The sequence below is a fragment of the Spermophilus citellus genome, assembly GCF_964194105.1.
Source record: "Spermophilus citellus genome assembly, contig: SCAFFOLD_362, whole genome shotgun sequence".
In the NCBI taxonomy this organism is placed as follows: Eukaryota; Metazoa; Chordata; class Mammalia; order Rodentia; family Sciuridae; genus Spermophilus; species Spermophilus citellus.
Window position 1 is genome coordinate 1 of NW_027673197.1, and position 218834 is coordinate 218834.

At 40.5% G+C, this 218834-nt stretch overlaps 2 protein-coding genes and 2 long non-coding RNA genes across 5 annotated transcripts; 2 read left to right on the plus strand and 2 right to left on the minus strand.

Annotated features, from left to right (window-relative positions):
* The first annotated feature begins 1164 nt into the window (after positions 1–1164).
* Positions 1165–5254, plus strand: LOC308640004. Its single transcript, XR_014020150.1, has 4 exons — positions 1165–1186; positions 3787–3894; positions 4815–4859; positions 5099–5254. It is a non-coding gene; the product is annotated as an uncharacterized lncRNA (long non-coding RNA).
* Positions 1535–3780, plus strand: LOC308640005. Its single transcript, XR_014020151.1, has 3 exons — positions 1535–1889; positions 2007–2039; positions 2113–3780. It is a non-coding gene; the product is annotated as an uncharacterized lncRNA (long non-coding RNA).
* Positions 5255–45796: 40542 nt separating the features above from the next.
* Positions 45797–179324, minus strand: LOC308640003 (electrogenic sodium bicarbonate cotransporter 1-like; the record flags this gene model as incomplete). Its single annotated transcript, XM_081312082.1, is given in 14 exon segments — positions 45797–45844; positions 51421–51612; positions 65818–65888; positions 80185–80456; positions 86688–86821; positions 100963–101094; positions 101096–101138; positions 103773–103886; positions 104522–104676; positions 107176–107263; positions 113822–113979; positions 146391–146467; positions 174727–174822; positions 179261–179324. Coding segments are annotated over 14 exon segments (1644 nt in total).
* A 28606-nt stretch (positions 179325–207930) lies between these two features.
* Positions 207931–215357, minus strand: LOC308640002 (obscurin-like). 2 transcript variants are annotated; one of them, XM_081312081.1, is made up of 5 exons: positions 214858–215354; positions 214492–214594; positions 214066–214195; positions 213180–213291; positions 207931–210074 (listed from the first exon to the last, which is right to left on the minus strand). In XM_081312081.1, exons 1-5 carry the CDS (start codon positions 215249–215251, stop codon positions 210028–210030), a joined length of 786 nt encoding a protein of 261 aa, XP_081168207.1. In that variant the 5' UTR covers positions 215252–215354; the 3' UTR covers positions 207931–210027. The 2 variants fall into 2 exon arrangements, with proteins under 2 accessions (XP_081168207.1, XP_081168206.1); XM_081312080.1 differs by lacking the exon at positions 207931–210074 and having other exon boundaries at positions 212610–213291; positions 214858–215357.
* Positions 215358–218834: the final 3477 nt, after the last annotated feature.

Below are 218834 nucleotides of genomic sequence, written 5' to 3' on the forward strand. Positions count from 1 at the left end.
CCCTCTATCCCTCTCTCTCCCTCTCCTCTCTGTCCCCCCTCCCTCTCTCTCCCTCCTCTCTCCCCCTCCTCTCCCTCTCCTCTCCCCCCCCCCTCTCCCTCTCTGTCCCCCCTCCCTCTCCCTCTCCTTTCTCTCCCTTTCCTCTCTCTCCCCCTCTTCCCTCTCTCTCTCTCTCTCTCTGTCCCCCTCCCTCTCCACCCCTCTCTCCCCCTCCTCCCTCTCCCTCTCCTCTCTCCCTTTTCTCTCTCCCCCCTCTCTCCTCCCCCCTCTCCCCCCTCCCTCTCCTCTCTCTCCCTTTCCTCTCTCTCCCCCCCTCTATCCCTCTCTCTCCCTCTCCTCTCTGTCCCCCCTCCCTCTCTCTCCCTCCTCTCTCCACCCCTCTCTCCCCCCTCCTCTCCCTCTCCTCTCCCTCTCCCCTCTCTCCCTCTCTCTCCCCCTCCCTTTCCCTCTCCCTCTCCTCTCTCTCCCTTTTCTCTCTCCCCCTCTCTCCCCCTCCCTCTCCCTCTCCTCTCCCTTTTCTCTCTCCCTCTCCACTCTCCCCCCCTCTATCCCTCTCTCTCCCTCTCCTCTCTGTCCCCCCTCCCTCTCTCTCCCTCCTCTCTCCCCCCTCCTCTCCCTCTCCTCTCTCTCTCCCCCCTCTCTCCCTCTCTGTCCCCCCTCCCTCTCCCTCTCCTCTCTCTCCCTTTTCTCTCTCCCTTTCCTCTCTCTCCCCCCCTCTATCCCTCTCTCTCTCCCTCTCCTCTCTCTCTGTCCCCCTCCCTCTCTCTCCCTCCTCTCTCCACCCCTCTCTCCCCCCTCCTCTCCCTCTCCCCCTCTCTCCCTCTCTCTCCCCCCTCCCTCTCCTCTCTCTCCCTTTTCTCTCTCCCCCCTCTCTCCCCCTCCCTCTCCCTCTCCTCTCTCTCCCTTTTCTCTCTCCCTCTCCTATCTCTCCCCCCCTCTATCCCTCTCTCTCCCTCTCCTCTCTGTCCCCCCTCCCTCTCTCTCCCTCCTCTCTCCACCCCTCTCCCCCCTCCTCTCCCTCTCCTCTCTCTCTCCCCCCTCTCTCCCCCACTCCCTCTCCCTCTCCTCTCTCTCCCCCTCCCTCCCTCTCTCTCCCCCATCTCTCTCTCTCCTCTCTCTCTCCTTCTCCCTCTCTTTCTCTCTCTCTGCCCCCTGCCTCCTGCCAGTGGAGAGAGCCCCAAGCCGGGTAAGTCAGGGCACAGGTGCGGGCCATGTGCACAGGCCCAGGTGGGGAGCTCTGAGCCTGTGGGCCTCAGGAGACCCCTCCCCACTGCACACCTCTCCCAGCCTCTGTCTGTCCAGCTTCTGCAACCCTGAGGGTCACGAAGGGACGAGTGCTCACCGTGGTCCTGTTCCGTCCCCTCCTGATGGAGACGGTGTGAGCCAGCCCTCCACACTGTCACCCCAGCGACTCGGGAGGCTGAGGCGGGAGGAGGGCACGTGCAGGGCTGGCCCGGGCTCCTCAGCAAGCTTCTGTCTCAAAGCCAAATAGAAGGGGCTGGGTGTGGCCGGGGGTGGTGCAGCCCAGGGTCGCTGAGGTTCCAGAGGCGCGGGGCTTCAAGGGGTGGGGACTCCCTGCTCCACACTGTTCCCTGGAGGGTCTCGTGCAAGTGGCGAGCGTCGGATCCAGGGAACGTGATGCGGTCCCCAGGTGTGCGTGACCGCCCTGCTGTCTTGCGCCCACTCTAGTCTCCCAGTGGGCGCGTGAAAGAGTGAAACAGGCGACGTTGACGTCCACCGTATGTTTTATTTAACACGACGAATCCCGACGGTGGTCTCTCAACCTGTCTTCAAGGAGCTTCAGCGCCCACCTTTGGGTTTCTTCCCTCTGTGAGGTCTCCTGGGTCCCGGGGCTCTGCTCCCCAATGCCCTGGGCAGGCCGTGGGCAGGCGTGGGCAGGCCGTGGGCAGGCCATGGGCAGGGCATAGGCAGGCTGTGGGCAGGCGTGGGCTGGCCGTAGGCAGGGCGTGGGCAGATGTGGGCAGGCTGTGGGCAGGCGTGGGCAGGGCATGGGCAGGCTGTGGGCAGGCGTGGGCAGGGTGTGGGCTGGCATGGGCAGGGTGTGGGCAGCTGTGGGCAGGCTGTGGGCAGGGTGTGGGCAGCCGTGGGCAGGCTTGGCCAGGCATGGGCAGGCGGTAGGCTGGCCATGGGCAGGTGTGGGCAGGCGTGGGCTGGCCATGGGCAGGGCATGGGCAGGCTGTGGGCAGGCGTGGGCCCGAGGTGTGCTGGACACAGCAGGGAGCCAGGAAACACCCAAGCCCCGGGACGGGGACTGGAGAGACCCCGTGCAGTTCTGCTCCTGGTTTGTGTCCTTGGCACAATGTCCACGGGAGCAGCTGACCCCTCGCTCATGCACCTGTGGACCTGGAGAGCTCTCAGGAGGCCCTCAACCCGCTGCCACAGGGGACATCTTCACAGGGCCATCGTGAGTCCCCAGGGCCTGTCCCTGGGAAGCCTTCCTGGCCGGACGCTGGGAGCTCTGAGGAGCTGGGGGCCCAGGGCCTCCCTCTTTGTTTTATTTTGAGACAGGGTCTCGCCGAGTTGCCCAGGCCAGTCTTGAACTTGATGTCCTGCCCCAGCCTCCTGGGTAGCTGGGATGGTGGCCGTGGCCACCCTGGGCCCACCAGGCGGCCTGGTTGGTTTTGGTTGTGGGTGGACACAGCAACTTTATCTACCTTCACGTGGTGCTGAGCGTCGAACCCAGGGCCTCACCTGTGCAGGGCAAGAGCTCTTCCCCAGAGCCCAGCCCCGGGCCCCAGGTGGCCTTGTAGGGACATCAGGCAGGGAATCGGCCCACCCTGGTCCAGCGTGAGCGCCTCTTGACCGATGCCCTCCGTGGCCAACGCCTTGTTTCCCCACGTGGACGCGCTGAGGTCGCGCTGCACAGGAAACTTGGTGGGCACTGTCCAGCCTGCCGTGAGGACCTCGGAGCTGACCCTGGAGCCGGTGCCGGCCGCTGTGGACCTGTCTGCCTTGTGCTCACACAGCCACCTGGGGAGCCGGGGACAGGGTGGTCCTGGGGGCGAAGGCTGAGCCCATGTCTGGGGCCATGTGTGGTGTCACCACTGGGAGAGCTCCTGGCCTGGAGGGGGTCGAGACCAGGGCTGCTGCTCAGCTCCCGCGGGGCCCAGGACCACCCCAGAGGACAAGCCCGCGATGTCCGCGGTGCTGAGGGCCGTCGTTGAGCTGAGAAGGCTCACAGCAGTGCTGTCCCCCGCTCCTCAGTGTGACGTCCCTGCACCCTCCCAGCAAGCCTGGGAAGCCATCTACGACGAGGAAGCAGGCTCAGGAGGTTCAGTGGCTTGGCCACCGTCACACGGCTGGCGAGGCGCCACTGGCCCGGGCCCCCGACATTGCGTCTTGCGTCTTCCGCTTCAGTAACCCCTGTGTCCACCCTTCTGTCCCGTGGTGTCTGCTGGGTCTGTCTGCGTGGCGCGGCTGGGGCTCCACCGCAGAGCCACGTCCAGGCCCACGCAGGCTGCCACCTTCAATAGAGTGCAGCCGTGCCCAGCCCTCGCGGGGCAGCAGTGCCAGGCCCTCGCAGGGCACAGGCCGCGCTGCAGATGTTGGAGGCAACCCCGCCTGTGCTCTTGTGCATGTGGAGGCCCCGGGATGTGAGAGCTGCTGGGGGCCACCCAGGGTCCTGGGTCCCCGTCCCCACGCCGTGCCTGCCCACGAGCTCAGCCCTGGAGGCCCGACTTTCCGATGGAAGCTGGAGCGGCACGGCCGGCCCCCGGCCGTAGCAGGAGACGCGGGAGAGGCCCTGACCCTGTCTCCTCCCCACAGACGGCGTCCCCCTCGCCCCCCGAGAGTCTGGTGGAGGAGGAGCGACCCAGTGGCCCTGGTGGCAGCGGGAAGCAGAGAACCGAAGACAAGGACCTGTCGGGACCTTATGTGAGTGGGGGCAGGCAGAGGACTGGGGTGGGCACGCACTGCCCAGATGGTGCCTGGCCAGGCCCCCGGGTGCCCAGCTCTGCCCACTGCCCTCACTCCACAGCCTTCCACAGCTCCCTGATGGTCACCGGATGGGGCCAGTCAGGACAGCCCCCATGCTGCCAGCCCTGACCAGTGGCTCTACCTCCATAGCCTCTGGACCATGCAGCCACGTCCCTGCCCCTGGCACCTGCGCCTGCTCCCTAGACGCCTTTGGGAAACCATCTCTCCTTCAGACCTCGGGTGTCCTAGTGGCCTCCGCGGCCCCCCTGGGACCTGGGACCCTGCTGTGAGCTTGCCCAGACCCGTGGCCTCCAGCTCCCTGCCAGGGCCGCCAGCCTCCTCCCTCTGCAGGGCGTGGTCTGCTCCCTCACGTCCCCTCCCCACATCCCCGTCCCTGTTACTGCTCCTTGATTTAAAGAAGGAGGCAGCCATGGGAGTGACTCAGTCACAGGGTGACGCCTGGCCCGAGGTGGCCCTGGGCACGGGAGGTCAGAGGAGGCCCAGCTGCCAGCAGATCTGGCCTCCAGGCCACAGGTTGCACCTGGGGTCCTCCTGGGTGTCCACAAGTCGCCCAGCGGCAGCCCCGGGGGTCTGAGCCACCCGCCCCAGTGTGCAGGACGGGGGAGATGTGGGCAGCCTGGGGCGGGCAGGGCCGCGGCCAGGAGGGTGACACAGCTGGCCACACGGCCTGCCTGGAGAGAGCCGGGAAGGGCACGGGCCTGAGGCCGAGAGGCTGCGACCTCAGGGCGCTGCCACCTTCCCTCTGCCCTGGCATGTGGGCCGGGTGGCCTAGACAGGGCCATCGCAACTGGCGTGCCATCTTGGGAGAGATCAGGGGCGTGGAGGCAGGGGCGTGACCAGAATGACTCCCCCCCCAGGAGAGCGACGAGGACAGGAGTGACTACAACCTGGTGGTGGACGAGGTGGGTCCTGGTCCCCTCTGTGGGATGGGGACAGAGCTCTCAGGTGGCGGCCACGTGGCCTCGAGCCCGGGCTCCTGTGGTTTGGGAAGGGACGCCGTCTCCCTGGCCCCTTCTGTCTGTGGGAAAGGCAGGCGGCAACCCACCTCGGTGACCCCGAGGCACAGGTGGCTTTGCGAGGTGCATGTGGACCCAGAGCAGTAGGGGGACTCCCATTTCACCTCAGCTTCTCCCCAACCCAGGACCAGCCCTCAGAGCCCCCCAGTCCAGCTACCACCCCCTGTGGAAAGGCACCCATCTGTGTCCCTGCCCGTCGGGATCTCGTGGACAGTCCGGCCTCCTTGGCCTCTAGTCTTGGCTCACCGCTCCCTAGACCCAAGGAACTTGTCTTGGTAAGGGGGGGGGGGTTGAAACTCACTTTATTTGTCCGGGGGGGGGGCTGGAAACAGACATGGTACAATGAGAAATGAGCTGGGCTGATACCAACCGCTTCCTCATGATTCTTTTATCCCCCAATCTTTCCTGCAAAGATTCACTTTGTTGAGCCTCAGTAAATGTTAAAAAAGCAGCTTTGTAACTAAGCTTGGAAAATAAATATCTAGAACAACTCTGCACCTTACCTGGAAACCAGGTGTCCCTCAATAAACAGTACCTCCCACAGAGGTAGGTGCAGGGAAAGGGCCCGCGAAGGACGGGCGGCTAGCTGGGCTGGTCAGAGTGCCAGGGTCCTCCGAGGCCTTTAGAGCCCACCAGCCCCAACCCGAGGTGTCCCCCGAGGAGACAGCCCTAAGAAACAGCTGTCCCACAGGGCTCCCAGACGGGCTGCGTGGGCCGTCCAAGGCCCACGCCCGCCCCGCGTCCTCCCAGACCCCTGGCCTGCACTTGCGCAGGGAGATGTCGGTTTCTAGGCCTCCCTCCCAGCAGGTTGCCATGGCTACCGCCAGAGGTTGGGGCCTGTCCATGTTGAGTGCCCTCTCCCTCCCTGCAGGGAGACCTCTGGGGATACGGCAGAGCTCAGCTCTGCAGGGACGCCCCACAGTCCTCCCCACCCCAGCACGTCCCTGGGCCCCACCCTGTCCCAGGCGCGGGGGCCTGGCCGGGAAAGCCGCTAGACCACAGCCTCCAAGGCCGAGGAGACCCTGGAGCCCTCGGGGCCTGGCTGCGGGAGACGCCCTCGCGAGCAAGGAGGAGGCCGCAGCAAGCGCCAGCCTCTGGGTGCTGCCCAACTGTCCTCTGGGGCTGCCCGTGGCTCCAGGTGCCCTGCTGTGGCTCTGCCCACCACCCCATCCTCCTGTGTCCCTCACTAGCTCGGCTCACGCGTCCCTTGCGCCCAGCTCCCAGAATGGAGGTGCAGGTGGCCTCTTAGGGGCTCCGGAAACGCCTCTGTCAGCAGGTTCAGCACGTGGTCGTGACGTCAGCGTGCTGAGGATCAAACCCAGTGCCTCACATGTGCTAGGCAAGCACTGTACACTGAGCTACAACTCCAGCCCTACCTGTCTGTTCTTGCATGCCATCTACTTTATCCATTAGAGTCCTGAGCCATGTACTAGTCCATTTTGCATTACTGTAACAAACCACCTACAACTGGATAGCTATAAAGAAAACCTCCACCTATAAAGTCAGACTGCCTGAATATGAATCCTCGTTGCACCATAATGTGAGCAATTTATTATTTAACCTTTCTGTACTTTAGTACCCTCATTTCTAAAACCCTACCTCATAGAATTATATAGATTAAATGCGATAAAGACACAACACTCAAAAATACTTGCAGGTGCTCAAAAAACACTAGTATTATATTAAAAATGTATGTTTTTTTCAACATGGCAGGCTATTTGGCCACTGACAGCTATGGACTCATATCATCCAAACCAAGCACTCCCAGTAGAAAAGAGATCATCTGCTCCATGAGCTGAAAAGTCTCAGTGAGCACTCTGATGAGCCCAATTTAGGTCTATCACTGAAGTCCAAGGTATTGATTACTCTTGACTTTCCTGACCTGGGCACATGTCTCACTTCTGTGGTCAAAGTAAAATTAGGCATTATGATTAAACAACTTTATAATTAAACACATAAAAACAACAAAGCATCAGGCAGTACCACTTTTCCAAAGAAAAAGTGAAATCTCTTACCAAAGGAAAAATATGGAAGATTGTGTCAAGTAGTTAGAAACTATAGCAATCACAGTCTCCTATCTTCTAGCCCTAGAATACCCAACGCATGGACACATATGTGAGCATATACCACAACCACACTTCTTCCTATACAGATTATTTTTGAGTGCCCAGTTAACAAAATGTAATTGTCCTACATGTATTAAAAATGCATAAACACTTGCCAAAGGAAGACAACCCCAAAGTTACTTCCAGTTACTGTAGCAAGTTCCAAGTCCAGGGTCCCCAAGTATTGTATACTTCCCTCAACTGTATCTGAGTGTGGTTCCTAATGCTCATACAACCCACAACTACTACATGATGCATTTAACTACCCCATCACAACCAATATACAATGATGGAGGATACAGCACATGCACACACACACACACACACACACACACACACACACACACAAACACCTGTTGAGAAAATGGAAACAAAAGAACAAGCATAGTTTCTAACCAGTAGGTAAGCCACATCTTGCTACACTGGGATAATAAAGATTCCGGTATCTGTCCACAGGATGACTTTCTTGGTCAATCACCATGGATGCGCCAATTTTTGCACACTGAGAAAATTGCCCTTGTCAGTTTTTCTCCATGACCATGTATTAGGGCAGCTTAAGGAGGATTTGATTCCCTTTCTGGGGGATATCCTGCCCTAGAAGGCTATTTCCTATTGGTATAATTAAGGATGTTGGGGTTTGCCTTTGGATTTGGGCAAACCCAGATGTAATTTTCCAATTTGGGAGTATTAGATCACACAACTCCTTTAAAATTCTGGTCTTATACCAGAAAAGTGTTCTCTGGAGTCTCTTTCAAGCTGGACTTCCTACAAGAAAAATCCCACCAAGTTATGCTCTTTGAGTCTGAACTCTTCTTTTGTCATTTCTGACAGTTAAAAATAATCTTTCTAGAAATTTCGACCTGAAGTGATTTGGGGTACATAGGTTTTCCAGTGTGTTTTCATATAGAAATTGGATTTCTTCCAAAAATTTTAAAGTACCACCCAAAAAATAACACTAAAAAATAACAATGGAAATATTTTCTAAGACATCCAAACCTTAGATTCTTCACCATCACATGCTGGCAGCGAAACCCACCCACACTTCACAAGTTCAATGGGGAATAAAGATCTACTTTTTGTACAATATAAGATGACTGATAGGCACAATCATAATTATATTGTCAGACGTTTCTGCCATTTTAATTCAGAGTCAAAGTTAGCTAGCACTCTGAAAACCAAATAAAATGTCATTATGTCAAACTTTGGAGTGCTGTGTTTAAAACCAGAGTTGAAACTTCATTCATATCTCTGAGAGACCAGTTTCCCTACTTACCCCAAATCATATAAGGATGTCTGTATAAAATAAATAAATAAGTTCATAAGTACATACATTGACAATACCTCTGATGGATAGATATGCTGTCATCTGACAGAATAATTTGGCAGTTATTCTTTTTTTTTAATTTTATTTTTTTATTGGTTGTTCACAACATTACAAAGCTCTTGACATATCATATTTCATACATTAGATTGAAGTGGGTTATGAACTCCCAATTTTACCCCAAATGCAGATTGCAGAATCACGTCGGTTACACATCCACAATTTTACATAATGCCCTATTAGTAATTGTTGTATTCTGCTACCTTTCCTATCCCCTACTATCCCCCCTCCCCTCCCCTCCCATCTTCTCTCTCTACCCCATCTACTGTAATTCATTTCTCTCCTTGTTTATTTTCCCATTCCCCTCACAACCTCTTATATGTAATTTTATATAGCAATGAGGGTCTCCCTTCATTTCCATGCAATTTCCCTTTTCTCTCCCTTTCCCTCCCATCTCATGTCTCTGTTTAATGTTAATCTTTTCTTCCTGCTCTTCCTCCCTGCTCTGTTCATAGTTGCTCTCATTATATCAAAGAAGACATTTGGTATTTGTTTTTTAGGGATTGGCTAGCTTCACTAAGCATAATCTGCTCTAGTGCCATCCATTTCCCTGCAAATTCTATGATTTTGTCATTTTTTATTGCTGCATAGTACTCCATTGTGTGTAGATGCCACATTTTTTTTATCCATTCATCTATTGAAGGGCATCTGGGTTGGTTCCACAGTCTAGCTATTGTGAATTGTGCTGCTATGAACATCGATGTGGTAGTATCCCTGTAGCATGCTCTTTTAAGGTCTTCAGGGAATAGTTCAAGAAGGGCAATAGCAGGGTCAAATGGTGGTTCCATTCCCAGCTTTCCCAGGAATCTCCATACTGCTTTCCAAATTGGCCGCACCAATTTGCAGTCCCACCAGCAATGTACAAGAGTACCCTTTTCTCCACATCCTCGCCAGCACTTGTTGTTGTTTGACTTCATAGTGGCTGCCAATCTTACTGGAGTGAGATGGTATCTTAGGGTGGTTTTGATTTGCATTTCTCTGACTGCTAGAGATGGTGAGCATTTTTTTTTTAATTGTTGTTCTCCACAACACTTTATTTTTTTTTTTTAAGAGGAGAGAGAGAGAGAGAGAGAGAAAGAGAATTTTTTAATATTTATTATTTTTTAGTTCTCGGCGGACACAACATCTTTGTTGGTATGTGGTGCTGAGGATCGAACCCGGGCTGCACGCATGCCAGGCGAGCGCGCTACCGCTTGAGCCACATCCCCAGCCCGGTGAGCATTTTTTCATGTACTTGTTGATTGATTGTATATCCTCCTCTGAGAAGTGTCTGTTCAGGTATCAACAAATGGCAGTTATTCTCTTGATCAGATCGTAATACTGTGAAGGTCAGGATTCATGGCTGCAAGTAACAGAGATAATCTAACTGAACAGAAAAGGAGCTCCCTATGGGTGAGCACATTACTGTCTGAACTATTGGGGGAACTGAGGTGTGGGTCTAACACATCTAGATCCATGTCCAAAACCACACCACAGAACTATCCTGCTGATATCCTGCACTATTGCCCCAAGAAGCCCCCCAGCTCTCCCCCACCTTGCAGACACTATCCCTGACCTCTGTCAGCAACAGGAATTCCACTCAGGACCTCCTCCTCCTCCCATCATTCTCTTTCAGATCTCCTTAGGTGGGCCTAATATAGAGGTGAGGTCAGGTATCTACATTCTAGACCCTATGCAAGCTAGAGAAATTAGTTTTCAAAGTTCTGGAGAAAAAGACCCACACGACTGGGAAATTTCTTAAAGTAGTCACGTGGCTCAAAAGATTCTCAACATCCATGAAATGTGGTCAATGCCCATTTCAAACATCCAACTTAGTTTTTCGGCCCAGAAATCCACAGTCAGGCATTTGAATTGGATTAACTGTCAGAATCCCACATATTCAGGAGTTGTAGACATCAACTCCCAGAAGTCTACACACTATCACTTGGAGAGATGCAAATGGGACCATGAAATCTCTCTCTACTGTCTTCCCCAAATTTTTACTAAGTTGATGCTGATGAAAGAATTGTCGGGTGAACTCCATGATGAACGAATTTAGCTTAGATGGATTCTCTGCTGTCTACAAGGTAATAATGAGACCTTCTTCAAGCAGAGAATTATGAGGATTTTCCTAATACTCCCCACTCCTGGGCCTCCTGTGTACATTTGGTATATCCAGGTGGTTATTCTCAATATCAGTCAGTCACCCAACTTAGGCTCTTCCTCTTCTGATTAAATGAGGTCTCTTAATAGTTGCCTTCTTTGTGCCTGTCTCCCCCTCTGAATAGCAAGAGCTACAATCCAATAACACCCTTGATTCCCATGCTTGATGTGATGAACTGATTTTTCCTTAGCATCTGAACTGTTATTCCAATTCATTCACCACAGTGGTAACAGGTCACGTATCAAGATACCTACGAGTCTCCCCTTGGGAATTAGGGTCACAACTGAAGTCGCTCTAAGAGGGAACATTGTCTTCTATCCCACTCTACCCTGACTGCCAGCACCCTCCACTGAAAGTACATTAAGTTGCAGTTGATGATAGAGAACATTTGTCAATCCTCCTACAGAGATAGAATTCAATATGAAAGAAGGATGTTATTTGAAAAGGAGTGGGTCTTCATTTGCATTCCAAGATCCCTGAAGGCTCTCCTAGAGCGTTCTGATCCTTATTGGATATGTAGGTTGGAAGAGAACAGACCAGATTTTGATTGCTATCCCCCCCCCCCCCCGCCAACGGCCCCACCTCAGTATCAAAAACAGAAGACAAAGACAAGATAAGTGGATTTGATTATGTATATTGGTGACCTGGACCACACAAATCTATTTCTTCACTTGTCTTTGACATCCTTAAAATTAACTTTAAAACACACAGTTAATAAAAGCAATCTGCCGCCTTTCCTCTTCCCACTTCCATCTTTTTAGCTGATATGGCATCTATCTCCCTATTACAAAACATCAGGCTTCCACCTCTACTTCTTGATTTAGCAATTTATTACAAGATTGACTTTTTTGTTGTATTGGATGAGAATTTATTTCTAGATTTGATCCCTTTTCTCCACCCTTCCCCATTGTCCCAGTATGGTTTTAGTACTAATTAGAGTTCCCCTTTTGATTACCTTTGTAAATATGAGGAATAAACTAGCACAATATTTCTCATTCCATCAAATACTTTCCCCTATCCAAGACGAGGACCTCAGTAACCCCGGTGGCTTCCCCTTCAGCTTTTTCTCCTTCTTCCTATATTTCTATCTCTGTCAAGTGTGTTTTCACTTTTGGATTTTTAACACTGATGACATTTGCATTCTGTCTGTAACAAGATTTAAATTGTTTTGTCTATAGGGTGAAACTAAATGCTGAAATACAATAAGCAATGTTTGCATTACTGTGACCAAATAGTATAGGATTGTGCTTGCCTTTTCTTACAGAGTATTTGCTTTTCCTGAAGTTTACAGTGGTGCTCTATTTCTATAATAAGTATTTCAATTTTTTATCACATATTCTATAACATTGTCTATTGTGCAAAATCCCTTTTTCCCCAAAGACTTCTTTCACACAGTTTGCACAAACACCCCTCTGGCTTTCTCTACACTAATTTTGGGGAGTTTGACTCTCCTGAATCCCAAGCCTTCCTTGTCTTTGGTTTATTTCTTTGTTTTACAGTAGCATAATCTTAACTAGCTTCCCTTAAATAATAGTTGGACAAAGGAGATAACATTTCAGAGTCCCAGCATGTCCAAAAAAATGTTTTATTCCTACCTTCTAATTTCAGTTTGGCTGGGTATAGAATTCTAGGTTACAAATCTTTTCCTCAACCACTACAATAAATCACAACAGATGGAATTCTGAAGCAGAAGCAAGACTCCGGCTGTCTTCTATGAACCCAGAGATTGAAAATGTTATTCTTCATTAAAATATTCATGCTAACATTTAATGGGTTCATTAACTTTTAATGGATTAATAATTTTTAAAATAATTTTTCTTTAAGTTTTGAAGGCATTATTCTATTGTTGTCTAGCATCCAGTTCTGCAGGTGGGAAAGTCATTGCTAATCTAAACCTTGTTGCAAAGTGACCTAAGCTCTCTCTGGAGTCTTCTAAGTTTTTGTTGGTGACCTGACATTTGCAGCAATGTGACCACGCAGTGGTCTTCTGGATTTCTTGCTCTCAGCTTCCTCGAAATTTAAAAAAAAAAAAAAAGAACCTTGCACCTCCCAGGAAAATAATCCTATGTTTTTTCCTCTGTTTTTCTTTCTTCAGTTTCTGAAGTTCCAATTATTCAGATGTTGACCCTCTTTAATTTATTATCTGTGATCCTCATTGTTTCTTTCTCTTATCTTTTCCCTATCTATTTGTCCTTTTATTCAATTCTCTAAAATATTTCTTCAATTTTATCTTCCTACTCTTCTTTTGAACTTGGCAACGCCTTTCTGATGCCCAAGTGCTTTCTTTTCTCCCTGGTCATTACTTTTCCATAGCATGCTCTTCACGATTAATGAGTATATTTTCCAGAAGTTCTGTGGATACTCAGTAGAGGTGTTTTATTTTTCAAGATTCCCTTTGTTTTTTAACAATTTTTTACAGTTTATTTGGGATCCCTCTTTTGTGCTAGAGAATTTCTTCAATTGTTTAGTAAATCTTGATTTCTCTCCAAATGCAAGAGTGAAATAAGAAAATCGGACATACTCGCAGGCGCCCTCTTAAGCACAGCATGACTAGCAGGGAACCAGGTGGTGAGCTACAAAGAGTTGAGTCCTACATACCCGGATGAGATGTTCTTGGCTCAGAACCACCCAACTTCCCTAGCAAGAACCCCTTAGTGTATTTCTTTTCCCCTAAAGGACAAACTCCCAGGTGTGTGTATCCTGGCTGGGAGTCTGGAAGATGCAAGTTCAATTACTGTAAACAAATCTGTTCACCCCGCTCCACCCCCAGCAGCCTAGCCCTCTCTACAGCCCGCCCCCTCCTTCCTCTCTGCTCCTGGAGGTTAGTGTTGGCACCTCCAGCTCCGAAGGAGATTGTACCAGGAGGTGGTGCTCTAGCAGATGGTGGGCTCTTCTCCATGTTGAGCATCTCAATGTTAAAAACCAGTTTGTGCTTCAAACAGGTTCTGTTGACAGTATAATGACTTTTATCAAAAGAAAAAATAGTTTCTATTCTATTCCTTCTGTACATTATTTTCTTCTCTTTATCCCATTCTTCCTCCTCACCCTCCTCCTCATTCCATCTTTCTTCTCCAAGCTATAAGCTAGCCAAGAACACTGATGGCATTTACTTCATTCTATCTCAGGCCTTCAGAGATTGTTGGAAAATAATAAACTCGCAGCCACTGTTGACTGTGACACTTGTGTCTTCACAATCCATCAGGTGGCATCCTTTGACATTGCAACAGCTTCATCGTAATCACCAAAAGCAAGGATTTTATTATACATTGAGTGTGCTCCTGCCATATGGTTTTAAAAAGCAAGTCATTTCTCAAAAGAAAGAGTGGTTTAGGGAATGTGAAGATTAAAATTCTCAGGGGCATTATAGTTTTTTGAAGTTCTTTGGCTTCCAACAACTTACTTCTGCTTAAGGGTGCATGTAGATTGTGAACCTTCCTGTGTAAAACATCTCCACCCACGTCTCCTCTGTCCTTGGGCAGTCCTGTACCCTGGGGTATGAACCAGGCCCTGCCACTAGCCCACATGCATCATGTTATGATGGTTTACATGTGAGGTGTCCCCCAAGAGCTCATGTGTGAGACAACGCAAGAATTTCAAGAGATGAAGTGATTAGATTTTGAGAGGTATGACCTGATCAGTGGATCCATCCACTGATATGGATTAACTGTAGGCAGGTAGGGAATGGCTGGAGAAAGTGGGTTGCTTAGGAGTTTGCCCTTGGGGTGTATATTTTGTCTCTGGTGAGCAGAGCTCTCTTTCCTGGCTGCCATGTCCGGCCCTGCCATTATGTTCTACCCACCTCAAGCCCAGAGCCATGGAGCTGGCCGACCATAGACTGATCCCCGAAACTGTGTACCAAAATAAACTTTTCTTTCTCTAAATTGTTCTTGTCAGGTTTTTTGGTCACAGCTATGCAAAGCTGATGAAAACATATTTCTGCTGATAGACCTTTTTCCCTGAGATTTCAAATGCCTGTGGTTCTGGCTAGAGTTATTTTTACATTCAATTTGATCCTTTTCACACATTTAGTCAAATTTAAATTCCAGGAGAATGGATTTGGACCTCTGCTTCTAACAATCTCTTTGCAGCCCCCTCTCTGTCTTTTATCTGAATACCACTAGGTAGAGGCAGATCAGTTTTCAATATGTCCTTTGGGAAAGACCAGGTTGGTTGAGTTCCTGGTCTCAAGTGGGGCTGTCAGCCCTCTTGGGAAGTGTTTCCAGTAAGACACATTATCATTGAGAAAACAAGCCCCCACCGGAGACATTGGATAAGTGGGAAACTTGGGAAGCCTGAAACAGGAGACTCTGTCAGATGAAGGTTTTTTTTTTCCCCAAAAATATTTAAGATACTCCTGGTTAGTCTTTGTCAAGGGTAGAATGGACTGAAAGCTCAAAGTGGAAAGCCTCCATCTGAAATATCTGAGGGAAAAAAAAATGAAATATCTGAGGGGCATGGAGGGCAGTCAGGAAGCTGTGCTTTGCAAAGTTAGAAGCACAAAAGTCTCTTGCAACGTTCTGAGAAGACAGTGCTAAATGTCAGCCAAAGAAAGAAGCAAACAAGTGCACCAACCTCCCCTGCCGAGGGCCTACTATGTCCAGGCACTGCTTCATGCTGAGGGCTAAGGAGTCGCCCAGCAACTGCTCTTATGATTTTTGCTTTCCAGTTGGGGAGATTGTGAAAGAAGGGAGAGAAGGAAGGCAAGGAGGGAAGGAGAGGAAGGGAAGAAAGAACAGGAGAGAAGGTGGGGAGAAAGAAAAAGAAAAATACTAACTGCTGATAAATTATGCAGAGCATTAAAATAAGATGATTGAACAGCTAGTCAGTACAGGCTAATTCATCTTGCATGTTCAGGGAAATTTCTTTGAGGAAATGAAATTTGAGTGACAAAAAGGAAGCATCAGGGCTCTGAGCGTCAGTCCTTCCTCTGGAGTTGACATAGTAGCTCTTTGAGACAGGGACTATTATCATTCACAACTACAACAGGGAAACTGAAGCATGGTGAACTTAACTTGTCCAAGGTTACCAATTCAGAAAGAGTGGGGTTGGAATGCTCTTAGTTACTACATTACCCTGCCTCCTACCCATATGAGGACTAGAAGGTTTCTCTCTAGTGGCTTCTAGATTCAGCAGATATTACTACCCACCTAGAAGTCCCAGGAGAAAAATCCTTTTTCCCCAAGGCTTGCCAAAATCATAATTTGGTAGGGGGGTGCCTTTGTCTCCTATAGTAGCTGGGTTTTGTCCCTTGCCAGTTCCAAATCCATCTGAGAGTTACTCCAATTCACAAGGGTGATGGACGATGTCCTTGGATACAGGCACCCGCCTCATCGCCAGCCCCTCCCACATCTCCAGGCTCTGAAGCCCGGCTCTGCCTCTGGGCCACTTCACTCTCCCTGACAAGGGCAGCTATTTTGGGTGAGAAATGGGGCAGGCAGAAAAAAATTTCATTCAAGCAATTAAAGAATCACTGCATTTTTCATGATTAACTTCATGTTCGCAGATTGAATGCAAAAAGCTGTTAGCAGAGCATTTCCATTTCTGTACCTGACATGAGCAATGGGAATATTTGTTCTGCCCAGGAGGATTACACCTTCCATTAATCTCCGTTTTATTGAAAGTTTAAATAACAGACAGACACAATGTGATCAATTAGCAGTGTAATTCCAAGGAGATGTCATAGTAAAATTAAATCTCGAGCACATTCACCGCAAAGATGCCTGCGAGTTCTCTCTCCAGTTTCCCTTCACCATCACAGTGTGTATATTTTAATTGAAAGTTTATTCTGCTATGTGCCTCGTCTACTAAATTTTAATTTAACATTGTAATGAGGAGGGTGTTTCTGAGGAGCTCTTCACAGGCAAGTCAAGGAGGTTTCACAAATTGAGAAAACAAGTGAATTAGCGGTACTTTTCCAGACAGCCATAAGGAGGAAAGAAGACCCCCTCCACCCTATCCCCTCCACAAATCCTTTGGAGAAGATCCCAAGGCCTGGAAAACCAGCCCACAGCATCTGTGGCCATTGAGCCAAAGGGTGAACGCACCATACAAGCAAGCTTCCCAAGAGACTGGGATCTCCAGCCAGGCCACTTGCAAAGAGCAAAAGGTATCTGTCTCCTCTCCCAGCCCCTGGCTTCCAGTAACCCTTCAGCACCCCCTATTGGCAAAACCCAGTGGGAAACCAGTTGTCAAAATAAAAATGACTTTTGCAGTCTCAGCCCCAGCTTGGCAGAGTATGAAAGGACAGGACTGGGGTGAGAGGCAGTCGCTGAGTAAACAATGAAACAATATTTGGGAATATCACTTTGCCCCTCTGACCTCTAGCTTCCTCAACTATAAAATGGGGTTAATAATATCCAATTCTGAGGGTTGTGATAAGAATAGAGCAAGATGGAGACTGGCTGGGGGTTCAGAGAGTACAATGCAGAGGCAGGAAGGATTATTATTTTCTGTTGTTTCTCAGAAAAATCTCAAGACTCCTTCTTTCCAGGTGACCTAAACCATAAACATTATGGCACAGAGCTGAAGTGTCAGAAAGGCCTTGATTGGATTGGGAAGCTCAGGAGGAGATGGAATGTTAGAGCCCGCAGTGACCCTTGACAACATAACCACAGCAGAGTGAGCACTGGGCTCTTTTGTTTCATCAGTCATAAATTGGCCATCCCATGGGTCACTTCACCAGCACCTTGAATTTACAGTCCACTAGACTGTGTCTGGCTTACTGCTGAAACCCAGAAGGAGCCTCCATGGTCCCTGAGCCCTAGGAGGCCCTCAACAAATGTGTGATGGATTTCAAATGGAGGAAATTAGAGAACTGTAGGCATTGAGTGCACTAGCGGCCACTGCTGGTGAAAGGTGTTGTTACAACCCAGCTATAATAGACACTATTTCTGCCCAGCAATGTCTCTGAAAGTTGCCAATGCAGAATCAAGAGATTTCCAGGAAAAAGGGGGAAATACTAATGGTGAATATTTAAAAAGCTAAGTGGCACAAGAGAGGAAATAGTTGTATTCTCTCTGACTTTACTTTTCTCCCACTCTACCCTTTGCTCACTCCGCTTTAACCACAATGCCTTCCTACCCTTTCCCAAACATATCAAGTAGGTCCACCTCAGGTTCTCTGTCCTGGCTTCTCCCATTACCCAAAATACTTTTGTATATGAGAGAACATATACTACTCAAATATCATCCCCTCAGATGTGACTTCTCTCACCACTGCATTTAAAATAACAAAAATACCTGTACCTCTTGCTTCCCTTTTTTTCATTGAATATTACCTGCCATTATCTTTATATCTATTCAATTTTTCATCAGTGTCTTTCAGAATACAAATTCCCTGTGGATAGATGTCTTTATTGTCTCCTCTATTATATTCCCAGCACCTAATATAAGAGTCACTGAAAAAGCATGTGTCAAGTTATTAGAGAAAGTCAATGTAATGTGACTTAGTAACCGTGCTTTGAAAGTGATTCCTACCTTCCTAATAAGTTGTGCTGTGAAGACATTTCTCAGCTGATCCTTTGCAATCATCTTCATGAGAAAGGAGCTCCAAATCTAGGATTCAAGGATCTATCAGGGTAATGGGTTCTGCCAACGTCCTTCCCTAAATGTTGATTCTTGTCTTCTTTGGTGAAGTGTGCTCTACAGCTCAGATATGTGCACCTTGTCTGTGTGGAGGTGGTATGTCATGCTCTAATGAAAGGATAAGAGAACAGTAAATAGTTTATAAGGCACTCAAAGACCTTAGACAACAGTGCTCACAGGCCCTGGGCACTCTGGAGTAGTTTATGGAATGTCTGTCAGTGCCCCACATTATATTGTTACCCCCCCTCTTGTATCCATATCTGAGCAATCATTAAATCCTCTCTCTGACACGTCTCTCTGACTTAATACTAGACCTTAATGGAGAACTAGGATTCATTTTCAGAGATTTGCTTTTCCATCACATTGGCCGAGATACAACTCATTCTATAAACCAATAGACTACCCTGATGGTGTCACCGATCACAACCAGCCTATTCCACCTCATTGCAGACAGCTAACGAGGGAATATTGAGTAACTTAGGGACAGAAAAGGTTTTTTAACAATAAAAGTTGAAGTACATTAAGGGCCAACAAGGTTTCCTCTTGAATATGGTTGATCTTGTGTCCATGAGAAACAAGAAAGGCGCTTAAAGAAACAGCACCTTCTTTTATAAACTTCAATCCAAGGTCCAGATCAAGTTTACCTTATCCATTAGATCATGGTCTGCATCTTCCAATGGACCCTTCAGAGTCACTGTCACTGGATCCTGTGCCCCAGTGTCCAGCCACACAACTTAGAAAGCAGATAGAAAGGAGGTCTCCATCTCTGACCTTCTTTTCCTCTTCCAAGAAGATGCTACCACATCTCACAGATAACGTATCTTCTACCCCTCTGGCTCAAGAACTCTCTGGATCTTTGATTCATCTGACCTCACATGACTCACTTTCCAAAATTTTCATCCAGGGCAGGTGAGGATATTCCCCAGCAACCCTCCCAGCCAAGCCTTCCCATAGCGTCTCACATACCTGCTATTTCTCAACTCCAGCCTTAACTGCTTATATTATACTTCTAGCCTCAGAGGAAATGTTTCCCACATCAAAATTCTTCAGCAAGTCTCTGGTTTTCTTGTTAGAAATGCTTGTAAATATCACCTGTGTCTTTTCAAAAATTATGATCAAGATGGCATGGCCCTGAGAATAGAAACCTTGTCAGTCAGGTTCCAGCAAGACACAAGATTCAACTGAAGAGATGCAAAGGAAGAGACCCAAATGAAGGGACTTATCCAAGCACTGTGAGTAGAAATGATGAGGCACCCAATGTCCAGGCACAGTGGGGAGGTGTTACAATGGAGGAAATAAGGTGACTAAGGTGACTAGAGCCCCAGAGTCATTGAAAAGAACCACCAGACAGGACTTGAAAGGATCCAGAAACTTCTAGAATTGTGACCCAAAGCAAAGAAGGTCTGAGATACTGCCCCTTAACACATATCATCCCTCCTCCTTTTTCTCCTCCTCTTTTCCAGTCTTCTATCAGTGCCTCAATGGTCAAACCCAACAAAATATGCAATAAGGAACCCCTGAGTGATGTCCTCCATATGAACCAGCTTACATAGTCACAGAAGAGAAGGTTAAGACATGGATCTACAGAGTGGTGCAAGGTTGCACAGAGAATAGCAAGTATAAGCAAAATCGGGTCATGAATATTTATTCTTCCACCCACTCCTTCCTCCCCGACACCCGAGTGTCCCCCCTACTCCTCACCACTCTGTCCTGCTTTGCAGTCTCTGACCGTCTATCCTAGCTCTGTCTGCAGAGTCACTGGTGAACCTGAGGAATGTAGAATCTCTCCAACCTCTTTCTCTTCTGGCTATTTCCTCCATTTTCTTGGGGGAAAAAAATTCTCAAATATGCTTTTTACTTAACTCCCTGGTCCAAGACAGCTCTGTGGAGCCTAGAGTCACTTCAATGGCCATGCAAGGAAGCAGAAGGGAAAACACATAGGATCCTCTCCTAAAATTCAAGAACTAGGAGCCAGGGTCTCCACAATGTCCTCCTCTGTAAACTGGCCAGGACCGCGGACATGTGGTTTTTCTCCACTGGACAGCGGATAAGCTGCTTTCTAATTCTTGCACCATTGCTGATTTCCTTCCAGTGCAGTTACCCACCTCATACCGACAAACTGCTAAAGAAGCCTTCTTCTTAAAAAAAGAAAAAATTCTATGGGAAGAGTCACAGAACTGGAAGAAGTTATCATTGTTCCTTTGGGGTAACGGGGGATTCGAGGCAAACCCAGCACTATAGACTTAATATATTCTGAACGAGACAGAGATCGGTGGAAACCCCAGGGGTGAGACCTCCATTTTGTCAACTTGCCCCCTTCCCAAGTTGAGCCCTAATCCCTCTCTCCTCCCCCACGCTAAGGCACACTCCCATGTTATTGGTGTCTTTTCCATGGGGCGCTCCCATGGCAGGATTGCCTATTAAAAATGAGCTTCGCTGGCCATTCCACCAATTCACAGCCTTGCCTGACAGCTAACAAGCTCCATGGCCAGGAAGCGCAGCAGAGTGAGGGCCCAATTACAGCCGAGGAGAGCCTCCTACAAAGGCCTTAAATGTGCTAACAAGCCATTGCAGAAGGGCAGGGAGCCCCTAATGGCCCGCCTGCTGTCAGAGAGGCAGCAAAAGGCTGAAAGCAAAACGGGGCCGCTCCACAACTGCAGCATGCGATGCTTGTCACAAATCTCCCTTGTTCAAAATCAGTCCTGTGGGCCAAAATAAGGGGGAAGGCATCGCCAGGCCAGGGGACAAAGCAGAGCCATCAGGTCATTTTTGTAAAGCACGGCTCCACATGACTTCTTATGCCCTCCTCAAATACTTTTTGTGGTTCCCCATTGCCTGCAGAACAAAATACCAACTTTCCCCTCTCCCCATGATCAGAAAAGTCCACTTCCCCACAGCTGGGGGCTCAAAGAGCAATTTGTCACCAGCATTTACTTACAAGGCAGAGGTGCATACCCCTTCCAAGTTTCTGAACTAGAATCTTGGGGGCAGGGCAGGAACTGGATTCCGGATATTTAACCAGCTTTCCTGAGGGATTCTCAACAAATTCATTCATTCAGTGATAGGTATTCAGTGAGCAGTGTCTCTGGGCTCGGTACCATGCTGGGAGCTGGGTATGCAGCAGATACAGAATCTCTGTTCCCCTGGGGACACAAACCCAACAATCACACATGGGAATGCATCCCTGATTACCAACTTTGGGTATGGCCAGCTCACACTCAGTGCCCAGGATAGCAGCATGACATGGGAGTTGAAAGCCTGACTTTGGAGTCAAACCCAGGCTTCTCTTGACTGCCTCTGGCCATGGGGCCCAGGACAAGTTACCACACTTCTCCAAGTCTCTGTTTCTTCCTCCATAAAATGGAGCTAATCATACATCCCTTGGACAACTGAGAAAGGAGTAAGAGAATCCACGGGAAGACTTTTCAACATGTCTAGTGCTTTGTAAGTGTGTAATAGATTTGGGCCAGGGGTTAGGGAGGTGGTTTCTGGTGGCAAGGACTAGTGTTTGTTGTAATGCATCAGCAGGTGTGCAGTAAAGCTTTAATGGAGTTAGAATTAATCTTTGACAGTTTCTCCTAATCATATATACTGATGTGGGTATCAGAGCTCAGTTGGGTATCCGAGTGCCTTGCTTTCCTATGGAGTCAGCTGCTCTAACCCTGTGCAAGGACCCAGATCTGCCCCCCAGATCCTGGGGGGTTGAGACTGTCTCATGTCCTGGGTCGAATCGCTTGCTCCCCTGAGCAGTGGCTTCCTCACCTAAAGAACAAGGAGAACGGACTGAATTATGGCCTCCATGCAGGGATCAGTTTCTTTTTCTGAGATAGGACATTTTTTAATGCAATTATTAGTATTTTATCTGAGAATGTTATTTTAGCACTAAAAGTATAAGGAGGACATTGTTTCAGAAAAAAAAGGACAATCTTCCCCCCCAAAAAAAGAAATGTTGACAATATAGCACACATATGGCATTGACATTGGTTCTCACTTTTGACTGCCTGATGAGAACTTCCCTTCCAGACCAGCCACAGTCTGCAGACCCACATTTGATGATGATGATGGTGGTGGTGGTGGTAGTGGTGACGACAATGAAAGTAATATTTACAGTAAACAACATTGCACTCTGTATATCCCAGGCACTTTGGATCTATTCACTCAGTGCTCTCTGCAGCTCTATGAATTAGATCTATGGTTGCCCGCCTTTCACAGGAAAAGTAACATTCCCAAAGTGCCGCTGGTGGAAAGTAACAACAAGTTGGAATGTAAACCCAGCAAATGTGGGTTAAAAGTCCAATGCTCTTAAGCACACCACTCTACAGATAGACAAACTGAAGTCAAGAAAGAAAAAAAAATTGCTCGGGGTCACAAAACTAGTAACACAGCAATGATAGCACAAATACTATCACCTTCTGACTTTTACCCTCACCACACTGGTTGATTGAGTCAGTCTTCCATGAGCCCAAACCCAGCTTCCCTCAAGCAGTCGCATGTACTCCCATTGGCCCCTTGGAAAGAACCATCTGAGGGAGTCCAAACATTTCACATTTTTAAAAAGAGGCATCTCATCATTGGGATGATTTGATAGTTCTTTTCTGCCAGATTTTTGCAGCCAGCAGCCCAGGTTGCCCAATGGAGACAGTCAGCTGCTGGTGGATTCTACTGGACCTTTGCGTGGCCACCAGGAGTGTGAAACCATGATAAATGGCTTGAGGGTCCAGCACCCCCAGACACAGAAAAACAAGTCCAATTAATCATCTCCAAACCATTGCCAAAACCCGGAAGGATCCAGAAACTTCTAGATCTTTTCAGCCCTACCCAGAAATCCAGCTGAGGCTGCTCAGATGCTCAGCAGGGAGGAGATGTTTGCCTCTCCTCTCCTCTTATCTCCAGCTCTTCATCTGGCATGGACTGGGCTTCTGCTATATGTCAGGGGACCCAGGGATACATCAGAGTCAGGTCTGGAGTCAGAGCTTGGAAGGAAAAAAATAAACAAACAACTCACCACAACACCATGTGGCAACTGTCACAGCAAACAGGAGAACGAACACTGAGCAAAACCAAGGAAGAAACGTCCGCCTCAGTGTGCAGCCTTCAGTGAGGATGTATTCTCCAAGGTACTTGACGGACAAGGAGGCTGGTTAGGGCAAGGTGAGGCCATTAGCAGAATGTCCCCTGGGAGTCCAGCAGTGGCTGCTGAACCCTGGAACGTCCCAACCTCCAAAGCAGGGTGGGAAGCCCCATGAGCCCTCTCCCCTCCTCATGGGGTGACCAGCTTCCCTCCTTATCATAGAGGAAAGACGTGAGTTCCCCAGCTGGGCCATGCCAAGCCATCACTCAGAGGAGGCTTAATGGTGGGGAACAGTAAAGAGGCACAGATGGCCTTGAAAAATGTCCTTAAATCCCCAAAGGAACTGTAAGACACTGGAAACAGAAGAGACCAAGGGAGCTTGCTAGCTTTTCATCATCTACTGGGTGATCATTATTAGTCACCCCCACACACACACTTTTTAAAATTTTGTTCTACTTAGTTATTATACCTGACAGCAGAATGCATTTCAATTCATTGTACACAAATAGAGCAGAACATATCAATTTTCCAGTTGTACACTAAGTAGGGTCACAACATTCCTGCAATCCTACATGTACCTAGGGCAATGATGTTTCATTCCACCATCTTTCATCATTATTCATAATCACAGTAAATATTTTATAAGTCAAAGAAGTGGTTTTATTTTGTTTAATTTCTGACAGAACTACATGCAGTTTTATTTAACCCTTTTGGAAACCGATGAGTTCATGCATGGCAGTAATCACGCCCCATGGAGCAGAATACATATGGAATAGGTCAGACTGAAAGATGCCACCTCAAGCAAGCCTTCCTTGGTCTTTCTTCATTTTGACACTGAAATGTGTGCAAGAGCATTGGACTTGGAGTTAAGAGGCTTCGCTTGGGTCCTGGGTTTGTCACTCATTTAAATAATAAGCTTCATGTGTTATGTGACCTCTCTTGAGCTTCTAATTCTAAATCTAAACAAATAAATAACACCACTTTTATAGGGATGGTAGGAAGAATCTAAGCAGAGAGTAGATACTTAGTTCATTTTTTCCGTATGTTCTTCCATTTTTCTGTCACCCCTAAGCCTGGAATAGCAAACTAATTTCACAGAGTTAATTTGAAGATTTAATTAAATAAGATAATCTGTCTAAAACCTCTTGCACATGGAAGGCAAATAAAACCTGTTAGAAGGAGGGAAATGAATGCAGCAGTCTCCCAGGGCCATATGGGACTGCTGCTGGCACAGGCACACCTCCTCTGGGTAGATGCCACCATGGGGCACAACATGGCCTGGGACCTGGAGGTGAGGTGGGATCCTGGCCCTTTCCATGTTTCCCCAATCAGCTGCTCCATGGAATGCAACTGTGCCCCTTGGGAGGGCCCTGACCTGAGCTCCTAGTTAGCAGGTTCCACACCCTTGGGAGCAGCAGACTGTGCTGCAGATTAGTGCCCTCCTCAATCAGATAATAACAGAAAGCCTTTGGCACAGTAACTGGCAGTGAGGCCCAGCAAAGGAAAGACACTGTCATGGGTAACAGTCTACACGCTCCCTGTGGTCAAGCTTCAACACTGTAAGGCAGGAACCAACTTGGAGATGAGAAAGCAACTGCTTGCTGAAGGCACCATTTGCTTTGACTTATTTTTGTTTGTTTTATTATATAGTTTCATGTTTTAATTGTTATTTATTTTTATTGGTTATTTTTAGTTAATCAATTTGAATACCTCATAGACTATATCCTGTGATTGTGAAGTTTGCTACACAATATAATATGAAATACTGTCAGCATATGTGTATAAATTTGCTTACTAATTAAGTAAAAAGAGGTGAGAAAACAAAAAAAAAGAACCAAGTTTTTGTTTTATCAATTTTTTCAATTGTTTCTTTTGTTTCAATTTCATTTATTTCAGCTCTGATTTTAATTATTTCCTATCTCCTACTGCTTTGGGGGTTGATTTGTTCTTCTCTTTCTAGGGCTTTGAGATGTAATGTTAGGTCATTTATTTGTTGGCTTTTTCTTCTTTGAAGGAATGAACTCCATGCAATGAACTTTCCTCTTGGAACTGCCTTCATAGTGTGCCAGAGATTTCAATATCTTGTATCGGTGTTCTCATTTACCTCTAAGAATTTTTTAATCTCCTCCTTGATATCTTTTGCAATCCATTGTTCATTCAATAGCATATTATTTAGTCTCCAGGTGTTCAATGAAATAGAAACTATTGAAAAAATTGACAAAACAAAAAGTTGGTTCTTTGAAAAAATAAATAAAATTGAGAAATTTTAAATTCTAAAAACTAGAACAAGACAGGGATGCCTTCTGTCACCATTTCTATTCAACATAGTTCTTGAAACTCTAGCCAGAGCAATCAGACAAATGAAAGAAATTAAAAGGATATGGATAGGAAAAGAAGAGTTCAAATTATCACAATTTGCAGATGATATGATTCTATACCTAGAAGACCCAAAACATTCTACCAGAAATCTCCTAGAACTAATAAATGAATTCAGCAAAGTAGCTGGATATAAAATCAACATCCATAAATAAAGGCATTTCTGTACATCAGTAACAAATCCTCTGAAAGACAAACTAGGAAAACCACCCCATTCTCACTAGCCTCAAAAAAATAAAATACTTGGAAATAAATGTAACGAAAGAGGTAAAAGACCTCTACAATAAAAAATACAACACACTAAAAAAAGAAATTAAAGAAGATGTTAGAAGATGGAAAGACCTGCCTTGTTCTTGGATAGGCAGAATTAATATTGTCAAAATGACCATACTATTAAAAGCATTATACAGATTCAATGCAATCCCAATCAAAATTCCAATGACATTCCTCATAGAAATAGAAAAAGCAATCATGAAATTCATCTGGAAAAATAAGAGACTGAGAACAGCCAAAGCAATCCTTAGTAAGAAGAGTGAAGCAGGTGGCATCACTATTCCAGACCTTAAACTATACTACAGAGAAACACCGACAAAAACAGCATGGTATTGGCACCAAAATAGACTGGTAGACCAATGGTGCAGTATAGAGGACACAGAGTCTAACCCACATAATTACAGTTATCTTATATGAGACAAATGTACAATCAAAAACGTACATTGGAGAAAAGATAGCCTCTTCCAAAAATGGTGCTGAGAAAACTGGAAATCCACATGTAACAAAATGAAATTAAACCTCTCTCTCTCACCACTGCACAAAACTCAACTCAAAGTGGATCAAGGACCTAGGAATTAAACCAGGAGACCTTGCACCTAATAGAAGAAAAAGTAGGCCCAAATCTCCACCATATCAGAATAGGCCCCAACTTTCTTAATAAGACTCCTATAGCACAAGAATTAAAACCGAGAATCAATAGATGGGATAGATTCAAACTAAAAAGTTTCTTCTCAGCAAAAGAAACAATCAGTGAGGTGAATAGAGAGCCTACAGAATGGAAGCAAATTTTTACCATAAGCACATCAGATAGAGCACTAATCTCTAGGATATATGTCAAGCACTCAAAAACCTTAACACCAAAAAAATAAATAACCCAATCAATAAATGGGTCAAGGAACTGAACAGAAACTTCTCAAAATAGGGTATATCAATCAACAAACATGAAAAAATGTCCAACATCTCTAGCAATTAGAGAAGTGCAAATCAAAACTACCCTAAGATTTCATCTCACTATAGTCAGAATGGCAGCTATCAAGAATACAAACAACAACAAATGTTGGTGAGGATGTGGGGGAAAAGACACACTCATACATTGTTGGTGGGAATGCAAATTGGTGCAGCCAATCTGGAAAGCAGTATAGAGAGAGATTCCTTGGAAAACTTGGAATGGAACCACCATTTGACCCAGCTATCCCTCTCCTCAATATATATCAGCATACTACCGGGACACAGCCACATCAATATTTATAGCAGCACAATTCACAATAGCTAAATTGTGTAACCAACCCTTATGCCCTTCAGTAGATGAATGGATAGGGAAACTTTGGTATATATACACAATGGAACATAACTCAGCATTAAAAGAGAATAAAATCCTAGCATTTGCAGGTAAATGGACGAAGGTAGAGAATATAATGCTAAGTGAAGCAAGCCAATCCCAAAAAACCAAAGGCCAAATGTTTTCTTTGATATGAGGATGCTGACTCATAATGGCAATGGAGGAGAAGCATGGGAGGAATGGAGGAACTTTAGATAGGGCAAAGGGGAGGGAGGAGAAGGGAGGGGGCAAGGGGGTAGGAATGATGATGGAATGAGTTAGACATCATTAACCTAAGTACATGTATGAAGTCATGAAAGGTGTGAAAATACTTCATGTACAATCAGTGGCTTGAAAAATTGTGCTCTAGATGTGTAATATGAAATGAATTGCATTCTGCCATCATGTATAATAAATAAGAATAAATAATTTAATTTAAAAAAAGAACAAAAAAAAAAACACAAAAGGCTCTCTACTTTTTCACTATTTCCCTCCTCAGAAATTAAAGCTGAAGTTCTAAAAGTTGCCAGGCTTTGTCAAAGTCTACTAAGTTACTGTATACAGAATGAACATGAATGAGTTAGACCCGGATTCAAGTCCGATTCATCCATGACCAATATGATTAACTACTCTAGATCTATCTCTGACCCTAAATTGGGAAATGACAACTGTAAGTTTGTTGGGTGGTCATGGGAAGATGCATGTCAAACTTCCTAGTGTGTGGTCTGTACATGATCAGCAGTCAATAATAAGTGAGGAGTTCTGGGCTTCTGCACGCACACATGCTATTTTCCCATCTAATAAATTCTGCCCTTTCTTTTCAGTTCTTCGGATAGTTTAAAAACCCAGTTTCTGCCATTCGGCTTAGTGGCAAGAGTCAAAGGAGAGACTTATTAGCTCCCCAGAGCAAGCGGCTTTACACAGCTACCACAGCAGGTGAAAGACACAGGTTGACAATTTACAAGAAGGAGGGGTTCACTTTAGAAGGCTCATTATCGACAATGGATAGCAAAAACAAAAGAAAAACAATGAGCAATGTCAATGTGGTCTCAAGTGGCTACACAAAGATGACCACATTAACTTTTTCTTGATCTGCACAACGAAGCTTGAAGTATGGGATGGAGATATTTGGAATTAAGTCAACTGAACCTCATTCACCTCTGCCTGTGACCTAGCCAAGTCTGGTTTTCTGTTCCTTTCTTATTTGAGATTATATATGTGAACAACTTAATTACTCTCAAAATGGAAATCTGGGTTCATTAAGGAGGGAGGGGATTATATTTCAGAAAAAAATGATGAAGTAAGCCAAGTCCAGGAAAGTGCAAAAAGGGTGGAGATGGAATCCAAAACTAAGGCTGCCTTTATTCATGCATGCATTCAAATGCTTCCTGTGAACTCATGAAGATAAAAAGGTGAGGAGAAATACATGCAGTCTCTACTGCATGATGCTTACCACTTAAGAGAAAGCCAGAAGATAATTATATCAATCAGGATAGATGAGGTTGTACTGAGAGGAACAAACCTGATATCTCAATGATTCAGAATAACAAATTTTTACTTCTCATTCACACTATAGGATCATCAAGGGTAAGCCCAAAACTTCATAGCCTCTCTACTAGAGAAACAGAAAGCTCTGGAGGATCAATTTTCAGCAGTTAAAAATGCTGTGGCTACCCCAGGCATGGTAGGGCACACACTTGTAATGCCAGCTACTTGGGAGGCTGAGGAAGGAGGATCATAAGTTCAAGATCAGCCTGAGCAATTTAGAAAGCCTGTCTCAAAATAAAATAAAATGGTGTTGGCACCTGCCTACTGAATTAACCTCCAATAACCCCCAACTCCCAAAAGTCGCTTAGCTGGAATTGACATACATCATTCTTATTCACAAATCACTGGTGAAGACGAGTATAAAGTCCCACCCAACCATAGAAAAGAAAATGTGATTCTACCACATGCCAGTAAGGGGGAATGCAGAAATATTTGATAGGCAGCATGAACAGCTCCCATACTAATCAAATAATCACCCACCAAGGAACAAGCTGAGATTATAACAATGAAAGAAATGAATAAAGGTCCTAAAGAGGAAGAAGAGTCATGAAGAAGGCTTAGCCTGGAGAATAGAAACTTCAAGAAGGCCATGGAATTGAGTTGTCCTAATAAAGAACAAAAGGACTTCACCTATAAGATTTCAATACATAGAAGGTACAGAGATAAAAACTCAGTGTAATGTTATCGGGCACAACCTTCTAACAACGCTGCCTGGGGAAGCAGTACGTTTCTGGCCTCAAGAATCGTAATATTCAGCAGGAAGAAAACCACGTGATAGAGTCTGAGTGCAGATGCCTCCCAAGGTGTCTGTCCATCATGAGAGCCTGCTACTAATGGAGACCACCACCATGTCCACTCCATGGCCACCCAGGACCATCCAAGCATGTGCCCCATCAATGGTGGCAGTAGGAAGTAAGGAAATTGCTCCGATGTTGAAGGTTCCTCCTCGGTGGTCTGCACAGCATCATTTCTAATCTGCAGCCAGTTACTGCCACATCCTCCAACCAGATTGGTTAATTTTAAAGGAGAGAGCACAGGACTAGAAATGTTACACATGGAAAAAAAAAGAAGGGCTGAATTTAGAGAGTGTGTTCTTGAAGTATGCTCTTCTCACCACGCCCTACTACTCTCTCCAGTACTAAATGGGCTCTTTCAGGAGAATAAACCACTTACTCTCTTTACTACCTTTGGGCCATTAAAACTGCAACATAAAACACTATAGGAAATAGTAAACAGAAGCCTATTTCTATATATAAAAAATGAGACAAATTTCATTTTGGAGTATTTATTGCTAAAGTACATAAAAATTATTCCAGCCATCCCTGGGGAATAAAGTATATAAGGAAAATGAATCAAGGATCACAGGAAGACATGATTACAAAATAACATTAAGAAAACAACATCCAATGCTGTGACACATGGTGTGTGTGTGCATGTGAACTAAGTTGCACACTTAGTTCTTCACTTAGTTCCTGGATGTTCTCAAAGAACATTCCAGAAATGCTTCAATCACAAAGCATCCCTGGAATTCCATTAGACCCCAAAGACAAACTCTGAAAATGTTCCCACATATCCAGATGCATCGTCTCACTTGCTTATTTTAAGCCAAAAGCAGAACATTAACTGTGAGGTCCTACCCCCACGTTTCCAGTACCAGGCTGAGGAGAAAGGCGAACTTGATTGACAAAGGCAACACTAACCTTGAAGACAGGAGCTATGACTGTTGTATTGTGTGCAATGTGATATTTGGTTTTTGTACAAAAATCAGGTCAGGCACATCTGGAGACGTGAAGAAAGTAACATGAAAAATTCTGTACCTTCTTTGCAAATAACAAAACCAAGAAACAACTGAAACAGGAAATCCCATGCTCCTTGTGACCCAGCTGCCTGAAAAAAAAATGTCACTCTTCACTTTAAAGGGACCCTGTTATAACTGAGGTCCACACCACACTCTCAGATTTGTCACAGTAGCTCACAGCCAATCCCAATTTATATAAAGATGGCTTCTCCAAAGTACTTTAAATCTACAATAACTTTGACCATAGGCTAGTCAAAGATCTTAAAATTAATTTACTTGGTAAATTTTCAATCATACACAATAGAGAAGATAGTATAAAGAATCAACATGTGCCCATTACCAGGCTCCAAGGATTCTTTTTGCCAATCTATTCTAGTATCACTTATCTCTCCATTTTTCTATCATACTTTAAAAAAATTTTTTTATTTGTTCTAATTAATTATACATGACAGCAGAATGCATTTTGATTCATTGTACACAAATGCTGCACAACTTTTCATTTCTCTGGCTGTACATGATATAGAGTGCACCATATGTTCAGTCGATGATATTCATCTCATTCCACCATCTTTCCTATCCCCATGTCCCCTCCCTTTCCCTTCCTCCCCTTGGACCAATCAAAGTTCCTCCATTCTCCCCACATCCTCCCTCCAGACTATGGATCAGCAACCACTTATCAGAGAGAATATTCGGCCTTTGGTTTTGGGGGATTGGCTTATTTCACTTAGCATGATATTCTTGAACTCCATCCATTACCTGCAAATGCCATAATTTTATTCTCTTTCAATGCTGAGTTATGTTCCATTGTGTATATACACTACAGTTTCTTTATGTGTTCATCTATTGAAAAGCATCTAGGTTGCTTCCACAGTTTAGCTATTGTAAATTGTGCTGCTATAAACAATGATGTGGCTGTGTCCCTGTAATATGCTGTTTTTACGTCCTTTGGGTATAGACCAAGTAGTGGGATGCTGAGGGCCATTGCCAAGTAGGAATGACGCATCGAAATTTCCTTGCCAGCGTACCCCATGTTAAATGGACTTGCCTTGGAATTTCACTGTTGACATTGCATGTAAGGTGACCCTGCTCAAGGACGAGGGTGAATCCAGATTTAGGGTTATATCCTGCAGTTTGAGGAAGTATCCCGCTCCTTGGGTTTAAGGCATTCCCGGTTTAAGACAATATGGGTTTTAGGGAAGTTCGATGTTGAAGATTATTGCTGATGGGAATAGGGTGTTCCTGCTGCTTGAGTTCCCGTTGAGTTCTCGTGAGATTAAAAAAGTATTTGGAAGAAAGTCTCGTGGAGTAGGTGAATTGGGCTGCGGCAGAACTGGGATTTCCCCAGAACGTGTGTAGAGGCCGGTGTGAGTTCAGGAATAAAGAATTGCTGTTTGAATCTACAAAGCTGTGGTGGCTCGTGATTCTGTGCCCAGCCAAGACATTGGCAGTGGGATAGCTGGGTCAAATGGTGGTTCTATTCCAAGTGCTTTCCAGAGTGGTTGCACCAATGGGTTGCAGTGGGATAGCTGGGTCAAATGGTGGTTCTATTCCACTCTGCTTTCCAGAGTGGTTGCACCAATTTTCAATCCCATCAGAAATGTATGAGTGGGGGCTGGGGATGTGGCTCAAGCGGTAGCGCGCTCGCCTGGCATGCGCGCGGCCCGGGTTCGATCCTCAGCACCACATACCAACAAAGATGTTGTGTCCGCCGAGAACTAAAAAATAAATATTAAAAATTCTCTCTCTCTCTCTCCTCTCTCTCTCTCTTTAAAAAAAATAATAATAAAAAAGAAATGTATGAGTGTGCCTTTTCGCCACATCCTCCCCAACACTTATTGTTGTATTCTTGATTCTTGCCATTCTAATTGTAGTGAGATGAAATCTTAAGAGTAATTTTAATTTGCATTTCTCTAATTACTAGAGATGTTATACACTTTTTCATATATTTGTTGATAAATTGTATATCTTCTTCTGAAAAGTGTCTGTTCAGCTCCTTACCCCATTTATTGACTGGATTGATAGGTTTTTTTGGTGTTTTTTGAGTTCTTTATATATCCTGGAGATGAATGCTCTGACATGAGTGTGGCAAAAATTTGTTCCAAAAATGTAGGCGTACCTAGTATAATATTATGTTACAATATAATATAGGGGTGGTAATGTTATCATTATGTTTGAAATGACACTTTTAGGAGCTTGTACTGGTAAAAATATACACTTTGGGGACTAAAAGAAATTTATATTATGTCACTAAAATCAAGAAAATATGAAGTGTATAAAACTTAGGTGATAATCAACTGGTTATTTACAGGAGTAGAAAAGATCATTTTTCAGAATATCATAAAGTAGCATGCTAATTTGATTCTGATTAAATGTAACAGTTACTCATGACTTTGTACCTTCATTTTGGAAAAAAAAGTTGTGATTTATGTAAGCGTAAAATTTGTTGTTGTTGCTTGAAAGTAATATCAGAATATAGTGTGGCCAAGAAGCTGAAAGGAACTTCCAAGGAGTTAAACCAGTTGATATCAACCTAGGCCTAATTTCTATTGAATAAATTCAGAGTATTTTCAGAAACTACTCAGAATTAAGAGACCACATTGATTTTTAGCTAAAACCTACCAGATATTTATAATATTCTTAAAACAATGTTAATTATTTTGAATCATCGGTTCCCTCTTGATTACTGTTACTCAAACATACTTGACCCAGCATAAAAAATAAACTTATATTAGGATCCAGATACACACATACACACACATACACACATGTAAAATCACACAACTAACAAGCTAAAGATTTATAGCAGAATACTTATAGTACTTGAAATATGTCAATATGTCTATTCTGTTGATTTTATTTCATTTATGTACCAGAGACCTGTGATTTGAAAAATATAACACTTCCTTTTAAGAGAATTATAAATTTGGAAACTCCAAAGGACTGCTGATATTTGAGAACAAAGGGTTAAATATTTATATTATAGATTTTTATTTAAAAAAGAACTGTTTCATTAGTATGAGACAAGAGTCAATTCTTTACAAGATTTCTGAGAGCAAACAAACACTCATGAAATATGTAGAAACAAAGTAATTGATCAAATATTCTTCCCTTAGTTACCAGGAAAAGTCAAAACTGGTCAAATTACAGCAAATGTTTAGGTCATCCCCACTCATAAATAACATTTTTTAGGTAGACATTTCTATCTTTGAATGTTTGAATTTATAAACTTGAAATAAAACTTGCTGATGTTGTGGTTAAATTATTTAATTACGCTCACTGGCAAAACGTTGGCTTCATCTAACTTGTTGATTTTTCCTAACTGGAAGAACATAGAACCCAAGCCCAGGATCACAAATATTTAATAGTTTACTCTAGCATCTTTTGTAAACCTTCTAAATCTCAATTTCCTCATTTTAAAAATGGACTAATGATTAAACAAAATTATGAGAGCAAAGAATGTAGCATAATTATTAGCAAGTATGTAAATGATAGTAAATATTATTATTGTTAAAAAAAGTTTCAGCTGAACTTTGGTGATTTCATTAAACCACTTTTAAAAAAATAAACAATTATAGCCCCTAGATTTCATCTGAATTTCTGTTTTTTTTTAATCTCAGATATGGATTATAAGTAAACTACTGGTATATCACCTTTTATGATCCAGTCTTCTGTACCTCTAATAGCCATTTTTTTTAAGGAAGGAGAAATAAAAAATTTGAATGGTGAGGATAAGTCCTTAAGTTAAAACACACACATGCTGAGAACACACTTATCTACTGTTGTGATAATATGTATCTGTCATTCTTCTAATTCTAACATATTAATGTTAAATAAATGTCACATTTAAATTTTATTTATTCTTTGGGTTGGCAGATTCTAGTCCCATATGCTTTTTTTCCCTTCTTTTTCACTATTGCATATTAGGAAGAGCTGTTCTAATATGCAAAACTGACATCTTGTACTTTTTGTATTCAAAAGATCATATGATTCAAAAGATCACATTTTTATATCAGAATAGGTAATGCTTTAATGAAATATTAACTTATACATTTACTTTTTTTAATAAATCTATTGATTAAATTTATTCTAAAAATACTAAACAAATTACCAACATTTGTGGATTAAGTGGATATTTGCTTTTGTGGGACCATTTGGAATGTGACTTGAGTGGTGCCATTTCTGGGTTTGCTTAGGTGGACTTTTAAATCATATACATGCACTACTAGAAGTCTAGAAATGGATGTAATATAACATTGGATAAATACTCTTGACAAATTCCAAATTTTTTCCAATATTTATATATGTATATTTTTATATTTAATTTAACTGTATATTTTAAATTTATTTGTGAACATTTCAAAAGTACACAAAAAGATATAAAATAATTGGTTTAAATATTTTAAAACTTACCAAAGTCTTTTTATTGCCATGTTTCATTTTGTTCTAGTAGAATTCAATTGATTTACTTAAAAGGAAAAGACTGAAACATTTAAAAAGCTTTGGGAGAAAAAATAATTATCTTAAAAAACTGCATTTGAAACAGTGTCAGTAAGTCCCCAACATGCAGAAATAATTTTCCCTTTAACTAAATATGAAAACTAGGGGCATATTTCTCATTGGTACACTGCAGTTCATAGGGAAAAATTCACATTTGTTCATATAACTGGAATCTGCAAATTAAAATATTTAAAATGTATGGTAGAAATTTTGAAATTTCATATAGTGAACTTCTGAGAATATTTTAAAGTATTGTCTCAAAATCTAAGGTAAAGGGCTGGGATCGTAGCCCAGTAGTGGAGAGCTTACCTCTCTCATGTGAGGCAATGGAGTTTGATCCTCAGCACCACATAAAAGTAAATAAACAAAATAAAGATATTGTATCCATATAAACTAAAAACAATAGAGAATCTAAGGTAAAATACACAATCATTTCAACTTACTGTTGATTTTTTTAAAAAATTAAATTACTAACAAAGAAAACTTCATTTTAGAACATTTAAAAAAGCAATATTTTATCATTTTATTTAATAGTCATAAGTTTTTAATAGTCATGAATCACTCAGCTCAATAAATTGAAAAATAAAATATGGAAACCAAAAACTTTGCTCTTTACCATGGAATTGTGCTGTGACAAACTTGGATATGCAAGTATCACTCCACATCCTGAGGAATCCTAGAATTCCTGCTAGTTTTAATTATTTTGTATAAATATCTAAGAGTTGTAGACCTGGGTACATAAACTTTTCCTTTTCTCCCTGTGTCCAGCATTTGTTATTACTTGTATTCTTGATGATTGCCATTTTAACTGAATAAATTTCAGCGTAGTTTTTATTTGTATTTCCCTGAATGCTAAAGATGTTGAACTTTTGTTTCATCACATATTTGTTTACATTTGTATTTCTTCTTTTGAGAAATATCTGTTCCATTTATTTACCCATTTATTGATTGATTCATTTACTTATTTGTTGTTTCAAAAACTCCATCTCGAGGTCTTCTCACTGGCCAGCTTCTCGCATTCCAGCTTGAGGCTGGGGAGGAGAGGACAGGAGGGTCCCCGGGCCCCACAGTGGGCCAGTTTCCAAAGTGAGGAGGTGGGCCCCCCCTCACTTCCCCCCACCCTCCCGCGACCCGGGGGTGCAGGCTGTCGCCCCTCGGCGCCCCCGCGGTGGCAACCCGCAGCCCTGGGCGCCCACCTGCCCGCCCTGGGCGCCACCTGCCCTGGACTGCGGTGCTGGCGCTCACCTGCGGTACTGCGCCTGCAGGAACTGGAACTCCTCCTTGATGCGGTCGCAGATCTCCAGGATGGAGAACTTGAAGGGCTGGCCGGGCTGCAGCGGGGTCTGGGGGACGTGCGGGGCTGAGTTCCAGGGCCCGGGGCGGCCGGCGACCCCCCCCCCGGCGCCCCCCGCTCACCGGGTGCCTCCCCTGGGGGTACATCCTGCCGTCCCAAGGCCCGGCGCCGCCCGAGCCGGACAATGTGGGCCGGGGGCGGCGGCGAGGGGCGCGCGGCCGGGCGGGCGGGGCGGACGCGCTGCGGGACCCGCGGCCCCTGCCGACCCCGCGCGGGCGGCGGGAAGGTCGGCGGCCGGCTCGGTGGCGGCGCGGGCGGCGGGCCCTGCGCGGAGCCGCCTGCCTCTGGCGGGGCTCGGCCAGGAGCCGCGGGCAGAGCCGCCTTAAGGTGGCGCCGCTGCCCCCGCGCGCCCCGCCCGGCGCCCGCGCCCCCCCCCCAGCGCGCGCGGCGACCCAGACCCCGGTCCCTGCGCCCTGGGCCCGCGGGGAAACTGAGGCTGGCGGCCAGGCCCTGGGCTCCCACCCCGGTCGAGGAAACGACCGACACCCGCCGCCCCCGCCCCGTGGGGAGGGCGCCGGTCTGGGGTCAGCAATGGCTTTCCCCAGGCAGTGACATTGGGCTCAGATTGAAGGGTCAGGAGGAGGGTCTGGCCAAGGGGAGGCAGGAACACCTGCCAGGGAAGGACAGGGCCGGGCTCCACTGCCCAGCAGGTCAGGCCCTGGCCGGTCGGTCTGGGCCTCCCTGCTCCTCTGGAAGGTAGGAGCTCAGACGGGAGTCTGGGGCAGAGACACCCCCTCCTGGGCCATCCAGGGAGCCCTCACTGCCAGTGGGGAGTCCTTGCTCCCATCTTGTCTATGAGACCCTGAGCCCATTAAGTCAGTCAGCAAACACCAGAACCTACTGTGCTGGGCCGTCCTGGTCCACAGCGCCTCCGGGGACAGGGGGCTAGGCACCGGCACTGTGTAGGGGAGCCCCCTGTTGCTGTTGGACCTCTAGGCAGGTAAGCAGCAGCGGAAGGGCACCGGATCCCCTGCCTGAGTCACAGGTGCACTGTCTCTGACGGGTGCCATCCCCCACCTGGAGGGCGCAGGCCAAGCCCCCAGGGCCTGGCACAACACCATTCCTTCTCCCAGTGAGGGGCCTACTGCATGCACCCGTGGATGGCACCAGGCTCCCCCACAACAGAACTGGGGTCCAGACATGCCCCTCCCCAGTCTTACCTTTCAAGTTATTCTCTTTGGGAAGCTATTCATTTATTTCAATGATGTTGCTACTATCCCAAATAATTTTGCAATTCCTGTTATAATTTTACTACTTGCAAAGACTGAATACCCAAATTAACCATCAGACATATGTGTAAAGCATCCATGATTCTATATTCTGTCAAAGTTTCACTTTTCTGGTTTCAAAATTAATATATGTTCACATTAGAACACTTAGAAAAAAATAAGTAAGATAAAGAGAATTATTCACTTAGAAAATATAAGTAAGATAAAGAAAATCATTCTCAATTCCATTATCTAGGAATAAATCTTAGCATTTTCAAACATATTCATCTTTTGTATATATGTATGTTCCCATTTAGGTGTATATTTAGTTTTTCACATACTGCTTTATATCTCCCTTTTCAGTACTTTTTGTCTCATTCGATATTTTCTATTATAATGAGCATTAATGGCCCTATATATTATGTAGAAGTAATATCTCAACACTTCTGTTTTCAAACACAATACTATTCAGATTGCTTCCTACATCTCACCATTATGAACAATAACATAAAAAGTCTTTGTACATAGCTAAGACTATTTCTTTAGAATAAATTTTTGTCAGCAAAATTATTCTGTCAATGTGTATATAAAAATTAAGGCTTTTAGTATATAATGCCAAATTACTTTCTAGAATGTTTTATTGATTTACCAATTTTCATTCTACTCAACAACATACAAATGACTATAGATATTGTCAAGAGTTAAATCCATACTCAAAAGGAAAGCAATTTTTCACCACCAAGGATATTCAAAATATAAAACTGTCAATATTCTAAAACCATAATTTCTGTTTCTTAATAAAACAACTGAATTTTCTGCTCCATTCTAAACCTTCATATTTAATTTATAAATATATCAACCTCTAAACATGGTATTAATATGTATTCTAAAAAGTATCTAATTAAACTTTACAAACTGAATACCATGTGGAGAGAGAAAGAGAGAAGCACAATTACTAACAGACTTAGAGTGCATCTGGTAGCAGGACATTTGTGTAGTAATAGTCCATCCAGCTGCTGTAATTTTTGAAAGGCAGTTGACTGGAATAAACCAGTTGTCAGGTTCTGATCTAGGAATATTTTGTGCATTCTGAAGACATTTTGGAAGCCAGATCTAGTGGACCTGCTTTTCATTCTACTTCACTGGTACTCTCAGTCTTCTTTCCTGGTTTCTCCTTGACTCCTCCAAATTCTTGAGGTTGGAGTATCTTAGAGTTCAAACACTCTTTTCTCCTCCATGTATACTCTAATCATAAGTTATCTCATTCAATTTCATGATTTAAAATGCCATTTGCACCGGAGAGTATCATGCTAAGTGAAATAAGCCAATCCCAAAAACCAAAGGCCAAATGTTCTCTCTAACATGTGGATGCTAATACACAATGGGTAGGGGGCAAGAATAGAAGTTCATTGGATTAGACAAAGGGGAATGAAGGGATGAGGAATAGGAAAGACAGTAGAATGAATCTGATATAATCTTCCTATGTTCAAATATAAATACAAGACAAGTGTAACTCCACATCATGTACAACCACAAGAATGAGAAGTTATACTCCACGTATGTATATGTCAAAAGATACTCTTCTGTCATGTATATCTAAAAAGAACAAATAAAAATAAAATAAAATGTCATCTGCATGCCAAAGAGTAAGACATTTATATCTTCAGGACAGAGCATTTCTCTAAACTCTAGAATCATCTATCTGGCTACCTGATATCTCCAATTCTCTCTTTTTAAAAAAAATATTTTCTAGTTGTAGATGGACACAATATCTTTATTTATTTTATTTTTATGTGGTGCCGAGAATCAAACCAAGTACCTCACACATGTGAGGCAGGCACTCTACCACTGAGCTGCAGCCCCAGCCCCTTCAATTGGATTTCTTATAGGCATCTCAAAATTATGTCAAAAATTAAGTGCTTGATCTCTCCAATGCTCTTCTATCCCAGCCCATGCTGCCCCACCACTGATGCCCTAATCTACACACTTTTTCAGTAGTTTTCTCATTCTTAATTAACGTCAGCTGAATTTTTCTATTACTTAGGCAAAAAGTTTGCAACCCACTGAATTATTCTCTTTTTCTCACATTATACATCTAACAAGTCTGAAAATTAAGTAATCATGTTAAAATACAGGTCGGATAATATGGTAGGCAGAAAAAAGTATAATGTGCCCATAAAGATATTCACATCCTAATTCCCAGAACCTGTGAATCTGTAATGTTACATGGCAAGGGAGAATCAAGGTTGAAGACAGAGTTAAGGCTGATAATCAGATAACTTTGAGATTGAAGAGATTATCCTAGATTATACAGTTGGACCCAATGTAATCACAAGGGTCCTTATAAGTAACAGAGAGAGGCAAGAGAGTGTCAGAGTGATGAAGTGTGAGAAATACCTTACCAGCCATTGTTGTCTTTGAAGTTGAAGAAGGGGCCAAGCACCCAGGAATGCAGGTGGGTCCCAGAAATAAAAAGGCAGAAAAAAATGCATTTCCCCTGAGCTTCTAGAAGAGACCAATTAGCCCAGTGAGACCAATTTCAGATTTTTTACCTCTTTTTCTCAATTTTTGACCTCCAGATCTGACCCCTCAGATCTAATTTTTTTTTTTCATTTTAAGCCACCATGTCCATGGCAATTTGATAAAACAACCACAAGAAACTAATGACTAATATAAATAAATAGGATGAGATATAGATATGCATGATGAACAACATGTATAAACACAAAAGGTGGTGGGGAGGGAGGGAGGAAGAAAGAGGAGAGACAGATTTGGGAAGAACTCCTAGGTAACAGCAGCCTGAGGAGTGTAGCACTGTTGTACTATAGGTTAAAAAAAAAAAAAAAACAAGTAACTAAAAAGACAAATGCTAACAAAGGTCAGGATTAGAGTTTTTAAAATTTATGGGGGGGAAGCTATTAATAATGTTTCTTAACCTCATTAAAAATCACAGCCAGGGTGATACATTCTACATAATATACCCCCTTTTATTTCCCCTTCCTTTCCCTTCAATTGTACAATGCAGAAAGTTCACTTACAGCAGAAATATATCCTGGAGAGTGTTTATTATTAAGATGTTCATTTCTAAGATATTGGATCTAGTTGAAACATCATAGTTAAGGAAATTGATTTTTCTCAGGCCACTCCTGTATTCACCTCTAAGTCTTCTAATTAGAGGAGGCTGGTAGGATGCTATTTTAGCAAGTGATTTGGGTCTTACTCTATCCTAAAATTAAACTTCAATTTGAACTAGGCAAAACTGGCATAGTAGAAGCAGAAAGTGCCCTAATGATGTGAAACAATGCATACACATAGCTCTCTAGATATACTCTGGGGTCTGAGTACAGGAACTTTGTATCTGATTTTAAGGAGGTAAGAACTGCTTTCACTGGGCCCTTCTCACATTTCCAAACATGTTTAGAAGAGAAAGTTTATGATTTCTTTTCACTGTTTGTTTGTTTTACCTTCATTTCATCAAACTTGATCTCTTTCCTAAAAAAAAAATTTATATAGGTCAATATATTAATAAATAAATCAAATTAGAAACTTGCCATTCCTAATTCTCTAGTAGGTACTACTGGTTACAATTAAAAGTAGAAGTACCAAAGTTTTCATGAGAAATCCACAGAATTTCATGCCCAATCCTGTGTATTCAGACACCTCAAATTTAGTCTGGACAAACATTATCATTTGTGAGTGTTCATCCAAATCAAATGCTAAGTCTCTCTAGGCAAAACTTCAATATCCTGGCACTATAAATTATGACAATCTAAGAGAATACAAATGATGATAATGCATAGACAACAGTTTATAATTTTCAAAAACCTTGGTTTATTTTAATGATAAATGGAAGTGCTACAATATATGATAATTCCTACCTCAACTTAGGAAAAAGTGAAGCATGTCTCAGGATTTTAATGCCCCTTTCTATACCAGATTATTTTTGAACTCTTTGATTTTAATATTTTTAAAAATATTTTTATTAGTTGTTGATGTATCTTTATTTTTATTTTATTTATTTTTATGTGGTGCTGAGGATCGAACCCCGTGCCTCACAAATGTTAGGCGAGCACTCTACTACTGAGCCACAACCCCAGCCCTATTTTAATCTTTTTAATTACAAAAATGAAAGAAGAAAAATGTTTTTGTCCTCTGCAAAATCAGACAATATCTCAATTAATATAGTAAGGAACAACCAGCTTAAATATTTAGAACACCAAAGTGTAGAAGAAATTAAATGGATGAGAAAGACAATTCAAATAGCCATACACGGTTCTCTTATTCTTGGGCAAAAACAACCTAATAAATCTATTATAAACACACTCTTTATGAAGGATGATACCATATTAATTATTGAGAGAGTCATAATCATAGAGAACCAACAGCGAGAAGCTAGTTAATTTACAGGGGGGAAAAATGGTTTTTCAGAGGACCCAGAGGACATTTGGTTTTCACTTTGCAAGGACAGCAGCTGCTCCTAAATTAACTGGGGGGAAGGGGCTGTGAGCATGCTGAGCAGCTCTCAATGGATGGAGCGTGACAAACAGAGAAGTACAGCAGCAGGCACCCTGGGGGCTCTTGATAAATATTAATTCGTGATGTCAATTTCTCTAATGATTGTGGTGCTTGGGAAATGCTAAACAACAGTGTAAAGAAGCATTTATTCTAGATGAAGAAAAAGTATACCAGATATTTATATGCCTTTTGGCAATAAGATATAAAATGCTATGATAATTTTGAAAAATTTGATCCCCCTAGTATCCAGTGCTATAAAGCACTGTAAAAGAAATACATGTTAACATTACTCAGAGCAAAAAAAATCCTAATTCCCTGTACTTTGAGTAATACTCCTAATATTCTGAATTATGTAAAAGAAAAGTCAAATTTTAGGAGTTTAATAATATGAACTCCAAGTCAGGGAGACTGAGAAAGAAGAGAAGCAAATGAGACAGTTTATCTGGGTGGGGCTTAGAGCTTGCCAATAGGAGTCTACGTGGGTAGAGGAGCAGGCCTACAGCTTCAGCAGGAATGCTGAGAGTCTGGCAATCACTCAGGGATGTTTTCTGCCATCCTACCTCAAAACTGGGCAGGAGAACAAGGAACCCAAGGAGAAGCAAATTATCAAACCACATGGGAAATTCATGTCCCAATCTGCTCACTCTCTTCTAAGTTGAAGCTGTAAATCTAGAGCTTATCTAGAGAAAGGATAACTAGAGAAATAAGAGTCTAGGAAAAATATCACCCCCCCCCTTTCAAAAAAAAAAAAAGTAATGGCAGGCCTCAGGAAGCTGTCAAGAGAATCTGTCTTATAACAGGTAAATTCTGCCAAAGGAAAGAGAAATTCAACTTGCCATGTAGCTCCAGATGGTGAGCATAGACCCTGTGGATAAAGACTAGGGAGGGGCAGATTCATGTTTCTACCAAAAATGCATCTGGATACCAAGTTTCTATTCCAGGAAGCATTCAAGTAACATGAAGACTATCACTTGTCATAAATCTACAGGCAATATTAGATTAGATTCAAAGTTCTAATAATAAAACTCTTGATTAACACCCAACTATCAAAATTCCTTGACTCTGTCTGAGGGTCTTCTCAGCATAACTCAAAGAGATCATTACTAATAAAGGGTCTCAGCACCTAAAAAGGAAGATGATTTTATAATTTACAATAAGGTACAAAAATAAAAGTTAAAAACAGAATAGTTAGTAAATTGTATATATAAATTAGAAAGCTAGAATTGGGATATGAGGCCCTTTTGTTTTACTGCATAGATTTCAGTGCTGTTGACTTTTCTGTTAGACAAGTAAGCAGAAAGAGTTTTGGATTATCAGGGTATCATGGTCAAAACCAGTTCTTCTATTTGACCAGTCATTGCTCCCAACCTTATTTTCATTAATACTCAATTCAGGTTAATTGTATTTATTTTTGTTATATATCTATAAAAACTAAAGTGTCTGTAATTGTTTAAATGTTTAACAGTCTAAAATGAAATTTGTAATTAAATATCCCTTTGTCATTCTTTATAAAACAAAGATGAAAAACGTTTTTTGGATTAAAAGCAAATTTGACTTTAAAAATGACTTTCCTTGGTACAAAATACCACAGGAATTTGAAAATCTGACTCTTTCCAGTGACAGCAAAGTCATTTTCGCATGAGTTTCAATAGCACAATGTGGTCTGATATTTTGAACCAGAAAAATGTCACCTAGTGTTACAAACACCAAAATGGGACATGGAAGACATTCCCACTACTTCTTTCTCATTTTTAATACATGGTTTGTATTAGTTTGACAGTTTTTACCACTCAACACGAAAGTTTCTGAGAGAAAAAGAAACAGAAGGGGAATGTCACCTGATTCGTATAAAGAATTGTTTATAAACAAAACCTTAATAGAATGGCCCTAGGACAAAATGTCAACCAAGAATTACGGTTCTAAAAATAGAACTAGTTGTGGAATTCAAGACCTTCCTCTGTTTTACATGGATAAAAACAAAACTCATCTCCTAACGAAAATGCTCATTATATTTTTTTTTCCTCATTATATTTTCATTAAAATTCCTGCAGCCCTACACTATTTTTCATTCATAAAGTCAGTTCTTCAAAAACCATCATCAACTTAAGTCACAAAAATGCACAAACACATGATCTCTCAGGAAATAATAATCATGAACAGAGCAGAAGAATTGAGATGAGTCATCTTTATTTGAAAACACAAAAATCTAATTTACTCAGTCTATATATATTAATGCTTACTATGTGACAGGTCCATGAATTGCTTGTCTTTCTATCCTTTACCTAGTATTGCATTAAGTACATATTAGAATAACAATAATTTTTGCTTCATATTGAATGGATATGCTAATTAATTATAAGACTTAGAATAGTAGATTTTTAGGAAAAGATATCAAAGAACATTCAGCATCATTTAAATGCAACATAGAAGCTGTTGATGCTACCTATAATTTAGTAATTTTGTTTATTTAAATGACAATAACAACTGGGAAGTCATTGTAAAATAAATTTAAAATTACAGCACTTTGTGTGAGGTTGAGAATTGAAACTCCTTCCTACGAGGGATAGAAGGAAACTGAGCAGCTCCTTAAGAAAGACATTCTTGTGTTGTTACACATATCACCCAGCCACAGAGTGTGACTATCCCAAAGTACTAATAATTCTGCCTAATTCATAGGGTTCCATGCTTTCTGATTTATACTGTTCACAATCCTGCTTTACTTATAAGCTGCTTCTTTTATTTTGTTGCCACATGTTCAATGATGGCATCATTGTTCCATGCTTCTGATCATTTGTTGGTGTGGGACTCTGGGAGAACATTTCATGTTAATGCTCTGAGCCATCTGCCAGAGAAGATCACAGATTATGCTCTGATGTTCCTGCTGGAAGTTTGATGCTAAAAGGCTTTGACTACAGACTTGAGGCTGAGGTGACAGACCAGTTGCAGTGTTGGAGAGCACACCCCTCTAAAAGGAAGGGGAATACAAGGAAAACCATCAGTGGAGTATTACTGTTCTACTCATGCTACACTAAGTGTTAGGACTTTGTAGAAGAGCCTGATAGACCAATTAAATAACCGACAGATGAGCAAAGGCAATCTGTCTCATCTTAAGAGCACATACTGATGGACTGCTAGTGACTCCATGAAGGAGAGTGAGTCACCAACCATAGGCTAGGCAAATGAGTCACAATCTGGTCAGCAAAGTTAATATGGTCCTGCTGAATGTGGTAGTGTATGTCTGTAATCCCAGCAGCTCGGGAGGCTGAAGCAGGAGGATCACAAGTTCAAAGCCAGCCTCAGCAATTTAGCAAGGCCTTAGGCAACTCAGCGAGATCCTCTTTCTAAATAAAATATATAAAAGGGCTGGAGATGTGGCTCAGTGGTTAAATACCTCTGAGTTCAATCCCCAGTACCCCCCCCCCTCAAAAAAGTTAATAAGATCCAGAATGAGGGAAATTTAAGAATAAGTGGAAAAGGCTAAGGGCTACAGCAGAAAAATTAAACAAACTGTGACATGTTTAACATGAAAGGAAAAACTTGGAGCGTGACAGGTGATAGATACCTTCATTTATACCACAAAATCTGTTATCTACCTCTCTGTACCATACTTTCTGCCTTGGGAAAATGACTTGTGTGGTCTACAATGTGTCCCCTTACTTTCTGGCTTCCAGGTGGGTCTGGCCAGTGGCATCCAGAGGAGGCTATCAGAGGAAGAGAGTGAGATTGTGGGTCCCCGTCAGATAGCCTCAGGTTGGCTTAACCCTCAATCCAAGTCACATCACCTCTCCAGACAACTGTACTCTCCTTTCTTCTTCCCAGTTCCAGTCACCACTCCATTTCCACATCTTTTGGTCCCAGGATGGTAATTATCCTTCTCTACTAACTTTGGGATACTATATGGTTCCCCTAACCTCACCTTTATAAATAATACCTGCATTAAATTCTCAAATTATTCTAATTTGAGTGTATCATTTGCTTCCCAATGAGAGCTTGACACCAATGATTTTAAGATTTTGATCTTAGATGACTGTGAGGATAGGTGATGTTATTACGTGAGATGAGGAATACAGTGAGATGAGTAAGCTCAACAGTGGAAAGGAAGTAAACCATGTTTCCAATTTGCTGCATGATAATTTTGGATCACCCACAGCGAGAGATTGGTAGTAAATGCAAAAGAAAACCTGTCCTAAAGATAGAGATAATAATTAATTTTTGTAAATTTGTAAGACTTGATCTTTGTTATAAGAATTAGCAATGATATGGAGAATTTATTTCCTTTAGCAAATGGAGCCAGAAAACTCTTGAAAATCACAAAACTACTAGAGCTTATTAGGGTGTTAATTATCACCTAACTGAGCTCTTTCCCTTTGTAAATGATGTACCCAAAGTCTGCAGTTAGCTATCACAGGGAAAACAGTTAATGGCAGTGCTGGCACTAGAATCTACAGTTTCTGGGTTCTTACATCTGTGTTCTTCCTACAGAATGCAGCATTTATCTCTACTTGAATGGTTTCCACTAGCTAACAAGTACTGAATATCTAGTCTGCAGCCAATTCTCTGCTGGTTGACATGAGGAACAAAATAGAAGTATGAGAGTTTTCAAGCAGCTTATAGTCTTAGCCGACTGCCAACCCACACAAATGTAAAGAAGTGACAGTGCAAAACAGAAATGACTGTGTAAGCTAAAGGAGAGGGGGACATTTTATATGACAAGGGCACTGTCACTCAGCATTAGCATACTGAGTTTTTAGAGGTTTCATGTGAATTGTTGGTGTAAGGAGCTGAGAACAATCATTAGCCTTGATTATTTTCATAGCAATAAAAGACTTTTATAGTACTTAAGCATATGCTTAGTGATAAAGTAAGCAACTATAATAATCTATACACCTATCTGCTCTTACCCTCATAAATGACCCTTCTAAATGATGGCTTAAATTAAAACATATTGTGACAAATAAGAGAAATGAAATGATGGTCTTACTATTTGCATATGAATGTATATGTATCCATGTATGTGTTTTTTTTTAACTGTAAACACATTTACATACTGATCCTTAGGAACCACTTTTTCTTCTGTTTATTTTGTGATTTGATAATATAATTCTAAACTATGCCAAGAACCTTCTTAATAGAAATTTTAACTAAACTGCCATTGTTTTTCTGTTTTCACTTTCTCAGCAACATTTATCAATGCCTAAAAATTTAGGAACTTAGGCTTTTGTAAGGGGAAGTTTTTTTTTTATGTCTGAAGAGCTAGTCTCAATTTGGGAGTTACTGCTCTCTATGTGTCTACTTGGTCTGAGAGTAATGTCAGCAAAATGGTGGAATAGGACTTTCCAATACTCATTACCTCAAAGAAACATGAGATTGAACAAGCAACTATATAAGAAAACATCTTTGTAATGGCTAAGAAAGTCAGGTGAGAAATTATAGCACATGGGTCTAACCAAAAAATAAGAAAACACATTGAAAAGAACAGAAAGGAAAATTACCCACATCACTACTCCTCAAACCCCAGGCAGCACCACCTGGTGGGAGACCTACTTGGGGGAAGGACAGGGAAGCAAGTCTCAGACTTTGCCTCAAACACAAACAATGGACCTTCATCAGTAAAATCCAGCACCAGAAGGACCCACAGGGTCTTAGACTCCAGACTGATACCCATGCACTGCCCTAACACCAGTCTGGCTCCAGATTTCAGGGATTCCCTGGGGACTTGGTCTCCTGTCTGCTCCACTCCAAAATCAACTCCACTGGCTTAGGCTCCAGATTGGGTAACTCAGGTTGGGTTAGCTCTAGCATCCTTGGGATCCAAACTTCCCCTAGCACCAGATCATTTCCCTCATCATCAGGTCAGAATCTGGGCATCCAGTCTCTTAGTAGAGGCTTTAGGCCTACCTAACAGCAGGCCAGTCCCTATTAGTCCAGGTGTCAGGTCCACTCTATGGTCCAGACCAGCCCAGAAACAAAAAGGCATCCAAATAGAAAAGGAAGAAGTTAAATTATCTCCGACTACCGACAACAGAATAAACCTCAAACCCTAAAGTCTCTACCAAAAAAAAAAAAACCTGTTATAACAGATAAACAAATTCAATATAGATTCAAAATATAAAATGAACATACAAAAATCACATTTCTATAAAAATTGTGTTTCTATAATGCCAACAACAAACTATCCTAAAAGTAAATCAAGGAAACATTCCCAATTACAATAACCTCATAAAAAACAAAATACTCAGGAATAAATTTAATCAGGGCGGTAAATGATCTATATTTTGAAATTTATAAAGAAATGATAAACTAATACAGACACAAATAAATAACTATGTCATGATGTTTTGCCACACCTCAGGCCCAGAAAAATGGAGGTGGGCTGTTGGTGGACTGAGAAGTCTGAAACCATGATCCCCAAATAAACTTTCCTTCCTCTATATTATTCTTGTCCAGTATTTTGGTCACAGCAACAAAAAACTGCTACCTAAAACACTTCCATTCGGTAAAGCAATACCACAATTCAGTACATATTCATAGGAAATGAAATCAGTTAAAGACTATCCATATTACCATGTTCATTTCAGCACTGTTTACAATAACCAAGCTGTAGAATTAACCTAACTGTTCATCAATGGGTTTATGAAGATAGAATATATGGTGTATATACACAAAGCAATACTATTCTTTAAAAAAAGAAAATGTTGTGATTTGAGATGATGTGGAAGAATCTGGAAGATATTCTGCTAAGTGAAGTAAGCCAGGCACAGAAAGGCAAACACTACATGATCTTCTTTAGGTGCAGAACTTTAAAAAGATGAATTCGTAGACGTAGAAAGTAGAGAGAAGAGTAAGGGATGCTGGTCAAAGGTACAAGTTTTAGTTAGACATAAGGAATACATTTTTGAGATTCATTACACAACATGGTAAGTATAATTAATAATAATATATTGCATATTTCAAATTTATTAAAAGAGTACATTTTAATTTTATCATCACAAAAATGATAAGTATATGAGATTATAGGTATGTTAATTAGCTTGGATTAATCATTCCATAATGTATACAAATACCAAAACATCACCTTGTGTCCTCTAAATATATGTAATTATTATTTAACAATTGAAAACATAATTGTTCTCCCTTCATCTGAAAGGAGAAAGTTTATTTTGTAAATTATAAAGATTCTAAATTTTCTACTTTTCTACCTACTATGCTTAAATAACACTGGACTTTAACAATGTTTAAAAATGGCAGTACAGGGCTGGGGCTGGGGCTCAGTGGCTGAGCTCTTGCCTGGCATGTGTGAAGCACTGGGTTTGAACCTTAGAACCACATAAACAAGAAAAAAAAAAAAAAACAAAGGCATTCTGTCCATACACAACTACAAATTTAAAAAAAAATGCAATGAAGCCAAGCATGGTGGAACATATTTGTAATCCCAGTGGCTTGGGAGGCTGAGGCAGGAGGATCAGAAGTTTAAAGCCAGCTTCAGCAATTTAGTGAGACAATGTTTCAAAATAAAAAGTAAAGGGCTTAGGGTTAAGCACTCCTAGATTCAATCCCCAGTACCAAAAGAATAAAAAGCAATAAAAATAAACAAGTAAAAATCAAGAATGCCCAATGAACTAATAATTATGAAGAAAAAACCTCAGTAGACAAGCAATTGTCTCCAAAGACCTTTACCAAGGAATCTATTTTATATAAAACTCAGTTGAAAAAAAGATCAAGTAAGCACATTTCTGAACATGTAAATTAGTACAGTCGGAAACAGGCACCTAGTCTGCCTGTGTGATGCAGGATATCTTTTTGTTGTTGTTGTTCTGGTGATTCATCCCAAGGGCACTTTCTCCAAGGTCTCACTAAATTTCCAAGGCTAGCCTTGAACTCATGATCCTCTGCTTCAGCCTCCCAAGTAGCTGGAATTATGGCATGCACCACCATGTCCAGTATGTAGGGAAGTCTCAGACAACAGAGCATTGAAAAGACAATGACTACCTCAAAGTACAGATTCTAGTTAAGGCTTCAATTATATATGTGTGTGTTTACACACTGTTGTCTAAACAAAGAATGGCTGTGCGCTCGATTCTGTGTGTGAACCACCAGTTTGTGACGTCCATTAGCAAATTAAGTTGAACACTTCTTTTTACATTTTCTTTGGTGGAAGTTTTTCATTCCTTGGGCCATCTAATTCTAGACATTTTATTATCAACGCTTCCCTTTATTTTCAATTTTATAAGAAGAATAAGAGAGTCCAAAATATCTTGGGTGAAAGTGAATATCTTAAGTTTAATTTCCTAGGAATTAGAAAAAAAAAGCCTTTCATTGAGTGCTACTCAACTTCTAAAGTTCTTCTACACAAAAAACAAAGGAAAGATTTCATGAGATGCCAGGTGTATAGAGTAGGTCACTGATAGAAATCAGGTGTAATTCAGATTACCTAAGAAATACTGACATCCTAAATACTAAGAACCAAGCTGTAAAGTAAAGCATTATCTTAGATTCATTCTACAAGTAAACAAAAAAATGCTATTATCTAAATGTTGGCCTTATCTTGTAGTCTCAAAGAACCACAGTTTTGACTTCAAGTTCACTCAAGCATATTAATGGGAGACAGGAAGTCTGCACAACCCAGTTCAATTATCAGTACTCTGGCATTAATCACTATGAGAAGGAAAGTTTGGCTCAGCTGACAGTCATATATTACATCAATACTAGTGTAACAATACCATCTAAGTTTACTCCTACAGCCTATAATTCAAGTATGAAAATACTCACATATACAGCCAATGAACAAGAAATTCCACAACACAGATATTCCTGATTACTATGAAGAGTTTTCCCCTCATATACTTACATATTATACCTTTACAAGGTCTTTCTCTTTACTCAATAATTCTTAGACATATTCTACTTTTCAGTACATTCAAAATTATGACAGATTTTATTACAGAATTATGCTACCCAATCTTTGGAAGGTTTCTCAAAGCTGGGTTTCAATTATGTTAAACATACACCATATGAACTGGAATGTAATTTTTAAAGTGCACAAAATTATATTGACCGAATGAACTATAGGTCCATTTTCATTTTGTAAAACTGTATTATTATGCAATTTCATTCTCTGGTATCTCCCTTTCCCTAGATTATGTTATGTGCAAGTATAAATATATCATAATGAATCCCAATATTATGTATAATTATAATGCATCAATAAAAACTAAAATTGTATTACTGTTGATGCAGTGCAAATCCAACAAACATTATTTAAATCTCAGATACTTACTGTGGTTGGAAAATAACGACTGGTTTTGAATTTTTTCAGAGCCATAGAAGAGGTGTAGGTGCCCAAGAAGAGGATGAAAGACATAAGTGTGATATCAGGGACAAAATCGCAGTTGTTCCCCACAAGCTTTCCTCCGTATTTCAAACACTCCTTCTTTGACAAAAATTCCCAGTCAAAGGTAGAATTATGGTACTGAAGAAAAAAAAAGAGTTTTGTTTTTGTTTTGGTTTTTTGGTTTTAGGGAATACTGATATGTCAAAAGCAGCTTTTGATACTTGATGGACAATATAGGGATTATAGTAAAAGTTTCTGCAAAATTCTGAGACAACCTTTAGAGAATGAAACCTGGTAAGACTTTACTGGAATAACAGGTGAGGCGACACAGACATGAGCAATTACTGAAACTACATGAGAAAGATGCAACTTGGTACCTAGCTTGTGCTGCCACCTTGCCATCACCCATTTGTTTAATGGAAACAAACCCCAAAGTCCTTTCCTGTCAATACTCCAAGAGTAAACTGAGGTACATGAACATCCTAAGTCTCAAATGGGAGACTCTCAGAAACACCTTTCTTGTTCAAAAAGTACTTTGGCAGTGCACAGCTTTGTATGCATCTGCTTGACGGCCCTATTAATGCTCTCAACATTCAACAGGCTCACTACTCAGCGAACACTTTTCAGATAGACTATTTCTTTTCTCATTTTTTCTTGTCAACTCCAGGTCAGCTTTACGGGCATCCATCATTAGAATGTCTGTGATGCCTTAAAGTCAGTGGCTTCCTGTACAGGACACTATCCCTATATTACATGGCCTCAAACGTATAAGCCACTTTTCATATATTGCTGTCATGTCAGTGCTGCACTCATCTCTTACAGCTCATTCCTCTATTTTCTGTTTCCAATACGCAGCAGAACCCTTTGGCTATTATCAGTATGGCCAGGCACTCACCCCAAGGTGCTCTATTAATTAGCTGCTATTAGCTCACAACTGGCTCTTTTCCTGGAGAACTGCCTTTAACCACACAAGAGCTACCTTACCTGGACTGTTAGAGTCTCTCATAGCCCATTACTGACCATCACCAACAGAGAGAAAAAACTATCCTCTTTGTTTCAAAGTAGAAGCAGCTCTTTGGCACAATTTAGGCCCTGGAACTCTCCGTGGAGTTAGGCTAATGCTAAACTCAGCTGGGACCATATCCTTGTTTAACTCCTTCCATGTCCCACACTGCTTCTCTTTCTTTCACTGTTTTTATTGAGAACAGCACCTGAAATTCCTGTAGTAGATTCTGTTTCCAAAACAGCCAATTTACTTGAATTACTGGCTACTGAAAATTAATGACCTCTAACCCTAAGGAACTTTTTCTAGAATATTATAGTGTGGAGAAAATCTAGAGATAATTTCATGTGATTTCTCAAAACCCTTAGTATTCAATTGTCCTGAAAGATGATCATTCATCCTCTGCTTGAACAATTTCTGTGATAAGCAGTTTCCTGGTAGCTCATTCCCTTTCTTACCTAAAATTCCTGTGCAGCTATTTCTTATATTTGAGTCTTCTTAAATGCTTATACTTTGAGTGAGTTTATTTTGATATACAAAAAGTTATCTTGTATACCTTGACAATTATGGCCATTTCCAGGAGACAGATTTTGAAATCTTACCCGTCTAAATGAATGCCAATGTGGTTGGGTATAAAGGATTGGTGTCTCACCTTAGAAACATTCTAAATACTTTAACTTCTATCCTATGGGTCCAGGACTAATAAGTATATCATGTGCTAACAGAAGAGTTACTTGAAAACACCATGCAAATAAATGTGGACAGATAAATGTCTCCTGTCCATTACAGGAAAGAGATCTGCCTCACACCAAAACCATATCACCAACATTTTTTTTTTTTACCATTCTATAAATTTCTCTTTATCTGAGCAACCTAGTTATAAAAGACTCTCTGGACAGAAAGAGTTCATATTTTTATAGGGCTCAAAAGGTAGAGTGCTTACATAAGTCAATAAAAAAAAAACTCTAGATCTTTCCTTGAAATATTTTTCTATGTTAACTTCAACCTGTAAACAGCTGAATTGCATAATTGCTCTTTTATCAAACCCTGCTCCTGGAAAAGGTGATTAATCATGTCTCATTTTACTTTTTAGATTTCCGCATGTGGATGATTTTAGGAGAATGCATTTAAAGTTTAGAGATCCTAATAGTAACAGATTTCTTTGTTTTAAAATCAGCAAAAATGTACCCAAATTTCACTTCTGCATTTTGATAATCAGCAAGAATCCTCTTAATAGAGTTCCCCAAAGAGGTGAGATGCATTGAAACAGTCACAATAGGCAGTTTTATCAATTTTCTTACTAAGATTCAGATTGAAGTGAAACTTCACAGGTGTACATGAAATAAATGATGAGCATGTTTTCTTGCTTACATTAACATAAAATACCAGCATCCATATTTTGTAAGCCCCAAACAATTCTCTATATCATTATATCGAATTTGTTTTGCCTCCAAACAGCATCTTTCCCTAAGGACTTCAGTTTAAAACCTTTAGGCAGCTTCCATGATCTCAGCATGTATAATATTTCTGCACACACAGTTTTCTTCTCCCATAAAACTTAAGCTATATCAAATAAATAATTCTATTTAAATATCACTGAAAAGACATCTGTATTATCCTTATTATTTAAGAGTTGTCATTTTATATCAGCTGATGTCAATGAAGGTTAACTCTGTATATCTTATGGCAGGATACATTTCATGAAGAAATTAACCCATGCCCATCACTACCATCTTTGTAAAGCCATTACCTCCTACAGGCTTGATGCAGGAAACTGAGCTCACTTCACTACCACTGTCCTTAACCCCTTTAGAGATGATTCTCTGTGGTTTTGAACTTTATTTCCTATGCAAAATTCTTCTTGCAGGTCACCAGGCTGCGGCGGAGGAGATAACTTCATTGAAACCTGCGGCTACAGCATCAAATAAATTTATAGGAGTAAACAGTAACTCAGCAGTCAAACAGAACAAGAAGTAACATGAGCAACTTGAAAAAGCAAGGAAGAAAAGGAGTACAAACAATGCAGGACAGCCTAAATATTCAGGAGGACCTAGAGTCAAAAGAAAAATGGTCATATAAAGAACTCAAGGAACACCTTAGACAGAAGGAATGGAACCTTAAAGAGGATACAAGACAGCAAATTCAAGCAGCGAAAGAACACATTGAGAATGAATTACATAAACAGATAAAAGAAGAAGTTAAGCATCTTTATCAGGAGATAGAGATTATAAAAAATAATCAAACAATAATTCTAGAAATGAAGGAAACGATAAACCAAATTAAAAACTCAATTGAGAGTATCACTAACAAAGTGGAGCAAGTAGAAGCCAGAACGTCAGATAATGAAGACAAAATATATCATCTTGAAAAGAGTCTAGCCAACTCAGAAAGGCTGGTAAAAAATCACGAGAAAAACATCCAAGAGTTATGGGATAACATAAAAAAACCAAACTTATGAGTCATCGGGATAGAAGAAGGTACAGAGATTCAAACCAAGGGAATGAGTAACCTGCTGAATGAAATAATTACAGAAAACTTTCCAGAAATAAAAAAGGAAACAGATATACAAATTGAAGATGCATACAGGACACCGAGCACACAAAATCACAGTAGACCAACGCCAAGACACATTGTTATGAAGATATCCAATATACAGAACAAAGAGAAAATATTAAAAGATACAAGAGAAAGGAGGCAGTTTACATTCAGGGGTAAACCAATAAGGTTAACAACGGATTTTTTATCACAGACGCTGAAAGCGAGAAGATCCTGGAACAACATATTTCAAACACTGAAAGACAATGGATGCCAACCAAGAATTCTGTATCCAGCAAAATTAAGCTTCAGGTATGACAATGAAATCAAAATCTTTCATGATAAACAAAAGTTAAAAGAATTTGCAGCCAGAAAACCAGCATTGCAAAGCATTTTGAGCAAAACACTACACGAGGAAGAAATGAAAAACAATAACCAAAACCATCAGTGGGAAGTGCCTCAGTAAAGACAGAGGGCGAGGGGAAAGATAATCATGGAGAAACAAACTAAATTTTTTTAAAAAAGTATAAATAATCAAACATGGCTGGAAGTACAAACCATATATCAATAGTAACTCTGAATGTTAATGGCTTAAACTCTCCAATAAAGCGACATAGGCTGGTATCATGGATTAAAAAAACAAATCCAACAATATGCTGCCTCCAGGAGACACATCTGATTGGAAAAGACATACACAGGCTGAAGGTGAAAGGATGGGAAAAAATATACCACGCACACGGTAAGCAAGCAGGGGTGGCCATCCTCATATCGAATAAAATCGACTTCAAGACTAAGTTAATCAAAAGGGATAAAGAAGGACATTATATACTGTTAAAAGGAACCATTCACCAACAAGACATAACAATTATCAATATTTATGCACCAAATAATGGTGCTGCGACATTCATAAAACAAATTCTCCTCAAGTTCAAGAATCAAATAGACCACAACACAATAATTATGGGTGACTTCAACACACCTCTCTCACCATTGGACAGATCCTCCAAACAAAAGTTGAATAAAGAAACTATAGAACTCAATACCACAATCAATAACCTAGACTTAACTGACTTATATAGAATATATCAACCATCATCAAATGGATATACTTTTTTCTCAGCAGCACATGGATCCTTCTCAAAAATAGACCATATATTATGCCATAGGGCAACCCTCAGTAAATATAAAGGGGTGGATATAATACCATGCATTTTATCTGATCATAATGGAATGAAACTGGAAATCAATGATAAAAGAAGGAAGGAAAAATCCTACATCACATGGAAAATGAACAATATGTTACTGAATGATCAATGGGTTACAGAAGACATAAAGGAGGAAATAAAAAAATTCTTAGAGATAAATGAAAATACAGACACAACATATCGGAATCTATGGGACACAATGAAAGCAGTTTTAAGAGGGAAATTCATCGCCTGGTGGTCATTCCTCAAAAAAAGAAAAAAAGCAACAAATAAATGAGCTCACACTTCATCGCAAAGCCCTAGAAAAGGAAGAGCAAAACAACAGCAAATGTAGCAGAAGGCAAGAAATAATTAAAATCAGAGCGGAAATCAATGAAATTGAAACAAAAGAAACTATTGAAAAAATTAACAAAACTAAAAGTTGGTTCTTCGAAAAAATAAATAAGATCGACAGACCTTTAGCCATGCTAACGAAGAGAAGGAGAGAACTGAAATTACTAACATACGGGATGAAAAAGGCAATATCACAACAGATGCTACAGAAATACAGAAGACAATTAGAAATTATTTTGAAAACCTATATTCCAATAAAATAGAAGATAGTGAAGACATCGATAAATTTCTTAAGTCATATGATTTGCCCAGATTGAGTCAGGAGGATACACACAATTTGAACAGACCAATATCAATGGATGAAATTGAAGAAGCAATCAAAAGACTACCAACCAAGAAAAGCCCAGGACCGGATGGGTATACAGCGGAGTTTTACAAAACCTTTAAAAAAGAATTAATACCAATACTTTTCAAGTTATTTCAGGAAATAGAAAAAGAGGGAGCTCTTCCAAATTCATTCTATGAGGCCAACATCACCCTGATTCCGAAACCAGACAAAGACACCTCAAAGAAAGAAAACTACAGACCATTATCTCTAATGAACCTAGATGCAAAAATCCTCAATAAAATTCTGGGGAATCGGATTCAAAAACATATCAAAAAAATTATACACCATGATCAAGTAGGATTCATCCCTGGGATGCAAGGCTGGTTCAATATACGGAAATCAATAAATGTTATTCACCACATCAATAGACTTAAAGATAAGAACCATATGATCATCTCAATAGATGCAGAGAAAGCATTCGACAAAGTACAGCATCCCTTTATGTTCAAAACATTAGAAAAACTAGGGATAACAGGAACTTACCTTGACATTGTAAAAGCTATCTATGCTAAGCCTCAGGCTAGCATCATTCTGAATGGACAAAAGTTGAAGGCATTCCCTCTAAAATCTGGAACAAGACAGGGATGCCCTCTCTCACCACTTCTATTTAATTTAGTCCTTGAAATACTAGCCATAGCAATTAGACAGACAAAAGAAATTAAAGGCATAAAAATAGGAAAAGAAGAACTTAAATTATCACTATTTGCGGACGACATGATTCTATACCTAGAAGACCCAAAAGGATCTACAAAGAAACTACTAGAACTAATAAATGAATTCAGCAAAGTGGCAGGATATAAAATCAACACGCATAAATCAAAGGCATTTCTGTATATCAGCGACAAAACTTCTGAAACGGAAATGAGGAAAAGCACTCCATTCACAATATCCTCAAAAAAAATAAAATACTTGGGAATCAACCTAACAAAAGAGGTGAAAGATTTGTGCAATGAAAACTACAGAACCCTAAAGAGAGAAGTAGAAGAAGATCTTAGAAGATGGAAAAATATACCCTGTTCATGGATAGGCAGAACTAACATCATCAAAATGGCGATATTACCAAAAGTTCTCTATAGGTTTAATGCAATGCCAATCAAAATCCCGACGGCATTTCTTGTAGAAATAGATAAAGCAATAATGAAATTCATATGGAAAAATAAAAGACCCAGAATAGCCAAAGCAATTCTAAGCAGGAAGTGTGAATCAGGCGGTATAGCGATACCAGATTTCAAACTATACTACAGAGCAATAGTGACAAAAACAGCATGGTACCGGTACCAAAACAGGCAGGTGGACCAATGGTATAGAATAGAGGACACAGAGACTAATCCACAAAGTTACAACTATCTTATATTTGATAAAGGGGCTAAAAGCATGCAATGGAGGAAGGATAGCATCTTCAACAAATGGTGTTGGGAAAACTGGAAATCCATATGCAACAAAATGAAACTGAATCCCTTTCTCTCGCCATGCACAAAAGTTAACTCAAAATGGATCAAGGAGCTTGATATCAAATCAGAGACTCTGCATCTGATAGAAGAAAAAGTTGGCTCAGATCTACATATTGTGGGGTCGGGCTCCAAATTCCTTAATAGGACACCCATAGCACAAGAGTTAATAACAAGAATCAACAAATGGGACTTACTTAAACTAAAATTTTTTTTCTCAGCAAGAGAAACAATAAGAGAGGTAAATAGAGAGCCTACATCCTGGGAACAAATTTTTTACTCCTCACACTTCAGATAGAGCCCTAATATCCAGAATATACAAAGAACTCAAAAAATTAGACAATAAGATAACAAATAACCCAATCAACAAATGGGCCAAGGACCTAAACAGACACTTCTCAGAGGAGGACATACAATCAATCAACAAGTACATGAAAAAATGCTCACCATCTCTAGCAGTCAGAGAAATGCAAATCAAAACCACCCTAAGATACCATCTCACTCCAGTAAGATTGGCAGCCACTATGAAGTCAAACAACATCAAGTGCTGGTGAGGATGTGGAGAAAAGGGTACACTTGTACATTGCTGGTGGGACTGCAAATTGGTGCGGCCAATTTGGAAAGCAGTTTGGAGATTCCTGGGAAAGCTGGGAATGGATCCACCATTTGACCCTGCTATTGCCCTTCTCGGACTATTCCCTGAAGAACTTAAAAGAGCATGCTACAGGGATACTGCCACATCGATGTTCATAGCAGCACAATTCACAATAGCTAGACTGTGGAACCAACCCAGATGCCCTTCAATAGATGAATGGATAAAAAAAAATGTGGCATTTATACACCATGGAATATTACGCAGCACTAAAAAATGACAAAATCATGGAATTTGCAGGGAAATGGATGGCACTAGAGCAGATTATGCTTAGTGAAGCTAGCCAATCCCTAAAAAACAAATACCAAATGTCTTCTTTGATATAATGAGAGCAACTATGAACAGAGTAGGGAGGAAGAGCAGGAAGAAAAGATTAACTTTAAACAGAGACATGAGATGGGAGGGAAAGAGAGAGAAAGGGGAAATTGCATGGAAATGAAGGGAGACCCTCATTGCTATACAAAATTACATATAAGAAGTGGTGAGGGGAATGAGAAAATTAACAAGGAGAGAAATGAATTACAGTAGATGGGGTAGAGAGAGAAGATGTGAGGGAAGGGGAGGGGGGATAGTAGGGGATAGGAAAGGTAGCAGAATACAACAATTACTAATAGGGCATTATGTAAAACTGTGGATGTGTAACCGACGTGATTCTGTAATCTGCATTTGGGGTAAAATTGGGAGTTCATAACCCACTTCAATCTAATGTATGAAATATGATATGTCAAGAGCTTTATAATGTTGTGAACACCCAATAAAAAAATAAATTAAAAAAAATTGTTCGTGCAGTGCTTAAATTACAAAATCAGAACTTTTAAGAACAAGACAAATGGGAACAGAATTCCCTCTGCCTATCAGAACTCTTACAACACATTCTGTCTTTTTCTTAGGATACTTATAACTTTCTATTTTCATTTGTACTGCAGTTTAGTGTTATGACTTTGGAAATGCTTGAAGAGATGTCTAATGAGCCAGGAGAGCTGAATCCAGAAGAGATGTCAAGTTTGGAGATATTGACTTAAAAGTCATCTGTAAAGATCTGATCCCTGGATCCATCAGACTTACTACAATTACAAAGATGTTGAAAAAAAGACTGTGAACCACCCTGTGCATCCATGGGAGTGAGAAAAGGTTCATGGAAGTCATCGGAGTGAAAAGTAAGAGGAGAAGTACAATGGGCTGAGATATGAGTGGGAGTGAAAAAATTCCAACAGCAATTAATTACAGACTATTTTTTCCCAAGGAATACAGTAGTGAAGAATAAGCTAGAACACATGAGCCCTGCAAGGTCAAAACAAATTACTCAGGGTTGGTGAAGACTTTTGAGGTGTTTCCGTAGATAAGAATGGGGATGAAAGGGGAAAGGGACAACTAGAATAACAAGAACAGAGGAAAGAAACGACAAAAAAAAAAAAGATCAGAGGGGGAAAGACAGATAAAGACTGAGCAACTGTTGGACTGGGATGGCTGAAAGACAAAACTGATAAAAGTATAGAGCTTGAGGGCCAAAGGGACTGTGCATCATCAAAAAAATAATAATAATAGAAAATAAGGAAGGAGGAAAATAGCAGACCAAGACAGAGGAGAGTTCAACTTAGAACACAGTGGGCACCAGAGAAATCTTACTTAACTGAGTGAATAAAATCTTTCATCAGGTCTGGAATATTTGATACAGTCAAAGAAGAACTCTATCAATTTATCTACCTTTTCTATCTAGAGGACAAAATTAAAGTAAAATAACTTTCAATTTAGAATTACCAGGTAAAACACAGGATTCCCAGTTACACTTGAATTTCAGCTAAACAATGAATAATATTTTTATTATTAAGCCTGTCCCTATGCACTATTTAGGACACAGTTATATTAAAATACTGTTCAATACTTATTTTTATTTGTTTATTAAATATTTATTGATATTTATTTTTATTTGTTAAATTTGGCAATGCTAATCCAATTAGATATAGGAATGACAGAGTAAGGGAACAATGAACACAGGAATACCAGTGACCAACTCTGGATGTGCATTTCTTCATGTATTCACAAAAAGAAAGGAAAAGAATTAGAAGCTATGAACAAAAATGCTGATGTGGGGGGACACACGGTGATTCATTTGCCTAACTAATAAGTCCTTATTAAAAATGCATGGGTGTGGGTTGGGGTTGTGGTTCAGTGCTTGCCTCGCACATGTGAGGCAGTGGGTTCAATCCTCAGCACCACATAAAAATAAATAAATAAACAAAATAAAGGTATTGTGTCCATCTACCACTAAAAAAAATATTTTTAAAAAAATGCATGAGTGACTAACCTAGATGCCCATCAATAGATGAATGGATAAAGAATCTATGGAACATTACTCAGCATTAAAAGAGAATAAAATCATGGCATTTGCAAGTAAATGGATAGAACTGGAAAATGTTAGGCTAAGCGAAGTAAGCCAATCCCAAAAAAACTAAAGGCCAAATATTTTCTCTGATTAGTGGATGCTGATCAATGATGGTGGGAATAATGGAAGAACTCTGGATTGGGCAAAGGGGAGGGGAAGAAAGATGATGAAATGAGATAGACATCATTACCCTAGGTACATGTATAATTGCACAAATGGTGTGTCTCTACACTGTGTACAACCAGAGAAATGAAATGTTGCATTGCATCTGTGTAAAATGAATTGAAATGCATTCTGCTGTCATGTACAACTAAGTAGAATACATAAATAATAATAAATAATTACAAATAAATAATAACAAATAATAATAATTTTTTAAAAGAGAAAAAAATTTAAATGCATGAGTGCTCATCATTTTTTGGTGATGGAAGAAGCTAACAGTACGTGGACCAGATAGGATGAAGCAGATTGTTTGTGTAAAGGGGCAGTGAGGAAAAAAAAATGATGTAAAGGAAATGGGGCTAAGTTGCTAAGGGTCTTCAACTGATTTCAATCTACTTTTCTGGCTTTTATTTTCAAGAAAATTACTCTCCTTACATTGAGTAGCTGTGCTTCAAATTCTTAACAGTAGAATGTATGCTGACTGGTTTATTTCAATATGTAAACACCATAGCATCATCCCCAAATGAAAAAGTGAGCAATATGAGGCAGGTTGGAGCAAATGTTGAGAGCCATTAAGGTGAGATGCTGTGTACATAAGAGTCACTTATACTCTTCTATTTTAGTGTGTATTTGGAACTTTCTGTAATAATTTTGAAAATAAGAGCACATGTATCCAAGGACAGAATGATGTTTACACTTGACTTTCTCAATGGGAGAAAAATCACAAGGATGCTATGCACAAGGAGATTAATATGACATTCCGTTTCCCGTGAAAATGAATGTTAACTCCTAGAATCACCCTGAAGGTACATCAAATCAAACCACGTTTGCTTCCATGTCTGACTGTCAAGCATAATTTATGTGAATGGTAATAGTTCTTAGTCCTATGATTAACAGCATCTCTACATGGACATGATATGCTTCACTGGATAATAAGCAAAAAAAAAAAAAAAATAAAGGTCCTACACTACTCTCCTTGAGTATTGACTGATAAAATATGGACCTTTTACATATAATTGAGGGTGATACTATAAATAAAGGTTAAGATGTAGACGAGGATGCAAAGAAATCTAAATAAACAAAATTTCAAAATAGTACCAGTCCTTCATAACAGAAGAGACCTAGGGCTGCTTCATCACAGAGAAGCAGGTAAAAGATACAGCAGGTGAAAGATACATCCAAATGAGGAGAAATAAGTCAAATCTCTAACGAAATTTTAATGACTGCAGATTAGAATTCAAAGGAGTCCTAGGATGTATACTCACTCACCAAATTTTTTCATGGTCTTTGCCAAATACACCACAAGACATAAAAGCTTGGTGGTTGAACTGAAGACCAGAGAGAAATCTCCTTTAGACACATGTAGCTCCCACCAAAGGCAAGAAAGTCACTTTCTTAAGAAGGAACACAGCCACATCAATGTTTACAGCAGCACAATTCACAATAGCTAAATTGTGGAACCAGCCTAGGTGCCCTTCCACAGATGAATGGATAAAAAAAAAAGTGGCATATATACACAATGAAATATTACTCAGCAATAAAAGAGAATAAAATCATGGCATTTGCAGCTAAATGGGTGGAGTTAGAGAAGATAATGCTAAGTGAAGTTAGCCAATCCCCAAAATCCAAATGCCAAATGTTTTCTTTGATATAAGGAGGCTGATTCATAGTGGGATAGGGAGCGGGAGCATGGGAGGAATAGATGAACTCTAGATAGGGCAGAGGGGTTGGAGGGGAAGGGGGGGGACATGGGGTTATTAATGATGGTGGAATGTGATGATCATTATTATCCCAAGTACAGGTATGTAGACACCAGTTGGTGTGAATATACTGTATATACAACCATAGATATGAAAAATTGTGCTCTGTATGTGTAATAAGAATTGTAATGCATTCCACTGTCATATAAATTTAAAAAAATTAAAAAATAATAAATAAATAAAAAGATGGGAGGCAGGGAAGCAGAGCTGAGAGAGACCTCTCTGAGACATTCAACGGGAAGATTTCTGAAAGGACTAAGGAATCTGCCCTCTGAAGATTTAGGATAGAGAAATTAGGCAAAGAAATATCTCCCAAGGCTAATAAAGCTGAGGAACAAAACAAGATACACAGCATTCCATGGGACTTTCAGGATGATGGAAATATTCTTTCTCTTGTTTGGATGGTAGTTGCATCAGGTACACAACTGTTGAAACTCACTTCAATGAATGCTTCAGAACTGTGTACTGTAAGGGATGTCTCAATTTAATTTTTTAAAAAAGAAATATGATGTTAATACAAATATTAACTAATCCTTTCAAGTACTTGCTTAGAAGAGACTTATATCAGAGTTTGAAACTTGAACCCTTCCTGAGAGCTAGAAACTGGAAGACAGCAGATCTTAATGCTCCTCATTTAAATACACTATCTATCAGCTATGTGTGGTTTCAATGTTTTTCAGGGACTTTCTTTTAAAAAAAATCACTTGCAGGTTAAAGGGAAATGACAAGTGAGAAATCTACAGGAAAATTGGGTAAGGTGAGATAAAATGAAACGCAATGGTTTCAACAATAAATGGAAATGCTGAAAATCCTGCCTCTTTTTCTAGAGTTCTAGTCTCTGTCTAGATGCTCAAATGTCCCCTTTTCCTGCTCTTTCCTGCTCTTTCCTGCTGAACATACCCCTACCACCAGGAAGAAGAAAACTTGTCTTCATGCTAATGAAGCTGAAGGGAAAAGGCCTTCCTTCCTCTGACAGGATGCTCTTAGGGGGGCGCTGTGAGAGGCAGGCTTGCTGGCCCAGGGGCTGCATGTCACTTCTACTGCACCTTCTCATCATCAATTACGACTAAAATGGAAAGAAAGAAATGAAGTCCTGATGACTGCATGTCCTAGGAAAGGTTCAGGGTAGCAGAGCTGCAATGGTCAAGCAAACAGAGGACTCAGCAGTCTATCAAAAGCAGTGGCTTCTAACTTGTTCTCCCTACTAACCTTTTGCGTTATGGAGGTAGAATGGTTTAGTGGTGTGGTCATAATAAAGAGAATAATAACATACCCAACACCGGAAGAGAGATGACTATATGTCAGTCTGCTAAGCACAGCCTATCTATTAATTTGACCTTTATGCTACGTGTGAACTATTATCATTACCATGTTACAGATGGATCACTGAGAAGCGTCTACAGCCTGTTAAGTTACGGGCCCTGCATTTGAAACCAGGCAGTCTGGCACAAAAAGGTCACTCAAAGTCCTTCTACATGAAGCACTATGCAGACCTTGTTTTCTCTGTCTGTCTCTCTCATAAACACACACACACACACACACACACACACACACACACACAATCAAACATGAAAAAATAGAGAGGTAAGGTTTGAAGAAAGTCAGAGAAAACTCTAACAGTGAGGAAAGAAGTCAAGAAGAGAGCCACAGAATATGAAAATAAGAGAGAAATGGGGTCATGTAAGAGTTGCCCAGGAAGGATACAAAACATCATCTCTGAAAGGGATGTTGTGGGAACTCACTCCATAATATCTGCAGAAGTGTTCTGGTCTCCTGAGAGATGGGCACTCTATCAATACAAGGTATTATTCTTTCTGTCTTTAAAACTGAAAGGCTGATATTCTTTGGTAAGATTCCATATTCAGCATAAAAGGAGCACAATTAGAAGCCTGAAATGGCACTTTCTCCTTTTTCTCCAATATAAAAGTCTCCTTCCAGTGTGTGACCTTCTATGCAAAACAGCTCATTTTTAAAGCTTAGTTCCAGTGCCTTAAAGATCCTTGGTTACAAGCCATGGGAAAGGATACCATGTGATGGAGGCCTTTCTAAGTGACAGGGGAAATGTCCTGCTGCAATCTCCCGTAGTGAAGAGAACACAGCACCATTTGGCCAGTCAGAATTCTTAACCATGCTACAGAGAGAATACCAGGCTCTCTTTTCCACAACTCTCATTTTTCCTTGTGAAAATATTTCAAGGTCACAGTTAATGGAATATAGAAGTTAAATTCTTATGAAGATTCGAAAGCATGTTACAAATAAACTGTGGCTTCAATTTCTTTTCAACAGGAGGAAGAAGGTTAACTAGAGCAAATAGAAGTGTTCTTTTTCAGTCTCTCTACTACCAAGGATTATTAAATGTTCATTCATGTTAGAATTGCAGAATGGGAGATGACATCATATAATGAATATTATTATTACAAAAAGTACACAGAATACAGTCAGCAGACAGGTGGTTTGAAATTTAAGTCACTTACCATGTCAGTAGAAGAAACAGTTGGAAAATCCTCTGGGGCCAGTATGGTATCATTAGATATTGAGATATTAACTGTAAGCAAAGGACAATTGAACAATTTTTTACCATAAAAATAAAACAGAAACAATCTAAAAGCATAGTTCATGTCTCTCTTTAAATAAAGTTAGTTATTAAAAATTCTTCAATAACAACAAAAGGGCACAATAAATTTTTATTATAACTTCACATTTTATCTAGATAAAATAATCAAAGATTTAAACACATGTATTGTGTTCTAATCTGATAAGAAACAACATTTAAGGAAATGGAATTAAAATTTGTTTCAGTTCAAAAAAATATATATTACTAAAATACACTCAATATATTTTGACTAATGAAAGAAATGATTGTTAATGATTAAGTTGATCACTGGCTTCATGTACTGTAAAAATCTCATAAATTGGATCTTAACTAAATAAGAATAAGTAACTTTTAGAAATTTGGACCACATGTGAGAAAGTATATCATGCAAATGGTGAAAATAAGCACTAACTAAATAATGTGAATTTAAAGGAAAACAATATTTAATTCTAATTTAAAAATCACTATTATAAAATGTGGCATCATTTCTTTAAGATATCACTGAAGAACTTGATTCGTTTCTTAAACCAATCCCTTTGGAAATATTTTATTCATTTTTTCAAAATTTTATGGGTGTGAAAATTAAAACATAATATTTTATTAAAATTCTTATCAGATACAACAGACACTTCAGAAATACAGAAGATAATCAGAAATTATTTTGAATCCTTATACTCCAATAAAATAGAAGATAGTGAAGGCATCGATAAATTTCTTAAGTCATATGATCTGCCCAGATTGAGACAGGAGGATATAGACAACCTAAACAGACCAATATCAATTGAGGAAATAGAAGAAACCATCAAAAGATTACCAACTAAGAAAAGCCCAGGACCGGATGGGTATACAGCAGAGTTTTACAAAACCTTTAAAGAGGAACTAATACCAATACTTTTCAAGCTATTTCAGGAAATAGAAAAAGAGGGAGAACTTCCAAATTCATTCTACGAGGCCAACATCACACTGATTCCTAAACCAGACAAAGATACTTCAAAGAAAGAAAACTACAGACCTATATCTCTAATGAACCTAGACGCAAAAGTCCTCAATAAAATTCTGGCGAATCGGATACAAAACCATATCAAAAAAATTGTACACCATGATCAAGTAGGATTCATCCCTGGGATGCAAGGCTGGTTCAATATACGGAAATCAATAAATGTTATCCACCACATCAATAGACTTAAAAATAAGAACCATATGATCATCTCGATAGATGCAGAAAAAGCATTCGACAAAGTACAGCATCCCTTTTTGTTCAAAACTCTCGAAAAAATAGGGATAACAGGAACATACCTCAACATTGTAAAAGCAATCTACGCTAAGCCCCAGGCTAGCATCATTCTGAATGGAGAAAAATTGAAGGCATTCCCTCTAAATTCTGGAACAAGACAGGGATGCCCTCTCTCACCACTTCTGTTCAACATAGTTCTCGAAACACTGGCCAGAGCAATTAGACAGACGAGCGAAATTAAAGGCATAAAAATAGGAAAAGAAGAACTTAAATTATCACTATTTGCAGATGACATGATTCTATACCTAGCAGACCCAAAAGGGTCTACAAAGAAACTATTAGAGCTAATAAATGAATTCAGCAAGGTGGCAGGATATAAAATCAACACACATAAATCAAAGGCATTTCTGTATATCAGCAACAAAACTTCTGAAACGGAAATGAGGACAACCACTCCATTCACAATATCCTCAAAAACAATAAAATACTTGGGAACCAACCTAACAAAAGAGGTGAAGGACTTATACAATGAAAACTACAGAACCCTAAAGAGAGAGATAGAAGAGGATCTCAGAAGATGGAAAAATGTACCCTGTTCATGGATAGGCAGAACTAACATCATCAAAATGGCGATATTACCAAAAGTTCTCTATAGGTTTAATGCAATACCAATCAAAATCCCAATGGCATTTCTTGTAGAAATGGAGAAAGCAATCATGAAATTCATATGGAAAAATAAAAGACCCAGAATAGCAAAAACAATGCTAAGCAGGAAGTGTGAATCAGGTGGTATAGCGATACCAGACTTCAAACTATACTACAGAGCAATAGTAACAAAAACAGCATGGTATTGGTACCAAAACAGGCGGGTGGACCAATGGTACAGAATAGAGGACACAGAAACCAACCCACAAAACTACAACTTTCTTATATTTGATAAAGGGGCTAAAAGCATGCAATGGAGGAAGGATAGCATCTTCAACAAATGGTGCTGGGAAAACTGGAAATCCATATGCAACAAAATGAAACTGAATCCCTTTCTCTCGCCATGCACAAAAGTTAACTCAAAATGGATCAAGGAGCTTGATATCAAACCAGAGACAAGGCATCTGATAGAAGAAAAAGTTGGCTACGACCTACACACTGTGGGGTCGGGCTCCAAATTCCTCAATAGGACACCCATAGCACAAGAATTAATATCTAGAATCAACAAATGGGACTTGCTCAAACTAAAAAGTTTTTTCTCAGCAAAAGAAACAATAAGAGAGGTAAATAGGGAGCCTACATCCTGGGAACAAATCTTTACTCCTCACACTTCAGATAGAGCCCTAATATCCAGAATATACAAAGAACTCAAAAAATTAGACAATAAGATAACAAATAACCCAATCAACAAATGGGCCAAGGACCTAAACAGACACTTCTCAGAGGAGGACATACAATCAATCAACAAGTACATGAAAAAATGCTCACTATCGCTAGCAGTCAGAGAAATGCAAATCAAAACCACCCTAAGATATCATCTCACTCCAGTAAGATTGGCAGCCATTAAGAAGTCAAACAACAACAAGTGCTGGCGAGGATGTGGGGAAAAGGGTAGACTTGTACATTGTTGGTGGGACTGCAAATTGGTGCAACCAATTTGGAAAGCAGTATGGAGATTTCTTGGAAAGCTGGGAATGGAGCCACCATTTGATCCAGCTATTCCCCTTCTGGGTCTATTCCCTAAAGACCTAAAAACAGCATGCTACAGGGACACGGCTACATCGATGTTCATAGCAGCACAATTCACAATAGCAAGACTGTGGAAGCAACCTAGATGCCCTTCAATAGACGAATGGATAAAAAAAATGTGGCATTTATACACAATGGAGTATTACTCTGCATTAAAAAATGACAAAATTATAGAATTTGGAGGGAAATGGATGGCATTAGAGCAGATTATGCTAAGTGAAGCTAGCCAATCCCTAAAAAACAAATGCCAAATGGCCTCTTTGATATAAGGAGAGTAACTAAGAACAGAGTAGGGAAGAAGAGCATGAGAAGATGACTAACATTAAACAGGGATGAGAGGTGGGAGGGACAGGGAGAGAGAAGGGAAATTGCTTGGAAATGGAAGGAGACCCTCAGGGTTATACAAAATTATATACAAGAGGAAGTGAGGGGAAAGGGAAAAATAATACAAGGGGGATAAATGAATTACGGTAGAAGGGGTAGAGAGAGAAGAGGGGAGGGGAGGGGAGGGGAGGGGGGATAGTAGAGGATAGGAAAGGCAGCAGAAATCAACAGACACTCGTATGGCAATATGTAAATCAATGGAAGTGTAACTGATGTGAATCTGCAATCTGTATACGGGGTAAAAATGGGAGTTCATAACCCACTTGAATCAAAGTGTGAAATATGATATATCAAGAACTATGTAATGTTTTGAACAACCAATAAAAAAATAAAAAAAATAAAAAAAAATCTTTCTCTCTCTTTTTAATACCTTTATTTTATTTATTTTTATGTGGTGCTGAGGATCGAACCCAGGGCCTCGCACATGCTAAGCAAGTGCTCTACCACTGAGCCACAACCCTAGTCCCATAAATCTCTCTTCTTGTGAGAAGACATATACTATAAAATAAATTGTAACACAGACTATTCTCTATTTATGGAAATACAAAATTACAACTATCATTTTTTGTCTTTGGGGACCTCATAGTTGATTTAACATTTGAAATGCAAATTAGCATGGTCCTCACCCCATCCAACCAAAGCCCTTAACCTGACTTTTAGTTTGCCATGTTTCAGATCCTGCTGATGCCAACCTTAAAAGAAAAACACATCACTGTTTATTTGATGGATGACATTTTAAATATGAGATGGAGGATGGAGGAAGAGAAGAGAATGCCTTGTTTACTACTTTTTCCTAGAATCTAACCAGTCTGGTTCTTCTAATGTATGAAACATGATATGTCAAGAGCTTTGTAATGTTGTGAACAACCAATTAAAAAAAAGTCAAAAATATTTGTTTACTGTTATTAAAGGAAACTAGAAAGATGAGTCTTTCATAACAATAAATAAATAAATAAATGAGAGCAGATAAAGGCAGAAGAAAAAAAGTAAGGAAAACAAACTAAAGGAGAGAAAAGATTTAATCTAAGTCCAAGTTTTGCTCAATTTTAGAATCCACTCTGATCTTTGAAGGTTCTGCATTGTGAAACTATTAGCCTAAAGGTAGGGATTGTCAGGGTGTTTCCTGTCATAGGCACACTAGATATTTTCTTACTCTGTTTCTTTTTAAATCAGAGAGAATCAAATGGACTAAAGGACACCTGGCCTAAACAATAAAATGAAACAAGAATCTATTCCCAAAAAGGAAAATGTAAGTAAATTATTAGTACTAATAATTTTCATAGGCTTTTTTTTACTATTTTGTTCTAAAAAGCTTAATATTTTATTAAATTACTCCATTTGTTCATTTAGCCTAACAGAAGAAAAAATAGGTCCAAATCTGACCACATTGGCCTAGGATCTGACTTCCTTAACAAGACTCCTAAAGCACAAGAAGTAAAATCAAGAATCAATAAATGGTAGATGGGATGGATTCAAATTAAAACGCTTCTTTTCAGCAAAGGAAACGATTAATAACTTGAGAAGACAGTCTTCAGACTGAGAGAAAATCTTTACCACATGAACCTCTGATAAATCATTAATCTCTAGGATATATAAAGAACTCAAAAAACTTAACACACCCACACACAAAGAACCAAAAACCCCACAAATAGCCCAATCAGTAAATGGGGAAAGGAACTGAACAAGACACTTCTCAGAAGAAGAAATACAATTCATCAACAAATATATGAAAAAGTGTCCAACATCTCTAGCAATTAGAGAAATGCAAATCAAAACTACTCTAAGATTTTATCTCACTTCTGTCAGAATGGCAATCATCAAGAACACAGGCAACAGTAAATGCTGGCGAGGATGTGGTAAAAAAGGCACACTCATACCTTGCTGGTGGGACTGCAAATTGGTGCAACCACTATGGAAAGCAGTATGGAGATTCCTCGAAAATTGGGAATGGAACAACCATTTGACCCAACTATCCCACTCCTTGGTTTATACCCAAAGGACTTAAAATCAGCATACTATAGTGACGCAGCCACATCAATGTTTATAGCAGCTCAATTCACAATAGCTAGACTATGGAACCAACCTAGCTGTCCCTCAATAGATGAATGCATAAAGAAAATGTGATATATATACACAATGGAATATTACTCAGCTTTAAAGAAGAGTGAAATTATGGCATTTGTCAGTAAATGGTTGGAGTTGGAGAATATCATACTAAGTGAAATAAACCAATTCCACAAAACCAAAGGCCAAATGTTTTCTCTAGTATGTGGATGCTAATTCAAAATAAGGTGTGGGGCACTAGGGAAGAATAGCATTACCTTAGATTAGGTAGAAGGAAGTGATGGGAGGGGAGGGGAGGGGATGTGGGGATAGGAAAGAAAGTAAAATAAAACAGACATTATTACTTTATGTATATATGTGACTTCATGACCAATATGATTCTGCAACATGTACATTCAGAAAAATGAGAAATTATATCCCATCTATGTATGATATATCAAAGTGCACAAATGCACTCTACTGTCATGTATAACTAATTAAAACAAATAAAAATGTTAAAATAAAAATAAAAACACCCTAGAATAAATCATAGGCATAATTTTGTACCTGATTTGTATAATAGATGGACTCTGAAGAAAGATTACTTTCCTAGTATTACAGAGTCAATCAGAAGCAAAGTTGGTCCAAGACTTAATTCAATATTCATTCTCCTCCTATCCAGTTTCTAATCATAAAAATCAAGATGATTTATGTTGCCAGAGAACTCAAGGAAGGTAGGATAGTACCCGCCTATGTTAGATGATGTGACATCTCAGTTGTGAGCTGAGATGTCTGATCCTCTGAGCTTTTGAAGAAACAGCATATGTTAAGTCACAGGCACTACTTAGATGGCATTTGAGAAGTTGCTCTTCCTGAGCTAGATTATTTAATGCAATTTCATCAGCTTCCTGTCATAAGACAGACACTTTTCTACATTAAAAAAGGGTTAAGAAAATGAATAATGGATAATAAAGGCCAGCAGTGTACTAAAATAAGATTCCAATCTGGACTTTCAGTAATTGCTCTCAAGTTTTGGATGCACATCAATTCTGCTCATTTAGATTCCTTTATATTTTCATTTTCCTCTAAGACAAACTATTAAAGTATACTGGCTATCAAAATCCCAGAAGACCTGCATCTAAAGGACAAGAAAAAGTATACGATATTTTCCCTACTTATTTTAATAAGCAACTGTTTCAAAAGAAACACTTTAAAATAAATATATTAAAAAGCACTTCTGTAAATAAATATTGGCAGGGGGTGGTAGAGTCCATAAATAAGATTAAAAGTAAATTTCTTTAGGCTCACAGATGAGAAAATGATTAATTACAGTTGGGAGCTTGGTCTATAAGAGCCGTTGGTCACCACTTGGATCCAGACTCATGCAGTGTAAATGATTTGGCAACCAACTGTAAAATGATCTATTTATGTGGAATCTGTGATATCCTTGATTAAAATTATGGAAAGGTCAAATGGAAAAGCCAAAATACACTCTGTCTCTATTTGTTCAGTACCGTGGCTTATGAAGTAAAGAATCTCTTTGTTATAAGAATTTGGCTAATTTAGATTGAACCAAGTACTACTATGATGGTCTCATCCCACTTGGTTTCAGGGAGTTTCCACAGGTGGATGGTTTTCTGTTACTTGATTTTTCACTTCCCGTTCTTTCTTCCCACATATAAAATGCCCATGATCCTCAAGAAGGGGGGAATGAATATTGTCAGTAATAAACATTTTAAAGTGTGTCTGTGACTTTCCAACAAAGAAATCAAACCTGGCTTTAGCTGTGGGACCTGAAACAGGAAAAAGGAGGTGACATCCACGTGTCAGTGTTGGCACATCTCCCACATAGGGAATATCAGTTGCATTGCTAAAGGTTGACCCTCTTTATCCTCTTTCGGGAACTACCCATAGCTCTTCTGATTTACACATTAGCAAGAACTTTGTTGTGAGGAATATGCACAAGCTCACTCAAGGCCATGAGGTTCAGTATGAACAACAACTAGCACAGAGAACAGAACAGTCTCCTTCAGTGGACCAAACATCACCATGTAGAGAAGGGAGTATCAGGCAAACTGGGCTTGGATTTTGGCTTGCCACTTTCTGAAAACAGCACCCTCAAACTCCCTCACCAAGTCTTGAGGAAGTCTCCTCTCATTTGTGAAACTGGATTTGAAAACACCTACCTCATGAGGTTACTGTGCAAATTAAATACAAAATACAGGCAAAATTGTTAGCACAGTGTCCAGTATCAGATAAGATCTAAATATGAGGTGCTAAGATTACTTCCAGCTCTATGACCCAGAGAAAGAATTTGCTCATGGAAAAAAGTCAGCTACCTCTCAAGGTTTTTGTGATGATTAAATATACACATATAGTCTTATTAAAACACAGTTTACGGGCTGGAGTTGTGGCTCAAAGGTAGAGTGCTCACCTAGCATGTGTGAGGCACTGGGTTCAATCCTCAGCACCACATAAAATAAAGATATTGTGCCCACCTACAATTAAAAAATAAATATTTTTTAAAAAAACACAGTTTACTAAAATCCCCTAGTAAAATGCCTGGCATCTGAAGGATATTTATTAAATATTAGCCCAATCTGAATATGTACCCTTGACATAGTTTCTTAGGATTATAATAATGTGGAACTGATTAAGCTGATGTAAGCAAGAAAAAGCTTAAGATTATTCTCCACCACAAGAAAATCTTGATGTTTTATCCCATTCTATTTAAGTGGCATCTTAAGGAAACTGAGTAACTGGAAAATAGATGCAGGATGAAACTGAATACCCTCCTGCTACATGGTCATGTTAAATTTATTTTAGGGTTCTAGATAACTTGAGCACACTAGCATCTCTTGATAAAGTCATGTATTTGTGCTTCAAATTTCAAGGTCAATTTAAAAAAAGGTGAAAATGGTTTTGGAGAGATAATGAAGTAAATCAAGAAAACTCTGAGAAGCAGCTGCTGGGAAAATAACCTGCCACCTTCTTAGCCATAAGTTTTACAAAATTAATAGTAAAGTTTTCTTTGCTTTTTCTTGTTTTTACTCCTCATTTGCCTAAATGTTTTTTAGCAGGCTTAATGCTTCAGATGTTCTCTGGGGCTAGGCAAGTTCGAGTTGCATCTTTAAGCCACAGGCACTCTTCACAAGCTTGCCTAGAATGCTATGCTGGAAGTTAGAGAACTGAGTTACTACGGAGGTCTGAAGCTGGATGTATTTAGCCACTATTGCCATAAAAACACCTCTATACCCACCTAAAGTTATATACTTAGGATGTATTATTCTGGGGAACTTTTTCAAATACTTGTTTTATACAAATTCAAAGCTGGAGAATTTTCCAGGTCTGGTGATAATCCAAATTAATTGCTTTCCTTTTTCTAAGTCCTGCAAGAATTATGCAGAAACTGCTAAAATACAGTCTTAGACAGTAAGAAGAAATGAACATGATAAACACTTCAAGTATCTATGGTTTTTCTCAATAGACTGTATTACTACGAATGATGAAACATCAGCTATGCGGGGGAAGGATTTTCACAAGTGCAGGCTGGAAGTTTTCAGGACTTGTTACTTCCTGGCTTTACCACTAGTCTATAATTTAATCCAACTTCAGAAAAGGGGAACAACACACAATAAATGACAAACTGCACATAATATGATATGGTTGATGGAAGATAAATTAGGATGATCTCTTTTCCTCACTGTCTTTTAATGGGCTTTCTAAATATGAAACACATATTGACTGTAACATTAGACCACAGGGGACCCAACCCAGCAGTTCTTTTTAATGGATATCACATATTGGTGAACTGCACTTATTAGGATAATAGGAAAATTATGGAGAAAGAAATAATATTAGAATTCTACTTTGGTGACAACTGTTTTAGAGCATTTGGAAGCCTTCTCATGCTGTGAATAAAAAATGTATAGAAATGGAAGCCATGGCTCCTAGCAGTCAACTGGCTTGGTCTCGTGGTTTCACACAAGGAAAAGGTCATCTTTTACTCAGACTATAGACAGTGACACACTCAGAGCCTGAGAGAGAATTTCTTCCTCTTAATCACTCATCCATTATTAAGCATGTTCTCCTTGGAACAGTCAACAACGAATCAATAAAATATATTCCCTCTGTTAATAATATAGTGTCTATCCCCTTGAGGCTATTTTTCCTTGCTTTTAGAATTTGTCATTTTTAGCAAAGCATCTTTCTCCCCCCGATATAAAAATCAACATCTGGTCAGAAAATTTACTTTGAGCCTTTCTAAAATATTAACATGCCCTTGAGTGTACAGTCAGTTATAACCTTTATACATTAAAAAAGTAAACAGGGATACTGGAGTATAAATTTATTTTTAAAGTCAAGGTCGAGTGAAAATTGGACCTCTGTTTGTTTGGAAATAACAGTATTTTACAAACTATACCTTTCATAAAAAGCAATCTGTATAGATATGTATGCAAGTATTCTACTTCATCACAAGTAGCACAACTTAGAAAGCAATGAAACAGACCCTAAGTAAATATTTGATGACGGGTGAAGGAGAAAGAAAAACAGGCAGGGGAGAGAAGAGAAAATGAGATGGAAGGATGCCCATGTCTTATTTCCTATTTACAGAACTCTATCATTTATGTTTTTGATTGAATTATACATGTTTCTTAGAAGAACCAAACACTTTGACTCTATGGTATTAAAAGCCTTTTTCTACATGACTGCATAGCTTATAACACTTCTGTAGTTTTGAGATTCAGTTAACTCTTCCCCTGAAATACAGCTTCAAGTATTCCACATTTGTCTACAATAGCACACTGGTGGTTAATTTGTGGGGGAATAAAGTTACAATGGAAGCATAATTAATATCTTTCCCTACAAAAATCGTGGAAAAACAACTATAAGATTAAACCAACTGGGGCATCTTGCAGGACAGTGAGAAATATGTCAAAGAACAAATTTTTACTCATTGTCTATTAGATGACCAGCAATTTTATATACATTTTAATGTTCACAGTAACCCCTGAGAGTAGGCACAATTACTATATAACTAACATATTATAAAACAAAAAGATTAAGTAATTAGCCTAGCTCAGGATCACACTGCAAGAGAGCATCAGCAATGAAATTCAAACTCAGTTTCCTTTACTGCAAAGCAGATGTTTTTGTCTACTTTATCACACTAACAATTTCATAATGATGAAATGGGATATGGTAAGCTATCCTTCAACTGGATATTTTTTCTTTTTCCTTTTGGCTTTTGAACTATTTTTTTCCTGCATACTTCTGCTATATAACCACCAAGAACAGGGTGGGAAATATAATATTCACTGCCTCTATTAATTCATAGCTATTCCATTTCCAAGAAAAGGGAATTTTAGCATCAAAATCATGCATCTACTCATGAATATCAACCTTCCTAGTCAACTGTCCTTCTTAGATCTTCAGAAAACTTAAATATATGACTTGGGTTACCAAGCAATAATTGAGACTAAAAGGAAAGGAGAAAAGGTATAAAGAAATGAAAAGCCCACAAGTGATGAGGTTTTCTAGAAGAGTGAGAACAAGAAAGACCAGGAAGAGGAAAAGAGGAAGACGTGCCTTCACAGAGACAAAAAAAAAAAAAAAGATGTAATACATTGTGGGCATGAAGACAGTTTTCTTCGTGATTAGTGACCCCTATTTGCATTTCTGTAAAATCACGTCTGAGTTTGCAGGATCACAACAACATCCGAGCAGTTGCTGGTTCGTTGTTACATACTGTCCCAGTGTTGAAAAACAAGTCATCCGCCAGCTTAAATATTATTGACTCATTGATTGAATGCTTTTACTAAGAGTGCACATCGTGATGAAAGGCCAGTCTTTTGTTGTTTTTAGAATACTTTCTCGAGCTGTATGTGCAACTGTATTGTTCTCTCACAGGCATTTTTCAGTTTGCTGTTGAGAAGTACTGAATATGACAGATCTATACAACTTGCTACTCAAACTATGAAGGTTATAGGGAAGTATTAGATTGTCTAACAGTATTGAGGTTATGAAGGAAATACACAAACATTAATATTATAGTGGTTTTGTAAAACATGAGATTGTTATAAAACTATGACTTTTTCCAAACTACAAATAGGTTTCACTATTTGTAGTTTGGAAAACTACAAATAGTGAAACATCCATAGATCAATAGTGAAAAATCCATAGATTTTTTTTAAATCCCTCCTGTTCATGTACACATCTTTTGTGAGTGCCACTCATCTGGACCACTCTAGAAAGAAGTGGTGCAGACAACCATCTGATTGCAGAATGGGCCAACTGCCCAACAATGTATAATTAAAAAGAAAAATGATGAGGACAGGTTTGTCATTCAGACCTAAATACTAACCCTAAATTTTAATGAATAATAAAAGCAATAATAATGCAACTAACAGTTAACTACTTATTACATGTTAAAAAATAGCATAATCACTTTAACTATATTCTCTTCTTTTTTATCTCTGAAACAATTCTATAAGGTATGTACTATTGTTAACCCCATTTTACGGATGAGGGAGGTGAGGCTACGCTAACTTGGAGAAAGGAACTTGCCCAATGACACACATTTGGCATTAGCCAACCTGGGACGTGCAATAAGATTTTCTGACTTCAAAGCACTGCTATGCTGTTTTACTGGTACCACCTAGAGAGAGCAGGAACTGTCAGAGTCCTTCTGAAATGACTCCATAGTTATTTAGGACACATGTTTTACACAACCCGGGGAAAACAAGTCAAAGGAAAAACTACTACTTTTGAAGCCTGTACTTGCCAGGCATGTGTAAAATGGTTCAGCCCTCAGTATCTCCTTTTCAACAACACAAAGATCCTTCCTGAAAAGGAAATTACATGGAAAATCTTTGTTGTGTTTTTTTTTTTTTTAACAAAATGAACACACTCTGATATGTCTTTGTTGGTTTCATATTATCTTCTTTGCCAGCATCCAATTGAAACAATGAATATATAAGTTTCCGTTAGCCTCAGGTACCCATGGGGCTGACATTAGGCATATCTTTTGTGTGTGACAGGTGTGCTGACAAAGCCCTTTGTGAGCACCTCAAACCACAGAATAGCTGAGTGGTAATTTTTTCCTTTAGGAAATTTTGGAGGATGATTACTCAGACCTACCTAACAAGTTGTAGACTTTTTTAAAAAAATAAATAATTATATACATGTGTATAAATAGAAATAAATAACTGAATCCTTTTTGAACTTTCCTAAGTTCAAAAATCCCATAACTAAATGTGCCTGTGAATACAATATTTTCATTGTACAGACCTCCCTGAGAGTCCATGCTGAGTGGCTACAGGGGTGTTTACCCCACTTTTTTTTTCAGGAAGAGCTCCACATAGTTGTTTCCTTGGGGAGCATATTCAATTGATTTCTGACAATATCGGCCATGCCATCCAGTTCTAAGCACTTTTTAAATTATGATATATTTCAGATCAGGTTACATCTTAGCACTATTAATCTGACACAACCTCCCACAAGCCATAAAAATTTTAGTAGCATCTTATTTATCTTTTACATTCAAAAGCATTTTGACTCTGATCCATAATAATACAACCATGTGTTTTTTACTATAAATATGAAAAGGTTTTCTCTCAGAATCCATAATTCAAAGTGGATATCGCATGTATGTGCTCCACATTTATGGCCCAGATTTACACCACCCCCAGAATACTGTGGGACTTCTGGTGCCACAGGGCCTTACTTAAAAAGTGTGACTTGTATATCAATTTTTATTTTAAGGGACATCAGCCTATGAGTAAATGCATAACTTGAAGTTACCAGTATATTTGTCATCTGTATGATACAAATACTCACCTTTATTCTACCAGAGCAAATTTAAAGCAACTTTCCTTGAAGTGAATCTTTTTCTCAAAAACCTTGTATAAGATAAATCATTGATGAATAATTCCAGGAAAAAATTCAAAAACAAGAGTTCAACACTATTTTTGTGAAAAAGTTCTGATACTGACTTAGGTTTGGCAAGACAGATGCTAAAGTGTTGAGATGTAAAGAATCACATTCCTCATCCAGAAGTTGCTTTTACATCTTTGCTGACTCTAGAATATAAATCTACTCCTAGAACATAACATGTTCTCTTTTCTTTTTTATTTTTTGTTCCTTCTTCTTTTTTCTTGTTTACACTGACTACTAGAGATGAACTGCAAGTTTCCACTTTTATCATTAACTGGCTCTAATGTGAATTTCTTTTCTAATTTCATGCTTCAAATTAGATAAAGTGAATTAGTATCATCTTTGATTCTTCTATAAAATTTATGATGCATTTCTTAAAAGAAGAGATCCCATAGCAATCTATAAAATATGGACAAAAGTTCAGAAAATTAGGACTTTATACCTATTAACATATATATACCTAGGTCTCCTCAGTTACCACTTAAAACTAAGAATAGCTGGGCTATGATCCCAAAGGCTTGGGAGGTTGAGGCAGTAGGATCGCAAGTTCCTCAGCAAAAGCAAGGTGCTAAGCAACTCAGTGAGATCCTGTCTCTAAATAAAATATGAAATAAGGCTGGGGATGTGGCTCAGTGGCCAAGTGCTCCTGAGTTTGATCCTGGGAAAACTAAAAGTAACGTACAAATTAATTTCTGCAGATGCTGCAATTTGAGTTAATTTCAAAGTATTCTGAACTTCAAAGTATTCTGAACCAGATATGTTCACATTCCAGAGTTACTCTTTTTCACTTACTGACCAAATCACATGATAAAGAAACCTCAGACTTAAACTCAGGAGGATCCTTAATCCTATCGCAAATCTGCAAGCCCAGAGCTTACATCTTCCACCAAACACAGGCACTGAGTGAGAGGTCCTCACCTGGGTCAGGTGGCACACAGGCACAGGCAAAGTGTGTATTGTAGCCCACTTTGAAGTCAGAGTTGATGGGGTAGTAATCTGCTAGCTTGATCATCTTCTTGAAAGCATCATAGATAAAGATGAAGCTAATCAGAGAGGAAAAGCCCTCTTCTGTGAAACGAGTGAAATACTGCACCAAGAAACTGGCATCAGTGGCTACCAAAATGAGACACAGGAAGGCTGACCACAGGCCGATCCAAAGGCGAAACTCCAAATAGTCAAAATTATGGTCCCTGGAAAGAAGAACGAAAGGTATTTAGACTTCTCTCCAATGAAATACACAAAATACAAAACTACCAAATGCCTACAGTACAAGCTTACTTTTAACCACCAGATACAAAGCTTGATTTTATCTAGAAAGATTTGAGATTCAGGATTTGGTTTAGTGATATTATTATGCAACCATATATGATTCTGAAAGTTTCAGGAAAGCACATGGAAAAATACTCATAAACTGTATATGAATAACTCACTAATTTTCTCATTCAAAAATATGGTCCCTCCATTTGTGAAGCTCACATAGCAAACAATCTAAAAGGAAAGCATTGAAAGCTCATATATATTTGATAAATTTCAGTTTTACTGGCTAATAAACATGTTGTAACTCCAAGTCACTCAGGAAGATGAACTGATAAAAATAATTACATTATAAAATATGAAGTGATTGTGTCTTGGAAAAAGGAGTAAATAATTCTGACAAGTGGATGGATAAAGTTTTATGGGGGAAAAAAGGGTGTCTACGAATAAGTAGAAACTTTCCAAACTTACTAGGAAGAGTCAGACCAGGAAGAGAAAAGAACATTAAAAAGAGATGTGGCATAAAGTGGCATAATGCTCACTGTGGACAGAATGCCACCAACAAGAGGAGACAGGAACAGAAACATGAGCTGCTGTCAGATCAAGAAAGGTTTTTTGTCACGTGATAGCCAGATACCATCACTTTTCACACAGTTGCCCACAAATTTCATGTCCTTTGCTGAAATTGGGTACAAAGCATCTTGTGACCACCTTTTTCTTGCCAATGCTTGTCCCATAGCAGACTCAGAATAGGTGACCTCTATCTAATGAGGCTACTCTCTTTTGATATCTTCCCCATTTCTTATAAGCGAGTTGGCTCAGGATTTCCAACTATGAAAAGATGGGTCAAGTGCTGACATATTATGATTTCAAACTGATTCCCTTAAAATTATGTAAAGAGTACCTTACAATAATGTTTAACTCATAATTTATCTGTGATAAAAGTAGATAGGAACACTTCCTACCTAGGAACCAAGAACTGTGCATGATTGAAGCTCTTGAGCCCACAGGTTTCTAACAATTGTTAACAATGTATTTTAGCACATTTCCAAAAGCATCATCTCTGCTTTCTCTACCACTGACCCAGTTTGGGCCACCAGTGAGTCTTTCACTTGTAAGAGCCTCTGAACTGATACCTATGCCTATCCTACTCAAAATCATTTTCCACACCACAACCAAAATGATCTCTTAAAATGAAAATAAGATACCTCAGATTAAGACCTTTTGATGGCTTCCCATTGTTCTCAGAATAAAATTTAAATTCTCTATCTCTTGCAGTGCCTGGCATATATGAGGTACCCAATTAAGACTTGCTAGATGAATGAATGCAAGCCTGTAGCTTAAGACTTGACTGAGACAGTGACTACATTTGTCTATGAACTATTACTTTTAAGTAGGAGAAGACTGACCCTGTGTTAGCTAAACACTATCAAATACTAGAATTAACAGTTCCTTAGATACTGTGATGGTTCATTTTATGTCAACTTGTACCCATATATTTAGTCAAACATACTGAGTGTGTAGGTGAGGGTGTTTTTAGAGAAATCAACATTTAAATTGATGAGCTTTGAGTAAAGCAGATGGTGCTCCATAATACCCATGTGCCTCATCCAATCAGCTGAAGACTTACTAGCACAAAAAGATTGGCCTCCCTAGAGGCATGAGAGAATTCTCCAGTAGACTGTCTCTGAACTTTATCTACAACATCAGCTCTTCCTGGTTCTACAGCAGACTCAAACATTTCAGACTCAGCAGAAACATTGGTTTTCCTGGGTTTCCATCCTGCCAGCCTGTCCTGAAGATTTTGAACTTGCCAGCCTAGAAAAGCATGTGAGCCAATTCCTTATAATAAATATATTTCTGTATATGCATCTTATTGTTTCTGTTTTTCTGGAAAATCCTTAATAACACAGATACCAATTTGTCAATATGCCTCATTTTATAGATGAAGGTATCAAAGCAATTGGAAGCTAAGTCGTTTACCCAGTGTTAAGGTGTTAATGCTAGGGGTGGGCCAGAAACTAAGTATCCTGATTCTTGGACTGCTCCTTTTAAAAATTACACCATGACTTGTTGTTGTTTGACTTCATCATGGCTGCCACTCTTACTGGGGTGAGGTGGTATCTTAGGGTGGTTTTGATTTGCATTTCCTTGACTGCTAGAGATGGTGAGCATTTTTTCATGTACTTGTTGATTGATTGTATATCCTCCTCTGTGAAGTGTTTGTTCATGTCCTTGGCCCATTTGTTGATTGGGTTGTTTGTTTTCTTATTGTCTAATTTTTTGAGTTCTTTGTATACTCTGGATATTAGGGCTCTATCTGAAGTGTGAGGAGTAAAAATTTGTTCCCAGGATGTAGGCTCCCTATTTACCTCTCTTATTGTTTCTCTTGCTGAGAAAAAACTTTTCAGTTTAAGAAAGTCCCATTTGTTGATTCTTGTTATTAACTCTTGTGCTATTAGTGTCCTATTAAGGAATTTGGAGCCCGTCCCCACAATCTGTAGATCGGAGCCAACTTTTTCTTCTATCAGACGGAGAGTCTGATTTGATATCTAGCTCCTTTATCCACTTTGAGTTGACTTTTGTGCATGGTGAGAGGAGGGGATTCAGTTTCATTTTGTTGCATATGGATTTCCAGTTTTCCCAACACTACTAGATTCTAATGTATGAAATATGATTTGTCAAGAGCTTTGTAATGTTGTGAATATCCAATAAAAAAATGTTCTCACCAACAAAATAAATAAATAAATATGTGAAATAAAAAAAAATACACCATGAAAAAAAATAAAAATCAAAGGGAAGAAACACCACAGATCTCTTTCTTTCACCTCCCTATGAGGACACAGGAAAAGGGCGACCATCTACAAGCCAAGAAGACTTCCCGCCCCAGAACCCAAATCCTGCCAAAACCTTGGTCTTAGACTTTCCAGCCTCCACAACTGCCAGAAGTAAATCTTTGTTGCTTAAGTAAAAAAATAAAAATTACACCATGGTTCCCCTATATGACTTATACTTAGCTCAAGACAGGTTTGGCATCAACATTATCTTCGTTTCCCTCCTTTCACCAAATTGCATGAATTAGCATACATTGCCAAAGCAGGTTGTTACTGACCTTGAGGTAGAAAATTATCTCTTATAGATTTTCTGAAACTTTCTGAAGATGGTTTTCCCATTCCCTTCCAGTTCCCTTTATGGCTATAGTCCTACTGTTCAATCCTATGTGTGTCTTTGTGAAATAAGTACATTACAGAATAATACTACAGAACAAACTGAGTTGTAGGAATTTGAGATAATTTACATTATCATCCAATGAGTCGGTGTCAGATAAGAGTTAAGAAACACTTTTTAGAACCTCTGATCCAAGAGACATTTTCCTTAAAAGTTTAGAACAAAATAAAAATGAGTTTAAAACAATGGCCTTGCTTTCCTACCAAGATGAAAGTTAGAGCAATCTTGATTTATGTCAGAATGCAAGTAAGGGCCAGGCATGGTAGCACATGCCTGTAATCCAAGCAACTCAGAAGGCTGAGGCAATAGGATCTCAAGTTTGAGATCAACCTGGGTAACCAGAATATAGTGGTAAGTTTTCTCTAGGATCAATCCCCAGTACCACAAAGAATAAAAAAAAATGCTAATGGTTATAATAGAACTGATGTTTATAGGTACAGGTGAGAAACAAATTTATTAACTAGCTAATGGCTAGGAGCACCATAAGTTTGGGTACGAAGGGAAAGGCACAATAAACTTCAATCATAAACCTAAACAACATACTCAAGTTGCTCTAAGAGCCAAACATACTCCCATAGTAGTTCGATGAGAACAACCTAAATGAAATAATTAAAACCAGTGGCACTTCATGTGCTGAGAGCAGCAAGAAGAAAAGATAAATGAGAGATGAGAAACTTTTAAATAAATTGATGGTCTATAATGACTACACTGAACCCATAAAACAAGAATCTACCCGTATCTCCAAAAATGATAAAATATGTTGGGGAAAATCTGGGTAAGACAAAACAAAAAGTTTCTTTACTAAAAGACCTCTCAGATCCCAGGAGGAGGATGCAATACAGAGCACTTTCCAGACTGGTTGGGAACACAAAAGCCTTTTTCCATGGGTCATCTAATGGGCTTAGGAATTGATGAGACACATTTTGGGAAATAGCAATTTACTAAATACTTTTTATCCAGACAAAATATTAGCACTGCTGCTATAACACAAGCAAATGAATACATTCACAGAACATGAATGAAATGTTTGCAGCATATTACTCAATGATGGATTTAAAGTATGGTTTCTCAAATGTTTCTCATTGCTTTACAACTGTTTTCAAATAAATTACTTGGAACTATGCAACAGTACCAATTATGATGAAACAGAAGGGAAAGTGAAAAAGGAACTTGCTTAGTGAAAGGAAACTATCTCTATGCTACAATTATCTAAAGCAAACCAGGATGCAAACATTTTCTGTAGATTAAGGCTCTGATCACATTTCATCCAATAAATCTTTCTGCAGAGGTTGTGCGTGTTTGTTCCTGTTTATAGTACATCCTTGTTTAATCTTTCCACAAGGGCTTTCTTGTCTCACAAAATGTTTTCTTAACCATATAAAAATTGTTTGACTCCTTCTATAAACTGACAGGAATAAAATTCTTTCCAATGTTCTTCTCAGAATTACTACAAAGATCTGTAATAATGTCCTACAGAAAACTCACAAAATTTAAAATTTAGGACTTTAAATTCTCAGAAGATTCTTCCTGATGTTCTCAATCCAGTTTTCCAAAAAACTCATTCTCTCCTTGATCTTGTGGTCATTTTTTTGTGACACAAAGGGTTTTAAGGTTTTGAGTCTTTAAATCCATGAAGTATTATGTAGATAGTGACTATACTCTACTTAGAGTCCTAAAAATGTACAACCTAGAATATGGAAACAAGGAGTGCTAGCAAGTCACTGAAATTCTGCAGTCTAAGGATTGAGACCTGCCAGTAAAGGTATTCACTCCAGAGGTATCCAGTACACTAGAAAGAGACCAGAATACTCCATTTTATTTTGAATCTATGTGTGTGCTAACATGGCCACTTATATAATTCACTTAACTCAATGCTCCCCTTCTTAGAATGAGAATTTTCTAAGGGAAAATACTGATATTATTGTCATGCTCATTAGTAGTGTCTAGTGATTCCTTAAGAGGCATGGGCTCTGGAGTCAGAAAGGAGAAAGTCAAATCCCAGCCCTACCACGCATTGGTGATGCAACATTTGGTAATTTACTCACTTGCTCTGTGCCTTCTTTCTCATCACCTTACAGGATTGCTACAAGAATTAAATGAATTTGTACATGTAAAACACTTATGAGAATACTTAGTATGTGATCAGCCTCAAATGTCTGTTATTATTCAGTTGAGTTTTGAAAGCTGTCTTCAATGAAGAATACTGGAACTGGGGTTAGGAGCTGTGACCAAGTATCTTCTCTCTCTCATTTAGAAGCCATGAACAAGTCATTTAATTTATTTAATGAATCAGTTAGGATCACGAGAGAAAACAGCATTCTCAAGTGGGAGTCTGAGGAAAACTGAACATAGGTGCTATTTGCAGAGGTGTAAGAAGGGAGAGGCGCTTCTGGACTAGCAATAGCAGGAAGCCATGTCTAACTGCAGGCTTGAAAAGAACCAGGAAGGAATGGAGTCAGCAGAGCCTGGTAAGGGCTACAGCCAGGTCAGAGGATCCACCTGACACAGGCTAAAGTCTTAGGGGATAAGCCACTGCCAGACTGCTGTGCTAAAGCAGAAGTGGGGCCAAGCAGACATACTGGGACCTCTCTCTCTTCCTGTCCTGCTGATGCTCCAAATAGCCAAACCCAGCAGGAAGCCTGAAGGCAAATGAACCTGGGGTCTAGTCTGTAGGTGAGGGACCCTAGGGCACAAAGCAGGACAGTAAGAATGACTGGGAAACGAGAAAGCAGAAAACAACAGATAGGAGTGAGTTGAACCAAATGTAAAATAAGGGCTGGGCTATGTAATTGTAAGGTCCTTTCCGGTTCTGAACCTTATCATTCCAGTATTCAGCCTGATTCTTGGATCTATCTAACTGCTATTCTGTGCTTTATCTGGACTATGAATGTTCTATGATCCAACCATTCTAATTTATAATTAGGTGTGTATATACATACTTGCTGAAATTAAATAGAAGCCTCTCAAAAACTAAGACAGGTCCCGTGCTGCTTAAAATAGTGAGTGGTTGACCCGCAAAGAGACAAAAGACCGCTCCAGAGACAGCAGTGCCCAGGAAACTCTCCAACACACCCTGAAAGAAAGAAAATACAGGTGTTAAATAAACAAATCTATCTTTTTTTCCACTTGTGATGTTAGCAGGAAAATGAAGCTACTTGAATACATTATTATTAGGTCTCTAGCAAACAGCCCAAGAATGAAGAAAGACTTACTGACATAAATGCTGCTACCACATTTCATCTCATATAGTTAGTCATTCTTGTTCAAGGGTTGGATTGCTCCAAAGAAGTATAATGACTGTAATGACTGGTATATAAAGCATAAAAGGCAGCTCTCATTCTTACTTAAAAAAAAATTCATGATTCTATCAATGACATTTTAAAACAACAACAAGTGCTGGCGAGGATGTGGAGAAAAGGGTACACTTGTACATTGCTGGTGGGACTGCAAATTGGTGCGGCCAATTTGGAAAGCAGTTTGGAGATTCCTGGGAAAGCTGGGAATGGAACCACCATTTGACCCTGCTATTGCCCTTCTCGGACTATTCCCTGAAGACCTTAAAAGAGCATGCTACAGGGATACTGCCACATCGATGTTCATAGCAGCACAATTCACAATAGCTAGACTGTGGAACCAACCCAGATGCCCTTCAATAGATGAATGGATAAAAAAAAAGTGGCATTTATACACCATGGAATATTACGCAGCACTAAAAAATGACAAAATCATGGAATTTGCAGGGAAATGGATGGCACTAGAGCAGATTATGCTTAGTGAAGCTAGCCAATCCCTAAAAAACAAATACCAAATGTCTTCTTTGATATAATGAGAGCAACTATGAACAGAGTAGGGAGGAAGAGCAGGAAGAAAAGATTAACTTTAAACAGAGACATGAGATGGGAGGGAAAGGGAGAGAAATGAAGGGAGACCCTCATTGCTATACAAAATTACATATAAGAGGTTGTGAGGGGAATGGGAAAATAAACAAGGAGAGAAATGAATTACAGTAGATGGGGTAGAGAGAGAAGATGTGAGGGAAGGGGAGGGGGGATAGTAGGGGACAGGCAAGGTAGCAGAATACAACAATTACTAATAGGGCATTATGTAAAATTGTGGATGTGTAACCCACGTGATTCTGCAATCTGCATTTGGGGTAAAATTGGGAGTTCATAACCCACTTCAATCTAATGTATGAAATATGATATGTCAAGAGCTTTGTAATGTTGTGAACAACCAATAAAAAAAATGACATTTTATAAAACCATGAAATGGGTAGAAATCTCTTGGTACTTTTTTCAATGTTTTAGCCTGATTTCACCTTGCACAGAGTAGGCACTTTAAAGTAGCTGTATTTTATACACAATATATAATATAGTTTTAAAATACAGTTTGCTCCATTTTTAAAAAAAGTAGTTTTACTTTTTTTTTTAAATGGAGCAAACTGTATTATATGCACTAATGGATATATCAAAATGAAAGCCACTATTACATATAACTATAATGCATTAGTAAAAACATTAAAAAGGAGGGGCAATCTCCAATGTCCTGCAGTTACTTCTTTCCCAACATTTTACATGCAACATTGCAAATGTGTTTATTCCTGTCTCTCCTTTTAGCAAAACAATAATTTTTTCTTTCTGTTTGTATACAAAGTATATTCATACCAATTTGTGTTTTCATACATGTACTTTTGGATAATAATGACCATCACATTCCACCATCATTTCTAATCCCATGCTCTCACCCTTGCCCCCCAACCCCTCTGCCCTATCTAGAATTCGTCTATTTCTCCCATGTTCCCTTTCCCTACCCAACTATTTCAGAAAAGCCTTTGAAATGAAGTGGGGAGCAAAGGAGATTTTTAAAAAATGATTTATACTCCATCCTGAAATTTCTATAACACCAATTTCAAAAAAATGTTATATACTCACTGTCCAATCTAAATTTATATACACGCTTCAATTAACTTTATCTCTCAAGGAAACAAGTGTGTAGGGATATAAATAGCTAAATTTGTATGGTCATATCTCCTTGTAGGTATATCTATGGAAAATAATCTGCAATTTTCCTTTAGCATAACAAGAACAAAGAAACACATCATCAAGCACCAGAAATTTACAAAATGGCCCTAACTTTCTTAATCATGTCACTGAGCACCAAAGCTTTCAATGATGACAAACTGACCTGTTTACTTTTCATTGTTTAAACATCAGTTAGAATAGCACATGTGTATTTGTAGGAAAGGTCTATCTGTAAACTTACAATAATATTTTACCAAGGAATGGTGTTTAAATGTAAAAAGATGACAAGGACCATTCATTCACACAAAAAGCTATAAATCCAAAAACTAAAATTTATCAAACAAAACATTTTTCAAATGAACAAAGTTATGCAGCTTTAAAAGGTACAATATAGCCAATGTTAGACTAATTTACACAATGGAGAAAAATTATGTGATATCTGTAAATTTGTGTGTGAAAAGAAACTATTATGGGAATAATTCTCTCTTCAATTAAACAATAAATTACTCGATTCCAGAAGTTAATTTATGTTACATAAACATGCCTCTTAATCTAAATATCCCCAGACTGGAGTAAAGTGGATTTCTGGAGAATCTGAGTGACCATCATTCATTTTCTAGGTCCCCAACTCCCTAGTTAGCCTATCCTGCTGTCAGCCTCACCAGACCACCTCTTTCCACTGTTTCCAAAGTCCTCCAGCAACTTTTCATTCACTTATCATCTTTAAAGAAACTATAATACACAGGAAATGATTTTGAAGAAATTGGGTTTTGAAAATCAACTTACAGAACTTAAGCACACTAAATTCCATCCCCACTTAAAAGCTATCCTAGGAGACCTTTGCTACAGTTATTACTCAAAATATTTTTATACTGCTTCAGAGCCAGCAACATTCTCCTTAGAGTGATATTAGCAATAGCAAACCCTCCTCTTTTAGAGTTTGATTCAGAAAACAGATGACAATGCATTCGAACAACACAAGGGTAGCACTAGATAACCAACCAGAGTTAGGGTGGGAGGCAGTAAAAAAGTCAGTAAGACTAACTTGTCATATGGCAAGTAACACCACTCTGAAATAATCCAGAGAGCCCTTGTTGATGGAAAAGTCTAGGTTTGAAGTGTGGCAGGAGTCTCTTTTTAGACACCCTTATGACATGAACGTGAGTTCCAAAGCATGACTAAAGGTGTCATCTCAGTATTTACAGACAATCCAGCTCATTCTTCCTCATAGGAACAGAATCAGAATGTCAAGCAATGCTAACAGAACCAAGATGCCCCCAAAATAGGATTTGTCTTGATTTCTCCAGTGTTTAGAGACTGAGGTTCAGGAGGGTTAAATGATATGAACATAAATGTGGCACAAGAACTCTTTGGCATACATACCTGCCCAACTAACCTAATCCTTGGCAAGGATTAAAGGTGTGCCAAGCTATAATTTTCTTAGACATACAGTTTTTCACCCCTTGATGGTGGGCGTTTCATGTCTTTATCTTTTTTTTTTTTTTGCAATTTACATAAAAGTTTTAGAACTTGAATGCTCTATGGGAAGACAAGCCACATTCTAGATACATGTGACAGGCAAAGGTACACCTCTTTATTCTTTATCAGGCACAATGGAATGCCTGTTTCTCATCATTATTGCAGAATTAAAACATGGCTCTGGCTGGGTATAAGAGAAAATATAGAAGAAAAAAAGGAGGTGAATGAGATTTAGGATTCTCCACTTGGCAGAACTATTAGTCTCTGCAATGGCAGGAACAGGGTCTTCTGGTGTGTCTTTCATGGTTCTCCTTCTTCCAACAGGCTATCCACCACCTGCCATGTGCTCTGCAGGCACTCAGTAAATGCTAAAGGAACCAGAGAGGATGAGCCCAAATGATACTAGGTCCACCTGTCAAAGGTCAACAGCCGTCATTGGTCATTTATTAAAGATAGCAACCAATTTCTTCCAGAATATGGCTTTGATTTATGGAAGCCATGTGACTGTTCAAAGGCAGATTATTTTTATTTCAGTACTTGATCCTTTGGTTAGCACTACAGTTTCCATCCCGTGGCTCACAATTTTGAAACAGACAGGTGATTTATTATACACATTGCACTGGAAACTTGCTTAAACTTCACGCCGCTTCCTGCATTCCTAAGAAAGTAACTATTTTCACCACATCTTGACATGTTCCTCTTCATGATACAGAAATTTTTAAAATAATCTCATATAATAATGAATATTTATATCTAGAGCTTAAAACAATTTATAAGGTGAACTATCAGAAGCCTCTTTTCTGATTTATTATATTAAATATTCACAGATATAAAAGGGGAAATACTGTGTGGACGTGTGGTTTTTTTAATAGCTATTAAGTCACAGACACTTGGATACCTGATTTCTCTGAGGAGCAAACTCCCTAGTATTTCACAACAATGCAGCCAGCTGAGCTCTGAGGTGTGGCAGAATCAGGAGCCACTAATGCTCCAGGCCACTCTACTTGGGCTTTCACTTTATTCCAGTTCTGATCAGATGATTCCAACTGTGGAACAGTGGGAGCAGCAAACAGCTGGCAGACAGGAAACGTGAAGTCTAGACTCTTTTGCCCCCAGAGAGCTTAGGACTTAGGATTCTCAGTTCACTTCTATCAATTTTAGTTTCTCCAGGTAAGACAACAACAAAAAAGAGAAGAGGTAGGAGAGCAAGGGACTCCGGAATCAAACATTCCTTTATCTGACATCCAAACTATACCATTTCTTTGATCAATGACTTTTAAGGAAGATTCTTAATCTCCCTGAAAAGGTTAGTGTGCACTTGATCAGATAATGCATATAAAATGCTCAGCATGGTCTCTGATAGATGAAACCCTTTTTGAACAATAATAACCACATGCATAACGTACTTATTTAGACACAAGATGAAGAAGTTGGACTAGATGATCTTCAAGAACTCTCTAGGTTGCTCAGCAAAAAGAGCATGCCTTACAGTAACAGATACCTGAGTTTAAATCTTATACCAGTTACCTCTCTAAATTCAAATTCTCTCTTCTGTACATTGACGGCTCCCTCACAGGATAGTTACTTAGATTAAATGATACAATGAGGTATAATGCACTCAGAAAAAAACCTAACACAAAGCTGAGACACAATATAATGCTGGTTTCCTTTCCTTTGTTGCTTCCTATAATCTTTTCCCCAGCCAATCTCTAGTATTTGTTTTCTTCAAGAGAGGAAGAAGATGGAGAGAAAGTTAAAAGGAGTGGCATAAATAGAAAAGATGAAAATCAGTCCTCAGAAAGAAGTGGGGGATAGCTTCTAGATCTGCAAGATTTTCCAGAGAATTTCCAAATCAATAGAAGCTCTGGGGAGCAAGGGCAACTCCGTGGCCATCGCCAGTTGCTCCTTTCATCAAAATTGATGGTAATAAACAAAATAGTTTATTTTACAGAAGTAAAATCCAAACCCACATCCAAACCAATTTGTGAAAATACTTTTCTACTTTCATGAGGGTATGAAATTAAAGAAAGGATGGCCCCTGGTTTTCAAAATAGCCCCCCTCCCCCAAATTAGGACAAATCCCAAAATAATAAAATCAAGCATAAAAGAGAATCAGACCCTAGGAGCAAAATTCTAAAAACATTGAAATCCAACCATAATTTGTAATACCAGCATTCCACATCTTTGGGCTACTTATGACGATGGTTGCAAAAGGCACCATTTCCTATCATGGCTGATTCAAAACAACCACAATCAAGAGAATAAAACATTAAAATTGGAAAATGTATGCTGTCAACATCAACTTTACTGCAATTTAGTATCTTTATATAACACTGAAGAATGACTTGTTGTTTTGTGTCCCTTTTTATTAAGGCCCTTATTATTTGGGTTAATATTTGCAACCTTGTTTAGGGAGGCTGGGTAGTAATAACAGAAGGGTGGGGAGTAAAACCTAAGAAGAAAGTGGTGAAGTTGTCCAAGAAAACAAAAGATTTTAAATTTCTTTTGACGATTTGCAATGCAATCAAGTTTGGAAAATAAAATATCTCAATGGCATTCAATGATAAAGCATTCACTAACATTTTCACCATTGTGACCAAAAGACCTGCCAAGAACAATTTTAGAGGAGGAAAAGTTTATTTTAGAGCACATGGTTTCAGAGGTCTGAATCCACAGACAACTGGCTCCATTGCTCTGGGCCCGAGGTAAGGCAAAATATCATGACAAAAGGGTGTGTCAGAGGGAAGCAGCTCAGGACAGGACACAGGAAGTAGAGAGAGGGAGTTCCACTAGCCAGGGACAAAATATATACCCCAAAGGCATGTCCCAAATGATCCACCTCCTCCAGCCACACCCTACCTGCCTACAGTTACCACCCAGTTAATCCGCATTAGGAGATTAATGCACTGATTAGATTAAGGCTCTCAGGACCCAATCATTTCACCTCTAAACTTCCTTTCATTGTCTCACACATAAGCTCTTGGGGGACACCTCATATCTAAACCGTAGCAGAAATGCTTTTTGCTTATATGTTACTAGCTATCAAAGGAGAAATTTTAGCTCATGTTTGTGATGATTTATATCATAACTGTGCAGCATGTTGAATAATAAAATTTAATTTCTCTAGATGAATCTTTGAATCCAAAGTTTAGCCAGAAATAACTAAACAAATAAGGCAGCCCAATGCCATTGGGAACAGGCAGTCAGATCTCAATCACCTGCATGAGTTTTGACACCAGTTTCCTAGCATAAGCCAACCCCCGTGGTCAGGAGGGAGAAATGATGCAAGTATCTAAATCAAATTTAAGTCATCTGGGAAGCCTGGGTCTTTTATTTGCTTGTTTGCTTGTTTGTCTGTTTATTTCTAAGTTTGTTTTTTTTTTTTAACACTAATTCTTTACTCCACCTGGAACAATTAAATCAGGGTCTCTGAAGATGAAGCCTGGAGACTCAGAATTTTTTTCAGAGTTCCTCAGGTGATTCTCCTGTGTATTCAAACAACCTCCTCTCCTCCTCCAAAACAGCATCAACAACCAGTTATACAGACCATCCATCCACACTGGGGGAGAAGATTGAATACAAAGCCCTCGTCTTCAATTCTCCTATGTAATTACAACCTATAAATCCGTGATTTCTGTCCTGACAGATCAAGCTGCCAAGCCAGACAGAGCCATCTTCTCTAACGTGCTTTGTCGTGTCATAAGCAGAAATTCTGTTTATACTGCCAGCAGGAATTGAAAAAAAAAAAAGGGAAGACTTGAAAGACAAATATCTCTCTGCTTGAAGAAAAGCATGAGCCAAAAACTTTACCAAAGCTTCAACTCCCAGTCAAATCAAATGGATGGGAAAGACACGGAGGCCTTACAGTTTTTATTTGAAGAGATGTGAACATGTATCCGAAACATCAAATGCCAGTATAACATTACACAAAAATCAATTCCAGATGGATAAAAAATTTGAGTGAAAACATAAAAGAACTAAAATATGTGGATAAATATTTTTCTAATCTTGGGATAGGAAAAGGCTCTTTAAATATATCATGAAGAAACAAAAAATAAAGATTTGACTACGCAAAAATTAAAATCTGTTCAGCAAAAGAAATCATAAATAAGGTTAAAAGACAAATGGTAGCTCTAGGAAAAATATGTTTTGTAATACTTCCAACAAGCAAAAGGAAAATATCAGAGTTCTTACACGTCAATAAGAAAAAAAAAAAAAACTAAATGACCCAAAAGGAAAATATACCAAGGACACAGTATAAAGAAGTGTAGTCAGTAAAAGTGTGGAAAGATATTCCTCTTCACTAAAAAAATCAAAGAAAACTTAATTGAATAAGAATGAGCCATCTTTTTCAATCCAGTATGGCAAAATGAAAATATAGGCCAAAATTCTATTTGGCAAGGGTATGGACTTTTGGGTAATCTTGTCCATTACTGGAAGAAGTATAATCTTCGTGGAGTGTAATTTGAAAGAAACAGCAAAAACTAAAACAAACATATTTTGCTACTTACTTACCCTGAGAAGGTAATTATAAAGAACAAAAATATAGTTAATCACCATAGTATTGCTTATAAAAGAGAAAATTAGAAAAAACTGAAAGTCCAATAATAGGAGATTTACTAAATAAATTAAAGCACACGTATCATATACATGAATAAAGTCATTAAAAATCACATTAAAGACTGTGTTGAAGTAGAAGATATCCATGATATACTACTGTTATGAAATAATATGTGTATGATCTCATTTATATTAAATTTTATATACTGATCTATCCATGTACACAAATATTGTAAAATGTATGAAAAATGTCATGAAAATGTTAATGACTATTTCTGGGTGATGTGTTTAAGGACAAAATTATCTTCTATGTAATTTTTCTGTACTGTTTAAATTTTCTACAATGTATAATTATATCCTAAATAACTGCAAGCTAAACAAAATAATTTTCAAATTTAGCATCATTTGGGACTCCCTACATCCCCCAAATCACTATGATTTTCTGATCATCAAGAAAATAGATTTGACAAAGGTCTTTCAAATGCAGTAAACAACCAAATACAAATTACTTTAATCAAGGAGTTAAATTCAGAACTTGTACATGTAAAGCATATTATTTCAAGTTTCTCCCTGGTAGAACCACAGCCAATAAAACTTAGCAGTAACTAAGCAATAGTGATTCCTTTCTCTGTCATTAAATAGGCTTATTCATTTTTGCTTATGGAAATAACTAAATTGTATCATCCCAACAGACTCCTTTACTTAACTTTTTGAAATTAGAATATGTTCCTAGAACAGATTGATGTGTCAAGAAGGAAATGCATTCTGGGTGCCAAAGTACAATAGTCAGGTAAATGGAAATTATTATATGGTTCTCAATATAGTAAAGCAATTACCAATTTGCTTTCATCTTGCTCTTATAAATTGCATGTGATAGTCTTTGTAAAGGAGTGTCTATCTTCTCGAGGAATATGTGCACAAGAAATGATACATTTCCAACTTCAGCAGATTGATTAAAAATTCTCGGCACAGCAGTATGTTAAAATAAAGCTTCAAATTTGGAGATGCCAGCTATAAATGTTCCTTATTATGAGACAAGTTCCCTTAAAATGTGCTCTGTTAGGCTCCATAAATATCACAAAATTCACAGAATTCTAAAAATCTTACTGAATTCTTTGGCTAAAAGGTTTGTGAAAATAGGATTATATTTACTCCCGGAAAAAAATTAAAATTACATTCTTCAGTCAGTCTTCACTCTAGACTATGCTTAGTCATTCACAATCAAATGTAGATTTAAATTAAAGTACTTTCATGTATTCTATAAAGCTTAGGAGAATAATTTTTAGGTAACACAAGACTTGACACAAAATATCAAAAAGTATTTTTTGTGCCAATATGTTGCCCATAAACCAAGCAATCCATAAATATTTGTTGATTTAGTTTGATAGCAAGGATCCATCCAGATAGTACTGTGAGTGAAAATCTATAACTATAACAGATTCTGATGGAACCTATTTATACACTGACATTTAACAATTTAATCCGAAGTACCTAAATGAATAGAGCAGTATGCTTGTGTGGCAACCAAGATTACAGATACAATGTAAAGAGCAGGCATGCAGGTGATAGAGACTTTGGTTGTGGAAGGGACATGATTTTAAAACAATGAGGTTGAAAAGTTTTGGATTACTTGACAATATGGCAAGGAGAGCAGAGAATTATTTTTGGTGAGATTGAATGAAAAGGGTAATAAGAGTATTGCATTGTTCTTGGACTTCAGAAAGCATACGTTCCAGGTCTTTGTTGCTAAGCTCAAAGAACAGGAATCAGTCACAAGCCCAGGTTGGATCCTAGATGAGTGTAAGGTCTACTCTTGGCAAAGTGGTTCAGTCGCTTCCAGAAGCCCAAGTTAAGCTATAATTGCCAACACTTAACAAGAAATCTGTGAATACCCACTCTGTAAGCCCCAGAGTCCTATCATAACTGCCTGATGGGCAAAATATATATGCCAAAGTTGGGGAATTCATGCAGTCATTTATGTTGGCGATAGGATTTAATTATACTTGGAGCCATCGAAGCCTCAACTGTTCTTATTTTGAACATAGTTACAGAGGAAATGGTCTACATAGCTTTTAAGATCATCTGCTTCCAATGATATATTATATACACACATATATACATATACATATATATAATCTAATTTTGTATATGTGTGTGTGCATCATTAGCTCTGAAATAAAAGCTTAGATGTAAAATCCTGTCTTCAAGCAGGCAAGACCTCCTGAACAGAAGCTGGCAGAAGAGTTTGCTTAGACAACAGTCGTGCAGTGACTCATCTGTGTTTTCACAACATGCTTCCACCCAGCACCCATGTCTATTTGTAGCCTGACAATAAGGGCCCTATGTGAACCATTTCAGAGCTGTTTGCCTTAAAGGCAAGGACACTGTTCTCAGTTGACTCAATGGAACTGCCTGTGCTTTTGAGAATAACCCACTGCCACATTTATGAATGCATGTGATATAACTGCAGATTATCTCAGGCTTTACCAATGCTTTTCTGCTTAGTCTTGGTCTAGAGTCTCATGAATCCAGGGGACTTCACCCCCTAAATAAACCCACTACACACCACTACTGGGCACTGAAAAACATTGCATTCATCAACACCCTAGACTGCAAATACTACCAGCATGGGATTCTTATCTATTTTGCTCACCTATTTGTATCCCAGCACTTAAAATAGTCTCTGACCCATAGTAAACACTCCATAAATAAGTGCAAAGGAATAAATCAAACTCTTCCATAGACCTGTTAAGTGACCTGGATCTTTGAATTAAATTCTTAAAATATTCTCTTGTCCTTCTTGCTAAGTCAAGAAGTCTTCTACTGCAAGGGTCACAAAATTTTTTTTTTGTGTTAAAGTACATACCCTTTCAGTACCTGAGATACTCTTCAACATATTAAACCACCTTACTCCCTAGTCTTTAAAATATATAAAGCTATTTGTTGAATTTCAATTCAATAAATGTAGATTAATAATCATTCTTTTTTCTACCCTTCTTTTTCAGTGTTTCTGCCACCTACTTGGACTTCTCAGAAGTACCAAGTTGTAGTCTGAGAGAAGGACTTGGCCAATACAGTTCTTAAAGGAATAAGACTTCAGACTTGAGAGAAAAGAAAAAGAATGTTACTTCAGTATTTTCAATCACAGAAACTTTTAAAACAATGTGTTTACAGTTTCAACAAAATTATGCATGGAGTTTACAGAATCTATTAATAAAATTATCAAATTTTGTCTGGAAAATAACTTCATGGGGCTGGGGCTGTAGCTCAGTGGCCTAGGGCTGTAGCTCAGTGCTTGCCTAGCATATGTGAGGCACTGGGTTTGATCCTTAGCACCACATAAAAATAAATAAAATGAAGGCATTCTGTCTATCTACAACTAACAAAAATTAATTATTTTTTAAAAAAAAACCTCTTGTATTTGCATTACTTTGAATTGTCAATTCCCAAGAGTAATAATATCCAGCAAAGGGCTATTCTGATGTACTACTTAACATTCTGATGCCCTAAACCATTCATTTCCCCTGAAATCCTCACATTCTAGAAAATAGCTAATTTCACAAGTAAGGCCTTGTCCAGGTGATATATCACGGTAGGGGAGGTGGTAATCCTATGTTACCTACATATGTTACACAACAGAGTCCTCTACTTTCCCAAGGACACACTTAGATAGAAATCGATTAATATAGGAGGGATCAAAACAGATTTCAATATAACCTGCCCCTAGTCTCAGATGCTGCATTCTAAAGCTAAGTCTTATGAGGCTGCAAAGATTTCGATTCAGTACAGAAAGGCAATATGCTCACACATGGGAAGTGCCACAAAGTCCCCCACCTCAATGAGAAAAATGTCAAAACAAATGTTTAAAAATTAACTGCACAAGAAGGTCTCTGTACTTTCTGATGGACAGAAAATGGTTTTGTTCTTACCGTCCTCAAAACTAGCATTACTCTTTTAATATGTGGCTACCTGTGTTATCTTCTTCATGCCGGCCTCAGCATGCTTACCCAGTGCTTTCTTTCTTCTACACTTGTTTCCTTGAATGATCTGTTTAATGAATGTTATGTTATCATCTAGATGAAGAATCACTGCCCAATTTAGATACAGATCAAAGTTTATAAAAACTCTATTACTGACATCTCACTGTCATAATTTAGTTTATTCACTCCTGTCTTATGAATGAAGAGAAAGTACAGGAGCAGATGGGGAAGACTCTTCATGTATTTCATCTCTGTGGTCCACAAGTTTAGTCTCTAAAATCTGCGCTGTAGGTCTCTCATGAGTAACACAGTGATACAAGTTCTTTGGCCAGCACAATGTTATTTTTTAAATGTTAATTGGCTGCCAATATTTAAGTGTCATGAGATTTCACTAAGAGTTTTAATTTTTCAGGTTCTCTGAAAAATCAGAAAATGATATGGGTACACATTCACATGGAAATAAGTAAAGATGAACAGCAAGTTCCCCTTTCCAGTGGAGCATGAATTCTTAGGAGTCATCACAGTCCCCAAGCTAGCCATGTGGAAAAGTCATGTGGAGAATCCTCAGACTCCAGCTGTTCCAGACAGCCCAAGCCAGGCACCGGAATGTGAGCAAAAAGTCATTTTAAGGGACTTCAGCCTCTGATGCCATCTGACTGCAAAGTATAGAGGACCACTCAGCTAAGCATCAACTGCCTGAGCCATGAGAAGAAGTTTAAAATGGTTATGTCAAGCCTCCACGTTTTGGGGCAATATGCTGTACAGACAGATAAGGGCTATAAGGTATGGGCACTTGAAATGAACAATGTTTAAAGTCATTTCTCCCTTTTTACTCGGGACAATATACATGTTATAGTTTCCATCTTATTTTTTTAATATTTATTTTTTATTTGTAGTTGGACATAATACCTTTATTTTGTTTATTTATTTTTATGTGGTGTTGAGGATCGAATCCAGGGCCTCACACATGCTAGGCGTGCGTTCTACCGCTGAGCCACAACCCCAGCCCTCCATCTTATTTTTGTATTCAAAAGAAATCTAGAACAGCCAGTCATAATAGTCTTTATTTTTTGTGTCTGTGTGAAAATACCAAGATCTCTCCCTCACATTTGTAGATCCACAACCCTTTTTATAAGCCATGTGTGTTCTCTGTATTATTATTAACTATTTTTTAGCATTTGCCTGTAAGTTATTAAAGATTGATGCCTCTAAAAAAAAAAAGAAATCTAGAACATAAATGTACCTAGGCAAGAAAAGTGAAGTGGGACAAAAGTAATTTTTTGGAATTAGTTACATTAAAAAAAAAAAAGCTGTCTGGCAGCACTTACAAATGTCACATTGCTTAAACCCAAGTAAGTAAGAACAGAGTGTAGAAAGGGCTTGAATTGGATTCTTTTCATGGGACTATCAAACTTATTCACTCCTCTGTATTCATCCTAACACAATGCCTATTTGTTTTAATGACTGGATCAAATAAAAGTAGTTTTGTACTTATTATTCCAATTGATTAGGGGAATCAAAAACATCTTCTCTTTTTGTAGCTATTATTGATGCAAAAGGAAGGCAAACGCCACTTTCAAAGTAACCAAAAAAATTGTGGTTACAATTAATGGTACAAAACAAGCCACACCAGAATCATTATGGCTTAATGAGAGACAGGTTCAGGTAAGAAGAAACAGCTATTAACTTGCATCCATTAAAGTTGAATTCTACTAGTTACAAATCCCACTTTGAGCAATCTCTCAATTGTTTGATTATTATTTGTTCATGTAAGAGCAAAGGTAAAGAGTAAAGTAATCATGCATTCCCAAAGAGTGTGATGATCAAGTTTAACAGAATATGGTCCATACATTCAATGGAGAAGATCTAAACCTTGTGCACTGCACAAATGTAAGGCAGCTGATATATGTTTTCCCAAATAGAATTGTAGATCCTCATTTCCTCTCCTTCTTTTCCCCACTTGTGACTCAAGCCAGATTTCATCGAGCTATTTTTGTAATTACTAACATGCTGGAAATACAGCAGCAAGCCAGAAGCAAACTAAAATGCAGCATCCAGCAAAAGAAAGAAAATCACGCTGAGTAACTGAAAGGCCATCTGCTTCTAACTGAGCTGTAGGGGTGAGGAAGACAATCTGGCTGTACTATTTGTGTCCTCCCCAAAACCATACCCACCTGCATGTTGTCAGTGGCATCCCCAAGCAGTCCTCCAAAAGTGATAGCATTAGTTACAGTCGCCAGATAGATGAAGAGAATTGCTGAAAGATCCTGAATATTTAAAGCATCATAAAAATCACTGGCAAAAAAATGGTGCTTTTCTCTTTATGTCCTTAATTAATCCACCACAGAACCTGGGCAGGGAGAAAGCAAACATGTGACCAAGTAAGAAACAAATAAATGACCACCAAATTCATTAAAAGACAATTCACAAAACCATGAAGAATTGGTTATTAAAACACTTGAATCAATCACATGATACTATTTAACCACTTAAGATGAAACCAGAAAACTATCTACCTCTTTCAGTTGCTAAATTAGGTGTCACATTTCCTAAAGATCAGCCAGTGGTTCTGTATGTAAGAATGAACTGTGTACATAAATAAAATCTTTTGTTGCCCAAAGGAAAACATCCAAATATGTGGGAACATAAAAGGCCCTTTACAATCTTGCTAGAGCATCCTTCCCACATTCATTCATTCTTTCATCCCACAAATGTTTATTGAGCACTTGTGATATTCCCACACTATGGCACTGTTCTGGTTGCTGGGGATACAACAGTGAACAACACAGGCCCCAGAGCCCTGCTCTTATGGGGGTTACTTTGGAGAGACAAAAAAAAAAAAAAACAAAAAAAACCAGCCAATAAACAAGATAAATAAGTAAAATGCTTAGTGCTAAAAATCAAAGAAAACATTAAATGGGAAAGAGGGTTATGTATTACTGGAAAAAAAAGGTATTTGAAACTTTAAATAGGCTAGCTAGAAGATGCTTCTAAGAAGGTGACTTTGGGGTAAGGATCTGAAAGAACTAAGTGGGGAGGGCCACCAGGTAGGTGACAGGAGAAGGCACAAACTGTGCCCCGATACACATCAGCAGGTCAGCTAATGGACCCATGGATCAGTCTACTTCCCTCCCAGCCAGACCTCAATCATCAGCCATAAACATGCATGCTGTTGCTTCTGCCTAGAACTCTCCACTTCCAATGCTCAATGGTGCTCCGATTTCATCACCCAGATTCCCACTCTTAGCTCTCACACTTTATCAGGATTATCTACCTCTCTAGGTGCCTGCTGGACCTGCACTGCACTCAGTGCCCCACTGCTGTTTCCTTAGTATTCACAGGGCTGTGCATGGCACCAGGAACACTGCAGGTACACAGTGCATTTACGAAAGGTGAAAGAGGGAAGAATAAAATCATAGTCTGATGAAATTTAAAAAACTAAATTCCAGAACTACTACCTTGGATGTAAGTAGAAAAACCAAAATGATATTCCTAATGAAAATGGTTTGTTAAGAACTTCAATCATGTGCCACATAATAATGTTTTGGTTAATGATGGACCACATGTATGATGGGCCAGTACAACATATCACTCATGTGTCAGTGGTGATGTCAATGTAAACAAACCTACTGTGCTGTCAAACACATATAGCATGTAAGACTTGATAATGTTAATCAATACCTGTGTTATTAGTTTATGTATTTGGTACACTATTCTTATTATCATTATTTTAGAGTGAATACCTTCTACTGATAAAAAAAATAGTTTACTATAAAACAGCACACCGTGTTACACTGACAGCAATCTCCTACATCTGGTCATAACCTTGCCTTTTGATTTTATCAGAAGTGTCACATGATTGACCTATACCATGTGGGTTTGTGGAAGTATGCGCCATGATGTTTGCAAGACGACAAACTGCCCAAGGATGCAATTCTCAGACCTCATCCCCATCGTTAAGTATGCATGACTGTATTTAGAAAAAACAGGGAGCTCAAGAGGGAGGATTTTGTGTGGAGGGTGGAATTTTTCTTTTAATTTGGGAGAGAAATCCAAGTGGATCACCAGGAAAAGGAAATAACTTCACCAAGATTCAACTGCAAACCAAAATGACATACTTTTTTAAAATTAAAATCCTACAGTATTTTTTTTGTTTATTAAAATCCTACCGTGTTTTGTCTTTTTTTTTTAAGAGACAGGAAAAAAAACTATCTTACTTAAATTTTTACTTATCCCAAAATGAAATGGAGAATATAATAGTGGAAGAGGAAGAATTGTCGTAAAAAGTAATCAGATGGAACAATCTGGAAAACCTGAACTCCCAGCTTCAGGCTAAGGAGGCAGAGGAGTGACCTGTGAATTATTCATTTCTATGTTCCTCACTTTTAAGTAAATGTGCAGGGAAGAGATGGAGTCCTGAGAGCCACCCAGGAAAGGCTAACCCATTATCAGTTCGTCTTCCTGGTACCCATACTTACCAGGCATCAGTTGGACCCTCTGACATCCCATCTGTCCCTGCATTTGCCATAATACCCCAATGCCATTCCAGCAAGCACTCTGTGGGCAGTTCCCTCCCACCCCACATCTTCCCTTCATGATCTGTCCCCCACCTCCTTCTGCACTTTCCTCAAATGTTGCCATTCTCTGTAAGGCCTTCTCTGACCAGCCTGTCTAAAATCACAATACTGTTTCTCATGACAAGAGTCCCTACTTCTGCTTCATTTTTCATCATAAAAATATCACCATGTTTATTTATTTTCTTACTTGTCTCCCATCTCCACAAAGTAAGACCCACAAGGGCAGGGATTTTAATTCACTGTTATATCCCCAGTGCCTGTGACTAATAGGTGCACTATAAATATTTGTTGGCTGAACAAATGAACAAACCAGTGAATAAAATGCTGAAAGTAAATTTAGAAAGATGAAGGGAAATTTAGATCTAAGGAAAACCTTATGGTGAATGGCAAAAGGATCCGTCAGTTACCGTCCAGTTCGCTGCAGTTCTTCACAATCCCCATGCCCTCCTCCTCCGTGTCCTCCATCATGGGGGGTGTCTCCGTTCATCTGGACATTCTCTCCACCTGAGTACATATTCTTTCTAAGCAAGGAAACAGAGCCCAAGCGAACATTAGTATTTATCCATTTGCTTCTAAAATGAAGCACTCACTATAGCATACACTGGCCAATGGAAAGATGAAGTTTGGGAAGAAAGAACATTCTTTCTTTCTGCTATCCTAACAAATAATTATTGACACGTTGCAGTCAGAGCCAAGACAAATGATTAGATGAAATGAAAAGCTGAATTAATTGTATATCTTATAAGAGGGAAATTCACCTGGGAAATATTAGATTTCCAACAAATGGTTTCTCTTCAACTACCTCACCCAATTTCTTAACCTCTTAAATCTGCAAAGGACTTGAGTAAACTGATATTTCTACATGTACAGGGAGACATACCCAAAACAACATCCCCAAAGAATGCCTCTGATGCATTCCAATACTGTGATCTGAGCCAATTTGTAATCACTAAAGAACATCAAAACATTTAACATGTATTTTACAGCATCAAGGAAATAAGAAACAAAGGCACATAATTGATCCCTTGGAAGCAATATGCCCATGAGGACCTAGAAATATTAAGACAGTAGCTTGACCCCACTTCCTTGTCTAAACATAACCTCCTTCTCACGTGTATTCTAGCACCTTAAAATTTCCAACTGCCTAAGATTTTACCTTTTGTCAGATGAAGGAAGGCTCTTAGGAGGTTCTATCCTGATCGCTGGGTCCCATTCTCCAGGTGGAAGGACAATGACTTCATCTAGGAACTCATCAATGCCAGCAATCAGGTCCTGCCTATCTTTTGCTTTGTAAGCAATGTCATGGAACACCTAAAGAATGGTAAGAGATGTGTTCATCCAACCAAAGAGCTTTCTACAAGCTTCACACCATATCTAGCCTGAAGAAAGCTATCCAAAATTCACCATGATATTACTCTAATCATGCTCTCCTATTTTGTATTATTCAGCCATTTCCAAAATATTTAAGTTTTTCAGATTATAACCTTAAAGAATATATGTAGAAGCCTGAGTAAATGGCTATTTTTAAGTGTTTCTTTTTTTATCAATACTGTAAAATTACATGCCTTTCAGCTCCCCTTGGTAAAGTACTGTTACTGATACAGTTGCTATGGAAGCCAGATGAAAATAGTTCGGAGAAATATACTGAAAAGTCATTCCCTGAAATAAAAACTACTGGGACAAACAACTGCTGATAATTCAAGGAGAAATTTAAAGTGAGTGTAAAGATCAGGTTGAGAATCAAACATTGCAGTTGTCAAGCACAAAAATAATGTGATCCATTTTAAAAAGAAAACTTAGTTATACTGTCAGAACACAAAGTCAATGTATTTAAACAAGTCCATTTTTTGGCAAGGTAATATCTAAATCACCAAGGATTCAAAAGGTTCATGTCTTTTATATGAACTTCCAAAGGAAGGATTTCCAAAAAGTACACAAGCCTTTTTGTCAACCATTCCATTCTTCTAACCAAACTGATGATCTGAAAGTTCTTCGCAAGATTTTCATGCTTGAACCTGAACTGGGTCAAATTCTTTAATCTCAAGAAAAGAAGATGGCCACCCTGTTCAATCACCTTCCCCATTCTTAAAGATTTCTGCTAAATCACTTCTCCTGAAAAAGAATTTTCTAAAGTTGTCAATCAAATAGCATTTAATGGTCTTTGGGTTGTGGGGTAGAGAGGAGGGCAATAAAAATGCAGACACTGCTACCCTCAATCTCATTTTCTTTTGCCATCTCCATCACTGTGGCTGGAGAGTCAGAGAGTCACCTTTCCAGCCAACCCTGCAGATAGAGAGCAACAGTTCCAACCAATGAGACATGAGAATGACGCTGTTTGGGTAAGCCTGCAAAAAGGGGCAGATACGGCTCACATTATCCCCATCACTGTTTCCTACTTTAAATGTAGTGAGGTGATAAGCTGAGTGCAGGCAGACACTGTAGAGTTACAATTTTGATAGGAGGGGAAAAAATGCCATCTTAAGACCATGTAAGTAAGTGTGCAGCTATCAATTAGCAAACAGTTAAGCTAAACCAACCCCAGCTACTATCTACCTCCTAACTTTGTTATATAAGAAAATAATCTGCAGATTGTTTAAGCTACTATAAGCCCATCACTTGCAGCCTAAAGCTTTCCTAATTGACACATCTTCAAATGAATAACTTAAAAAAAGAAGGTATAAAAATACAAAAATAAATTAACTCACTGTGAGGAGGGAAATATACATCCCCTTAATAGGGGGAGAAAAAGAACCAGCATTGCTATACTTCAATGTTCTCAGACCCAGTAGAAATCACCTGAGCAATCACCACATAGAATTTCTATCCCTAACAAGCAAGCATCCTATTCCTCACTTAACACATGGAAAAACCGACAAATTCAACAATAAAGCAAAAGTGAAACATTTGAAAAAATAGTAAAGCAGAAAGACACAGAAGCAGAAATTAATGATCTTATATTCTAACAGTGTTTCTTTTACCACAAGTCTGGTTTGGTTTTGTCATATCTAAAATGCATGTAGCAACATTCAAGCTGTTGTGAGAGTAATGAAACCATAACTGGAAAGTACTAGATACTCTATAGTTGCAGTTGCTAATGTATTTCAGATGTGCAACTTGCCTTCCACAAAATAAGAAAACCATGAAACATGTATTTTCTGATACCTAAGAAGAATGCATTATCCATTTTATTACAGATTATTTTATAAAACACATAATTCTGGAAATAGTATAGAATATGAATAGTTAAATTCCCAGAATTAACATATTAAATACTTTAAGAGTTAAAGTTGAGACAAAGTTGAAAATATGTAATAATCAGATCAGGGGAACTGCATATTTATCACCTCAGACATTTATCTTTTATTCCTCTTGGGAACATTCAAAATCCTCTTTACTAACTATTTTGAAATATACAATTAATTGTTATTAGCTATGGTTACCCTACTGTGTCTCAGACATTCCAAATTGTATAGAATTGTATTGAAATATCACACTATAACTCATATAGAGGCACAATTATGGGTCTATTAAAAAAATTTTAAAAGAATTGAAAATGTTTTTAAAAAGAAAGGAAAATGTTTTATTCCAACACAATTTATAATCCAGTACAAAAACAAAGTACATGACTTGCTTTTTTTGAAAACTAATGCATAGGGAATATCAGTGCATTTACCACACATGATTGTACTTCATGCTATGAAGATCTTAGTAACCCCATAATTCAAACTGTATAAATTGTCACAGATGAGTCACAGTACGAAAACAACACAAGTAGGTCATTCAAAAAAACCTATCTTCCCAATTCCCTACCTCATCAGACATCAGGGTGGCAATGGCTCTGCCAATCTCATGGTAGGACTTGGCTTTGCCCTTAGGACCTAAGAGAATGAACAAGAACCTAAAGGAAAAGGAAAGAAGCACATGCTGTTACACACATTTCATCAATATACATGAGACTAAGAAATGTTTATCTCAGTTCGTATTTTCGAAAGGGTTAGATCTCTAAACGAAGGACTAGACTTGGTGATGTGGAAAATACTCTTTCACACTATGTGAAACACAAATCACTGTTCAGTTTATTTGGAGGCAAAGAAAAGTTTACCATGAAAACTTGAGAAGCTTTTTCTCTGAGCAGGAAAGGTTCAATTTATATTCTTTATGAGACAGTCAATGTTTCTGTTTTAAGTTTTGCTCTTTTTCCATTTCTACTGTCTTTTGGAATCTTTGAAGCAAATCCATTAAGTCCAATAACTAGACAGACTTAGTACACCTTTGGACTTCTCTGACTTTTCCAAAAACCGAAACCAAATTTCTATAAGTAAGCCATATGCTGACCGTCAATGTAAAATAAAATGAAATATGAGGGAAATTCAAAATAAATTATCATTCACAGACTTAATTTTTTATGGGTGTTCCCATTTTCTTTCTAACTTGTTTTCTTGATACTGTACAAAGCACTGCTTCAGAGAAAATAAGTCCTGAAACATGTAGTAATGAGCTCATTCCCATTTTTCATATTGGAAGGAATCCCTCACTGATAACAAGGACAAAGATGTATGTCTCCACTGGGGAGGAGGGAACCTGATAAATAAATAAGGAAAAAAGCCACAAAAGGGGATACTAGATAAATCTTAGCCTTGATATCGATCATGTCTTACCTAACAGGGCGATAATGAGGACAATCAAAATGATGGCATTATGTGGTTAGACAGCTTTTAAAGTCCTGCAAAGCAGGATTTCACATTCATCACTTTCTGTTAATTTCCATGCAACCCTTGCAAAAAGGACAGGTATTCTATTCCTATGTGATGGCAAGGAAACTGGGGCTGAAGGAGGTGATACATGAGCCCAAGGTCTGTGCTTAGTAAATGTCTGGGGCAAGGGATGTAGTTCAGAGGGAGAAGACATACTCAGCATGCATGATTCCCTGGGTTCAATTCCCAGCATCAAAAAAAACAAAACAAAATTAAACAAAAGCAAAGCAAAATAAAGTGTACATATAGCTCTTCTTGCATCCTATTCTTTTTACCACATAATTATGTTATTACCACCAACCCTATTGGCATACCAGAGTTGTGAAACACAAAAACTATCCACAATAACTTCCACAGGTTGCTCCTGGGAAAGAACTTGTGGATGCTTAGCTTGGGACAAGAAAGGTAAGATTTTAAGTACCAGGGATGGCTTTGTACATTACTTTGCCAAATTCTATTTATTACTAATATACTTCTATACCTCCCTTTAAATAAAAAAGGATCAACAGCAAGTACTCTATAAAATGTTAGGGCTTGTTCCAAAATGCCCCTGGATATATAATTACTTTATTTCATTATAAAAGTCAATTCAAAGGAGATAGGGGGAAAAAAAACACCAGGAATTAAGAGTGTAAAAAAAGGCGGTGGTAATCTGAAAGTTTGAATACCCAGATTTTATACTAGAATAACAATAAAACCATTCAGTACTTATTTGCTTGAAAACCAGTTCTGCAGTGGAGTGGAACACTCACTTTCAAGTCTGATCACAGTGAATGAAAAAGCAAAGCAATCAGCAGCTTGAAAGTCTGTTTGGCATGAAAGAAGCCACTGTCAGGACTGAACTTTAGACCTCTAACCCTGAAGTTCAATTGATGCTAGAATTTTTCTTCCTTTGACACTGACCACTTCATAATTATGTACCACCATATACAGCATTATAAAGTGCTACGCGGTAGCAGTAAAATGTTGCTTTCTAAAGGGACTAATCCCTGGTTTGAATGCAACACTTGAAAAAAATTTTTTTTTGCCAGTAAAACAAAATGCAAATACCACTGAGAAATGCTAGTACCGGTTACATTTTTCCAATTCAATTTGCCTATCTACAAATGGCCAGCTGTCAAGTAAGACAATAGTGTGTTAGGTAAAATGGGAAGGTGCAGTGTCACAAGAGAAACTACCTTGTTGGGTCCTTTACTTAGGACATTTTTTTAAATAATGGATTTCTTTTGCCCGCCATTTTTTATTATCTCAGTGTATCTAAATATTAACTTTTCAGGAATGCATAATGCCCAAAACCTTTCCAGAACCACTCTATGGCCCTTCCTACCACTCCCATAAGGAGTGTAGCTTACAAATACACATTTTCCTATCAATCTGTATCAACTGACACAAGTTAATTATCAGGTTGACTAGATGGAAAAAAAAAACCTACTGTCTTGTTAGTGAGAAAAAACACTTAGTCACTAATAGTCCTCAAACATAAACATAAACTTTGGCCAAGGATGGGTGACTACTCTCTGAACTAATAGAGTCATGAAGCCTCTGTATAAAAACCCAGGAGATGAGGAACATATATTTTCCATACAATTTTACTCTTTGGTCTCCACAAAATATATCAAAGAATGAATGGAAACAGTAGATCAACAGTGTCTATGATGGATACTATAGCATGACCTAGAAATAAAGGTATTATTCCTAGGTAATTATAATTTTGTTGTTAAAAAAGATACTTCTTCACTAATGAACTATCATCAAGTGCCAAACAGAAACAATATGGCAACATTGTTTACCTAACTCCAGTCAGGAACAATTCAGTAAATGTACCCTCCTAAAATGATATAGAGAAGGATTCAGCCAGAGGAAGAAGTTGTGCTCCACTTGTGTACACTGCGTCAAAATACATTCTACTGTCATGTATAACAAATTAAAATATACAAAATTAATTTTTAAAAAGTGATATACAGAGGGAATCTGAGCATGCAAAAGCAGTAGGGAACATCATGTCAAGTGAATAATTTCATTTGTAGGAATAAGGACCCTTAAGCAGCCTTTAATCTAGACTGTATTATGGACATGAAGCCAAGAGTTCTGAGGGAACTAACTCAGAGCAACCCAGCCAGTCAATGTTCCCTCTGCCTGAAACATGTCCTCTCCCCTTTAACCCTCAAAGAAGCAAAAGCTGTTACAACTTTTATGATTGAAGTACATCCTGCCAAGCTCAGCTTTTATAATGTACTGAAAACACTTTTCATGATCCAAACTCTTTTTTGTCAATGGACAGATGTTATTTTTAACCAGAAGCTTTTTTCTTTATTAACAAATTAGAGTAAACATCACATTTGTGTGGCTGGAAGGACACAGTCCATGTTGACAGCTCAGAGAAAAGAAATTAATTTATGTCACTGAGTTTCTTTTATGCACTCATCACTAGCAACAAGTCAGAGTTAGAATGCTTAATGGTGTCTAGTTGTCTTAAGAATGTTCATGAGGCTCTTTTCTACTTTTGTGAGCTTTTTCAAGAAACTAATTATGCCTGGGGAGGATGCCTCTAGCATTCTGCACAACAAAAAGAAGTACCAGATGATCCATGTCTGGAACCAATGGCCTATACTCACATTCTCAAAATAATTATAGGCAGAAACAGAGCATAATATCAGAAAAGGAGCCAGCTTTCCTAAATCACTTAATCTTTTCAGAAAGGATGTACATCCCCCTCCTGATACAGCACAGCTATTTCCAGAATAAACTCAGCATGTACCAATCCTTTACTCTCTTCTCTCAAAATCAAATAACACATTATTCATATTTAGCAACTTTGGAAAATGTGGCTAAACTGTAGCTTCCACAATAGATTCATGGGGACCACAAACCCACCATAACCAACCACATTATGTGCAGTTCAGAAGCTAGCAATTCGACTGACGGACAAGACAGAACTGAATTAGCAAGATTTCTGTCCCAGCCCCTCTAATAGTTTTTGTATAAAAGAGTTTGTAAGAACAAACTCTTTCTCTTAGGTAAGTAATTATTTATAATACCCATATATATATATATATATATATATATATATATATATATATATATATATTAATATAGCCATGCTAAAAGGGCAAACATTCTAACATTTTAGAGAACTAAAAGCTTATTGAATAACCATTTACCCTAAATACGCAGAGATCAGAAAAAGATAAGTTAGGGCTGGGGTTGTAGCTCTGTGGCAGAGCACCTGCCTCGTACAGGTGAGGTACTGGGTTCAATTCTCAATACCACATAAAAATAAATAGACAAAATAAAGATACTATGTCCATTATAACTAAAAAATATATTTTTTAAAAAGGATAAATTGACCTAAGGCTTCTCATTTTTCATGGGCGGTTCCTAAAACTTTCTATTCTGTCCCACTCTAGGTATCTCTAGGGTTACCTAGACTCTAAAATTTGGCCAGAGTTCTGTTTCTAGTGCTGACAGTGGATCTTCCCTTTGCCTGCACCCCTTAAATATAAAATGGTCATAACAACATTTATTCCATATATAACTCATAAATATGAGTGAGAGGTTGCCTCTGTGAACAGATAAAAGATGACAGCAAAGTGCCTATAAAAATAGTCACATTGTAAGTAGAGAAACTTGTGAATTCTATACAAGGAAGGGGAGTTGCTAGGGCCATACTTCTGTAAAGGTGCATAGTAGTAAGATTATAAGGAATAGTAGTAATAATAATAATTGTATAATTTTCTTCCACCTTTAAAAAAAAAAGACCACAAAAAACACATGCACCAAAACAGGTCTTTCAAGTCTTCCTGCTATAGAACAGCACATGCACATTAAAGCACATCATGGAATGCAGACACGGTCCTCCACAATGACTGCCACATTTCTTGTGGGATTTCCTTGATTGGATTTCACAGGATGAAGCCATTGTAAATGGCCTCACATTACTCACATCCAAAAAAGCTAATGAGACTCCCCACTCAGTGATTAGAGCTTGTATTGGTTTGGAGGATAGCAAATGGATAAAATAGTTTCCTGGAAAAATGTTAACATGCAAGGATATATTATTCAGATTATTGCTCTGAAATAGTTTTATGATATTATTGAATTACATTCCCTTGAATTGCTTGGCTCCTCTTGTTATTTCAAATGATGCTGTATTTCACTTCTAGACTAATACTTCCTCCCTCCAGTACAAAAGAAAAAAAGAATGAGCCAGACAGGAGCAGATGATAAAAGGGATACAAAAATTGTCATGATTTGCTACTCAATGCATGCATATTATTGTTAAATAAAAAGCCTTTTAACTTTTTTTATTTGTAGCTTTTAAAGAAAATAGTAATAAAAATAAAAAGGGAAGAGCAGTTTTCTTTAACACTTCTTGGCATGTTTTTTTTTTTTTTCTTTCAAGCCCCAGTAAAGTTAGTCCAAAGAGACATAAATAAAGCCATTGGGGCACCAATCTGGACTTCAGCCATGGTCTGAGTCAGCAGTTTGCCAGATGATTGCTCAGATAGAACTGCAAAGCTCTGCTGGAATGTTTTAAAGTAAAAAGCTAAGTTACAGAAAACAAATCGCAATAATCCCAGTAATCGAATAAACTGATCATCTCCTTTCTCCTGTTATTTGTCCATATTATTTGTCCAATGACTGCCTGTGTATTATTCCTATTTTAAGTGTCTTTAAGAAATTCAAAACTGAGAAAAAAAAACATATAATAAGGAAGAATGTCTTGAATTGAGAAGCCTTAAGGAAATTTTCTCCTAATATTCCTCCTAACTTGGCTCAAAATAAATCTTGGCCTCTTGTCACTGTTGGTTAATCATGCTCACACCACCTGCGTTTCTTGAGGAGGATTCATAGCCCTTCCTTCCTGTTCACATGGGGAAAACGAGGAGAGCAATGTTCACCTCTTGTGCTGGAATCCACAGAAAGCACCCTTCAATTCTTTCATATGATAATTTCCTGATGTCAACCTAAAGATACAAGTATCTCTTTAAACTCTTCCTCAGCATTATTTTAGTGAAGCATTAACTTCTACTCAACTAATTGTACTTTGTAAATCAAGCTACCTAACTTTATTGAGCTCAGCTTCAGAGGGAGCTGAAGAGGATGACTTGTGAGGTACTGTGCAGTGTGATGATTTAACATGATTTAACAACAGTGGCACCCTTCTTTTAAAGCAAAATTTTATGTGGCATGATATATGTCACTGTAAAGTATACAAATTTGGGTATAAAGCCAAAAGAATTTTACAAATCTGTATGTATACCTATATTTATGTATACGTGTGTATATATATGAACTCACTACCAATTTTCTGATGACGTAGAACAAATGAAAGCAACTATGACCATTTACTAATTGTATAACTTTGTACACATTGAATTCTTAAGACTTAGTTTCTGCATCTGTAAAATCTGAACACTGTAGTTTGTATGTTAAAAGATTATTGGAAAGATTGAGTAGAATAATCTATAAGAAGAAAGTAGTCCTTCACCCAAAAGATCATTATAATTATTATTAACTGTTGTCATAACTATACAAGTGCCTAGTCATTTGATAGCATAAAAATGAGACTTAGCCATTATTTCAAATTAAACCTCTTGAATGTACTGGATATATCCTCATTCTGATCCTCTAGCCTAGAAGGGAGCCCATTTCCCAATAAGCGCATCGCAGACCCCAGCAGGTGGGAAAGAGCAGCCTACCTTGTGGGCACAGGGACCTCAGTGAGGGCACCCAGCATGACAGCCTGCTGTAGTCGAACAAAGGCAACAAAAGGAGTATCCAAGAAGTCAACTTCCCCAACGAGCACATTGGAAGCTTCTGCATCACGTGGCAGTTTTTTCATGAACTTATTCTTCAGCTGCATGGGAAGAACCAAACAAAAACCATTTTATTTCCAAAAAAGGGAAACAAGAAGAGATACTATACGCATCACTCACAGGATGTCCCTTTATGGGGTCTTCATGCAACAGTCCCTAAACAGCCACTTTTATGTTGTATTTAACCATTCTATTAAAATAAACACTTAGCTGTACCTTGATTTAAAACATGATGAAGGTATAATAACATGGTTTATATATAAAACATATATATATCCATTCATTTCTTTAGTCATTCACTCATGAAAACTTATGAGCAAAGCAATACTCTAAGTCTGAGGGATACAGGAAGGGACAGGCTAACTATGAGCTCTGCTTAGGTTCACCTTGCCACAGGAGGAAATAACACATGATTTAAAGTAGTGATAAGTACTGAGAAGGAAAAATGAAACAGATAAGAGGGTACTATTTTTAAACAGGTACTATTTTAAACAAGATGGTCAGGGAAGACCTCTGAAGAAATATATATATATATATATATATATATATATTTTTTTTTTTTTTACACTGGCACCCAGGGTACAAGCCATGCACGGACCTGAATGAAGAGCATTCTTAGCAAAGAGAAAGGCAAGGGCAAAGCCTCTGGAACACGAAGGAGGTTTGCAGAGTAGTAAGAAGTCAGATGTGTTGGGAGCTAAAGGAGGAAAGTGGCAAAAATAGCCACAGATGAAGCTGGATGGGTAAAGGGGACCAGTCCATAAAGACCTTGAAGGCCAAAGTAAGGAGGCTTAGAAGTTTCATGTGGGAGATGCTTACGAAGAGCCCCAGTTAAAAGGTGGAGCCAGAAGACATAAATTTGAGAGACATAACCAGGTCAACAGTATTCAAGGCCACTGGACAGGTGACATAGCCCTGAGTGTAAGTATAGAGAGAAAAGGGGTAAGATCTCTACTCTGGGGCCACTCTACCTTGCATAGGAATAAAAGGCGGCATCGGCAGAGGACATTGAAAAGAAGCAACAAATAAAGAGAGGAAAACCAGACTTTACTCATAGCCAGGTGACACAAGGGCTCAATAAGGAAAGAGTATCAGTTGAGTCCTAGGCTGCCTAAAGCCCAAATAAGATGAGAACTATGAAAGGTCCAGTGAGTCTGGCAAGATGGTAGTGCTGGTGAATCTTGACCAGAGCTGTTACTATGGACACCCAAGTGCCACATGAACAACGACAAGAAAAGAAGGAGAAACAGGGAGTAGAGGTAATTATTTTGAGAAATACAGCTACCAAGAAAAGATGAAAAGTGGAGAGGGAAGTGAAGACGGCATAACACTGGGGATTTGTTTTAATAGAGATGTGACAGCATTTTGGAATGTGAACAGAATGATCTAGTAGAGACAGACTAATGCTGCAGGAAGGATAGGGAATAATTAGAAAAGCAGCTCAAGCAACCTGGATCTATAGTGAAGGGATGATATCCACATCCCAGGTAGGAGTGCCAGTTTTAGAGAGGAAAAGAGCTTATCGATCCTACCAGGGAAGGCAGACTCTCTGGGTTCAAAGGTGGGTGATCTGAGAGAGTTGGTAGAGTGGCAATGAGGGCTTCTGAGGACTCATATTTTTGCAATGAAATACAAGTGAGCTGATGGTGAGGAGGAGGGAGGCATGTGGGGGTTGAGGAGAGAAGAGAAGGTGTAAAGCCGTTTTCTTGGAGAGTGAAGGCTGCTTAACACAGTCACATTGAAAGCTTATCTGACAGGCATCATCTCTTCCACAAAACTCAAAGAAAACAATTCAAAATTGCAGGAGGGAAAAAGAATAAGAATTTTGCAAGACCACACAAAAGACACAGACTTCTTATACTTACTTATCGTCCAATGTAAATGCCCCACTCCTCAAGTCAAAAGTACCAGTGCGTTTAGTATTTTGTGCCATGGATTATTGCTGGGATGGAAAGTGGCACACTTGATCCAATTTTGCCCATTAGTACAAAGTTTATACCAACATTTTATTTTCAACGACCACTTAAGAGTTTTTAATTAGGGGAAATTAATGACATGAAAAGTTACTCTGAGGACTCCATCACACTCAGGAGCATTTTTATACGATTTTGTTTTTAACTTGGTACTTCATGCAAGAACAAAGCTATCAGACAAAAAGCAAGAAACGACTAAGAATTTGGTGGAAACCAATCAATTCACTAATCAATAAATAAAGACAAGTTATATATTCTTAGAGGTTAGGAATATAACTACTCCTAAGTAGTATGGAATTTTCCAAAATTTTTACCATTAATCCTCCAAGAAATGCTAATATTAAAAAATTTTCTTTACATTTTACAGATATAAAAACACCAGCCAAGAGAGTGGTCTAAAATCATGAAGTTGCCAAAATTGTTATTATCACCTAAGGAAATTACAATAATGAACTGTTCTTCAGAACACTAAGTAGAGTGTGGAGTACAGCCAGGTGGCCAAACAGATGCAAAATAACAATCCTCAAACTCTCTCCAGAGAGTGCTTGCTCTCATTTACCAATACAGAAAACAAAGCTGTGCATTATTCTGGTTTTACCTCCCATTCTCTTCAGCAAACTCCTTGCTCCTGGTTAGGCAGGTGATTCAACCATAATTCCTTCCATCTTATATACTTAGATTCTCACACTCATTACAAGAAAAGAAAAAAGTCCTTTCCCTATTTCTACCTTTTCTAAACCTTCTTCAGAGTTCAGCACAAGACTTTCTTCCCATTTCATCCTACTTCCTTGGGAACTTTCAAAATTACTCATTTCTGAATCACACTTCGGCAAGGTATAAGTTCCCCTCCCCCAGTTTCATGAGGGTAAGAACAGTTTATTCTGAATAAATTGAATAGTTTTCAACATGATGAGGAATAACCTCTGATAAAAGAAAGATTTTTTTTAAACCCATGTAAATGCCAATTCTTTGAATGAATCTTTTCCCCACACACAAGCTCCCTGGGTGATCTCAAAAGTGTGAGGAAGTCCGAGGACTTATCAAACTTACATCTTTAGCCAATACTTTTTCTTTAAGCTCCAGACCTATATATAATACCTCCACCTGGATTTCTAATACACATTTCAAACTTCATTTCATCCAAAACAAGCCCTTTCGACAGTCCCCTAAAACCAGTTTTTCAGCAGTCTTCCCTGCCTTGCATGGCACCTCTACTCTTCCATTGCTCAAGGCAAAAATCTTGCTGTAATCTTCAACTCTTCCTTCTCTGGTACCCCACACCCATTCCATCAGCAAACCTGTTGGATCTACATTCCAAATGTACCTATAATCCAACTTTTTCAACACCTTCATGGCTACCACCCTCGTTCATGTCCAAGACATTCTCTGAAGTATGGCCCTGGCTTCCTGACTAGATAGCCTGCTCCTGCCCTCCCTGCTGTGTATTCACCAAAGCAGCCACAGCAGAAAAATCAAGAGTCAGACCCTGTTACTCCTCTGCTCAAAACTCCAGCTGGTTGCTGTTTCCCTAAGTGAAGCCAAGCTCTTTACAACAACCCCAAATCCCAGCATTATCTAGCTGCCAACTGCTCCCTGAACTTATTTCCTACCACTCTCTCCTGGCCTTCCCTGTGGCCACCCCTGGTCCCATGTTCTCCCTCAGACAGGTTCACCTCAGGTCCTTTACACCTGCTGTTTGCTCTGCAGGCAATGTCTGCAAAGCCCCCTCCCTCACTTCCTTTGCTCTTTTTTTTAATTCTTTATTTTTTTTATTGGTTGTTCACAACATTACAAAGCTCTTGACATATCATATTTCATACATTAGATTGAAGTGGGTTATGAACTCCCAATTTTACCCCAAATGCAGATTACAGAATCACGTCGGTTACACATCCACATTTTTACATAATGGCATATTAGTGACTGTTGTATTCTGCTACCTTTCCTATCCCCTACTATCCCCCCTCCCCTTCCCTCACATCTTCTCTCTCTACCCCATCTACTATAATTCATTTATCTCCTTGTTTATTTTCCCATTCCCCTCACAACCTCTTATATGTAATTTTGTATAACAATGAGGGTCTCCCTTCATTTCCATGCAATTTCCCTTTTCTCTCCCTTTCCCTGTCTCTGTTTAATGTTAATCTTTTCTTCCTGCTCTTCCTCCCTGCTCTGTTCATAGTTGCTCTCATTATATCAAAGAAGACATTTGGTATTTGTTTTTTAGGGATTGGCTAGCTTCACTAAGCATAATCTGCTCTAGTGCCATCCATTTCCCTGCAAATTCCATGATTTTGTCATTTTTTAGTGCTGCGTAATATTCCATAGTGTATAAATGCCACATTTTTTTTTATCCATTCATCTATTGAAGGGCATCTGGGTTGGTTCCATGGTCTAGCTATTGTGAATTGTGCTGCTATGAACATCGATGTGGCAGTATCCCTGTAGCATGCTCTTTTAAGGTCTTCAGGGAATAGTCCAAGAAGGGCAATAGCATTCCTATACCTAGAAGACCCAAAAGGGTCTACAAAGAAACTACTAGAACTAATAAATGAATTCAGCAAAGTGGCAGGATATAAAATCAACACGCATAAATCAAAGGCATTTCTGTATATCAGCGACAAAACTTCTGAAACGGAAATGATGAAAAACACTCCATTCACAACATCCTCAAAAAAAATAAAATACTTGGGAATCAACCTAACAAAAGAGGTGAAAGATTTATACAATGAAAACTACAGAACCCTAAAGAGAGAAGTAGAAGAAGATCTTAGAAGATGGAAAAATATACCCTGTTCATGGATAGGCAGAACTAACATTATCAAAATGGTGATATTACCAAAAGTTCTCTATAGGTTTAATGCAATACCAATCAAAATCTCAACAGCACTTCTTGTAGAAATAGATAAAGCAATTATGAAATTCATATGGAAAAATAAAAGACCCAGAATAGCAAAAGCAATTCTAAGCAGGAAGTGTGAATCAGGCGGTATAGCGATACCAGATTTCAAACTATATTACAGAGCAATAGTGACAAAAACAGCATGGTACTGGTACCAAAACAGGCGGGTGGACCAATGGTATAGAATAGAGGACACAGAGACTAATCCACAAAGTTACAACTATCTTATATTTGATAAAGGGGCATGCAATGGAGGAAGGATAGCATCTTCAACAAATGGTGTTGGGAAAACTGGAAATCCATATGCAACAAAATGAAACTGAATCCCTTTCTCTCGCCATGCACAAAAGTTAACTCAAAATGGATCAAGGAGCTTGATATCAAATCAGAGACTCTGCGTCTGATAGAAGAAAAAGTTGGCTCCGATCTACATATTGTGGGGTCGGGCTCCAAATTCCTTAATAGGACACCCATAGCACAAGAGTTAATAACAAGAATCAACAAATGGGACTTACTTAAACTAAAAAGTTTTTTCTCAGCAAGAGAAACAATAAGAGAGGTAAATAGGGAGCCTACATCCTGGGAACAAATTTTTACTCCTCACACTTCAGATAGAGCCCTAATATCCAGAGTATACAAAGAACTCAAAAAATTAGACAATAAGATAACAAATAACCCAATCAACAAATGGGCCAAGGACCTGAACAGACACTTCTCAGAGGAGGATATACAATCAATCAACAAGTACATGAAAAAATGCTCACTATCTCTAGCAGTCAGAGAAATGCAAATCAAAACCACCCTAAGATACCATCTCACTTCAGTAAGATTGGCAGCCACTATGAAGTCAAACAACAACAAGTGCTGGCGAGGATGTGGAGAAAAGGGTACACTTGTACATTGTTGGTGGGACTGCAAATTGGTGCGGCTAATTTGGAAAGCAGTATGGAGATTCTTGGGAAAGCTAGGAATGGAACCACCATTTGACCCTGCTATTGCACTTCCTTTGCTCTTTAATTAAAAGTCGCTTTCTTATCAGAGAGGTTTTCCCTAGCCACCCTAGTTAAAATTTCAACTCCCTTCTCTCCACAGACACTTCTAACTCCTCTTTTCCACTTTATTTTTTGTTCCTTGCATTTGTCACTATCAAACATATCATATATGTTAATAAAATTTTTTTTAAATCTATGTCCCCATTAGAATATAAGTTCACCAGAGGTAGACATATCCACCTAATTTGTGCAGTGCAATGTTCCTAGTGCCTACAAGAGTACCTGAGGAGAAAGGTTCAACAAATAGTTGTTGAAGGAATGGAGGTTATTATTTCTGCTCTTCCCAATAAGCTTTCCTAACTCTCTTCTTCAAGCAGTCAGTTCTGCACATCTACCCTCTCCCCTCCCAGGCCACACAGGTGAACAAAAAGCCTAGACATGGCCATTCTTGGTAAACTCCTCCCCTGACAAGAGTGATTGGTCAAAAGGATGGATGCATGACCTGCGCAAAGACCATATCCTTTAGAAGAACTGGGACTTATGTGGGTTAAAAAAAGAATTCTTTCTTTCATCAGAGGTTATTCCCCACTATGTTGAAAAGCCATGTGTCAGGACTGTCCACACTAGGATAGAATGAGGTAAGTACCCAACAAAAGCAAAAGAGAAGGGTTGGGGTTGTGGCTCAGCGGTAGCGCCCTCACCTAGCACGTGCATGAGGCCCTGGGTTCGATCCTCAGCACCACATAAAAACAAATAAATAAAATAATAAAGATATTTTTTAAAAAAGCAAAAAAGGGCTGGGGATGTGGCTCAAGCGGTAGCGCGCTCGCCTGGCATGCGTGCGGCCCGGGTTCGATCCTCAGCACCACATACCAACAAAGATGTTGTGTCCGCGGAGAACTACAAAATAAATATTAAAAAAAATCTCTCTCTCTCTCTCTCTCTCTCTCTCTCTCTCTCTCCCTCTCTCACTCTCTCTCTCTAAAAATAAAAAATAAAAAAAAAATAAAAATAAATAAAAAAGCAAAAAAGAAAATGAATGGAAAGGGATTTATGAGTCTTCAGTCCCAGTCTCTGACATCCTGAATCTTCTCTAGGAATCCCTCCCACTGACATAAACCACTAAATCCTTTGGGGCTTAAATTAATTTGAAATGTATTTCTGTCCACTGCAGAGCCCAGGTACAAAAGTGTATTTGTCAAATGGATTTGAGGAACACCGGGTTAAATAAAATAAGTTTCCACACCATAGACTTTCTCAGAGCCTTTAATATGCCTTATGCCTATAGATGCTTTATCTCCCACTGAGAGACCAGGCACATTATGGTAGGAAATCAGATTAGAAAACGCTGCTTTGTATAGAAATTTTCTCATCTTTCATCTAATCCCCTTTCTATTCTATTTTATTCTCTTCAAAATATGTGGGCGCCTACTATAATTCAAGGTCTGGTTGTAGTCATTGTAAAGAAAAGACAGATCTGCTCTCCTGAAATTTACAGAAGAAACAAACACCATGAAAGGTACATTGTTTGATGGGAGGTCACAGAAACAGCAATTGCATCCAGTAAAAGAGCTCAAGGAAGGTTCTTCTCAAAGTTAACGAAATCTCTCCCATAATTTTGGCTCTTCAAACACTGATTCAGATACCTTTTTTAAGGAAGCCAATAATACCTGATGAAGGAAAAAGTAATGACAGAAATATGAAAAGTAACTTGGGCTTACACAATAAAGTATGAACAATAATAAAATAATAAAGATTAAACAAAAAGGTAAAGAATAAACTTAGGAATTACAAAGAGCAATAAAAGGTAATGAAAACAAGAACAGAACCTAAGGCTTTCAAATTGGGTTGAAAATCACCCAATAAAATCATCTGGATTGAATTCCAAAGATAAAGTTTGACATTCCTTTCTTATAGATCATTAGTTGTTTCTCCAAGGGATACCCAGCCTGGATTTTAGGCAGGGTCAACTTTAAGAACACACACAAGGAAGAAAAATTTCTTTAGCCAACCTTGATTTCAGAAAAATGGATTTCAAATGGCTGCCTTGTGGAGCTATAATCGTTAAAAGATATTTTGGCTAGCACAACAATTTTGTGACCTTTCCTGTCTTTGCCAGGTTTTAACATGAGCTCTGTAAATACAGATGCGCATTTTTAAAAAATTCTTTTTACACTTTATTTTTTCTTCTACAGTAAGCTCTTGCCCTTTGCCATGAACGTTTACTCCTATAATTTCTTATCCTTCTTTACTTTCTGAATAGTTTTCTATAACCCAGTGATCACAACATTACTATACCAAGAAACTAGAAATTTTGAATGGATAAAGCAGAATAAATGGACTGATTGTAAAGGAGGTACATTACTTGGGATGACAGTTCTGTCTGACGATGAATAAGTGATATGTCCCATATATAGTTCACTGAAAAGTCAATCTTCCACTCTCCACTTACATCTTAGGTTCTCTTGTCCTCCTCTATGAAAGCAGTTTGCATATTTTAAGGTTTCACATAAGGGATCCATCACACTTCAACCGGCTGTTCTAACCATTTGATTAACAGTATGTCCCACTAGCTTCTTTGCTATTAACCTCAGAACTACAGCATTGTAGACCCAAGCTGTCCCATTCCTCAGACCCGAGGCAGGTATTTAAACCCTACCTCCTGTTCTCTGTCATTATCTGACACATTAAAATAATTTCATCTAGCAACTCCTAAGAGAAAACATAGGGTCAACACTCCAGCATATGGGCACAGGCAACCACTTTCTCACTAGCCCTAAAACTCAGAAATAATGCCAATCGTGAATGAACAAATGGATGGCAACAAGTTAAAAAGCTTCTACACAGCAAATGAAACATTAAGAATGTGAAGAAAGAATCTACAAAATGGAAGGAAATTCTTTCTACTCTTCTGGCAGAGGATTAATATCTAATATAAAGAATTAATGGCTGGGGTTGTGGCTCAGTGGCAGAGTGCTCAACTAGCACATGCAAGGAGCTGGGTTCAATCCTCAGCACCACATTAAAAAAAATAAATAAAATAAAGGTATTGTGTCCAAGTACAACTAAAAAATATTTTTAAAAAAGAATTTTTAAAAAAACTTAACACCAAAAAAGAAAATAACTCAATTAATAAATGAGCAAATGAATTAAACAGACACTTCTCAAAAGAAATACAAATGGCCAAGGAATATATGAAAAATGTCCACCATCATTAACAATTAAGGAAATACAAATCAAAACTACACTAAGATTTCATCTCACATCAATCAGAATGTCAGCCATCAAGAGTACAAACAAGGGGCTGGGGATGTGGCTCAAGCGGTAACACGCTCACCTAGCATGTGCGGGGTGCTGGGTTCGATCCTCAGCACCACATAAAAATAAAATAATGATGTTGTGTCCACCAAAGACTGAAAAATAAATATTAAAAACTATCTCTCTCTCTCTCTCTCTCTCTCTCTTAAAAAAAGAGTACAAACAATAATAAGTGATGGAGAGAATGTAGAAAAAAGGAGCATTATTACACTGTTGGTGGGACTGTAAGTTAGTACAACCACTATGGAAATCAGTATGGAGTTTCCTCAAAAGGTTAGGCATGGAACCACCATATGGCCCAGTTATACCACCCTTTGTATTTATCCTTAAGAATTAAAGTCGTACTATAGCAATACATGCATACCCATGTTTATAGCAGCACAATTCACATAGCCAAATTATGGAACCAGTCTAGGTGTTCCCCAGTGGATGAATGGATAAAGTAACTGTGGTATAGATACACAATGGAGTTTTATTAAACCACACCAAAAAATGAAATTATGTTATTTTCAGGAAAATGGATGGAATTTGAGACCATTATGTTAACAAAATAAGCCAAACCTAAAAAGTCAAGGGTTTGGTTTCTCTCACATGGGAAGCTAGAAAGGAAAAAGGAAAAGAAAGGTGAGAGGGCAAGAATATCATGGACATCAAAGGGAGATCAGTAGAGGAAAAGGACCAAGGGATGAGATGGGAAGGGATAGGGAAAGTGCTGGGGAGTGATATTAGCCAAATTATACTTTTATATATGTGCATGTACAAATATGTAACAACAAATCTCATCATTGTGTACAACCATAATGCACTAATAGAAATATGGTAAGAAAAAATTCCATTTATAATAAAGCATGAGTACTTATGGTTTGAATATTGAGTTTGACTTATTAGAATATGATCCTATTCAATGCCCTTATTATAAGTGATATTTAAAAATAATTTCAACTTGAATGTATTTTCTCATGCTCTATAAAGCTCACACCTATTGATACTCCACTCTATACATTCTTGTTTTCTCTCCATGAGAATAATTTTCATCTTCTAATTTATCTACTCAGTCTCAGTGCACCCTGCTCATGACCACAGGCTAACATCCACCTGTTTTCCTGGGCAAAGAGATTATTCTTGGGGTTCTTATTGATGTTCTTTCCTTTCTTCTTTTCTTCTTCTTAGTTTATTTTCTCTTCTCCCTTTGGGAATTGCCAGCTCATATTCTTTCTCAAACAAAATCATCTGGTAAGCTAAAAGTCATTATAGGTGACCCTAGTACCATGTCCTCCAACAATAGGAGGTATCTGTGTTAATAATAAAAAAGGGGGGGACACCATGCCTACTAGCTTACTCATGACAGCTTCAATTTACCCTATTGTCCTGCCAACATCATGAGTACTCCCTCTTTGATTTTCAAAAGTATCTTGGTCCAGAACAAAAATTATATAGATAGCCTACATTTATAATCTCATTGAGATCAGCTCTTCAGCAGAGCCCAAAATATAGCATTAGAGGAAAATCATATTCTGTAAAAATTTAACATTCAAGGAACTCAAAAAGCATAATCAAACAGACTTTAAATTATTTATGCTCTCTCTTGAGTATGCATTTATTCATTTACTCTACACACACTGCTATGATGTCCTCTCACCTTACTAGGTTTCTGCTTCTGCATATTCTCTTTCTCTACATCTCAGGAAAAATACCCAATTTGATGAACTAAGAGTTTGACAAATTCAATGGGTTTTTTGTCTACTGGGAGGGTTATAGTGCCTGAACACAAGAAGTAATTTAAATTTCTCTTGAAGCAAGACAATTGAATGGAGAGAGAGAGAGAGAGAGAGAGAGAGAGAGAGAGAGAGAGAGAGACAGGCAGGCCGGCCGGCCTGACATGTTCATCCATGTAGCTGGTTAGGAGATTGAAAGGTCATTTCATATTTCTATATCATAATTTTTACATCTGAACCTATCTGAATCTCAGGATTTAGATTCTGTATGGGTGGTTGTAGGCCTGGAGATATACATTTGGTAAATTACAAAAAAAAAAAAAAACAAAAAAAACTGAAACCTAGCTTCTTTTCAGCTCAATTCCAGACTGAATATTTAGATGACCTACCCGCAGCCTAAATATCAGGCAAAAAGAAAAAAATCTCTGAAGGAAGCTAACATCATTACAGCATCAAATTATCTCCACTTTACATATATTACATCTGACATTTAATCAGAAATTACCAGGCATACTAGTAGATAACAAGAAAACCTGGAGCTCAAGAAAAAAAAATAACTAATAGAAATCAGAAAAAAACCCTAAAGAAGAGCTACACATTGAAGTTACCAGTCTTTGAAGTAACTTCATTTTTAAAAAATTGACTATAAAACATAAGATTTTAGTAGAATCTATTTAAAAAGTAAAATAGTCCATAATTATTGGGTTGGGTTTTTAAAAATACATTTGAAATGCTAAAAAAATTGTCTTAGAGATTAAAATATGTATCCTTGAACTGTTAAAGTCAATATTACTCATAATCTGAAAATATGACGTATTAACTCTTGTGGAATGCAACTAACCATGTGTGTTCAGTAAATTCATGGCCTTAACTGCAAACATTACAAAAGAAGAAAGATTAAAGTTCAATGATATAGGCCGGGGTTGTGGCTCAGAGGTAAAGCACTTGCCTAGCATGCATGAGGCACTGGGTTTGATCCTCAGCACCACATAAAAATTAAAAAAGTATGTGTCCACCTATAACCAAAAATTAAATATAAAAAAGTTCAATGATATAACTATACAATAAGAAATATGAATAAAACAAACAAAACTCAAAGAAGACAGATGGAGAAATAACAAAAATAAAAGAAGAAATCAATGCAATAGAAAATAAATACTATTTCATAAACTGAGTGACAATTATACAGACGTTGTCTTGGTTCATTGGTGGTGCTATAACAAAATGTCTCTGAGCCTGGGTAATTTATAAAGAATAGAAACTTCTTTCACATAGTTCTGGATGTTGGGAAGCCCAAGATCAAGCCATGAGCATCTATGAAGGGCTGTGCTTAAATTTTGAACGTTGCATCCTCTGGAAAGGAGGAACACTGTGTCTTTATGTGACAGAAGGTGGAAGGGCAAAAAGGGGCAAATTTCCTCCAACAAACCTTTTCATAAGTGTTGCTAATCCTATTCATGAGGGTAGAGTTCTTCCAAAAGCCATAGCCCCACTCTGTTGCATTAGAGATTAAATTTCAATATGAACTTTGGAGGAGACCGCAACATTCAAACCACATCAGGTGTGTTCTCAGGGTGAAACAGCATGAAGTCAACTTATGATTTGTATTTATGCCATGTTTTACTTTAAAAAAAAAACTACAATGAGTGTCTTAATAAATAACCACTTCACTGCAAATTTGGCACATAATGTGATATACCTTTGGCAGGGAACACTTGAAAAAAATAAAAGGCAGTGAGAAACTAAAACCATATTTCACAGCCCTAACTTAAAAACTTTCATAAAGATTATAAGAAACAAGAGGTAAAACATCTAGTAAGAGACAAAGAAATGCGGAGCTACTCTTGGCTTATTTATAGTTTCTCCAACATGGACTGACTGGCCCTCTTCTCTTCAGTTCAAAGCATAGGCATTACTGTGCCTCTGGGAGAAAGTTCCTGAAAGTTCTCACCAAACCTGGCCTAAGTCTTAGGTGATGGGGAAAAAAAAAAAAGATCCCTGACCTATGCATCCTTTCTCCTCTTACAACCCTCATATCCACTACTGAATATAAATATAACCTAAACAAGTATACTTTCCTCAGGTTAAAATTAGACTTCAACAGGGCTGAGATGAAGAAGCAGGCCATCAAATGACACCTTGTGAAAACTAATCTTTGGAGCAATTTTGAAATAGATTTGACCTACTAAGAATTACATGTATCTGTTTAAAGGACACCTACAATCCCAAATCTAGCATTAGAATGGCTGAAGACCAGTGCATTTTCTCCAGTTGGCTTCTATGGTTATCTGAAGGTTAATCCTATCTCCCATTCACCCCTAATTCCAGCATCCCTCCTGTCCCATGACTAGGAAAGAAGAGGGCCGATTTGAAATAAGCAAATTCTTATTCAATAGGCCTACACCAGCTCTGCCTCAGGTATTGGGACAATAGTTCTCACGAAAGCCATATTCCAGCCTTTCTTTGTACTAAAGAAGGAAGGCCCATGATTCAGTCTGGGCTTCAGATACAAACAGATGGCCTAGTAGAATCTGTTTTGCTTTTAGTCTCCTTATAGCTACCAAGATGAGGCAGAAGGCTCTGCCTGGCTCACCAGGGCTCTGCTTTGGGGTTTGAAGACAAAGAAGCCTCAGCTCCTTAGCTTTGTTTCTTCAGGCACACATTTCCCTGATGGTCTTCTAGAGAGTCTCTTGTGCCAAGGACAGGGTTTGGGTGTTCCTGGATAGCCTGAACAAACACCATCTGAAACACACCCCAGCATTCCATTCCTAAATCTCACCTCTTTACTGTAAATTACATGGTTACTCAACTGGGAAAGGGCAGACAAAGGGAAGAGATAAGAATCACAGTTCTCTTTGCTTAACAGGCACTGCCTTTTATTTCAAGACCACATAAGAAAAATTACCTTAAAACTTTCCTGTTAAAATAAGGATATTCTTTATTTATCTCTTAAGCTAATTTGTGGGACAGGACTGTGTGTGTGTGTGTGTGTGTGTGTGTGTGTGTGTGTGATAGAGAAAACTATTGGAGTAATTACTAGAAACATTTTTTTGTTTGGTTGTTAATGAAAGCTCAGATTGCCCTTTAGTTTATCTTCTACCTGTGATTTAGAGGAATATTTCCAGTAGCTAAATTTTAAATACCATTTGTCCCATGTCTAAGAAGCCTAAAAGGAGCTTGACAGCCCCCAGAATCCAAAATTTTGACAATCACTCATAATGTTATTAGTACTTAACATTTATGACGTGGTCTGAGATTTCCAGAAAGAGTGCAAAGTCATTTAGACGAGGTGCCAAAAGGCTCTGTGGCTACATTTTTACTTTCTGAACACTTTTATACTTCTGTTTTTGCATTAAAAAAATACAACTTCAAATGAAAACAGTCCCCGAGGGTGATAATTTGATTTTCTAATTTTTCTTTCCAAATTTAGACATTTCACCACCATTAATGCAAATGATTCTGCAAAGCAGCACATTTACAAATGGCTATTAAACTAAATATAACATTATGTACAATCCGTTGGTTATGATTTCCTAAACACGAAGACATTTCAAGTAATGACCTAGTTTAAAAAATTAATTTGTCAAAATCTGTCACATTTTATGTGTCAATATTTTTCAAAAGTTTTTTCAAATACAATTTTTTAGTATTTTTAAATGGTATTTTGATTGAATTATTACAACCAGCTTGTGAAAATGCATTATTATGCTGTTTACTGATGAAGAAAAGTATATTTGTCTTCCCCAATTTCATACAGCTACATGGCTCGGCCAGGACTGGAATCCAGACTTTCCAGTGTCTAATGCTCTATCCACTTCATTACACTGCAAAACCGTTATAGCTGATGAACAAATTTTACTACCTCAAGTTTAGAAACTCTTGTCCTGAAATCTCTGGGCTTTCATAGAGCAAACCAGAGTTAAGCATCAATACTAATTTAGGCTCTGTACAAATAGCCTTTAAAAATTATCATGGGCACATTTAAAAGTATTTGACTGCATAAAATAAAATGGTTGAGAGAGAAAAGAAAACCCAAACACAGAGAACAGCACTTGAAAAGGGATGTTAAGTGTTTTAGTCAGGCTTTTCACTACTGTGATTAAAAGGCCTTACAACAACAATTTTAGAGGAAGAAAAGTTTAATTGGGGGCTCACAGTTTCAGAGGTCTCAGTCTATAGACAGCCAGCTCTATTCCTTGAGGCTCAAGGTGAGGCTGAACATCATGATAGAAGAGTGTGGCTTGCTTTGACTAAGTCTGTTTCTGATCATTAACACTATTTCCTAAATGTATAAGAGATTTAAGGCTGTCCTTTGATTTTTGCTAGTACTGCTAACCCCTACAGACCTGTGATTAGTGTTACCCGTACACTATGGATTTTAAATTGTACTTTAAAAGTTAAACTTAGTTAAATGTAAAGCTTAGGGAACAGCACTTTACCAATTTGGTATTTTCCAAAATAAAATTATCTGTAGCAATAGTCTCATATTTGTATAGAAATAACAAATTTGTTTGGTGTTTATTCATGTAATTTGATGTTTTATAGCTGTATAAAAGCAGCCTGTTGTCAATATATACAATTTTGTTGTTTAAAAAAAAAAATATATATATATACCCCAAAAGAACGCCCCTAATGACCCACCTCCACCAGCCACATCCTACCTGAATTCAGTTACCATTCAGTTAATCCCCATTAATGGGATTAATTCACTGACTGGGTTATGAGAGCCACTCATCTCTGAATGTTCTTACATTATCTCACATATGAGCTTTTGGGGGATACCACACATCCAAACCATAACATTAGGAAAAACAAGAACCTGCAGACTCTAGGTGCTAGCTGAATTAGGAAATTTTTTTTAAAAGTTCTGGATCTTCATTGTGTCATGAACTCCACTGTATGTAAATACAGGTTATTTGCTCTATGCCTCAAGGAAGGAGACCAGAAGTCTTCATTTTTCTATCTGATGGGAAATTTTCTCTACCTGCATGCCATGCCCTTCTCCCTAACCTGCCCCTTTGATGCTTAGATTCCACTTATGCCTCCATAATCCAACCAGGCCTTATGGGAAGGCCTGACCCTGACTTGCCCCACATTCCTTGACTTTCTTTAGCCTTTCAGGTGTGATTACACTTAGCACAATGCAGTCATTGATTGACTCCCCTATGACTCTTACTAGACTACAAGTACTTTAAAGAGGGCTCTAAAGTATCCTATAAAAAGGAACCACACATTACTCAACTTTGTTTCCCTGATACCTTATAAAGTCACAGCTTTACAGTAAGTGTTCAGTAAACATTTGTTTAACACATGAAACCCAGGTGGTCACACCTATGCTGTGGCATCATTACACCCTGCATAAGGACAAGTGGAGATCTGAGAGCTCTGTGAAAGGTGCTCCATTTGGCGGTAGTAAACTGCAGAAAGGCCCTGGGTAATAAGCAAAGGGTCTTTACTGGTTCCAAAACTTGTAAACATACAGTACCACCATTCATTGTTTTAAAGAAATAATAATAATCCCTGAAGTGCCTGAAAGTGCTGTCCTTATCTGGGGTACATGGATGAAATTTTAAAAGGGAGTCCTCCTTTTGAAGATTAGCTGCATGCTGAAGTCCTTCTTAATTTAAGATTTTGAATCTCATATTGGTAAGACTGGATTCTAAAGACACCTTTGCTATCAAGAGGCACCTTCAATAACAATGTTCAAATTAGTAATAATAACATTTTTAAATCAATGATCTCTGGCCAGGCACTGGACCAATAACTTTGCACACACCATCATTTTACGTTCTCCCTGTAATTCTATAAGCAAGTTATTATTTCTGGCTCTGTTTACTCATGTGGAAAGTGAGATTTAGAGATCCCATCACTTGACTAATTTCATGACACTAGGAAAGGCAGAGTAAGGATTCAAATCACAGATTGTCTTCACAGTCCAAACTCTACTGTGCTGAGCTTAGCACCTGTTAGGCAATTGTTTTAAGTTAAAATAGGGATAGAGAGAATGCCCTTTGGAATCAGAAAGAGCTATAGGCAAATATGTTTTTTTCCAGTTACTTGCTGTGTGATCTTGGGCAAATGATTTCGTTTCTTTAAGCTGAGCTTCCTCATGTATGAATGGGGATAAGTGTTGGTTCACAGAGTTATTCAGAGGAGAAAACAAGGTTTGAAAGTGTTTATGCACACTGCTGAGCAGACAATAGGCCCCTCAACAAAAATGTGTAAAAATGGAGACTATTCTGAGGCCCTGAACCAAGAGAGTATCAGTGGACTGAATGTCAAAAACAGGTTTGAGGAAAATTAAAAGATAGTTGTATAGGACTTATTGTATATCCAAGTAGAGGGGAGGGCACAAAACTGGAGCTCTTCAAATGCCTCCTCTCTCCAGCATAGAAAGCACACATCAGCAATAGGAGTGATTAACAGATACATCGGTGAAAGGTTGTCTGGCACTAAAAATACCTGTGCCCTAAAGTTTCCTTTTATTTTAACCTATGGAACAGTTGCTGAAAGACCACAGGATTGTCATCTTATTTCGCTTCTGCATCTGTAGAATAAGGTTGATGATAATGTCAGGTGTTATAGACACCATGGAAAAAGCTCTCAGCATGGTGCCTGAAATAGCATAGCAGGTATTCAATAAATGGTAATGAAAGTTAAAATTACAGCAGAGTTTTAATACAATCATAGAAAAGGAAAGAGGTGATTGATAAAATAAAACTTTTCTCTCTCAAAGGAATAGAGCAACAATATAGATAGATTACCACCACATTTAATTCAATATGTAGTCCCCAGAATTTTAGAGAGAAATCTCTTTACCTTGTTTGTGTTATAGATTTAAAAATGAATCACAGAGGGTAGCACCTCCTTAAAGAAGTTAATGCTACTCAGAGTACAGATCCATGAGTTTCAACTAGAGGAGGTTGCAGAGGCTACAAAATCAGATGAACTGAAGGTTGAGAAGATCTTAGATGATTCAAGGCAACTATAATATGAAAAAATATAATTCCACATGATATTGCACCATTTAATTTATCTGTAATCCCTCAGAATGACACACTTGTCCTTGAATGACTGTTCAACAAGGAAAAGAAAAAGCAAACATAACATGAAATGCTTAATTCTAACTCTTGCCCTACCTATTAATATCTAAAGAGCAGTGTTTGTTGACACTCCTCCTGCTCGCACCCCCAAAAGAAAGATCCTAAACATAGGGTTTCTTTCATTGCCCCACAACCTCCAGATGCCACAAGAAGAGAAAGGTTTCAGAGGGAACAACCAAATGAAGTCAAAACAAACAAACAACAATTAGCATTGTGGGGTTAGTGACTTCAAGAGAAAATTACAGTTTAAAGGGAAATGTTTTGTGTGAATTCTCCTCTGCACACATCCCAGTCAGAGCAGCTAATAAATAACACAGACTGCTTTCTCAAAAAGAAAAACTTCAAGGCATGAGAGGAGGGAGGGTGGAATCATCAAAGGTAATGTAGATAACCAAAAGCTGAAAGTTGATGGCTCTGCAAACACCTATGCAGAATGCTTTTCTTGTGCTGGAACTGAGAAAACACCATCCACCACTTATATTCTTTGTTCCACCTGGGTGCAGCCCATGAACCTGACAAACTCTGTCTTTGGCCCCATCTGAACCTCAGAGCTGGTGTTTCAGGCCTCACACCTACTTCACCAAACTTGACCTACCCTGGGAGTCCTGTCACTCCGAGCAAAACGGAGATGGCCAGGTTCTTCGCAAAGCACACAGCGGCAGTTCTTAACTTGGGGTCCCCAGGGAAAACCCAGGAAGTCTATGGGCACCTTTTACATGCAACTTTACATGCAACTCTTTGAGTCTTTATGTTTCTTATGTGTTTTCCTGGAGAAAACATCCATCACTTCATCATAAGCTCAAATGGATCCTTGATGTGGAAACAGCTTAAAGACTGCAGCATGAGTCTTTGAACTGAAAACATACATAATAAAGGCCAAGTTCTATTACTCTCTGAGGTTTAGTCCTTCACAAAGACTTCATACTGAAAGATTTTTGTGCCTCTGAGAATGGGAAACTTGGGCTTTCTAAGCACTAAGGGGAAGGGATGCACAGACATCACAGTGGGAAAAGGTAACTGCCCTCACCTCCAGAGACAGGTGTCACTGGCAAGAGCACAGTCTAACGTCAAGGCACAGACTTCTGGAATCTGAAGAGGCCTTGAAGGGCCCAGTCTCTGCTCTCCAGAGACCCAGAGAAGCTAAACAGTGCTCCAGGTCACACTCCTAGAACAGAAGCAGGCACCATTCCTGGGCCCTTCTCCACTCCTGTCCCCACAATACCAGTGGGACAGTAAATAATTAAAAGACTCGCCCATTAAGATACTTCCTGAAAGAAGTCAAAATGGTCAGATACAGAAGTACTGCCCCTTACCACATTGAGTATGATGACATAAATCAGGCTAAGATGTTTACAAATACTTAGAATCTGTCTGGGTAGGTACTTTAATATCTGATGACTTGGAGTCTAATAAGCAATCATCAATAAAAAGTCCACCTGGGGAGAGCACAAGGTAAAAGACACTATCTACTGACTTCCCCAGTGGCTGGCTGCTAGCAGTTCTTTGAGAATTCAATCCTATCAGCTGGGTGGCACTGAAACCAGGTCCTTCCAGGGCTGGGATATCGAAGGGACCATATGGCCCCGGCAGAACACTTCAAACAGGCAGCTGTATAGCTATAATTAAATCTGTAGTAGTCATGCTATTATTTATTTAGCAGATTTTTTTTTCATGTACCCTTCACTGAGGTCTCTGAGAACATGTACCAAATTAGAACAATAGAGAACACTGAAGAAACAGAAAAAGGGAATCGAAGGGAGAGTAAGCTTCTCACACAAGGGCAGACAACAGCCACACAGAAGTTTCCCTGTGAGGTTCTTCATCTGCACCTGGAGGCTCTCAAAGGGCCACCAGCAGGTTATGATCACTTGACCAATGTGAAAATGACCCTCAGGGTCCCTTCATTTCTTTGTTCCAGGGTACACTCCAGCCCAAAGCCCACTTCTTACTTGGGGTGGGGGGATGCAAAAACAATTGCCACTTATTGACATTTATCAAATTGGAAAATCTTAAAAGAACTCAAAACTGTCTAGTCCAATTTTTCCCTTCAACAACTGTATTCCTAACATATAGTCGTTTGATTCTTCTTAAACATTATAGTGAAAGAAAAAAAAAACATTCAATTCAAGAATTAATTCAACATCACACCTGCCCACTCTCTGGACCCTGAAAGAAGGCCTACTCCCTTCTCAGGGCCAGGACATTTAACACCTGACATTATTTACCACTGTTCCTTGAAGTCTATAATGAACAGTTTCTGTACTCTTGATGCCTAAAACAATCTTCAGTGCAAAGAAAGACTTAAAAACATTGTAAGTAAATTAGTGATAAAGCCTCATCTCCTTTTATCCTTTATTGAACTAAAAGCTGCCTCCTTGCTGGGCATGGCAGCACATGCCTGTAAACCAGGCATGAGGCACGAGAATCATGAGTTCAAGGTCAGCCTCAGCAACTTAGCAAGGCCCTAAGCAACTCAGTGAGACCCTGTCTCTAAATAAAATATTTTTTTAAAAAAAAGAGCTGGGGATGTGATTCAGTGGTTAAGTGCCTCTGGATTCAATCTCCAGTAACAAAATAAAAAAAAATAATAATAAAAAAATAAACCCTACCTCCTTGAAATATCCACCTGGTATTGCAATTTTATGTCTGGAGCAACAGACAGCAGATCTATCCTCCCTTACTAGAAAACAACAACTTTTCTGAGCACTCTACCCCTATAGCCCTTCATCTCAAAGCTGGAGGAGTTACTTCAATTCTTAGTTATTCTCTGGTTAGTGCCCAGGCATCTCACTATGTTAATTATATATCTTAATCCATTAGTTATCCTCAACTGCTTTTGGATAATGGGCATCTTTGAAAAGCCTAAATCAGATGAAAGTCATAAACTTTCCAAATAAAGTAGCAGTTGTCACATATTCTTCATATTTTGAACTTATATAGTTCACCTTTATTCTTGCTAAATTCCTGTGGGTTTAAGCCTATCAAGATCACTGTCCATATTGATGCTATCATTTAAAATTAAGATAGCTAACCTTGTCAGTTTTGTGTCATAAGAAAATTTAACGTGCATGTATTGTGTCCTACTTCAAATTGCTGATAAATCCTTTCAACACAGCATGACAAGCTAAAAGTGCCATGATATTGGAAACCCTCCCACATTTACACTAGCTATTAACCAACACACTTGGAGTATTACTGTTTAAGCAGATTAGAACCCTCTGATGGTAACACAGCCCTATTTGTGCAAATGCTTACTACAACATCATTAAGACTCCATGGATGCCTCACTATAATTGTGTTTCTGCTCTAAAAAGAAAGTGACATAGATTATACTTCTGTTCTTTTATTCAACATAAATAGTGATGAGTTAGACCATAGATTGGCAAATTTTCTCTGTGAAAGCCCAAACAGTAAATATTTTACATTTTGTGGCAATGATCTCTTGCCATATATTCAGATATGTTTTTTAAAATTCCATAGTTCATCCTATTCCTCTGCTTTCAAGAGAAAAGGATAAGGGAGTAGGGAAAGAAACTGTGTGTGTGTGTGTGTGTGTATGTGTGTGTGTGTGTGTGTGCACACATATATGTGCATGTGTGTGTTGCTGGAATTCAAACCCAGGGCCTCACACACTAAGCAAGTTCCCTGCTCTGCTCTGGAGGTAATATTTACTAAGCATCCATTCTGCTCCTGGTATGTTTCACATATACTATCTCCTTTTATTCTTATGAGTACATGAGGAGATACTTTAAAAAAAAAAACAACTTCTTGGGCTGGGGATGTGGCTCAAGTGGTAGCGTGCTCGCCTGGCATGCATGCGGCCTGGGTTCGATCCTCAGCACCACATACCAACAAAGATGTTGTGTCCACCGAGAACTAAAAAAAATAAATAAATATAAAAAAAAAAACTTCTTTGTAAGACTCAGAGATATAAATAAGTACTGCATAAGATCACACAGTAAGAAGGGAAGTCAGGTTTTGAACCAACATCCTAAGAGTTATAAAATTCAGAGTTTTCAATCACATCAAGCAAAATACATTTCCTAATATTCAGAAAATGCTGAAATTACCCTAAATCTTCTACCCTTCTATTTAAATCCTTTTCTCATTTTCTTTCCACACAGAGGTTTTACAAACTGGGCGTTTAGAGCAACAAGGCACCACTAAAATCAAGACAGGACAGCTCCTTGACTGGTGTAGACCACAAGGACACAGATTAGAACACATATTAGCAAAGAGGCGCAAGTCCCTGGTATAATCAGGGAAGGGAGAATCTTATACCTTTTATTTAATTTGTTCTTCTTTTTTAACTTAAAAAGAACCCTGCACATTGTATTACTTTGATATGCTGTTTAGAAATGAAAAACCATACAGGATTTTTCTAAGTACTAATGGAAAACAAAATATGAATGTACTTTGGCCTTTAAAAAGGCCTAGCTGCATTCTATTCCATTAGTAATTAAGACATCCTTCAGGGACAACTTTGATGTCTCCTCATGAAACTCCCTTCATGACACATTCTTACATGTGTTTTCATAAGTCTCAATAGAAAGGGCTATTCTGTGAGAATTGCTCACTCTGAAAAATTTCACAACTTTTGTAGATAGTAATGGCAGTTGTTCTTCTAAACAAAATTTCCTTCCAGAAACCAGTAAACTAGGAATGCCTTCTCAGAGATCACAATAAAATAGGCAGTAGACTTTCCATCTAGTCCTTCTTACAAAGTCTCCAAGCAGGCTGCTTGTTGAAATTTCTGGAATTCCCTTTGTTTATTTCTCAGTGTCTCTTAATAAGCTGATATTGGAAGAAGAAACGATATTTGAGAAATGATGTATAATATAATCAAAGACACAATAAGAAAAGAAATGCTGTTTTATCTCTAACCAAAAGGGTTTTTTGAGACAAATCATCTTAATACATAGATGGATTTCAATTTGACTGGTTCTCACTTATTTTCAATAATATACCAAGATTATTATCATAACGCTTTCCATGGAATCTAAACTATAAGAAAATTGGATAAGTGAGATGGTGTTATAATGTATAGAACTAGTAAATTCAATCATAAATCCCATTCAATGACAAATCCTTTCCATTTGCTCTGCTTTCCCCCTAATTTCACATCACCAAAAAATGAAAAGGTTCTTATATAAAACTAGAATGTTATACAGTCCATAATTTGACATGTGCTCTACATAAATGAACAATATTATGCCATCTTTCAATAAAACACCTTTCTGTGCTGACAGTTGGCTTTTCCAATATATCCTTAAGACAGACCATACTTTATTTTAAACAAAGGAGAAAAAGATTCAGTGGTGTTTTTTATGCCAGTCAAACAACTGTTCATTCATTTTTCTTTGCAGTATACTGATTATTTCAGATATAGGTTATGGTATAAATGTGTAAATGGATAATAGCAAATGAAAGAGTAAAATATATTTGAAATGGTAGAATTTACAGGACTATTCTAAATGAAAAGATAATATAAGTATACATTTCAAGCAACTGGTTGACCTAATTAATAGAGCACAATGCTAATGAGCATAAGCAACACTAAATTTGTTCTTGGAAAATGAATTTTAACATATATACAAAATAACAAATACAGATTCAAACAACACTAACTTTTAAAGTCACCAGAATAAAAGATATGACAATAACAATAATATGAGAAATCTTTTTTCTCTGAGAAAATCAGGGTCATAAACATTTCCTTAGCTTAAAAAAAAGAGAAAAAATGAGTGGATACTTATTGTCCCCAATTAGTTGTCATCATTAGAAACTAACTCTCAAATTAACTCCTGCCTCTCCAAATAGAGAAGATGGACATACACATAAAAAGCAAAATGAACAAGTAACAAATTTGTGTTGCAAGTAGTAAGTATTAGCTGATTAGATATTCAAGGAAAGAGTTGGTTACATCTGATAGAAAATTTAAATATGGATGTAAGGAAAGAGTAGTACTTGACAGGTCTTCAAGTAAAGATATGATTTGTAAAAGTTAAGGAAAATGGATCATGGGATCCAAAGGAAATGTACATGCAATAATAGTATTCCTGGAAAAACAACCCAACATTTCTTTAGAGTGAAGGTAGAGAAGTATAGTGCAAAAGCCAAGAGCATGGAATATCAAACAGCAACTGGCAATATCAATCTGAAAGATGCGGAATGATATCTAAAATGTAGGTGACTTCCATCCTACCTCAATTTATTAAAAAATAAAATCCCCCAAAAAAGGCAATAGATCATTTATATAATAAAATGACAATGAAGATTTGTATAACACTTTAAACTGTAGTAAGCACTTTCCTTTTCACACAACAAGCCTGAGGAGAAGGAAGTTCTCTGTGAATCATAAGACCTGTGTTATGAATAAGAAAAACTGAAGTTCAGAAGAATCAAAGCTTAACATGCTTATTTAAGTTAATGCTCTTCCTGAGATAGGATTAGTGAAAAAAGCTCAGTAATAATTGCTTTTTCCACTTACCAGAAAAAATAAAGTCATAATGATATATGTGTATGTATGACTTAATGACCTAGAGGGGATTGAATCTATAGTGAGGATAAATACTAACTGATCTGAAAGCCAAAGAACAATGGATTATTTCAGTAAAGAACAAGGTGAAGATTCATAAACCAAGCGAGATCTAACTCTTGATTATCCACTGTGATCTGTGATGGAGTCAACTCGACAATCTAATCTAGACTTGTTAAATTCACAGGAATTGTAACTACAACCAAAAAAATTAAATTTAAATGTTGTAGTTTATCAGATTTGAGGACTCTGGGGTCTTTATTTCAAAGAATTCTAAAAGCCACAATATTTTCCATTTACTGTATGAATCAAGTCATTCACTTGTATTATTAAACTGCAGACAGTTACAGTTCAACTTATTTCTCCCACTTCTTACCCAACTCTTTATCTAAGGAAGAATGTTTCATTTGGCTAATTCTCATCTCTTCTGTTATTTATGTTCTTTAAAATGAAAAGATGCTTCCAAAGTCCCTTGTTTCTCTTTGATTGACAGCTCTGGCCCACACAGTTATTTCGTCTTTCACTGAACTCCTGCCGTGCTCCACTGTCAGCACCACACAGTTTATTTGGTCTTCCCAGCTAGATACAAACTCACAATAGGGAATCATATATCATACCTTTTTTAATTATATCAGCCTCTTTTCACTGATCCCCCTCCAATCCTACACACAGTACAGATATACAACATCAAGTCTTTTAATCATTGTAGCAGCAGAAATGTCCAACCAATCAAAGAGCCTTAAGAATTTTTAAAAAAATTATTTTTTTAACACTAATTCTGGTAATTAGCCTAGTCAACATGATGTGTACCTCAAAGGCAAACCAAAGGCCAAAAACTATCAACTGGACACCTGTCTGTTTCACTGTGGCTTCAAACCTCAGAGACACCCCTAATCTAAATAGGCAGAATTCATTATGCTGATTAAGAGCACAGGCGCACACAACAGGATGCAGCCTACTGCTTAGATGCTGTTTAACTTCAGGGAACTTAATCTCTCCAGGCTTCAAGTTTACCAATTCCAAAGCATTCACGTGGCATATGTAAGTAGGGGTCCAATCTATGTTAGTTATTGTTAATTATTCTTTATACTGGAACAGACTCAATTGGGTGTTCTATCAGTGAGACGCTTGTCTCAATACTAGCAGGTAGAGCCACAGCATGATTAGCAGTACAGCTAATTTTGAAATTCAAAGTTTACAATGGCTCCCTATGCAAAGACTCAGTTACTTTCTACCTTCATGTATATGTATGCATAGAACACTGATTAGGCAGGAATGTCTGCTTGGTGTGACTAACCACTGGCTTTTGGATTACAGAAAAAATAATACCTCTGCCCTTTTAATGTGGTAGAAAAAGAAAAAAAAAGTGTTGTTTCCATTTCTGTTCAGTTTCACTTGAATCTAGGGAGTAAAATGAGACCATTGATGGTAATACATGGAGAAATCAGGAAGCTCTGGTGGTGGCTGATAGGATCATGAAATTCTGCCAAGGTAAACAAATCAGCTAGTCTCCGGATCAATCAGAAGAATGAACTGCAGACAGTGGAAAACCATTCACCTTCTGAAAAAGAGTAAAAGCAACTTCCTTGTGAGCTGTGGCCTCTTCATAGATCTACTCTGCAGAGATTCCCCATTGAGGAGGCAGAGGAGCAGCAGAATCTGTAGCAACAAGCCACCACGTACAGCATGGTCAGCTGTCTTTCTATTAGCTCTCCCAGATAACAACACTCCTTCAAAGCTCCTAAGCACTTCCAGATAACTGTACAGTTTGGATGTCAGTTCACTCAAAATTCTCTTGGGGGAAGAGGGAGAGGGGGAGAGGCACAGCTGAGCTGAAAATGTGTTGAGTAATGCTTCAAAAAGAACCTTTGTTCAACTCATCTTGCAATTATTTTTTTTATTGTTGTTGTTCTTCCAAATGCTGACCACCAAGAAGGGCTCTTGAAAGGAAACCATTTTTGGTTGCCAAGGAAATTCCTACAGAGCCCAAAGAGCTCTTTCTCCCAGAGCTGGGAACAGCAACACCTTTAGCTAGAGCAATAAGAAACACAAGTGGTCAAGGCTAGGGCCACTGCACTTTTCACCTCCTTACCTCAGGATACAGGCAATTAGCCAGCTCAGACAGCCAATTAGACCAGGAACATGAACTGGAGGTTGTTTTTTTTTTAATATATATTTTTTTTAGTTGTTGATAGGCCTCTATTTTATTTCTTTATATGCAGTGCTAAGAATTGAACCCAGTGCCTGGCACATGCCAGGCAAGTGCACTGAGCCCCAGCCCCAGCCCATGAACTTGGTTTTTATCTCTGTATTTTAAGCTTCTGAAAAAAGTCCCAAAGTGAGCTGGGAGACAGATGCTGTTACTGAAATTCTTTTCACTTTAGCTGAATTGCTGAGCTTTTGGTGGAGTGAATCATAAAGAAGAAACTCAAACCTGAGTGGCAAGCAGTATCTTGGCAGTAGAGGAGGTTTATTAAAATGTTTAAAAAATCTAGGGCACAAGTGGTATATCTTTTGAGAAGTTAATTGTGTTGGCAATATATAGTGACCCAGCAACTGCACTCAGAAAAACTTCTCCTCCAAAAATAATCATGAAAGAAAACTAAAAATTACCATAAGAATATTTTGTCTGAGCTTATTTGTAATCATACAGAATTGAAAATAACTCAGTATCAATTAATAGAAGATCATTACAATAAAATATGATTATGTGTGCTATATAGCCATTAAGAAGAACAAGGTAGGTTCCATGGTACTGTGGGTTAAAAATAATCAGGTTATAGAAGAGTACAATCCTATTTCTCTTTTACATGTGGAAGCATATAAGTATGCATCAAAAAAGTCCAGAAGACTCTACATTGAACTGCTAATAGTGGCTACTTTGAAGGGTTGGAATTTAAGAATTATTACTTTCTATTTTATTCAAGCTTGCCTGGTTTAAGTTTTACAGCAGTTTTGTATATTCCTGAACTAGAAAACTCTTTTAAGATTTTTTAAAAATATTATAGTAAGAACATGTTACTATATAGAAGGTAAAGAATTCTTGTATGTGTGTGTACATATATAACCCTTATGGTTATGATTTATTTACAACCATATGGTTATGATTTATTATCATGTTAAAACTGATAAACCTGCTTTTAATTGAATGCTGGTTTTCTGATTGAATCAAATGGCTTTCAAGAAAGTACAGCATCAATAAAAGGGAAATTCAACTGTCCCAACTTTAAAACACACAGGTTCTTGAAATCAGTACTGACAGTTCTTCTCAAACTCTACTCCCACCCACCAGTAGTTAAAACTTAAGACCACGGGACAGAGCTCAGGGTAGAAAAAGGAAGCTATATTAAGTCAAATTTCTATTAGACAAAAGGTGATGACAAACATCTGTTTTATTAGTTATCTAAACGCAACTTGATCTTGTTTGAAAGGGACCTAAGGATAATCATGGCCACACAAGTTCCCTTCAAAAACATATGGCCCAAGGAAAGCCATAGTCACTGAGCCATTAGCAATACTGTAGTGACCAAGGACTATAACCCTGCTCACAACATACCTTTGTTCTCAAGTTTTCACAGATGCAATTCCCCGTGGAGCTGTTCTGACACAGCAGTGCCTCACTGGTCCCTGAAAACATACTGAAGACCACTATTCTAATCATGGAGATCATGATCTTTTCTCAGCCATGGTGCCTCCCTTGAGGGGTAAAGTAAGACTATCCATATTCAGTGTGAACTTCAGTGTTTGAGCCATAAAAAAGAAAAAAAAGATGTTTGGGTATATTTCTGTCACCATAAATATGAACCAGCTACTAAGGCTAAGGGAAGCATCCCAGGCTATGCTCTGGGATGGAATCATACCTTCAAAACCATGAAAGAGTCATCTCAGCTAAAAGAGGTTGACTTGCACCTATGTCGTGTATGAGGAAGAGAAGGACTAGGAGTCATTCAGCTACCGAGTGTTTCCTTCTAGATTTCATTTTTTGGCAGTCATGGCTTAGCAATTTCAAGTTTGTACGTGACTTAATGGTTTCATCTTATTACTCTCTGACAAAATATCTAAACTTGGGTTTACTATCATAGAAGACCAACACTTCAAAAATAAAAAGGCATCCAAATATATTTAAAGCTAATGGATAATAGATGATGCTTAAAAATTATAAAACACTTTACACATTAACCCTAGGCCAAATTTCATGAGGAGACCAATGGGATAAATTCTCAGGGAAGCCTGTTAAATAATAAGAATCAAGGAAGTGATAATCAGACAAGCAGCTCTAAGGCTATGTGATCCTTACATGTCTCCCTGGGAATCTGTAAGGTATTTCCATGAATTCTGTAACCACTGCAAACTCCAGACTGCAATTTCACTTAAAGTTGAACATGGAATTGTGAGAAACATTATTGCGTTGTTGATAAACGTGAAAAAAAGTCAACCCCTTCTGAAGTTATTGTACCAATGAGCACAGTACTTCTACAAGAGTTAAAGCTCAAAAGTAAAATGATGAGAAAAAATGTCTTATCCACTCAGCTAATTCTTAACACATGAAAACTGAAATTAAAGATCCCGCATTTGATGAACACCCATCTAACACGCATGTAAAGTTTTAAAAGATTAGGAAAGGAATAAAGGGGGATAAAAAACAAATCAATCTAAGATAACCAAGGAAGATAACTGCATAATGCAAAAAAAAAAAAAAAAACAACTCCATAGCAACAAAATAGAAGAAGTTATTTATGTAGATTTACAACTAGATGAGCTCCAGATGTATTTTTAATCTACTGTCCACAGGTGTTTTTCTGCTTAATAAATATAACATCCAAGTTGGAATATTGTTAAAGCATTGAATCACCTAAATTTTGGCTATCTCTCTTCTGCTGTTAACTATTTTGAGCTATTTCTCAATCAGGCAGCCGCTTCTGAAATCCTAAGTTCAGAGGCTTGGCACAGCCAGAAAGAAAAAGTGCAGTCCACAGATTTGTTTCTTCTGTTTTCCCAAAACAGAATCTCATAAAAAAATATGCCCTCAAATTTTGTCACTATGTAGCTGTCAGAAAGAGCTGTTCTGTTCCTCTTTGTATCTCTGAACATTAAAACCATCCCTTGTGCTACTGGGAAGTTATATAGCTCCAGGAAGCCATGAGGCACCATCGCAACTGTTGAGATTGTATTCAGGCAGAATAATCAGTCAATCAGAAACTTCAGTCGCAGTTGGATGGAAGTTTTTGGGGCCAACTTGGATAAGCACACAGGACAAGTTTGACTTTACTGCCAAGCTCACTTCCAGGACATTGGCTAATTAATTATAAAAGCTTTTCAAAACAAATTTAAGCCTGGCAACCTTTTTTCCTACCCCAACAGAGGAAAATCAGGTTAAAAAATTAAAGCCTAGATTCACTGTGTTAAAACAAGTTTTTTAAAAAAGGGGAGTGGTGTCAGATTTACCGTATCTTCATCTTCATCTTATTTGCAAGTCCATCTTTTCTTCTCACCCTAAAATGATCTAGGGCCTTCTATATTTCTAGTTACTAAGAGAGAAGGTACAGAAAGAAACTGGAAATACTACTTTGAATTCCTCCCCTACTTTTGGTTGTGGAAGACATCATAAATCAGTCACAGTTCCTCTTCAAGCTCTTTGGTAGGAAGTAAAGAACAGATTTTCTTCCTTTTCTTGGACAGAAGAACACATTAGATTAAGTATAATTACTGTAATAGACACCATTTGCATAGACAGTTGCTCTTATAATAGTGTTTTTACCAATCTTCATTTGCTTGCTTTGAAAACAAGAGGAACCAAACTCTTGAGTTAAACCTTCTGGCTTCATCTTAACATGAACTTTCATTACTTTGAGATGTTAATGATAGGCAATGAAGATTCTGGTTTTAAGGACCCAATCACACAGGTTTTATAGCAAAATGAACTTCAAAATATCATAATTTCCCAACATATTTCTTCTATCACTAGAAATAAAATCTCATGCAATTTGTATCATAAGTCATCAAACTTCTTCTACATATACCCAAATATGAAAAGATCCAAGAAGGTAGGAAATTTCTCTCCACCAGAATTTACCAGCTGCCTATGACAAATTTTTGACCAGAGGAGGGCTGTTCCTAAAAAAAGAATTCCTCAAAAAGTCTTGTCAACCAGATATACCTAACCTAACCAGTGTACTGCCTTACCCAACTTCAAGATTCCTGGCAAACAACCTAAATAGTCAACACTGCTTGGTAAATACTGAATGAAGCCAAATGTGCAAAAGAGCTTTGAAGGAAATCCTAGTGGTCTGGGTCTCCCTCTTCTGCTACAGGTACATACCTACCAATGTATCCAATATTTAAATGACCCTCTCCCTGATTATTTCAGGAGTTGAGCAGGTGGAAGGGAGGAGAAAATCCACATCAGCATTTGAGGGAGGAGGCATTCAAGGAGTCAAGAATTCATCTCAAGGCAAAGGTGGAGGGAAGTGATCAGTCCTGATCAAAAGAAGAAGCCCCTCTTTTGGAGAACAAGAATAAGTAAATGAAGATCGGAAGGACAACACCAGATTTCAGAGGATCTTTAAAGTCAGGAAATTCCAAACTTAACTCGATAGTTTCCAATTCGGAGAAGAAAAATGAGGGTAATAATATGAAAAGCACATTGAACTGGGAGAAAGTGGGAATAAAGGTTTAGTTCTAAAGGTTTTTCTAACAATCCAGATCGGAGATGATGGCGGCCCTATTTGAGTATTGCTGGTGGAAAGGAGAAGGTAAAAAGAATCCAAGAGCCATTTCATAAGAAGGAATGTAATTTCACCTTTCCTGTTCTTTTTAGAATTCACCACCCCTATAAACCTCTGTCATTACTACAAGTACTGCCAGTTAAAGAAGAACACTGTCATAAATATTGCCTTTTTTAGAAAAAAATAGCAAAGTGTGAAAAAGAAATCTTCAAAACCACCCTACTTAAAAGAGAAAGAAAGGAAGAATAAGGTCACATAAATGATACACAATTAGCAATGTCAAGCATGAAGCCAACTAGAATCACACTCTCCTATATCAAAGGACAAAAGGAGCAAGAATCAGATACTTGATTTTCTGAAGTGAGCCATATATTACTGTTTCCACTTAACAAAGTAGAAAACTGGGGTTCATTACATAACTATCTAGTTTTGAAACAAGTTCCAAGTCCATGGTACTTGCTTTTTGTTTCTTGCTCTTTCCAACATAGCTACCTCCACTATAACCCTGAAAATGGGTTGGGGTTTCTGTCCTTTTAAAAATATGCCACTTTGATTTATTTGAAGCCGTAACTTCTTTATTAATCAGGAAGCATCCTTTTATAAATATTGATAAACTATATTCTTGAAATACATCTCTCCACAGGTAGATACAGCCAACTGGGAAAATAGCCCACATTCTTTTGAAAAGAAAGCAGATTCAAAACCCAATTGCTCTTCATTTCAAATAGGTTACTTGCTACAGGTTTTAACAGACAAACAAATATAAAGCTAGAGAGATGATTTAACAATCAGTACCTGAGCCTGCTGTATCCCTCCAAAATTAACAACTGCCAACATTTCTTAGCTGTTTATAGTTTACCCAAACACTTTCATAAATTATCTCATTTAATGCTCACAATGCTCCTGAGGCAGAGGTTATTACTGTTTGAAAGCTAATCAACTATAGCTCCAAGGTTTAAATTGCCCAAACCATCACCACCCACAAAGGCTGGAATCAAGATGTAAACTCTGTTCTGACTCCAGAACTCTTCACATACTGGTTACCTTCCCTCAGGTAAAGTGCAAGCATAAAGGACACATAATGGTCCATGTTACATGAGGCAACCATCATCTCTAATCTTTTCCTAGCATTGTTTAGCCACACGTTCACTTGTACATTTCAAAGAGTCAAGAATTCTTTGCTTACCTGGTCCTTCTCTGGTTTATCAGAAATGTCATTCAGACTGGAGGAAGTCAGATTCCTATGGGTCATGGCTGGACTACCTGGAAAAACACAAGTGATTTTTTCATTAAAGACATCTCCTCAAGACTAAGACCTTGGTTGTATAATTCATAAACACTAGTAGACAAAGATGAGAATGATGATGATGCTTTTAAACACATTAGGATTCTCCTAAAGAATTTTCTAGAATTCAGGTTGGAGTACAAACGTGGTTAAGTGGAAAATATTTAAAAATCCCAAATACTTTAAAAATCTTATTACCTGGTTCTACTTCAAGACAAGTTAAACTTTGAAATAAACTTCTATGACAATAAGCATCAAGAGAAATTTCCTGGGCTAGGGTTACAGCTCAGTGGTAGAGTGCCTGCCTCGCATGCATGGGGTGCTGGGTTCTATCCTCAGCAACACATAAAAATAAAAAAAAATAATAATAAAGATATTATGTCCATCTACAGTTGAAAAAAATTTTTAAATAAAATAAATTTCCTCTGGTTTGGCTCACTACTATCGCTGCCTTCTCACACACATGTTAATATCCCTGGTTTCTTTTCCTTTTCCATGGCCTGCAGAAATCAATTCCTTCCTCATCAGCAGCAGAGCTGGCCCCTGGGTGCAAGCCTGGACCTCCTCTCCCCGAGGACTTGACAGTCCTTCCTAGGACCAGAAAAGCCACCTGATTTCCCTTTACTCTTTTTAATGGACCAGAAAAGCCACCTGCTTTCCCTTCTCTGAGAGAGATTTCAAACAGAATAGTTCTCCTTAGTGGGTATCTGATCTGGAATCCCCACTGTCTGCCTCACAGTCATATTCTCACAGGCTCCCTGCTTCTCTGCATTTCCATTTGGCAATCTAAAATAAACACAGTCCCTTTTCCTCCTCAACATGCCAGACTTCTGCTTCAAGTCAAAGGATAAATTTCATCAGGAATACTACATGGGAACCAATCTTCTCAGCATTATCACAGTTGTGGATAAAATTAATTGGCAATCCCTCCAGTTATTCTAGACACTGTTATACACAAGTATAAAGAAAAAAACACCAAGAACAGCCATAGATCATGTTCAGGTGGACCATGTTAATCAACAGAATACTGAACTTGCATTCTGCAGTTGGACCTGAAACTTGTGGGCTTACTAAGCAAAAGAGTAACTTTTTCAAATCCAGGGTGTTTGACCAAGCCCCTGCAGGGTGCTGAGCAATGCATTCATTATTAATCCTCAATGATCTGACTCAGGTTGGTCTTCACAGCAAAAGGACAAGGGTGGAAAAGAAGCACAGAGGTTCAAATAGAACATTGGCTTCGAAATCATCCTTTAGATTACAGACTAATTCCTTCACATAGAAACCCCAACACCTAATTTTACAAGAGAAAAAAACCTACTCCTAATAAGTTAATTCTATGTAAAAGCATCTCTTTAAGTAATATAATAGCCTTTAACTACCAGATCAGAAAAATCATAGTTTTCTTGAGCTGGCAAGACAGGGTATTTTCCACTCTGCTGCATTTCATTGAGTAAGCATGGCCTAGATCTCTTAAATCCTTTACCTGATGGGTGTTTTATTCTAGGAAAATTTGAGCACAGGACATTATTTAAAGGAAAGCAACATTGGAAAAAGTGCTTCATAAGCAAAATTAAAAGAACCCCTCTGAAGGTGCTATTTTCTGCTTTGAACTGTAACCTCTTTCTAGTGTCCATACAAAAGACATCTGGTACAAACTTGAATGCCCCCAAATAATGCTGAGATTGATTCTAATAGAAATGATGAATTGATATAATTTTGCACTTTATATTTAAAAACAAACGCAGTTATTTGAACTAACACAGTGAAAGGTCTGCCTGAGTGAAGAAATCTGAATTACATACTCCTAAAGAAATGTAGTCTTAGCATTCCTAATAAGACTTACAAGTTAAAAGCAGCTTGTGTAGGATGAATACTCCAGACTGATTTCTAATTATCAATCAAATGTATGTTATTGGCTATGTTGAAATAATCTGAAAGCAGTTTTTCATTAAACAAGTTAAATTCCCTGGGCAACAGCCTAAATATATTGATTTGTTTGAAAGCTCTATAAATACTGCAAAGGTATATTTCAGCTCAGTCACCATCCTAATTGCTACAACCATAAGGAGGTAAACAACAAATAGATAAGGTTTTTATGATAATGGTAAATTTGACTGATGTGTTAATTTTTCTAAGAAACCTCATATAGTACCTCATCATTTCTCTCACTTCTGAAATGTTATAGTGCACCTATCTACATTTATCCTAGAAGGTGGGGGGGGGGTTTCAGAGGAAAGCCCAGGTTGAAGGAAGATGCAAGAAATAGATGAGAAAGAGAAGGCCAATGTTAAGAAACAATCAAATCTATTGCCCCTTCTTAACTTTACCCAATTCCCAGTATTAACAGCTTCACCAACATTTAACCTTGTGATATGCTGTAAGAGCTCAGAAGTCAAAGCTCCCAGGTAACTAAGCATATAATCAGTATTCTTCAACTTTTTTCCCCTCTCTCCCTATCAAACTTCCCACCCCCTTTCCACAACACCTTGAACAGGGACAGATGCTTCCCAATGCTCTTAATCAGTGGTTCCAAGTGTGGTCCCTAGACCAGCAGCATCTGTATCCCCTAGGTACCACTTAGAAATGCAAAATTCTTGAGGCTCACCCCAGACCAACTCTATCAAAACTCTGGGTATGGAGCATAGCAACATGGGTTTTAACAAACCTTCTAAGTGATTCTGAAACATGATAAAGATTGAGAACCACTGCTCAAAATAAAATAGTCATCTTAACAGTGTATGTCTACTCGGAATTGGAACTGGAAGAAGCACATTTAAGCCGGAGTAGCCAGAAGGGTAATTCTAATAACTTACCCTCCTCCAAATCACTACTCCACAACTGTCCTATCTCAAGCAAAATCATTTGATTAGCATCCTTACCACATAAACACACAAAAGAACCCTATTTGGTTTTTCCTTTGAGTCCTCACCTATACAACTAAATAAATAAATACTTAGTTTTGGAAACTCACTGATCAGACTTTTCCAGAAATGTATTAACCAAATCAAAGAAGACAGGACAAGAGCCAAATGATTACAAACCAGATTACATGTGGGAATCAGAAATTTGTGTGTGGATTTCAGCAAACCCAAGAAGCTGTTACACAACAGGTCCTTAACAACACATTCTATTGTGTACATTTTGCAACTGACATACACTATGACACATTGTCAGAATAAATCAGTGCATTCTATTTAGAATTTGGGCCTAATAATACAAATTTATTATACTACAATTCTGAGGGAGTTGGGGGACTAGAGAAAAATGTCACCTTGTACCAAACAGATGAAATACAAACACACCCTAAAGTGGGACAGGTGGTGAATCACTCAAAGCTACCATTGCAGACCCTGCCTTTTCTTTTCTTTTATTTAATTAGAGGTTTATAGCTATACAGAGTAGTTGATTCATTCAGACAAACTCATACATGCATGGAATTTGATTTCAGGACATACAAATGTCTTAGCCCTGCTTTTTATCCAAAGAAACTTTGTGGGGTTTTTTTTCAAGGTTTTTTTTTTTAAGAGAAGAACTAGTCTTGAGTGCATAGTCATAATTAATTTCCATATCACTGTTTTCTAGCCATAAGGGGGAAAAATAAAAGCTTTGGAGAATCACATTTTCAAGCAGTTTCACACAATCAAAAACAATTTCATTTGCAAAGTACCCATTTGGCAGGTACATACTGTTTCTATAAAAATTAATTACATTCTGTACTGTTTTAAAATCATTGTTATTCTTTAGCATATATGTAGCAATTCATAAAGTCCTTTGCAATTCTACTAGATAAAATGGGGTATAGAGAATGCATGGCATAGAAAAAGAATGATACTTAAATATGTACATAAAAATGTAAATATGTATAAACACAGTGGCAGCCCCCTTACCTCAAACTACATAATGAGCTAACAGAGAACACAAGGACAAGTTAAAACAAATAGCTCAGGTCTACAAAATACACTGGGTTCTTTTTTCTTAAGAATATATAATATTTTCAGAATAAAAAATAACTAAGGTAACATACAAGTTACAGACATATAAGTTCATGTTAGAAAATTCAGAGGTGTGAATCTAATCTGCACTGTGTAGGACCATAAACTAAATAGTAAATGTAATTTCAGGAAAATGCATGTGCTATACTTTGGATATGGAATGCTCCCTACCCTTGTCCCCTGTATTGAAGGCTCAGTCCTTACCCTGTGGGACTGGGAGTTAGTGGAACCTTTAGGAGATGGGGCTTAGTAAGAGAAGGCAGGCCACTGGAGATATGCTCATGAGAGGGATATGAGGACCTCCCCTTTTGAGTCTTCTATTTTTTTTTCCTTCCCATATACCATGAGGTAAACAGATGTTCTCTGCCACAACTTCCCACCATGATGTACTATTCTACCACTGGCCCAAAGCAGCAGGACCAAGTGACCATGAACTGAACCTCTAAAACTATGAGCCAAAATAAATCTTTCCTCCTTGCAAATTGTTTATCTCAGGTATTTTGTTGCAATGACAAAAATCTGACTAACAGCTTGTTAATGTGTTCTGAATCCCCATTGACCCCACTGATAATCCTCCCTGCTCTATAGACATAACAAACTTACTAAAGATGTCTGCATCCAAGCTTAATGATTAACTAATCTTTTTGAGTGCATATCTTATTTAATCTTCATATCAACACTGGAAGATTGGTATTATTATTACCACTTAATATTAAACAAATGAACTTCAAGAAGGTTAAGTTCATGATTACACAGCAAATGGTAAAACCGAAATTTAATAAAGAAAACTGCTCTATGCTATTTACACAAATAAACATATGTCCTTCATCATGTCCAATGAAGAGAAAGTATAATGTACAACCATGAAGAATATATCCTTTTTCCGTGCCAACTGTGTACAATATAACATTGCTGAGGGTGTTTGAGACAAATATGTTCTGGGTTTTCAACTTAGCTGTTCCCAAAGACGGAATCTGTATTTCTTCACTTTTTCATTTTCATAAAGAAAAAAACAGGAAAAGTATTGAACTCAGCTATTCTGTATACCACTGTGATTAAGCAGCACCAAACCACAACTCTGTGACAAAGAAGAAAGGATGCTAAAAGCAATAACAATATAATTATAAGATAATAACACCACATGCTTCTAAATGTCCTACATCGTCATAGCCAAGTGTTTGGGAAATTCCATAATGTACACAAAGCCAATTCTCCATTATTTCCATATTGGTTTTCCACATTTCAAGTTACTCCAACTACAACTTCTTCCCATTTCAACCACTAAAAACAGAAATAGAACAAGGAGATAAATCACTTAGAATACTTATAATAAATTTGAGACTATCTGGAAGGAATAGCTTAGTTTTCTATAACAACAGGCTATCAAAAGCAATTCCCACCAAAAGTAATTTAAAAATACGCAGATTATTAAGATTCCTAATCTAATCCCTTCACCCATCTTTTAAATAAAATGCAGAAATACATAAAATGCAAGTATTAGACTAAGGAAAGCTAAAAATATCATCAGTCATTAGGAGCTTTATGAAAGAATTTCATAACTAAGAAATCAGTTTGTCTATTTTTGTTTCATTTTAATTCTTTGGTTTAGGATGTTTTTATTGTTTGTTTGTTCATAATTTTCTATAATATAAACTCCAAGAGCCCAGAGCCAAGGCACTTGGTTTTGTCTTGTTCACAGGTCTAGCCTCAGAGCTTGGCATTAATGGAGCCTCATAAATATTGGTGAATGAATAATGCAAGTGGGTATCATCTGACCTCCGTCTGGAATTACTACTCTAAACACAACAGTGCTAAGTCCATCTCCTATGGAGGGAGATGCTGCATGTACCCTCCAAGAGCCTTCAGACTTGGAAAGTCTGAGAGTAAATAAGGAAGAAGTCTGTTGCTGGCCCAGAACTAACAGAACCCAAGGACTCTGCCAAGCTGGCCAAAGGCCTGTCAGCCAACAGAAGGAACAGAAGTCAGAAGTGATAATGGGAAAAAGAAAAACCCTGCAAACCAAGAACCAGGAGTCAGGATGCAGGAGAAATGGGACAAGGTGTCCAGTCTGGGCCAAAGGAAAGGAGAGCCCTGGGACAAAGAAAAGCCAGAGGGGTAGGTGGCACTGAAATCACTGGAAGCACGTGATTAACTTGGAAAGTGAAAGAAATTTGCAGGAAAGACAACGACATAAAAAGACCCAGATAACTATCAAAGTATGTGAGTGAAGTTCAGCCAAAAGTGAAGTCATCCCTAATGTATGGGACAAAGATAACAGAGAAGATGCTCTTACATGGAGAGCTAGAAGTGTGCAGGGGTCAGATCACAGCAGAACACCTGTAACGAGGAGGTGGCAATCAACACTCTCTTCTTTTTTGTTAACATTTTAAAATTTTTAATCAATTGTTTTTTTGTTCTAATTTGTTATACATGGCAGCAGAATGCATTTAGATTCATAGTATGCAAATAGAGCACAACTTTTCATTTCTCTGGTTGTACACCAAGTAGAGTCACACCATTTGTGTCTTCATATATGTACCTATAGTAATGAAGTCCATCTCATTATACCATCTTTCCTACCCCCATACCTCTTCCCTTCCCCTTTCTCCTCTATCCATAGTTCCTTCATTCCTCCCATGCTCCCCCCCCCCAACCTCCATTATGAATCAGCAATCATTTAGCTTTTGGTTTTTTGGGATTGGCTAACTTCACTTATTATGATATTCTCCAACTCCATCTATTTCCCTGCAAATGCCATGATTTTATTCTCTTTTAATGCTGAGTAATATTCTATTGTGTATATATACCACACTTACTTTATCCATTCATCTACTGAAGAGCATCTGGGTTGGTTCCACAATTTAGCTATTGTGAATTGTGCTGCTATAACCATTGATGTGGCTGTGTCACTGCAGTATGCTGTTTTTTAGTCCTTTGGGTACAAACTGAGGAATGGTATAACTGGGTCAAATGGTGGTTCCACTCCAAGTTTTCTAAGAAATCGCCATATTGCTTTCCAGATTGGCTGCACCAATTTGCAGTCCCACCAGCAGTGTAGGAGTGTGCCTTTTTCCCCACATCCTTGCCAACACTTACTGTTGCTTGTATTCTTAATAACTGCAATCTGACTGGAGTGAGATGAAATCTTAGAGTAGTTTTGATTTGCATTTCTCTAATTGTAGAGATGTTGAACATTTTTTCATATATTTGTTAATCGATTGTATATCATCTTCTGAGAAATGTCTATTCAGTTCCTTAGCCCATTTATTGATTGGGTTATTTGGTTTTTTGGTGTGAGTTTTTTTTTAATTTCTTTATATATCCTGGAGATTAGTGCTCTATCTGACGTGCATGTGGTAAAAATTTGATCCCATTCTGTTGGCTCTCTATTTACCTCACTGATTGTTTCTTTTGCTGAGAAGAAGCTTTTCAGTTTGAACCCATCCCATTACTAATTCTTGAGTTAATTTCTTGCCCTTTAGGAGTCTTGCCCTAAGGAAGTAGGGGCCTATTCCGACAGGATGAAGATCTGGGCCTTCTTTTTCTTCTATTAGGTGAAGATACCACCCTCTTCTTTCAAAGATTGTTCTATACTCTACACCCTCTACTATCTAAGCCCCTTTGATACTCTTCTAACCTAAACTTCCTTCACTCAGTTAATAATAACACTGCACTAAACATTTAATTTTTATAGTGACTTAAAATAGGCAGCTTAATTTTTTGAAAAGTTTTTCATTCTCAACTACCGCCCCCAACACACACACAACATAAAATCACTAGTCATCTGAGAAAGAATTCAGAAACAGACCATGGTTGGAAAATTTATTAAAAAGGAAATTCCCTATAAAGTACTATAAGGAATCTGTTGTCCTTTCAATTATAGTATTTGTGATTCTATAAAAGTTCTCTCAAAGGACATACACATACACCTGAGCACATATATATGCAGACACACACTATGCATGCACACATGCAAAAATTAAAACTATGAACAAAAAACTTAGGTAGATATATCTAAAATACTTTGTGACCTTCTTACCTCACAGAAACAGAAAAGAGCAGTACCTATAGTGAGCCCATGCTAGTTAATAAAAGTGTAAACAGGGAAGGCCTATCAATGGCAGAATATGAGAGCAGTAAAGAAACATCTCACTGTCTTCATTCCAAAAAGGTACCAACCTAGACTGATATTCATGAAATGCCCCTAAACTAAGTTAAAAAGGAATATGAGTAGGTTCCTGCAGCCACATCATTGCAAGGACTGGACGTTTACCAGTGTGTGACTGGATAAGTTTGGGCTACTCTCTTGCACACATGTATAGACACCAAATACAACATAATAGTAAAATATCATTCATTGGATTAAGGAATTCTCTGATTTGATGAAGTGAGTTTTAAATATTTTAAGAAAGCTACCAGTTCAAGATAATGTACTTAGCATATGACTTAATAGATGGGTTTACTTCCACACCCTTCCTAGATATTTCTAACAAAAATACTAAAAAAGGGGGGGGTGATAAGCCACATCAATGAAAATAACTGGCAAAAGAGAAACACAGACAAGAGACTTCAAACACTCTATAAGAAGAAAAGCAAACAGAGTAGTAGAATCTGACACTATTCAGAAATGGTAGTGTCGAATACGTGCTGAGGGGCATGACATCACAAAAGAGATCTTCCCACTCCTGAAGAAGCTCCATACTGAAAGACTCCAAGTAGATGGAAGCAGAGATGTAGGCTGAAAGGAACAAATTCATGGAAATACCATGCACCAAAAATTTAACACCATCCCAGGGAACAGACTAACTAGCAGCAGCCAAGGCATTTACAACTGCCAGGCTCTTTACTAAAGAGAAACTCAGCAAAGACAAAGAGATTTAGTGCAGAGTCTGTACCACAGAGCCAAGCCCTGTGAATTCCAGCACTGTAGAGGACCCTCTTGGGATAATGCACTGTAGAGCAAGTGTTCTTTCTCAAAGGCAAATGAACAACTGAGGAGCATCAGGCATTCAGGAGAGGAAGGCAGATCACAGCAAGCATTTCAGAGATAACCATAAAGAAAGGAGACAAAATAAATTAGAAAAATAAGTATAATTTAGAACACTCAAAAATTCTTATTAATTAGCAGAGATCCGGGCTGGGGATGTGGCTCAAGCGGTAGCGCGCTCGCCTGGCATGCGTGCGGCCTGGGTTCGATCCTCAGCACCACATACCAACAAAGATGTTGTGTCCGCCGAAAACTAAAAAATAAATATTAAAAAAATTCTCTCTCTCTCTCTCTCTCTCTCTCTCTCTCTCTCTCTCTCCAAAAAAAAAAAAAAATTAGCAGAGATCCAAGACAATAATCTATCTATAAAATACAGACAAGATTCTATGAAAAACAGAATAAAGAAAAGGTCTCAGAATGAATAAATAATTAGTTTAAACATATATAGGTACATTTTATATGTGTGTACACATGTGTTTAATATATTTAAATATAAAAAACATTAAATATGTTTAAACTAATCATTTTGTTCATTCTGAAAGCTTTCCTTGTGTGTGTGTATTTTATATATATATATATATATATATGGGGGGGTGGAGAGCATGAGCAAGAGGGATGATTATAACAAATAATACCCCTGCCAGGCACAATTACTCACACCTGTAATCCCAGTGACTTGGGAGGCTGGGACTGAGAGATCACAAGTTTAAATCCAGCTACAGCAATTTAGTAAGGCCTTAAGCAATATAATGAGGCCCTGTCTCAAATAAAAAGGGCTAGGGATGTCACTCAGTGGTAAGGTAAAGTGTCCCTGAGTTAAACCCCCAGAACAACAACAACAAAATTCAAAATCCTCAATACAAGAGCTAGAAAATAACAAGAAAGTCTTCCAAAAAAACAAGGAGACTGGGTGGACAATGCCAGGAAACATAGAGAATATATCTGAGTATAGCGAATCAATCCAAGAAGCCCCATATCTAATTATTAGGAGTCCTATTAGGTCAGAACAACAAAAGGGAAGGAAAGAACACTATGAGAGAATAACCCAGAGCTAAAGGACATGCTTCTTCCACTCACAAGGGCCTCTAGGGGATAATAAAACAAACCACAAAAAATTTTTTTAAAAAATCCCAGTCTTGTATGTAGATGAGTCATTGTGAAACTTCCTCACACCAAGAATGAAGAGAATATTCTAAAATGTTCTGACCAGAATTAGATCTTGGAATTCTCTTAAGCAGCAGAAACCTAAGTTCCATGGTAGAAGTTAATGGAACCCTGTTTTCAAAGTTCTAAAAAAAAATTACTTTCAATCAGGGATTCTACATGCTTCCAAATCATCAGTCATGGGGGGAAATGAAAGAAAAAATTTCAGGTGAAAAATGTTAATATTAGTATACCCTCTCATACAAAGTTACCTGACCATGTGATTTAGCAAAATGGGGTAATGACTAAGGAAGGGGATATGTGGTCTCCAACTTTGGAGAGCCAGGGAAGCAAACCTCAGAATACCCACCATGCAGCAGGCCCAGGGACAAGCAGGAGGGTGGTAAAGGGGGCAGCGGAATCCACTGAAGGGGCAGCCCTGCCAGAAGGTGACACTCAGGCACACTACAGGTGCATTAGCATCACTGCAACACTGAAAGAGCTTGAGAATACAGTAATAGGTAATTTTTAATGCAATTCAAAACTCTAGTTTAAAAAAAGATGTTCACAAAAGAAAATGTACTTACAGCTCATTACATAGTTTTAGAGTGAACTATATTCATGCAGTCATAATACAAATTCTATTTATGGATTCCTAGCATTAGAATCAACTGACAGAGAAAGCACACATTTATTTATAGATAAAGATGAGAATGTAAATCTAACCAGTATTGACAATAAAAGTAAAAGAAGCAATGACAGAAGCCTGAAGTGTCAGCATTAAGGAAGGGCCAGGGACAGGTCCAATCTTTCAGTCCATGAAATATTATTTATAATTTTTTAATTATGGCAAAGGAAACTTTTTCTGAAATCTGTCTGAATTATTAAAGATTATAATCCATAGCTGGAGTTACCAAAAATTCTTACACCTGAAAAGTATGAGTATGTGCAGAAAAAGCACAATATTAACAAGATCCTCTGTGTGCAGTCAAATAAATATATAGATGTTGACATAAATATAGATACAGATGTTATAGAAACAGACATAAAAATTTAAAAGGTTAATAGACACATTCTCTGAGCCTCCACTTAACAAATGTAGCCCCTCCCCTTGTGCTCTAGATTTATGGCTCACAAAACATATTTGGGGAAAAGTCATTCAATTGGCTTCCTTGTGTGACCAACTCCTCATGACCTTGCTGACTGCATGTCCCACTTGACTTGTATATACCTATTCATAAGCTCATCTTCAGCCAAAGTGACATTTAGGGTCCTCCTAGAGTTACCCTGGGGAATTCCAGGCAGAAACAAGAAGGTCCAGGATTTCCTTCTTATTGAAAGCTGAAGCTGAACTGAGAAGCCTGTAGCTCTCAGTTAATACTATCCTACTTCTAAATCACCTCTACTAAGAAGTTGGAACTAAGAAGTTCCAAGGGTGAGGGTATTTTATGACCCAGACCTGCCTGATAGTAACTACCATGATCATTACTTTTTTTTACTAAGCATGAGCTGGGAAAGAAGATAGAATGGTGGCTCACATCTTTCCTTTCTGGGAAGAGCCTACTGGATCCATAAAAAGAAGTAAAAGAATCATGCCAACATGTTATTATAGAAAGAAGACAAAGCAAGAGTAAGAAAAGATTAGCCAATTGAGTAATGATCATTCATAGGATTGTTACAAAAACTAAACAAGAAAATGCATAAGAAGGGTCTTCTCAGATGTTCAATAAATGTTAGTTTTCTTTCCATTTTTCCCTGCAATCATGCCACTCAGAACTCAAGATGCTTAGGAAACTGTGAAGTACATTTGCCATTGTGAGGTCCCATAACCAGTCATCATTTGTAATTTTCCAGTCTAAGGTGATGAGTTCAGAGAACTGAGAGGTTGCAATTCTAACTGATATCTTGAGGTTTAGGTTGAAGTCATCTAAGTCAATTCAATAAATGAAGACTGAGGACTAAATAGAGCTATTCTTAATCACACAGGGGATACGTGGTCACACCAGGCAAACCAATGTGAGACAGCTTCTAGCAAAAGTGTTAGACGTCTCATTGAGTGCAGGGGTCATTAACAATCATTTACTTCAAAAACCTATGCAATAAGCACCTTACTTACATATATTACATTGTGGGTATAAAAAGGTCTTTAATGGTAATTTCTAATATTCTTTTGAGGAGCTGTGATCTAGTTTGTCATTCTGATGGAGGACAAGACACACTTTTCTACATTTGCTACTAAAATGGTGTGGAGGATGAGCTGGTGGAAAAAAAAAGAGCAAGTGTTAAAACATATGAAGCATCATGAGGAAAAAAAGCAGAGATTTTGAGAATGCTTCACTGAGTCTAGTTATGCTAGTTAAAGATTGCTTAAATCAGTGGGCAAAGGTAATTTCTTTTTTTAAAAAAAAACTCTATTTTCTGCTGAACCAAGATAAAGAGAAATGAAACAGAGAATAAGAAAGAAACACTGACTAGGAATAATGTGAACCAGAAGCAGAACTTCAGCTTCTAAAATCCTCTGATACAGTACTACTAAAGATAGACAGCAGAATACATCAGTCACTAGAAAGGCAATTTGTAAATCAATGGAAAGGTAACTGATGTGACACAACAATCTGTATACGGGGTAAAAAATGGGAGTTCATAACCCACTTGAATCAATCTGTGAAATATGGTATATTAAGAACTATGTAATGTTTTGAACAACCAACAATAAAATTTTAAAAAAAAGAAACCTATTTTATGAATTAGATGAAAAATAAAGTGAAAACTTTTTGATTCTCTTGTTTGGCCCTGTTTTGAGTGAAGGTGTGATTCTAAGAATAGTGTCTCTTTATATGTTCATTTTATCAATGGATCTCACCTTTAAAAACAACGATTTTCTCATTATAAAAATTGTATATTTGCATTAAGTCAACTGTAAAAAAAATTACACTAGAATTTTATTTTCAACCAACTATTTTTTACACAGAGAATTTGGGTATATGTTTGGATTTATTTATTTATCTCTTTACATGTGTCTAGGGGATACATTCAGGCTTCAAGCCCTCTATCATTGAGCTTCATCCCCAGCATTCTAATTCCTTTTATTTATATAATCCCCAAATACTATATAAACCTATCATCCTATTTTTTATTTATACTTTATATAAATATCACATTTTCTTTCTCTTTTTTATAGATACTTTCTTTGAACTACTTTCAGAAAATGTTGATACCACAATATTGGTTAAGATCTGATAATTAACAATGTATCATAATTTTGGTTTAAAATGAAATCTGAATAAAATGTATTTCCTTCTTTAAAAAAAATAAAAAAATAAAAGCTCCATATCAAAACACAGTTGGTCTTACTTATAAATTAGACAAATTGAAACTATAAGCCCCTTCTCATACTAGATCCTAAATCACTCTTTAGTCCAAACAAATTAACATGCAAACAAAACACAATATACATGCAAAAGTCAATATTTGGTATTTGCTTAATAATTGTATAATTCAACATAAACCAAAGCCAAACCAAATAAAATCTTTATCAATAATTATGAAAATAAATAAATAAATAAATAAATAAATAAATAAATAAATAAAATCCTCTGATACAGTACTACTAAAGTTTTCTCACAGTTGTACATTATCTGTGGACCAGGAATACAATACAGAGGGTACAATAAATTTAGATGCCCCAGGGAAAAGTCCCTGGTAGGTTGGGCATGTTATTATACATGTGGCTCATATAATAACAGAGTCAAAGGGCACCTGGGTGCCCTCTAACCTACTTTTCAAATGTGATTCTTCCTATAACATTAGATACAGCTAGTTTCCTACTATCTGCTTACATACTTTTGCTGACAGGAAATCTGCCACTTATAAAACAATCCCTTTCACTATAGTGAAGTTCTTCTTATATTTGGTAAACTGCATCCACACCCCAGGTAAGCAGTAGCATTTTCAAGGACCAAAGTCAGTACATACATTACATTCAGAGTGCCAACTAAAGCACACACTTGCTCTGAAAGACTGATTTCCACTCAAATACACATAATTTATATTTTTCTTCTTAGAAATAATGTACATCTTCATATGTTCCCAGGCTTTACTGAGAATTTCCATACATAGAAGCCCTCACCTTATCTTTGACAATTCTCTACCAGCAGGGAGCTAGTCCATAAAGTTCTCATCCCTCCCAGAAGCTAGTGTACAAAGGGCCTTTAGTGGGAAATTCTGTACCCTTGTACAAGAGGGAGATACCTATATCCTCACCAAGAGGGCTTTATCAGCCTGAATTTAGAAAAAAGTAAATCTGAAGCAGTCCACAGATCCTCTTTGAAAATTAATGGATTCTAGAAATGAATTCCATTCTTATCCAGAGACATAAAGAGCCTAAAGCAAATATCTTCCTCACTACAATGTTCATCCATAGGTCTAATATTGTTCTCTAAAGCAACAAAGCAAGGTCTACTTTCCTCTACATATAAGTATTAGGCCAGCTCTCTTGGGCCAACTAAGGATGACCATGCCTAGATGTCTCAGTGTCTGGTCACCTCTTAGATGGTTTCCAGGTTATAATTCTCTTCCACCAGATGGGAACCACTTACCCACAAGGACTTCTCACCCTACACATGATAAGCCTAGCTTATCATAAACATCAGTGTTCCTCTTATGGTAAACAGGTTTAACTGGCAGATCTCTGAAGACAGGGACTGTGTGTCTTGATCACTGTATATTTCCAGCACCTTGCTGAGAACTGAGCTCTTTAAAGAGTAATCCTCAAAAATATTTAAGGGAATTATCCAGGCAGGAGGATCACAAGTTCAAAGCCAGCCTCAACAACAACAAGGCGCTAAGCAACTCAGTGAGACCCTGTCTCTAAATAAAATACAAAATAGGTCTGGGGATGTGTGTGACTCGATGGTTGAGTCCCCCCGAGTTCAATCCCCGAGTACCACCCCCCAAAAAAGTATTTAAGTGAATGAATGAATTTGACAATCCAAATGAATTATTATAACACCTCAAAATTCTATCACTATATCTGGAAATAATGAAATTATTACCAGTAAAGGGAGAAGGAACCTTCCCAGTTCATAGTTAAAATAATCACTTTTACTAAAGACCACAGTTATAACTATGATTGACATTTTTTACAAATAATAATACAATGTGAGCTATTAGCTGGAAATCCTTCATACACATTCTAGGCACTTCCCTAGAAATGCAGACAAAAAGTTTCTAAGATGGCCTTTGGAAGTTGGGGAAATGATTCAACCTTGAGACTTTAAACCCAGAGCCCAGCTTAAATGTGTGCCAGATGTACAGATTTGACTGAGGAGAAAACGTGACATTATAATTGGATTTACCGTGTTCTTCCTCAAAAAGGATACTGATATTAGTCTCTCCACCACATTTACCTAAAAAGACCGTATACCAGTTTGTAACCATGGTTACTACTTACAGAACACATAGTGTACAGCTTTCTGAAAACAAAGTTGGTCACAGCCCATCGTAGTTTGTGTACTCCAACTATTGCCTGGGGTTGAGAAGAATGGCCTTAGAAAACAGAAACATCCCAGAAAGTTATGCTTTGGAATGCTGACTTGTTGCCTCTCACTGAGGGACATCAGGAATTTCATATTCTGAGCCAAAACAGAGAAACTCTGAGTCATCCGTGACCATACTTCTTTTTAGCAGACAAAAGTAGTATCTGTGGCAAGAGTAGTATCAGAATGAATGATAAGCAGAGCGAGGAATGAAGAGGGAAAATGTCATCTGGAGTCTACACTGAGTGCAACGCCAGTTAACCTATCTCCTGGGTGACCTCAAACACTCCCTTTCAGACAGGTAGGGTTACAGAAAAGAACCACCTCAGATTCTCATGGGTTAACCCTACTGTAATTGATTTCTCACTCTTGACACTGACTACTGTGGATTGACAGGGACATGGTTCTGCATCTCTGTTCTTATACCAGGACCCAGTTGCAGGTAGCAGCTACTCTCTAGAACACTGTTGGTTGGAGGAAGAAGAGTTGAGTGATGTGTGCACTGTCTCTAGAAGCTCCCCCTGGGACTGGTACCCAGTACTTCTGCTCACAATTCCTTGGCCAAAAAGCAAGTATGTGGTCACACCTAACCTCAATTGGGCAAGAAAGTACAATCTTCATAAGTTCCCCAAAAAGAGGGAAAGCTGGAATATTTGTGAATAACCCTAATGACTACCATAAATACATAACCTACTGATCCCAGGTGCCTTCAGCTACAAGAAAAGCCAATGATGCCTACCTCATAAGAATATTCTGTGGGAACCACGTACATAAATGTTAGGGAGTACCCATAATTGCCCTGGTTGTGATATCTCAATAATGGATAGAATGACCCAGTTGGCAAGAAATGGAGGCCATGGGCAGAGAGACCAATCATCAAAATTTACTACTATTAGAAGCTAGAGAAAACCCAGAGCTTCCCCCATGGCACTGCAGCCGGTCAGTTTTGGGATGATGTTAAAAATACTGATCTGATAAATCAAGAAAAGATGAGATGTTACCTCAACTTTTCTCTCATTTTCACATTAAGTGTTCATTTAATCAACAAGTATTATAAAATATCTATGTGTCAGACACCATATTAGACCCTGGGTGAAAAAAATAAATCATTGTTTCTTATCCCACCCCATCCCCCAAAAACAACCTTTCTAAGAATCAGAGTTTATGCCCAGTAACAGTTCTCTATACCACCACCATCAATAAATAAATAATACAAACAATAAAATCTAAATGAATTTGAGAAATTAGCCATCAATCCTTCCAAAGCTTTTGTTTTGTCCAAAAGTCAAAAACAAAAATGTAATGATCTATTTAAAAGGTTTGTCTCAAGCTCTGGATACTACATATTCTGCTTAAGTAGATGGAACATATTCTATTTCCTCTCTTTTCTTTAGATTGACTAAACTCTTAAAGACACTCATAAAAGATCTTCTCCATAACAACCTGGTGGGGAAAGAGATATAGGTGTGACTGACAACACATGGTTAACAAATAATTTAGCCATGGTGAGAATCATGTGGATGAACTGGTCCAGTCAAACATTTACTGAACATTTACTAAGTGTGTGACATTATGCTTGGCACTAGGAACAAAGACGGATGGGATGTGGTTCAAGTTCTTTAGCCACTTTGCCAACAATGCAGGTGTGATGATAAATCTGTGGGGGCAGGAGAGCCGGGCTACAAGAACATAGTGAGGGAGAAGCCTTTGGTGGGATAGGAGAGAGGAACAAGAACAACAAGAAAAAAAAAATTCTCCTGGAGGAAATATGAACTTCAATGACAGGTTAAAATTTAGTCACATCAAGTGGGGGTCACTAAACAGAATATGTGAGACAGAAACACATGCAGTCTGGGCATGTGAGGATCTAAATCTAAATTACTTGAGCTTGAAGTACAAGAGTGGAATGGCAAAAGATGATTAGGGAGTTAAGAATGACCAAGTCAAGAAGCCTCTCCCAGGCTAGAAAACTTGGGCTTGATCTTACAAATATTAGCCAGACTAGGGACCATGAGCTTGGACTTAATAATAATAGGAAGTTCACTCAAGGTTTTTGATTTAAAAAAAAGTTACACTTGTAGCTTATTTAGTTTTTTCTGGCAGTTGTGAAGGATTAATTTAAATATGTAGTAGTAGTAATGGAAGGATTCATTTAAAGAAGTAATAACAAAGGCTTGGAAAAGAAGAAGCAATTGAAATGGTCCACAAAGAAGATGATAAGGCCCTGAAGCAGAGCAGCTATAACAAAAGAGTTCATGATGGGCAGGAATTAATAGGAAGCAAAGCAGCATAAGAAGATGGAGAATGGAGAATGGAGAATGGAGAATGAAGAGAAGTCCAAAATAAAAGGGGTTCGTTGGCCTGGCAGGAGAATGGATGAGGGTCCACAGAGCTGGGAAATGCATTCAAAGGAGTAGAACTGAAATGTGAATTACCAGGACAGCCATACATATCATAAACATTCAGCTTACCACAGAAAGAAAAACCCTAGTTCTGAAGATTCTGCCAGCAATTTTCATCAAAGTAAATTTCTACTATTTGCTGCCAAGAAGAAATTTCATTATTAACTTTGAAATTGATATCCACAGCTAGAACATTACATTTGCTTTTCCCCCTCGTCTCTCTCACTCACATGTGCACAGACATACTAATTCAAGTAGGTAGATCTTCAGTTGTCTCCAATAATTACATCCAGACATTGTCGGGTCTAATAAGAGTATTTTATTGTATATTTGCAGGAAAGACTCTCTATCAGTTTCAAATTACTCTAGTCTACCTCAGAAGTCCCCTGGAAGACCACAGTTCAATAGGTTCTTTGGTAGACCTTGAATTGGTAAATCCAACCTCCTTCATTAGAAGAGAACTCTCATCTTCCTCATTTAAGAGTACATGGTGAGAGGGAAAGATTTTCTGTATACTGGTTTTGCACAGCTTCACAATGCTGACACACTTCAAAGTCAAGGCTACAATTCCTGTTGTGATTGGGTGGTAGTCATTAATGCCACTAGTCAAATACTAGTGAATTGATACCTTCTGGGCATAAACATTCCTTGAAGTAATGTGTGGATACATGACTAACTATGTCAAATGAAATGTACGGGTACAAGTTTAACAGGCAGCCTACGCATTACCATGAATCTTGTCTGCTGCTAGTGACTGTGGAAACATACGTTGAGCCTGAATCCTGATGAAGGATGTTGAGCAGTGCCCCCTAAACACCTACATTAGATATGCAGTAGCATGAATAAAAAAGAAACTTTTGTCATGTTAAGCACCTGAGATACAGGGAGAGGGGGGTTGTCACTGAAGCAAAATCTAGCCCTTCCTGACTACTAGTTATCATGTTCTTCTTATCCCCTTAAAATTATCCTCTATCAAGTATCCTTCACCAGGGTTCTCTGGGAAGCCAAGAAGGAATCAAAGTCACAAGCAATTAGTAAATATCATGTCTTAATGATTCTTACTTGGCCTTTCCTTTCAATACTTTCAATTATTATCAATAATTTTTTAAATTTCTCATTTTAGTCATCTGGTTCTGTTGTTCATTCATTCATTTATTCTATACTTATTGATTCACTGCTATGTATAAGGCATTCTACAAGACACAACAGAATAAATGTCAAACTTTTTGGCCTCCTTAACACACTTAAACATTAAAAATGTTATTTATCTAGATCACATCTACCAATATTTACCATATCAAATCAACTTAGATGTCTGTCAATAAATTAATAAATTAAGAAATTGTGATTTATATATACAATGGAGTTCTACTCAGCCTAAAAGAAGAATGGAATTATGGCATTTGCCAGTAAATGAGTGGAAATGAAGAATATCATGCTAAGTGAAATAAGCCAAACTCAGAAACTCAAAGGTCAAATAATGGTTCCACTCCAAGTTTTCTGAGGAATCTCCATACAGTTTTCCATAGTGGTTTCACCAATTTTCATTCCCACTAGCACTGTATGAATGAACCTTTTTCCCTACATCCTTGCCAACATTTATTGTCACTGGTATTCTTGATAATTGCCATTCTGCTGGAGTGAGATGGAATCTCTGTATAGTTTTAATTTGCATTTCTCTAATTGCTAAAGACCATGAACATTTTTCATATATTGTTGATCATTCATATTTCTTCTGTGAAGTGCCTGTCATGTCCTTTGCCCATTTATTCATTGGGTAATAATTTGTTTTTGGTTTTGGTGTTAAGTTTTTGGAATTCTTTGTATATCCTGGAGATTAATGCTCTATCTGAGATACAGGTGGCAAAGATTTTTCTCCCATTCCAAGGCTCTCTCTTTGAATTCTTGATTATAGTAATGCAGCCACATCAATGTTTTTGGCAGCTCAATGCACAATAACTAAGCTATAGAACCAACAGATGAATGAATAAAGAAATGTGGTATATGTATACAATAGAATATTATTTAGTCATAAAGAAGAATTAAATCATGGTATTTGATGGTAAATGGATGAAGCTGGAGAATATCATGCTAAGTGAAATAAGCCTATCTCAAAGCACAAAAAGGTTAATATTCTGATACATGGATGCAGACACACAAGGTGGAGGGATACAGAATAATAGTTCAGTGGATTAGACAAAGGGGAATCAAGGGAAGGGAGAGAGGATGAGAATAGGAAAGACAGTAGAATGAATGGGACATAACTTTCCTATGTTCATATATGAATAAATGATCAGTGAAATTCCAAATCATATACAACCACAAGAATGGAATCCTAATTAGAATAAGTTATACTCCATATATGTATAATATGTCAAAAATATACTCTATTGTCATGTATATCTAAAAAGAACAAATAAAAAAAACATGAGAGGTCAAATGTTTTCTCTCATATGCAGAAGCTAGAGTAAAATAAAGGAAGGGGCAGAGGAGGATAGGATAACATAAAGGTAAAGGGAAGCTCAGTAACGTAGAAGGACAGCGAGAGGCAGAGTGCAAGAAGGGCAAGGGGAGGCAATGAGAATGGATTCTTAGAAAATTATGTTATACATATATATAAATATGCAACGGAGAACCTCACCTTTATACAGAGGTAGAAGGAACCAATAAAATATAAACAAACAGGCAAGTCAAAGACTAGGAGAGGAAGGAGAATGGGAGAGGGGAGGGAGGACGGGAGGGAAAAGAGAGGACCATGAACTGAAATTGAATTCCATACATGAGTTTGTCAGGATAAACTCAACTAATATGTATAACTATTACACTCTAATTTCAAAAAGAAAAAACACAAACACTTATCACATCAGTAATTAAAACAACAATTTTTAAGAATATCAATTCATTAATGTAAGATCATAATAATAAATGCATTATGTCAATGAATTCATACATTTTCATTAAAAAACTATTTTTCAAAATAAAAAATCACTATAAAAATGGTGTTGAAGTATGAATGCTGATTGGCTATTTAACCATAAAAAAATGACATCTTTGAAGATCTCCTTTATTATCTTATGGGATATAACTAGATTCTCATGTTTGCGTCTGTGTTCAATTTGTTGAGAAATACTATTTTGATTGAATTATATGAAGAAAGTCCTAAGACCTTTCAAACCTTCTAAAAGCATCTTAGGAGGACCCAGGGTTCCTCAGTCCCAACTTTGAGAACCAGGACTACAATGCAAGGGCAAGAATAGCTTTTACTAGATGACAGTATATACTTTAGGTTTTTAAGATCTCTGTTGCAACTCTGCCACCATAACACAAAAGTAGCCAAAAACAATACATATCAGCTAATGAGCATGGCTTGGTTCCATGACACTTTATTTACATGATCAGGTTACAGAATGGATTAGTCCATGGGCCAGCCTTTCCATACATGTGATAGAAGATATCTAAACAAATTAGACATTGGGTGCCCTTAAGAGGCAGTAATACATGCCTACACACTACAGTACAAAGTAGAATAAAATAAATGCCACTGTGAGAAGTCTAAGAAAACATGCTTTTAAGGTTCAAGGTCAGTAAATAATACCTTGAATTGGGAAGGCTTTAGGAGAATGTGTCTTAAAGGAAGTCTTAAAGGACAGAGGGAAGTTTGACCAAGTTTCAGGAGGAAGCAGAATATTCCACGCAGAGAAGTGATTGAGGGCAAAGGCACTAAGAGAGGGAGGTGCCCAGCAGATGCAAGTAATGACAAATAGCTACTGAAACAGGGCATAAAGAGGAGCACAGGAAAGCGAAAAACTGCTTCCTCAGCTTCAGATCACTGTGTAATGGGCCTTGAATGTTAAGCTCGGGGGCTTGGATGATGTATGAAATGCCACTGAACACTCCCTCATTAGAAGGTACTTATCAGCCAGGTTTAAGATTAACAGAAGTGTAGTCTGCACTTGCATACGCCCACCCATAGGCAGTGACCCCAGGTAACAGGCTTTTGGATCAGACTCAGCAAGAGGAAATGCGAACCTGAACAAACCCAATGACAGTAAGAACTATAAACGAAGCAGAGCAGGCAACAACACAGAGGTAACACTGGACACCTTTGGTGGGCCACTGCAGGTGGAGGAGGAGAGTGCATAATCAAAGGGCATGTTCAGGCCCAAGACTGAGAGAAGGCAAAAAGATGGTAAGGACCAGGAAAGTCAGGAAGAGGGACAGACTGGGTGATGGGAAGACTTTGGTGATGAAACTCTTTAATTATAAACATACTACACATATCACCACCCATCCTTCTGTCAAGCATGAGTTTGAATCCTCACAAATCCCAAAATCCTCTTATTGACCACATAAGTATTTTATAATTTCAGCAGACTATCAAATTTGTTTCCAAATCTGTGCCTCCAAGTGCAAAGTAACAGAATTTCTAATTTTTTCTTCTTTCTCCATTTCATTCTACTCATACCTGCTTAGCTTCAGCACAGATTTTTGTCTATTATAAATACAATGTTAGATATCAATGAAATAATTCATGAGACTTCTTTCAGAACTCAGGATAAAGAGTATCTAAAGTAACAAAAAAAAATGAAGAAGAAGTGGTTAGGACTATCGATATTTTAAGAACACTGTCACTTGTTCTTGCATACCACAAGTTTTCTGAATGTCTTATGTTAACTGAAAATAGAAGTCAGATTGGCAAAAGACATCTATTATTCCCTATAGTCTTTTGAAAATTATGACTATGAACAGCTCAAGGAAGGGAACTTTTAAAGTTATACTTGGATTTGCTTTGGCTTTTAAAGGCCAAGAACATATGTGAATGGTACAGTAAGTGACCCAAATAATATTCCCATTCAAAAACAAGCCTATGTGAACCTGGCGAAGAAAGAAACAGAGGAATGAAAACTGAAATGCTTGGAATCAAAAATGAAAATGTTCTAAATTCACTGGGCAATAAATAGCTGTGATGTGTTGGTTATTCCCCACCCCAAAGGAAGGGTGAGATGGAGCTCAGAAAAACTAAGCTAAGAATGTGACAACAAAGCAGAAATGTAGAGGAGCCCTAGCCCAAAAGAAGAATCGGATGAACAAGAAGTTATACTCTATTTATGTACGATGTGTCAAAATGCACTCTACTGTCATGGATAACTAATTAGAACAAAGAAAAAATAAATTAGAAAAAGAAGTCATCTAATATTCTGCTAGTGAAATGTGTCTTCAAGGATGGCTGCTACATGCATGGTGGGGACAGAGACCTCATCTGGCATGCCTCTGTGAGCCCATCACCCTTTTCCACAAATGCTTTTCCATCATCCTCCTGAGGGCAAGCCTAGCCTTCTCCCTCTCCCTTGCCCAGAGTTGAGTAAGTTGCCAAGTCCTGCAATTCCATGCCCATTGCAAAGCTTGCATGTCCCCTCCTTTCAACTTCCATAGTCACCATCCTAGTCCAGATCCTTATTCCCCTCATCTCTGGTCAACTGCAATTACCTCCTAAATCTATCCCATTCAAAGAACCCCTGTCAGATTAATCTCCCTAATATAAAGGGGAGGGGAAAAAAAAACTTAGGCCTTCCACAAAACAACTCAATTATTTTGCTATGTTAGCTCCCCAATGTCCTGCTGTCATTCCCTCTCTGCCAATTTAATGTGTCAATTTACTGTACCTCATACAAACTATCTTTCATACTTTCTGGTTGCTTTTGTACTTTTTCTCTCGGTCTAGCATGGTCTTTCAATGTCTCATCCTGTTTTCACTACAATCTCCATTTATGAAAATATGACCCATTCTTTAAGGTTCATGGAAAAGTCTGTCTACCCTAGGAAGAATTCTTCTCCTAATTCTTTTTGTAACCCACCATCCATTCTGCTAATAAGCATTTCAGAGTGCATAATACACACTACTGTTTTATATTCTGCAGACAAACCCGTCTGCCCTCTACTCTCCTGGGTGGCACTTACCATGCTTTTCTCAAAGTGCTTTTGTCATGTTTCCCTCATCTCCTTTTCTCCAATTGGATGTCAACTAAAAGAATAAGAGCTCAGGGAATAGCTATTGAATTAAACTTGCTAAACTGAACTCTCTGGATTCTCCATTTTCCTAAAAAAGTTTTTAGTTTATTTTCAAGAAAAACTTCTGGGACAGAGAAAACTAAATTTTTTAGTCAAAAAATTTTCATCAATTCCAAAAATGATCCAAAAAGAAACTAAAAAAATTATAAGAAAAAAAGGTCCCACTTATAATTTAGTTCTTTTAAATTCTAGGGTCAAGTTGTGTAGGCTAATTAGAAAATAAAACAAGATTCGGGAGTTAAAGTACTGTGGCTTAACTAAAAAAAAAAAAGTTTTACCTAATTATTAGACTTAGGATAATAATAACAGTAGATACTGGATAAAGACCTACAAAGAAAAACATTGAATTGGACCAGGTTCCTGCACAAACTAACCAGACACACAATACAAAACATAGCGAAGACAGACACCAGGGATGTGCAGAAGACGACAGGAAAACCCTAAGCCTCATTTTCTTCTTTGAAGTTCAGACCTGAATGTCTGAAGCAGCTGATCTCTACTGTCCCTAACTGCAAAGGGACACAAGTGTTTTCTAAGGGCTCAAATGATGCTGGCGGTTAGATGTCAAACTGAATTCACAGATAAGCACTCAGAGTGAAGAGCCATTCTGGATCTACCAAGATAGGGTATGCTCTAACACTCTCATAATGGCAAAGCATTAGGTTGGTATTAACTTGTCCTGAAAAGTGGAGGTGAAAGCTTCCCTTTTGTTCTCAGTGGCCTGTCTGGTTTCAGACCTGCCAGTGGGATCGGCAAGAGGAAATCATTTTTGGTTTTGTTCCAACTTCTAATTCAATACCTTGGCAGCATTTGAAATGGATAAGAGCCCTAAGCTCACATCTGCCTCAGGTGACAACTAAGATAAGAAGCACAATGAGAAATGATGAGAGCTTACTCTCCAAAAGCACCTTTAAAGGCAGCTTTTTAAAGATAGTTGCTGCAATTTACATTAGGCCTGAAAATATCTTGGTAAGAATATTGAAAGATTAACTTAATGGATTCTTATTATAAATCTGGGTTTTAGCTGATATTTTGGCAAATTTTTTTAAAAGTTGTTCTGTGTTTAACTATTAACCATAAACTGATAACCAAATTCATCAGCTCAGGATGTACAGAAATATGGATAAACAGTTTTTGCAAGTAAACAATATTCATGTCTGGTTAATAGTTTACGGTGGCCAAGAAGGCCCACAATGAAAATGGGGCTGTGAGTTGCTTTCAATGAAATGATAAGGTGTCAAAAAAGGAACATGGGTATTATATAGCATCCATGTTTCAAGTACCTGCTGCACATCAGAGGAGATGTACAAGCTTGAGATACTGCCCCTCCCTAAAGGAGCTTTGTTATACAGTTAAAATGAAAAAATATATACAGATAATGAGACATAGGAGGACAACATAAAACTATATAGTAAATCTTGAATTGATAGGCACAGACAATAGGAACTATGAAATTTTAAGACTTGAGGACCTATTCTGTGTTTATAGGAACAATTTTATAAAGGAGGCAGAACATCATTCAGGCCCTACTGAATAGTTTTGGAAAGTTTTACTTAAAAAGGCATTCATTCATGAATGGACAGGGAAATCAACTACAGCATGGAGATAAAACTTAATACCAAAAGTAAAGGACAAAAACAAAGGACAAGCTGGGGCTCACACTAAAAAGAGACAAAATGAGATTGGTGAGCAGGTGGCACCAACAGGTTTTAACAATAACTTGCACAACTTATTCTATGGTTTATATTTGGTTTACTGAATACATAAGGTAAGTCATATGGACACCTGGTGAAGGTGATGGAGACTATACATCAAACATGGTTGTTTAGGAACAAAATATACCACAAAACTAGGCAATGAGAAAGCTCCTCTCATCACTAAAATATGTTTTCTTAGAAGGAATGGCTCATGGTTTAATCTTAGGCTGATTTCCAAAGAGTTGCCAAATTTCTATATCATCATCTCAACCTTTTGGTCAATTTCCTTGATGCTTTATACAGAAAAATACTTTAATATCTGTTTTCCTGACATGGAATAAGTAAAACTTTTAAAAGATTAAAAACAGCTACAATTTCCTGAGCAATTCCTGTAAGTACTTTGCTAACAACAGTAAGGCTGGATGTACTGAGTACCAAGCACTACCCTGGACACTTTATCCATTTCTAATTTAATTCTCACAACAATCTTATGCTGGTAGGATTAACCTAATTTTATAGTTCAGAAACCCAAGTTTACAGGAAATAAGTAATTTGCTCAAAGTCAGGAAGCCACCAGGAGGAGACCCAGATTCAAACCCAACCCTACTTGACTTCAAATTCCAACATCTAAACTTCTTACTTGAATTTATTTTCTCCACTATAGGCAACACCAAGGAATAAAAGAATATATTAGAAACAGTACATGATTCTTGCAGAGAAAATCACACAGGTATTAGAGCTTCATGACAGGGTCAGTAGATCTTTCTGGTAATCTGTCCCTGTGAATTTCTTACCATTTAAATAAAAAGTCACCCATCATATTCTTGATGAACTTCACGATGAAGTTCAAGTCCTTCCCTAGACACACATGAGCTGTGCGATTTTGGAAAGCTTCTTAACCAGTCTAAGCCTCATTTTTTTTTCATCTGTAAACTGTGGATAATAATGGCCTCGTCACAGGATTGCTCGAAAAACTAAATACTGTCACATCAAGTATTTAGCTCAGAGTTTGCAAAAAAGTAATGAAAAGCAATGAACTGATGTCTGCAACTTTTATTATTATTCAAGAAAAACTTTTATTCAAGTCCATGAGGCCTACTTTATAGAAATAATCATTATAAAGTTAATAGTTCAATAATGGGGTCTTCCCCTGATTCTCCCATTACAAAATTCATACTTTTCCCTTAAGATTTAACCCCCAAAAGTACCACCTCAAAAAGCCTTATCTACCACACCACTCCAAGGCCAAGATTTCCCACAATCTTATGTGTATGTGTAAATGGGCGTACATCTGGGTGTAGGCGGTGTGTATGCATGTGTGTGTTTTCAACAGTGATTTCACTGATTATTTTATACACCTGCTACCCATTTGTGTCCTTCATCCCTCATTAGAAAGGAACTCCCAAGAGGGAAAAGACTCACCTTGTTCACCTCTGAATACACGATACCCATACCATACCTAATGGGTAGCACATGCATGTATACCTCTATAAGACACAGAGGCTATTATTATAGCTTCTTGAAATGTCAGAATAATACCAAGAGAATCCCTGGAAGAACATAATTCAACAAACTCTATATTAGGATGAACTAAATCTTTTCCCATTCATCTAGATGGAAAGGACGTCTTCCTAAGAAGGTGAAATTCTCTTATGCTAAAATAGTGAAAGGCTCAAATCAGTATAAATACTCTATGAAAGTGAATAATAATCAGTTAAGACCCAATGATGTCACCATAGATAGGCTTCTTGCCAACCAACATTTATACCACTCACGATCAATATAAAAATCTTCGGGAAAAGTCCATGTGGTTTCTTGAACAGGTTTGCTTCTCTTTGGTTTTAGGTTTGTTAGTTTTACCTCCTTAGTAAAGCTCTAAATTTTAAAAAGTTAAAGATTCTTTCTTATCTCTAGCTCTTTGTTTACTGTTCTTAGCACCTGATGGCTCTCTGGCATGTAATCAGTATTTCAGGGTCTTACGTCCTTAACTTAGTAAGTTCTTCCTATCTAGCTCCTGAATACGTTCCAACCACCCTCAGAGAGTTCATCCCAAGTGACCTTGCTCATAATCCTCTGAAGGAACAAGGTCCAGCATGAGGGACCTGAGCTTCTGACAAGTACTGCATAGAGGCCAGGCTGCAGTATCAGCCCTGACCCCATTCTCACACCCTTCCCACTGATTCACAAGGTTCTCAACTCAAATTCACTCCAGCAGATGATCCAGAGAATTGTTTATTCCTGTACTGTCTGGAAGCAGAAGCAATCCATCAGTAATCATGAGCTTAGGAATTCTTACATCTTACCCTTTCAGGCAAGCCAGAGGATGCCCTCCACTCCATGGCCAAGAGATCATCATCCTTCCCGCCCTCCCCCACCACCATCCTTGCCCTTTCCCCAACCCTTGACTTACTTAGCCATCCCACGCTGGGAGTGCGCCGCACTCGGGGGTCATCGTCCAAGGTGCGGGTTGCTAGGCAGAGCACTGAGTTCTCAAGCGGGCTGCGGGCTTTAGTGTCAGAAGCAGAAGACAGGAGAAGGAGGAGGACACATGAGCAGCCACAGCAAGGATGAGGATGGAAGCATTAATTAAGAAGAAAAAATGCTAAAGCAAATCACACAAGCGTGTTAAAGGAGAACAATGACACATTACAATGACACACACCCCCTCCCATGACCCGGCACCCTTAAATGAAACATATCCCAACACAGAATGAAAAGTTAAAAAAAAATTACATTCAATCATTATAGTTCCCCAATTATCAATGGATGATTCACCCCGCAGGTCTTATACACAAAACATGGATTATTTCCCAAAGAAAGATTTACATAATAAACACCAAACTCAAGATGTCAGAGAAAGACTGTTAATAATTTGTACCATATGAGCACACACAGAGGGAAGTAACACGTAGTTTTACAAAGCACAGGGGACACGATGTCATATTAGTAAGCAGCTTTTTGATGATCTACCCAACAGACCCGTCTATGGATCTTGTTCAGAAAGGTAGAAAGCAACATTTCAGACTTCCACTTCTGAAATATTTTCCTTGATGAATTCAGAAGTGGCTCCCAATTTTCTGTTATTCAGTTCTCCAGCAATATGACACCAGGATAAATAATATCTTAATAGAGGCCCGCTTAGAAATGCATATTAAATCTTCATTTTCTTGTGCCTTTTAATACTTATTTTACTACCATTTTTATACTTGGTGCACCTATGCAAAATCTTAAGACCACAAAATAAGTAAGGATAAAATAATGATGCAGCTAAAAATACAGTATTGTTCCTCCTGGTACATTTCATCAACTGGATAACACCTTCGACTTCCTCCTGAGGACAGTTTCCTTTAGGCTTTGGGCTTCATGTCATTTGTCTTGCTATTTTCATCAAGCACCATGCTCTCAGGCTAGTAAGAAATGGACAGCATAGGGGCTGGGGATGTGGCTCAAGCGGTAGTGCGCTTGCCTGGCATGCGTGCGGCCCGGGTTCCATCCCCAACACCACATAAAAAACAAAGATGTTGTGTCCGCCGATAACTAAAAAATAAATATTAAAATTAAAAAAAAAAGAAATGGACAGCATAATGATCCTTTTAAGGAATGGCAGTGATGGAGTAAATACCTAACCATCAGACTATGTACAATTTGACTTGAGAAGTATTTTTTTTCTTAATGATATAGCCATTAACATGATCAAGGCAATAAGCAAAACATATCCAACCAAGAGCAAATATTAGATCATTCTATTCATACAAGTGTGCAAAAGACAGGGCAGACAGTTTTTTTTTAATAGGCTATTGGTGACTTGGGAGGTCAGGTTTTAAATTGAACCATTTAAAAATTAATGTAAGTTTATAGCCAAATTTGGGCATTCAGCACATTATAAAATCCAGAAACATTTTTGTCAATTTATCTGTCTGTGTTTAAAAGCTGTAAATAAAGCCAGGACTTGTGAGCAGGCCATCTGTCAGTAAACAACCAAATACAATGGGATGTTTGAATCCTGTGCCATCTCTTCTCGAAGGTACTGTGGCCATGTCCCCACGGGGACTCTTCAAGGTGCACTAGTGCCCTGACCATCGCGCAGGTGCTGGGGGCTGGGGTGCTCTGTGGGGGTCTGGAGATGGGTGGAGAGCGGGGCAGGCCCGGAGTGGGCGGGGCAGAGGGGCGGGGCCAGTCCCTGGTTTCTGACTGACATCCCTCTTGCATGGCCACGGAGGGGCCGGCCCTGTCCCTTCTCCCTCCCCAGTTCCTGTGACTGTGTGTCCCTGGGAGCTGGGGTCCGGATGGCAGTTGACAGGGTGTTGGCCGGCTGTCCCAGGGCCAGCTCCTGGTCGTGCTAGTGTTGGTGAAGTCAGCAGCCAGGACCCTAAACCCATCAGCAGCAGCCTGCAGCCCAGTTTCCCTGATTCTATTCCCAGGGCTTTGGGACACACCCAAGACCGCACTTCATCGTAATTCCTACGATTTCTCATCCTGAGGGTGTCTTCAGGGCCAACACCTCTGCAGAGGTACAAAGGAGAGGCCTCTCCCATAGCCCTCTATCCCATCTTCTTCCCCTCTGAGGAGCCCCACATGGACACAGCCCCTTTCCCTTCCCCTGTTCTGCCTCTGATGAATGTCCTTTCTGGAGCCCCCGCCCCTATTCCCTGGTCCATTGTATGCCAGGGACCACCTTCTTCTTCCTCCTCCTCTTCCTCCTCCTCCTTTTCCTCTTCTGCACAGGGGATTGACCCCAGGGGCGATTCACCACTGAGCCACACCCCCAGCCCTTTTTATGTTTTACTTAGAGACCTGGCCTGGCTGAGTTGCTGAGGGCCTTGCTGAGTTGCTGAGGTTGGCTTGGAACTCACGATCCTCGTGCCTCAGCCTCCGGAGCTGCTGGGATTTCGGGCGTGCACCACCTCGCCTGGCCGGGACCCACTTCTTTAGAAACTCCTTGCACTGCAACCTTCACACACCTCTGTCCTCCAGCCCCTCCCTCTTCCTAGGAACCTTGGACTCAGCAGATCCTACCCATGCAGGGAGCTCAGTTTCTGTTCTGGGAGGAGCAGGTAGTGATGGACGAGAGCCGGGGACCCTGACTTTTTGGGTTATCTGAGCATCTTGCCTTGAAGGCACCCGAGAACTGTAGCCACAGAAAGTGGGTCTGTAATTGGCCCAGCAGAGCCGCACCAGGACCGGAGCAGGGCACAGTGGCTGCCCTGACACTGACTCCAGGAGAACTGGCACTCTAGGTGTGCCCGTCCCTAAGCAGGTCCCCGACAGCCACAGGCCAGTAGGCACACTGAGGACCTTGGGGGAACTCGAGGGGATTCACCTGGGAATGTCCTGATTGCCTCGCTTCCTCTCAGAGCCCGTCCCTGCCTGTTCTCAGAGGAGTCACAGCCATTAGCAGCAGCTGTGCAGGTACTGAGCATTTACCAGGCGCCAGGAACCTCCTGAGCCTTTGACACCTGGTCCCTGTACCGTCTCTGTAGAGAGACACGATGCTCCCTGGTGGAGAGGCTCACGCCCAGGGAGGGAAGTCATTCACCCACATCCCACAGCCCTGGAGCCAGGACCCCCAAACCTTGCCTCTCTGCATCCTGTTCCTTTTCTAGACTTCGTGTGAGCGCACAGCTTCCCCCACTGACCTTGGTGACACTGTTGGATAAAATGTCCTGTTGCGACCCCACTTAGCCGGGTGGACCTCCGGGGAACTTCCTTAGTCTGTGGGTTGCTGTGGGCCCCCGGTGCCAGCCCCCCACTGTCCCAGGGCCTGATCTTCACCCCTTCAGCTCTGGGAGCCCCCCGTTCTATCCTCTGGATTTGGGTCAGGATCCCAGTCGGTCCACGCAGCCAGATGCTGACGGAGCTGCTTTCACGGGGTGGGGGGGGGGTGGGGGGGTGGGGGGGGTGGGGGGGTGGGGGGGGCAGGGAGCAGAAGACACACCTGGAAGGTAAAGGGAGCAGGGAGGACAGGAGGACCCCTCTGCCAATCTTCCTGCTCACCCTCATTCTCTGGTGAGTGGGGCCGACCCTCCTGGGCAGAGGGTACCAGGTGGCACAGAATCACCACCCCAGGGTGAGGTCATACCTTCCCCCGCTGACCTTGGTGACACGGTGGATCAAAATGCCCTTGATTTCTCTCTCCCATCCATCAATGTGTCTTGTTCCTCTAAATGGAAATAAGTTCTGAATCGATTTACCCTTCCTCCCTCCTGCATTTCTCCCTGGACACTGTAGGTGGTCCCCTGGCTCTCAAGTCCTGTCCCACATCATGTCCCCAACACGCTCCTAGGAAGTCAAGAGTTCTTCTAAGAACCTGTGTCAAGTCACACCATGCTCCTCTTGAGATCCCCAGAAGGCCTCCTCACTGTGGAAACCAAGCCCAAGGTCATCTGTGTACCCAGCTGCCTCTGCTCTGGCCTCCCCTGGACAGTCCCAGGTCACCTCCAGGGAACCTTGTACCAGTTGCTGCTTCCTGCTCATCAGATTTTAAACTCCAGTCTGGGGGCCCCCGGGGCTGCCTGTCCAAAGGCGCTCTGAGTCTCCGGATGATACCACTCCATTTTAGTGATCTGCATTTCAATGATCACCTTCCTGGTATTTTATTTGTCTGGATTTGTTGGCTGCCCCTCTGTCCTGGGGTACGCTGCACGAATGGGACCTCATCTATATTTAGCTCTGTTCCTCAGCACGAGAGCAGCCCCTGACTCACCGAGGGCCCCAGAAGACACTGTGACTTGTGCAAGACTCGACCGCAGACACTCGCACGGCCTTGACACCTACGCAAAGGTTTGTTCCTGACCTTCAGGGCTGGGAATTGCACATTTCTTTTCTTTCTTCTTCTTCTTCTCCTTCTCCTTCTCCTTCTTTTTTAAATAAAAATTCAGCAGCCTTCCACCCTCCAGGGGTGCACAGGTCCTATTTGGGGTTTTGCAAAATCACTGGGGGCTCACGGTTGGGGAAGGTCTCTGGTCCCTGCTCCTCCAGCTGCTGTGGCTGGGGCCCCCGTGAGTGCATTGTTGATGCACCCACAAAGCCCTCCTGGGTGACGAGCCTGCGTGCTGGGCTGAGGCCCCAGTCCAGTTACGGGCAGCACCCCCACCCCCTGCCCTCCTCTCTCTGTGACTTGGGTTTGGATCTTGGCTAAACAGCGAAGGCTGCTTTCCTGTCTCGGGTGTCTTATCCACAAGATAAGGATCCTAGTGTCACGTCCCAGGTCCTGGGGGGGGGACATAGAAGATACACTCAGGGTGTTCGTATTAGAGACTTAGAGAGAACCAAGGCTCAGTTCACGTTAGTTCAAGGAAACCTCAACGGAGGGACGAACCCCGTGGGAGGGACCAGACCTGCTGACCAAGGGGCAGGCAGAGGTGGCCTGGGGCCAGCAGGAGGCCCTCCTGGAGGAAGGGTCCTGGAAGTATAGTGGGATGTGCCTAATGGACGAAGGGGCAGAGCTGCAGGGTCAGGGTTTCAGTGCAGCATCCTGTCCCCAGGGGAAGGCCATCAGGGAGGCAGGTGGAGATGGGGTGCTGTTGGAATGTGGAAAGGGCCGGGCCGCCTGGGCCTGGGCGTTCAGCTCTTCTCAGACAGCTACCTGTGCAAACCACCCAGCCCTCCCACCTTTGTCCTTCAGTGTGGGTGAGCTGGGCCACACCCAGGAGGAGAGGCACCAGGGAGTGGCCTCGTGGGTGGTTCTGGACATTCGGAGCAGGACCAGGTGCTGCCACACCTCCAGGAATCCAGAGCTGGCCTGGCTGAGAGAGGCCACAGCCTGGTGGCCTGCTCCCCAGGTCACCTTGTTCTCTAGGTAGCATCTTCAACCGCCCTTGTGACAATGGTTCCGAGACAGCAGTGGGTATTTCAACCACGGAACCTGGACGTGTGTTTATAGAGTGGAGTTTGAAGGCTGCAGAGCTGGAGTTCGTTTTCCCGAGAGGCCCCAGCGTGGCCTCTCTGCCTCCCCAGGGACACAGGTGGGCTCTTCCTAGAGGCAAGTGGCACCCTGAGTTCTCACGGCCCAGTGACCCCAAGGAACCGGCTTCTTTGCAGATACTGGTCCTAATGGGCTTCCACACCTGTGCCAGCCCCCGATGACCCCTTTCCCTGGTTTCCCTCCAGAGCGAAATGGAACATTCTAGTCCTTTAGCATCTGGAAGGGTGCAGCTGGGTGTCCATGGCGTTTGCCCTGTGGATTTGGTTGAGAAGTCACCTCTCTGGGGTCAGTCCCTTAGTGCCGGGACAGGCTGCATTAGGGACCACCTGGTGTAGCTTTGATTGAGAGATGAAAAGATCTCGACTGGCATGAAATGGCACAGACCCTTGTGCCCAAGTTGGTGACAAAACCTTCAGAAGGGACTCAAGTGGTGAGACAGGAGGCTTCCCCCAGAGGCGGCTGCGCAAGGGACAGCGCAGAAGCACTAAATAATTTAGGGACGACCTTCCAAGGGTGACCGGGGGCCTTGGGCGATCATTCGGGGGACACATATTTGCTGGGCACTTGGTAGGCCAGACAAGCTCCCGAAGGCTGGCAGGCTGCTGTGAGCCAGTGTGGCAGATGGCCGCCCCAGAATCCTGCCTTTTTGCAGAGTTGGGGACAAAATAAAATGTAAACGAAGACGTTAAATAATGAGCTAGAAGACGACTCAGCCAAGAAGAAAATAGCAAAGGAAAGGAGAGCAGGAGGGGACGGGTTCCCACTTTAAGAGAAGGGACGAGATACGGGGAATATGCACACCTGAGAAAAACAGATATTTTTTTTTTCTTGAAGAAGCTTGGCTGGGAGCATCCCTGGTGGAAGAGGTGTAGGTTTTCTGCACCACGGGGTCTTGTGCCAGGAAGCCGACTTTCCTTGGACCCGTTTCCTGGTTGAAGCCCGGTCTGTCAACCTGCTGCCCACATCCTGGGGCTGAAGTGACAGGAGGCTGGAGAAGCAACTTCATTTTTTTTTAAATAATGGGGACTGAACCCAGAGGCACTTCACCACCGAGCTACATCCCTTGGCCCTTTTTATTTTTTTGGTTTTGAGTCAGGGTCTTGCTAAGTTTTGCTCAGGGCCTTGCTGAGTTGCTGAAGCTGGCTTCAAACCGGAGATCCTCCTGCCTCAGCCTCCTGAGTCTCTGCAGTGACAGGCCTGGGCCACCGCAGAGGGCGCAGCTTCTTTTTGAAATGTCCCGGGTTCGGGTTGGATCTTCAGAGAGACCTTAGAGTGTCAGACAGCTTCTTAGGTCCATGGGGTCTGGGTGGCACCGGACCCTAACAGGCTCAGGGCTCAGGGAATGGCCCTTCTGGCGAGTCTATTCTCCATGCTCAGGACACCCAGGGGTGGCTGTGGCAGATGGTCCTCTCCTGCCAGTGGGTTGCCTTAGGAGGTAGGAGATGTTGAAAGTGGCCCAGGAGTGGAGGCCAGGCCCAGGGCACACCAGGCCCTCCACCCTCCTTTCCTGGAGGAACCCAAGGTTCTGTGTCCCCAGGGCAGTGACTGCAATCAGTAACTTCCAAGAAGGTCATTGTTAAAGATTTGAGAAGAGTCCTTTCTAGGGACAGGGACACAGAAGACTCCCCCAATTTTTAAAAATATTTTTTTAGTTTTCAATGGACCTTTATTTTTTATTTATTGATACGTGGTGCTGAGGATCGAACCCAGTGCCTTACACATGCTAGGCAAGCACTCTGCCACTGAGCCACAACCCCAGCCCAAAATTTTAAGCCTCAAAATTTGTAAATATGTTACTATGGAGAATTTTAAACATATTCAAAAACTATGTTTTAACTCTGATCAATACATAATATTTGACTCTGATCAATACATGACCCTCTTCACCGCGCCTGTATGCACACTACTTCTCCTGTCCCATAGATATAAGAGCAAATTATATAATATGATCTGTTCTATAAGTTAGATGACACAAATTTATAATATATCACATAAGTTGTGGTTTTAATATTCTGTAGCACCTGTGATATGTGCTGTTCATTTATATGTGAATAAAAATCACATTCAAGGAGATTCACACATCTCAAGTGTGCCATCTGGGGAATTTGGCAAAGACACACCTCGTGTGACCCAAACTCCCGTGTGGGTGGGGAGTGTCACTGTCACCCAGTGCCCTTCCCAGTAGAGCCCTGCTCCCAGCTCTCAGGAGAAGCGTTGGTACCGTCATTTTTTTCTGATTGCACATTGGTTTTGCCTGTTCTCCAGTTTTATGCAGACCGCGTCCCATGCCGTCCTCTTTTGTGACGGCAATTCTGACACTCAGGATAAGGATCCTGCCGTTCCTTTGTGTTTCTTTTTTAGTTTTGCTGAGTAGCATTTCACTGGGGGGTTATACAGGGAGTTTTACCTGCTCATGAACACTAGTGAGGTTTGCAATTTTGGACTGTTTTGAATAAAGCCGTGAACTTTTTTTGTATAAATCTGTGTTTGTGTGTGAATGCTTCCATTTCTCTTGGGTAAATATGCAGAGGAAGGGTGATGTTTGGTTGGATAAGAACTTTCTGGAAGCTTATCTGAGAGGAATGACCTACTGACAGGGAGTGAGCGTCCCGGGAGCTGAGTGCCGCCGGTCATTTACCCTCTGGCCACCCTCAGGGCCCACCGTGTGGGGACAGCTCAGTCTGGTTTAAATTTGTGCTTTCCTGATCACTCACCACACAGCGCACTTTGTCACATGCTTCCTGGACATGTGTGCGCATTATTTTTTAAAGAGTTTGTTCAAAACTTTCTTCCATTAAAAAAACATTTGGTTGCTTGTCGTTTTAGTACCAAGTGGTGGACGTTCCCTCTGTGTTCTTGATCCCAGTCCTTGGCTCTACGCAGTTGGTTGTGCACTCGTGGATTCTGTCGTTTTTAAATTTGTCTAACTCCACAAAATCCGATGGTCATCTCCACCTCAGTGCTCTTGGCACTCTGTGATCTCTTGAGGACACACGCAGAGTGGTGAAGAATTCAAGTCATGTGACGTGCACACGTCCCCAGCCAGGGGCCATTCCAGCAGAGGTCCCCCAGGCCACCCTCTGCTCCACTACTCCCGTGCTCCGCCTTCTTTCAGCTCACATTTTTTGCATTCTTGTGCTTTCTGTTGGGGATTTCACAGCTTGTAACAAACAGCCCAAGGAGGGCACCAAAGTGCCCTCTGGCTCAGAGGCTGCGCTCTACCTTCTGGAGGAAAAGCGTGTGCTGGAGAAGCTTCGGTCAGACGTGAATCTCGCAGTGAGTTCAAAGAAGGAACCGACGCACACGCGAGGCCAGGTGAATTTAGATAGGAAGACTGAGCAGACGTTGAGCTTTGATTAATGTCATGCCAGGGCTCGCAGGCACCTATTTTTCTGGAGAACGATGGTTCAGGGCTCACCCCTGTGGGGCGTGCATCACCTTATAACATAACTGCTGCAGATCACGGGAATCGACCGTGTGTGTGCTGCACGTTTTTCTCTCAGAGATGGCCTGCCTGTTTTTTGAGGGGTGGTTCTGGGAACCATGGAGGTGGTGCTTCACCACGGAGTCACATCCCCAGCCCTTTTGTATATTTTATTTAGAGACGGGGGTTTCTTTGCTAAATTGCTTAGCTCCTCGCTAAGTTGCTGAGGCTGGCTTTGAACTCGTGATCCTCCTGCCTCAGCCTCCCTAGTCGACGGGATTGCAGGTGTGTGTCACCGCCCCTGGACTGATCATTTTCTTAATGGTGCATTTTGGTGGACAGTAGTTTAGATTTTGATGAAAGCTAACTTACCTTTATTTCATTTATTTATTTTTATGTGGTGCTGAGGATCGAACCCAGGGTCTTGCACATGCAAGGCAAGCGCTCCACCGCTGAGCCACAACCCCAGCCCCTTTAACTTTTATTTTGGGTCCACAATCCCTCTCCCATTCTTCTCCACATGGAGGTGAGGCGGGGGTCAAAGTTCTTTTTGTCCTATGGATAAACCCACATTGAAACGATTTTACCATTTCACCTGAGTGTAGTCCAGTGTGTATCTGCCTTCGTTCCAGCTACCATAAAAAATGTCACAGACTGAGTGGTTTAGACAATAGAAATTTACTTATCACAGTTCTTGAGCCTAGAAGTCCGAGATCAAGGTGTCTGGTGTGAACCCGTTTCCTGGTTTACAGATGGTGCCTCTTGCTGTGTCCTCACTTGGCAAAGGGTAGAGAACTGGTGATATCTCTCTCTCTCTCTCTCTTTCTCTCTCTCTCTCTCTCTCTCTCTCTCTCTCTCTCTCTCTTAATAAAGGGCATTAATCTCACTAAAAAGGCTCCACCTGTGTGACCTAGTCGCCTCACAATGTGTCCACCTCCTAATACCATAGGGTTTTGACACCTGATCTTCATTGCACTTCATTGCACTAACATGCATAATATAACACTCTGCAGATGCAGCGCCTATTCAAAGCCTTCTGTGACCACTGCCTCCCCTCAGCAGAGACTTGCTCGGGCCTCCGCTATGAACCAACTTCATAGACCACCCAGGCTGAGGGGGAAAGAGTCAGGCTGGACACATCCTTCAAACCACAGGCAGCTGCCCGGCAGTTTTTCTCTGTGTTGGCTCTTCTGACCCTTCCCTGGTTTTGGGAGTAAATTCCATGAGAAGTAAGTGTCAGTCAAAGCATTATTTAACTCACAGCGTCAGCTCTTCGGAGTTTAGAGTTAGGAGGCAGCCCTTTTTCTAGATATTAACACTCTTCTAATACTTACGTTGTTGGAATCATCTTGTGAACACATCCACTGATTGTTGTTTATCTTCTGTTGTTTGCTGGGCCACCAATTCTCCTGCTAAGACAGGTGAGGCACCTGTCATCCTAGCTCCTAATCTTGTGGGCTGAGACACACGAAGCAACTCATTATTTCATTATTTAAGTGACCGTGATGCTATCATCCAAAAAGAGCTTTGAAAGGGAGGTCCAGGGAGCCATCAGGTTGTTCTGCAAGGGGACTTGACCTGATCTGAAAGGTAGAGAAATTTCTGTGCCTGTAAATTCTGAATTCCAAAGGAAGGGAGGGATTACCCAGATGAGGTGTACATCCGGTTAGGAGGCACAGAGGGGACTTGAGGTGGAGGGAATGGTATGTGCAAAGTTCCTGAGGTGGAAGGAACTCTGGAACACTGGGATTGGAGCTATGGAAGGATGAGGGATTGGGGGAAGACCTCATGGGTAGGTGAGGCTGGAAGGCAGCTAGGCATGGAGGCTTAGTCACAGTCTTGCTTTGCCTTTAAATGCAGCAGGATCTAACAGAACATTCTGCATTGGGACAAAATTATCTGTCTTTAGTGTTTCTCAAGGTGGCATCAGCCCCACACAGTACGGAGCCCATCATCTGTGGCTCCTGTGATGGAGGAACTCAAGTTTAAATTTCAACAAAGTAAAATTTAAATAGCACCTAGAACTTGTGGCCACCAAACTGAACAATGTAACCGGAGCAATGACAAACCATCGAGAGCTCAGAGCAGGGAGATGGTGCCGTCAGAACCGCACTGGGCTTCGCTATTTGCTGCCCACTCTGGCTCCAGTGTGGACCTTGCAGTGGACACATCTCCAGGGTTAGTTGAGGTATCCATGATGGTTTACTGACCTCAGGTGCACGGTGCAGTGAGAAGTCATGGGCTGGTTTAGCAGGTGTTTGGCAGTTAGAGTAGCTGTGGTCTCTGTGGTGCACAGGAGGGGGACAGGCTAGGAGAGTCCCTGTCCCCTTTCAGAGAGGACGCTCAGGTGCCCAGCGGAGTAGACTTCCCAAGTGCACAGCTTCTGGGCTCCAAGGAAAGGACTGAGCTGCTGGAATTTCTAAGAAAGTCAAGAGGAAGCTCAGTTACATGAGGTATCAATAGAAAAATGCACCAGACATTATTTGAAAAGTTTCTAGTGGAACCCTGACTTTCTTTCTCTCCTCTGACTCCTGTTCAGCACTGGCAGTGTGCTCACGTAGCTGGAATAACGTGAATGGTCTTGCTTGATACTCTTAGACATCAGCCAAAAACTCTTGGCTTGCTGATGGACGTGTTTCCGTATATTGAATGGTGCACAGAAGTGTAACCTCAGGACTTTCCGGTTCCTGGGTGTGACGCTCTCTGTGTGTCTGCCCACCTCTCTGCTGTGGCTGCAGCTTCACATTCTCACGCTCAGCCAGGCCACAGTCCAGAGTCAGCTCGCAGACCTGGGACCTAGAACCATGGAAACCACAGCTTTCCACGGAGGGATGTGGGGCCTGGGAAGTTCAACCAAAGAAATAACTGAAAGAAGAAAAATAGGCGCAGGAAAATACTTATTGTGGCATTATCAGGAACAGGGGAAGCCAGGTCACATGGCTGGCATGTCCCACAATGGGCGAGAGCAGGCAAAGGGGTCATGTTGAAGGCCACGCAGTCACACAGCCAAACGCCCTGATATTTCAAATGAATTTCACACTCAGATGAAATACACACATTTTTTCATGCTTATAATCACAGTGTGCAATCTGTGTGTGTGTGTGTGTGTGAGCGTGTACCAAAACATAAAGTGAGTGCATACCACTAATTCCGAGATGGGAATATAAGCAGGATATATTTTCTCTGAAAAACATCATTTGACTGATATCTGGTTGGCTCTCACCATATACAGAATTCAGGAAAAGGATAGTTAAGAGCATTATGCAAATTGCTTAATTCGGGGGACAGTTAATTGTCTGGGATACATTCGCTTGACTCCAGCTTCCTAATAAAAGTTAGTTTGAGTTGTTTTCTGTTCAGTTTTGCGTATGTGATTGCATTTGTCTTGCAAGTAGGTTAAGTTGTATCAAAATCGTAGCATCACCATTTTTGAAATGGATAGAGTTAAATGAGAAAAAATATTTAGCAAAAAAAAAAAAAAAGAAAAAGAAAAGAAAGAAAAGTGGCTATGGCGTTGTGTCATTTCCTGTGAGATACGCAGCTGACACAGGCTTTGCTGACTTAAAACCAGGCAGAGTTCTATTCTGGCCACCTCACAGGCGGAGCTCAGGTGCAGAGGGGGATTGTCTGTCCGGATCATCAGGAAGTGGGGAGGGAAGCAGGCCGGCCTCACGGGGGACTGGCACTCAGGGCTGGCACCTGTCCCCCAACAATGTGACTGCTTCCTTGTCTCCTGGCTGCTCAGTCCCTGCTTATTGCATTGGGGAGGCTTCTCTGGGCTTCTGGAACACTGCTTGCAGCTGCTCTGGACTCCCAGTGACCCCCTTCCAGGGGAGACCCTTCCCTTCCCAAATGATGTCCCAAGGGAAAGGTCAGGATAGAAGAGCTGTCCTGCACGGGGGCCATCTGGCCAGGTGGTAGGGGACAGGTGTTCACCAGAGGAAGGGGAGATGCTAGCTGCATAGCCTAGCAGCAACCCCTCGGTTGTAGAATAGGTCCTGTCTTTTATTGAGGAGTGGACCACAGAGGGCAGGGGTGGACAAGTGAGTCCCTGGGACCCTCTGAGAGACTGTGGACCTAGCTCCCAGCTGCCATTGGGTGAGGGTGCTCTGGGAACTGCTGTTGGCTGCCCCCGGGGAAGGATCCCAGGCCAGAGACAGCCCCTGGGAGCCAGGAGCTGCAGGCCAGGCCTGGGCTGTGCACCTGACCCCCAGAGCCTGGACCAGGACAGTCTTTAGAAAGGCAACCTGGCTACCCGGAGTGCACCGCTTTGCTTGGTTGTTCATTCACTCACTTTAATAACCAGGCACTGTTTACTTTTAAAAATTAATAGAATAATTAGTAATTAATTATGGTATAATATTAATACAGTCAGTGGCACATCCAGGTTAAATATCCCTTAACTGCAACGCTTAAGACCCGCAGTGTTTGGAAGCTCTGATTTATTTTTATTTTTGGATTTTGGAATATTTGCATGCACGTGATGGGAGATCTTGGGGGGTGGATCCAAGTCTAAACATGGAATTCATTCATGTTTTATGCACACCTTATACATATAGTCTGAAGGTAATCCAATACAGTATTTCAAATAATTTTGTGCACAAAGCCAAGTTTCATGGTTTGGAGTTTCCCACTCATAGAGTCAGATCAGTGCTCACAAAAGTTGTGGATTTTGGAGCTGTTATGGTTTGGATCTGGAATATTCCCCCAGAAGCTCGTGTATTGAAAGCATGACTCCCAATGCAGGTTCACAGGTGACCTGTTAGGCAGTAATTAAGGCTCTGACCTCATCAGTGGATTAATCCATCAAGTGGATCAATCCATTGATAGCTGGATGACTAGGTGGTAACTGTATGCAGGTAGGGCATGGTCAGAGGAAATAGGTGACTGGGGATGTGGTCTTGTGCTATATCTGTGTCCGGCTGCTTCCCCTCCCCTCCCCTCTCTTCTTCTCTCCTCCTCCTCTTCTTCTTTCTCTCCCTCTCTGTCTCCTTCCTGGCTGCCATAAGCTGAGTAGGTTTTCTCTGCCACATTCTTTTTCCCTGATGCTTTTGCCTCGAAGCCAGCCAACCAGGGTCTGAACCTCTGAACCCACAAGCCAAAATACATCTTTCCTTCTTCAAGTTGTTCCTTTCAGGTATTTTGGTGACAGCAACGATGAGTTGACTAACACAGGAGCATTCTGAATTTCAGATTTTCGGATTAAGGATGCTCAATCTGTATTTAATGTATTCAGTTTGATGGTTTCTGACAGATGAATAACCACCCGCACAGTTCAGATACAGAACAGTCCCCTGAACTCACAGTCTCCTTGTATCTCTCTAGAGTTCCCCCAGCCCGTCCCTGACAACCGCTGATCTGTGAACACCGTTGACTTTCCCTCTTTTTTATGCATGGAATAAGACAGCGCATACTCCTCGGTGCCTGGCTTTTTTGCTTGGTGTCATGTTTCTGAAATCCGCATCCTGTGTGCGGGTGTTGGTCACCTGTCCATTTTTATTGCTGAGTGGCCTTTTCTTGTAGGGATGTATCACAATCTCTTATTCACTTATGGTGCATGGCCATATTGTAAATTGAGCTGCTATAAACATTGACGTGGCTGCATCTCTGTAGTATACTGATTTTAAGTTCTTTGGGTACAAACTAAGGAGTGGGATGGCTGGGTCAAATGGTGGTTCTATTCCAAGTTTTCTGAGGAATCTCCATACTGCTTTGCTTTCCAGAATGGTTACACCAATTTGCAGTTCTACCAGCAATGCATGTGTGTACCTGTCCTCCTATATCCTCCCTAACATTTTTTAAAAAATATTTTATTGGGCTGGGATGTGGCTCAAGCGGTAGCACGCTCGCCTGGCATGCGTGCGGCCCGGGTTCGATCCTCAGCACCACATACCAACAAAGATTTGTGTCTGCCGAGAATTAAAAAATAAATATTAAAAAAAAATTCTCTCTCTCTCTCTCTCTCCCCTCTCTCACTCTCTCTTTAAAAAAAAAAATATTTTATTTACATTTTAGTTTTCAGCAGACACAACATCTTTGCTTGTATGTGGTGCTGAGGATCGAACCCGGGGCCGCACGCATGCCAGGCGAGCACACTACCGCTTGAGCCACATCCCCAGTCCCTCCCTAACATTTATTGCTACTTGTATTCTTTATAATTGCCATTCCACTGGAGTGAGATGGAATCTCAGGTATAGTTTTAATTTGCATTTCTCTAATTGCTAGAGAAGTTAAACATTTTTTCATATATTTGTGGACTGATCATCCTATTTCTTCTGTGAAGTGCCTGTTCAAGTTCCTTTGCCCATTCATTGATTGGGTTGTTTATTTATTTATTTTCTGGTGTTAAGTTTATTAAGTTCTTTCTACATCCTGAAGATGAATGCTTCATCTGAGGGGCAGGTGGCAGAGATTTTTCTCCCATTCTGTAGGCTCTCTGTTTATGTTCTTGATTGTTTTCTTTGCTGTGAAGAAGCTTTTCGGTTTGATTCTTGATTTTACTTCTTGTGCTTTAGGAGTCTGGTTCAGGAATTCAGTTCCTAAATTGATATGATGGAGAGTTGGGCCTACATCTTCCTCTGGGGTCTCTGATCTAATGCTATGAAGGTCCTTGATCCACTTTGAGTTGAGTTTTGTGCAGGATGAGAGAGAGAGGTTTAATTTTATTTTGTTGCTTATGGATTTCCAGTTTTCCCAGCTCCATTTGTTAAAGACTCTCTCTTATCTCCAACATGTATGCTTTTGGCACCTTCATCTAGTATGAGACAACTGTATTTATGTGGGTCTGTCTCTGTGTCTTCTATTCTGTTCCATTGGTCCTCATGTCTGCTTTGGTGCCAGTACCATGCTGTTTTTGTAACTATAGCTCTGTAGTATAGTTTAAGGTCTGGTATTGTGATGTCTCCTGTTTCGACTTCCTCACTAAGGATGGCTTTGTCTATTTTGGGCTTCTTATTTAACCAAATGAATTTCATAACTGCCTTTTCTATTTCCATGAAGACCATCATTAGAATTTCAATAGGAATTGCATTAAATCTGTATAGCACTTTTGGTAGCATGGCCATTTTGACAATATTAATTCTGCCTCTCCAGGAACATGGGAGATCTTTCCCTGGAAGTATTTTGAGTGGTCACTTTTTTAACCAATATTTCTCAGTGCTGTTGTTCATGGAGGCCCACAATGCCAGGAATCGGCAGGGTTCCGAAAGCCTCATCCTGGAATGTTCTAGTCTTGAGCCAGGAAAGTGTGCTCATCTTTCACGGCAGAATCAAGCTGCATTATTCTCTGAGGGTTTATTGGGTCCTGCACTGTCTGATCAGGGGACACACAGCTGGATTCGGGAAGCCCATCTCCAACGCGGGGACACGGTTGGCCTGGTTCAGTGTAGTGCCTTCTCCTCCCAGGGTGCCCACCACGCCCTGGGCATAAGGAAGTCCACTCCATTAACCCGCTCCCTGGAGCCTTCTCTGCCTCAGCTCTCGGCCATCTCCCTTCCTGATGGGTGTTTCCAAGGTCCCCAGGTTGTTCATCTCAAATGCTGATGCCCAGTAATACCTCCAGTCCCTTACCACCTATGGGGCTCTGGAGAACTAACGGGGCATTTGTGGAGGGCCTCAAGAGTCGGATTTAGGTTTGGAAAAAGACGGGGATGACTTGGGATTCGGAATTACTGAATTCCTTAAGGCCACCGTGAGCAGTTCATAAATTGTCTTCACCACTTCACTAAATTCTGGTTTGTCCCCTGGAAAGGAGGCCAGGCTAAGGACAACCCCACTGTGGTCTGTTTACAATATTTAAATTCCAGATGTTCTTACTCATATTTTCAGGGCCTCTTCTGGGACAATTCTTTTCCTCTGTAGCTGCTTGCTTAGAAGTCGTACGCTGAACTTTTAAGAAAACATTAAAATACTGATCACAACACTAAATAGAACAGTCAGGGAACCTGCCACTTTTTCAAGAAATCATGTCCTCTATTACTTACTGTTTTACATTATTCTTTGACCTGATTGCCTTTCTTCTAATATTTGTAATTAGGTTATTTCTCTAAATAGTGAATATTGCTGTTAAATTATTAGAAATATTATATATTGCTATCTTTTTTTTCTGACATTGTACAGTACTGATTTAATGTCAATCACATCTTTTTAAAAAAATCTTTTTAGTCATGGATGTAAACAATATCTTTATTTTATTCACTGATTTATTTTCACGTGGTGTTGAGGACGGAACCCAGGGCCTCACACGTGGGGGGCAAGTGCTCTACCACTGAGCCACACCCCAGCTGCTGTCAATCACATCCTGATGACAGAAAGGGAGACTAGGGACCAGCACTGAGGAGGACAAGATGTGGCAATTGGCGCATCGGTGGGATGGGATGACCGTGTCCCACCCCTTTAACACACGGCAGCTCTCTCTGTTCTCTCTGCCCCTCTCCTTCCGTCTCTTCTCTCCCTCTCTCACGTGCGCACACACACACACACACACACACACACACACACACACACGAGCCCGATGGGCTGCTCTTGGGACACTCCCCGGGCATTTGCACTGTCAGCAAAGTGTCTTGGCATCAGGCCCTGCAAGCGCCAGGGGCTGGGCTTCTTCACCACCACTGGGGAGGGGGCTCCACAGATGACATTAGACAGAAAGAAACTCAAAAGCAGCCAGAACCAAAACGGTCTTCCCTGTGTCAACATGAATACAGAAGTTAATGAAGCCGGTGGTCATCCAGGAAGGGCTGTGGGACACGATCACCTGACAGGGACTGTCACAAAAGTCGCAGCCGGGACCCCAGGCGTGCTCAGAGACAACCCTCTCCAAGGACACCTGCCCAGCAACTGTCCAACTGGGGACTGACGCCTTCCTGTGATCAGTCACTGCGGCCAAGGATGATCCTTTCAAAAGATCTGACGCGGTCTCCTCACGTTTCTCTTTGAAAGTTTCCCTTGGCCTCAGCCTCTGTCCACGGTCTTATCATGGCACATGACTCGCATGGCGGTCCTACGCTGTTCCACACGAACATCAGTGCGCTCTGGGGCACCTCTCCTGGTCATTATCATTTTTAATTTAGATGGACTAAAGAAAATTGCCAATATCTGACGTTTTTATTTCCCCTACCAAATGGTCCATTTGGATCATCCTGAAATTTGGGGGACAGGGCATGGAGAAGCGAGTCCTGCGTCCCCAGAGGCACAGGGAGAGGTCGTTGGCAAGCAGCCTCAGAGACGGCCGGGGGCACAGCCTTCTGTGTGCCGTGTCCCCACAGGACGCTTGTCCTCAACAGGGACCAGGACATCGCTTCACACAGCACCTGCTGGGGGATCCGCCACGTGGGAAAGGGGACACCTGGAAGTGGGGGACAGAGGAAAAGACTGCCCCGGGTCATCCTGGATGCTGCGATGACAAGGACAAGCCATCAGTCAGCTGCTGGGGAGTGACGCCCGTGAGGGAGGCTGATCCAGGGCAGTGACATCTTTGGGTTGTCATTTTTTGCCCTATCATGTCAGCCCACGGCTACCAGGCTCAGGGCCAGCCGAGCTGGCTTTGTTTGGAGGCCAGGGCAGGGCCATTGGAGCCCAGGAGGGACAACAAGCCCTTCCCTCCTGAGGCCAGAGCCTGGCAACGTGGCACTGAATTCCGCCATCAGCCCTGTGCTCCACGCGCTGGAGAGAGGACGTGCCAGGTTCCTGGGGGCACCCCCCCACTCCAGAAGTCCCAGGGCTTCCTTCTCCTGGTGGTGGCTGCTGACCCTTTAGAGAGGCCCACATGTCCTATGGCAGGGTGCACCAAGTGATTTTTTTATAATATAATAAATGATTATTTTATACCAAAATTGCATCCCTCTAGTAATATTTAATGTTATATAAATATAATATGATGTGATTGTTATAATGGTATCATTATATTATGTTTATTATAATATAAGATTATATTATTATAAATGATCTTATTGCAGAAAACAGTAAATAACATGCAAATCCCCTGTAATAAATTTGAAATCATGGACTTCAAGGCATTTGATAAAATTGCTAACTAAACATGTTTATAGCAGCACAATTCATGATAACCATTTTTAAATAGTTATAAAGAATGCAAGTTCTAACACACAGTCCTTTAGAGCGTTGGACCCTCATCATTATCTTTTTTAGAGTCCAGGGGCTGGGGCACACGCCTGTAATCCCAGTGGGTTGGGAGGCTGAGACAGGAGTTCCAAGCCAGCCTCAATAATGGCGAGGTGCTAGGCAACTCAGTGAGACCCTGTCTCTAAATAAAATACAAAATAGGGCTGGGGAGGTGGCTCAGTGGTCGAGTGCCCCAATCCCCAGTACCAAAAAGAATGTAACATAAAGCTCATATTCAGAAATTTACATTATTCATATTTTCCTTGAACTCATATCTCTATATCAATTTCCTCACAAAATATGTCCCGATTTTTTTAATGTTCAGGGACTGTATTGAGCTGGATTGTGTCCTCACAAAACATATGTCCAAGTCACCACCACGTGACCCAGCTATCCTACTCCTTGGTATTTATCCGAAAGAAGTCAAGTCAGCCTACGATAGCAATCCATGCACACCCAGGTTTATACAGCGCAATGCACAACAGCCAAGCCACGGAATCAGCCTAGGTGTCTCTCATTGCATGCATGAAGAAGATGCGATGATCACACACACACATACACACATATATGATAACATATATGTTTTATTCAGCCATCAATGAAACATGAAACTATGTCATTTGCAGGAAAATGAGTTGAACTTGAGAACATAATGTTCTGCGAAATAACACAAACTCAGAAAATCCAGAGTCATATTTTTTCTCTCCTATATGAAAACGAGGGAGGAAAAAGGAAAATAAATATGGGGGGGATCTCTTGAATATCAAAGGGAGCAGGGAAAGGAGAGGAGAAATATTGGGGAATGATATTGGCCAAATTATTATTATATCATGTGCGAATACAAATATGTAGCATCAAACCTCACCATTGTATGTAATCATAATGCACCAATCACAATTATGAGAAAAAAAAGAAAGAAAAAAGTCATAGTTTATCAATGTAATAAAATACGACACATCTGAAAAAAAGAGATCTGTCCAAGCCCTATTCCCCGGTACCTGTGAAGACATCTTCTTTGTAATAGGGTCTTTGCACATGTAATTCAGGTAAGGCTCTCAAGATGAGGTCATACTGGATTGGGGTGGGCTGGTAGTCCAATTATTAGAGAAAGGCAATAAAAATGTGTTACGGATTTGGATAAATATTTTAAACACAGACGTAAAGTTTTGTTGGAAATTGATTTATTTTGAGGTGGATGAGGTTTGCTTGGTCCCATGAATCCAGATGTCTACAGTAGAATAGGACGTACTGCCGGAGGGTGGCACGGTTCTCCATATTCCTCACCTCATTTCCCTCTCTCTCTTTCTCCATCTCTATCCCTTTCTAGGTCTCTATCTCTATATTTCTTGGAGAAACTTGTTCACATCCATAAGTACATGTGGATAAGATAGGGCCATTAGAACTCAAGCTTCCCCAGGGTGGTGAGATCAACATCCCTTTGCCTTTCCTTGGACAAGAGAAGGAGCCTGTCTCCAGTTCAGGGTCAGAGTACACCCTGATGATGAGAGAGTACAGGATCCCAGGTAGCCAGTCAGATTCTGCCTCAAACTTTTCAGTTTTCAGCCAAGATATGCAAAACTGGAGAGGGTCAGAGCTGAGCTATGCAAAAGAAAGTTCCAAAGAGCTGGTTTAGGTCACCCTTCTTCTGAGGATCCCTAAGGTTTTTTTTTTTTTTTTTTTTTTTTTGTACCAGGGATTGAACCTAGGGTTACTTAACCTCTGAGCCACATCCCAGCCCTTTAAAATATTTATTTAGAAGCAGGGTCTTTCTGAGTTGCTTTAGGGCCTTGATAAGTTGCTGAGGCTGGCTTTGAACTTGTGATCCTCCTGCCTCAGCCTCCCAAGCCACTGGGATTACAGGCATGTGCCACTGTGCCCAGAGGATCCCAAGCTTCTTAATGCCCAGCTGGCCAGCATTTCCATGACTGTGATCTACCAAATAGTCTTTCCATACTTTTTGTCTGTTGGAAGTACACCAGATTCAGGGTCTCTAGCTTGCAACCAAAGCCCCCTGCTGATGCGCTCTTCCCGGACGATAGCACTTTCTCCTGGAGGAGTAAGGGGCCGTGATGCTCGAGGTGGGTTTTGGAAGGTGCCGTAATTGGATATTATTACGGTTTGGATCTTTAATGCCTCCCCAAATGCTCATGTGTTAGGCAATGCAGAAATTTTCAGCCATGAAAGTGATTAGATTATGAGAGCTGGGACCTCATTAGTCGGTTAATCCATTTGATGGACCAGTCACTTCCATGACTACTGGGTGGTCACTGTAGGCAAGTGGGCACGGCGGGAGGAGGTGGGTCACCGGGACCGCGCTGGACTGTGTCTGCCCAAGCCTCCTTTCTCTCTCTCTTCTTCCTGACCACCATAAACTGAGCGGATTTCCTCCGTCTGGGCCAAGAGCCATGGAGTTGGCCAACCGTGGAGTGAACCTTGCAAACCATGAACCCACATTAACTTTCCCTCCTTTAAGTGGCTCTTGTTGGGTGCTTTGGTGAAGGCCATGGAAAGCCAACTAGAGCAGACCAGGGTTGTCTGAGTCAGGTTCCTGTGCTGAAGCTTGGTCCCCACTTCACAGTGTTGGAGGTGGTGGAAACTTTAGCAGTGGGGCTGGGGCAGGGCCATGGGGCTCCAGCCTCATGAATGGGAGAACGTTGTCACGTGGGAGTGGGTGAAGCGTTGGGTGAGTGCGTTGGTTCTCACAAGGGCAGGTAGTTGGTGCCTTCTGTGCCGGGTCAGCTCCCTTTCACTTCTCTGCCCCTCTCTAGGGCCCTAGCACTGTACTGGTGTAATGTATAAAACAGACACTTATTGGACTTCCTGTTCTGGTGGTTGGCCAGACTTATACATAAGTAAATCTCTATTTTATATTTCACCCAGTCTCAGGTATTTTGTTATAGCAACATAAAATGGAATAAGACAGGGAATAGTTAGGTACATGGGAGTGGAGTTGAGAATTCTTTTTTTTTTTTTTGCTTCTAAAGATCTTTAATATTTTTCTTAACACTTTATTATTAAAAGTTTTCTCTTAACGTTCAGAGTTAAAGTTGTCATATGTAAATTAAAAAATAGTTTCCTGAGTGAGGTGACATGGATTAGAGATAATCTAGTGGCTCCTTTGAATAAATATTGTTTTTGGTGGGTGGCATGTGCCACTGGAGCTGTATGACCTAAAAAGTGAGAGGTTTAGTTTATCATGTATTAAAAGAACTGAGTTGGACAGAAGTTTTGGGAGGCAATGCCATATATATCCTATCCTATAATCTAAGAAGTATAATCGTGCTTATAAAGTAGAATAAAAGAGGTCTCTAAAGTCAAAGTATAGCTAATAAAATAAACTGTGGGAAGGGTAAATGTCATTTTAAACGTGTTTCAGGCTTTATTTTCTCGTGGGATGTTCAAGACTATATAGGTAGTCTCGTATGGGGCTATTTTTCTAAATTTTTGGAGGTCAGTCAAGTTTCTTCAGGGGTTACTCTTGGGGAGTTCGTGGGAAATGCTTGGCTGCCTCCCTCTTTTTTCGTGACTTGCCAAGAGCCAGGATGGGCGGGTGTCCTGTTGACCTTCCCTGAAAGCTCTGAGAACACCTCTCTTTTCAACGACTCCCTCCAAGAGAATGTGCACTGCGACTTCTAGTCTCCTGAGTGTTTATAACACCCCTGATTTGGAGACTTTACGTCTTTCCAGAGTTGTACAGGCTTTCATTCTATAAGTTAAAATGTTAAAATTCATAATTCAAGGCTGGGGATGTGGCTCAAGCAGTAGCGCACTCGCCTGGCATGCGCCGGGCGCTGGGTTCGATCCTCAGCACCACATAAAATAAAATAAAGATGTTGTGTCCACCGAAAACCAAAAAATAAATATTAAAAAATTCTCTCTCTCTCTCTCTCTCTTTAAAAAAAATTATAATTCAAGATGTGAAAATCTGGGGCTATTTTTCTATCTCTATGTCCTTCTTATAACTCTTTTAATTTCACCATAAATACAAACAGAACAAAAAATTATAATGATCTGATTTATGCAAATTATATTTCCCATTAAGTTTGATTAAAATGTGTAAAAGTATTCAGAGATGCTAGAGTATTATTTACTCAATAGTATGTTTCACTGTTACATAGAACATTTAGTCAAGTGGAACACTGTGATGTCTGACATTTAATGACAAGATTCAATACATGAGTGTTAACATATAAGCAAATATTCAGTTATAAGGACATATTGCATACATAAGGTAAATATAGGTAAAAAAAATGCACTGTAAACTGGGCATGATGGTCCATGCTTGTAATCCAAGCAAATTGGGAAGTTGAGAAGTTTCAGAAGTTTAAATTCAGCCTCAGCAACTTAATGTGGTTTCAAGCACTGTAGCAAGACCAGTCTCAAAATTTGAAAAAGGGGGAAGAGGGCTTAGGAATGTGGCTCAGTGTTTAAAAATCCCTAAATTTAACTTCAGTACCAAAAAAAAAAAAAAGTAAAACATTACAATTCAGTGTAAAATATCAAAAAAATAGATTTCTTATAATTTCACTTTTGAAAGTGAAAATAGTAATCTTTGATTTAAAAAAATTATATGCTTTCAAAGATGATGTTTCTGCACCATGCATATATGATATTTATGATTGATATTTCTACCAAATAACTGGATAATGTTTAATGAATTTAAGCAAAAGTTAAAGACAACTACTCATTTTCTATATGTAAATGAGTTCTGTCTTTTACTGATCCTCATATTCATCAAGGTGTAATGTATAGGCAATGACTTTACTATACACTCACATTTGTCAAGGTGTTTATTGTAAATGTGTTGTTGTGATATAAGGCATACATTTTGGACAAAATCTGTTCAATGTTCACTATTGGTATGAGTTTTCAGATGTTCAATGAATTTAAAATTTGAATAAGTTTTGGAAATATTATTTTTTTAGGGTCTCTGGGCACAATGAATTCTCTAGAAATCAGTAGTGTTTAAGAAACATTTTTTTTATTTGTCTTCTCTCTAACCAGTATGTGTCCTCTGGTGCTGAGTAGTGGTGAATAAATTTTGGAAGCATTGTCACATTGTCAGCATTCACATTTCAAAAATGTCTCTCGGCTGTGATGATTGTGGTGAGGATTAAATGTTGACCCATCCTTAAAGGAATGGTACCAAGGTCTCTTTTGTAGAGCTTCTCTCCAGCGTGTTTTCTCGGATGTCTAGTAATGTATGATATATAATCAAAAATGTTTCTACATTCTCTACATTCGTAGGTCTTCTTTCCAGAATAAATAGCCTAGGGGTGAAAAGGTGATTTCTTATTAAAAGCTTTGCTACATTTTTTTCCATTTGTAGGGGTTCTTTTCTGTATAAAATTTGGTTGCTAATAAGCTTTGATTTTTCTTTAAAAGTATTATTATCACTTTCTTCACATTTTGAGGGTTTCTCACCAGGGTGACTTCTGCTGTGGTGAGTAAAATTTTATTTTTGATTAAAAGCTTTACCACTGGGCTGGGGATGTGGCTCAGGCGGTAGCACGCTCGCCTGGCATGCGTGCGGCCCGGGTTCGATCCTCAGCACCACATACCAACAAAGATGTTGTGTCCGCCGAGAACTTAAAAATAAATATTAAAAATTCTCTCTCTCTTTAAAAAAATAAAATAAAAATAAAAGCTTTGCCACATTATTCACACTTGTAGGACTTCTCTCCAGTGGAAATTCTGCTTTGCTTAATAAAGATTGATTTTCCTTTAAAAACTTTATCACATTCTGCCCATTGGTAGGGCATCTCTCCTGTGTGGATTCTTCTGTGGTAAATAAGACCTTTTGTGTTTTTTTTGACTCAATTCTTTGCCACATTGTTTGTATTTGTAGGGCTTCTCTTCAGGATGAATTCTCTGGTGGTGAACAGGGACTGATTTTTGATATGATCTCTGGTGTTCACTCTCACTTGTAGTTTTCCATATTTTCTTTTGTTGTAAACAGTCAAGATCACAACTTCTATATTCCCCACTTATCACTTGGTGGAATCTATGTTTTATGCCCTTTTCTGGTGAATATTCTTGGGTATGATGAGGGGTCCTGGCCCGGAAGGCCCAGTTCCTGTAGTTCTCTAGCATCACATCTTTGTGTAAGTTTCTCTGAGCAGGATGAAGGCCTTCCCACTCCTCTTCAGGGAAATCAGTGGCCACACCCTGAATGTTAACCGGTCCGTGGCCTGGTGCTCAGGAGTCCGTCCTGCTTGGGATCTTCAGCTCCTGCCCAGCAGAGCAACCTGCGACTCTGAAGCATGAGGACTGATGTCCAGCCAAATGGAGCTGGGAATTCTGGACAGCAAGAAAAGCAGCTGTAGCAACCAGAACTGATGGTGCACACCTGTCATGTCAGCGGCTTGGGAGGCTGAGGCAGGAGGATGGCAAGTTCAAGGCCAGCCTCAACAATTCAGCAAGGTGCTAAGCAATTCAGTGAGACCCTGTCTCTAAATAAAATACAAAACAGGATTGGGGATGTGGCTCAGTGGCTGAGTGCTCCTGAGTTCAGTCCCCAGGGCTCCCCCTGTCCCCCTCAAAGAGCACGGGTATCTTCAGGGGATGTCAAATATTCTACAAAGCTCTCATGAAACTAGGAGAGTGGTTTGTATAGGCCAAGGTCAGCCAGGGGTGTAAAACCCTAGGACAGTTGTGGGGCAGTGGACATGGCAGGCCGACGGCTAGATGTGGGTGAGCCGATGAGTACAGTAGGATGGCGGAGAATTCCAGAGTGGAGTCAAGGAGGAGGAGCTGGGGGGATCCACAAATCTGCTGCCTCTGTTGGGCTCCTGATGGGAGTTTGCCCCCAAGTGTCTGATGTCAGCAGAGGACAGTGAAGGGCAGCTGGAAGCTTCTGGAATGCCTTCATCTGTGTGTCAGTTTATCTGATCACCCAGACCTTCAGGGGTCTCACCCTTCTCCTGAGAAAGCAGACCTGCTCCGCTCAGGGAAGGGAGCCGTGGGGGGCAGGAAGGGGGGAGCCTTGAGGTGATGAGGCCTGGGGGCTCCGCCCTGGGAGTGGATGGAAGTCATTATGTGGGGACAGGGTCCAGGCAGGAGGGCGAGTGTGGGCCCTCCTCCCGCCCCTCTTGTGTGTCTCCCTGGGGGATGCCTTCTGACGGGTTAGGAGGCAGAAGGAAGGCCGGGGCTGGCCGTGGCTCCTTGATCTTGCACTTCCAGCCTCCAGAACTGTCTGTCCATTGTAAGTCACCCCGGGTCTGTGCCCCTCTTACAGCAGCACAAATAGAACGAGACAGCTGGGGAATGTCACTTCTAGACCCACCTCATTGACAGAGGACAACCAGGCACTCACCTTGTCCAGACAAATGTGCAGGTTTTCAGGATGACTCAGGCCACAGAATGAATACTGCGGTGAGCAGTTGGGCACAGAGCATCAGGGGACTCTCCCTCGTCTGAGTGACGCAGGAGGGACAGCTGGGAGCAGGAGTCAGAAATCTGTACCGGGCTAGGAAAGCCACCAAGTCGGGTAGGTGAGGAAGACAGAGCCCGTGGAAGGATTCCCAACTCTCAGGCGTGGCAGCCTCTCTGTGCTCTGAGGACGGGAGCAGGCTTGGAGGGGCCTTGGAACTACCTGCGAATTCCCAACGGGGAAGCTTGCTCAGGCTGTGGTGGGGGGGAAGGGAAGAGGCCCTTGAAGGGGCACCCAGAGGTTCAGTGGGAATTGGCAACACCGTGAGGAGTGGCCAAGGAGTGCTGGGGAGGGCAGGTGGCACACCAGGGCTGTAGAGTGCGTTAGCTGGCCAGACCCCAGCGCAAGAGGGCTGTTCACAGGTCTGCCAACCCATGGCAATGCAAGTGGGTGGGTGGAGCACCCTGCACGCCCAAGATTAAAACTGACTTTTATTTTCTCAATAGACTCAACTCTCTATTAAAAATCGCATTTGGGCCGGGGAGGTAGCTCAGGGGTAGAGCGCTTGACTAGCATGTGTGAGATCCTGGATTCTACCCCCAGCACCCAAAAACAAAACAAAATAAAGTTGTATGTCAAAGGGTGAAATCAGTCGCACAGACACGGAGCCAAACATTCTAAGAAGATTCGAGTCATCTGCTGAAGATTTGATTTTACCATCCTTGGTCTGGTCCAGGTCCTCAATGGGGCCCATTTCTGACTCTTGACTGGACGTAGGAGGCTGCACGAAATACCTCTTGACCTCCATCTTAGCTGGTGGACCTCCCCCTTAACTGAGGGCCCACTCACAGAGACCTGACCTCCACTGCTTTCCTCCTGGAAGGAACCTGGCTCAGCCTGTGCTGAACCAACCTGGTGAATTCACCCAGCTGTGGCTCCCTACGACACGGTTCCCGGATGGCCAAGATCACTGAACATGGCTTATTGAACGAATGAAAGGTTTGCTCGGTGGTCTTCATCCGATGCCTTCTTGCTCACCTTCCATCCACAGATGGCCATGCGGTCAACTTTTATGATCCAGCAGTTGGAAAGAACGTTGAGTTCCCTGTGTGTTTGCCAGTCTCCTGACCACACAACACGTGTGTTTTTGCAAAGCACATTCAGACCACCGAACGGGTTTTCTCCTGGACTAGATATTTGATTTTGCTTGCTTCATTTGCAGTCTCACATCTTTCAGGACTTGATAGATTCTGCTATATTTCTATGCATATATTTATTCTGATTTATATGTTTAATTGCGTTTACTGTTTCTCAGCTTAATCTGTTAGCTCTAACAATGGAGACTTTCTTTAAGTCAAGCTAAGTCTCTAAAATAGTTTTCATTTGCCGATGTTTATCTACTCCCACGTCACAATCTTCCCTAGGGTGAATCTGCATGGTCCCATAATGCCTTGCAGCATAACCCTGTGAGTCAAATAGTTCTCCAGTTTTCATTATTTTAATTCCATTTCTCTACATGAATTATTTGATCCTCTTTACTTGATAGGTGGTTGAAAAAATAAAGCATATTGTGATGAGGTATAAAGGGAGTTAGCTGACTTATAGTTTTTACTGCATTTTTCAGAGATAAATAAATCCAGCTTTGTGGCTAGTAGTAAATTAAACCAACTTAATTTTTTCCCCTAGCATCTAGCTGGACTGAAATGTTACATTGTGCCATCAAGACAACACCAAATAAGATACCATGTGAATCAGGTTTCTGTTGCTGTAACAAATTCCTGAGATAAATCAACTTATAAGGAAGGGAGGTATATTTTGGCTCATGGTGTCAGAGGTTTCAGCCCATGGCTGCTTGGCCCTGTTGCTTTGGACCTGTGGTCAAGCAGAGCATCATGGCAGTGGCATGTGGCAGAAGAGACGGCTTACCTCATGGTACCTGGGAAAGTGAGAGGAGAGGAAGGGCCAGAGCCCTAACGTTTCCTTTAAGAGCACCCTCTTTATGACCTAACCTCCTCCCACTAGGCCCTGCCCCCTAAAGCTTCTACCACCTCCGGTAGCATCACAAGCTGGCCCCAAAGCCTTCAACCAGGGGCCTTAGGGGACACTCGAGGGCCAAACTACAGCAGGTGTGTGTTTAACTATTTCTCACTGGAACCATGTTTTATGAGCACTGACAGTAAAGTGAGATACATAGTTTTTTAAAAAATTTATTTGAGATATACATAGTTTTAACATCACAAACCCAGGAAGTTATCTTTAAAATATTAGATTTTACAATTTAAGTAAATCATAAAAATTTTTTTTAGCCAAAGATTGGAATCTTCCCAAGTTAGGATTGAAAATTTACTGTCTTAATGTAGTAGCTTCCCCATTGTTTCCTTATTTCAGTCAAATATATATTTTGTAACAAACTTTGCAAAAATTGAGACTGCAATGATACTGCCCACAATTCAAACTTATTGTTTTTAAAATTTGAATAAGTGTGTTATGCCTGAAATGGCCAAGTTATTTTTTAACGACGCCATAAAGCTTTTAAGTTGTGATGATGCCTTCCAAATGTTAATTTGTTACTATTATTTGATAAGCTTATTTCCAAACGATTTCTCGTATGCTACACATTTCTCATTGGTGATTACGGGTTTTCTATATTTGGACCATCAACTTTGGCACTGCCTCTTCTGATAAAATAAGTGTTTACCACTTTCAATCCTTAATGATCCAACTTTTAATTTATTTTGTGCTGGGGATTGAACTCAGGGTTGCTTTACCACTCAGCTACACCCCCCTATCTTCTTATTTTTATTTTGAGATAGAATCTCTCTAAGTTGCTTAGGGCTTTGCTAAATTGGCGAGGCTGGCCTCAAACTTGTGATCCTCCTGCCTCAGCCTCCTCAACTGCTGGGAGTACAGGCATGTGTCACTGTACCCAGGATGGCTCAATTTTCAAGTAACAATTGCCTCCAATATTCGACTAAGAACACAAGTAAGCCCACCACTTTTCTTTGAAATTAATAATATATATCTGTTCATTTGAGGAAAGACAAATGGTCTCAATGCAAGGTATCACGAGCTATCCAAATTCTGAAAACAAAGGACTGGACTAACTTGGACTTTGATTTTCTTCCCAAAGTTACAGAAGATGGAGAAGGCCTGAAAGGAAGGCACAGATCCACAAGGGCAGAGAGAAAGGCAGAGGTCACTGCATCTTGGGTGCTGGAGATGAGACAGACCAGGAGTAAAGGATTCAGTGTCACAGAGAGAGCAGGGCCGCCAGCACCTGGTATCCTGGAAGTCAGGGATGTAGCTGCTGCTGCACACGGGACTGTTAGGGAGCTCCTATGGGAAGCCTGCAAACCCGAGTCCCAGGGCCTTGCAGCACACCGTGCTGCCCTTGGCCTGCACACGCCTGCCTGTCCACTCCCTGCTGAGGGCAGCTGAGTCATGGAGCAGCAGGGGCCTGGGAAAGGGATCCTCCTAGGAGCTGACCTGCGCTGCCCCTCTTCCCCAGGAACATTGGCATCCATGCACCCACCTCCAGGTCAGGGACCCAGTGACCCCAGAGAAACTCCAGCCCAAGACGAAAGAAAGTCCTGGGTGAAATGGCTCAGGGGACTCGTAGCCACCTTCTGGAACCCCCAGCCACCTGCCTGTCCCCCCGCCCACCCCGGGTGTTCCTGTCAGCTCTTCAGTACATTCTTTTAAGAACATGCCACCAACCATCAGAGACTTGAAGAAAGAGAGCTCCTGACAGGAGGAGAAGAGATCAAGTTCAAGTGCAAAACAGAGGGGGGGAATAAAAGGGAAAAAAGAGGAAAAGTAACTAAAGATGAAAATTAAAATTCCCCAAACCTGCTTTAATCCTCAAAAAATAAAGGGAAATATTACCCCTAAGAAATTTAAAAAAAAAAAAAGGAAAAACAAAAAGAGATATTCTTGCAATGAAAACAGGTCTTAAATCCTAAAAAATATGAACATAGAAATAAAAATCTTAGTGGAGATGATGGAAGAAGAATAGAGACCATCTCCCAGATAACAAACAGAAAATGAAGGGAAGTGGGATAGAAAGCAAACAGCATGAGAGGATGACCCCGGGGGTCGGCACCTGAACAGAGGAATCCCTCCCGTGGGGATCGGGGAAACCAAGAAGCACGTTGCCAAGCCTGAGTTTCCAGTTGGAGGGAACTTGCTGAGTTCCCTGCAGAGTGAAAAACGACCCTCCCCAAAGCACAGATCCTAAAATGTCAAAATGCACAGATGGAGGAAGAGCCCAACATCTTACAGTGAGGAAAAAGGAACTTAAGCTAAGAGCCATGAACCTCAGACATTCCACAAGAAATCAGAGGTGATTTGGGTCCCAAGACTGGGAATCCATGTCTCACTTAGACCCTGGCTAGTCCCGGGAGGCTGAGCTCTCAAGGGAAGGGTGAACAGATTGTGCTTTTAGTCATGCAAGTTCCTGAGGAACTCACTTAGCAAATACCTTTTCTCAGAAAGCTACTGTGGAATGTACTCCCGCAAAACAAAGGAATATATCAAGAGGATACTAGATCAAGGTCAAAAGCATGTCCCTAAAGACATGGTGTCTTGAGACTACAGGGGACAGTAGCCTTGGGAACAGAAAAGGGAATAACTGGCAAAGGGTTCCAGAAGGCTATATTTTCAAGGGGAAAAAATGAAACTGAAAGAATATTTGGTGCTTTTTAAAAGTATTAACGAAAGGTTTATATTTCTGGTGAAGGGTTTGGGAATGAATTTGTAAAATGTACCAAAAAAAAATCTAAAAATTGCAATAACTTACAATGAAGCAGATAATGTCTATTTCTAGAATGAAATAACTTTCTGTCTTCAGAAAAAAATCAGTGTGTTTTTGTTGTTAATTATGTAAATGTTGAATGCAAATCTTACTTCAAAGTCATTAAAAGGTGAAAGTACTGAACATTTTTTATCAGAATGGGCAACTATATCCTGGTAAATTCATAATTCAAATATAAAAAATTGTAATCATCGATGGGAAAACATAAGACAGAATTATGAATCAGTTACATATGATAAAAAATGTGACATTTACTCTTGGGGAAAAACTTATTAGAAAGGATTTTTTTTGAAGATGAAAGTGTATGTCTTTATTTATTTCTACAATCTATAAGAAAGCAACTATAGTAAATCTCAGAAAGTTATTGACACTCTGGAAGGTAGCTTAACTAGAAGAAGGAATTAGTTTTTGTTTTTGTTTTTTTCCCTCAAAGAAGGGAAAACATTCTCTATAAAGTTGTGGTGACTTTTGTCAAAACTAGATGATACTATATTAATTACTTTTAAATATAAAACTTGTAATCTTATATAGCCAATGATAGCACCCACAGTAAAGTCATAATAAAGATTATCCAAGTAATATGAGATTTAAATTAGAATTTTACAATGTTTTGTAATTATTATTTTTTTAATGCACAAGTAGAGGATATTTGTAATACCAACAGACAAAAATAGAAAGTACCATTGGTTCTGCAACATTTCTTACGGTAAACTATAAAAAGTTGGATGTATCAAGGCCTGGAATATTAACATAATTTAAAAAATAATGTTAATGCAGGAATGTCACTCCAATTCAGATTGATGAACTCAACTTTCTGTGAAATAAATGTCAATTGAAATAAAAAAACTATTTGGGGAAAAATTTATGAACTAAGGCAACAAATTTTTTGCCGTTACCCACAAAATATATAGTTTCCTAGTTGAGGTGTATTGTATTAGTCTGCTCACGCTGCCATAACAAAATATCATCCAGATGTGGCGGTGCACGTCTGTAATCCCAGAAGCTTGGGAGGTTGAGGCAGGAGGATCATGAGTTCAAAGCCAGCCTCAGTAAAACAGAGGCGCTAAGAGACTTAGTGAGACCCTGTCTCCAAATCAAATGCAAAATTGGGTTGCAGATGTGGCTCAGGGTCGAGTGCCTCTGAGTTCAATCCCTGGTAGCCCCCTCAATGAAAACCAAAATATTATAGTCTGGGTGGCTCAAATAACTGAAATTAATATTCTCAGTTCTGGAGGCTAGAAGTCTGAGATCAAGACGCCAGCAGGGTTGGTTCCTGGCCAGGGCTCTCTTCTTGGATTTCAGATGGCCATTGTCTCACCATGTGTGTGTGGGGGGGGGGGGAAGAGGGGAGGGGAACTGTCTTGGTATTTTTACATCTTCATCTCCTTATAAGGCCACTCATACCATTATTGGGGCCCCACCATTGTGACCTCATCTAACCCTATAACATCTCAAAGGCCTTAGCTGTAAAGACCATCCCATTGGAGATGAGAGCTTCAACATATTGATTTGGTGGCAGTAGGTCACAATTCAGTCCGTAGCATTAATCAGCTTTCAACAGGAGGTAATTTCATGGCTATTGGTTGAGTGGATGGGGCGTCGCTGCCTAGCTGCTCCTGGTGTGTGAGGCAGAATGTGTGCACATGCCCCTGACCTAGCAACCTGCTGTCAGCTGTATGCACCTATGCACTAGGACAGACGAGAGGAGTGTTTTATGGAATCATAAAACAGAAAACATCTCAATGCACAGGAGAACAAGTAAACCAGGTATGTGCCTGCAACGGATGGAGTAGCGCCTACTATCACAGGAACGCATTTCCAAAGGGTGATTCTGTCCGCAAGCAGGCAATTTGCAAAGTATGCATTCAACAGAATGCCCCAAAATACGGAGTGCAAAAGAAAAGACAAGACATTTCCACACCATGAGTGCTATTATGGGTGCCCACACATACCACTGCACTGTCTCCCCGTCCCCCTCTTCAGCAGGCTTTCTGCTCTGTACCTCAGGCAGGGTGCCCAGCCTGCTACCAGGAAGTGCCCGCATGTCGTGAAGTCCTTGGCAAGTGACAGGCTGCTGGCCTGTGGCCTGGGCTCCTGGCCTCTGGATCTAAGGCCAGTGAGGCCCCATCAGGCCAAGGGGAAGACTGGCTGAACACTGAGCTCCACATGGCCATGTCCCCCGCCTGGCTGGCATCTCCCAAGATGGGAGGGGCAGAGCTCAAGGCCAACAGCTCAGGAGTGCATGCTGGGAGGGCCAGCGACTCTGCAGCCCTGGCCTGTCTCAGCAAGGGCCCTCAGTGGTTCTGATCCCCTTTACAGGCATGGACAGGGGGAAAGGCTCAAAAATGCCCAGATCCAAGGGTCAGCAATGCACTGGTTAGCCCAGGTCCTCCTCTGCTGCCAGTGATCCTGGCTCTAGCAGGAGCTGAGGTAAAGTGGGCCATGAGCAGGGAGCAGGCTCCAGCTGAGGGAGGCAAGTCCACGGGGCTCAGCTGAGGATCTACCCATGGTCAGGACTTGGTGCTTTGACCAAGGCACTGCCTATCTCTCTTTCTCTCTCAGCACTTATTTTTATTTCTTGCTCTAACTTCGGGGCTCCAGGAAGAGTTGCTCCCAGGGACGGGTCCAGAGACACATGGGCACCCTCAAGGTGCACAGCAGTGATGAACCCTACATTCCCTATCTCTTGTCCAGGAGGAAGGGAATCTCCTACTCCACTGACTGGTGGGGAGGTTGAGGCTCCTGGTGGCCTATTGAGGGCCAAAGCTGAGGGGGCACAGCCTTCTCTGCAGGATGAAGGTGGGTACTTCCCAGAATGTTTCTGATCCCCAGTCCCCCTCAGGTCGCCTCTGAAGCTTCCCAAATGGGATCTGGCTCCATCTCTACAATGCTCCTCCTGTGGAGGGAAGGGAGCAATAACCTGTCTGAGGCCCTAGAACACCTGCTTGTACCCAGGATGGCACTCTACCACCCAACTGTTCCCATCTGTTGGGTGGCACAGTAGGAGAAGCCTACTTCTGGGGAGAAGGGAGGTCAGGGAAGAGTTAACCCAGGGCCTCATCAATTCTGATGACAGAATTCTTCTGTAGCACAGCTACCTTCAGGCCCTTCTGGCGGCTGCTCAGCCCCTGGGGAATGGAGGTTTCTATCCTGGAGCATCCCAGCCTGTAACCTATAGAATCCTCAGCCAGTCCTGCCTACAGATCCCCACACCTCCACCTGCATACCTCCTCTGCAAGTCTCCAGGACTGTCCAGGTCATAAGCAAGCCTATGTTCTGTGAGTTCACCCAGCTCTGATCCCCCAAGTCAGCTCACCAACATGCCCAGATTTTCTACAGCATGAAGGTACTGAAGGACAAAGAGCCCACGGGCATGGCTCTGGGGAAATGGGCTCTCAGCTGACTTCTGGGAGCCACCCTAAGCCTCCTCACTTCCCTGAACCTTGGTTAGGCTTGGGTTTGGAGACTGCTAAAATGCCTTCATTAAAAAAAAAAATTTAGTTGTAAATGGATCTTTTTATTTTATTTATATATTTATGTGCAGTGCTGTGGATCAAACCCAGGGCCTCACACATGCCAGGCAAGTGCTCTACCACTGAGCCACAATTCTAGCCCCTAAAATTCATTTCTTAAGCTGCACTAGACACTTCAAGTACTCAACAGACACATGTGGCTAGTGGCTGCCACACTGGGCAGTGTAGAGAGAATACTCTCACCACTGCAGCAAGTTCTGTTGGATGATACCGTCCCAGACCTGGGGTACCAAGGGATAAGAGTCTGTCTCTAGTCTTCTGAGGGAAGTGGCTCAGTTCTAGCCCCACCCTAGTGGTGCGACTCTGGTGAGCCATTGTGTTGTGTGCAGAGCAAGAGAGCCATGATGTGTGGAGGGACCTGAGGCCACGGCTGTGTGAGAAATCTGCAAGGCACTGGTGGCCAGAAGTGAGCCAGGCTGTTAGTGCAGCCACTGCAAGTGGCCAGGACACACAGCAAGGTCCAGGAAGGTTAGTGGCATGCAGGGCACTGCAGTCCGAGGACGGGTTAGGAACACGCCTGCACTTACATGATGACGGTTTTCTTGGGGACTTTAGTCGCCTGCGCAGTGACTACAAAGAAAACAGTCAGAATAGCAAGGGTTACAGAGAAGCCAGTGCCTGGGGCTGACTCCCTGATGGCACTGCAGTGCAGCCATCTGCTGGGCTTAGGAGCACTGGCCATGTGTCCCTGGGCAGCCTGTCTCAGCTAGGAGGTCCAGTTTCCTCAGCTACAGACGGGTGAAAGCGTCTGCCCTGAGGGGCTGGGGTGTGACAGCAGGCACCCCAAGGATAGCCCACTCTCCCTCCTGAGCGCCACAGGAGCTGTGGGGAGGAGAACGAGCTGGCATCTGTTGCCTACTCAAAAGGGCCCAGGCTTTTCCTCATGCTGACATAAGCCTGTGAATTCCTCAAACATGTAGCCCAACATAGCCCTGAGGCCTAGGGAAAGGGAAGAGTAGCCTGTGGCCGTGCAGTGGGCCACCAGCCACAATGGGGCCAGGATGGTTGATGCCTTTGCCACAAAATGAGTTCAAGTCCAAAAGGTGTCTCCAGGGGAGAGGGATACAAGAGTCCTGAATGTGGACATCTGAACCCCATGCATGTGGTGAGTGTCTCCAGGGGAGGGGGCACCAGAGTGCTGCACGTGGCACATCTGAGCCCCATGCATGTGGTGGGTGCCTGAGGTCTGAGTGTGAAGGGCAGCTGTCCCAACTGTGTGGCCTTTCCTGGTTTTCCCAGCTGTTGCCCTTACCAAAGCCAGCCCATGGGGCCTATGTTTCCATCTTGCTGCTGGGGACTGGAGTTCCAGAGAGGATGAAACTCATCTGGAACCAGGCAGCACCTACTCCCAACCACCTTGAGGCCTCTTCCCTTGACCTCTGGGCAGGCCTGGGCTTGACTACTGCAGGCCATCTCCAGGCTCAGCAGCCCTCTCACTGCTCAATGGGAAGGTGGAGGAGGTGGCCAGCAAAGCCAAGCGGCCTGTACTGGGACATGGTCCCACATCTTCTGGACCAGGGGACTTTCTGCTTCACTGCACTGCAACACTGAGACAGGCTTTCCCTAGGCAACTTATGGCATTTCAAGCTTGTCGCAGATGATGAGCACAAGAGTTAGACACTGTCTGTGTGTGTGTGCATTGGAGGTCACACTGGCTACATTTGTGTGCCTGCACATGGATGTACCTTGCATACAAATGTGCACACAGGTGTACTTGTCTGCACACATATGCATGCTCAGACACGCTGCACACACATTCACACACACAAGTGTGTATACATGTATGTGCACATCAGCACATGTACATGTGTTTGCTCAGGCATGTGTGTTTATATGTGTGCATTGCTTGCACAAGCTGTGCCCAGGCATGTGTGTGTTTATAAGTGTGCATTGCTTGCACAGGCTGTGTTCAGGAGTGTGTGTGCGTTTATATGTGTGCATTGTTTGCACAGGCTGTGCTCAGGCTTGTGTGTGTTTATATGTGTGCATTGTTTGCACAGGCTGTGCTCAGGCGTGTGTGCATACTTATGCGTGCATTGCTTGCACAGGCTGTGCTCAGGCAGTGTGTGCTTATATGTGTGCATTGCTTGCACAGGCTGTGCTCAGGCAGTGTGTGTGTGTGCTTATATGTGTGCACTGCTTGCACAGGCTGTGCTCAGGCAGTATGTGTGTGTTTATATGTGTACATTGCTTGCATAAGCTGTGCTCAGGAGTGTGTGTTTATATGTGTGCATTATTTACACATGCTGTGCTCAGGCATGTGTGTGTTTATATGTGTGCATTGCTTGCACAGGCTGTGCTCACGTGTGGGTATGCATTTATAAGTGTGCATTGCTTGCACAGGCTGTGCTGAGGCATGTGTGCGTTTATATGTGTGCATTGCTTGCACAGGCTGTGTTCAGGTGTGTGTGTGTGCATTTATATGTGTGCATTGCTTGCACAGGCTGTGCTCAGGCTTGTGTGTGCTTATATGTGTGCATTGCTTGCACAGGCTGTGCTCAGGCTTGTGTGTGTTTATCTGTGTGCATTGCTTGCACAGGCTGTGCTCAGGCTTGTGTGTGTTTATATGTGTGCATTGCTTGCACAGGCTGTGCTCAGGCAGTGTGTGCTTATATATGTGCATTGCTTGCACAGGCTGTGCTCAGGCTTGTGTGTGTTTATCTGTGTGCATTGCTTGCACAGGCTATGCTCAGGCAAGTGTGTTTATACCCAGACGCCCTTCCTCAGACATCCTACTGTCCTGTCCTCTGCCCTCAGTGTAGACGCCCTTCCCCAGACGTCCTACTGTCCTGCCCTTTGCCCTCAGTGTATATGCCCCTTCCCCAGATGTCCTACTGTCCTGCCCTCTACCCTCAGTGGAGATGCCCCTTCCCCAGACATCCTACTGTCCTGCCTCTGCCCTCAGTGGAGACACCCTTCCCCAGACGTCCTACTGTCCTGCCTCTGCCCTCAGTGTAGATGCCCTTCCCCAGACGTCCTACTGTCCTGCCCTCTGCCCTCAGTGTATATGCCCCTTCCCCAGATGTCCTACTGTCCTGCCCTCTACCCTCAGTGTAGATGCCCTTCCCCAGACGTCCTACTGTCCTGCCCTCTGCCCTCAGTGTAGACGCCCTTCCCCAGATGTCCTACTGTCCTGCCTCTGCCCTCAGTGTAGATGCCCTTCCCCAGACGTCCTACTGTCCTGCCCTCTGCCCTCAGTGTAGACGCCCTTCCCCAGATGTCCTACTGTCCTGCCTCTGCCCTCAGGGGGAAACCCCCTTCTCTAGAAGTGCAGCCCATCCCAGCTGCTGCCTGCAGGAGGCCTGTGTGACCACTGCCAGGAAGGCTGCCCTGGGTCAGAGGGGGGTTATCCTGCAGGCCAGGGGCAGGGCTCACACTTCCCCACCACAAAGCAGCCTCTCCAGCGCTCATTCCGGGTTCCTGGCCACCTCCGCCTGCCCCACAGGTTCTGAGACCACGTGGCCTGCAGCCTCTGGTCTCCTCCCCGCAGCCTCCTCTTCTAGCCAGGTCATCTGCCCAAAATGCCTGCCCAGCCACCCCTGCAGGAAGTGCACCCGCTCTGAGACATGGTGGGTCTGCTGCCCCCCAGTCCTGGCTGGCTGTGCAGCTGTGACACAAGGCTCAAGCCTGAGGACCCACCTAGGCAGCATGGGCAACAGGCTCGGTGGCACCTACCTTCTATGGCAGCCACAGTCTGCTCCCTGTGGCGCTGCTCCCAGGCCGGCAGCACAGGGCTCTGCATGTACAGCTCCCCACCACCACGAGTGGAGCCAAGCCGGTTCACCAGCTGCAGGATGGACAGAAACCACTCAGGACCCCTATCCTCAAGGGACCTAGCTGTCTCTTGTCCACTCTGGTGGTCTTTAGTTTGAGGTCCCCACTGAGACTGTGTCCCCCAAAGGGGACAGGGCTCCCAGCCAGGGCCTCGCCCAGGCATCTTGCGCTGTGCAGATGGCTGCTGGCCGTGTGTGGCTCTGAGCCCCTGAAGTGCAGAGCTGGCTGGGTCTCCCTGCCTCCTGGAACTTGCATGTGGGGCCCACATGCAGGAGGCTGGCCTCTAGACAAGAGCCAGAGACTGGAGCCTGGGGGTCTTGGGGGCCCTGTAGCGGGCACACACCTGCTCAATGTCACTGTGTGCCAGGACAGGCCCTGAAGACCAGAGGCTCAGACTGGGCCTTGCCTTCAGGAGCCCCAGCCTTGGGCCTCCGGACAATGAACAGGGACAGGGCAGCTCTTCCCTCTGTAGGGTCCCACCTATGTGACACCAGGAAAAGGTGGAAACTAACACTACTTTTTACATAAATGGATGAAAGTTGAGGTCAGCACTGGGTTCCCTAGAAAGGCAAAAACCAAAGGGCTTCTTTGAGAGGGTGGGAACAATGGCAGGTGGCAGGGCTCAGCCTCGTGTGGAAGAGGAGCAAGGCCAGACATGGTGTGGTGGGTTGGGGATGATGGGTGACAGTGGCCTGGTGTCTCTGGGCCTGTGCCAAGGGCCCAGGCCCTTCCCTTGTCAAGCCCTAGTGGACAGCTGGCCATGAGGCCCCTTGCCCACCCGTCTTACCTCGCATTCATAGTGTCCCAGGTCATCCTTGCCAGCTGCTCTGACCACAAGCACCAGCAGGCCGCTGCGGGGCTCACTCAGCATCTGGTACTTGTTGCCCGCAGTCAGCAGGGCCCCATCTTTGTACCACCTAGAACCCGTCCCAAGAGTCCATGAGGCAGGGTGTGACATTCCCTGTGCTGCAGACCCGCTGCCCTGGCCCAGATTCTACAGTCCTTGGTGAACCCACCCTGTGGATGTCCACATCCAGCTTGGCCATGCTATCTTGTGGCAGAGGCCCCATGCCCAGTGGGTCTCAGCCCCACAATGCCCTCTCTTCAGTGATCAGACAGTCACTGTGCCCAGCCCCGTACAGCTGCACAACCCTTGTGTTGCAGACAAGAGCCTGAAGCCCCTCCCCTGCTGCCCCACCATGTGCTGGCCCACCTGGTCTGAGGGTGTGGGGCGCCTTCAATGGTGCAGGTGAGCTGGGCATCCTCTCCCTCCACAAAGGGCGAGGCCCGGACCTTGTTCACAAACCGTGGGGGGACTGCAGGGTGGAGAGAGACAGGGAGCCACTCTGATGGAGCTGGGGGTGTCTGAGCCCCCACATTCCTTCCTGAGCCCTAAGTGAGCCCATGACCACATAGGGCTTCCACCCCCACATGCCTGCCTGCCTGCCCTTCCCTCCCACCCACACCCAGTCCCTCATCACAGCAAGCAGAGGGATGGAGGGCCCTTCCACCCATCCACCAGAGCCACGTGGTGGGCTTGGTCAGGGTGTCTCCCTGCCCCACGGGCCTCCAGGCTCACCTTGCACCAGGATCTTTCCCAGGGTGCTGGCACTGCCAGCGGCACTGGCCGCAAAGCACATGTACTGGCCAGAGTCGACCCCAGTCAGGTTGTCCAAGATGAGGGTGCAGGAGCCATCTGGGTCTTCGATGAGGATGTGGTGAGGGTCCACTTCCACTGGCTTCCCATCTAGAAGGGAGGAGTGAGGGCTGTCGTCGAGCAGGGACCTTGTAAGCCTGCCCCGGTGGATGAGAGGCTGGGGCTGGCCTGCACCTCTCTGGGTCTGTCTCTGTTTCTCTCTCTTTCTCTCTGGTGTGGCCCAGACCTCTGTCTCTGTGTCTCTATGTCCACCTTGGACATTAGCTAGAGGCAGGGCCAGGTGGAAAGACCTGAACCTGACAGAAGACATCCACATGGACAGCTAAGTCCGTGGTAGCCCCACCACCCCAGTGTGACTCCCTGCGGACCTCCCATGTGCTGATCATGCCCAGCTCCCTGGCTATGGGCCCATTCTCACTCAATCCCACCAAGCCTACAGCTACATAATCCACTGCCTAACACCCCTTCCCTCCCACCCACACCTGGTCCCTCATCACAGCATGCAGAGGGATGGAGGGCCCTTCTACCCATCCAATCTGCAGGGGGCTTCGAGAAGGAACTCAGATTTCCATGGCTCTGCTGGACACAGGCACCAGGACACCCAGTTGTGGACAGGGACCTCTGGGTGCCATGGCGATAATGTCTGCATCTGAACTCTGGCCTGAAACTGCGTGTGACTCTGAGTTCACACATGGTGGACCCTTAGCACCAGCCTTCTGCTCAGGGGGAGCCAGGCATCCTGCTGGTCTTCCTGAGGCCACTAGTGCAATGTGCCCTTGTTGACCCAGGGGCTGCTGCAAGTGGCATGGCCATTTGGTTTGACAGTTAACCAGCTAAGCTGGGACAGCTCCACGCAAAGACCTGGCAGTAGAGCGTGGACGCCACACCCCAACTTCCCAGCCTTTGCGTGGCTGGCAGAGGAAGTGCCAGGCCTTGCTATAACACAGAGGCGGCCAAGGTAATGAGAAGATGAATCGCAACTTGATGGCCTTGTATGGCCAGCAGAAATGGCCAAAGGGAGCTGGCCGCTAGAGTGATCACCACCAGCTCTATCCACTTGCTGCCCCCGTGGCCCCAGGTGGTAGGCACATACATAGGTCATGCAAGCCCAGCAGCTCTGGATGGAGTGGCTCTGAATGGGGTGCCCTGGGAGCGCTGCCCTCCTGAGAGGTGGGGTCCGGCAGAACTGAAATCAGTCACTGAGGGCACTGACTTGGGAAGGGATGGGTGCTGGTCTCCAGAGGTCAGCAAGCTGCTATAAAAGCCAGCCTGGTCCTGAGCCCCTCTCTTCCTGTCACTGCAACTGCTCCTTTCCCCTGGCAAGACTCCCACGAAGTCATGAGGCCACCAAGGGGAACCCCACCAGATGGCACCATGCCCTTTGGACTTTCAATCTGCAAACAATCTCTTCACTTTATAAGTAACCCAGACTCAGGTGTCTTGTTGGCACATCAGGAAACAGACCAAGACACGTCGCACGTTCCTGAGACAGACCGTTTCTCGGCTAGAGCCCTTGATGAGTGAAGCGTCCCCTGGGTCTGGGACTTATCCCCTGCCAGACATGGCTGTCAGATACCACTTTTGAAAATCGGCTCTCAGCATGCAGTGGGGCTTTGGAGGAAACCAGATGCCCAACCCAGTGAGGCCTTGTGATCTTCCACTCAGGGATAGGCCAATAGGACTCCCTGAGGAACAAGAGATAAGGGCTGCCCAGCCGCATTCATCAAAAGGAAGAGAGCTTCCTGAATGAGTGGATGTCCCCCAAGGGCAGGGTGGGCTCCGCTCTCCACTCCACTCCCTGATGCAAGGCAACTGACTCCATGAGAATCTGGATCCAAGGGTCTCCACTCATGGGCTTGGGTTCGCATGGTCTAGCTAAACTGAAGCCCACTGACATGGCAGCTTGCTAGCCTCATCACCCAGGAAAGGGAAGCTGGACTCATTCATTGTTTTGGGGGCTGGCCAGAGCTCTGGGCACTCCTGGGCCCTCTCTGCCTGGCCGCCCTTCCTCGCTAGCTTCCTGGGGTCCCTCCCATCTCTCTGGCTTGCCGCCCCTTCACTTATGTTCCTCACCTCTCTGACTCTGTGAATCCCAGATCCCAAGCCTTGAAGCCTGAACCTCATCTCTTCACACTCATTCCACATTCAAACTGACCTCAGTCTCTCTCTCTCTCTCTCTCTCTCTCTCTCATCAGGGATTGAACCCAAGGGCCTGAATCACATCCCCAGCCCTTTCTACATTTTATTTAGAGACAGGGTCTTACTAAGTTGCTTAGGGCCTTGCTAGGTTTCTGAGGCTGCTTTAAACTTGCATCCTCCTGTCTCAGTCTCCTGAGCTGCTGGAATTGTTTTGAGGGCTGTGCACTAGACCTGACCCATAGTTTCAGACACACTGTATGCCAAGGACCTGCCTGCCATCTCTCACCTCCAGCCAGACATCTCTCCTAAGCTCTAGATTTATTCTCAAGCTATCCCCTCCATAACCACCTGGAGCCCAATGGGCACCTGGATTCTTCAAAACCTCACAAATCTGGGTTTCTTTCCTCCCTGCCCAGCTCAGGATGTACCAGCCTGCCTCCCTGTGGGTCTGCCCCACCTCTGTGAATAGGACCAGTGGCCTCTGCTGTCCACAACCCCTGTGCTGCTCCCTGGATGCCATCTCTCTTCCACACACCCCATGCAACCCATCAGCAAATCTGGCTGGCTCTGCCTTCAAAATGCATCCAGGATGCAACCATGGCCACCACCAACATGATGCCATGTCCCTAAGCAGGCCCTTGGCACTACAGCCAAGGTGACAGATGACAGATCTGAACCATGCCCCCTGCTGCTCACAAGACCATGAGGTTTCCATGTAGTCAATGCTCCGTGCTGCCCAAAGGAATCATGTTGATCCCTGGCACCAGCAAGGTGCCTCGGGACCCGAGAACAGTCTGCCAGGGAAGAGCCTCGGATTTTCTGGAACCTTGGGCCACAACAGATGGGCTAGCCTAGGGGTTTGTGGCTCAGGGCCAGACTGGACACTCTATTTTACAATGGCATTCATGGAAGAGGCTCTGGCCCATGCTAGCCTCTACACCAACTAGGAGATTCCTGGTGGGTGACCCGTGCCATACTGGCATCTATGCCAATGAGGAGACTCTTAGTAGGTGACCTGGGCCACACCAGCATCTATGCCAACAATGAGATTCCTGGGGGGATTCTCAGGCCATTCTGTGTCTATGCCATTGAGGAGATCCCTAGTAGGTGACCCAGGCCATGCCAGTGTCTATGCCAACGACGAGATTCCTAGTAGGTAACCCAGGCCATGCCAGTGTCTATGCCAATGATGAGATTCCTAGTAGGTGACCCAGGCCATGCTGTGTCTACACCAATGAACAGATTCCTGGAGGATGCTCCAGGCCACGAAGGCTTCTATGCCAATGATGAGATTCCTGGTGGGTGACCAGGGCAATGCTGGCATCTCTACCAATAATGAGATTCCTGATGGATGCTCTAGGCCAAGCCAGCATCTACGCCAACAAGATTCCTAGTAGGTGACCCAGGCCATGCTGGCATCTATGCCAATGACAAAATTCCTGTGGGTGACCTGGGCCATGCTGGTGTCTACACCTTTGACGAGATTCCCAGTGGATGACTAGGGCCACGCTGGTGTCTATGGCAATAACGAGATTCCTGGGCCACACTGGCATCTACACCAATGAGGAGATTCCTGATGGATGACCCAGGCCACACTGGCGTCTACACTAACAATGAGCTTCCTAGTGGAGCTCCATGTTGTCTTCTATGCTAATGTGAGATTCATAGTGGGCTTCAGGCCATTAATCTTGACTTCAGGAGGACTAGAGCCTGAGGTCAGCCACATGAGCGGTCAGCCATGCAGGTCTGACAGAGTTCCA

Excerpts from the sequence above, each read along its gene's own strand:
- LOC308640002 (XM_081312080.1), bottom strand. The coding sequence starts at position 215,251 with ATGTGGATGTCTTCTGTCAGGTTCAGGTCTTTCCACCTGGCCCTGCCT. Across the intron at positions 214,595-214,857 it reads GGGAAAGATCCTGGTGCAAG|TCCCCCCACGGTTTGTGAAC; the intron begins GTGAGCCTGGAG and ends TCCACCCTGCAG. Across the intron at positions 214,196-214,491 it reads GCCCCACACCCTCAGACCAG|GTGGTACAAAGATGGGGCCC; the intron begins GTGGGCCAGCAC and ends GACGGGTTCTAG.